A 288,358-nucleotide genomic window follows, 5' to 3' on the forward strand; every position below is an offset into this window, starting at 1 on the left:
TGGCAGCTATCCCCTAGGATAAGGACAGACTCATGTACAGACAGCTGCAGTCTCTAGTTCTCTCATATGCAGCCAGGATGTCTAATGCAGACGGGAAGGCAGATGCACGCAGGTATGGATTGCATGGCATGACAGGTATGGGGAGGCACACACAGGTACAGGTAGTGGGAATAGGTATGGGTAAGGGGCACAGGAAAGATGGAACCTGACAACTAGCTAGCAAGACAGTAACTAACTAACTGTTATAGTGCGCTGGCCATTAAAGAGCAGAGAAGGTACATGTGCACGCGCTAACCATGCTCCCAGGTAACCTGTCCAACATGTGCCAGCCTCGGGAGTAGAAGGCAGCAGGAAAGCACATGACAACCATGGGAAAGTGGAGGAGGATGTACCCTGACCACGACGGTGTGGATGTCCGTATCCCTGTGCTATCCTACCTCTCCCCTGTAACAGGGACGCCAACATGCTCACTGATGTGGCTAGCATTAAGGTACTCCGCTTATGCTCCTGTAGAGCGCTGCCACACCCCAGGCCCTAGGGATACTCGGTTTCGGGTGGTGGATAATGGGGATCACCGTCACAGGTGGCCGTGCCCTGTTCCGTTACCTGGAGGGTGCTCGGTAACAGGGTTATTTTGTATGTCACTTGTGACACCACTGGCGGGTTGCGGTAATAAGATGTCCTGGCCCTGCTGTGGTTTTAGGGACAGATGGTATAGCAGCAAGTGTGTTTGCACCCTCCTCCAGTAGGGGCTTAAGTCCCATGTAGGTGTGCTGCACCTTGTGGTGCGCCAGTAATAAACACGACACAGTTCTTGCAGATTAACTGGTAATTTACTGACTGGATGTTGCAAGTGCGGTTTGGTACGGCTGGTCAACCGACTTTCCTTTGTCCCAGTGCTGACATGAGTCCCAGTTGAGCCCTCCGTGCACATGCAGAGCTGATGGTCCCCTTGCCTGAAGCTGTTGGTGACCTGTGGCGCTCCGCTCCTTTGTCTTTCCGGGCACAGTATGACAGGCCTCGCGGTCCCTTGTGGGGTAGGCTACTTCTCTGTGCCCTCTCCTGGGTCCTATATATGAGGCTGTGTGCCTGAGCCTATGGGTGGTGTGGTACTCTGGTAGTCACCACACACGGCTGGATCAGCAGACCGCTTGGAGCTGTTGTCTACTCTGGGGTCCCTCATGCGTAGTGCCTGGGATCTGTCTACCCTCAGGCTTCTACCTCCTAGTCGCTTTTTGGGGGTCTCCTCACAATCCTCACACCCCTCTCACTCTCTGGCTCCTTTCAATTGCCACTCCTTCAACTGTTGTTTTTCCTCTCTCCAACTCTGCCTACCAACACCTGTTGCTTCCCACAAGCCACACCCCTTTCCCAGGCTAACAGCTAAGGGATTGGTTCTCACATCTGACCACTGTTAACCCTCTGCATGCTGCGCCCAGGTCTCAGGGAATGTGCCCCTACCTGTGTGTGAGGTGTGGGTTGTCAGCAGAGGGTGTTCCAGAAAGCCTTAGGATCCTGCAGATGACTGGGGCAGCATATCCCAGGGTGCTGCACTCCCTCTTCACAAAGCCTGAAAGAAGTCTCTTCTCCAGAAAGATGTTCTCGGAGTTGGTAGATGTAGGAATGGCTGATGTAAGGGCCAGATAACTGCTGCTTGGGAGACTTTTTCCAGACTCCTGAATGGCAGATGGAACTGTTCACCAGAGTAGTCATCTCAGAAGATTCAGGCACACATTGGCATTCCTTTCTTCTCTTCTTGAAGTCATTAACGTCTGGCCAGTGGGCAGGGAGCAGCACCAGATAGCAAGTGATACCTTAGAAGACCCGGATGAATGAGCACTAACCATATACTTCTTATGGCAATTTTGCCCCCAAGTGAGAACTTCTCTGGATTTCCAGTGCAGACCAGACTTGGGAGTACAGAGCCAAGGCAGAGCTAGAAGAAGTGGGAAAGACAAGTTAGTAAGCCCCAGGAAGGAGATCTCCAAATGCAAAGTTCCCACCCGAAGCTCCATTAGTTTGGACAAAAAAAGCATATGGGTTCTGACAAGACCAGTCCATTTACATATGACACTGTCAAGGGATTCTGAAGGTGTCGGATGGAAATCTGGTACAGATGCACCACAGCCTGTTGTATAAAGTCTTCATTAGATCTGGAATCAAGGTGGGCTGTCTCAGAGAACAGAATTCCTCCATACGATATGGAAATGGACAGGATCAATGGTGAAGACAGATTTTTCTCAACTAGGGTAGCGCCTCCTACTGGGCCAAGGCAAGAGAGTCCCGGCTTCAATGAACAAGCATGGATGAAGTTATCAGCTCCTCTGCAGTAGAAACACAGACCCATGGCTCGACGATGTTCTCAGTGTTGCTCAGACATTTTGAAGTAATCAACCTGCATCCATTCATGAGGCAAAGTGGAAACTGGGAACTATGAACTGGCTGACACTGAAGCCAGGAGCATAGGTTTCCTTTCATGAGTCACCTCCATGGATCATTCCAAGAACCTACGATCATCCAGCATAGCGGGAATATCACGTCCTTCAAGATCACATAAACATTCCAAAGAGCAGGAATCAACACCTTATTATTCTATCTCAGTTCTGAGGAAAGGAAGCTGAATTGAACTTCATACTGACTGACAGGCTGATCTTTTTGACACAACTGAAGAAAGCAGGATGTAGCAGAGGCAACACAACCTTGCTCATCAAAAACTTTCTGGAAGGCCTCCAGGAAGTCTAGGACATCAGACGTGACCAGGTCTTTTCTCTGACACAGGGATTTGACCAAAGCGAGAGCCTCACCACCAAGGTGTGACATTAGGAATGCCACTTTGACCCAGTTTAAAGAAAACTGGTAGACCAACAGTTCAAAGTGCAGAGTGCACTGGTTAATGAACCACTAGCGGTGATTTGAGTCACCTATGAAATGTGGTGGAGCAGGAAGACGAGGTGCTGATTTGGTCTGTGCCTGAGTTTCAGGTGGGGCATATGCAGAAGCCACAACTAGACCCAAGTCGTTCAAATGGGTCTTCACAGACTACAGGTGAAACAGAGTCTGATCCTGCTAGGCTGGTACAGTGCAGGAAGTGAAAGTGTGTAGAGGTCAGCAGAGTCTATGGCCTGAGCAAACTGTTACATTAGCCGGGGTTTGTGAACGGGAGCGGACCTATAGGACAATATAGGGACGGTAGCAGCTGACCCCCAGGTCAGGCACAAACTCAGGTATGGACAGGTACAGTCTCTAATGCAGACAGGTGCAGGCTGATGCAGCCCAGACAGCTGATGCAAACAAGATGGAAGATGCAGGCAGGTATAGAGGGCGCAACAGAAACTGACAGGTATGGGAAGGCAGGCACAGGTACAGGTAGTGGGCACAAGTATGGGAAATGGGCACAGGAAAAATGGGACCTAACATCTAACTAGCAATACAGTAACTGACTAACTGACCATGTTGCTCAGGCCCCTCCTCTAAGGGGAGAATGCCCTAAGTACCTAGTGCCTCCCAGCCATAGGCTGAGAGGCATTCCAGGTTATAATGCAGTGGACCCTTAAGAGCAAGGAAGGCGTGCGCCCTAAATGCAGGCCCCAGGAGCAGGAGGCGACAAGAGAGGTTAAATTGAAAAATAAGAAAAAAAAAATATAGAAACTGGACTGGAATCTATGAACATGTGTTGCTATAATGAGCATGGTGACACTATAATGCTGGTGCCACAAGTGAAAAAATGACCAATAAATAAGGAAGAGAAAAGTAAAATTGAAAATAAAAAATTTAAAAGTAAGAAAAAGGATCATTTTAAAAGATGTCTGTGAATTGTACTTAAATATAAAAAGTAATGTGCAAATAAAAATGTGTAAACGCTATATATATATATATATATATATATATATATTATATATATATATATTATATATATATATATGTGCACACACATATATACAGCATATACACAAGTAAGTGCCTATATAAAAACCATATATATATATATATATATATATATATATATGCACACACACACATTATATAAATAAAAATGTGCATATATTAAGTTTATATAAGTCTGTCCATATATAAATGTTATAATTGTGTGGACTATATATGACCAAAGGATGTAGATGCAAATATATATCATAAAGTTCCAGAAAAGATATGCAGAGGAATAGAAAAAAGGGGGTAAATGTAGCCTTATAGAAATTAACAGTGAGCATTTTATATATATATATATATATATATATATATATATATATATATATATATATATACATACATACACGTGGTCAAAATTGTTGGTACCCCTCGTTTAATGAAAGAAAAATCCACAATGGTCACAGAAATTAATCTGACAAATGTAAGAATAAATAAAAATCTATGAAAATGAACAAATGAAAGTCAGACATTGCTTTTCAACCATGCTTCAACAGAGTTTTTTTTTTTTTTTTTTAAATAAAACTCAAAAAACAGGCCTGGACAGAAATGATGGGACCCCTGAAAATAATGTGATGAAAGGAACATGTTACATAAAGGTAAGTCCACTAATTAGCATCACAGTTGTCTACAATCTGTTAAACAGTCAGTGGGCCTGTATATAGGGCTACAGATACTCACTGTGCTGTTTGGTGACATAGTGTGTACCTCACTCAACATGGACCTGAGAATTCAAAGGAAAGAATTGTCTCAGGAGATTAGAAAGAAAATAATAGACAAACATGTTTAAGGTAAAGGTTATAAGACCATCTACAAGCAGCTTAATGTTCCTGTGTTAAGATCCATGGGACTGTAGCCAACCTCCCTGGATGTGGCAGCAGGTGGAAAATTGATGACAAATCAGAGAGACGGATAATACGAATGGTAACATCTTCTAAAGAGATCAAAGGTGAACTTCAAGCTCAAGGAACATCAGTGTCAGATCGCACTATCTGTTGTTGTTTGAGCCAAAGTAGAATTTATGGGAGACTACCAAGGAGGACACCATTGTTGAAAAAAAAAATCATAAAAAATCCAGACTGGAATTTGCTAAACTACATGTTGACAAGGCACAAAGCTTCTGGGAGAATGTCCTGTAGACAGATGAAACAAAAATTGAACTTTTTGGCAAGGCACATCACCTCTATGTTCACAGACAGAAAAATGAAGCATATCAAGAAAAGAACACTGTCCCTACTGTGAAACATGGAGGAGGCTATGTTATGTTCCTGGGGCTGCTTTGCTGCATCTGGCACAGGGTGTCTTGAATCTGCACAGGGTACAATGAAATTTCAACACTATCAAGGGATTCTAGAGAGAAATGTGCTGTCCAGTGTCAGAAAGCTTGGTCTCAGTCACAGGTCATGAGTCTTGCAACAGGATAATGACTCAAAACACACAGTTAAAAACACCCAAGAATGGCTAAGAAGAAAAAATTGGACTATTCTGAAGTGGCCTTCTATGAGCCCAGACTTAAATTCTATTGAGCATGTTTGAAAAGAGCTGAAACATGCCGACTGGAAAAGGCAACCGTCAAACACGAGACAACTGGAGCAGTTTTATTTTGAAGAGTGGCCAAAATACCTGTCGAGAGAAGCAGAAGTCTCATTGACAGTTACAGGAATCATTTGATTGCAGGGATGGCCTCAAAAGGTTGTGCAACAAAATATTAAGTTAAGGGTAACATCACTTCTGCCCAGGCCTATTTCATGAGTTTTATTTTTTAAAAAATTCTGTGGAAGCAGAAAAGCAATGTCAAACTTTTATTTGTTCATTTTCATAGATGTTTTATTTATTATTACTTTTGTCAAATTTAAGTTATGTCTGTGACCATAGTGGGTTTTTCTTTCATTAAATAAAGGGTACCAACAATTTTGACCACGTGTGAAGAAGAGAATGTCCAACAATGTTGCTTCCAGGGTAAAAATATATATATATACAAAATCAAAACATGAAAAAAATGGGAAAATCCACAAGGGACGTACAAAAGATGCTTTTCGACTGAACAAGCAGTCTTAAGACTCTCTTGTTGATTTTATTTATATATACTGTGTATATATATATATATATATATATATATATAATTGCCTTAAGGGTGCTGTACACATTGTGACATCGCTAGCGATTGCTAGTGATGTCACGTGCGATAACACCCGCCCCCGTCTGTAGCACGATATGTGGTGATCACTGCCATAGCGAACATTATCACTACGGCAGCATCACACGCACATACCTGTGCAGCGATGTCGCTGTGATGGCTGAACAATCCTTCCCTCAAGGGGGAGGTGCGTTCGACGTCACAGCGACAATACCTCGGCGTCATTAAGCGGCTGGCCAATAGAAGCGGAGGGGCGGAGATGAGCGGGACATAACATCCCGCCCACCTCCTTCCTTCCGCATTGCCGGTGGACGCAGGTAAGGAGATGTTCGTCGTTCCTGCGATGTCACACATAGCGATGTGTGATGCCGCAGAACGACAAACAACATCGTACCTGCAGCAGCAACGATATTAAGGAAATGAGCGACGTGTCAACGAGCAATGATTTTTCACATTTTTGTGCTGTTGATCTTCGCTCATTTGTGTTACATGCTGTGATGTCGGTAACGGCACCGGATGTGTGTCACTACCGACGTGACCCTGACGATATATCGTTACCAATATTGCAGCGTGTAAAGCCCCCTTTATTCTGTCTTTCTGTCTTGCTCCAAAATGACGTCCTTACAGTGACAACCGTCGCAACACCACACGCGCTAAAGAGCCTCACACAACAGCTCAGGTAACTGAACAGCCTGAACTACGGGCCAACAAGACGACGCTCGACACTTTTCCCCGCACCAAAACAGAGCCCCGACTCCCCGGTGAGTGCTGCACTCCCAGTAGCCCACTCCGGTAACCCAGCCGACACATACCCACCGCTCACCTCCGCCCCCCGCACACATTACCCCACTCGTCTCCACCCCCCCGCACTCCGCTTTCCGCATGTATACACTGAACACACACATGTGCTGCCCCAGTGCCGCTCGGGCCCAGACCTTCAGAGGTGGTGACTCGAGGATCTCCGGACCCGGGGGTCTCGCGGACACGCCGAATAAAATTGGGGACGTAGATGTACGGGCTAGGCCGTAATAGGTTAATGATGCCACCCACGGTGTGTGGTAAGGTGGGACACCACCGCTGCTGTTACGAGGCACCCGGGGGAGATGTTGTGCAGCAAGATGTTAAGGGGGCTTTACACGCTACGATATCGTTAATGTTTGGTCGCCGGGGTCAAGTTGTTAGTGACGCACATCCGGCGTCATTAACGATATCGCAGCGTGTATTACTTACCAGCGACCTTAGGCAACCTCAAAAATGGTGAAAATCGTTCACCATGGAGAGGTCGTCCCAAAGTCAAAAATCAGTAAGGGTTGTTTAGCATTGTGGTTCATCGCTCATGCGGCAGCACACATCGCTATGTGTGACACCGCATGAGCGAGGAACGTCTCCTTACCTGCTGCCGGCCGCAATGCGGAAGGAAGGAGGTGGGCGGGATGTTACGTCCTGCTCATCTCCGCCCCTCCGCTTTGATTGACCGGCCGCTTAGTGACGTGGCGGTGACGTCGCTGTGATGCCGAACGTCCCTCCCCCTTGAAGAAGGGATTGTTCGGCAGTCACAGCAACGCCGCCGACCAGGTAAGTATGTGTGACGCTGCATAGCGATAATGTTCGCTACGGCAGCGATGACAAACAATTGCATGCGCGACAGGGGCGGGTACTTACATGGTCGCTATCGCTAGAAATTGCTAGCGATATCGCTACCGTGTAAAGCCCCCTTTAACCCCTCCATGGGTAGGGATGGTGGACCGTAATAGGTTCGTGACGCCACCGACGGTGTGTGGTGAGGTAGGACACCACCGCTGCTGTTAGGGGGCACCCGGGGGAGATGTTGTGCAGCAAGATGTTAACCCCTCTGTAGGTAAAGATGGTGGCCCCAGGACCCGATGGCTCTGGTGTAGGGGGAATGATGACCGCAGGGGGTGTTGGTGTACTCACTTTCAGTAAAACACACAAGTCTCTGGTAAACCAAGGTGGTGGTGGCCGGTGCCGTGGCCGGTTGCGTTCGGGACCCCCCACCCGGCTGGTGGTCTCGATCCTTTTCCTGCACTGTTTAAGTAGAAAAAGACTTCCCAGTTTGAAACTTAGGAGTCCGCTCCCGGCTGGATGTGGCCTAAGGAGCCGTGTCCGCAAACGCTGGCCCATGGGATCTATGGGCCTTGGCGGTGACCTCTTATCCCTAATCGGTGGGCTGTTGTCTTCTATGAGGGACTTTGGGTGGGAGAGGACCTCTAGTCCTGGCTTCAATCGGGTAATTAACCAGTTCCACTTATTTCTGGCTCCAGGATTCAGGGTCCGAGTACCCCCCTTTGTGCTTCCGGGTCGGTTCCCCATGTTGGTACCGGCGGGCTACAACCCTGGCCCGGTCCATCTCGGTTCCATCGAGCCATCTTCCTGTCTTCTGCTGACGGAGACCACCATCTGCCTCCTAGCCAAGGCACCAGGGCTCCTACCCTGGTAGCTGTCAGTCAACTTCAGGCCTGACACACAGGGCTGACCTCCACTCCACGCTCCTCTGTCCTTGAACTCCAAGACTGATCTGACTTACTTTCCCACCCCCGGGCTGTCTGGACCCCTAGGTGGGTGTGTCCCAACCGCCTGGTCACGCCCACTGGTGTGTCTATCTTTCCCTAAGGGGGGTGACTAGGGTTTAATAGTTGGCTGTGTGTTTCCTAGTAAGGGAAGGTATTATGTGGGGGCCTATTTGTGACTACCTGGTTTTTCCAGGGCGTCACACTCCCCCTTATTTAAACACAGATCGTCCGCGGGCTGTCCGACTACCACCGGTTTATTTTTACTGCAAGAAAATAAAAGAATAAAACATTTTACAAATAAAATAAACATATTTACATTTCACGAATATTTTGATTTCTTCCCTTACGGGAGGCAGGTTGCTTAAACGTTACACAACATAACCGGGATGGGACGGATCGGGTCCTTTCGACTTCACCCACCCAAAACAACCTAGCTCTGGTGCCACCACTAAAACACAGGTTGCCACCCCTTGCCCAAGTCAAGGCTAGGTCCGGGTGTTGCCCAAAGTGGCCGGGTAAAAAGTTCCTCACCCAGCAGTCCTCTTCATGGGCCCCACGTCCAGGGGACCCCTGACCCGGAGGGTAGTCACCGGTTTCGTTGGTGACAGGGCCTCGGCCTACTCTACCGCAGGCCCGTCATCCAATCAGCCTCTCCAGAGACTGCAGTTTAGTGAAAAGGATGGTCTGGGGGCTATTTACAAGGCCCAAAAGTTTATGGGTTGGCCTGCAAGTTCTCAGCCATTTTCTTTGGTTTTAAATTTTAACTGCAAAGGGAAACATCAAAGGCACACTGTCCCAACGGGGAATTGAACTGTGGGTAGCCGTGAATCGCTACCTAATACTCCTCACCTTCATTGGGGTTGGAGAGGGGTGGAGAGGGATGGACGTGGTGCTGGGCTCCGCTTCCTGCCCACCTCTTGACATCGAGGGCAAACCACCCCCTCTCCCCACAGTGTCGGGTGTAGACCACCAACTCCCCGGGCTCCAGATCTCGGTCGGGATGGCCGATGGGCAGGTGCGGGTAGACATCCCTCCGGGATACAAATATCTCCGCATCCAAGCCCAGCTCATAGATAAACCCCCATCCCTTTTGGGGGTTAAAATGCCGCACCTGGTCCTGATGAACCGGGCCCAGCACCCGAACGGAAGGTTGGGTTTCGCAGGTTGTCCTTTTCATGATAGGTCCGGGACAAGACTTCAGCCTTCCGCTTCTCCCTGGCTGCGATTTCCCGGCCCAGCTGGCGCTGCTGCCGCTCCCAGTATGGAGCGTCTGCGGCCTGCTCCGGTTTACTCTGCGCGGGGGTTGAGCCCAGCCAGAGTCCCTCCATGTCGGCTGCGACTGGCACCTTTGGCAACTGGGGACCCCGCTGTGTCGTGGCTTGCTTGGCTGCTTGGCAGCTGCAACCCCGCAATGCCTCAGCCGAGGTCTGAAACCTGTGAGCGGCCAGCTTTGCCCACTGAGCTGACTTCCGGTTAGGAACAACCTCCACTTTGGCCGGGCGGACTGCCGGGGCCGTTGTCATCTGGGGCGCGGCCTCTTCCAGGACCGGTGGCGGGTCCAAGGCAGGATGGGGCACCTTCCAGATGCTGGTCTGCTGTGGAGCTGATACGGGTGCCGGGGCAGTGACTAGAGATGAGCGAACTGGCCGTGGTTCGGCTCGAGTTTGGTTCGTCGAACAGAGGTCTCGTTCGAGTTCAGTTCGGCGAACGTTCGACGAACCGAACTCGAACCAATAGGCTATAATGGGAGGCAATCACAAACACATGAAAACGCATTATAAATGTACACATACAGTTAATAAACATTGCCATAACACTTACCGGTCCCCGCGATCCCTCCTGCACTCTGTCTCCTGCCGCTATTCCATCCGATGAACGCTAAATCCTCCCGGTGACCAGCACTGCCAGCAGTGATGCAGGACCTATCGTGACGACAAAATAGCCATGTGACCAGTCATGTGGCTATTATCTCATTGGCCACAGACTGGTCACATGACTATGACGTGTCATGTAGGACCTGTCATTGCGCTCTCCGGTACACGGTGCACATTTGTGTATCGCCGTGTACCGGCAACATGGTCTAGCACACGGTCGACTCCCCATTCCGTTAGGGACCGGCTGACACAGCCGGTAATTAACGGAGATCACCGTTGCCATAGCAACGCAGTTAGCGGTGACGTCACCGCTAACCGCGGCTCCGGGAATCACATGATCGGAGCCCTGTTGCTATGGTAACGCGTCTGTCACCGCCAGCAGCCAGCAGCACTGATCTCTCACGGAGTGAAGGCTGCATGCTGCTTCCCGTGCAGCCTTCCCCCATGCAGCAGTGATGGAGCAGAGCTGCATTTGTTGAACGAGAAAGACAGAAGACCATGGATCGTGGAGGGCTGACAGGGGGTAATAAAGATGGAGTCTCTAATGTGTCTGTGTATTTATTTCTATTAAAGTATTTTTTCTCTGTGTGGTGTTTTTTTTTAACCCTTTATTGGAGATTCTTAATGGCCGGGTCAAACGTGCCTGACATTAAGAATCTCTGGCTTAATACTGTCTAGTAAAACAAAGCCAGTATTAACTCATGATTACCCAACAAGCCATCCGGCTCCAGGGCTGTTGGAAGAGTTGGATACAGCGCCAGATGATGGCGCTTCTATGAGAGTGCCATTTTCTGGGGCGGCTGCAGACTGCAATTCGCAGCAGAGGCGCCCAGAAACCTCGGGCTAACCTGTGCTGTGGATTCCAATCCCCAGCTGCCTAGTTGTACCCGGCTGGACACAAAAATGGGGCAAAGCCCACGTCATTTGTTTTTTAATTATTTCATGAAATAAGTGAAATAATTAAAAAAAATGGGCTTCCCTATGTTTTTAGTTCCCAGCCGGGTACAAATAGGCCACTGGGGGTTGGAGGCAGCCCGTGGCTGCCTGCTCTACCTGGCTAGCATACAAAAATATGGCGAAGCCCACGTCATTTTTTTGGTGGGCAAAAAACTTCTGCATACAGTCCTGGATGGAGTATGCTGAGCCTTGTAGTTCTGCAGCTGCTGTCTGCTCTTCTCCATACAGACAGACAGCAGCTGCAGAACTACAAGGTTCAGCATACTCCATCCAAGACTGTATGCAGCAGTTTTTTGCCCCCTGAAAAAATTATGTGGGCTTCGCCATATTTTTGTATGCTAGCCTGGTAGAGCAGGCAGCCACGGGCTGCCCCCAACCCCCAGTTGCCTATTTGTACCCGGCTGGGAACCAAAAATAAAGGGAAGCCCTTTTTTATTATTTCATGAATTTCATGAAATAATTAGAAAACAAATGACGTAGGTTTCTCCCCAATTTTGTGTCCAGCCAGGTACAACTAGGCAGCTGGGGATTAGAATCCGCAGCACAGGTTGGCCTGAGCTTTCTGGGCCATACTGCTGCGAATTGCAGTCTGCAGCTGCCTCAGAAAATGGCACTTTCATAGAAGCGCCATCTTCTGGCGCTGTATCCAACTCTTCCAGCACCTGCCTGCTATACCTGGCTAGCATACAAAAATATGGCGAAGCTCACTTCCTTTTTTTGTAGTTTTTTGGCAAAAAAAGTAAAAAATGCTTCCCTGGATTTTCCATTGCCAGTGAAGGTAACACCAAGCAGTGGGGGTTAGCAGCCAGTAGCTGCTTGGATTACCCTTAGCTAGCAATACGAAAAATGCAGCGGGAGCCCATATATATTTTTTTTAATTATTTATTTAAATAACTAAAAACAAAATGGGCTTCCCTGTATTTTGATTGCTGGATATCACAGTGCTGTAAAAATAAATCTTAAAAAAAAATGACGTAGCGCTCCGCGGTATTTTTGATTCTCAGCGCAGATAAAGCAGACAGCTATGGGTTGCCACCCCCATCTGCCTGCCGTTACCTTGGTTGGCAATCAAAATACAGGGAAGCCCATTAATTTTTTCTATTTAAAAAATAGTTAAAAAAAAATGATGTTGGGTCCCCCCATTTTTGATTTTTTATAGCCAGCTAGGGTAAAGCAGATGGCTGTAGCCTGAAAACCACAGCTGGCAGCTTTACCGTGGTTGGGGATCCAATGTGGAGGTCCCCCCAGGCTCTTTTTTTATAATTATTTTATAAATATTAACAATTACACAAAAAAGTAGGGTCCCCCCCAAATTGGATCACCAGCCAAGGTAAAGCGGACAGCTGTGGTCTGGTATTCTCAGGGTGGGAAGGTCCATAGTTATTGGGCCTTCACAGCCTAAAAATAGCAGGCCGCAGGCACCCCAGATGTGGCGCATCCAATAGATGCGCCAATCCTGGCGCTTCACCCCAGCTCATCCCATGCCCTGGTGCAGTGGCAAACGGGGTAATAAATCGGGTTGATACTAGCTGTAAAGTCACCTGAGATCAAGCCCAGCAGTTTGTGATGTCATGGCGTCTATTAGATACCCAACATCATAAACTGTCAGTACTAACAAAAAAAAAAAAAAAAAAAAAAAAAAAAAAAAAAAATCGACAAAAGAAATTTATTTGAAAAAACAGTCCCCAAAACATTTCCTCTTTCACCAATTTATTGTAAGAAAAAAAATAAAGGGGTCCCACGACGACTCTGGACCGTCTAGAATATGGGGGGGAGACACTCAGGGAACGTATCCCCCATTTTCTAGGAGTGCAGACCCTTCATGTGAGGAGTGTGGGTGCAATGAATCTGCACTCACTCTCCCCGGGTCCACAGCAGCAGAGTCCATGTCGTAATGGTTGCTACCAAAGCTGCAATGCCCTGCTCATGAGGGAAGGGCATGCCTAATCAGGAGAACTATTCTACATTTCCAAATATTGGTATTTGCTGATATTATTGCTATTCCACCTACTATATATTGGGGATAGGATCTTGGAGATGGAATACCCCTTTAAGTCCAGTTATCCAGCTGAATGAATACTTAACAACAGAGCTCGCTATTTAGATGTTTTCTTGTGGCGTATAACGGACTCTCATGTTTGGTAGTCGTTCAGCAGGGAAACTATAAAAGCAAATCCCTCCATTTGGAAATGTAGTATATAGCTCTCCTGATCAATTATGTTCCTTACCTCATGAGCAGGGCATTGCAGTAATAATAATAATAATTTATTCATTTATATAGCGTTATTAATTCCATAGCACTGTATCTCTTTGGAGTGTGGGAGGAAACCGGAGTACCCGGAGGAAAGCCACGCAAACACGGGGAGAACATACAAACTCCTTGCAGATGGTGCCCTTGGTGAGAATTAAACCCAGGACCTCAGCGCTGCAAGACTGCAGTGCTAACCACTGAGCCACCGTGCCGCCCATTTAGCTTACAGATGCATAACCACCACTCACTGTGTCTGAACACAGGAAGCTGAGCTGACAGCCGCTCTGTGCATGCGGCAGCGTCTATTGTGAAGGAGAGGGCCGTGGGGGGATCAACGCTGCACAGGTACCGTGGGACACCGGGGAACACCGGTGGGGTTATAGGGGGTGACCTGGCAGGGCCTGGGGAGGAGTTTTCTGTCGCATGTGTCATGGCACATGTGACAGAAATCAGAGAAGTAGGGTGAATGCGGCCGGCGCGCTGCTGTGCGCACGGCCATCTTGGATTTCTGGGAGGGCATCAGGGGGGGCACTTTGGCGACACCGGGGGACCGGAGGGGACCGGGGAGGAGATTTATCATGTTTGTTTGTGCCAAATGGGAGATAAATAATTTTTTACCGGCGCTGTCATTTACTGTAACGTGATCATCGGTATACGGTGTATACCTGTGATCACGTGAGCGGGGACCGGAAAAACCGTCCTGAATCATGATCTCCAGGGTCTCAGATAGCCCTGAAACCCCGCAGATTTTCTGATGCTGGGGGGCGTTATTCACTTATTTCTGCCTGCTGTTTATAAACGGCAGATCAGAATACGGTTACATTCACACGACCGATCCATTTTTGTGGTCTGCAAAAAACAGTTCGTTTTTTTTTCACGGGTGCATCCGTGTGGCATCCGTTTCCGTTCCGTAGACGGTCCGTATGTCATCTGTTTGTCATCCGTGTGCCTTCTGTTTTTTTTGTGTACTGCAAAAAAAACTGATGGAGGGAAAATACATAAATTTACCCAGGATCCTTAGCTTCAACCTAAATGAGGCGGTCACATGTTCACTCCAGTGCCATTTTCTACTGCTTTTCACAGTGTAGAGCGCTCTGGTGATTTTCCTGTGCTTGCACACTTCATATCAGTCTTTTCTGTCATTATAATGGCAGAAAGACACATAATGTCCCACTCTCCTGCATTTTGTAATTTTGCACCCTTTGGTGCCTTTCATGTGGCATTAAGGGGTGCTTAGCTTTGTATTTAGCCAAAAAAATGAAAAAAAAAATGACGTAGGGTTCCCCCTATTTTTGTAGTCAGCTAGGGTAAAGCAGACGGCTGCAGCCTGCAGACCACAGCTGGCAGCCTCACCTTGGCTGGTAATCCAAACTGAGGGCACCCCACGCTGTTATTTTAAATTAAATAAATAATTAAAAAAAAAAAAAACACGTAGGGGTCTGTTACGAGGGGGACTCGGGGAAGCGTGCCAAGATGGGAAATGGACTGCTTCCGCCGGTCAAGGTCCACTGTGCGGTGTAAGGGACCGCCGCTATGGTGGGTGAAGAGTGAGCGGGTTGCTGCTAGCGATCGTCTGGAATGTCACAGATGATCTATGTACACCGATCTGCCCTAACCCGTGAGGGTTGTATGGCACAGATCTCACGGCTCGGTGTACCTGTTGCACAGGGAAGCACAGAGGTGCCCACGCACGTGTGCCAGTGGAAGTCACGAGAATATGGCACAAGGGTAGCACAGAGGTGCCCACGCACGTGTGCTTTCAATAACCAGGTGAGTCCAATGGAGACTTGAGGAGCTCACCTGGGACAGGAACACGGCCTGTTGACGGGGGTACTGCCGGAGCAGCAAGGCAGGAACACGGCCTGCAAACGAGGTACTGCCGGAGCAGCAAGGGCCAAGCCCACAAGAAACAGTAATGCCTGAGCAGTGGCGTGGCAGCACGCTGCCAGACATCCAAACATAGAAGGACGGTCGCGCGCCGCCATGATGGCAGGGGGAGCTTTTAAGGAGGTGCAGCTCCACCCGAGGGCGGGCGCGAGGCGGAGATGACGGACTTGACCCAATCAGGGTCCACGACGTCCCAGCCTGGCCAGTCAGGATTCACCACGTCACCAGCCTTGTCATCAAGCCGTGTGACGTCAGTGAGCGAATCAGGACCCACCATGCATTGCACATGCTCACCCTCCTGCCTCTGGGAAATAGAGGCGGGATCCTCGGTCTCACAATGTGGAGAGATAACGGGAATCTCACTGCTTCCCTGAGCAGTAAACCTCTGCACATTGCGCAGCCTCGCAGACCTTCGGGGCCGCTGAGCAGGAGAGTCTGCGGCAGGCCAGGAATGGGAGACCGCTTCACTCCTTGTAACAGGAGAACCACTAGGTGTCACCCTTCTGCTGCCTCTTTGAGAAGGTATCTCCTGCACACTGCGCAGTCTGGCAGACCTTCGGGAATGCTCGTGGCAGGCAAGGAATGGGAGACTGCCTCAGGAGAGCCACAAGATGTAACATTACCCCCCTGTCTAGGCCCCCCCCTGTCCGTGCTCGAAGGCCGCTATCAAACCCGGGGCGCGGATATGATCCTCCAACTCCCAGGATCTATGCTCCGGACCACGGCCGGCCCACTCCATGAGGTAGTACCTCTTGCCCTGTATGACTTTTGTCTCCACAAGTTTTGCCACCTCAGGGTCGTCGGACGGGGAGTCTGTTTGAGCCGGCAGGGACCCCGAGAATTTATTAAGTCGTACGGGTTTCAGGAGGGACACGTGAAAGGTGTTGGCTATAGCCCAGCGTGGAGGGAGCTGGAGTCGATATGCCACTGGGTTTACCTGCTGTAGTACTTTAAACAGACCCAGATACCTAGGGGCGAATTTGGCTGCCTGTACGCGTAGGTTAACATTCTTAGAGGACAGCCATACTAGGTCACCAGGGGCGAAGGATGGTGCAGGGCGGCGGCGAACATCAGCCGTTGTCACCATCCGGTCTTTAGCCCTTTTAAGAGCCTCTTGGGTGTCATCCCAGATCTCCCGGGCCTTGGTCGCCCAATCCTCCACTCTAGTATCGGGTGACGTAATGGGCATCGGAACCGGGATTCTGGGATGTTGTCCGTTATTGAGTAGGAACGGAGTCTGGCCAGAGGATTCATGGACCGAATTGTTAATGGCAAATTCGGCCCAAGGAAGGAGGTTAGCCCAGTTGTCGTGGTGCGCGGATATAAAATGGCGGAGGTAAGTTACCAAGGTCTGATTAGTCCTCTCCACTAGTCCATTGGTCTCGGGATGGTATGCGGAGGAGATGTTCAGCTCTATCTGCAGGAGCTTACAGAGCTCTCTCCAGAAGCGAGACGCGAACTGGGGACCCCGGTCGCTCACCACCTTGTCAGGCATGCCATGCAACCTAAATACATGCCGAATGAACAAGGTGGCGAGAGCACGTGACGTCGGGAGTCGTGGGAGAGGCACCAAGTGGACCATTTTAGAGAAGTGGTCCGTGATGACCCATACGACCCTGTGCCCTGCTGACTTGGGCAGATCTCCCAGGAAGTCCATCCCCACCACTTCCCAGGGACGATCCGGCACTGGCAGAGGGTGAAGAAGACCTGCCGGTCTCTGCCGGGACGGCTTATTCCGAGCACACGACATACAGGCTCCCACATATTCCTGTATGTCCTGGGGTAGTCTCGGCCACCAATAATGCCTGGTCACCAGGTCTCTGGTCCTTTTGACCCCGAAGTGACCCCCGACCTTGGAGGCATGGGCCCACGATAGCACCTCGTTCCGTAGTTCAGGGGGAACGAGGGTTTTGCCAGGTGGCACCTGGTCCAAAGAAGTGGGAGTGACCATCCTCAAGCTGTCCGGGGGTAGTATAAGACGAGGCTCCTCCTCGTCCTCTTCCAACACAACCATACAACGTGACAAGGCATCGGCCCGTACGTTCTTCTCACCGGCCAGGTGGCGGATAATAAAGCGGAACCGGGAGAAGAATAAAGACCAACGGGCCTGCCTTGGGTTCAGGCGTTGTGCTGTCTGGAGGTATGTGAGGTTTTTGTGGTCAGAAAAAAACTCAAATGGATGCTTCGCACCCTCCAGGAGATGCCGCCATTCCTGGAATGCTAGTTTCATCGCCAGTAACTCCCTATCCCCTATGGAGTAGTTCCTCTCGGCTGGAGAAAAGGTCTTGGAGAAAAAGAAACACGGATGTTTCCTTCCTCGTTCGTTTTTCTGGTACAGGACTGCACCTGCACCGACCGAAGAGGCGTCTACCTCCAGTAGGAAGGGTTTGGAGATGTCTGGACGATGAAGGATGGGAGCTCTGGAGAAGTGAGTTTTGAGAGTGTGAAATGCCTCTACCGTTTCCCGTGTCCATGCTTTGGGATTAGCGCCCTTGCGGGTAAGGGCAATGATGGGTGCTGCCACCGTCGAGAAGTTGGGAATGAACTGGCGATAATAATTGATAAACCCCAAGAATCGCTGGATCGCCTTCAGCGAGCGGGGCTCAGGCCAGTTCATCACTGTCTCCAACTTCCCCGGATCCATTGCTAACCCCTGACTGGACACTATGTACCCCAGGAACGGCAAGGATTCCTGTTCAAAAACGCACTTTTCCAGCTTAGCATATAACGAATGGGTGCGGAGCCTCTTAAGTACTCGGATGACATCCCTCCGATGGGTGGTAAGATCGGGGGAGAAGATAAGAATGTCATCCAGGTATGCAACCACGGAAAGATACAAATCCCGGAAAATGTCATTCACAAAGTCTTGAAATACGGCGGGGGCATTGCAGAGTCCGAAGGGCATTACTAGATACTCGTAGTGACCGTCCCTGGTGTTAAAGGCGGTCTTCCACTCATCGCCCTTTCGGACTCGCACTAGATTATACGCCCCGCGTAGATCCAGCTTTGTGAAGACCTTTGCCCCGCGGAATCGATCAAATAGCTCAGTAATGAGGGGAAAAGGGTATTTGTTCTTGATTGTGATTGCATTTAATCCCCTGTAATCGATACAGGGGCGCAGATCCCCTTCCTTCTTCTGCACAAAAAAGAACCCTGCACCAGCCGGTGAAATAGACTTGCGAATGAACCCCTTCGCCAGGCTGTCCTGAATATATTTGGACATAGCCTCCGTCTCTGGAGCAGAGAGTGGATACACTCTGCCCCTAGGGGGCTCGGAGCCTGGCTTCAGGTCTATTCGGCAATCATATGGCCGGTGGGGAGGAAGAGTATCTGCGGCCCTTTTGGAAAAGACATCCCTGTAGGCCTCATAAGGTGTCGGTAAACCCGGCCCCTCAGTATTCCCTGAGGACCCAACCGACCTAATGGTAGCGGGTGGTTCGGTAGTCACGAGGTGCTCTCTACAGGATCCTGCCCAGGATGAGATCTCCCCTGTTGCCCAGTTGAGTATAGGAGCATGCTGTCTCAACCAGGGAAGGCCCAGTAGGATCTCATCCGTCCCCCCTGGAAGCACCAGGAAGGACACCTGCTCATGGTGTCCCGGTGGTACATCCATCCTGAGAGGGATGGTGATCTGGGTGATAGGATCGAGTAGTATGGACCCGTCGACTACCCGGACCCTGAGTGGCTTGGGCAACAGAACCAGGGGAACTGAGTATCGGGTTGCCAGGGAGGTCGAGATGAAATTGCCTTCAGCGCCTGAGTCCAAGCAAGCCAGGGCAGAGAAGAGAGTAGTGCCGAACTGCAACTGGGCGCTGATAGTCAACCTAGAGGGAGAAGTAGCGTCTAGAGTCCCCCCTCTGATAGAAACTAGACGCTGTCTTTTCCCGACGGTTTGGGACATAGGGTAGTTATGTGTCCCCTCTGCCCACAGGAAAAGCAGATGACACAAGACCGAGAACCTGGGGCAGAGGAAACCACCTTGGACACCTCCATTGACTCCACGGAGTCGTCTACAGGACTGGCTGGGGGACCTGTCTGATGGAAGACGGGAGTCAGACGCTTTTTAGGCCGAGAAGACGTGGGTGCTGAAGAGACCTCGAGCCTTCGCTCCGCCTGGCGGATGTCTATGCGAGAGGCAACCTGAATCAAGGACTCTAAAGTGGCAGGCACCTCACGTGTGGCCAGTGCGTCTTTGACAAACCCTGCCAGGCCCTCCCAAAACACAGGGACAAGGACCTTATCCGGCCAGTCCAGCTCTGCGGCCAGTGTCCTAAAGTGTACAGCAAAGTCCCCGACTGAAGCAGACCCTTGCCAAAGTCGTAGGAGGCGCAGCGCGGAATCGTGGGTGACTTGAGGCCCGAGGAACACCATTCTCATGGCCCCAAGATAAGCTGCTAAGTTATTCACCACACGATCTCCGCGCTCCCACAACGGCGTGGACCACTTCAGCGCTCTCCCTGTGAGCAGGGACTGGACGAAGGCTACCTTCGCCTTCTCGGTAGCGTAAAGAGTCGCGGACAGCTCTAAGTAGGTGGTAACCTGGTTTATAAAACCACGGCACTCAGAGCTGTTGCCGCTAAAGCGCTCTGGAAGCGCAAGGCGAGGAGACCTTCCGCCCAATAGCACAGCCTGGGTAGCCGCCTGGGTGGAGACTGTCGTCAGAGTAGTCTTATCGGAGGAAGACTGCTCCACTGCTGCCAATCGTGACTCCAACTGCTGCACATAACGCAGCAACTGCTGCTGCTCTTCAGCCATAGCCAGACCTTTGGCGTGACCGTAATGTTACGAGGGGGACCCGGGGAAGCGTGCCAAGATGGGAAATGGACTGCTTCCGCCGGTCAAGGTCCACTGTGCGGTGTAAGGGACCGCCGCTATGGTGGGTGAAGAGTGAGCGGGTTGCTGCTAGCGATCGTCTGGAATGTCACAGACGATCTATGTACACCGATCTGCCCTAACCCGTGAGGGTTGTATGGCACAGATCTCACGGCTCGGTGTACCTGTGGCACGGGGAAGCACAGAGGTGCCCACGCACGTGTGCCAGTGGAAGTCACGAGAATATGGCACGAGGGTAGCACAGAGGTGCCCACGCACGTGTGCTTTCAATAACCAGGTGAGTCCAATGGAGACTTGAGGAGCTCACCTGGGACAGGAACACGGCCTGTTGACGGGGGTACTGCCGGAGCAGCAAGGCAGGAACACGGCCTGCAAACGAGGTACTGCCGGAGCAGCAAGGGCCAAGCCCACAAGAAACAGTAATGCCTGAGCAGTGGCGTGGCAGCACGCTGCCAGACATCCAAACATAGAAGGACGGTCGAGCGCCGCCATGATGGCAGGGGGAGCTTTTAAGGAGGTGCAGCTCCACCCGAGGGCGGGCGCGAGGCGGAGATGACGGACTTGACCCAATCAGGGTCCACGACGTCCCAGCCTGGCCAGTCAGGATTCACCACGTCACCAGCCTTGTCATCAAGCCGTGTGACGTCAGTGAGCGAATCAGGACCCACCATGCATTGCACATGCTCACCCTCCTGCCTCTGGGAAATAGAGGCGGGATCCTCGGTCTCATAATGTGGAGAGATAACGGGAATCTCACTGCTTCCCTGAGCAGTAAACCTCTGCACATTGCGCAGCCTCGCAGACCTTCGGGGCCGCTGAGCAGGAGAGTCTGCGGCAGGCCAGGAATGGGAGACCGCTTCACTCCTTGTAACAGGAGAACCACTAGGTGTCACCCTTCTGCTGCCTCTCTGAGAAGGTATCTCCTGCACACTGCGCAGTCTGGCAGACCTTTGGCGCTGCTGAGCAGGAATGCTCGTGGCAGGCAAGGAATGGGAGACTGCCTCAGTCCTTGCCTCAGGAGAGCCACAAGATGTAACAGGGGTCCCCCCAAAATTGGATCACCAGCCAAGGTAAAGCAGACAGCTGGGGTCTGATATTCTCAGACTAGGGAGGTCCATAGTTATTGGACTCTCCCCAGCCTAAAAATAGCAGGCCGCAGCCGCCCCAGAAGTGGTGCATCCATTAGATGTGCCAATCCTGGTGCTTCGCCCCAGCTCATCCCGTGCCCTGGTGCGGTGGCAAACGTGGTAATATATGGGGTTAATACCAGATGTGTAATGTCACCTGGCACCAAGCCCTGGGGTTGGTGAGGTCAGACGTCTATCAGATACCCGATATCACCAACCCAGTCAGTAATAAAAAAAAAATAGACGACAAACACACTTTTATTTGAAAAAACACTCCACAATACATTCCCTTTTTAACCAATTTATTAGAAAGAAAAACAAATCCAGGGTTAGCCTAACCCTAATGCAAGGGGTTGCCATGACGATCAACACTGTCCCAGTCAATGAAGAGCAGGATGTTCCCCATTGGCTGGGAGTCCAGTGCAGTGACCTGAGCTAACATCAATGGATCAGCCCAGGTCACTGCAGGGGATGACAAGTGCTGCTGTCAGCGAGGTATATTACCTGCGCTGATCTCCTGCACTGCTGACAGCACCTGTCACTGAGTTCAATGACCGCCGCCTTCACAGCCAAGTATCACGAGAGGCCCATGACGTCACCGCTAGTCAGTCTCGGGTCGGAAGCGAGAGAAGGTGATGTGACAAGCGGCGGCCATGGAGGACAGTGACAGCGCTGAGGTCGGGACTTCATCACCGCAGGTAAGCCGAGCGGGACCATGTGTGCAAAGTGCCAGGAGGACGTCAGTGTCGTGGACTGCATAGCTGGGGACGTGTGTGTGTGTGAGAGTGTGTGTGTACATGCCGCGTGCAGGAGGGGGCGGAGTGAGCTGAGCGGGGAAGAGTGGGCTTCCTGCACGTAACTAGGATAAACATCGGGTTACTAACCAAAGCGCTTTGGTTGGATACCTGATGTTTATATTGGTTACCAGTTTCTGACAGGCTGCCAGCGATGGCTCCTGCACACTGTAGCTGTAAAAAGCCCTGCTTTTTGCTGCTAGAACCGTTCTCGAACGTATCTAGAACTATCGAGCTTTAGCAAAAAGCTCGAGTTCTAGTTCGATATAGAACAGCCCCCAAAATCACTCGAGCCGCGAACTGGAGAACCTCGAACCGCGAACCGCGCTCAACTCTAGCAGTGACAGGCTGTCTGCGAGCAGCTTTCTCGGGCAGGTCCTCATGGGCCAGTGGAACAGACACCGCTGCCGGTTCTTGTGGCAGCGGACCGAGCGGTGTGTCAGCGGCAGGTGTGGGCAGTGAGGGAGGCAGCATGGCGAGCAGGGGCAAGCCGGGCCCCTCAGCCTGGTCTGCCGGTCCCTGAGGGATATAGGGACGTGATTTGCTTACCCGATCCTCCAAGTTTGCCTCCTCTTCATGAGCCCGCATGGCTGCAGCCAGCTCCGCCATTTCAGCCGTCCATCGCTCCAAGATATAGCGCGCCTGCGCCTGGATCCGGCGGCATATGCGTTCCGTCTGGGCTTCTACCCAGGCCGCTGTTCCAGGCACGGGCTTCGGCACTCCGGGCTTGCCAGACGGGTCGGCAATGTTGCTCCGATGGTGTCCAGGGACAAGAAGGATGGCAGGGTCCTGGAGTCCCTGCTCTTTATCTGCTCGGTCCCATGCTGCAGACTTTTCACCCGCCCCCCCTTGGTCTTTTGCTTGCACTCCTCTTTCAGGCCTGTAAGTTTCGTTTTGTGACTTCCGGCCTCGCTTTCCGGCCATGTTCCCAGGAGACGGGGCTTCGGCTTTTGCGCCCTTTTCGCGGAGAAGAAGACGCTGGGCTGTAATTTTTGTGCCCAGAAATGGCGGCAAGATGGCGACTTCTGAAAATTTTGCAATGGATCATCGCTGACTATCCAATACAAGTCACACTTCCACAAGGTAAGTGGATGGGTAAGTATCCTGTTCGTGACGCCAAGTTTCGGGGTGTGCCGCCCCCGTGCCAGCAGCCGGTCGCTGCTTGGGCCCAGACCTACAGGGGTGGTGGCTCAAGAGACTCCAGACTAGAGTTGAGCGCGGTTCGAGGTTCTCCAGTTCTAGGCTCGAGTGATTTTGGGGCCTGTTCTAGATCAAACTAGAACTCGAGCTTTTTGCAAAAGCTCGATAGTTCTAGAAATGTTCGAGAACGGTTCTAGCAGCAAAAAAACAGCTAATTCCTAGCTGGCTTTCCGCTGTAATAGTGTAAGTCACTCTGTGACTCACACTATTATGAAATTTCAGTGTATAGTGTGCGGGAACAGCGCCTTCAGATCACTGCTGTTTGTATAATGGCGATCGCCTTTTTTTTTTTTTCCTTGTCTTCCTTCCCTAAGCGCGCGCGTCTAGTGGGGATGGCCATTATGGCAGCCAATCCCAGACACACACACAGCTAAGTGGACTTTTAGCCAGAGAAGCAACGACATGTGTGATAGGATGTCCATGTCACATGTCCCTGCATTATGAAAACGAGTATCTGCCCATCCAGACACCATTATCTCTTCTGCGTCCTTGGTGTCAGACATCACTGGCGCAGCTCCGTCCTTTGTCCTATCGCCAATACTGCTGTATGCGCTCCATACACAGCGCTGGAAAGCTTAGGGAGAGCACTTTCTTTCAGTCCTTTTAAGGGCTCGTACCGGCAGGGTCGGAGCCATAGGTGACAGGTCCTGAAAACAGAGACAGCGTCTGTGTAGCTAAGGTCAGGGATTTCCTCGTTGCATTTCCCCATTAGGAGGGAATAGAAAGGCAGGCTTCCATTCCTCTACCCAGAGCCCCACAATCCTGGCACTGTACCCTCCTGTCCTCTGCACACTCCAACTCATTATAACTAAGCCATTATACTAGCAAACACTGAGTGTACCTAGTGGCATCCTAAACGTGGCTATTGGACTTTTGTATAGTCCCACTAGTGCAAAGATATTTGCAGCACGTCTGCCTGCATTGCACACTCAAACTCCTTATAACTAAGCCATTATACTAGCAAACACTGAGTGTACCTAGTAGCATCCTAAACGTGGCTATTGGACTTCTGTATTGTCCCACTAGTGCAAAGATATTTGCAGCATGTCTGCCTACATTGCACACTCAAACTCATTATAACTAAGCCATTATACTAGCAAACACTGAGTGTACCTAGTGGCATCCTAAACGTGGCTATTTTACTTTTGTATAGTCCCACTAGTGCAAAGATATTTGCAGCACGTCTGCCTGCATTGCACACTCAAACTCATTATAACTAAGCCATTATACTAGCAAACACTGAGTGTACCTAGTGGCATCCTAAACGTGGCTATTGGACTTCTGTATAGTCCCACTAGTGCAAAGATATTTGCAGCACGTTTGCCTCCATTGCACACTCAAACTTATTGTTACTAAGCCATTATACTAGCAAACACTGAGTGTACCTAGTGGCATCCTTAACGTGGCTATTGGACTTCTGTATAGTCCCACTAGTGCAAAGATATTTGCAGCACGTCTGCCTGCATTGCACACTCAAACTTATTACTAAGCCATTATACTAGCAAACACTGAGTGTACCTAGTGGCATCCTAACCGTGGCTATTTTACTTTTGTATAGTCCCACAAGTGCAAAGATATTTGCAGCACGTCTGCCTGCATTGCACACTCAAACTCCTTATAACTAAGCTATTATACTAGCAAACACTGAGTGTACCTACTGGCATCCTAAACGTGGCTATTGGACTTCTGTATAGTCCCACTAGTGCAAAGATATTTGCAGCACGTCTGCCTGCATTGCACACTCAAACCTAATGTTACTAAGCCATTATACTAGCAAACACTGAGTGTACCTAGTGGCATCCTAAACGTGGCTATTGGACTTCTGTATAGTCCCACTAGTGCAAAGATATTTGCAGCACATCTGCCTGCATTGCACACTCAAACTTATTGTTACTAAGCCATTATACTAGCAAACACTGAGTGTACCTAGTGGCATCCTAAACGTGGCTATTGGACTTCTGTATAGTCCCACTAGTGCAAAGATATTTGCAGCACGTCTGCCTGCATTGCACACTCAAACTCATTATAACTAAGCCATTATACTAGCAAACACTGAGTGTACCTACTGGCATCCTAAACGTGGCTATTGGACTTCTGTATAGTCCCACTAGTGCAAAGATATTTGCAGCACGTCTGCCTGCATTGCACACTCAAACCTAATGTTACTAAGCCATTATACTAGCAAACACTGAGTGTACCTAGTGGCATCCTAAACGTGGCTATTGGACTTCTGTATAGTCCCACTAGTGCAAAGATATTTGCAGCACATCTGCCTGCATTGCACACTCAAACTTATTGTTACTAAGCCATTATACTAGCAAACACTGAGTGTACCTAGTGGCATCCTAAACGTGGCTATTGGACTTTTGTATAGTCCCACTAGTGCAAAGATATTTGCAGCACGTCTGCCTGCATTGCACACTCCAACTAATTATAACTATGCCATTATACTAGCAAACACTGAGTGTACCTAGTGGCATCCTAAACATGGCTATTGGACTTCTGTATAGTCCCACTAGTGCAAACATATTTGAAGCACGTCTGCCTGCATTGCACATTCAAACTCATTATAACTAAGCCATTATACTAGCAAACACTGAGTGTACCTAGTGGCATCCTAAACGTGGCTATTGGACTTTTGTATAGTCCCACTAGTGCAAAGATATTTGCAGCACGTCTGCCTGCATTGCACACTCAAACTTATTGTTACTAAGCCATTATACTAGCAAACACTGAGTGTACCTAGTGGCATCCAAAACGTGGCTATTTGACTTTTGTATAGTCCCACTAGTGCAAACATATTTGAAGCACGTCTGCCTGCATTGCACACTCAAACTTATTGTCACTAAGCCATTATACTAGCAAACACTGAGTGTACCTAGTGGCATCCTAAACGTGGCTATTGGACTTTTGTATAGTCCCACTAGTGCAAAGATATTTGCAGCACGTCTGCCTGCATTGCACACTCAAACTCATTATATCTAAGCCATTATACTAGCAAACACTGAGTTTACCTAGTGGCATCCTAAACGTGGCTATTGGTTTCTGTATAGTCCCACTAGTGCAAAGATATTTGCAGCACGTCTGCCTGCATTGCACACTCAAACTTATTGTTACTAAGCCATTATACTAGCAAACACTGAGTGTACCTAGTGGCATCCTAACCGTGGCTATTTTACTTTTGTATAGTCCCACAAGTGCAAAGATATTTGCAGCACGTCTGCCTGCATTGCACACTCAAACTCATTATAACTAAGCCATTATACTAGCAAACACTGAGTGTACCTAGTGGCATCCTAAACGTGGCTATTGGACTTCTGTATAGTCCCACTAGTGCAAAGATATTTGCAGCACGTCTGCCTGCATTGCACACTCAAACTCATTATAACTAAGCCATTATACTAGCAAACACTGAGTGTACCTACTGGCATCCTAAACGTGGCTATTGGACTTCTGTATAGTCCCACTAGTGCAAAGATATTTGCAGCACGTCTGCCTGCATTGCACACTCAAACCTAATGTTACTAAGCCATTATACTAGCAAACACTGAGTGTACCTAGTGGCATCCTAAACGTGGCTATTGGACTTCTGTATAGTCCCACTAGTGCAAAGATATTTGCAGCACATCTGCCTGCATTGCACACTCAAACTTATTGTTGCTAAGCCATTATACTAGCAAACACTGAGTGTACCTAGTGGCATCCTAAACGTGGCTATTGGACTTCTGTATAGTCCCACTAGTGCAAAGATATTTGCAGCACGTCTGCCTGCATTGCACACTCAAACTCCTTATAACTAAGCCATTATACTAGCAAACACTGAGTGTACCTAGTGGCATCCTAAACGTGGCTATTGGACTTCTGTATAGTCCCACTAGTGCAAAGATATTTGCAGCACGTCTGCCTGCATTGCACACTCAAACTTATTGTTACTAAGCCATTATACTAGCAAACACTGAGTGTACCTAGTGGCATCCTAAACGTGGCTATTGGGCTTCTGTATAGTCCCACTAGTGCAAACATATTTGAAGCACGTCTGCCTGCATTGCACACTCAAACTCATTATAACTAAGCCATTATACTAGCAAACACTGAGTGTACCTAGTGGCATCCTAAACGTGGCTATTGGACTTTTGTATAGTCCCACTAGTGCAAAGATATTTGCAGCACGTCTGCCTGCATTGCACACTCAAACTCATTATAACTAAGCCATTATACTAGCAAACACTGAGTGTACCTAGTGGCATCCAAAACGTGGCTATTTGACTTTTGTATAGTCCCACTAGTGCAAAGATATTTGCAGCACGTCTGCCTGCATTGCACACTCAAACTTATTGTTACTAAGCCATTATACTAGCAAACACTGAGTGTACCTAGTGGCATCCTAAACGTGGCTATTGGACTTCTGTATAGTCCCACTAGTGCAAAGATATTTGCAGCACATCTGCCTGCATTGCACACTCAAACTCCTTATAACTAAGCCATTATACTAGCAAACACTGAGTGTACCTAGTGGCATCCTAAACGTGGCTATTGGACTTCTGTATAGTCCCACTAGTGCAACGATATTTGCAGCACGTCTGCCTGCATTGCACACTCAAATTTATTGTTACTAAGCCATTATACTAGCATACACTGAGTGTACCTAGTGGCATCCTAAACGTGGCTATTGCACTTCTGTATAGTCCCACTAGTGCAAAGATATTTGCAGCACATCTGCCTGTATTGCACACTCAAACTTATTGTTACTAAGCCGTTATACTAGCAAACACTGAGTGTACCTAGTGGCATCCTAAACGTGGCTATTGGACTTTTGTATAGTCCCACTAGTGCAAAGATATTTGCAGCACATCTGCCTGCATTGCACACTCAAACTCCTTATAACTAAGCCATTACACTAGCAAACACTGAGTTTACCTAGTGGCATCCTAAACGTGGCTATTGGACTTCTGTATTGTCCCACTAGTGCAAAGATATTTGCAGCACGTCTGCCTGCATTGCACACTCAAACTTATTGTTACTAAGCCATTATACTAGCAAACACTGAGTGTACCTAGTGGCATCCTAAACGTGGCTATTGGACTTCTGTATAGTCCCACTAGTGCAAAGATATTTGCAGCACATCTGCCTGCATTGCACACTCAAACTCCTTATAACTAAGCCATTACACTAGCAAACACTGAGTTTACCTAGTGGCATCCTAAACGTGGCTATTGGACTTCTGTATTGTCCCACTAGTGCAAAGATATTTGCAGCACGTCTGCCTGCATTGCACACTCAAACTCATTATAACTAAGCCATTATACTAGCAAACACTGAGTGTACCTAGTGGCATCCTAAACGTGGCTATTGGACTTCTGTATAGTCCCACTAGTGCAAAGATATTTGCAGCACGTCTGCCTGCATTGCACACTCAAACTTATTGTTACTAAGCCATTATACTAGCAAACACTGAGTGTACCTAGTGGCATCCTAAACATGGCTATTGGACTTCTGTATAGTCCCACTAGTGCAAAGATATTTGCAGCACGTCTGCCTGCATTGCACACTCAAACTTATTGTTACTAAGCCATTATACTAGCAAACACTGAGTGTACCTAGTGGCATCCTAAACGTGGCTATTGGACTTTTGTATAGTCCCACTAGTGCAAAGATATTTGCAGCACGTCTGCCTGCATTGCACACTCAAACTCATTATATCTAAGCCATTATACTAGCAAACACTGAGTGTACCTAGTGGCATCCTAAACGTGGCTATTGGTTTCTGTATAGTCCCACTAGTGCAAAGATATTTGCAGCACGTCTGCCTGCATTGCACACTCAAACTTATTGTTACTAAGCCATTATACTAGCAAACACTGAGTGTACCTAGTGGCATCCTAACCGTGGCTATTTTACTTTTGTATAGTCCCACAAGTGCAAAGATATTTGCAGCACGTCTGCCTGCATTGCACACTCAAACTCATTATAACTAAGCCATTATACTAGCAAACACTGAGTGTACCTAGTGGCATCCTAAACGTGGCTATTGGACTTCTGTATAGTCCCACTAGTGCAAAGATATTTGCAGCACGTCTGCCTGCATTGCACACTCAAACTCATTATAACTAAGCCATTATACTAGCAAACACTGAGTGTACCTACTGGCATCCTAAACGTGGCTATTGGACTTCTGTATAGTCCCACTAGTGCAAAGATATTTGCAGCACGTCTGCCTGCATTGCACACTCAAACCTAATGTTATTAAGCCATTATACTAGCAAACACTGAGTGTACCTAGTGGCATCCTAAACGTGGCTATTGGACTTCTGTATAGTCCCACTAGTGCAAAGATATTTGCAGCACATCTGCCTGCATTGCACACTCAAACTTATTGTTACTAAGCCATTATACTAGCAAACACTGAGTGTACCTAGTGGCATCCTAAACGTGGCTATTGGACTTCTGTATAGTCCCACTAGTGCAAAGATATTTGCAGCACGTCTGCCTGCATTGCACACTCAAACTCCTTATAACTAAGCCATTATACTAGCAAACACTGAGTGTACCTAGTGGCATCCTAAACGTGGCTATTGGACTTCTGTATAGTCCCACTAGTGCAAAGATATTTGCAGCACGTCTGCCTGCATTGCACACTCAAACTTATTGTTACTAAGCCATTATACTAGCAAACACTGAGTGTACCTAGTGGCATCCTAAACGTGGCTATTGGGCTTCTGTATAGTCCCACTAGTGCAAACATATTTGAAGCACGTCTGCCTGCATTGCACACTCAAACTCATTATAACTAAGCCATTATACTAGCAAACACTGAGTGTACCTAGTGGCATCCTAAACGTGGCTATTGGACTTTTGTATAGTCCCACTAGTGCAAAGATATTTGCAGCACGTCTGCCTGCATTGCACACTCAAACTCATTATAACTAAGCCATTATACTAGCAAACACTGAGTGTACCTAGTGGCATCCAAAACGTGGCTATTTGACTTTTGTATAGTCCCACTAGTGCAAAGATATTTGCAGCACGTCTGCCTGCATTGCACACTCAAACTTATTGTTACTAAGCCATTATACTAGCAAACACTGAGTGTACCTAGTGGCATACTAAACGTGGCTATTCGACTTCTGTATAGTCCCACTAGTGCAAAGATATTTGCAGCACGTCTGCCTGCATTGCACACTTAAACTCCTTATAACTAAGCCATTATACTAGCAAACACTGAGTGTACCTAGTGGCATCCTAAACGTGGCTATTGGACTTCTGTATAGTCCCACTAGTGCAACGATATTTGCAGCACGTCTGCCTGCATTGCACACTCAAATTTATTGTTACTAAGCCATTATACTAGCATACACTGAGTGTACCTAGTGGCATCCTAAACGTGGCTATTGCACTTCTGTATAGTCCCACTAGTGCAAAGATATTTGCAGCACATCTGCCTGTATTGCACACTCAAACTTATTGTTACTAAGCCGTTATACTAGCAAACACTGAGTGTACCTAGTGGCATCCTAAACGTGGCTATTGGACTTTTGTATAGTCCCACTAGTGCAAAGATATTTGCAGCACATCTGCCTGCATTGCACACTCAAACTCCTTATAACTAAGCCATTATACTAGCAAACACTGAGTGTACCTAGTGGCATCCTAAACGTGGCTATTGGACTTCTGTATTGTCCCACTAGTGCAAAGATATTTGCAGCACGTCTGCCTGCATTGCACACTCAAACTCCTTATAACTAAGCCATTATACTAGCAAACACTGAGTGTACCTAGTGGCATCCTAAACGTGGCTATTGGACTTCTGTATAGTCCCACTAGTGCAAAGATATTTGCAGCACGTCTGCCTGCATTGCACACTCAAACTCCTTATAACTAAGCCATTATACTAGCAAACACTGAGTGTACCTAGTGGCATCCTAAACGTGGCTATTGGACTTCTGTATAGTCCCACTAGTGCAAAGATATTTGCAGCACGTCTGCCTGCATTGCACACTCAAACTTATTGTTACTAAACCATTATACTAGCAAACACTGAGTGTACCTAGTGCCTTCCTAAACGTGGCTATTGGACTTCTGTATAGTCCCACTAGTGCACAGATATTTGCAGCACCTCTGCCTGCATTGCACACTCAAACTCATTGTTACTTACTAAGACGTTATAATACCAAAAATTGAGTAAACTTAGTGGCATCATAGAACTGGCTGTTGTATTCCATTAGTGCCCCACTGGTGGCAAGCTATTTCTAGCACCTGTGCAGGACACCCTCCTGCTCTGTTTTTAATAAGCTATAATGATAGCAAAAAATACTGCCATTTAGTGGCATCATAGAACTGGATGTTGTATTCCATTAGTGCCCCACTGGTGCCAAGCTATTTCTAGCACCTGTGCAGGACACCCTCCTGCTCTGTTTTTAATAAGCTATAATGATTGCAAAAAATACTGCCATTTAGTGGCATACAAAAAGTGGCTGTTGGACTCCTTTATTGTGCCACTTGTGCCAATCAATCTCAAGCACCTCTGCATTCTACCCTCATGCACATTTAGCTATGCTTATTTTATAGCAAACTCAGGGAATTCCTTGCTGCATTTGATCATTAGGAGGGATAGAAAGTGAGGCTTCTTTTACTATCCTGGTACCCACAGAACACGGCCACTGTACCCATCTGTCCACTTTTGCCACGCTATTTAATTTGCACAAAGAGCTGACTCTTTTTCTGCCATCCTAAAATTGTCTGGAATACTAAGTTAGTGTTCTTTTGCTGCCAAGCAAGGTACAACACATGTGCATTCTACACTCCTTTCCATTTCTGGAATGCAATTATTAACTGCAGGTAGTCCAGCCAATCTGTGACGAAGGTGCAGGCGTGGATATAATGTAGCCTGCATCCAATGATGGTTCTCTCGATGTCTGACAGCTCAACAATACCTTCTGTTACCACTTCCAAAACAAGTGATGACCTGCCAATCACACTCCCTATTGCGGGTAAAGAAGTGGAAGTTCAGTGTGAAAAACCATGTGTGACTGCTGTCCCCACAGTCACAGAGGATGAAGAGCACACAGATGCACTTGATGGGGCAGGCGGTGGTTGCACAGGCACGCTAGGCCGCATTGTAGCACAGTGAAATTCACATTGCGACTTATGCTTCATTTTAAGTTGTGTACAGGGTGGGCTCCCCAGTATGCAGCAAAACCAGGCAACAGGAAAAGGACTCTAGGCAGTTGGGTTGATAAATGATTGTTTAACTTTACCAAAACAAACAATAAGAACCATGCATACAATTTAAATAATTGAACAATCTATTCTGTTGCCTACTACCTGCTAATCCCTCTGCGTAGCAGTAATTGTGTGTTTGTGCGTGTGTGTGTGTGATTGTGTGCGCGAACACGACTTACGAGTGGCGCATCACAAGAGCTTCCAAGTTATCTACCTAAACATAGTCAAAACACATTACCCCCCTGAATACCCTTGTTAGCTGAAGCCTCACAGATAATGCAGATGATAACAGTGCAACACAGTCATGGAAATCTTGAAAAGCAACAGTCAATGCAAACATGTGTTGCTGTCCCTCTATGATTTAAACTGTACGTGACAATTTGACAGTGCAGAGGCAGCAAGTCTTATTGTCTATTTAGTTGGCCTACCCAGAACAGATATGTGTTTTGCTAATAAAACAAAGTGTTGCGTGCCCTCATTATTGTCTGGGCACAGCCTACCGTACCCGGGTACTGTGATGTCCAGTTTCCAGAAATACAGACTTTACGCTCCTCTCACGGTAAACAGTATAGACAGCACTGTAAGAATGTTGGTCTGTGGCACAGGATGTTGCTCACTGGCATTACGGGGCTCATCATTAAAGTACAACATGACTCCCCTCACAATTGAACAAAGTGTTCTGCGGTGGCTCCTTGCTGTAACACACACCTTTAGCTTTTGCTTCTGTTCATAGACAGCATCTCCAAGTCCACATCCGAAGAGCAATTTGATATTGCTATAGTGACCAAACCAAGGCAGATCCAAAAAAACAGCAGCCCCTTTTGTGTAGTCTGCAACAATGCATGCGATGGCAAATAAGCATGTTGCATTGACAGTGGCTAAAGCTGAGCAATACACCTTCACGCTATCAATTCATATCCATGTGACACTTCAAGGAGGAACTACTCAAAGGTGTGAGTTTTTGCCTTCTACTTACAGATTGTTGACAAATCTTACAGATTCCATGACTTGGGTGATCCTTTGCGATGTCCATAAATTCACAGGCTAGGCAAGGCTTACAGCCCATGCGACCTGCATAGCCAACACGACTTCTGCTCAGAGTCAAAGTTGTGGTCCAGGATTCAGTTGTTGACTTGCTTCCAGTACTTTGTCTCTGGCCAGGAAGACGCAACGTAACCTCGTCGTCAGTAGCATCCTCCTCCACCCCCTCTGCTGACCTCATCGACTGGCTGACTTTGGTATGACAGTAAGTGTGGTCTTTAACCTCATCAATAACCCTGTGTGTTTTCATTCCCCTCGTCCTGAGTCCTCCGAGAAAACCTCTTCCTGCCCTGACCGAATAGTAAAGTTGTCATTCCAATCAGGTATCTGTGCTCCTCATCATGTTCCCCATTGTCTCCACCAGGAGGATTGACTTTTTGGAAATGAGGGTGTAGATTAGGCTCAGCACCTTCTTCATCGGGGCCTGGATCCCACTCACAAAGCTTCTGGCCATCTGCGCAGATCATTTCCCCTGTCTCATGTAACTCGCTACCTCAACACGTCAGATTATCTGCTACACCCGCAAGCTTCAAACTGAATCTGAAAACTCATCTGTTCAGAAATGACTATAACCTTCAATGACACCACCACCATACGTACTTGACGCTCAACCTACACCACTCCTACTGCCTCCTCCCAAAAATCCTTTAGAATGTAATCCCGCAAGGGCAGGTCCCTCTTCCCTCTGTACCAGTCTGTCTATAGTTACTTGTATATGTATTCTGTATGTAACCCCCTTCTCATGTACAGCACCATGGAATCAATGGTGCTCTATAAATCAATAATAATAAAAATAATAATAACTTCCTTGTCTGTACTCATTGCAGCTTTGGAGCAGACCTCTGATTCGCAGGCTATACAAACTCAACCATCTCTGTTACCCCATACTCAGCAGGGCTGGTGGAAACTTGAGAGCTGTTAGGAAGCAAGTGCGATTGGATTGACACCACAGAGGAATGGAGTATTTAGGATCTTGAAATTGGGGTGGAGGAGACGCCACTTTATGTAGCACTTCAGATCCATTGAAGCAGCTGCTGTTTTGGCCTCATCTACATTTGTTAGCGATGGTTGTGTCCGTGAAAAAAAGGATCATATCAGATTATCCATGGGAAGAAGTACACCTGTTCTTTTGGATGGTATTTGTTGTTACAAAACCTGTAACCTGAAGCCTGCTGCGGTTTCATTTGCGCCCAGGCGTCAGCTGCCATTTAGGGCTGGGCCTTGGGTTGTCCAGCTGGCTGCTTTCTCCTCCACGTCTAAGTGTGGAGAGGCAGCTAGTGCGCATGCGTGTGCCGATTTACCCCAGCCGCAGCCTAACTACAGTGTTTCGCCTAGTGAGTATGCTCAGCCTGACTGTGCCATTGCTGAGGCTAAGTCTTCATTTCGGGATACAGCGCATGTTCCCACACTTAGTGCAAAAAGCCTCTTTGCACAGGTACTTGCACTCCGTGCCGGGTCTAGGTCCTGTGTTGTGCCTAGACACCCTAAAGCTGATAGTCTTTTTTCAGACACTGTATTTCATGCTACTGAGCATGCTCAGGCACTTACTGCATCAGAGACTATGTCCGGTAATGAACTCTTTGGCCCTGCCCCTGATATGGGGGTCCCATATAGACCACAGGGCATCAGGTGTCCTGACAATGTGGCCAGGCCACTCCCAAATGGCTTGCAGAGGCCCGCCCCTATGACTTGTCACCGCATTATTGATGGTCAGACGATGACTGGTGAGGTGTTTGGGTCATGGCAGCCATGAGGTCATCATTGAAGTTGCGGTTCAAAATAGGACGCTAGTTATGCCACTCATGACGTGTCACTCTGCTTTTGTCTCCAGGAGGTGCATTGTGGTTCACCCTGGTTTGGGGCGGACCCAGGTTATAAAAGGGGCTGGAGCCAACAAGGAGGTGCGCAGTCTTCTATTATGCTCCGAAAGAGCACACCTCCATGTGTTGAACCCATTGTGGCTTTAGGCCAGAGGTAGGCAGGGATAGGGCGTCGATGCAGGCCGCCACCACAGTTGGTAACGCAGAACGGTTAAGACCAGCTCCTGTCCTACCAGTCCTGCTTGTGCAGCCCAGTGGCATTAACAGGCCTGCTGCTGCTGATGCACCTGCTGTCCACAGGTGTGGCCCCTACGCACACGGTCAGCGTACTCAATGGCCCCTGTGTTGTTAACAGTGAGTTTCTGGGCTGGGTGGGCATGTGGACCCTGTGACGCTAACAGGGCTCCCAGTCTCCAGATCCGAATGGCGTCTAACTCGGTTCAGGCTACTATTAGTTCCATAGCCACACAGCTCTGTATCCTCCACCAAACCTTCCAGTTGCCAACCTCTCCTTTTCCAACTGGGAGCACGGTGGACACTGACTGCTGATGGGGATATATACCTTTCTCTTTCTTTTCTTAATAATTTTCGGTATATAGCGGTAACATAGTATATACCACCTTATCCAAACCTGCCAGTCCCACTGTAACAGATGGTGTTTCTTCAGCAAATGTTACTGTTGCTTAACCACCAAATCCACGGACAAAAACTTTTTTCCCCTTTCCAACACACATGTTCCCCTTTCCACCAGCATCTGTCCTTTTTCAACTCATTTTGTATATGACCAAAAGTGCAACTCTGCAGGGACACCGTACTCAATGCCATCTCAGCCCAGCAGCCAGCCCTCGGTCCCTCAGATGTGGACAAGTAAAAGACCATTTCCTCCAATCCATGACAAAGCGTTGAGATTCACTCTGTGCAGCACTGGTGTTTAGTGGAAAAGCAGATCTAAGATTGCGTACCACCTTCTGCAGATACTCCTGTATACGTGCGTCCATTTCTATGGCAGGAATTATTTTGCCAAATTTTGTCTTGTACCGGGGATCTAACAGTGTGGCAACCCAGTAGTCAGGATTACTTTGAATTCGTACAATCCGAGGGTCATGTTGTAGGTAGTGCAGCAAGAAGGCGCTCATGTGTCTTGTGCATCCAGGAGGACCAAGTCCTTGGTGTGTTGGTGGCACAGAGGTGAGAATCGTGCCTCCTTCCTCTGCCCTCTCCCCACAACCTCGCACAACCGAAATGTGAGCAATCTCTCACTCATCTGCTGAGTCTTCCATGCCCATCGCCAGTTCGTCCTCCATTTCTTCATGGGCTCCTGCACCTTCCTCAACACTTTTTGCTGATACTATGCGCCCTTGTTAATCCCTCTCCCTCACCATGACTGCCGCCTAGGTGCCGCTGACCAGCTGGACCTCGTAGATCTTGTTATCACTTCCGCATATGACTCCTCCTGTACTTCCTCCCCTTCCTCTTGTCCCAACACCTGACTCCGAATAATAATTACAGTGTGCTCCATCATGTAGATGACCAGAATTGTCACGCTGAGAATGGCATCGCCAGTGCTAAACATCTTCGTCGACATTTGTAAACTGTGTAGAAGGGTGCATAGGTCCTTGATCTGACACCACTCCAGCAGCGTGATCTGCTCCACATCTGGATCAAGTTATCCCAGGCTATATGTCATAACGTATTGCAGCAGGGTTCGGCGGTGCTGCCACAAATGCTGCAACATGTGCAGATTAAAATTCCTGCGTGTCGGCACATCGCATTTCAGGCGTTTAACCACCAGACCTAAAGACTTCTGGAGCGACGAAAGTTGTTGAGCTGCTGTGTGCGCACGATGGAAGTGAGCACATAGCGAACGTGCCCGCTGCACAAGGCCATGTAGGCCGGGATGGTGTTTTAAAAATTGCTGGAGAATTAGGTTCAACACGTGAGCCATACAAGGCACGTGTCTCACATTGCCCTGACGATGGCCCGCAGCCAGGTTTGCATCATTGCCACACACGGCTGTTAAGTCACCAACGGAGTCCGCTCCATCAATTTGTACTCCGGTCGCCAGGTGACAACGTGTTCCTTTCATGCATAGTGCTGATGATGGGAGAGGAGTCGATGCCAGCGGCGCAGGTGGACGCAGGTTATGCTCACCCACTGGGCTGCATTACCTTGACAGATGCAGAATCTCTGGCTGAATGTAGCTGGTGGGTATCTCACAGATGAAGTACCATCATTCAGCTACAACCAATGGGAAGACACCACACCGTTTTTTATGCCCATCCTGTCTGCAGACCACTGCCAGACATAGCTATGAACCTCTGGTTACTTTTACCCCCAGTTCAGTGTTATGATTTTGTGTGCTTGTTACCTGACTACTTTTCCTGCTTGCTGTTTATGTACCTTGTTGGCCGATCCGCATTTCACCTCTGCTTGTTTTCTGATTAAGTCCTGGCTGTCCCATTCTGTTCCTGTTACTCAATTAATGTTTTGACCCTGCCTGACTACTATTCTCTGGAACTGCAGCCTTACACAGGTATTGATCACCTTGGGCCCTGTGTAATTCCTAATCCCTGTATAGGGGCTAAAGGGTTTCAGGGTTCTAGGGGTCCTGCTTGGTGAGTGGCTTCCCTCTAGCCTATCATTTACAGCCCATCTGAGTGTGTGGATCAAGGAAGGCGTTACACCGTGCTCTCTGCAGAAGGCCATGTGGGCCAGGATAGTGCTTTTAAAATTGCTGGACAACCAGGTTCAACACGTGAGCCACACAAGGCACGTGTGTCACATTGTCACAGCGAAGGGCCGCACCCATGTTTGCATCATTGTCGCACCCGGCCTTCCCTGGCTGCTGGTTGAGTGGAGACAACCATTGATGAAACTCGGTCTCCAGAGCTAACCGTCCACAACTTCTCAGCGGTGTGACTCACATTTCCCATACATTTCAAAGTAAACCTTTGACCGCCTGATGGCATTGAGCTCTGCTGCCAGCATAGTAAGGAGGTGTGTGGTATTCCTTGTGCGCAGTTACAAGGAAGGGTGGCCTGACCACACAGGGTTTGGGCCAAGGTGGAGGACCCACACGAGGTTGAAGAGGCAGAAGCAGTGTATTAACTTCTACATACATTAGGATTGACACAACTCGTGGGGACGGCAAGACTTGTACAGCAGACCCTTCTCCATCTCTCCCCACAGTAACCCATTGCCCAGTCAGTGACATGTAACGCCCCTGTCCATGCTTACTGGGCCAATTATCTGTGGTGAAATGCACCCTGTCACACAGAGTTTCTCAAGGAATCAGTGATGTTTAGTGCGACATGCTGGTGTAGCGCGTGCACGCCTTTGTTGGAGAAGGAGTGGCGCCTGGGCATCGGCTCTTGGGGCACTGCGATGAGCATAAGGTCTCGAAAACCCTCGGTTAAAAAGGTTGGAAAGGCAGCATTTTGGTAGCCAACAGTTTCCAGATGCTGAAAGTCAACCTCTAAGCCATGTCATGCCCTTCTAAAAGCATGTAATACACAGCGAGGGGACTCCAACCACAGTCTCCCTCGTTTCCACTAACTGGGCCACACACACCCTACTTGACTGGCATCAGTTGACCCCCTTTTGAAAAAGAAAAAGATGCTTTGCATGAAGCACTCTCAAAAATACGCGTGCCTTTCCCGTCCCCTGGCTGACCCAGGGGAAGAAAAGTCCTCTGAGATCCATGGCTTGTTCATCTTGGTTCTTTTAGAAACACAGCAATGGGACTCCAACCACAGTCTCCCTCGTTGCCACTAATTGGGCCACACACCCCACTTGACTGGCATTGGTTGACCCCCCTTTTGAAAAAGAAAAAGATGCTTTGCATGAAGCACTCTCAAAAATACGCGTGCCTTTCCCGTCCCCTGGCTGACCCAGGGGAAGAAAAGTCCTCTGAGAGCCACGATTTGTTCATTTTGGTTATTTTAGAAACACAGCGAGGGGACTCCAATCACAGTCTCCCTCGTTGCCACTAATTGGGCCACACACACCCCACTTGACTGGCATCAGTTGACCCCCCTTTTGAAAAAGAAAAAGATGCTTTGCATGAAGTACTCTCAAAAATACGCGTGCCTTTCCCGTCCCCTGGCTGACCCAGGGGAAGAAAAGTCCTCTGAGAGCCATGATTTGTGCATTTTGGTTCTTTTAGAAACACAGCGAGGGGACTCCAACCACAGTCTCCCTCGTTGCCACTAATTGGGCCACACACACCCCACTTGACTGGCATCAGTTGACCCAATTTTCAAGATGAAAAAGATGCTTTGCATGAAGCACTCTCAAAAATACGCGTGCCTTTCTCGTCCCATGGCTGACCCAGGGGAAGAAAAGTCCTCTGAGAGCCATGATTTGTGCATTTTGGTTCTTTTAGAAACACAGCGAGGGGACTACAACCACAGTCTCCCTCGTTGCCACTAATTGGGCCACACACACCCCACTTGACTGGCATCGGTTGACCCCCCTTTTGAAAAAGAAAAAGATGCTTTGCATGAAGCACTCTCAAAAATACGCGTGCCTTTCCCATCCCCTGGCTGACCCAGGGGAAGAAAAGTCCTCTGAGAGCCATGACTTGTCATCTTGGTTCTTTTAGAAACACAGCGAGGGGACTCCAACCACAGTCTCCCTCGTTGCCACTAATTGGGCCACACACACCCCACTTGACTGGCATCAGTTGACCCAATTTTCAAGATGAAAAAGATGCTTTGCATGAAGCACTCTCAAAAATACACGTGCCTTTCCCGTCCCCTGGATGACCCAGGGGAAGAAAAGTCCTCTGAGAGCCATGATTTGTTCATTTTGGTTCTTTTAGAAACACAGCAAGGGGACTCCAACCACAGTCTCCCTCGTTGCCACTAATTGGGCCACACACACCCCACTTGACTGGCATCAGTTGACCCCCCTTTTGAAAAAGAAAAAGATGCTTTGCATGAAGCACTCTCAAAAATACGCGTGCCTTTCCCGTCCCCTGGCTGACCCAGGGGAAGAAAAGTCCTCTGAGAGCCATGATTTGTGCATTTTGGTTCTTTTAGAAACACAGCGAGGGGACTCCAACCACAGTCTCCCTCGTTGCCACTAATTGGGCCACACACCCCACTTGACTGGCATCAGTTGACCCAATTTTCAAAATGAAAAAGATGCTTTGCATGAAGCACTCTAAAAAATACGCGTGCCTTTCCCGTCCCCTGGCTGACCCAGGGGAAGAAAAGTCCTCTGAAAGCCATGTCCACATTGTCAGTGGACAGACACGTGTGCTTATCTGCCAGCAGACCCCCAGCAGCACTGAAGACAGGTTCCGAGATAACGCTGGCTGCAGGACATGACAAGATCCCCAAGGCGTACTTGTCGAGCTCAGGCAATTTATCCAGATTGGAAGCCTAAAATGAGCAGGGCTCAAGTTGCACAGTAATGGCATCGATGTTTCCTTGCATATACTCATGTATCTGTGTCTCCTCCTCTTTTTCCTTGTCCAGCTGTTTTGTTTTCGCATGAGTATATGTCCTTGTCACTTTCCCATGTGTTTGTGTTGTGTTGTGAGTTGTTTGTCACCTTTTGGACACCTTTGAGGGTGTTTTCTAGGTGTTTTTATGTGTTTGTGAATGCCTGCCATTGTTTCCTATGCGGTTCGAGTTCAGTTCAACGAAGCAAACTCGAACGGGACCCCCATTCGGCGAACCAACCTCGAGCCGAACCGGCACCGGTTCGCTCATCTCTACTCCAGACCCGGGGGTCTCGCGGACATGCCGAATAAAATGGGGTACGTAGATGTACGGGCTAGGCCGTAATAGGTTCGTGACGCCACCGACGGTGTGTGCTGAGGTAGGACACCACCGCTGCTGTTACGGGGCACCCGGGGGAGATGTTGTGCAGCAAGATGTTAACCCCTCCGTAGGTAAAGATGGTGGACCCAGGACCCAATGGCTCTGGTGCAGGGGGAATGATGACCGCAGGGGGTGTTGGTGTACTCACATTCAGTAAAACACACAAGTCTCTGGTAAACCAAGGTGGTGCTAGCCAGTGCCGTTGCCGGTTGCGTTCGGGATCCCCCACCCGGCTGGTGGTCTCTATCCTTTTCCTGCACTGTTTAAGTAGAAAAGACTTCCCAGTTTGAAACGTAGGAGTGCGCTCCTAATTGACCAGTTCCACTTGTTTCTGGCTCCTGACTTCAGGGTCCGAGTACCCCCGTTTGTGCTACGGTTTCCGGGTCGGTTCCCCATGTCAGTACCGGCGGGCTACAACCCTGGCTCGGTCCACCTCGGTTCCACCGAGCCGTCTTCCTGTCTTCTGCTGACGGAGACCACCGTCTGCCTCCTAGCCAAGGCACCAGGGCTCCTACCCTGGTACCTGTCAGTCAACTTCAGGCCTCACACACAGGCCTGACATCCACTCGACACTCCTCTGTCCTTGAACTCCAAGACTGATCTGACTTATTTTCCCGCCCCTGGGCTGTCTGGACCCCTAGGTGGGCATGTCCCAACCGCCTGGTCATGCCCACTGGTGTGTCTATTTTTCCCTAAGGGGGGTGACTAGGGTTTAATGATTGGCTGTGTGTTTCCTAGTGAGGGGGCCTATTTGTGACTACCTGGTTTTGCCAGGGCGTCACACACACACACACACACACACACACACACACACACACACACAGACAGACAGACAGACAGACAGACAGACAGACAGACACACACACAGACGAATAGTCACCTATCCCCAGCCATGCAGTCCCCAGCACTGATGTCCTCAGCGCCATGGCCCCTCTAGGCTCCACCCGCCCGCACTCTGCCCCCCTTACACATTACCCCGCTTGGCTCCGCCCACCGCACTCCACACTCTGCATGTATACACTAAACACACACACGAATAGTCACCTGTCCCCAGCCATGCAGTCTCCAGCACTGACGTCCTCAGCGCCATGGCCTCGCTTGGCTCCACCCCATCCGCACTCCGCCCCCTCACACATTACCCCGCAGGATGGGGGCACATGTCAGAATGGTGGCTACACCATGATGGGTGCACATACCAGCATTGGGCCACATCACAGCATCAGCCCACATACCAGGATGGGGACATACAAGGATGGAGACTATACCAGGATGGGAACCAGTTTTTGGCCATGGACAACTGTACGTTGCATTTTCAAGCGTGACAATGGGATCCAACGTCAAAGTGCAAGTTGTAGACACAAGGAAAGTTACTTACAGATAGTGAAAAGCTCTTCACACAAAATGTGGTGTACAAAAATATTTTTACTTAACTTTACACTGTTCATGGCCTTCTTTCATTACAAGTCCTGGACATCATTAAACACTAGACTCATCTATTAAAACTGTTCTTTCTGTTGTTTGTCATTTTAAAACCAATAAACAATTATAAGAATACTAAATTAAACCTAACCCATCCAGTCCATTCATTACCTTATTATTCAATCTGCTAACCTACATACACATTCTAGACTACCCGATACGTTAGAATCGGGCCACCTTCTAGTATGTATATATGTATGGAAGAGATTCTTTGAGGTAGGCCTCTAAAAATTATCATACACAACCTTGGAAAAGTTATAGCGAGGTTGGCATCATGACCATGTTAATATGTTGAGTGAGAAAGAAGACGCAAAAAAATATTAAAACAAGAACCGTCTACTTTTGTTTGAATGGGAAGCTGTGCATGGGAATATATTGCAATAAAAAGAAAATTTCATTAACTTTTGGCCTAATTGCTGTCAGCCAGTGGGGTTGAGTACTCTTGGCTAATCCACGCTTTGTTCTTTATGATAAGAGTCAGCCCGTCAGCATTGCCTGCTGTCAAGCAGTTGTGCCTATTGGTTATTATGCCTCCAGTGACACTAAAAACTCACTCAGAAAATACACTAGAGGCAGGGCAGGCCAGCACCTCAAAAGCATACAGGACACCTCATGCCATGTGTTCAGCTTGAATTCCCATTAGTTGTATGGCGCAGAGGAATCACTGAGTATGGTGCTATAGTCGACTGTGTAATCCTTCACCATCTGCTAAATCTTTCTCTGCTTTTCAGAATACCCTGCACCCAAAAGTCATTAGCTCAGAAAATTAGAATATTATATAAGACCAAACCGAAATAATGATTTTACACTCAGAAATGTTGGCGCCTACTGAAAAGTCTGTACAGTAAATGCCTCAATACTTGGTCGGGGCTCCTTTTGCATAAATTAATGCATTAAAGTTGCGTCGCATGGAGGTGATCAGCCAAGTATTGAGGCATTTACTGTACAGACTTTTCAGTAGGCACCAACATTTCTGAGTGTAAAATCCTTTTTTCAGCTGATCTTATATAATATTCTAATTTTCTGAGATAATGACTTTTGGGTTTTCATTAGCTGTAAGCCATAATTATTAACATTAACAGAAATAAACACCTGAAATAGATAGGTGTTTCCCTTTTTGTATTGAATTACTGAAATAATTTAACTTTTGGATGATAGTCTGATTTATTGAGATGCACTTGTATTTTAGGTTTAAGCAATATGGTCTGCAAGGCTAGAATCACTGGCTAAAGGGCTGTAAGTACCAATTCCTACTCCACCAGCTTGCCCTACAGTATATGCAGCTAAGAGAAGTATTATTAGAAAATAAATTAAATATTTTAGGTATTGGCAGCACAGTCTGTAAGGTTATAATCACTGCCTACATGCCTCTCATACACTACCCCTACTCCACCAACTTGCCCTACAGTAATTGCAGCTAATAGCAGTATTATTAGAATATAAATTCTTTTTTTAGGTATCAGCACCACGGTCTGTAAGGCTAAAATCACTGCCTACAGGCCTGTAAGGCACAATTCCCAATCCACCAACTTTCACAACAGTGAATGCAGCTAAGAGTGTTATCATTAGAGAATAAATTAATTTTTTATGTGTAAGCAACACAATCTGTAAGGTTACAATCACTGCTTACATGCCTCTAATACAGTACCCCTACTCCACCAACTTGCCCTACAGTTAATGCAGCTAAAGGCCGCTTTACTCACAATGACATCGCTAACGAGATATCGTTGGGGTCATGGAATTTGTGACGCACATACGGCCTCGTTAGTGACGTTGTTGCGTGTGACACCTACGAGCGACCACTAACGATCAGAAATACTCACCAAATCATTGATCGTTGACACGTCTTTCATTTACCAAATGTTGTTGAACTTCTCTGACGCAGATTGTTCGTTGTACCTGAGGACGAAAAACAACAGCGTACCTGTGTCCTCCGGCAATGAGGTGGTAGTGACGTGAATGCGTCTGCTCTCCGTCCCTCTGCTTCTATTGGTGGCCTGCTGATTGACATCGCTGTGACGCCGTACGAACCGCCCCCCTTAAAAAAGAGGTTGTTTGCTGCCCACAGTGACGTCGTTAGGAAGGTAAGTATGTGTAACGCGTACCTCTGATATTGTTCGCCACTGGCAGCGATTTGCCTGTGACGCACAAACGACTGGGGCATGTGCGGTCACTAGCGACATCGCTAGCGATGTCGCAGCGTGTAAAGCGGCCTTAAGAGTGATATTATTAGAGAATAAATGATTTTTTTTTAGGTATCAGCAGCACAGTCTGTAAGGCTATAATCTCTGACTACATGCCTCTAATACACTACCTCTACTCCATCAACTTGCCCTACACTAAATGCAGAATAAGAATGGTATTCATAGGATAGAGTTCAATTAGCCCTGAAAAGGACTGTTTGTTTACTGTTGTACCAGCAGGCACTGTCATGCTATAACACAATGCCCCTTCCAACTGAGTCTATCCCTAAGCCCCACAGTATTTCCAGCAACAATGCGGGAAACATGGAGTTTCTGGGTCTTATGTAGACCCGATGACGTTATGCGGCCAGCCAATCACAGTAATGCACGTAGCCAAGATGGCTACAGCATGACCATGATTGGCAGGCATTCCTTACATGTTTACTGGCTGATAAAAAGCCAGGAAACATGCAGGCTTGGAACTTGACCAAGGCATCCAAGCAGCAAAATGCTCAATCAAGTATCGAGTGTCTCAAACTCGCTAATGCTTGATCAAGTACCATGCAGTGTCGAGCACATTCACCGATCACTAGTGCCTATCGATAGAAAGCACAGCTTTGCAGTTTTAGAAAGATAGCACAAATTAAGTACTGGAAAGGTCTGGTTAGTCTATATTCCTTTCCCAGGGCAGGTGTTTAGACAGTCAGCTTGTACTTAATGAGGTGAACTACAAGAGCTAGGTCCATTCTGACTGTGTACACCTTGTCAAGTTGTGATGGCATGTAAGCATTTTTAATCAAAGTAGTGTCAGCTAAGTAACCTATGTATTTACGTGTATTATTACTAGTTACTTATTTACTTACTGCAGGGTATTTGCTAGTTTTATTTTTTTTAATCTTGGTTCTGGGAGTTAATCACCACAGCGTGAATGTGCACCTTCGTGTTACACTTATACCCACATATGCTCCAGCTCATTTCGTTGGTTTGTTCTGTTTAAATTAGCAGTATTCTTTTCATTCAGAGTTAAGCACACCCCTGGGCCATCCAGTCCAGCCATTACCTCTTCAATTGCTTCAATCAACAATGAAAAACTATGATTTGCTTTGGCTTTTTGCTGTAAGAATACAACAATTTAGCATTCAAATTCTGAAAAATAATATTAGCAGGTGATGTACAAAATGCACTCAGTATAACAATTTTTAGTATTACTATAATAGAACTCCTAGAAAACACAAAAGGAACGACTGACACTTTGATGATAATGCTTCACTAAATGGGTAAATTCAATTTTGAAACCATATAGTCTGTCATACAAAATCAGAAGAAGCAACAGAAAACTGCCCTTATATTGTAAGTGGTGTCTTACATGATTTGTTCCGCTGCATTTTCCTTTTTTATGTAAATAAATGTGTGTACATACAAATATACTGTACATATATCAAACATGTATATATATATATACTATACATATATATATACAGTATATCTAAAATATGTTGAGCACACAACCAAAAGACTTGTCAGAAAACCTTGTTACCTTTCAGGATCAATATTTTCTATGAGATAAATGTAACAATGTGGACCATTGATTGCAAAGAGGTTTGATGTTTTGCACACCTAAAAAAATAATTTTCCTAACAAATTTATTCAAGACCATGTTCAAAAAATGAGTACACCTCAATGAAAGTCTTAAGCCCACTTTACACGTTGCAATTAGTTGTACAATCGCATTTGCGATGTGACACGCCCAGGTTGCATACGGGATCTATGAGATTTCACGTTGGTCGTTCATTTGCTGTCACACGAGCGTTAGTAGTCTATGTTAAATTGATCAATGTTATGTGCGATCCTTTAGATCATGTGTTCTGTGACGTATGCATTGGGCACCTTTTTTTTTTTTTTATTTATTGACTTGCCAAGCGTGTGTAATGTGTAGGGATGTGTTTTTACTATGTCATCTGCCATTCAGCTCTGCTACATGGCCGCTAACAGCAGACACAGACAGCCATGTAGCAGAGCTGAATGGCAGATGACAGCAGACACAGACAGAGCCGCACTGTCAGAATGAACTCGGGTGAACTTCACCCGACTTCATTGTCATGCTGCGGCTCTGTCTGTGTCGCGTCCTGATTAGCGGTCACCAGTGAAGGACTCACCGGTGACCGCTAATCTCCTAAATTACTGAAGTTAGCAGCCCTCTCTCATACTCACCAATCCCCGATCCCCGGCACTGCACGGCGTTCACACTGCTCCGGCGGCTTTTACTGTTTTGAAAAAGCCGGCCGCCCATTAAACAATTTCGTATTCCCTGCTTTCCCCGCCCACCGGCGCCTATGATTGGTTACAGTGAGACACGCTCCCACTCTGAGTGACAGGTGTCACACTGCACCCAATCACAGCAGCCGGTGGGCGGGTCTATACTGTGTAGTGAAATAAATAATTAAATAATTAAAAAAAACGGCGTGCGGTTCCCCCCAATTTTAAAACCAGCCAGATAAAGCCATACGGCTGAAGGCTGGTATTCTCAGGATGGGGAGCTCCACGTTATGGGGAGCCCCCCAGCCTAACAATATCAGCCAACAGCCGCCCAGAATTGCCGCATACATTATATGCGACAGTTCTGGGACTGTACCCGGCTCTTCCCGATTTGCCCTGGTGCGTTGGCAAATCGGGGTAATAAGGAGTTATTGGCAGCCCATAGCTGCCAATAAGTCCTAGATTAATCATGTCAGGCGTCTATGAGACACCCTCCATGATTAATCTGTAAGTTACAGTAAATAAACACACACCCGAAAAAATCCTTTATTAGAAATAAAAAACACAAACATACGGTATACCCTGGTTCACCACTTTAATAAGCCCGAAAAAGCCCTCCATGTCCGGCGTACTCCAGGATGATGCAGCGTCGCGTCCAGCTCTGCTGCATGGAGGTGACAGGAGCTGCAGCAGACACAGCCGCTCCGGTCACCTCCACGCAGCTAATGAAGACAGCCGTGCGATCAGCTGAGCTGTCACTGAGGTTACCCGCTGTCACTGGATCCAGAGGTGGATGCAGCGGTGGCCGCGGGTAAGCTCAGGGACCGCTCAGCTGATCGCGCTACTCACCGCTGCTCCTCTCACCTCCACGCAGCAACTGAGGTGAGTAGCGCGATCAGCTGAGCTGTCACTGAGCTTACCCGCGGCCACCGCTGCATCCACCGCTGGATCCAGTGACAGCGGGTAACCTCAGTGACAGCTCAGCTGATCGCCGGCTGTCTTCATTTGCTGTGTGGAGGTGACCGGAGCGGCGGTGTATTCTGCAGCTCCGGTCACCTCCATGCAGCAGCACTGGATGCGACGCTGGAGCATCCTGGATTCCGCCGGACATGGAGGGCTTTTTGGGGCTGATTAAAGTGGTTAACCAGGGTATATGTTTGTGTTTTTTATTTCTAATAAAGGATTTTTCGTGTGTGTGTGTTTATTTACTGTAATTTACAGATTAATCATGGAAGGTGTCTCATAGACGCCTGACATGATTAATCTAGGACTTATTGGCAGCTATGGGCTGCCAATAACTCCTTATTACCCCGATTTGCCAACGCACCAGGGCAAATCGGGAAGAGCCGGGTACAGTCCCAGAACTGTCGCATATAATGTATACGGCAATTCTGGGCGGCTGTTGGCTGATATTGTTAGGCTGGGGGGCTCCCCATAACGTGGAGCTCCCCATCCTGAGAATACCAGCCTTCAGCCGTATGGCTTTATCTGGCTGGTTTTAAAATTGGGGGGGACCGCACGCCGTTTTTTTTAATTATTTAATTGTTTATTTCACTACACAGAATAGACACGCCCACCGGCTGCTGTGATTGGGTGCAGTGTGACACCTGTCACTCAGCGTGGGGGCGTGTCTCACTGCAACCAATCATAGGCGCCGGTGGGCGGGTAAAGCAGGGAATACGAGATTGTTTAATGGGCGGCCGGCTTTTTCAAAACAGTAAAAGCCGCCGGAGCAGTGTGAATGCCGTGCAGAGCCGGGGATCGGGGATCGGTGAGTATATGAGAGAGGGGGATAGACTGACATGGACAGAGAGTGAGGGACAGAGATAGTGACCGACTGACAGAGATTAGTGCATGACAGACATTGTGAGGCACTTCAGAACGCAGCTTTTCAGCTGCGCTCTGAAGCGGACCTTTTTTAAGCTGCGGTGCAGAGCGCACACCTGCGCACATAGCCTCAGCCACCAAAATCGTATGAGGGATGTCACACGTTACAATTGACTAGGTTCGTGCAACAAAACGTCCAATGTATGAGGAATAAACGACGTGTATGCGATCACCGTATTTGCGTTCAATCTTGATTGCACGTAGGTGTCACACGCAAATACGTCATGAACGATGCAGGATGTGCGTCACTTACAACTTGACCCCGAAGACTGATTGAAAGATTTATTGAAGCGTGTAAAGCAGGCATTATATTAATCAAGTGTCCAGCTGACAGTTGATTAAAAAAAAGGGCATTACTTAAAAAAATCCCTTCCATGCTGTCAGCCAAGATAATAATGATCGTAGTTGTAGAGGGTGCAACCGTGACCGGGCCTGTGGGGTTAGGTTGCCTGCCGAGTAGAGTTGAGCGCGGTTCGCGGTTTGAGGTTCTCCAGTTCACGGCTCGAGTGATTTTTGGGGCTGTTCTAGATCAAACTAGAATTTGAGCTTTTTGCTAAAGCTTGATAGTTCTAGATACGTTCGAGAACGGTTCTAGCAGCAAACTACAGCTAGCTACAGTGTGCAGGAGCCATCGCTGGCAGCCTGCCAGAAGCTGGTAACCAAGATAAACATCGGGTATCCAAGCAAAGCGCTTTGGTTAGTAACCCGATGTTTATCCTAGTTACGTGCAGGAAGCCCACACTTCCCCGCTCAGCTCACTCCGCCCCCTCCTGCACGCGGCATGTACACACACACTCACATACACACACACACACACACACACAAGTCCCCAGCCATGCAGTCCACGACACTGACGTCCTCCTGGCACTCTGCACACATGGTCCCGCTCGGCTTACCTGCGGTGATGAAGTCCCGACCTCAGCACTGTCACTGTCCTCCATGGCCGGCGCTTGTCACATCACCTTCTCTCGCTTCCGACACGAGACTGACTAGTGGTGACGTCACGGGCCTCTCGCGATACTTGGCTGTGAAGGCGGCGGTCATTGAACTCAGTGACAGGTGCTGTCAGCAGTGCAGGAGATCAGCGCAGGTAATGTACCTCGCTGACAGCAGCACTTGTCATCCCCTGCAGTGACCTGGGCTGACCCATTGATGTTAGCTAAGGTCACTGCACTGCTCTCCCAGCCATTGGGGAACATCCTGCTCTTCATTGACTGGGACAGTGTGGATCGTCATGGCAACCCCTTGGATTACACCAGACCTGGATTTGGTTTTTTTTTTAATAAATTGGTTAAAAAGGTAATGTATTGGGGAGTGCTTTTTCAAATAAAAATGTGTTTGTCGTATATTTTTTTTTTATTACTGACTGGGTTGGTGATGTCGGGTATCTGATAGACGCCTGACCTCACCAACCCCAGGGCTTGGTGCCAGGTGACATTACACATCTGGTATTAACCCCATATATTACCCCGTTTGCCACCGCACCAGGGCACGGGATGAGCTGGGGCGAAGCACCAGGATTGGCGCATCTAATGGATGCGCCACTTCTGGGGCGGCTGCGGCCTGCTATTTTTAGGCTGGGGAGAGTCCAATAACCATGGACCTCCCTAGTCTGAGAATATCAGACCCCAGCTGTCTGCTTTACCTTGGCTGGTGATCCAATTTTGGGGGGACCCCTACGTGTTTTTTTTTTTATTATTTAATTTAAAATAACAGCGTGCGGTGCCCTCAGTTTTGGATTACCAGCCAAGGTGAGGCTGCCAGCTGTGGTCTGCAGGCTGCAGCCATCTGCTTTACCCTAGCTGGCTGCAAAAATAGGGGGAACCCTACGTCATTTTTTTTTTTCATTTTTTTGGCTAAATAGAAAGCTAAGCACCCCTTAGTGCCACATGAAAGGCACCAAAGGGTGCAAAATTACAAAATGCAGGAGAGTGGGACATTATGTGTCTTTCTGCCATTATAATGACAGAAAAGACTGATATGAAGTGTACAAGCACAGGAAAATCACCAGAGCGCTCTACGCTGTGAAAAGCAGTAGAAAATGGCACTGGAGTGAACATGTGACCGCCTCATGTAGGTTGAAGCTAAGGATCCTGGATAAATTTGTGCATTTACCCTCCTTCAGTTTTTTTGCAGTACACAAAAAAAACGGAAGGCACACGGATGACAAACAGATGACATACGGACCGTCTACGGAATGGAAACGGATGCCACATGGATGCACCCGTGAAAAAAAACGGACTGTTTTTTGCAGACCACAAAAATAGATAGGTCGTGTGAATGTAGCCTTATTCTGATCTGCCGTTTAAAAAGAGCAGGCAGAAATAAGTGAATAACGCCCCCCAGCGTCAGAAAATCTCCGGGGTTTTAGGGCTAGCTGAGACCCTGGAGATCATGATTCAGGACGGTTTTTCCGGTCCCCGCTCACGTGATCACAGGTATACACCATACACCGATGATCACGTTACAGTAAATGACAGCGCCGGTAAAAAATTATTTATCTCCCATCTGGCATGAACAAACATGATAAATCTCCTCCCCGGTCCCCTCCGGTCCCCCGGTGTCGCCAAAGTGCCCCCCCTGATGCCGTCCCAGAAATCCAAGATGGCCGCGCGCACAGCAGCGCGCCGGCCGCATTCACCCTACTCCTCTGATTTCTGTCACATGTGCCATGACACATGCGACAGAAAACTCCTCCCCAGGCCCTGCCAGGTCACCCCCTATAACCCCACCGGTGTTCCCCGGTGTCCCACGGTACCTGTGCAGCGTTGATCCCCCCACGGCCCTCTCCTTCACAATAGACGCTGCCGCATGCACAGAGCGGCTGTCAGCTCAGCTTCCTGTGTTCAGACACAGTGAGTGGTGGTTATGCATCTGTAAGCTAAATGGGCAGCACGGTGGCTCAGTGGTTAGCACTGCAGTCTTACAGCGATGAGGTCCTGGGTTCAATTCTCACCAAGGGCACCATCTGCAAGGAGTTTGTATGTTCTCCCCGTGTTTGCGTGGGTTTCCTCCGGGTACTCCGGTTTCCTCCCACACTCCAAAGACATACAGCGCTATGGAATTAATAACGCTATATAAATGAATAAATTATTATTATTACTGCAATGCCCTGCTCATGAGGTAAGGAACATAATTGATCAGGAGAGCTATATACTACATTTCCAAATGGAGGGATTTGCTTTTATAGTTTCCCTGCTGAACGACTACCAAACATGAGAGTCCGTTATACGCCACAAGAAAACACATCTAAATAGCGAGCTCTGTTGTTAAGTATTCATTCAGCTGGATAACTGGACTTAAAGGGGTATTCCATCTCCAAGATCCTATCCCCAATATATAGTAGGTGGAATAGCAATAATATCAGCAAATACCAATATTTGGAAATGTAGAATAGTTCTCCTGATTAGGCATGCCCTTACCTCATGAGCAGGGCATTGCAGCTTTGGTAGCAACCATTACGACATGGACTCTGCTGCTGTGGACCCGGGGAGAGTGAGTGCAGATTCATTGCACCCACACTCCTCACATGAAGGGTCTGCACTCCTAGAAAATGGGGGATACGTTCCCTGAGGGTCTCCCCCCCATATTCTAGATGGTCCAGAGTCGTCGTGGGACCCCTTTATTTTTTTTCTTACAATAAATTGGTGAAAGAGGAAATATTTTGGGGACTGTTTTTTCAACTAAATTTCTTTTGTCGATTTTTTTTTTGTTAGTACTGACAGTTTATGATGTTGGGTATCTAATAGATGCCATGACATCACAAACTGCTGGGCTTGATCTCAGGTGACTTTACAGCTAGTATCAGCCCGATTTTTTACCCCGTTTGCCACTGCACCAGGGCACGGGATGAGCTGGGGTGAAGCGCCAGGATTGGCGCATCTAGTGGGTGCGCCACGTCTGGGGTGCCTGCGGCCTGCTATTTTTAGGCTGTGAAGGCCCAATAACTATGGACCTTCCCACCCTGAGAATACCAGACCACAGCTGTCCGCTTTACCTTGGCTGGTGATCCAATTTGGGGGGGACCTTACTTTTTTTGTGTAATTATTAATATTTATAAAATAATTATAAAAAAAGAGCCTGGGGGGACCTCCATATTGGATCCCCAACCACGGTAAAGCTGCCAGCTGTGGTTTTCAGGCTACAGCCATCTGCTTTACCCTAGCTGGCTATCAAAAATGGGGGGACCCAACGTCATTTTTTTTTTAACTATTTTTTAAATAGAAAAAATTAATGGGCTTCCCTGTATTTTGATTGCCAACCACGGTAACGGCAGGCAGATGGGGGTGACAACCCATAGCTGTCTGCTTTATCTGCGCTGAGAATCAAAAATACCGCGGAGCGCTACGTCATTTTTTTTAAAGATTTATTTTTACAGCACTGTGATGTCCAGCAATCAAAATACAGGGAAGCCCATTTTGTTTTTAGTTATTTAAATAAATAATTAAAAAAAATATATATGGGCTCCCGCTGCATTTTTTGTATTGCTAGCTAAGGGTAATCCAAGCAGCTACTGGATGCTAACCCCCACTGCTTGATGTTACCTTCACTGGCAATGGAAAATCCAGGGAAGCATTTTTTATTTTTTTTGCCAAAAAACTACAAAAAAAGGACGTGAGCTTCGCCATATTTTTGTATGCTAGCCAGGTATAGCAGGCAGGTGCTGGAAGAGTTGGATACAGCGCCAGAAGATGGCGCTTCTATGAAAGTGCCATTTTCTGAGGCGGCTGCAGACTGCAATTCGTAGCAGTGGGGCCCAGAAAGCTCAGGCCAACCTGTGCTGCGGATTCCAATCCCCAGCTGCCTAGTTGTACCTGGCTGGACACAAAAATGGGGCGAAGCCTACGTCATTTGTTTTCTAATTATTTCATGAAATTCATGAAATAATAAAAAAAGGGCTTCCCTTTATTTTTGGCTCCCAGCCGGGTACAAATAGGCAACTGGTGGTTGGGGGCAGCCGTACCTGCCTGCTGTACCTGGCTAGCATACAAAAATATGGCGAAGCCCACATAATTTTTTCAGGAGGCAAAAAACTTCTGCATAGAGTCCTGGATGGAGTATGCTGAACCTTGTAGTTCTGCAGCTGCTGTCTGTCTGAATGGAGAAGAGCAGACAGCAGCTGCAGAACTATAAGGCTCAGCATACTCCATCCAGGACTGTATGCAGAAGTTTTTTGCCCACCAAAAAAATGACGTGGGCTTCGCCATATTTTTGTATGCTAGCCAGGTACAGCAGGCAGCCACGGGCTGCCTCCAACCCCCAGTTGCCTATTTGTACCCAGCTGGGAACCAAAAATATAGGGAAGCCCGTTTTATTTAATTATTTCACTTATTTCATGAAATAACTAAAAAAAAATGACGTGGGCTTCGCCCCATTTTTGTGTCCAGCCAGGTACAACTAGGCAGCTGGGGATTGGAATCCACAGCACAGGTTAGCCCGAGGTTTCTGGGCGCCTCTGCTGCGAATTGCAGTCCGCAGCCGCCCCAGAAAATGGCGCTCTCATAGAAGCGCCATCATTTGGCGCTGTATCCAACTTTTCCAACAGCCCTGGAGCCGGGTGGCTTGTTGGGTAATCATGAGTTAATACTGGCTTTGTTTTACTAGCCAGTATTAAGCCAGAGATTCTTAATGTCAGGCACGTTTGACCCGGCCATTAAGAATCTCCAATAAAGGGTTAAAAAAAAGCACCACACAGAGAAAAAATACTTTAATAGAAATAAATACACAGACACATTAGAGACTCCATCTTTATTACCCCCTGTCAGCCCTCCACGATCCATGGTCTTCTGTCTTTCTCGTTCAACAAATGCAGCTCTGCTCCATCACTGCTGCATGGGGGAAGACGCTGCTTCCCGTGCAGCCTTCACTCTGTGAAGGCTGCACGGGAAGCAGCGTGCAGCCTTCACTGCGTGAGAGATCAGTGCTGCTGGCTGCTGGCGGTGACAGACGCGTTACCATAGCAACAGGGCTCCGATCATGTGATTCCCGGAGCCGCGGTTAGCGGTGACGTCACCGCTAACTGCGTTGCTATGGCAACGGTGATCTCCGTTAATGACCGGCTGTGTCAGCCGGTCCCTAACGGAACGGGGAGTCGACCGTGTGCTAGAGCATGTCGCCGGTACACGGCGATACACAAAGGTGCACCGTGTACCGGAGAGTGCAATGACAGGTCCTACATGACGTGTCATAGTCATGTGACCAGTCTGTGGCCAATGAGATAATAGCCACGTGACTGGTCACATGGCTATTTTGACGTCACGATAGGTCCTGCATCACTGCTGGCAGTGCTGGTCACCGGTAGGATTCAGCGATCATCGGATGGAATAGCGGCAGGAGACAGAGTGCAGGAGGGATTGCGGGGACTGGTAAGTGTTATGGCAATGTTTATTAACTGTATGTGTACATTTATAATGCGTTTTTATGTGTTTGTGATTGCCTCCCATTATATCCTATTGGTTCGAGTTCGGTTCGTCGAACGTTCGCCGAACTGAACTCGAACGAGACCTCCGTTCGACGAACCGAACTCGAGCCGAACCACGGCCAGTTCGCTCATTTCTACTGCCGACACCTTGCAACATTGGCTGAAATGTATTGCAGAGCTGAAATTCACCAGTTCCCTGCTCTGCAATTGATTTAATGGCCATTGGCCTATCAGTCGCCAACAGCTGAAGTGGTGCTCATTGTGTGCAGCACATGACCACTGCTGTGCACCGCCATGGAAGACAAAGAGCCCACTGCTAGTCAAGGTAATGAGTAGACATGGGCGAACCCATGGATGTTTGGGTTTGTTGAGTTCAGCCAGACTTGGAAAAACGTTTGGTTCTGGAACCAGATTTGACCCAAACTTGACTCCGAATGCCAAGTCCCATAAAGGTCAATGGTGACCCTAACTTCTGTGGTTAAAAATGGCTGTAAAGTGGTCATAGTAAGGACTAGGGAGCAGCAAAAAGAAGCAAAATGGAAGTAAGAGCATGTCAATTGGCCTGCAAACAAATGTGGATAGGGAAATGACTAAAGGCCCCGTTACACGCAACGACGTATCTAATGATATATCACCGGGGTCACGGATTCCGTGACGCACATCCGGCATCGTTAGCGACGTTGTTGCGTGTGACACCAACGAGCGACCATTAAAGATGGAAAATACTCACCAAATCATCCATCGTTGATACGTCGTTCGTTTTCAAAAAATCATTGATTGTTGAGGACGCAGGTTGTTCGTCGTTCCCAAGGCAGCACATCGCTATGTGTGACACCTCGGGAACGACGAACTACAGCTAACCGCCGGCAATGAAGAAGGAAGGAGGTGGGCGGGATGTTACGGCCGCTCATCTCCGCCCCTCTGCTTCTATTGGGCAGCCGCTTAGTGATGCCACTGTGACGCCGCACGAGCCGTCCCCTTAGAAAGGAGGCTGTCCGCCGGCCACAGCGACGTCGCTAGGCAGGAAAGTCCGTGTGACGGCTCCTAACGATATTGTGCGCCACGGGCAGCGATTTACCCATGACGCACAAACGACGGTGGTGAGTACGCTCGCTAGCAATATCGCTAGCGATATCGCTGGATGTAAAGACCCCCTTAAAGGGGTACCATATTTATTGATTAAAGTTAAAATTGGTCAAAGCCATGTAACACAATTAGCTACAACGGTCAGTAAACACAGAGCAAAAGCCATACAGGGGTGAGTACATATAAGTAGGGTAAACTATATAGTGCGAGATAGTCCGGTGTACACAGATTGTTTTCTCAAAGATGGTATAGGCGTATAAGCTTATGGGACTGGGCTAAGATTCCTAAGTCTCACTCCTTCCTGACCGCGGAGGTTAATACACTATAATGTTTTGGGCGCCCTCGCTCAATGTTGACTCACCCTATAAACCCTGCACTTAGCAACATGCCATATCCATACCCATCACCCTGGGAGGTGCAGTTAGTGCTGAAGTCAGAATAATACAATCACACATGCACAAGGTCAGTATTGAAGATATAAGTAATAGTAATGCGCTCTTGGTCATATAGGAGTGATTATATATGCCCAACTGGGCATTACTATACTGGAATGCTATATATAGCGGCTCACTGGTGGTGGCTGCAGTTTTTAATCGCCAAATCTGGTGACAGGTTCCACTTAAAGGGATTCAATCTTCTACAAGGTGTAAAATGGTGGTGGGCAATTTTTGATTAGTCGTAAATTGTTTGCATTTGCTGAGTTAAAATTTGACATGAATTTGAATTGCAGTGAATCAACTTTTTCATCTTTAGTAAGTATGTCATTTTCCCATTATCCATTACAAACTGCACAAGATAACCTGGACGGGCTCTGTTTTTCAATGTTCACTCTTTAGATCCTGTAAATAGCTACATTCACTTAGGTTCTGAATCTGTTATAACATTTTATGAAACCGATCAGTATAACGAAGAAAATTTCGAAAGACATAAATATAATTTTTCGTAGCGTTGTATATCTGAATATTGTCCTGCATGAATTGACTGTTCCATCTTCCCTGAAAAAACTCAGAGTAAAACAACACTGTGCAAAATATACAGTCTCCTGAAACATCGCTCACATTCACAGTCCTTCAGGTTTCAGATTAATGGTCCTTATCTCAATGGAGTTTAACCTTTTAATTTCAGTGCATCATGGTGCCATGTCAGTAATGAAAATTTCACCAGGAAGGACCATTTGCATACATTTAGAAACATAAAACATAAGCTCCTCTATGAGCAGGTGATCTCCTCTTCTAATTATTCTTTAGCACGCTAGCATCGGGAGCTATTTATATGTCAATTCAGCAAAAGTTCTGGCATAAAGAATATGAGATGACCTTGATGGGTTATTGTGTGAGCTGTTTACACTGCAAAATTTTTCAGTACCTACTTGAAGTTATAAATACTTTATAAAGTGATGAATTCTTTTATATTGATAAAATGAAGCTTTCTCTAGCTTTTACAAATAAAATACTGGTCATGAGTCATGATTTCAGTACAATAAGTGATATAACCATGGGAAATATAATTTGAATAAATGGTATTACAGTGACAACCAAGCCATTGCCCTTTGATTGAAGAAACAGGGTATCTCATCAGGACCCTTTATATACAGTCATATGAAAAAGTTTGGGCACCCCTATTAATGTTAACCTTTTTTCTTTATAACAATTAGGGTTTTTGCAACAGCTATTTCAGTTTCATATATCTAATAACTGATGGACTGAGTAATATTTCTGGATTGAAATGAGGTTTATTGTACCGTACTAACAGAAAATGTGCAATCTGAATTTAAACAAAATTTGACCAGTGCAAAAGTATGGGCACCTCAACATAAAAGTGACATTAATATTTTGTAAATCCTCCTTTTGCAAAAATAACAGCCTCTAGTCGCTTCCTGTAGCTTTTAATGAGTTCCTGGATCCTGGATGAAGGTATATTTCACCATTCCTGTTTACAAAACAATTCCAGTTAAGTTTGATGGTCGCCGAGCATGGACAGCACGCTTCAAATCATCCGACAGATGTTCAATGATATTCAGGTCTGGGGACTGGGATGGCCATTCCAGATCATTGTAATTGTTCCTCTGCATGAATGCCTGAGTAGATTTGGAGCAGTGTTTTGGATCATTGTCTTGCTGAAATATCCATCCCCTGCGAAACTTCAACTTCGTCACTGATTGTTGCACATTATTGTCAAGAATCTGCTGATACTGAGTTGAATCCATGCGACCCTCAACTTTAACAAGATTCCTGGTGCCAGCATTGGCCACACAGTCCCAAACCATGATGGAACCTCCACCAAATTTTACTGTGGGTAGCAAGTGCTTTTCTTGGAATGCCGTGTTTTTTGCCTTCATGCATAATGCCTTTTTGTATGACCAAACAACTCAATCTTTGTTGCATCAGTCCACAGGACCTTCTTCCAAAATGTGTCTGGCTTGTCCAAATGTGTTTTTGCATACCTCAGGCGACTCTGTTTGTGGCGTGCTAGAAGAAACGGCTTCTTTCGCATCACTCTCCCATACAGCTTCTCCTTGTACAACGTGCGGTGTATTGTTGACTGATGCACAGTGACACCATCTGTAGCAAGATGATGCTGCAAGTCTTTGGAGGTGGTCTGTGGATTGTCCTTGACTGTTCTCACCATTCTTCTTCTCTGCCTTTCTGATATTTTTCTTGGCCTGCTACTTCTGGGCTTAACAAGAACTGTACCTGTCTTCCTCCATTTCCTTACTATGTTCCTCACAGTGGAAACTGACAGTTTAAATCTCTGAGATAACTTTTTGTATTCTTCCCCTGAACAACTATGTTAAATAATCTTTGTTTTCAGATCATTTGAGAGTTGTTTTGAGGAGCTCATGATGCCACTCTTCATAGGAGATTCAAATAGGAGAACAACTTGCAAATGGCCACCTTAAATACCTTTTCTCATGATTGGATACACCTGCCTATGAAGTTCAAAGCTCAATGAGGTTACAAAACCAATTTAGTGCTTTTGTAAGTCAGTAAAAAGTAGTTAGGAGTGTTCAAATCAAGAAATTGATAAGGGTGCCCATACGTTTGCACCGGTCAAATTTTGTTTAAATGTGGATTGCACATTTTCTGTTAGTACAATAAACCTCATTTCAATCCAGAAATATTACTCAGTCCATCAGTTATTAGATATATGAAACTGAAATAACTGTTGCAAAAACCCAAATTGTTATAAAGAAAAAAGGTTAACATTAATAGGGGTGCCCAAACTTTTTCATATGACTGTAAATGGCAAAAAATGACACTTGCCCTGGCACTTCCACCATCTAGGAGCTTTAAAAACCCAGCGCTCGCTAGCTCTCACTTTATACTCAAACACATATCGGAAACATTTAAAAATGTGCCTCCAAACACACTATGTGAGAATTTTAAAATATCGCAAAAGCTGCAAAAAAATGCTTCTAGAAATATTTATTACTAATTGTAGGGGTTTCAATATTTTGCAGAACCCAAAAATAAAGAGAAAGATAAGCAAATGTGCCAAAACTAGAATATAAGCACATTGCCTGATACTTACCATTCCCTGGCCTTCAGCAGTCTCTCTGTATAACTCCCCATATGGTTACAATTATTTCTGGAAGAGACAAAGAAGGCGTAGATGATGTCTTAAGCAGGTGGAAAATAAGATAATATGCACAGGAGCACTCACCTAGGGTAGTTGTGAGGGTCACAACTACCAACAAAGCAGAAATGATCACCACAATGGCTGCTGCCGACCCAGGAGATGAATGAGTATACGTGGAGTGAAAGGAAAGGGTTAAACAACCCTGCCTTATAGATAGAGGAAATCAGTCGGGAGAAGTAATCTTTGTGATTTTATTATTCAACGCGTTTCAATTCTATGCAACTCCTTCTTCAAGATACAAAATCACTGATGTACAATTATTAATAGATAATATTATCAATAGATAATAATTCACAATAATAATCACTTATCTTAGATGTATTCACGGCAGCCTCTCCATATTGATTTTATTGGTATACAATCATACCCAGGCTTTCCATAGACACCATCCACAAAGAGTCCAAAAACTCGACGCGTTTCCCCCAATCATGTATTGACGAAATTAAGGCTCAATCGCACTTTCTTGGAGGGACATATGCTGCCACATGTGTGGTCAAAACACCATAATGGCAATTGAGCCTTAATTTCATTTCCTGATGAACCCCAATACATGAGTGGGGGAAAACACGTTGAGTTTTTGAACTCTTTGTGGATGGTGTCTCTGGAAAGCCTGGGTATGATTGTATACCAATGAAATCAATGTGGAGAGGCTGCCATGAATACATCTAAGATAAGTGATTATTATTGTGAATTATTATCTATTGATCTAATCTACCTGAATCTAATTTAGTGAGGGAGATTAGGGGCAGCCTCTGAGGGATAGCCGTCGTGGAATGGGGATACCACTTGAACTTTAGGGTGCGTGTAACGCAAGTTATATCTCCATTGACAGATAGCGGACAGTTTTGGTCTAGGGTGCATATAGACTATCTACCCCGTTATAGACAGACCATACAAAAAATCCTTCAGTGACTCTTTGAGTTTTTTCATTGTGGCTTCATAGAGTCCAATTTTTGTTTTGTTTTACTTGTGTGTATTTGCTCACGGTGTGGGATAGTTTTGTGATTTTAAGGTAACTAGAATAAAGGAATTGTTTTAGAATTAAATTACGGTAGATTGTGTGTAAACATATTGATATACTGCTATGTAAAAACTACTTCTGTGTTTGCTAATTGTGTTAGAAGGCTAATGAATGTGTAGAAATCCCTTGAAAACCCTTGTACAAGTATGAAAACAGTTTTGCTGATTAGAGAAGCTATAAAACTGATCTTTCTTTTAGCTAGTTGAGAATCTGGAGCTTTACATTTGTTGGTTTCATTAAACTCTCAAAATAGCCAAAAAAGAGAACTCTCATGTCAAACTCAACAGTCTATTCTTGTTCTTAGAAATGAAGGCTATTCCATGCGAGAAATTACCAAGAAACTGAATATTTCCTACAACGGTGTGTTCTACTGCCTTCACAGGAGAGCACAAACAGGCTCTAACCAGAGTAGAAAGAGAAGTGGGAGGCCACGCTGCACAACTGAGCAACAAGACAAGTACATTACAGTCTCTAGATTGAGAAATCAACGCCTCACAGGTCCTCAACTTGCAGCTTCTTTAAATAGTACCCGCAAAACACCGGTGTCAACATCTACAGTAAAGAGGCGACTCCGGGATGCTGGCCTTCAGGGCAGAGTGGCAAAGAAAAAGCCATATCTGAGACTGGCAAATAAAAGGAAAAGATTAATATGGGCAAAAGAACACACACATTGGACAGAGGAAGATTGGAAAAAAGTGTTATGGACAGAAGAATCGATGTTTGAGGTGTTTGGATCACCCAGAAGAACATTTGTGAGATGCTGAACAACTGAAATATTGCTGGAAGAGTGCCTGACGCCATCTGTCAAGCATGGTGGGGGTAATGTGATGGTCTGGTGTTGCTTTGGTGCTGGTAAAGTGGGAGATTTGTACATGGTAAAAGGGATTTTGAATAAGGAAGGCTATGACTCCATTTTGCAACGCCATGCCATACCCTGTGGACAGCGCTTCATTGGAGCCAATTTCATCCTACAACAGGACAATGACCCAAAGCACACCTCCAAATTATGCATGAACTATTTAGGGAAGAAGCAGCAGCTGGTATTATATCTGTAATGGAGTGGGCAGCCCAGTCACCAGATCTCAACCCTATTGAGCTGTTGTGGGAGCAGCGTGACCGTATAGTAGGCAAAAAGTGCCCATCAAGCCAATCCAACTTGTGGGAGGGGGAAGCATGGGGGGAAATATCTCCAGATTACCTCCGCAAATTACCAGCCAGAATGCCAAAGGTCTGCAAAGCTGAGATTGCGGCAAAGGAGCATTATGTGCCGAAAGCGAAGTGTGAAGGAGAAAATGATTATTTCAAGTAAAAATTGTTATTTCTAACCTCATCAATGTCTGGACTATATTTTCTATTCATTATGCAACTCATTTGATAAATAAAAGTATGATTTTTCATGGAAACGACAAAATTGTCTGGGTGACCCCAAACATTTGAACTGTAGCGTATGAGTTGAACAAAATGAATTTAATGGATTATGTGGACAGAGCAGTTGGTGATTTGCATTGTACAACATTATAATTACAAGTAATGAGTTTAGCTTCACTGCAGAAGTATCTCTAAAAACAAAAACAAGTGAGGCATTACAAACCATGCATTTATTACTACACAGATGCTTCATGTGGAAATATTAAGGAAATGATGATTTCTATGGCACCGCAAAAACCTGATTGTTCAATAGCACCCTTATGTCGTGGTCTGTGTTTTTTGGCTACTTTGTTACACACCATTTTATTCTGTAAGTTTTTACAAAGCTATTTTTTAATGAACTTATTTGCCAGAGAGCCAATCTCTAGTGAGCAGCTGGTTGGAACTTTAATTAGAACATTATCACACACAAAACAGATCAATTGGTGAGAGCTGGTAATGCATGCGAGCCTAGATAGACGGCGGAATAAAATATATTTAAAGTAAAACAGTACGCCACTAGAAATAAAACTTCCATAAGAAATGCCTCCATATTTCTCATTACGTCTAATCATGTAAATTTGAAAAAAAATCCTTTTATGAAGCAAAAAATTAGTTGCCAGGGAAAAGTGAGTCAAACAGCTCTATGTTAGAGATAATCAAATCCTTTAAACTTTACTTTGTAAACTTTGGTGACTTTTTCCGAACAAATTTAATTTGGAGTGAATAAATTCACTTTTAATCTAAAGGCCCTGTTACACGCTACGATATATCTAACGATATTTCGTCGGGGTCATGTCGTTAGTGACGCACATCCGGCATCGTTTGACATATCGTAGCGTGTGACAGCTACGAGCGACTGTGAACGAGCAAAAATACCTTATCGTTGGTCGTTGACACGTCGCCCATTTTCAAAAAGTCGATCATCCTTCTGCGCGCCGGTTGATCATCGTTCCCGAGGCAGCACACATCGCTTCATGTGACACCTCGGGAACGATGAACTGCAGCTTAACTGCATCCCACTGGCAATGCGGAACGAAGGAGGTGGGCGGGATGTTACGTCCCGCTCATCTCCGCCACTCTGCTTCTATTGGGTGGCCGCTGTGTGATGTCGCTGTGACGCCGAACATCCCTCCCCCTTCAGGAAGAGGATGTTCGCCGCCTACAGCAAGGTCAGGAGGTAAGTACGTGTGACGGGAGTTGCCGACTTTGTGCAACACGGGCAACAAATTTCCCGTAACGCACAAATGATGGGGGCGGGTGCGATCGCTCATGCGAACACACGATAAATCGCCGCATGTAACGAGCCCTTAAGGTTTTCAAATTGCAGTGAAAAGTCTTATTTAATTATTTGGGGTCTCTTTGGACTGTATCAATGCACCCTTTAAGCCTTTTAAAGCAAACACAGCCTTAGTAATGTCAAAGTGACCTTTAGATATAAAGCTATGGGTTAACAGTAGTTGCCGTTCTGCACTGCTGTTTTGTCATGCACACTATCTGTGCAGTATATTCAGAGGTTTTCTTGGCCTTTTATTACTAATTCCATTTCTAAGCTGTAACACTCCATCTACACCAAGAGTCCCAAACTCAGCTAGATAAATGGGACTGAAGTAGTGGCGTACCACCAATGGCGGCAAACCATGCAGCTGCTATGGGACCTGTGAGTCGAGGTGGCCCAGTGCCTTCTTCAACTGTGTTGGTATCCTGGATGCTGATACAGATGAAAGCAATGATCACATCATCAGTGAAGCAATGATCCTCCATAATTCACCGTCGGCATCTCATGTCTCACTGCAGAAAGCATGATGACATCACTACAGTGCTTCCAGCTGTGCTGAGATGAACAGAGCTGCAGACCTCTCACCACTGAGACCGGAGCAGCTGGCAAATGACGCGAGGTGAATATTTATTTATTTATTTTAATCAATGAGTACACTGGTGGCCATAATACTATACATATGACTATGGGGTATGATTTTTTTTACATAAAGAATTATGGGGTGTGCAATATTCTAGATGGAGGACTAAGATGTGTACATTATTCTATATGGAAGACTATGGGGTGTGTATTATATTATATGTAGGACTCTGGGGTCTATTATTATATACGGAGGACTATGGGGAGTGCATTATTCTACATGGAGGACTATGGGGTGTGCATTATACTATATGGAAGACTATGCTGACAGTGAAAAATAAGGGTAAAATCTGTGATACCATTAAATGAAGACAGATCCTGTCATTTAATTTGTTGTGTGTCGGAGTGGAAACTCCTTCCAGGACAATCACATTGTCATTAAGAGGAACTAGCGGGCTCCACCTGCTCTCTATTTTCCTGAGGATGTCTGGGAGCTCTGATACCCCACAGACAACAAATGTCCAATATAAGGCCTCAGTGGCCACATATTTGAGATCCTGGTTTATACTATGTCTCTTATCACAAAGTGTGTTGTTGTTTACCTGCTATCTTTGTTTAAGCTCCAGTAGATTATCATTGGTGGGACCAGCAGTGGGCATTTGTCTGACACACCCCCTGCTGTGATTCACAGCTTCTCACTGTCTTTAGACAGGAAATGATGTGGGCGGAGGCAGATTTTTCAGCTTTGCTGCATTGCTAAATCTAAAAACTGATTGTGCCAGAACTGCTACACCTTGTAAACTAAGTGATACATCATTGGATTCAGAGTCTCTTTTTCTACATTTTGTTACCATGAGATGAGGTAGCAAAAACCTGCTGAAAGATGTCCTTTAGAGATTTGTTTTTGGATCCTGAATCACAGTCGTGTTCATGAGCTCAAAAGAAACTGCACCAGAAGCACTGCTGGGTCTTTTTGTTGCCATGATTATGCATCAATGCTAATGTGCAGGCAATGAGGTAACACAGGGAACTCCCTTCCCCTTAATAAACTTATAGATGCCCCAGTCTCTATTCAATATGGCATAGAAAGGGTAAAATAGTTGACATTGATGAATGTGTGCAATTGAAAGTGTTGAAGCAAGACATGTAACAGACCTGCAATATAAACAGAGTTTCATCCTTTTGCAGGAAGGATTAAATATTTTTTAGGTTCAAAACAGCTTTAAACAATGGACCTACACAACTTCCTAAAGTGTCCTTTGGTATTTGTCATCAATATGTTGACAGAAGTGATGAGTGAGTGTGCTCGACACTGCTTGGTACTCGATCGAGCATTACAATGCTTGAGACACTTAATACTCTATTGACTATCCTGGTGTTTGGGTGCAATGTTCGATTCCTCGCTCCACATGTTTGGCTGGTTTTTTTAGCTACTATAGGGATTGCCTACCAATCACGGTAATGCCTTTGCCATGTTGGATAATGGCATTACTGTGATTGGTAGGTCGGATTGGGTCATTCGGTCTATATAAGACCTGGTGATGCCATAGTCAGTGCACTCTACATGGAAATAGTGGTAGGGAGAGTTTCTACTGGAGAAGGGACAGTATATTATAACATCACAGTACCTGCTTGTGCCACATTAGACTAAAGGCTGCTTTACATGGAACAATATCGCTAGCGATGTCGCTAGCGATCACACCCGCCCCCGTCGTGCGTGCGTCATGGGCAAATCGCTGCCCGTGTCGGACAATATCGGTAGTAAGCGTCACACGCACATACCTTCATAACAACGTCACTGTGGCCAGCGAACAATCTCTTTTTTAAGGGGGAGGTTCATGCGGTGTCACAGCGACGTCACACAGCGGGAAACCAATAGAAGCGGAGGGGTAGAGAGCAGCCGCATTAACGTCACTCCCACCTCGTTGCCGGAAGATGCAGGAACGCTGTTGTTCATCGTTCCCGGGGTGTCACATGTAGCGTAGTGTGCTGCCTTAGGAACGACGAACAATCTACATCCAGAACGAGCAACGATATTTGGAAAATGAATAACGTGTCAACAATCAATGATTTTGTGGGTATTTTGGATCGCTAGCGGTCGCTCATAGGTGTCACATTCAACGACGTCGCTAACGAGTAGAGATGAGCGAACCGGTCCCGGTTCGGCTCGAGGTCGGTTCGCCGAACGGAGGTCCCGTTCGAGTTCGGCTCGTCGAACGTTCGACGAACCGAACTCGAACTGCATAGGAAACAATGGCAGGCAATCACAAACACATAAAAACACCTAGAAAACACCCTCAAAGGTGTCCAAAAGGTGACAAACAACTCACAACACAACACAAACACATGGGAAAGTGACAAGGACATATACTCATGCGAAAACAAAACAGCTGGACAAGGAAAAAGAGGAGGACACACAGATATAGGCATGGCACGCCCTTCTAAAATCATGTAAAACACCGCAAGGTGACTCCAAGAGTAGTCTCCCTTTTTTCCAAAAATTGGGCCCCACACACACCCACCCATTCAGTGGCAGCACTTGTGCCCTAGTTGTACACTTCACAGCTAGATTTGCATCAAGCACATTCAAAAATACGCCATACTTAACCGTCCCCAGGATGACTCCGGGGTAGGTAGCAAAGTCTTTGCTGAACCATGACTTGTTCATCTTGGCTCCTTTTAAAAAACACAGCAAGCAAGGGTTACTCCAAGCGGAGTCTCCCTTTTTTTCCAAAAATTGTGCCCCACACACACCCACCCATTCAGTGGCAGCACTTGTGCCCTAGTTGTACACTTCACAGCTAGATTTGCATCAAGCACATTCAAAAATACGCCATAATTAACCGTCCCCAGCATGACACCAGGGTAGGTAGCAAAGTCTTTCCTGATCCCAGCTCTGTTCATCTTGGCTTCTTTTAAAAACAATGTAAGCAAGGGTTACTCCAAGCGGAGTCTCCCTTTTTTTTCCAAAAATTGTGCCCCACACACACCCACCCATTCAGTGGCAGCACTTGTGCCCTAGTTGTACACTTCACAGCTAGATTTGCATCAAGCACATTCCAAAATACGCCATTCTTATCCGTCCCCAGGATGACACCGGGGTAGGTAGATAAAGTCTTTGCTGAACCATGACTTGTTCATCTTGGCTTCTTTTAAAAACAATGTAAGCAAGGGTTACTCCAAGCGGAGTCTCCCTTTTTTTCCAAAAATTGTGCCCCACACACACCCACCCATTCAGTGGCAGCACTTGTGCCCTAGTTGTACACTTCACAGCTAGATTTGCATCAAGCACATTCAAAAATACGCCATAATTAACCGTCCCCAGCATGACACCAGGGTAGGTAGCAAAGTCTTTCCTGATCCCAGCTCTGTTCATCTTGGCTTCTTTTAAAAACAATGTAAGCAAGGGTTACTCCAAGCGGAGTCTCCCTTTTTTTCCAAAAATTGTGCCCCACACACACCCACCCATTCAGTGGCAGCACTTGTGCCCTAGTTGTACACTTCACAGCTAGATTTGCATCAAGCACATTCAAAAATACGCCATTCTTATCCGTCCCCAGGATGACACCGGGGTAGGTAGCAAAGTCTTTCCTGACCCCAGCTCTGTTCATCTTGGCTTCTTTTAAAAACACAGCAAGCAAGGGTTAATCCAAGCGGAGTCTCCCTTTTTTTCCAAAAATTGTGCCCCACACACACCCACCCATTCAGTGGCAGCACTTGTGCCCTAGTTGTACACTTCACAGCTAGATTTGCATCAAGCACATTCCAAATCCACAAGCATTTACTCTCCCCAGGATGACACAGGGGTTGTAAATTCCTTCTGGATCCATGACTTGTTCATTTTGATGAACGTCAGTCTGTCCACATTGTCACTGGACAGACGCGTGCGCTTATCTGTCAGCACACACCCAGCAGCACTGAAGACACGTTCAGAGACAACGCTGGCAGCTGGACACGACAAAATCTCCAAGGCGTAAGTTGCGAGCTCTGGCCATTTTTCTAGGTTTGAAGCCCAAAAGGAGCAAGGCTCCAGTTGCACAGTCATGGCATCGATGTTCATTTGGAGATACTCCTGTATCATCCTCTCCAGCCGTTGACTATGTGTCAGACTTGTTGTCTCTGGTTTTCCTTGCAAAGGAGGGTCTAAAAAAATTATGAAAAGATTCCATAAAATTGCTGTTACCAGCACCAGATACGGTCCTACTGGTACGTGTAGACTGTTGAAGATGACGAGACCGTCCCATGTTTGTCAAGTTACAACTGGGAGATTCACTCACTGCACCTGCACGGTTGTTTGGTGGAAAAGCGGATCTAAGATCGAGTAACAGCTTCTGCTGATACTCCTGCATACGTGCGTCCCTTTCTATGGCTGGAATTATGTCACAAAATTTGGACTTGTACCGGGGATCTAATAGTGTGGCAAGCCAGTAGTCATCATCACTTCTAATTTTGACAATACGAGGGTCATGTTGGAGGTAGTGCAACAAGAAGGCACTCATGTGTCTTGCGCAGCCATGCGGACCAAGTCCACGCTGTGTTTGTGGCATAGAGGTGCTAACCGTTCTTTCTTCCTCTGACATCTCCCCCCAACCTCTTTCAACTGAAATTTGACCAAGGTCTCCCTCATCTGCTGAGTCTTCCATGTCCATGGACAGTTCGTCCTCCATTTCTTCATGTCCTCCTGCACCTTCCTCAACATCTCGCCTGCTACCATGCGCCCTTGTTGATCCCTGTCCCCCATGCTCCCAAGCCTGGCGCCTTGGTGATGATGAACGTCTGGACCTTGGTGATGTTGTTGTGTCTTGCGCATATAAATCCTCCTGTAGTTCCTCCCCTTCCTGTTGTCCCACCCCCTGACTCCGAATAGTGTTTAGCGTGTGTTCCAGCATGTAAATGACTGGAATCGTCATGCTGATAATGGCATTGTCAGCGCTAAACATATTCGTCGCCATGTCGAAACTGTGCAGAAGGGTTCATAGGTCCTTGATCTGAGACCACTCCATCAGGGTGATCTGCCCCACCTCTGCATCTCGTTGGCCCAGGCTATACGTCATGACGTATTGCACCAGGGCACGACGGTGCTGCCACAGTCGCTGTAACATGTGGAGAGTTGAATTCCAGCGTGTCGCCACACGCATTTCAGGCGATGAACCGGCAGGCCGAAAGACTTCTGGAGCGATGCAAGTCGCTCAGCTGCGGCGCTTGAACGGCGGAAGTGAGCAGACAGTTTTCGTGCCCTGTTCAGAAGTCCATCTAGGCCGGGATACTGTGTTAAAAATTGCTGCACGACAAGGTTCAACACGTGAGCCATACAAGGTATGTGTGTCACCTTGCCCAGGCGAAGGGCCGCACCCAGGTTTGCAGCATTGTCGCACACGGCCTTACCAGGCTGCAGGTTGAGTGGAGACAACCATTTATTAAACTCGGACCGCAGAGCTGACCACAACTCCTCAGCTGTGTGACTCTTATTCCCAAGACATGTCAAGCTAAAGACCGCCTGATGACGTTGCGCTCTGCTGCCAGCATAGTAATGAGGGGTGCGTGATTCCTTCTGCGCAGTGAGAACGCTGGTGGCCTGACCAGGCAGGCTTGGGGCGGAGGTGGAGGACCCAGATGAGGTGGAGGATGCAGAAGCAGTGGCGGAACTTGGACAGAAAGAGGATTGACACACAAGTCGTGGGGACGGCAAGACTTGTGCAGCAGACCCTTCACCATCTATCACCATAGTTACCCAGTGCCCAGTCAGCGACATGTAACGTCCCTGTCCATGCTTACTGGTCCAAGTATCGGTGGTGAAATGCACCCGTTGACACACAGAGTTTCTCAAGGAAGCGGTGATGTTGTGTGCGACATGCTGGTGTAGCGCGGGCACACCTTTCTTAGAGAAGTAGTGTCGACTAGGCATCTGGTACTGGGGCACAGCGACAGACATAAGGTCTCTAAAATCCTCTGTGTCCACTAGGCGGAAAGGCAGCATTTCTGTAGCCAACAGCTTACAGAGGGATAGAGTCAACCTCTTAGCTTTGTCATGGGTCGCAGGAAATGGCCTTTTATTTGTCCACATCTGAGGGACAGAGATCTGGCTGCTGTGTGTAGACGGTGTTGAGTAGGGTGTCCCTGGAAAAATGCAGGTTTGTGAGGAAAGTGCAGGCGGAGACATGATGTTGCCTTCATCCAAAGTTGGTGCTATCAATGTCTGAGAGAGCTGTACACACTCACTTGTTTCCCCTTCCAAAACAACTGACGACCTACCAAGCAAACTGCCTGTTGCGGTTACAGTGGTGGAAGTTGTGGGTGGAAAAACAGGTGTGACAGCTGTCCCCACAGTCCTAGAAGATGACGAGCGCGCGGATGCACTGGAAGGGGCAGACGGTGGATGGTTCGCTCCGCTAGGCCGCATTGCAGCACGGTGAGCTTCCCACCGGGCCATATGATATTTATTCATGTGACGATTCATGGAAGAAGTTGTCAAACTGCTGAGGTTTTGACCTCTATTAAGAGAACCATGACAAATTTTTCAGATCACATAATTTGGGCGATCTTTTTCTATGTCAAAAAAGGACCAGGCTAGGCAAGGCTTAGAGGCCATGCGACCTGATGATCCACCCCGAATAATGCTCAGAGGCAGAGTGGTGGCTGAGGATGCAGTTGTAGACGTGCTACCAGTACTCCGACTCTGTCGAGGAAGGCGCAAGGTAACTTCGTCATCAGTTGCATCCTCCTCCACCACCTCTGTTGACCTCCTCGAGTGCCTGACTGTGGGTTGACAGTAGGTGGGATCTAGAACTTCATCATCAATTGTTGTGTTTGCACTCCCCTCCCCCTCTGACCGAGCCTCTTCTTGCCCTGACCGAATATTTAAGTTGTCATCCCAATCGGGTATCTGAGTCTCATCTTCATCAGTATGTTCCTCATTGTCTATAACCACAGGTGTTACAGTTTGTGACAAAGGGTCAACATTATGCTCCGAAACTTTGTCCTCACAGCCTGAATCAGAGTCACAAAGGTTGCGGGCATCACTGCAGACCATTTCCTGTTCTGTACTCACTGTAGCTTGGGAGCAGACCTCTGATTCCCAGGCTATAGTGTGACTGAACAGCTCTGCAGACTCAGCCATCTCAGTTCCACCATACTGTGCAGGGCGGATGGAGACTTCAGAGCTGGGAGAAATCAAGTTTGATTGGGATGACAACTCAGAGGACTGGTGTTTTTTGGATGCGGTACTTGAAGTGGCTGAGAGGGCACTTGTTGGACCACTTGAGATCCATTCAAGCATTTTCCTTTTTTGCCCATCATCTACCTTTGTTCCTGTTGTTCGTGTCCGTAAAAATGGGAGCACATCGGATTGTCCACGGTAAGTAGTAGACATCTTACTTTTGATGGTAGATGGTCTATCTTCAGCAGATGATAATGGAGCTTTGCCACCTTCCCCACGGACTAAACCTTTTTTGCCTTTTCCACCACGCCTCTTCCCCTTTCCACCAGCATCTGTCATTTTGCCACTTATGTTGATTGCGACAAGATTGTGGACTGAAAATGTGGTAGTAAAAATTGAGAGGTGGTGTAGATTGCAGTGGTGGTCTAGCTTTATTAACAGCAGAATAATAAAGAATAAATATCCCTGACAATGCAACTACGGCCCTTAAACTGGCAGCAAAAATTGCTAGTATAATGGCTTAGTTATAATGAGTTGGAGTGTGCAATGCAGGCAGACGTGCTCTGCAAATGTCTTTGCACTAGTGTGACTATAGCAAAGTCCAATAGCCACGTTTAGGATGCCACGAGGTACACTGAGTGTTTGCTAGTATAATGGCTTAGTTATAATGAGTTGGAGTGTGCAATGCAGGCAGACGTGCTCTGCAAATGTCTTTGCACTAGTGTGACTATAGCAAAGTCCAATAGCCACGTTTAGGATGCCACTAGGTACACTGAGTGTTTGCTAGTATAATGGCTTAGTTATAATAATGAGTTGGAGTGTGCAATGCAGGCAGACGTGCTCTGCAAATGTCTTTGCACTAGTGTGACTAGACAACAGTCCAATAGCCACGTTTAGGATGCCACTAGGTACACTGAGTGTTTGCTAGTATAATGGCTTAGTTATAATAAATTGGAGTGTGCAATGCAGGCAGACGTGCTCTGCAAATGTCTTTGCACTAGTGTGACTAGACAACAGTCCAATAGCCACGTTTAGGATGCCACTAGGTACACTGACTGTTTGCTAGTATAATGGCTTAGTTATAATGAGTTGGAGTGTGCAATGCAGGCAGACGTGCTCTGCAAATGTCTTTGCACTAGTGTGACTAGACAACAGTCCAATAGCCACGTTTAGGATGCCACTAGGTACACTAAGTGTTTGCTAGTATAATGGCTTAGTTATAATGAGTTGGAGTGTGCAATGCAGGCAGACGTGCTCTGCAAATGTCTTTGCACTAGTGTGACTAGACAACAGTCCAATAGCCACGTTTAGGATGCCACTAGGTACACTGAGTGTTTGCTAGTATAATGGCTTAGTTATAATAATGAGTTGGAGTGTGCAATGCAGGCAGTCGTGCTCTGCAAATGTCTTTGCACTAGTTTGACTATAGCAAAGTCCAATAGCCACGTTTAGGATGCCACTAGGTACACTGAGTGTTTGCTAGTATAATGGCTTAGTTATAATAATGAGTTGGAGTGTGCAATGCAGGCAGACGTGCTCTGCAAATGTCTTTGCACTAGTGTGACTAGACAACAGTCCAATAGCCACGTTTAGGATGCCACTAGGTACACTGAGTGTTTGCTAGTATAATGGCTTAGTTATAATGAGTTGGAGTGTGCAATGCAGGCAGACGTGCTCTGCAAATGTCTTTGCACTAGTGTGACTATAGCAAAGTCCAATAGCCACGTTTAGGATGCCACTAGGTACACTGAGTGTTTGCTAGTATAATGGCTTAGTTATAATGAGTTGGAGTGTGCAATGCAGGCAGACGTGCTCTGCAAATGTCTTTGCACTAGTGTGACTATAGCAAAGTCCAATAGCCACGTTTAGGATGCCACTAGGTACACTGAGTGTTTGCTAGTATAATGGCTTAGTTATAATAAATTGGAGTGTGCAATGCAGGCAGACGTGCTCTGCAAATGTCTTTGCACTAGTGTGACTATAGCAAAGTCCAATAGCCACGTTTAGGATGCCACTAGGTACACTGAGTGTTTGCTAGTATAATGGCTTAGTTATAATAATGAGTTGGAGTGTGCAATGCAGGCAGACGTGCTCTGCAAATGTCTTTGCACTAGTGTGACTAGACAACAGTCCAATAGCCACATTTAGGATGCCACTAGGTACACTGAGTGTTTGCTAGTATAATGGCTTAGTTATAATAATGAGTTGGAGTGTGCAATGCAGGCAGACGTGCTCTGCAAATGTCTTTGCACTAGTGTGACTATAGCAAAGTCCAATAGCCACGTTTAGGATGCCACTAGGTACACTGAGTGTTTGCTAGTATAAAGAAGGGCAGTGAGCCCCATAGGGGTGAATGGACCCCATGACGATCGGGAGGGTGCAAGGTTAGGAAAGGGTTAATAGGTTTGCATGGGATGGGGGATGTGTGGGAGTACAGGATTGGTAGTAGGGAGCTGTAAGGGGATTGGGGGGGAGCAAGGAAGGGGTGGGGTGTTGGGAGAGGTATAAGAGAGGGGGGTGTGCTGTTTACCTCCCCTTTCGTCGATAGATCTTTGTGTCCCAGGACGTAGTGCTGCTGCTGCTTCCTGCCATGGCTGCCCTTGCTGAACTCCTGGAGATGGTGCGGGGGGCATCCGAGGTCGTGGGAGTGGATGCCCTGAGGCAGCAGCTGGCAGCGGTCTGTGGGGCTGGAGCGGCGCCGCCTGCTGTTCCAGCGCCCGGGCCGTGGCTACGTGCTCGGCGGGCGCGACCGCCGGACCGCTACTCCCCCAGCTGGAGGGGGAGAATCAGATCAAGGAGCCCCTGCGGGGACCCTCCGGAGCAGCGGCGGAGCCCTCCAACTAACCTAGGGGAGCAGCCGGCCACCGGGAGGAATCCGCGACGGAGATCCCGTGGGTCGGGGGTGGGCGGAGCCTCTGCGAGGCCCACTTCCGGTCCGCGGCCTGCGCAGCACCAGACCGGAGCATGGATGACGGCAGCCCCCAGTGATGTGCCGGCTGGGGGTGGCGCTCGGCGTGCCGGATTGCCGGAGGAGACTCCCTGCAGGCCGCAGGGGAGAGCAACAGGACGGGGGACGGGAGCGGATGTGAGCGGCGAGGTCAGGAGATCGGAGGAGGGGTACGGTGGCCCGCAGGCACAGAGGAGATCGGTAGTCACGGTCCCCCCCGGCGAGGAGCGAGCTGGGGGTGGGTCCCGGCGAGAAGCAAGCTCGGCACGGCCTTCCGGCAGTCGGCAGGGAGGGAGCCCACTGAGGACGACAGGAGAAGGGGCGGCGCAGCAGGATATCACGATCACAGCGGGAAGAGACGGCGGCAGGGCGCCACGGCGGGAGAAAAGGAAGAGGTCAAGCAGGAGTCGCCCGGACGAGCGGGGTGCGGTGACCGTGGGGGTCGACGGCCGCCAGGTGCGGGCTGTCCCCTCGCTGGTCCCCCCTGAGGATTTCGGCAGCGCATCGGACTCCAGCGAGGAAGAAGGAGCAGCGGCAGGTCGGACGGAGCGGCAGCTGGAAGATCGTGGCACGGCTGTTCCGGCGTCGACTCAACGGCAGCCTGGTGAGCAGACAACAGAAATGTTACATGCTGTGGGTAGCGCGGGCGAGGGCGGGGGTTCCGTCGCGGGACGCGTTGCGCTGGGGGCGAGTGCGGTCGGGCAGTCTGGTTTACCGGGTCCAGAGTTTTGGGGGCAGCTTTTGGGGGTGTTGCAGGGGTTGTCTGCGGAACGGGGTAGTCGGACTGGGCCTGGGGCTCCGGTGGGGGCGTGGGTGGGCCCCACGGAAGTGGTGCGGACAGAAGCGCCGGTGCGCGATGTTGCGGCGGGGGACACGACCTCGGCGGCAGGTACGGGACAGGAGGCTGGTGGGGCGGCTTCCGTGGGTGCGAGTAAGGAGGCGGAAAAGGAAAAAGAAAAGGAGGATGAGGTAGTGCGTTTGGATGATAGGGCACGGAGTGAAATTTATGTGTGCTTTGAAGGGCAGTTAGGGGTTCATTTAAAAAAGGAGGTGAGGGAAAAGATTTGGAAGGGGGAGTATGTGGAAATTTTTTCCCTGCTTCCCTTGGAAAAGTTTAATTTGGATAAGGTGAAACCTAGTGATACAAAAAAGGAGAAGGAGGATGAGGAAAAACGGCGGTATAGGTTGATCCCGAGGACGTTTACTAACTGGCTACAGGCCTTTGCTATCTTAGCCAGTGTGATCGGGGAAAAGGAGCCGGAGCATTGTTCCGCCCTATTTGGATATATGGACGCGATAGGGGAAGCGTATAGAGTATACGGCGGTTGGGGGTGGTTGAGATATGATGAGCAGTTCCGGCAGCGGAAGGCTCTGCGGCCGGGAGTCCAGTGGGGCCACAAGGATATTTCTTTGTGGATGCGGTTAATGACGGCGCCGGCTCAGCCCTTTCGAGGGGGTGCCGGGAGCCCGGGTGCGAGTGGCGGGTCCTCGGCTGGACAGAAAAAGGGAGCTTGTTGGCAGTATAACGAGGGACAGTGTAAGTTCGGGGCCTCTTGTCGGTTCAGACACGAGTGTTCCGGATGTGGAGGGTCCCACCCTCTGGCCAGGTGCTTCAAGAAAGGCAAAGGAAAGGCGGGGGAGGGGTCTGGAAAAAGGGAGGACGCCAGTGAGGGTAGAGGCGATGCTTCCCTATTTAAGTAGATACCCGGAGGTGCGGGCGGCGGAGTTGTTGGAACGTGGTTTTACAGAGGGCTTTCGGATTCCGTTTGAATCTGAGGCGCCGGTGTTTCGCCCGGGAAACTTGCGGTCCGCAAAAGAACATCCGGCGGTGGTGAAGGAAAAGCTGCAGAAGGAGGTGGAGTTGGGGAGGATGGCGGGCCCATTCCAGGACCCGCCATTCTCTAATTTACGGATTTCCCCCCTTGGGGTGGTACCTAAGAAGGAGCCGAACAAATTTCGGCTCATTCATCATTTATCTTATCCGGCGGGATTGTCGGTGAATGATGGGATATCACCGGAATTGTCGGCGGTATGTTATGTATCGTTCGATAGGGCCTTGGAGCTGGTAAGGGTAGCGGGGCGGGGGGCCTTGATGGCAAAGGCGGATGTGGAAGCAGCTTTTCGTTTACTCCCGGTGCATCCAGAGAGCTTTCATCTCTTAGGGTGTATGTGGGATGGTGAATACTATGTGGATCGTTGCCTGCCGATGGGCTGTTCCATTTCGTGTGCTTATTTTGAGGCATTCAGTACGTTTGTGGAATGGGTAGTCAAGGAGGTGGCAGGAGTCCATTCGGTGATTCACTATTTGGATGACTTCTTTTGCGTGGGTCCGGCGGGCTCTTCGGTTTGCTCCTTGTTGTTGTTTACGTTAGAGCGGATCGCGCGGAGCCTGGGTATTCCGTTGGCAAAAGACAAAACAGAAGGGCCGGTGACGGTATTATGTTTCTTAGGTATCGAAATTGATACACTGGCAATGGAATGCCGGTTGCCGGAGGGAAAGCTGTTGGATTTGAAGGCGTCGGTGCGGTTCTTGTCTCAGGCCAAGAAGGTGCGGTTGCGGGAGTTGCAGTCAGTGCTCGGAAAATTGAATTTCGCTTGTCGCATTATGCCGATGGGGCGGATATTTAATAGGAGACTGGCGAGCGCAACCGCAGGGGTAAAAGCTCCAAATCACTTTGTCAGAGTGACAAAAATGATGAAAGGGGATTTGTTGGTGTGGGAGGAGTTCTTGGACCGGTACAACGGTCGGACCCTTTGGATGAGCGAGGCGGTGTCCAATAGCCAGCTGGAATTGTACACGGATGCGGCTGGGGCGACAGGTTTTGGAGCAATTTTTCAAACGCGCTGGTGTGTGGGAAAGTGGCCGCGGCGGTGGGTGGAAGCAGGTTTGGTGAGGAATTTGGCGCTGTTGGAATTGTTTCCCATTATTGTGGCGGTGGAGTTGTGGGGCCCTGTTTTTGCTGGAAGAAGGGTTTGCATGCATTGTGACAACATGGCGGTGGTGCATTCCATCAACGCACTGTCGGCAAAATCCCCGCCGGTTGTGGGGTATTTAAGGCATCTAGTGTTGCGTTGTTTGGAGTTAAACATTTGCGTGGTGGCTCGGCATGTGCCTGGGATTCGCAACGAGGTGACTGATGCGCTATCACGGTTTCAGTTTTGCAGGTTCAGGAAGCTGGTGCCGGAAGCGGACGCGGAGGGGGAACCTTGCCCGAACTGGCTGTGGGACCTGGCATCGGTGTAGCTTTTGAGGGAATTCGGAGATCGGTGTCTGAGGCTACTTGGTGCCGATATCAGGCGGTGTGGCTGGAATGGGCAGAGTTGGAAAGTAGGGAGTTCATGGAGTCGGGTTACCAGGGTCGAGTGTTGGGGGTACTGATGTTAATAAGTGGGGATTTTTCGGAAGGCAGGTCTGTTTCGGTGATTGGTTGCAAGTTGGCGGCGTTGGCCTTTTTGTTCCAGATGCAAGGGGTTCGGGACGCGACTAAGGATTTTCTGGTGCGACAGGCGATGAAGGGTTTTCGAAAAGGGGCTCAGTCGCGTGACTGTAGGCGGCCGGTGTCATTGCCATTGTTGGTGCGTTTGGTGGGGTGTTTAGGGGAGTTGTGTTCGTCTCCTTATGAGCGGGTGTTGTGCTCGGTAGCTTTTGTACTGGCGTTTTTTGGGGCCTTTCGTATTGGCGAATTGGTCAGCCCGACTAAGCAAGCGATGGGTGGTTTGCTGTTGGGTGATGTGATGCTGGGGGAGGATAGAGTGGAATGTCGGCTTCGTTTTTCTAACACGGATCAGAGGGGCCGGGGGCGCTTAGTAGTGTTGTACGCTTTACCGGGGCACCAGTTGTGCCCAGTGTTACATGTGTCAGAGTTTTTAAAGGTGCGCGGCGGTTACCCTGGTGTTTTTCTTAGACATACGGACGGATTGGCTTTGTCGCGGTATCAATTCAATGCGGTGCTGAAGATGGCTCTAGCAAGGGTGGGGGAGGAGCCACGTGAGTACGGGTCTCACTCCTTCCGGATTGGGGCGGCAACGGAGGCCGCCAGGTGGGGTTTGAGTGAGGATTGTATCCGGCGGATTGGGAGGTGGGAGTCTTCCAGGTTCCGTTTGTACATTAGGCCTCACTTGGTCAGGTGATGGTCAGGGGTGGGGGATTCAAGGTTGGTGTTAGATGCCGGTTTGTGGGCAATTTCTTGTGCTGTTGCTGTTTTAATTCGTGGTCTTTGTATTTTATAGGTCCATGCCTAGTGTGGATCCTCGGGCACTCCTATGTGTATTGGGGAGCGTTACGGGCGGATGTGCGGCGTGACGGTCGGCAGCTCGGAGTGTCGGTGTCGGAAGCTCGAGTAAAGTGGCTCGGAATTCGGGGCATGACCTGGGGTAGGGTGCGCCCTGAGGTGGCTTATTATAGCCGTATGGATCGTGTCCCTGAAGTGTTAATTTTGCATGTGGGAGGGAACGATTTGGGAGTAAGGTCGGCGAGGGAATTGAAAAGGGATATAAAGCTGGACCTGTTACATTTGTGGAGGGCGTTCCCGGGCATAGTTATCGTTTGGTCGGACATTATAGCTCGGACGCAGTGGCGTTTTGGGAGGTCGGTGGACCGTATTAATAGGGCTCGGAGCAAGCTGAACCGGGCTATTGGCAGGTTTGTGGCGAGAAATGGTGGGTTGGTGGTGCGGCATAGAGAATTGGAGGAGTCCACGGAGCAGTATCTAAGGAGAGATGGGGTTCACCTGACTGATGTGGGTCTGGATTTATGGATGTTGGGTTTGAGGGATGGCCTAGAGCAAGCACTGGGGTTGTGGGGGGCCCGGGCCAAGTAAGGGTGTCACTTGGCCGGCCTGTGGCGGGGTGATAGGTCCGTCTGAGAGGTTGGGAGTACCGACAGTCGGCTTGTTGGTACGAAGTCGCTCAAGGGGAGTGGCTTCGGAGTGGATGGGAACTTGTGGGCGGAGGTCCCGCAGGTTCTGGGTAGGGGTAATTAACGATGGAACGTTGTTACCCCTCACCTCGGGCCGGGTGGTCACGGCCGAGGTGGTCCTCTGGGCCGGTTTGGAGGTTACGGCCGGGGGGTTAGGAATGATGGTTTGCCTCTCGGATGGATCTATCGGTGTTTCTGGTTATACGGGTATATATGTATAAGGTTAAGTTTAACAATTGAGTGGCATGTTGGGCCACAAGTTTGGTATACATATATACGGTAAAATAAAACTGTGGCCATTCCTGCAATAAAGTCGTGGTTCTCGTCTTCATTTAGGTAGATATGGTACGGGGGGTGTGTTTTACAGGATAACCTGCTTGTCCCTTATAGATGCGTCAAGAAGGGCAGTGAGCCCCATAGGGGTGAATGGACCCCATGACGATCGGGAGGGTGCAAGGTTAGGAAAGGGTTAATAGGTTTGCATGGGATGGGGGATGTGTGGGAGTACAGGATTGGTAGTAGGGAGCTGTAAGGGGATTGGGGGGGAGCAAGGAAGGGGTGGGGTGTTGGGAGAGGTATAAGAGAGGGGGGTGTGCTGTTTACCTCCCCTTTCGTCGATAGATCTTTGTGTCCCACCCGCCCGCCCTGATATATAATTATATGTATATGTTCAAGAAAAAAAAAAAAAAATAAATAAATAAAAAGGTGAAAAGGTGATGGTTTTCAAAAAAAAAAAAAAAAAAAAAAAAGAACTTTAAAAAAAAAAAAAAAAAAAAGAGGAATAAAGGAGAATACAAGGTTGAGTTGCTAATTTATTGTTGTCACAGCGGGGTGATAGGTCCGTCTGAGAGGTTGGGAGTACCGACAGTCGGCTTGTTGGTACGAAGTCGCTCAAGGGGAGTGGCTTCGGAGTGGATGGGAACTTGTGGGCGGAGGTCCCGCAGGTTCTGGGTAGGGGTAATTAACGATGGAACGTTGTTACCCCTCACCTCGGGCCGGGTGGTCACGGCCGAGGTGGTCCTCTGGGCCGGTTTGGAGGTTACGGCCGGGGGGTTAGGAATGATGGTTTGCCTCTCGGATGGATCTATCGGTGTTTCTGGTTATACGGGTATATATGTATAAGGTTAAGTTTAACAATTGAGTGGCATGTTGGGCCACAAGTTTGGTATACATATATACGGTAAAATAAAACTGTGGCCATTCCTGCAATAAAGTCGTGGTTCTCGTCTTCATTTAGGTAGATATGGTACGGGGGGTGTGTTTTACAGGATAACCTGCTTGTCCCTTATAGATGCGTCATGGCTTAGTTATAATAATGAGTTGGAGTGTGCAATGCAGGCAGACGTGCTCTGCAAATGTCTTTGCACTAGTGTGACTAGACAACAGTCCAATAGCCATGTTTAGGATGCCACTAGGTACACTGAGTGTTTGCTAGTATAATAGCTTAGTTATAATGAGTTGGAGTGTGCAATGCAGGCAGACGTGCTCTGCAAATGTCTTTGCACTAGTGTGACTAGACAACAGTCCAATAGCCACGTTTAGGATGCCACTAGGTACACTGAGTGTTTGCTAGTATAATGGCTTAGTTATAATGAGTTGGAGTGTGCAATGCAGGCAGACGTGCTCTGCAAATGTCTTTGCACTAGTGTGACTATAGCAAAGTCCAATAGCCACGTTTAGGATGCCACTAGGTACACTGAGTGTTTGCTAGTATAATGGCTTAGTTATAATAATGAGTTGGAGTGTGCAATGCAGGCAGACGTGCTCTGCAAATGTCTTTGCACTAGTGTGACTATAGCAAAGTCCAATAGCCACGTTTAGGATGCCACTAGGTACACTGAGTGTTTGCTAGTATAATGGCTTAGTTATAATGAGTTGGTGTGTGCAATGCAGGCAGACGTGCTGCAAATGTCTTTGCACTAGTGTGACTATAGCAAAGTCCAATAGCCACGTTTAGGATGCCACTAGGTACACTGAGTGTTTGCTAGTATAATGGCTTAGTTATAATGAGTTGGAGTGTGCAATGCAGGCAGACGTGCTGCAAATGTCTTTGCACTAGTGTGACTATAGCAAAGTCCAATAGCCACGTTTAGGATGCCACTAGGTACACTGAGTGTTTGCTAGTATAATGGCTTAGTTATAATAATGAGTTGGAGTGTGCAATGCAGGCAGTCGTGCTCTGCAAATGTCTTTGCACTAGTTTGACTATAGCAAAGTCCAATAGCCACGTTTAGGATGCCACTAGGTACACTGAGTGTTTGCTAGTATAATGGCTTAGTTATAATAATGAGTTGGAGTGTGCAATGCAGGCAGACGTGCTCTGCAAATGTCTTTGCACTAGTGTGACTATAGCAAAGTCCAATAGCCACGTTTAGGATGCCACTAGGTACACTGAGTGTTTGCTAGTATAATGGCTTAGTTATAATGAGTTGGAGTGTGCAATGCAGGCAGACGTGCTCTGCAAATGTCTTTGCACTAGTGTGACTATAGCAAAGTCCAATAGCCACGTTTAGGATGCCACTAGGTACACTGAGTGTTTGCTAGTATAATGGCTTAGTTATAATAAATTGGAGTGTGCAATGCAGGCAGACGTGCTCTGCAAATGTCTTTGCACTAGTGTGACTATAGCAAAGTCCAATAGCCACGTTTAGGATGCCACTAGGTACACTGAGTGTTTGCTAGTATAATGGCTTAGTTATAATAATGAGTTGGAGTGTGCAATGCAGGCAGACGTGCTCTGCAAATGTCTTTGCACTAGTGTGACTAGACAACAGTCCAATAGCCACATTTAGGATGCCACTAGGTACACTGAGTGTTTGCTAGTATAATGGCTTAGTTATAATAATGAGTTGGAGTGTGCAATGCAGGCAGACGTGCTCTGCAAATGTCTTTGCACTAGTGTGACTAGACAACAGTCCAATAGCCATGTTTAGGATGCCACTAGGTACACTGAGTGTTTGCTAGTATAATGGCTTAGTTATAATGAGTTGGAGTGTGCAATGCAGGCAGACGTGCTCTGCAAATGTCTTTGCACTAGTGTGACTAGACAACAGTCCAATAGCCACGTTTAGGATGCCACTAGGTACACTGAGTGTTTGCTAGTATAATGGCTTAGTTATAATGAGTTGGAGTGTGCAATGCAGGCAGACGTGCTCTGAAAATGTCTTTGCACTAGTTGGACTATAGCAAAGTCCAATAGCCACGTTTAGGATGCCACTAGGTACACTGAGTGTTTGCTAGTATAATGGCTTAGTTATAATGAGTTGGAGTGTGCAGAGGACAGGAGGGTACAGTGGCAGGATTGTGGGGCTCTGGGTAGAGGAATGGAAGCCTGCCTTTCTATTCCCTCCTAATAGGGAAATGCAGGGAGGAAATTCCTGACCTTGGCTACACAGACGCTGTCGCTGTTTTCAGGACCTGTCACCTATGGCTCTGACCCTAACGGTTTGAGCCCTTAAAAGGACTGCTAGAAAGTGCTATCCCTAAGCTGTCCAGCGCTGTGTATGGAGCGCATACAGCTGTATCAGCGATAGGACAAAGGACGGAGCTGCGACAGTGATGTCTGACACCAAAGACGCAGAAGAGATAATGGCGTCCTGGAGGAAAATGTCCGGTTTTATAATGCAGGGACATGTGACATGGACATCCTATCACACATGCCGTTGCTTCTCTGGCTAAAAGTCCACTTAGCTGTGTGTGTGTCTGAGATTGGCTGACATGCTGGCCCGCCCCACTACACGCGCGCGCTTAGGGAAGGAAGACAAGGAAAAAAAAAAAAAAAATGGCGATCGCCATTATAGAAACAGCAGTGATCTGAAGGCGCTGTTCACGCACACTATACACTGAAATGTCATAATAGTGTGATTCACAGAGTGACTTACACTATTACAGCGGAAGCCAAGCTAGGAATTAGCTGTTTTTTTGCTGCTAGAACCGTTCTCGAACGTTTCTAGAACTATCGAGCTTTTGCAAAAAGCTCGAGTTCTAGTTCGATCTAGAACAGGCCCCAAAATCACTCGAGCCTAGAACTGGAGAACCTCGAACCACGAACCGCGCTCAACTCTACTAACGAGGCCGGATGTGCGTCACGAATTCCGTGACCCCAGCGATATCTCGTTAGCGATGTCGTTACGTGTAATGGGTCCTTTATACTCCTTTTCAGGATAGCATATGAGAGGCATGTAGGAAGGGAGTCTAGCCTTACAGACCTTGCTGTTGCTACATAAAAATCTATTCTATTCTATAATAATACTGCTTTTAGCCGCATTTGGTATAGGGCAAGCTGCAGAAAAGGGGATAGTGTATCACAGGCATCTATGCAGAGATTCTGGCCTTACAGACCTTGCTGCTGCTATGTAAAATATTTATTTCCTTTCCTAGTCCTACCACTCTAAGCTACATTTAATGTAGGGCATGCTGCTGGAGAAGAATTAGTATATTAGAGGCATTGGAACAAAGGGAAAACAAAAGTGTAATGCGCCAAAAAGTTTTTTTCATTAGAAAAATATTTTAGAAAATTCTTTAAAACATACATATAACAAATGGCTACTGAAGAAAGCAGGATAACAGCCACATGTGAAATAAATATATAAGTACAGACAAAAATATGATATACTGCTAATATAGATGGTAAGGATATTCCAAATAAATAATATAACCATAAATTTAATCATTTACAAAATTAGAGTGATCAAGAACAATTTATGAAGCTGAAGTAGTGCATGTAAAAATTGCACAGGTAAAATACACCAAGCCTTTTTAGTAATTTACTAAATAGCAGTGTATAGTTAGGGTATATGGGTGCAAGTCCCAAATCAATACCTAACTAATTATAATCAGGATAGAAAGGGGTGGTATATTGTTAAAGAGTCAGCGCAAGAGGGACATTAGTAAAAGAGCTCACTTCGTAAAGACCTGTGTAATGAACGCTCAGGAACAAGTGTATCTACCTAGAATACAGCATAAGTATAGATAAATGAATTAATAGAGCAGTACACAGCTCTGCACTTACAAATATAACAAGTGGAGTCCTGCCGCCTCGACGTACGTTTCCAAACATCTCCTCCTGTCTAGGCCTCCAGAAGCTTCACCCAGTGTGCGGAGGAGGAGCACAAGAAAAATAATAAACCATATACCTTTTTGTGGTGGGATGGGGTGCATGGGAATACACCAGAAAAAAAACAAAAACATTTGAATTAGCTTTATGTTCCACTAATGTCATTCGCTGAGGTTGAGAAGTAGGGGCCAATCCAGGCCTTGTTCATTTTAAGAACAGTCAGTCTGCCAGCATTCTCAGTTGAAAGGTGGATGTGTCTGTTAGTTATTATGCCCCCAGTGGCACTAAAAACCCATGGAATCAACTTAAGCAGGGAGGGAGCAGGGACTGGAGATTGCAAGCCTCAAACTTGCTTCAGCTTTAAGTAAAAAATAAAGATGCATTCATACAATAGAAAAAAAACCAAAATGCACCTCTCAAATGAATAAATGAACAAAGGGCTTGTGTTCTTTCTCAAGTATGGGTTGGAGAAGCTCCCCCTCACATGATTCATGATTTTTTATTGGCAAAGGTCTCCAAGAAGATAAAAAACAGTTTGAAAACCCCTGTTTCAATCTATTTGAAACCTCGGGACTGCCTGATGTCCTGAGCCAGTACAGGAGGAACTGTCGCCCACCTTACCTGGAGCATAATCAGAGTTCAATGACTGAAGGTCCTTGTTGTGCCACTTGCACTTGTGAGTAGTGGCCTTGAATTTGGGAGTGCTTGTTGTTGGCCAAAAACGTCCCCCTGGTTCTAAATGTAAATGTTTACTGAGTCCCTACCCTACACGTGTTACAAGATGTATTAGAATGCCTCATTCTAATTTTTGGAAAGCCTTGTACATAGTGCATAGGCTTCAGCAGTCTAGGAGTCCTACTCCTTAAAAATAGAAATACAATTGAGAAATTGCATGCGCACAATTCCTTTTTTTTCCTGATTCAGATAAAAAATGATGTGCTTTTAAAAGAAGCAGCATGTCAATGCTTTCAGTGTTTTTGAAGCATTTTTTCACCAGTAAAAGGAATGAGAGTACAAAAACGCATCAAAAACACTAGGTGTGAACATAGCCTAAGGGGTGGAGGAGGCAGTTTTAGGCGGGCTTTGCACGTTGCGATATCGCAAGCCGATGCTGCGATGTCGCACGCGATAGTCCCTGCCCCTGTCGCAGGTACGATATCTTGTGATAGCTGGCGTAGCAATAATTATCGCTACACCAGCTTCACATGCACTCACCTGCCCTGCGACCGTTGCTCTGGCCGGCAACCCACCTCCTTCCTAAGGGGGCGGGTTGTGCGGCGTCACAGCGACGTCACACGGCAGGCAGCCAATGGCGGCGGAGGGGCGGAGATGAGCAGAATGTAAACATGCCGCCCACCTCCTTCCTTCCGTATAGCCGCTGGCGGCAGGTAAGGAGATGTTCCTCGTTCCTGCGGCTTCACACACAGCGATGTGTGCTGCTGCAGGAACGAGGAACTACATCGTACCTGTCGCGGCAGCGGCATTATGGAAATGTCAGAGCCTGCACCGATGATACGATAACGACGCTTTTGCGCTCGTTCATCGTATCATCTAGGATTTACACACTACGACATCGCAAGTGACGCCGGATGTGCGTCACTTTCGATTTGACCCTACCGACATCGCACTTGCGATGTCGTAGTGTGCAAAGCCACCCTTACTCTCTAGTTAAATTTGTCTTATATACAAGTCATTTTATAGGAAAGAATGTTTCCCAACATTTTTTCCTGTAAAATATGCTACCTTTGATTTGGTATGTTTCATTGTCAATCTGTAAAAGTAAAAGTAGTACTCTGATGATATTGTTGCCAGCATCGACCTCGTAGTTAGAGATGTGCATTGGCATCTTCCCCATGCTATTCCCATTTCATTTTAGCACTTTTTCCATCCATTCCAGCGATTTCACTGCCTTCCAGAACTGCTTGGAAGTTCTACCAGATAAATGCTTGAGTTTCCCTTTGACTGAACATTCCGATTTGCTCGATTGGAATAATGAGCACTCAAGCACTTTTGTGCTTACCCTTCATTAGTTAAAGGGAACCTGTCAGTAGATTTGGGGCCTATAAGCTGCAGCAACCACCAGTAAACTCTTATATACAGTATTCTAACATTCTGTATATAAGAGCCCAGGCCGCTGTGTAGAATGTAAAAATCACTTTATAATCCTTACCTAAATGGTCGGTGAGGTGGAGTTGGGTCATATGGGCGTCTCCGTTCTCCGGTGCTGGTGCTTCCTCTTTCGGCCATCTATGTCCTCCCTCTGAAGCCTGTGTGCATGATGCGCCCTACCTCATACACACTCGCCTTTCCCACGCAGGCGCAGGACTTCAATGCTGGTGCGTGTGCATGACATAGGACGTGTCATGCACCTCGGCTTCAGAACAAGGATGAGAAAGATGGCCAAAAGAGGAGGCATCGCCACCAGAAAACGGAGATGCCAATATGACCCAACTCCAACGCAGCGACTGTTTAGGTAAGTATTGTAAAGTAATTTTTACGTTTTATACAGCGGCCTGGGCTCTTATATACAGAATGTTAGAATGCCCACTGGTGGTGGCCCAAAATCTGCTGAAAGATTCCCTTTAACAGCAGCAACTTTGTCTCAGCAGATCTAATATTGCATACAAATGACAAGTGACCAAACAACACAAGGGTTTCTGCAGGTGAATATACCAAAATTCATTTTTTTTTATATTATTTTGATGACATGGTATTTTGAAAATATGGTAAATTTTCTACAGATGTTGGGCAGCCCCTTTAAATTTTCTTTAGCATTGTGGCTGGTATATTACTGCACAAATGACTGCATTCTAGATAAACATAAAAACTAACGAAAAATGCATAAATACTTGGATAGATAAATCTCATGAAACAAACAATTTTTCTTCTGCTCAGATACTTTATTCAATTGGCAACTGTCCACTGAAGCAGGACTTCCAAATAGCTGCAGACGTTCTTCTCTCTTCCCACAAGCACTGCATCATTTCAGCGAGAAAAAATTATTACGATCATCTTTAATTCCAAGGATAATTACAAATGTCGCTGGCATAATTTACACCATTGTTTTCTGTTATTATTATGTTCTCATTACTGAGTGGAACAAAACAAACACCCTCCCCTGTATGTAGCGCGAGCCCATAGAGCACCTCAGAAAGTAAATGTCACACGGTTGAAATGCAGCATTTAGTTGAAACTTGCCACTAATCAAACCATTCCTATTTATCATTTGGGAATTCATCTGTAGATTATTACACATTAGTAGTAAATAAAATAAGTATTGGTATTACATGACGCTATCTTAGTCATTTTATATAAAAACAAGGGCTAGAGCCTTAAAGCATTTGTACAGTGTGTGTGTGTGTGTGTGTGTGTGTGTGTGTATGTGGGTGGGGGGGGGTATTTCACCCTGGAGTGACACTTTAAAAAGGGTATTATCATTACCAAGATCCTATTCCAATATGTAGTTGGTGTAGTAATAATAATAATATTAGCAAATATCTGCAATTAGAAATGTAGTATAGTTTTCCTGATATAGGCAATTCTCTTACCTCATGTGCAGGATATTGCAGCTTATGACCATGATGAGCAGTTAAATGTCATATGAGTGGACGTTAGTATGGATATCTAAGCTATAATGCCCTGCACACAAGGTAAGTGACATGGCTATATCTAGAGAACGACAGTCATATGAAAAAGTTTGGGCACCCCTATTAATGTTAACCTTTTTTCTGTATAACAATTTGGGTTTTTGCAACAGCTATTTCAGTTTCATATATCTAATAACTGATGGACTGAGTAATATTTCTGGATTGAAATGAGGTTTATTGTAATAACAGAAAATGTGCAATCCGCATTTAAACAAAATTTGACCGGTGCAAAAGTATGGGCACCCTTATCAATTTCTTGATTCGAACAGTTCTAACTACTTTTTACTGACTTACTAAAGCAATAAAATTGGTTTTGAAACCTCATTGAGCTTTGAACTTCATAGGCATGTGTATCCAATCATGAGCAAAGGTATTTAAAGGTGGCCACTTGCAAGTTGTTCTCCTATTTGAATCTCCTATGAAGAGTGGCATCATGGGCTCCTCAAAGCAACTCTCAAATGATCTGAAAACAAAGATTATTCAACATAGTTGTTCAGGGGAAGGATACAAAAAATTGTCTCAGAGATTTAAACTGTCAGTTTCCACTGTGAGGAACATAGTAAGGAAATGGAAGAACACAGGTACAGTTCTTGTTAAGCCCAGAAGTGGCAGGCCAATAAAAATATCAGAAAGGCAGAGAAGAAGAATGGTGAGAACAGTCAAGGACAATCCACAGACCACCTCCAAAGACCTGCAGCATCATCTTGCTGCAGATGGTGTCAATATGCATCGGTCAACAATACAGCGCACGTTACACAAGGAGAAGCTGTATGGGAGAGTGATGCGAAAGAAGCCGTTTCTGCAAGCACGCCACAAACAGAGTCGCCTGAGGTATGCAAAAGCACATTTGGACAAGCCAGTTACATTTTGGAAGAAGGTCCTGTGGACTGATGAAACAAACATTGAGTTGTTTGGTCATACAAATAGGCGTGATGCATGGAGGCAAAAAAACACGGCATTTCAAGAAAAGCACTTGCTACCCACAGTAAAATTTGGTGGAGGTTCCATCATGCTTTGGGGCTGTGTGGCCAATGCCGACACCGGGAATCTTGTTAAAGTTGAGGGTCGCATGGATTCAACTCAGTATCAGCAGATTCTTGACAATAATGTGCAAGAATCAGTGACGAAGTTGAAGTTACGCAGGGGATGGATATTTCAGCAAGACAATGATCCAAAACACCGCTCCAAATCTACTCAGGCATTCATGCAGAGGAACAATTACAATGTTCTGGAATGGCCATCCCAGTCCCCAGACCTGAATATCATTGAAAATCTGTGGGATGATGTGAAGCGTGCTGTCCATGCTCGGCGACCATCAAACTTAACTGAACTGGAATTGTTTTGTAAACAGGAATGGTCAAATATACCTTCATCCAGGATCCAGGAACTCATTAAAAGTTACAGTAAGCGACTAAAGGCTGTTATTTTTGCAAAAGGAGGATCTACAAAATATTAATGTCACTTTTATGTTGAGGTGCCCATACTTTTGCACCAGTCAACTTTTGTTTAAATGCGGATTGCACATTTTCTGTTAGTACAGTAAACCTCATTTCAATCCAGAAATATTACTCAGTCCATCAGTTATTAGATATATGAAACTGAAATAGCTGTTGCAAAAACCCAAATTGTTATAAAGAAAAAAGGTTAACATTAATAGGGGTGCCCAAACTTTTCCATATGACTGTATACTACATTTCCAATTGCCAATTGGTATATTTGCTAATATTATTATTATTATTATTATTACTAGACTTATCTGACGAAGATCTCCAAAACGGCCGTCGGGCTGCCAGCTGTGTTCCTACCTTACTTGCTTACTCTCTCTACAAATACCCAGGTGACTAATTATCCTTGGTTTGGGGCTCCTTTGAGCTCTTTTTTATTCCTTGCAAGTATTTTTTGTGGCTAATTGGTGTATATGTACATCCTATTGTCAACATCATAACATATTGGTTATATATATATATATGAATTTTAGGATAACGTGGTCACTGTCCGGTGTTAATCTAGTGAGAGACGCATATATTTTTTCCTCCCCCTTTTTTTTTTTTCGTGAGCTACTTATTAAGAGAACTTTGGTCTGGTTACTTGACAATTGTGCTATTTCTTGGATACCTTTTGAGTGTAATGTTTACAATTATATGGCAGCTTACAGCCTGATTTCACCACTGTTTTTATAGTGTCTCTTGTACTGTACTCCTTTTTCTAATTAATTAAAGATATATATTTGTGGACATTTGATCGCAACTGCTTTTTTTCTTCAGTCCAACTGCATATTGGGATAGGATCTTGGAGATGGGAATAGCCCTTTAAATGTAAATCCTCTGCCTCTTGTCTTATACTCATCTGCCAAAGTTTTCAGCTGCTTCCAGTGTTGCTCCTGTTGGTCTCCGACTATCTTTGACCTGCTGCCAACTTCATTGTTGGAGGTCACAACTCAATACATCTCTATGAGAGCCTCATTCTGGACTTGTTCTGGCTCTCATACACTTGCATTGAGTGCTTATGTTGTAACTTCTGACTTCTAGCAGAAGTTAAAGGCACAATATGGTGCAGCAGGACCAGAGCGGTGCAGAAAGAGGATGAAGCTGCCAGAAGGTAAATGTAAGAACAGGGACAGGGGACCTATATTTAAAACACCACTATAATGGTGAGAAAAAACCCCCACACCTGAGTTTTGATTTAAAAAATGTTGATGTTGGCAAAAAGCTTTTTCAAGAATGCGAGTTATCACTTATCCAAAGCTGGGACCTGATGACAACTGAGGACACCACCAACTTGTCCAAGCTGTGTGCTCTGGAAATTATAAAGCTAAAAAAGAAGGGAATTTTGTTTACTTACCGTAAATTCCTTTTCTTCTAGCTCCAATTGGGAGACCCAGACAGTGGGTGTATAGCTACTGCCCTCTGGAGGCCGCACAAAGAACTACACTTAAAAGTGTAAGGCCCCTCCCCTTCTGGCTATACACCCTCCCGTAGGAGTACAGATTCCTCAGTTTTAGTACCAAAGCAAGAATTAGGAAAGCCAATAACAGTTTCAAAAACAAATTCAATCCGATAACACGATCGGAGAACTTAAGAAACAACATGAACAACATGTGCACCCGAAAAAACGAAACCCTAAGAACAAATAGGGCGGGTGCTGGGTCTCCCAATTGGAGCTAGAAGAAAAGGAATTTACGGTAAGTAAACAAAATTCCCTTCTTCTTTTTCGCTCCTAATTGGGAGACCCAGACAGTGGGACGTCCAAAAGCAGTCCCTGGGTGGGTAAAAAGATACCACATGAACGGGCTGTCAGACAGCCTCCTCCTACAGGTGGGCCACCGCCGCCTGAAGGACCTGTCTACCTAGGCTGGCATCTGCCGAAGCGTAGGTATGCACTTGATAGTGTTTGGTAAACGTGTGCAGACTCGACCAGGTAGCCGCCTGGCACACTTGCTGAGCCGTAGCCTGATGCCGTAATGCCCAGGACGCACCCACGGCTCTGGTAGAATGGGCCTTCAGTCCAGATGGAATCGGAAGCCCAGCAGAACGGTATGTGTGAAGAATTGGTTCCTTGATCCACCGCGCCAGGGTGGATTTGGAAGCTTGCGATCCCTTATGCTGACCAGCGACTAGGACAAAGAGCGCATCCGAATGGCGTAGAGCCGCCGTGCGAGAAATGTAAATCCTGAGTGCTCTCACCAGGTCCAACAGATGTAAACCCTTTTCAAATTGGTGAACTGGATGCGGACACAAAGATGGTAAAGTGATATCCTGATTGAGATGAAAGGAAGAAACCACCTTGGGAGAAAACTCTGGAATTGGACGCAGTACTACCTTGTCTTGGTGAAACACCAGGAAGGGAGATTTGCAAGATAACGCCGCTAGCTCGGACACTCTTCGAAGAGACGTGACCGCCACAAGAAAAACTACCTTTTGTGAAAGCCGAGAAAGGGGAACCTCTTTCAAAGGCTCGAAAGGCGGCTTCTGGAGAGCAATGAGAACCTTGTTCAGATCCCAGGGTTCCAATGGCCGTCTGTAAGGAGGAACGATATGACAAACTCCTTGGAGAAACGTGCGTACTTTAGAAAGCTGTGCCAAGCGCTTCTGAAAGAATACGGATAGCGCGGAGACTTGACCCTTAAGAGAGCTAAGCGACAAACCTTTTTCCAACCCAGACTGCAGGAAGGAAAGAAAAATTGGCAATGCAAATGGCCAGGGAGAAAACCCTTGAGCCAAGCACCACGCTAAGAATATCTTCCACGTTCTGTGATAGATCTTAGCTGAGGATGGTTTTCTAGCCTGTCTCATTGTGGCAACAACCTCCTGAGATAAACCTGAGGCCGCTAGGATCCAGGACTCAATGGCCACACAGTCAGGTTCAGGGCCGCAGAATTCAGATGGAAAAACGGCCCTTGAGACAGCAAATCTGGACGGTCTGGTAGTGTCCACGGTTGGCCTACCGTGAGATGCCACAGATCCGGGTACCACGACCTTCTTGGCCAATCTGGAGCGACGAGTATGGCTCGATGGCAGTCGGACCTGATTTTCCGGAGAACTCTGGGTAACAATGCTAGAGGTGGGAACACATAGGGGAGTCGGAATTGCGACCAATCCTGAACCAAGGCGTCTGCCGCCAGTGCTCGGTGATCGTGAGACCGTGCCATGAAAACTGGGACCTTGTTGTTGTGCCGTGACGCCATCAGATCGACGTCCGGCGTCCCCCAGCGGCAACAGATCTGCTGAAACACGTCCGGGTGAAGGGACCATTCTCCTGCGTCCATGCCCTGGCGACTGAGAAAGTCTGCTTCCCAGTTTTCCACGCCTGGGATGTGAACTGCGGATATGGTGGACGCTCTGCTTTCCACCCACGTCAAAATCCGTTGGACTTCTTGAAAAGCTTGGCGACTGCGTGTTCCCCCTTGGTGGTTGATGTACGCCACCGCCGTAGAATTGTCCGACTGAATCCGAATCTGCTTGCCTTCCAGCCATTGTTGGAAGGCTCGCAGGGCAAGATAGATTGCTCTGATTTCCAGAACATTGATCTGCAGGGTGGACTCTTCCAGAGTCCACATCCCCTGAGCCCTGTGGTGGAGATACACCGCTCCCCACCCTGATAGGCTCGCATCCGTCGTGACCACTGCCCAGGACGGGGGAAGGAACGACTTTCCCTGTGACAATGAGGTGGGGAGAAGCCACCAACGGAGAGAGTCCTTGGCAGTCTGAGAGAGGGAGACAGTCCTGTCGAGGGACGTCGATTTCCCGTCCCATTGGCGTAGAATGTCCCATTGTAGAGGGCGCAGATGAAACTGCGCGAACGGGACTGCCTCCATTGCTGCTACCATCTTTCCTAGGAAATGCATGAGGCGCCTCAGTGAGTGCGACTGGCTCTGAAGGAGAGATTGCACTCCAGTCCGAAGCGAGCACTGCTTGTCCAGTGGAAGCTTCACTATCGCTGATAGAGTATGAAACTCCATGCCAAGATAAGTCAGAGATTGGGTCGGGGTTAGATGAGACTTTGGAAAGTTGATAATCCACCCGAAACTCTGGAGAGTGTCTAGTGCCACCTTCAGACTGTGTTGGCATGCCTCTTGAGAGGGTGCCTTTATAAGCAGGTCGTCTAGATACGGGATGACCGAGTGACCCTGCGAGTGCAGAACAGCTACTACTGCTGCCATGACCTTGGTGAAGACCCGGGGGGCTGTTGCCAGACCGAAAGGTAACGCTACGAACTGTAGGTGTTCGTCGTGTATGACGAAGCGTAGGAAACGCTGATGCTCTGGTGCGATCGGCACGTGGAGATACGCATCCTTGATATCTATTGATGCTAGAAAATCTCCTTGAGACATTGAGGCTATGACGGAGCGTAGGGATTCCATCCGGAACCTCCTGACTTTTACGTGTCTGTTGAGCAACTTTAGATCCAGGACGGGCCGATACGATCCGTCCTTTTTTGGGACCACAAACAGATTGGAGTAAAAACCGTGACCTTGTTCCTGAAGCGGGACGGAGGTCACCACTCCTTCCGCCTTTAGAGCGGCCACCGCCTGCAACAGAGCATCGGCTCGGTCTGGTGGTGGAGAAGTTCTGAAGAAACGAGTTGGCGGACGAGAACTGAACTCTATCCTGTACCCGTGAGACAGAATATCCCTCACCCAACGGTCTTTGACGTGTGACAGCCAAAGTGGGAAAGCCTCCCACCGACCGCGGGTGTGGGAATCGGAGACCGCAAGTCAGGAGGACGCCGTCTTGGCAACGGTTCCTCCGGCTGTCCTTTTTGGGCGTGACTGAGACCTCCAAGAATCTGAGCGTCTCTGGTCTTTTTGAGTCTTTTTTGACGAGGCGAATTGGGACCTGCCCGGTCCTCGAAAGGACCGATAACCAGACTGACCCTTCCTCTGTTGGGGTCTGTTTTGTCTGTGTTGCGGTAAGGATGAGTCCTTACCCTTGGAGTGTTTGATGATTTCATCCAAACGCTCTCCAAACAATCGGTCACGAGAAAAAGGCAAATTGGTTAAGCACTTCTTGGAATGAGAATCTGCTTTCCAATGTCTCAACCACAGGGCCCTACGCAAAACAACGGAGTTGGCTGACGCCACTGCCGTGCGGCTTGTAGCGTCAAGAACAGCATTAATCGCGTACGACGCGAATGCCGCCATTTGCGAGGTCAATGGTGCTACCTGCGGGGCACATGCACGTGTGACGGAGTCAACTCGCGCAAGCCCGGCTGAGATAGCTTGGAGTGCCCATACGGCCGCAAAAGAAGGCGCTAATGACGCTCCAATCGCTTCATAGATGGATTTCAGCCAGAGCTCCATCTGCCTGTCAGTGGCATCTTTAAGTGCCGCTCCATCTTCAACTGCAACCAAGGATCTAGCTGCAAGCCTGGAAATTGGAGGATCCACTTTTGGACACTGGGTCCAACCCTTGACCACCTCAGGGGGAAAAGGATAGCGTGTATCTTTAAGCCGTTTAGGAAAACGCCTTTCAGGATAAGCGTGGGGTTTCTGGATTGCGTCTCTAAAGTCAGCGTGGTCCAGAAAAGTGCTTAAAGTACGCTTAGGGTATCTGAAATGGATTCTCTCGTGCTGCGAAGCTGACTCCTCCACAAGAGGAGCTGGTGGGGAAATATTTAACATCTTATTGATGTTAAATATAAGATCATTAACTATGGCGTCACCATCTGGTGTATCTAGATTGAGAGCGGTCCCAGGATCAGAATCCTGATCAGTTACGTCCGCCTCATCACCCATAGATTCATCTCGCTGGGATCCTGACCATTGAGATGAATGTGAAGGCCCGTCATAGCGAGCCCGCTTAGGCTGCCCGGGGCCCTCGTCCGAGTCAGAGTCTTCACCCTGAGGTGTATATGCCCGTCCCGGAGCTTGGAGCTGAGGGGGACCAGGGGGCAATGATTGCACAGTGTCCGTGGCCTGAAGTACAGGCCTAGCTCGCAATGTGTCAAGAATTTGTGACATAGTGAGAGACATTCTGTCAGCAAAAGCTGCAAACTCAGTTCCTGTCACCTGGACAGCATTCACAGGTGGTACACCCTGGGTCACGTCCAGCAGAGGTCCCGACTGTGCAAGCGCCGCAGGGGCCGAGCACTGCACACAATGGGGGTCCGTGGAGCCTGCCGGTAGAAAAGTCCCACAAGCGGTGCAGGAGGCATATAATGTCTGTGCCTTGGCACCCTTGCGTTTTACGGACGACATGTTGCTGGCTCTCCGCAATGTGAGAGAGTCTATAGCCAAAGGGCGACCAGCGCTATGCAATACAAAGTATTTGTAGAAACAAAATACTAAGAATAATACTGGCACAAGAGGGGGTGAGCCCTGAGGGCTGCTTACCGCCCGCTGAATAGCGGGTAAGAGGCTGCAGATTCCTTGTCTGGGTCTCCCCGGCTCCCCTCTGCAGCTCAGCGTGTCAGCAGGAATGGCTGCCGGCGTCTGTGGAGAGGGGCGGTCCGTGGGAGTTCCCAAACAAAAGTGCGGGAAACAGTGTCCCCTCTGTGCCGATTGTGAGGGCTGGAGTATGTAAAAACGACTCCAGCCCTCAGCGCTGATGCACTGGCCAGCGTCCCGCCCCTCTCCTGACTGGCAGGTCTGGGGGCGGGAACGAACGGAAGCAGGCCGCAAAAGCCGGGGACTCGAGTTATCAGCGCGGCCGCCGTAAAAGCGCGGGCCGCGCTGAAGTCCCCGGCGCACCACAAGTGTCAGCCGCGCCGCAGTCCCAGCGGCCGGCATGACCGTTCCTAGACGTGGCCAGCGTCCCGCCCCTCTCCTGACTGGCAGGTCCGGGGGCGGGAACGAACGGAAGCAGGCCGCAAAAGCCGGGGACTCGAGTTATCAGCGCGGCCGCCGTAAAAGCGCGGGCCGCGCTGAAGTCCCCGGCGCACCACAAGTGCCAGCCGCGCCGCAGTCCCAGCGGCCGGCGCGACCTATTCCTAGAAGTGTGCCTGCTTCAGCGAAGCTGAATGAGGCCTGGCACAAGCGCCGTAGCGCTGATGTCCCCCGGCGCACTACAACACCCAGCAAGCTGCGGTGTGAGCGCCAAATGCACGGGGACACAGAGTACCTTGAGGAAGCAGGGCCATGTCCCTGATGTACTCCGCTCCATCCAGCATCTTCTCCAGGGGCTGTAGATGGAGCACGGTCTCAGTGCCTGGAGACCGGTAAATCCCACTTCACCCAGAGCCCTGTAAAAAGGGATGGGGAAGGAATCAGCATGTGGGCTCCTGCCGCCGTACCCGCAATGGGTACCTCAACCTTACAAACACCTCCGACATACAGTGGGGTGAGAAGGGAGCATGCTGGGGACACTATATGTGTCCTCTTTTCTTCCATCCGACATAGTCAGCAGCTGCTGCTGACTAAAAACAATGGAGCTATGCGTGCATGTCTGACCTCCTTGCGCACAAAGCTAAAACTGAGGAATCTGTACTCCTACGGGAGGGTGTATAGCCAGAAGGGGAGGGGCCTTACACTTTTAAGTGTAGTTCTTTGTGCGGCCTCCAGAGGGCAGTAGCTATACACCCACTGTCTGGGTCTCCCAATTAGGAGCGAAAAAGAAATACCCTTTTGTACAGACAGTTATATTTGCTTGGGGCTTGTAAACCTAATTAGTGTCTTCTTTACTGTTTCATTTCCAGAATGCTTGGCTTAGAAAGAACACTGGCTGAGACCTCCAACCATCATGAGAACAACACTCTAGATTACCCCATTTTAACATAGTGATGGCCCCACATGAGAACTTCTTCATTCATTGCCCATGGGACTTCAGGAGATAGCTGAAGATAGTGGTGCACAAGCAAGATCGTTGCTACAAACAGGTTCCTACACAACCCTTTTATGGGGATTCTTGGGGCTTCCAAGGGTGGGGGCTAGGATCCCCAGTGATCATATGAGGAAAATAGCGGTGAGAGGATTTACCTGTCAAGGATTAAGTTTGAGTCCAATCTCCCAGTTTCATGCAACGTTTAGCATTTTGAGATTTGTTTTACATTTTGCAAAAAAAAACAACTTGTCCTGCACCATTCCCCAAATTGTTGAAGCATCAGAGAGTAGGTTAACAATATTTTGCATTCAAAAAAACACAAAGTCGTGTCAGCTCACTTTTGTACCTCCTCCTTTACATTCTTGCTTCCAGTCCTGGCACGGATCTCACTTGGAAACCATGAAGCAAAGAAAAAAACCCCATAAATGATCCAGCGAGGGAAGGAAGTCGACCAGGAATAAGAAATATCTTGCATTTTATTTCTTCAATATTAAAATATCCATAGCATATACATTCATCAGAAAAAAAACTCTAAAACACTCTGGGGTGTGTGGCAAGTTACAGATCATTTTTTGCATTGCTGCGTTCCTCCTTATTATGCCCTTCAGCTATGATATCTAGTTGGTCATTATATCTTGTACAGGTGGTCAGTCCCTAGTTCATCAAAATCAGTGGTTCCCAGTGGAGCACACTTTTCATGGCACAGTCATTTTTCTTCTCCATAGTCACTGGGTAAGTCTCTCTCTACTGTAGACTGTAAGCTCTTATGGTCAGCAGGGTTCTCTCTATCTCTACTGTAAAGTGAAACCTCTTATGGTCAGCAGGGTCCTCTATATCTCTACTGTAAAGTGAAAACTCTTATGGGCAGCAGGGTGCTCTCTATCTCTACTGTTGAGCGAAAACTCTTATGGTCAGTGGGGTCCTCTCCTTCCTGAAGAGTATAAACTTTTATGGTCAATGGGGTCCACTCTCGTGTAGAGTATAAACTTTTATGGTGAGTGGGGTCCTCTCTCTCCTGTAGATTATAAGCTCTTATGGGCAGCAGGGTCCTCTCTATCTCTACTGTAGAGTGAAAACACTTATGGTCAGTGGGGTCCTCTCCTTCCTGAAGAGTATGCATTTTTATGGTCAATGGGGTCCACTCTCCTGTAGAGTATAAACTTATATGGTCAGTGGGGTCCTCTCTCTGGTGTAGAGTAAAAATTCTTATGGTCAGCTGGGTTTTTTCTCTCTCACTTGAGTCAACAGGGTTTGCTCTCTCTCTTTTCCCCACATGTGTTTTCCAATCATTTACAAACTTTCCAGTATTGAGATTTACGCAAATTTATTGCCTGCAAACTGAATTTTTAACAAAGTCATCAAGTTTAAATTTCAAAAGATCTGCCCATGTCCAGTTGCTTTGATGTAAACATATTTACTGTAATACAGAAAGTAACATGAAAGAGTAAAATTATGTTAAAGATAAACATGAGTTTCTACTATTTTATAAGTGAGTAAACACTTTATTTTGTATATTTTTTGGTATTTTGTATTAGTTTATATCCTAATCTCCCACCTCAAAAGGAAATAAAGAGGCTACTAGTGTTATCCATTATTTCCATCACTACACAGGCTGTTATCGTTATTAGTTTATGTCATATGATTGGCCTCAGATGTCCATTTCATGATGAATGTCTTTGCTGACACTTTATTTTTTTGCATTATGGAAAAATAATCTCATCTATTGCTGACTAAATAGTTTTTACAAAAATATCTATTGCTTTGTATTTGCCGTAATTTGATACGGTATTTTCCTGATCCACCTATTTAATAACTATTAAAGGAGAAAATCAAAACCAAATGGAAATGTTGTGAAGGAGATATTTGAAATGGATGAAATACTTATACTTCTATTTTTTTTCTTTTTTGGTTATCATTAGCTAGCATAGAAATCCGTTTGAAATGTTGTAGAAATATGTATTCCTATAGCAGAAGCATCTACATTTGCTTGGAGATCTCAAACAAAAAGAAGCAAACAAAAAGGCAAATAGTGTACAAATAAAATATGCTACACCTTGGCTATGTCACATTGATTAATTCATGATTACCTCTGCACTATTCTACAATTAATCTTTTTTTTTTTTATTAGATTTTACATACTGTACACCAGGAGGTTGTCTTTATTTGCACTAGTAGTCCAAACTAATTGCATTTTGCAGTACAATTTCCATTTGAACAGAAGACCCACCCATTAGCATCACTGCAGATCCGCCCCGATGACATCATAGACCCGCCTACAATGACACCCACCAATCAGCCCATGGACTAACACATTTTTCAACCGACTGACCAATGAAAACATCTGGGCATGCCCACTGTAGAGCTGACTATGCTCTTTTTCTTAGTTTATATAAGGGCATGGTTCAGTTGAAATAAAGGTCTTGAGGCCATTCTCTGATCGAGGAAAGATTGACATCCGACTGTGTGTCTGGTGTCATTCTTTCGTGCATGCACTTGATCCTCATTAATGAGGTCATGCAGCAGGCAACTTGTGAACCTTTGTAAGAGTTCACCTTAACAAATAGACATCTTAATAATATGCAAATGATGAAAAAATGGAACTAAAATCTTCAAAACCTCTTGATTTATTAACACACCCAAAACTACCCACAATTACAGAATGTGGAATGCTTTTAATAAGATTATTAATGGTTATCTGGGGAATGTTCTGACATCTGAATGCAGATGGAAAAAAAATGCATCCCGATTCATTGCTGGCAGCTCCTTTTGCTGTTGCACATATAGCAGTGCTAGTGTGATGTTCCGCCATGGAAGTCTCTTCATGTGATTATTAGTGATGAGTGAGCACTACCATGCTTGGGTGCTCAGTACTCATAATGAGTATTTTGATGCTCGGATAGACTTGACTTGAGTACTCGAGTACAATGGAAGTCAATGGGGAACGCATGCATTTTTCCAGGAAATCTTTTGAAAAAAAGCAGGAGTTCCTCAATGAATTTCATTATACTCAGGTACTCGAGTAGCACCCATCCAAACATCCAACTGCTCGCGAGTAACAAGCACACCAGCATGGTAGTGCTCACTCAACACTAGACATTACCGACTTGGTCTCCAGTCAAATATCTGGCTATCATTATATCCGAGACAAAATTTGGATTCTTTGCTGAAAAGGAGAGACCTCCATTCCAGCCTCCATTTGTCAATTACTGTCTTTGGTCTCAATCAAAAGACCACTTGGGCAACACCATGAAGAGGCCTTTCCCACGGCAAATGTTTCCCCAAAATTTGATTCAAAGTAAATAGTGTTGATGAACACTACTATGTATGCTTGGATGCTCAGTGTTCATAATGAGCAGTTGGATGTTTGGATAGGTGCGACTCGAGTACCCGAGTATAATGGAATTCAATGGGGAACACAAGCATTTTTCTAGGAAATCATCTGTTAAATTCTTGAGTTCCCCATTGATTTCCATTATACTTGGGTACATGAATCTCACCCATCCAAGCTTTCAACTGCTTATTACAAGCACTAAAATTGAGAACTCTCAACACACAATTTATAGCAACAACCAACTGCCAAAGTGTGATACTAAATAATAATGTTAAAGGGGCGCTAGCCCTGATCGTCACTACTCTCCCTCCTACCTTGCTGCAGAGGTTTGCACCCTAATCCTGCACTTATGGGGCCCTAATCATTGACATCTGTCCCTCTAGGACCTAACAAGCCCAATACAGATGGAATAAGGGACATAAAGAAAATATAATAATACCAAAGACACACTCAAAGATAAAAAATAATGCACATTACATATCAGATTAATAACAAAGATATAGTACCAGAAAAAGCTCCACTAGGGCTAAAAACCTAGGGAGTAAATGCATGTAAATGCATGAACCAAAGGCACAAATAATCCACTCTATGTAACAGATGGTAAAGGACAACCCGACGCGTTTCCCCTTTCAGGGAGAGGTTCCTCAGGAGTGGAGTAATAAAAAATTTCAGGATGTAATCCACAGTACTAACTAAAGTGCAAAATGCACATCATTATCTAAAGTGCCAAATGTTAAAAGTGCCAGTGTCTAATATGCATAACCCACAACCATGTCCAGTTATGAACCACTCTAAAGGTTATTTTCAGGATAACCTCTTCTTACTCCCAGGGTGAGCCTTTCAAACAGTGCAAGTTGATCACACTGGACTGACCACAAAATGTACCAGAGCACAGCGATATTCGAGAGAGTGGTTAGCATACGTATAACGCCCAAACTTCGAAACTTGAACACTGTTGTTTTGTAAAGTCTATGTTTAATACAAACTCCAAACTTTACTATTCAGGTTTGCTCATCACTAATTACTACAAGAAGGGGACTAGGATGGGGGACATTACTACAAAAAGGGACCAGGATGGGGACACTGATACAAGATGGGACCAGGATGGGGACATTACTACAAAAATGGGACCAGGATGTAGATATTACTAAAATAAGGATACCAGGATTGGGACATTACTACAAAAAGGCGACCAGAATGGAAGACATTACTAAAAGAAGAGGACAAGGATGACAGACTTTTTATGTGAATGTAAATAAGAGAAGAATGTGGGATGTTGTTACACGATGGAAACATAACTACAAGAATGGGATCAAGATGGGGACATTACGACAAGAAGACAAGAATGGTTGACATCACTATAAGAAGGGGTCCAAGATGGGAACATTACATCTAGAAGGGGACAAGAATAGAGGATATTACTACAAAAAGGGAACAGGATATGGACATTACTATGAAAAAGGGACCAAGATGGGGCATTACTACAAAAAGGGGACCAGGATGGAGAACTTTACAACATGAAGATGACAAAAATTGTGAAATTAGTAGAAGAAGGGAAAATTATTGCAAGAAGGAGACCATGAAGCTGACATTAACACAATAAGGAACAAGGATGGGAGACATTACTACTAAAAGGAGACCAGTATGGGGACATTACTACAAGAAGTAGACAAGGATGTGGGCATTACTAGAAGAAAGGGACCTGGATGGGGACATTACCACAAGAAGAGGACAAGGATGGAAGACATTACTACACGACGAAAACAAGAATGGGAGTCACTGTTTTATGAGGATGTATAGAACAGCAGAGTGGGGGACATTATTACATGATGGGCCATTGCTACAAGAAGGAGACAAGAAAAAGGGAAATTACTACAAGAAGATGATAAGGATGGGACATATTAGTATAATAAGGGGACCAAGATGGGGACATTTTTACAAAAAGGGACCAGAATGGGGACATTACTACAAGAAGATTAAAAGAATGGACAATATTACTATAAAAAGTGGACCAGGATTGGAAAATTACAAGAAGGGGACCAAGATGGGGACTTCATTATAAGAAGAGGACCAGGACCAGGATGAGAGACAATACAACAAGAAGAGGACCAGGATGGGGACATTACTACAAGAAGGGGACAAAAATAGGTACATTATTACAAGATGGTGACCAGGATGGGGACATTACTTCAAGGAGGGACAAGGATACGGGACTTTACAACAAGAAGGGAACCAAGATGGGGATATTACTACAGTAAAGGAACCAGGATGTAGGACATCACTACAAGAAGAGGACCAGGCTGGAGAAATTACAACAAGAAGGGGACAAAGATGTGGACATTATTACTAGAAAGCAACATTACTACAAGAAGGATACCAGGATTGGGATATTACAAGAAAGAAAGAGAACATTATTACAGGATGTAGACCAGGATGGAGTACATTATTACAGTATGTGGACTAAGATGGGAAACATTATTACAAGATAGGAAACAATATTACGGACTGAGGGCCATTATTACAGGAAAGGGGATATTATTATAGGATAGGAAAAATGATTACATGATGGGGATAAATATTACAGAATAGGGGACTTTATTACAGGCTGAGAGACATTATTACATAACAGATGAAATTACAACTGTATGGGGCATTATTACAGGATTGGTAACATTATTACAGGATTGAGGAGATTATTACAGGATGGGGACAATAATTACTGTATGAGGCTAATTGTAAACAATTTTACTGTATGGGGTTGATTGGGAGACAAAAAAGAAAAACCTGACAAGAGATGCATAGTTGATTTTTTGTTTGCTTTTTAACCCCTATAACATGCTGTCCTGAGATTACATAGCAAAAACCTGCTAACAGATTACATTTAGATCTTTTTTTACTAGCAGAAAAGGTTCAGTATATTGTCGTAGAGTTTTATGTAAATGTAATGTTCAGTGCAAAGGGTTTTGTTGAAATAAAAAAAAGATATTAAAAATAGCAAGTGCAAAAATTCCACATTCCTTATAAATATCTAAAGATCTCTACTAATGGATGAAAAGATGCTGCTATTCAGACCACTTAATATATTTTAATTATGACCATAGATGAAGCCTCCACTTTAAAGAGCAGTGAGAAAGGAGAAAAACCAAACACTACTAAGAAATATGTAATTAACCTTGCTGTAAAAAATGCCACTGTGCTGCTCATCTCTACCTTCTCCTACAATGATGGCTAATAATTATAGAGGAGTCATTTACACTGTTATGTAATCAGTGTTTTCTGGTGGCCATCATCACCTAATTAATACTTAGAGTAGTACTCGTCTGGCGGATCAGTAATTATGGTTTGAAAAGAAAGTTATCATTGGTGTTTTCCTGTTTTATGCTTTTCTACAGTTAATCCAGTCAATTAGGGGACATAACAACCACGATTCCTCAGGAGTGGAGTAATAATAAATTTCAGGATGTAATCCACAGTACTAACTAAAGTGCAAAATGCACATCACATCAGTGTCTATTATGCATAACCCACAACCATGTCCAGTTATGAACCACTCTAAAGGTTATTTTCAGGATAACCTCTTCTTACTCCCAGGGTGAGCCTTTCAAACACTGCAAGTTGATCACACTGGACTGACCACAAAATGTACCAGAGCACAGCGATATTCGAGATAGTGGTTAGCATACGTATAATGCCCAAACTTCGAAACTTGAACACTGTTGTTTTGTAAAGTCCATGTTTAATACAAACTCCAAACTTTACTATTCAGGTTTGCTCATCACTAATTACTACAAGAAGGGGACTAGGATGGGGGACATTACTACAAAAAGGGACCAGGATGTAGATATTACTAAAATAAGGATACCAGGATTGGGACATTACTACAAAAAGGCGACCAGGATGGAAGACATTACTAAAAGAAGAGGACAAGGATGGCAGACTTTTTTATGTGAATGTAAATAAAAGAAGAATGTGGGATGTTGTTCCACTATATTGGCTTTACTTAGTTGTAAAAGGATATGTCAGGATGATCTTCCTATGCCTAGTATCTTACTGTGATATCAGCACTGGCCAGATCACTAATCTGACAAATGCCATATGGGCCAATCTGGGGAGCGAAGAAAAAAAAAAAAAATTACTCAGCTCACCCGTATATGTATCCGCTCAGTTCAGGTGGGATGCAGGATGTCCACCGGACAGGCAGGTCCGTAGAGGCAATAGCAAAGAGACAGGATGGGACTCAGCACCAATTCCAGGATAGCAAAAATATAAATTTTCTATATTCCAAACAGTTGGAATATAGATAAGTCCTTAATCATAAGCCATAAAAGTAAAGTAAAGTCCCCTAAAGTATTAAGACAGGGGAAAACACTGTGGAAAAGAAGCGCAATAGGGTCTTACCCCAGAAAAATGGGGGGGGGAGTCAAGGAGGGTGGTCTTACTCACCTATAGGGGTTGTGAAAGTCACAACGCCTATAACAGCATCTTAAGAAATCCAAGTCACGGCAGCGGACCCAAAATTGGCAGATAACAGAGAGTGGTAGATAGGGATGTCAAACCGCGCCACTGACTCAGCCGATCCAGGAGATTATGGATTGATGTTGCTTTTATTCATTACACAGATCAAGTCAACGCGTTTCAGGAGTCACAGCTCCCTTCATCAGGACAGACTGGCAAGCAAAACAAATCTGCCTTTTTTTTTTTTTTTTTTTTTTTTTTTTTTTTTTGGACTGATGTTGCTTTTATTCATTACACAGATCAAGTCAACGCGTTTCAGGAGTCACAGCTCCCTTCATCAGGACAGACTGGCAAGCAAAACAAATCTGCTGTACAAGGAATCCTTCCAGCAGTATATACCTTACTGATGACGTCAAGATCCACCCACTTCTAAAAAAATCGGCGGGAATCCATACATAGAAAAAAATGTGTGTCATCATCTATTACATTCAGCCTTTCTTATAGTAAATCAATTCACCATTATTATATCTGTCCTGACGACTAAGAAGTATAAATTAAAAATGGATTAAAAAGAAAATAAAAACATGTGTTTGTGCAAAATCTATATGTGTCCCTCTCTTTTATATATATATAGTGTCAAAATGATTGTAGGGAACCCATGCAAATGTGCAACTAGACAATCACCACATTGCCTAGAACGTCTTTAGGAAACTGTCAATTGATCAAAGCGGCTGGGTTGTGATCGTAAATTCAGCCAGCGCCATCCTGGAAGTGATCGTCGGGATGTGTTCAAAACATGGATTTATTACAAAGTGTACTAAATAGAAACCTATTGAATGAAAGCGTGTTTAAAAGGATCAATTATCCAGTGAGTAAAAAAATATACATGGTATTAAAAAATACATGGTATTAAAAAGGAAGAAAAGGAAAAAGAAAAAGGATCAAAAATTTAATCCTTAAGAGACGGTGTCATGGTCTTAGAACCAAAAACTAAGTGGACCCTGAGCTTTGTGGAGGGGAATTGTGCAAACACAAGGCGCTATAGTTCCCTATATATCAGTATAGGGAAGAAAATAGATGAATGTCCATATAATTGTTAATTTCCCCGACCGACAGGCTAGTGCGGATCATTCTATGGGAAAAAACATTTAATGTTGTTTTAGTCGGAAATCACCAACATCATACCACCATTTATTTAGGAATGATAATCTGGGAACCAGTAAAAAAGTAGAATTATACCCAGTTAAAGGCATGGGAAAAAAATACAGACCTCTGTTTAGTAAGGATATGGAGCTAGTATAAAAATGTGCCGTGAGGGTGAATAGAGTTCAAAACCGTGGGAACAAATCAAGTGCGCATGTCAAGAAAATCTCTCTCGAGGAATGTGTACAGACATCTGCTTAGTAAGGATATGGAGCTAGTATAAGAATGAACTATGCCGTGAGGGTGAATAGAGTTCAAACCCGTGGGAACAAATCAAGTGCGCATGTCAAGGAGATCTCTCTCGAGGAATGTGTTTGTATGGAGCTATGTGTGGTGTATAGTGTGTACTAGAACACTGCAATTGTTTTGTCTCTAACAGTTATAAAAATATATATATATATATATATATATGATATATACATGTGTATAAATTAGTTCTAAAAACATAAGGCTATGACCTGATATTATTATTATTACAGCAATTAAATTAAATAATTTGGAGTGACCACCTAAAAGGATATAAAAATCCTCTCTAAGATAAAAAACACTAAAATCATCACAACACATCATAAAATCATAATGTTTACAAAGATTACGTTAAAAACATAAGAAAAGTAGTCCCTAATGTTCTCTAGTCAGGGAAAATCCGTTGCTCATTAGACGGCGTCCATATAAACAATCTTATTATTATAATTATTATTATTATTGGGGATATTGTGGTCATTTCTATTACAACACAGGTACAAACACAACAAAGGGACTACTTTAGGGGACAATAGCGATCTAATAAAACAGATCCGTTACTTCATTGAGCCCAAAGGGTTTAAGTGTGTTAAGTTTATAGATCCAATAGGTCTCTTTCCTTTTTAGAGCCTCAATGCGATTATGTGAGAAAGGGGTTATCTGTTCGATCGGAGTGATTCTGATCTTTTAATCCCCATTGTGATCCATAGTAATGTGTCTCGACAGACCATGTAACATGAATCCTATTTTTATGTTGTGTCTATGCGAGTTTAACCTATTATGCAGGGCCTGTGTTGTTCTCCCAATATATTGTCTATCGCATTCACATTCAATCAAATATATGACATAATCTGATTGACAATTTAAACGTGATTTGATGGAAAAAACTTCCCCCCCCGTTTTTGAGCAAAAATTGACCCTTTGATGTTGAATTGACCTGCAGCATAGACAGTTCTTAGAGAAACATTTAAAGGATCCCTTAATATTATCCATGGCTTCCATGGGTTTTTTCTCTCTGAGTCGGCTAGGAGCTAACTGATTTTTTAATGTCGAGGCCCTCCGATAGGTGATCCCAGGAACCTCTGGGATAGCTTTCTTCAGAAAGGGGTCGTTCCGAAGAATACCCCAGTGTTTACGGATAATACTCTTGATTATATCCCCATCATTACTATAAGTCATCACAAAATTTGACGAAAAATTCACACTCGTGTCCTTAATATTGTGATTGTTTGATCTTACTAGATCTGTCTGTGTTAGTTTTTTGTTGACATGATATGCTTTCTTAATTAATGGGACGGGATAGTCTTTCTCCAAAAACCTTTCTCTCAGGATATTGGCTTGTAGCTCAAAGTCCCTATCTAATGAACAATTCTTTCGGATTCTTTGGAACTGATTCTTTGGGATATTTTGTAACCATTTATTATAATGGTTACTAGTAAAATGAATATAGCCATTGCTATCTACTTTTTTGAAAAAAGTTTTCGTATGGATTACTCCTTCATTGTGTGAGATGGTCAGGTCTAGGAAGTCAATATTATCCTTATTTATAATAGGGGAGAAAATAAGACCCCAATTGTTATTGCATATTTGTCCCAAGAATTCATTCACATTATCTTGTGAATTGTCCCAGATCAGGAACAGGTCGTCGATATACCTTTTATAGACAATCACATGCTTGAATAGTACCGACCCAAAAATGTATAATGACTCAAACATACCCATGAACAGATTTGCGTACGTAGGTGCGACTTTGGACCCCATCGCAGTGCCACAGCATTGGTGATATAGTGTATTTTGGAAAGTGAAGTAGTTATTAAACAGTATAAACCTCATTCCTTCGAGGAGGAAGTTTTTTTGCCCTTCCGGCAGACGTTCATCCACTAATAAGAATTGCTTAAAGCACTCTAATCCTAGTTGGTGGGAGATGTTGGTATACAGGGCTGAGATATCTAGGGTTACAAAAACAAACGTGTCTTTCCACTCAATACTCTTAATTATATTGATGAGCTCTGTGGAGTCACGGAGATAGCTTCTCAGATTGGTGACATGTCTTCTCATAATGCGGTCAATGTAAGCTGCTAGATTTGCAGTCAAGGAATCAATACCTGAAATGATAGGTCTCCCAGGTGGATTCTCAAGATCCTTATGGATCTTCGGTAGGTGATAATAAAAGGCTAGTTTAGGGTTTTTAATACTGAGAAACTTAGTCTCATCCTTATTTAATATTCCTTCTCTGACCGCTTTATTAACCAATACATGGTAATCAAGAATAGCCTGGTTATAAATGGCCATATCCACAGTCTCATAATGGAGAGGGTTAGACAGGTTCCTAAGCGCCTCCTGTATGTAAGTCTTTTTATTTTGTAATACAATCCCACCTCCTTTGTCAGTGCATCTGATCACTAGGTCAGGGTTATTTCTTAATGAGAGTAAAGCTCTTCTCTCATCCATATTTAAATTGGTTTTTACTGAATTCCTATTGCCTGAGAGATTTTTGAAATCTTCCAAAACTAAATCACTGAACGTCTCTAGATGGTGACCCTTACTCCGTACAGGGTAAAAGTTGGATTTTGATTTTAAATCCGTATGATGAAAAATATCAGGGCTCTCTATATATATATTGGGATGGGTCTTATGTATCTCAAAATGTCTAGTTAAAGTGAGCTTTCTCACAAATTTCTGAAAGTCCAAATACAACTCGAAGTCATTAGCACTGGTAGCAGGACAGAAAGACAAGCCTTTCCTCAGAATTTTAAGCTCCCCTTTGGATAGGGGGTAATCTGATAGATTGAATATACCTAAATTAATGTCTCGTGTAATAGATCTCTTCTCTCTTTTTTGTTTGACCCTAATTCCAGCCCTGGATCCTCTGTAGTGCTTTTTCTCTTTCCTATTCTTGGTGTCAGAAAATTGGTTATATGGCTCTGTGACTTTCTGGCCAGGGCTAAAAAAGGAACACATGTGTTGCCTTTTTGGGAATTATCAATGGTAATCGTACTGGTTTTGGGGCTAATGTTGGGAGAGGCCCTAGGAGATAGGATAGTCATCGGTTCATTATCATTAGGTATCTCAGGTAGGGGAATAAACTCCTCATGTGTCGATAATTCAAGGAGATCTATGAAATCCTTGTCAGGTTCATCTAAAGGGATCAATTTATTGAACTCTTTTTCCAAGGCTATGTCTCTGTCCTTGCGGATTCTTTCGATCTGAATCCTTAGAGCTTCGAGTTGTCTCTTAGTGCTTTCAAAATCTCTCACATTCCCATCACTCTTAGGAATGTCTATCTGTATCTTATTGGATGGTTCACTCGAAACCACTTCCTTAGGTGCCATATTTAGATTTCCCCCAGGGGGTTCAATAGAAGATCTTTTGGTTTGTAATCCCCCTACATCAGAATTAATGGGAGTTTGTCGGACAGGGGTCGTTCCAGAGTTCAAGAACTAGGGCCCACCATCCCATTCCTAGAAGAGGATAGAGACCTTTTTCTGCTCTTATGGAACTTGCTATTAACAAAGTTTTTACTATTGAAACTATTAATTCTGAGCCTGCGGTTAACAGGTTCTCTGGACGGATCACGAGGGACAGGATCCTGAGATTTTGAGGGAATCATATCTTGCCTGTCCCTCTGTAATTTTTTCGACTTTCTGAAAATAGTATCTTGTTCCATTTGTGTAAGTTTAGTGTTGATATCGGAATTGGCTATTTTATATTCAGGGTGCAATTCAAAATGACTGAGTTCTTTATACAAATCCTTAATTTTGGCCGTAGCCTCATTAGCAATCACAGTCCTTTTCTTATATAAACATTGTAGCATATTCCTCATACAGTCATTTGTTTTGCTTGCCAGTCTGTCCTGATGAAGGGAGCTGTGACTCCTGAAACGCGTTGACTTGATCTGTGTAATGAATAAAAGCAACATCAATCCATAATCTCCTGGATCGGCTGAGTCAGTGGCGCGGTTTGACATCCCTATCTACCACTCTCTGTTATCTGCCAATTTTGGGTCCGCTGCCGTGACTTGGATTTCTTAAGATGCTGTTATAGGCGTTGTGACTTTCACAACCCCTATAGGTGAGTAAGACCACCCTCCTTGACTCCCCCCCCATTTTTCTGGGGTAAGACCCTATTGCGCTTCTTTTCCACAGTGTTTTCCCCTGACTGATTCTGGATCTGGCGTGACCAGTTTTCCCTTGGTGTGGATATAGCTGCAGAGGGTCGTCAAACTACATAATGGATTACTTCAACAACCGTTTGTCCTCTAGGGAAAAACTAATCCTACAAACAGTAGGTACCCGTGAACTAATTAATACTGACTGGGATTTGGATTTGCCTAATGTCTATACAGAGGAGGATACATTGAGCATGAAAAGACTGTTTGTACAATTGGAGGATCTTTTGAAAGAAGAACTCCGCTTTGGGTTGGATGCCCGGTTTCTGACCATTTATATGGAAGAAAAGTTGTGCCCTAGGGGCTTAAGGATTAAACATGACTCTCCTTTCCCCTCTGATCCGGTTTTTTCACTGGAATGGGAGGGGATCCTTAATGACTGTATGAGGAATATGCTACAATGTTTATATAAGAAAAGGACTGTGATTGCTAATGAGGCTACGGCCAAAATTAAGGATTTGTATAAAGAACTCAGTCATTTTGAATTGCACCCTGAATATAAAATAGCCAATTCCGATATCAACACTAAACTTACACAAATGGAACAAGATACTATTTTCAGAAAGTCGAAAAAATTACAGAGGGACAGGCAAGATATGATTCCCTCAAAATCTCAGGATCCTGTCCCTCGTGATCCGTCCAGAGAACCTGTTAACCGCAGGCTCAGAATTAATAGTTTCAATAGTAAAAACTTTGTTAATAGCAAGTTCCATAAGAGCAGAAAAAGGTCTCTATCCTCTTCTAGGAATGGGATGGTGGGCCCTAGTTCTTTGAACTCTGGAACGACCCCTGTCCGACAAACTCCCATTAATTCTGATGTAGGGGGATTACAAACCAAAAGATCTTCTATTGAACCCCCTGGGGGAAATCTAAATATGGCACCTAAGGAAGTGGTTTCGAGTGAACCATCCAATAAGATACAGATAGACATTCCTAAGAGTGATGGGAATGTGAGAGATTTTGAAAGCACTAAGAGACAACTCGAAGCTCTAAGGATTCAGATCGAAAGAATCCGCAAGGACAGAGACATAGCCTTGGAAAAAGAGTTCAATAAATTGATCCCTTTAGATGAACCTGACAAGGATTTCATAGATCTCCTTGAATTATCGACACATGAGGAGTTTATTCCCCTACCTGAGATACCTAATGATAATGAACCGATGACTATCCTATCTCCTAGGGCCTCTCCCAACATTAGCCCCAAAACCAGTACGATTACCATTGATAATTCCCAAAAAGGCAACACATGTGTTCCTTTTTTAGCCCTGGCCAGAAAGTCACAGAGCCATATAACCAATTTTCTGACACCAAGAATAGGAAAGAGAAAAAGCACTACAGAGGATCCAGGGCTGGAATTAGGGTCAAACAAAAAAGAGAGAAGAGATCTATTACACGAGACATTAATTTAGGTATATTCAATCTATCAGATTACCCCCTATCCAAAGGGGAGCTTAAAATTCTGAGGAAAGGCTTGTCTTTCTGTCCTGCTACCAGTGCTAATGATTTCGAGTTGTATTTGGACTTTCAGAAATTTGTGAGAAAGCTCACTTTAACTAGACATTTTGAGATACATAAGACCCATCCCAATATATATATAGAGAGCCCTGATATTTTTCATCATACGGATTTAAAATCAAAATCCAACTTTTACCCTGTACGGAGTAAGGGTCACCATCTAGAGACGTTCAGTGATTTAGTTTTGGAAGATTTCAAAAATCTCTCAGGCTATAGGAATTCAGTAAAAACCAATTTAAATATGGATGAGAGAAGAGCTTTACTCTCATTAAGAAATAACCCTGACCTAGTGATCAGATGCGCTGACAAAGGAGGTGGGATTGTATTACAAAATAAAAAGACTTACATACAGGAGGCGCTTAGGAACCTGTCTAACCCTCTCCATTATGAGACTGTGGATATGGCCATTTATAACCAGGCTATTCTTGATTACCATGTATTGGTTAATAAAGCGGTCAGAGAAGGAATATTAAATAAGGATGAGACTAAGTTTCTCAGTATTAAAAACCCTAAACTAGCCTTTTATTATCACCTACCGAAGATCCATAAGGATCTTGAGAATCCACCTGGGAGACCTATCATTTCAGGTATTGATTCCTTGACTGCAAATCTAGCAGCTTACATTGACCGCATTATGAGAAGACATGTCACCAATCTGAGAAGCTATCTCCGTGACTCCACAGAGCTCATCAATATAATTAAGAGTATTGAGTGGAAAGACACGTTTGTTTTTGTAACCCTAGATATCTCAGCCCTGTATACCAACATCTCCCACCAACTAGGATTAGAGTGCTTTAAGCAATTCTTATTAGTGGATGAACGTCTGCCGGAAGGGCAAAAAAACTTCCTCCTCGAAGGAATGAGGTTTATACTGTTTAATAACTACTTCACTTTCCAAAATACACTATATCACCAATGCTGTGGCACTGCGATGGGGTCCAAAGTCGCACCTACGTACGCAAATCTGTTCATGGGTATGTTTGAGTCATTATACATTTTTGGGTCGGTACTATTCAAGCATGTGATTGTCTATAAAAGGTATATCGACGACCTGTTCCTGATCTGGGACAATTCACAAGATAATGTGAATGAATTCTTGGGACAAATATGCAATAACAATTGGGGTCTTATTTTCTCCCCTATTATAAATAAGGATAATATTGACTTCCTAGACCTGACCATCTCACACAATGAAGGAGTAATCCATACGAAAACTTTTTTCAAAAAAGTAGATAGCAATGGCTATATTCATTTTACTAGTAACCATTATAATAAATGGTTACAAAATATCCCAAAGAATCAGTTCCAAAGAATCCGAAAGAATTGTTCATTAGATAGGGACTTTGAGCTACAAGCCAATATCCTGAGAGAAAGGTTTTTGGAGAAAGACTATCCCGTCCCATTAATTAAGAAAGCATATCATGTCAACAAAAAACTAACACAGACAGATCTAGTAAGATCAAACAATCACAATATTAAGGACACGAGTGTGAATTTTTCGTCAAATTTTGTGATGACTTATAGTAATGATGGGGATATAATCAAGAGTATTATCCGTAAACACTGGGGTATTCTTCGGAACGACCCCTTTCTGAAGAAAGCTATCCCAGAGGTTCCTGGGATCACCTATCGGAGGGCCTCGACATTAAAAAATCAGTTAGCTCCTAGCCGACTCAGAGAGAAAAAACCCATGGAAGCCATGGATAATATTAAGGGATCCTTTAAATGTTTCTCTAAGAACTGTCTATGCTGCAGGTCAATTCAACATCAAAGGGTCAATTTTTGCTCAAAAACGGGGGGGGAAGTTTTTTCCATCAAATCACGTTTAAATTGTCAATCAGATTATGTCATATATTTGATTGAATGTGAATGCGATAGACAATATATTGGGAGAACAACACAGGCCCTGCATAATAGGTTAAACTCGCATAGACACAACATAAAAATAGGATTCATGTTACATGGTCTGTCGAGACACATTACTATGGATCACAATGGGGATTCAAAGATCAGAATCACTCCGATCGAACAGATAACCCCTTTCTCACATAATCGCATTGAGGCTCTAAAAAGGAAAGAGACCTATTGGATCTATAAACTTAACACACTTAAACCCTTTGGGCTCAATGAAGTAACGGATCTGTTTTATTAGATCGCTATTGTCCCCTAAAGTAGTCCCTTTGTTGTGTTTGTACCTGTGTTGTAATAGAAATGACCACAATATACCCAATAATAATAATAATTATAATAATAAGATTGTTTATATGGACGCCGTCTAATGAGCAACGGATTTTCCCTGACTAGAGAACATTAGGGACTACTTTTCTTATGTTTTTAACGTAATCTTTGTAAACATTATGATTTTATGATGTGTTGTGATGATTTTAGTGTTTTTTATCTTAGAGAGGATTTTTATATCCTTTTAGGTGGTCACTCCAAATTATTTAATTTAATTGCTGTAATAATAATAATATCAGGTCATAGCCTTATGTTTTTAGAACTAATTTATACACATGTATATATCATATATATATATATATATATATTTTTATAACTGTTAGAGACAAAACAATTGCAGTGTTCTAGTACACACTATACACCACACATAGCTCCATACAAACACATTCCTCGAGAGAGATCTCCTTGACATGCGCACTTGATTTGTTCCCACGGGTTTGAACTCTGTTCACCCTCACGGCATAGTTCATTCTTATACTAGCTCCATATCCTTACTAAGCAGATGTCTGTACACATTCCTCGAGAGAGATTTTCTTGACATGCGCACTTGATTTGTTCCCACGGTTTTGAACTCTATTCACCCTCACGGCACATTTTTATACTAGCTCCATATCCTTACTAAACAGATGTCTGTATTTTTTTCCCATGCCTTTAACTGGGTATAATTCTACTTTTTTACTGGTTCCCAGATTATCATTCCTAAATAAATGGTGGTATGATGTTGGTGATTTCCGACTAAAACAACATTAAATGTTTTTTCCCATAGAATGATCCGCACTAGCCTGTCGGTCGGGGAAATTAACAATTATATGGACATTCATCTATTTTCTTCCCTATACTGATATATAGGGAACTATAGCGCCTTGTGTTTGCACAATTCCCCTCCACAAAGCTCAGGGTCCACTTAGTTTTTGGTTCTAAGACCATGACACCGTCTCTTAAGGATTAAATTTTTGATCCTTTTTCTTTTTCCTTTTCTTCCTTTTTAATACCATGTATTTTTTAATACCATGTATATTTTTTTACTCACTGGATAATTGATCCTTTTAAACACGCTTTCATTCAATAGGTTTCTATTTAGTACACTTTGTAATAAATCCATGTTTTGAACACATCCCGACGATCACTTCCAGGATGGCGCTGGCTGAATTTACGATCACAACCCAGCCGCTTTGATCAATTGACACTTTCCTAAAGACGTTCTAGGCAATGTGGTGATTGTCTAGTTGCACATTTGCATGGGTTCCCTACAATCATTTTGACACTATATATATATAAAAGAGAGGGACACATATAGATTTTGCACAAACACATGTTTTTATTTTCTTTTTAATCCATTTTTAATTTATACTTCTTAGTCGTCAGGACAGATATAATAATGGTGAATTGATTTACTATAAGAAAGGCTGAATGTAATAGATGATGACACACATTTTTTTCTATGTATGGATTCCCGCCGATTTTTTTAGAAGTGGGTGGATCTTGACGTCATCAGTAAGGTATATACTGCTGGAAGGATTCCTTGTACAGCAGATTTGTTTTGCTTGCCAGTCTGTCCTGATGAAGGGAGCTGTGACTCCTGAAACGCGTTGACTTGATCTGTGTAATGAATAAAAGCAACATCAATCCAAAAAAAAAAAAAAAAAAGGCAGATTTGTTTTGCTTGCCAGTCTGTCCTGATGAAGGGAGCTGTGACTCCTGAAACGCGTTGACTTGATCTGTGTAATGAATAAAAGCAACATCAATCCATAATCTCCTGGATCGGCTGAGTCAGTGGCGCGGTTTGACATCCCTATCTACCACTCTCTGTTATCTAAAGTATTAAGAAGTATTTCAGGCACAAAGAACAATGAGCTTCACATGTTTGGATTAATTATCTCTTTTTCCAGCCTTTTCTGACTAATTAAGACCCTCCCCAAACTTGTGAACAGCACTCATACTTGGTCACCATGGGAAAGACAAAGGAGCATTCCAAGGCCATCAGAGACAAGATCGTGGAGGGTCACAAGGCTGGCAAAGGGTACAAAACCCTTTCCAAGGAGTTGGGCCTACCTGTCTCCACTGTTGGGAGCATCATCCGAAAGTGGAAGGCTTATGGAACTACTGTTAGCCTTCCACGGCCTGGACAGCCTTTGAAAGTTTCCACCCGTGCCGAGGCCAGGCTTGTCCGAAGAGTCAGAGCTAACCCAAGGACAACAAGGAAGGAGCTCCGGGAAGATCTCATGGCAGTGGGGACATTGGTTTCAGTCAATACCATAAGTAACGTACTCCTCCGCAATGGTCTCCGTTCCAGACGAGCCCGTAAGGTACCTTTACTTTCAAAGCGTCATGTCAAGGCTCGTCTACAGTTTGCTCATGATCACTTGGAGGACTCTAAGACAGACTCTAAGACAGACTGGTTCAAGGTTCTCTGGTCTGATGAGACCAAGATCAAGATCAACCACACACGTGACGTTTGGAGACTGGATGGCACTGCATACGACCCCAAGAATACCATCCCTACAGTCAAGCATGGTGGTGGCAGCATCATGCTGTGGGGCTGTTTCTCAGCCAAGGGGCCTGGCCATCTGGTCCGCATCCATGGGAAGATGGATAGCACGGCCTACCTGGAGATTTTGGCCAAGAACCTCCGCTCCTCCATCAAGGATCTTAAGATGGGTCGTCATTTCATCTTCCAACAAGACAACGACCCAAAGCACACAGCCAAGAAAACCAAGGCCTGGTTCAAGAGGGAAAAAATCAAGGTGTTGCAGTGGCCTAGTCAGTCTCCTGACCTTAACCCAATTGAAAACTTGTGGAAGGAGCTCAAGATTAAAGTCCACATGAGACACCCAAAGAACCTAGATAACTTGGAGAAGATCTGCATGGAGGAGTGGGCCAAGATAACTCCAGAGACCTGTGCCGGCCTGATCAGGTCTTATAAAAGACGATTATTAGCTGTAATTGCAAACAAGGGTTATTCCACAAAATATTAAACCTAGGGGTTGAATAATAATTGACCCACACTTTTATGTTGAAAATGTATTAAAATTTAACTGAGCAACATACCTTGTTGGTTTGTAAGATTTATGCATCTGTTAATAAATCCTGCTCTTGTTTGAAGTTTGCAGGCTCTAACTTATTTGCATCTTATCAAACCTGCTAAATCTGCAGGGGGTTGAATACTACTTGTAGGCACTGTATATGTGACTCCCTGGACTATCAGGTCGTCGCAGGGTATTGTGCAACCTGCCTTCTGTGCAATATCCACCTCCTCCTTGGTTACGGGTCCCCAACTACATGGTGTTGCCGACAACAGCTAATAAAATCCTAGGTACACTCTGCACCGTGGCTAATATGCAAAGAATTACAAATATTTATTCAATAGTATACAAAACATTACAAAAATATCGTGGAGAAGAAGAGCAAGACATGACAAAAAACTGGCATCATGGATGGTAAAGCAGTTACTACAAAGGGCTGCACTGAAGGCTGAAATGGTACAATGCCATATAGTCACAGTATAAGTATATAACCAATCACAAAAACATACCCAGTGCAGCCGAAATAAGAGGTAATAAAGTGCACACCTCTCCACGGTTTAAACCCTTTTGCTTTTTCCGTGGTTCTTTCATAATTGAGATTATGTTTAATGCCTAATGGATTATTATGGTATTTTAACTTTGCTTTCTGTGTTTTGCACAGTGTCTCCATTTATGGCTATGGATTTCCATGTGCGAGAAGAAACATGGCGGTCTCAGCTCAATGATTTTTTCAGACATGACAGTGGTGCAGATGCCAGGTCGGGTGAGGTGAGCCTGCGGGATGAGGTGGCCAAGTATAAGGGGCTCATTCATAAACGTACCAAAATATGGTGGAACCGTGCCTTCCTGGAACGGTATCTACAACAGGGACTCATACCACGAGGACTGAGGGTCCAGGTGTTCCCATCATTTGATATAGATGACAATACCTTTAAAGACAAATGGGAAGATTTTGCCAATAACTGTTCGAAGGGTTTCATTCAACTACTATGTGACCTTAACAGCTCACAACTTCGGGCGATTGAAACCGAGACAGCTGATTTACAAAGCAGGATCACTGCGGGACTCAGTACGGAGGCCTTCAAAACCTTTGAGACAGACATTGAGAATGATATGTCCAGATGGGAGAAGGAAGTTAAGGACAGCAAAATCAAAAAATTCCACCGCGATGAATTAGATTTGCAATCCAACAGGGTTTACAAATGGAGGATGTCATCTGATCGATCCAGACCGTTCAGACGATTCAACCAGAATCGATCACGCTCTAGATCCACTTCAACACGGTCGTACACCTCAGGTGAGGAATCTTCCGTAGAGGCGTATGATCCTTCCACATCCGGTAATAGGATGCTTATACCCCAAAGGAAATATAAGAAGAAACAGGCGGATACGCCCAGACCTTTAACTGATCCCCCCATGACTAGACAACAACATAAAAATGCTCTACAGGTAATTAACCTGTCTTCACATTCACTTTCTCAAACTCAGATTGATTTATTATCTAAAGGTCTTAGTTTTTCTCCCACTAATTCATTTAATTTCTTTACAGCCTTGAAGGACCTCCATATTTTCTCTCGCAAGGTCCTGTTGAAAAAGTTACATTCTAAAAACCCTCTGTCTTATAACTCCACCGACCGGGCAGAACAAGAAGCTCTTCAGGCTTTGGAAGACTTACTGTCTGAACAACAGGTAGATCAACAAGGTGTTTTTCCACCTTCCATCTTACCACGTTCCACACGGTTCCCTCCCTTGTCCCTCTGTCCCTCTGTAGAGATTTTTACTAGACTTGTCTCTGATGAATTTAAACTGTTATCTACAAGACGTAGATTTGATAATCTTAACCATGCACAGAGGAGGGCACTTCGTGATTTGCAAAATCTTGATGATGTCCAGATAAAACCGGCGGACAAGGGAGGCAATATTGTGGTCTGGCCCAATAGTCTATATGAAAAAGAGGTATATCGCCAGTTAGCCACTTTGTCCTCCTGTTTTTGATTGCTGCCTGTGGTGTGCACACCTCTCCACGGTTTAAACCCTTTTGCTTTTTCCGTGGTTCTTTCATAATTGAGATTATGTTTAATGCCTAATGGATTATTATGGTATTTTTACACTCTGCACCGTACCCACCAGACACACCAGTGGACGGCCTGAGTGGAATAGGGTCGCCCACTTGGGGGGTTGGTTTAAGGGAGGTCAGGAGTGTCAGGAGTAGGTCAGAAGGAGAGTGAAGTGTAGGAGGTGAAAGAGAGAGGAGGTCAGGAGCCGAGCTCCTTGGAAGAAACTAGGTAGCAGACGGTGGTCTGGGCCTAGTAGGAGATGGACCCCTGGTCGCAGGGGATCGTGACAAGGGGCACGGAACTGTCGAGGAGGACAGCCAGCGGCCTTGTACCATCACCGGACTGGGACCAGGGCATGACGGGGTACGTGGACCCTACGTTAGGGAGTAGCTTCAGGCAACCTGATAATTTACCCTTCAAGATCCACTCTCCACCCACTCCAGAATCGGGGTACTAGCTCAACGAGGGGGATAAAACTTTCCACTAAAACGGTCCAGAAAATCACAAGCGTGAACCCTGAGAGCAAGCTCCCACAGTTAGCCACACTGGGGAGCGGGACCTGACTAGTTCTATACTACTACTGGGACCAACAAGCAAGTGAACTTAGTGCCAGAAGGAAGGTCACGGATCACCAGGCAGCACAATTGGGGACGGGACCCGAAATAGCTTCCCCTCAGCGGCTGCGGTGTCCAGAACTTTGGTTTACCCAGTTGTCGGTGTCAGCTTTATGGACTGATTGAGTACGCAAGTGACCCCTTCACTCCCCAACGGCACTCCCCAAACATCATCACCGAGTCCCGGGGCATCCCCCCTACCCGTGGAGGGTCCCAACACCTGGCTGCCTCACTCCATCGCCCCTGGGTACTCCTAGCAGCAACGGTGGTACTCCACCTTACCACACACCATGGGTGGCGTCACAAACTCTAAACACAATCCCCTGTAAAAACCCCCCTTCATTTCAGTGGCCGCACGACCCCCGGGTCCGGACACCCCTCGAGCCACCGCAGATCCGGATCCGAGCAGCTCGGCTGCTGGCACGGGGGCAGCAAACCTCCAGTTGAAAACAGAAGTTTAGATACACTATCTAAAAAGACACATTCATGTTTTTCTCACTATCTGACATGGAATCAGAGTAAACTTTTCCCGTTTTAGGTTAATTAGGAACTAAAATTATTTATATTTGCCAAATGCCAGAATGATGAGAGAGAAACATTTTAAGGCCTTTGTATTACAATTTTTTATTTTGCCGGAAAATTCAGATTTGGTGCTTGAATTTTTACACCAAATACCTGCACCAAGTCTGCATCTCCTGGCAAAAAAAAAAAAAACGCATCAAAAACACATCACGTTTTGATGCATTTTTTTGACAGACAATGTAGATTTGGAGCAGGAATTTGTTGTATAAATTTCAACAGCAAACCTGCATCTCTTGGCAAAAAAAGGCAATTTAAGTGCGGTTTTCTGTCAGGAAATGTAGATTTTGTGCTGGAACTTATATACTAAATTCATGCACCAAATCTGCATCTCCTAGTAAAAAAACGCATTAAAACCGGATACCTTTTGATGCGTTTGTTTACCAGAAGATGCACATTTGGTGCAGGAATTTGGTCTTTAAATTTCAGCACCAAATCTGCATCTCCTGGCAAAAAAATGCAGTTTGTCTGTCTACACCAGATTTCTGCACCAAATTTGCATCTCCTGTCATTTTGTATCCTCCTGTCCTCCTCCTGTTTATCTCCTGTCATTTATTTAGTCATCTACACCAAAATGGCATGAAAATCACACTTTTTCTGCGGTTTTCTGCCAGGAGATGCAGATTTAGTACTGGAATTCATACACAAAATTCCGGCACCAAATCTGCATCTCCTGGCAAAAACTACATCACAACTGCATCCAGGGCAATCGGGATGAGCCAGGTAGAACACCGGAATTGTCACATCTATTGGATGTAACAATTCTGGGGTGGCTGTGGGCTGCTATTTTTAGCCAGGGGGTGCCAAATAAGTATGAGCTTCCCCAGCTTGAGAATACCAGCTCCCACGCTTTATCTTGGCTGGGTATCAAAATTGGAGTAACCGCAAGTCATTTTTAAAAAGAATTTATTTCAATAATTTTAAAAAAGGCACATGGGGACCTTTGTATTTTGAGCCAAAATATTGCACACAGCTTGGGGCTGCAGCCTGTAGCTGTCTGCTTTATCTGTGCTGGGTATAAATATACGGGGGACCCTATGCAATTTTTATTTACTTAATAATTTTCTTACATCATTTTAGGGACACAGACAGCGTGTTTGATTCCATCCAATCACAGTTTCTGTCACACAGAGTGGGGGCAGGGCCTGACTGCATCACAGAAGGTGGGCCGTGGTCTGACTGCAACCAATCACAGACTCCAGGACTTAGGGGTACTTTACACGTTGCGACATCGCTAGCATCGGCTAGCGATGTCGAGCGCGATAGTACCTGCCCCGTCGCACATGCAATATCTTGTGATTGCTGCCGTAGCGAACATTATCGCTACGGCAGCATCACACGCACATACCTGGTCAGCAACGTCGCGGTGACTGCCGAACAAACCCTCCTTCAAGGGGGAGGTGCGTTCGATGTCACCGCAACGTCACTAAGTGGCCGGCCAATAGAAGCGGAGGAGCGGAGATGAGCGGGACGTAACATCCCACTCACATCCTTCCTTCCGCATAGCCGGTGGATCCAGGTAAGGAGATGTTTGTCGTTCCTGCGGCTTCACACACAGCGATGTGTGACGCCGCTGGAGTGACAAACAACATCGTACCTGCAGCTGGAGCGACATTATGAAAAATGAACGACGTGACACAGATCAGCGATTTTTGACTGTTTTGCGCTCGTTCATCGTCACTCCTAGGATTTACACATTGCGATATCGCTACCGGCGCCGGATGTGCGTCACAACAACCGTGACCCCGACGATATTTCAGTAGCGATGTCGCAACATGTAAAGTACCCCTTAGAGTCAAGGAAGAAGTGAATATGTATGAGAGTTACTTATCAGACCCGGAAGTAGTGTTACTGCAGTGGGGAAGGTCGGTAACTAAAACTGTCCTGCTTTATTCCTTATCCTCTTTATTTTACTGCCTTCTAGCCCTTACTAACACTATTTTACAGCATATAAATTCGACTTATATGGAGTTCGGTGCCTGGGGTCAAGTTCGGGGTCAAGTCAAACCTAACTTTTTTAAGTCCGCTGAACCCAAACATCTGCGGGTTCGTTCATGTCTAGTTTTTAGGATTTTAATATTAACTTGTGATGGGTGAACCCGTGGATATTTGGGTCCCCCGAACCAGCACAGGAACAAACGAAAATGGGATTGGTGAGCAAAAGTAATGCCAAACTTAACACCATACAAGTCAATGAGGACGAGATGTTCAGGGCTGTAAAACAGCTGTAAAATGGCCGTAGTAAGCGCTAGGGAACTGTGGTGGAAGTCAAATGGTACATACTGTGTTTCCCGGTATTTCTCAGATGATCACACTGTAGTCAGACTCCCTTCTGGGCCTGATAATTAAGTTTCATGAATATTCACTGTTTATCTGTCCCACCCTCTGTGCCAGTGTCTGTGATTGGTTGCAGACTGCTATACACAGCCCCCACCCTGTGTCCGTGTCTGTTACAGTCTATTTGTTACAGTCAGTTTGCTTTACAGTAGTGTAAAAATGTAAACAGTGTAAAAAGAAATAAATAAAAATAAAAAATGACTTGGGCTCACACCATATTTTGATAGCTAGCGTGGGTAAAACAGTTGCAGGCTGCAGTCAGCACCTGGAAGTTTTACTATGGCTCAATATCAAAATAGAGGGGAAAAAAGGCTTGCGGTCCCTCTCATTTTTGATATCCAGCCACGGTAAAGCAGACAGGTGAGGGCAGGTATTATAAGGATTGGAGGCGCCATGGATATTGTTCCCAGAGCCTAAAAATCCCCTTATACAGCTGTAGAGAATTGTCGTATCCATTAGATGCAACAATTTCGGACTTTACACAGTTCATCCTGATTGCTCTGGTGCGATGACAATCAGGGTAATATAAGGGTATAATGGCAGCTGTGATTTGTCAGGTGCCATCAAGCACTAGGTTAGTAATGGGAGGCTTCTGAGTCCCCCCATTACTAATCCTGTAAGTTAAAAATATAAAACACATACATCAAAAAATCCTTTTTTTAAATAAAATACACACACCCTCTTTCACTCCTTTATTAACCCCAAAAATTACTCTTGAAGATCTGACAAAATCCATACAAAGTCCCATGACAATCCTCAGCTCTGCTACATCTGGAGCCTATAGATAGAGCAAGCACATCCACTCTCTTCAGGCTCTGAAGATTACTGACAACAACTGAGGGGGAGCCCGGCTATGAGCAGTGACATCACTCAGTTCACCAGACGTCACAGCAGGGTTCTCATGATATGACCTCCGGTGACTTGACTGGGGGAATATTGGACTGCGAGGCATGGCTATGACCTGCAATTGGACAGTCGGCAGTGGCTTCAAAGTGATGGTGAAAGTTCTGCAGGTCTGAAAATCTGGCAGCACTTTTATTTTCAAGCCGCTGCTAAACTGCCGGATTACTGGTCATCTCTTGACAGAAAACCATATTTTTTTTGCCAAGAGATGCAGATTTGGTGTTGAAATGTATACACTACATTCCTGCACCATGCTGCCTCTTCTGGCATCAAAACTGCATCAAAATGCATTTGGATGTATTTTTTTTGTCAGAAGATGCAGATTTGGTGCAGGAATTTGGTGTATGAATTTCAGCCCCAAATCTGCATCTCTTAGCAAATAAACACAGAAAAATGGTTTTGATGCTGTTTCTGTACGGTTTTCTGCCAGGAGATGAAAATTTGGTGCAGAAATTGGGTGCAGACATTTCAACAACAAATTTATATCTCCTGGCAGAAAAATGCACTGAAATGGCATCAAAACTGTTTTTTGTGGGTTTATTTTTGCCAAGAGATGCAGATTTAGTGCAGGAATTTATGCACCAAATTCCTGCACCAAATCTGCATCTCCTGGCAAAAAACCTCATGGTTTTCTGCCAGGATGTCCAGGTCTGATTGAATTCCGTTCACCTGTGGTGAGGTCGCTGAGTTCAATGAGGTCAACTGAGGTGAGTATATCTGCGGTCACAGGTGGGGGACAGTTGGAACCTCCAGCTGTGACTGCACATAAACTCAGTGATGTCACCGCTCACAACTGCGGCTCAGTAAGTCTCCGCCTGCAGCCGCAGCGGGCAGACATATTTTATGCCCGCGCACTGTGACTTTCAGATGTAGCAGAGTCAAACTCGTCGTGGGACCTCTTGTGGATTATGTTGGACCTGGGTGTTTGTGGGGTTAATAAATTGGAGAAAGAGGGTGCAATTTTGGTATTTTATTTAAAATAAATGATTTTTTTGATGTTTGTGTTTATTTCTTTCCTCTTACAGGATTAGTAATGGGGGAGTCTCATAGACACTACTCATTACAAATCTAGGGCTTAGTGGCAGCTGTGAGCTGTCATTAACCCCTGATATTACCCCGACTGCCACTGCGCCAGGGGATGAACTGGGTAATGTGCCAGGATTGTCCCATCTTGTGGACGCAACAAATCTTGGCATCTGCAGGCTGTTATTTTTAGGCTGAGGAGGGCCCAATTACCATGGGCCTCACCAGCTTGAGAATACCACCCCAGCTGTTTGCTTTATCTTGGCTGGGTATCAAAATTGGGGGAACCGAACGCGGGTTTTTTAAAATATTTATTTAACAAATGACAATATTTATTTAACAAATGACACACAGCCAAAATTTTGCTCGCATATAGGGGCTGCAGCCTGTAGTCATATGCTTTATCTCCGCTGGGTATCTATTATGGGGCATCCTACATCATTTGTTTAATTTATTTATTTATTTTTTTATTTATTTATGTTTAAACTTCATTTTGGCAGACAGCCTCTGTGAAGGCAACCAATCAGGGATACTGGCACACTGGCAGCCTGACTGCAGCCAACCACAAATGCTATCACAGATGGCGGGGAAAGCACTAAATATGCATGAGAGATAATGAGCAGACCCAGAAGCAGTGTTACAACCGTACTGAGACTGATAAGTATGTCCTGCTTTAACCATTTTGCTTCCTTTTTTTTAGCAGTGATTTTCCTGGCCAATCACAGCCATGCCAATACTTGACATGACTGTGATGGCTCTGGAAGTGCCCTCAGCCTAAAAGCTTGCTGATTGGCTGCTATGCAACTTTTCAGCAAGCTTTATTCTGGTGACAAACCTGAACAGTAGCAGTACGTACAGTCAAAAGTCTGTGTTCGGTGTTCAGCAACACAAGGTGTTTGGTACAAACACCGAACTTTACAGTTCGGGTTCGCTCAGCTCTAATATTAACCCCTTAATGACCAGTCAGTTTTTTCATTTTGATTCTTCCATTTTTTTCTTCTAGTTTTGTAAGGACCATATCTTTTAGATTTTTTTAGCCAACAGAGCCATATAAAGTCTGGACCCGATGAAGCACCTGCGAGCAAGAAATGGCTTTTTTAATAAATGAAGATTGCCATTTTGAGAGTGAAAGGGTGACAAAGTTTTTAGCCTTTGATTTTCAGACTCCATATCTGGCCATCCACTACAGCTTCAAATGTGAGACTACCTTCATTTTATAGATAATCATTTTGGCTTTCTCATACATAAATTTGATTTAATATTATTTAGCATGTGATTTTTTTTAAAGATTCTTGTCATATCACTGCATTGTTCCAGTTTTGCTCCTAAAAATCTCAATATAAATGTTTATTATTTTGTTAGTATTTTGTAAATCGTCCTTTGGCTTTTAACACTGCTTGAATCCTTATTGGCTTGCTCGTGATCAGATTCAAGCAGGTCTCAACCAAAATCTGATCTCTTCTACATGTTCCCAATGTTGGTGCATACTGGTCGACTCATTTGGTTATATATACAGCTTTTTCTTTAACTTTACTCACAAGTGTTATATTGGGTTTAGGTCTAGGGACTGTTGAGGCAATCCAGCACCTCTACTTCATTGTCATTGAACCATTTCTTTGACAATCTTGATGTGTGCTTTGGATTGCTGTCCTACTAGAACACTATTTCTTCATTTTCATGCCCATAACAATTAAGTGTACATAGTAACCTGTCTTGTAGGGTACTCACACCATCAATCCTGGTCAACAACCCCATATCATCAGGCTTCCTCGACCAAACGTGACAGTTCCATAAAATTTCTCTATCCGTTAGGCCTTTTTTACTTTGTTCTTTCAGACCCACCTGCACCTATCAAAGCCTAGTCTATTGACTTTCCCCTCATCACTCCAAATCACATGTCTCCAATCCACTTTTGTAATTTTTTCAAACACGACCCGACTAATCTAATGACGGTATTGAAGTTAAGGCGTCTTCACTTTTTTTGGGCCACCATTCCAGACTTGTGTAACATTTGTTGCATGTTGCTTGCATGGACGACTGTTATTTCACTATTATGAAGGATATGAGCAGCTTCCACTGGCAGGTTTGTCACGCCAGAACTGACAGAGCTTGTAATGAGCTGACTTGTTGATTAAAAAATTTTGCCAGGGCCTCCACCTCTTGGATTTTGTATAGAGGGACAGACTTTATTTCATATTTTTCCAAATGTCACAGACTCACATGATGCAGTTTGGCAATTTTCTTGGCCAAGAGATCGCTATTGATTATTCGAATGATGCTGTTTTATCTTTTCCTGGGAAATCTTCCTCATGGGTGCTCCTCAATTCAAACAAGTGACCTTACACTTGGGAATCAACCTAATAACACACTTGCGCTATTAGGGAATGTGAGAACAGTTTGTAATTAGATATGGGCGAATAATGAAATATTCGGGTTTGGATTATTTGAGACAAATAATTTCTTTTATTTGTGTATTTGTCAAGACTAATGAATCCAAAGCAAGTCAATGTGAAACTCTTAATAATTTTTAGGAAGACCTTGGAAGTCGGTCTGGGAGTGCTATAAAAATGCTGAAATGGATGGAAAAGTGCTGAAACTGAATGGGAACAGAATGAGGAAGATGCTTGGATGCATTTCTGACTCACATTTGGTTTCTAGAAATTTCTAGGAATTTGGTTTCTAAGAATAATATTGTCAGAATATTACAGGGATTAAAGCAGGAAACTTAAACTTACCAAGTTTCCTTCTGGCTGTCACACTCATGGTCCGCTCATTAGATCTCATACATATGAACTTCTTCCTCCACCCTCTCTACCTTTAAATAGTCAAACAGTATCACTAAGAGTTAGTTTTGGTCGCTGCTGCATCTCCGTGGGTATGGTGCATGCTCAGCTTTTTAGCCCTCTCCATACATTGGCACCAGACATTCCAGTACATCATATGTTAATACTTAATTAACGGCCTATCCTTATAGGTGATTAAAGGGACCTGTCACTGGATGTTCATAATACTTATCTAACGGTCACTGCGGATCAGACTGGTCGGATGGGCGTCTCCTTTTTCCGAGTCCCGCACCTCCTCTTTTAGCCATCTTTGTCCTCCTTCTAAAGCTAGTGTGGATGATGCATTCTATGTCATCTACACTAGCCGACAGCGAGGTCCTGCGCAGACGCACTTTGATCTGCCCTGAGCAAGGCAGATCAAAGTATTGTAGTGCGCCTGGGCAGGACCTCAATGCTTGTTAGTGTGGATGATTTAGAATGCGTCATCCACACTAGCTTCAGAAGGAGGACAAAGATGGCCGAAAGAGGAGGTGCAGGACACAGAGAAAGGAGATGCCCATCCGACCAGTCTGCACCGCACCGATCGTTAGGTGAGTATTAAACATACGGTGACAGGTTCCCTTTAATATTAGATTGGGGGTGTCTTGACTCCCAGTACCAGAAGCAGCTCAGCTCTTTACTTTGCATAGTGGCCATGAATGGAATTGCAAGATCAAAACCTATTGTGCTGCAATTAGACACAACATGGTATTTACTAAATAATTTGAAAAATGCTCAAATTTATTTTTGATGGACAGCCAAAACTAAGTGATGCATTATTAATCTTAACAGTAAATAAAGTGATAGTGTCTTAGTAGATGTGCTCTTATAAAGCTACTTAATTTTTGGCACATACCCACAATTATAATTTGACTTTAACTAATGAAGCCATTTGAAAGCAATTACGGTAGTCCATTTCTATATTGTACCAAAATAAATTATGAGATGTTAAGTCACCTTTAAATGTAGAAGGTTATGTTGTCTCAATTATGTCTTAGTTATTGATAATTCAACTGTAGTTTCAAGTTATATTTTTAGTTAAAAATTACAAGTGGTCCAAATACTGCATGCCCAGACTCAGAAACAAAACTCTTAAGTTGCAGTGATCTTCTCGAAATTCCCCTAGCTTCTTTACATCTATGTTCATAGATATAGAGAATTTAATAGCACACTGTAGTGGTGCAATCATTGAACCATTAGTGCACGCTACTAGTGATGAGCGAGTACTAAAAAGCTCGGGTGCTCGAAGCTCGGGCCGAGCCTCCCAAGATACTCGTGTACTCGGCCCGAGCAACGAGCCCAATGTTATCCTATGGGAGACCCGAGTATTTTTGTGAAATGACCTCCCGGCAGCATGGAGAAACCCTAAAAATGTCACAAAAGTCTCAGAAGAGTGCTCAAATGACATGGCAACAGCATGGGGAAGACCCCTTGAAGCATTTATCACTCAAAAGTCACAGCTGTGAACAATTTTGTCCGCGTTTTACGCCATTTTTACGGACTCACCAGAAAACCTTCCAAAATGACCCCAAAATGATTTTTCATGGCGGAAATGTTAAGGGCACATACCCAATAGTGAGATAGAGCTGGTGTATGTTACTTTTTGAGATCAATACATGAAAGATTTTACGTGAAAACATTGTGTGGCACTCCGATGTCCCTGAGAAGAGACGTACATGAAGGCCTCTTGAGTCTAATGTGCCCATTTTGAGGAAGTGAGTCTTTGTAGTATTTTCCTTTGCCAGGGCAGTCCTAAATTGTGAGGTTCACCAATGCCCCTGCATACAGACGTGCATGAGGGCCTGTAAACCTGAAGTGCCCATTGGAAGGAAGTGGGTGTATTATAGTATAGCCCTTAGGCAGGGAAGCCAAACATTGGGAGGCTCCACGTTGTCCCTGGATAGAGACGTGCATGAAGGCCTGTAAACCTGAAGTGCCCATTGGAAGGAAGTGGGTGTATTATAGTATAGCCCTTAGGCAGGGAAGCCAAACATTGGGAGGCTCCACGTTGTCCCTGGATAGAGACGTGCATGAAGGCCTGTAAACCTGAAGTGCCCATTGGAAGGAAGTGGGTGTATTATAGTATAGCCCTTAGGCAGGGAAGCCAAACATTGGGAGGCTCCACGTTGTCCCTGGATAGAGACGTGCATGAAGGCCTGTAAACCTGAAGTGCCCATTGGAAGGAAGTGGGTGTATTATAGTATAGCCCTTAGGCAGGGAAGCCAAACATTGGGAGGCTCCACGTTGTCCCTGGATAGAGACGTGCATGAAGGCCTGTAAACCTGAAGTGCCCATTGGAAGGAAGTGGGTGTATTATAGTATAGCCCTTAGGCAGGGAAGCCAAACATTGGGAGGCTCCACGTTGTCCCTGGATAGAGACGTGCATGAAGGCCTGTAAACCTGAAGTGCCCATTGGAAGGAAGTGGGTGTATTATAGTATAGCCCTTAGGCAGGGAAGCCAAACATTGGGAGGCTCCACGTTGTCCCTGGATAGAGACGTGCATGAAGGCCTGTAAACCTGAAGTGCCCATTGGAAGGAAGTGGGTGTATTATAGTATAGCCCTTAGGCAGGGAAGCCAAACATTGGGAGGCTCTACGTTGTCCCTGGATAGAGACCTGTTAGGTTCTTAGTGCCTCCGTGCTTGCATTTAAAAACCGCACGTGTGTGCCTGTTGGTGGCAGCTTTCCGCTGCATTTGTGTGAGTTTTGCACAAACTTGGATATAACACACAAGTCTAGTGAATACACATCAGCACAGCATTGCAAAATGCGCAAGGGCGTTGTCAACGAACAAGGAAGTGGACGTGATGGTGGTGCAGGCAGACACCGAGGTTGTGTGCAAGCTCTAATTTCGCCACAACAAAGGGCCACATCTAGTCGCTCGCACGTCCTGTCCCAAATTCTTGGGGACCGCAGCAGTACACCCCTCTTGAACCAAGACCAGTGTCAACAGGTTGTTAGTTGGATAGCGGATAATGCTTCCAGTCAGATTGGCACCACCACAAACACTCTGTCTTCCACACGGTCAAGTGTCAGTAGCCGTGATACTGCACCGCACATTTCAGAACCTGATCCTCCTTCCTACCACCAGGCCGAGTACACGTCCACGGACATTACTGATCCCACACTTGGACACTCGGAATAGCTGTTCGTTCACGTTTCCATTCACAAATTCTGGCCTCTCGCCAGCTCCTGTTGAAGTGGGCCATGACGAGATTGTATGTACAGATGCACAAATATTTGAGCAGCCACGTTCTCACGAAGTTGGCAACGTGTCTCAACAAGGGGTGGCCGATGATGAGACACAATTGTCAGGAAGTCAGGAGGAGGAGCAGGGTGCGGAAGAGGAAGACGACGTGGTGGATGATCCAGTAACTGACCCAACCTGGCAGGAGGATATGCAGAGCGAGGACAGCAGTGCACAGGGGGAGGGAGGCGTAGCATCACAACAGGCAGTAAGAAGCAGAGTGGTGGCCCCAGGCAGACGTCAGTCAACTGTTCCCCGGAACAACACGACACAAGGTGCCTGTACAAATGTTAGGTCTTCCCGAGTCTGGCTGTAATACTATTGTATGTATTGAGGATTTCGATTGCGTTAGGGCAATGACAACCAGAGACGAGTTCTTGGTGCAAGACATTTATAATATGCAACCAGCAAATATGTACATAAACGGAACAAAAACACAGTAGAACATAAATACAGGAAATACCTTCCAGGGACTGAGCGAAAGGGAATTCCCGGTACCGCGCACCGGACTCCCCCAGGGAGACCACCAACAGCAAACCCCTATACAGGGACTGTCTGGCAATCACCCCAGAAGCCCTAAATGCGCAGCAGCCGGGACACAAAAGGGCAATAGGTAAGTCGAAAAATGTCTGTACGTGATGTGAGTCCAGAGTGGTATTAAACGGAAGGAACCGGGCAGAAGTTCCGACCAAAGACGGCAAACGGAGTCCAGGTACAGCTAGATGATACCAGATGAAGTCCAGAGTCGGTGTCGGTTGTTTTCCAAGAGGATCCGAATAACAATCAGGAACCAAAAGCAGCAGGGCAGGAGCACACAGGAAGCAGTATACTCAGGCACTGGACTAAGCTTTAGGGGCGGCTTTTAAACAGATGGACAGGAAGTAGGGCAACATAACAGAAAACTCCATGTTAACAAAGGGCAAGCTCTTTCAAAAGAAAACTGGAAAACCAGGAACTCTGACACTGGCAGTTTTTTAAGTTGGCTCCAGATGATTCTAAAAAGGCCATTTGCAACACCTGCCATGCCAGCATCAGCAGGGGTACCAAAACTAGCAGCCTGACCACCACCAGCATGATCAGGCACATGTCAGCCAAGCACCCGACTTTGTGGGAAGTACAACAGAGTCGAGGAGCAGTGCTTGCTGATGTCACTGCTACGTCTTCGCTGGTTGTGCATGCGAGCCAATCCCCTGTCCATGCTGCCTGCGAACAAGCCTCCTCCACTCCTGCACCTGCAGTTGCCTACGCAGAAAGAACACCATCATCAAGCACGTCCTTGTCCCAGCGCAACGTTCAGTTATCCATTCAGCAAACCTTTGAGCGCAGGCGCAAATACACTGCCAACACCCCACATGCCACAGTTCTAAATGCTAACATTTCGCGACTGCTTGCGCTGGAAATGTTGCCTTTTAGGCTGGTTGAGACAGAAGCATTCCGCGAACTGATGGTGGCAGCTGTCCCACGTTACTCGGTCCACAGCCGACACTATTTCTCCCTGTGTGCCGTCCCCGCATTGCATAACTAACCACGTGTCACAAAACATCACACGTGCCCGGAACAACGCTGTTTCAGCCAAAGTCCACCTAACCACAGACACGTGGACAAGTGCATGTGGGCAAGGCCGCTACATCTCGTTGACGTCACACTGGGTTAATATTGTGCAAGCTGGGACCCAGTCTGAGCGAGGGACGGAATACGTCCTTCACACACCAAGTTTTGCAGGCCCTACCTCAGTCAGGGTTTCACACACACTCTACAGCTCCGGAATGTCATGCTCCTCAGCCTCCTCCTCCTCCTGCGCATCCTGATCCACTTTACCCTCCACACCAGTCCCAAGCTGTAAGTGTCGCTGGCGGAGGAGGGGACGGTGCGCTCTCCCACTGCTCGGGTCCGGCTGACGCAGCTCTACGGCTGCTGCTGCTCGTTGGCTCGAGCGATGGCCGGATCCCGGGGACTCGAGCGGCGCTACTCGCCCGTGAGTGAAAAGGGGTGGTTTGGGTTTTGGGGATATTGTCCGTGACGCCACCCACGGTTGTGGTGATTGTGTGGACACCACCGCTGCTCTGGACGGGGATCCCGGGAGCCTGTGACAGGGAGCAGCTTTGTTGTTATTTCTCCCCTACGTGGGTAGGGGGGTTGGTTGTCCCGGGGCCTGGTGATGGGGTAGAGATGGATGACAGGCGGGTTGCGGGGCCTGATGAAGTGCATGGTCGCAGGGGCAGCGCTGTGCCGCACGGCACGGAGGTACTCACTCAGCCCAATGATGATGACACAGTTCAGGGTAAAACAAGTGGCTGGATGGACAGGTCACTCGGACGGCTGCGGTTGTTCCTCCCTGCAGGTTAGTGATGACTGTCTCTCCCTGCACCGAAGTTAAGTGTTGGTAGTGATGGTTTCCCAACGGTAACCCGCTCCCTGACCTGGATATGGGCCGGAGGAGCCCCTTTTGCCCACAGGCGCTGGCCCTGGGAGACGGTTGCCCTTGCCGGTGGCTGTGTCTCCCCTTCACGGTTGTACGGTTGCCTTCTATCTGGACTTGGCTGTTTGGAAACCCTGAGGTCCCCTTCAATAACGGATTTGGCAAATTCACGGCGACACCAAGCCTTGCCGGGATCCGAAAGTCCTCTGCCAATGGTGCTGGCTTCGCTTTGTATACCGGTCCGGTACGGCCGGGTCACCACCCGTCCACGGTCCTTACGGCAGACTCCAATCGGCCTCCACTGCAGACGGTCACCACATCCTGCCAACCTTGCTGTCCTGTCCAGGCCACACACCCGGACCAACTTCAGGCTCTTTGCTGTCACTTTTCTCCTCTCTACTACTTTCCTCCTTCCACTTCCTTAGCTTAACTCTCACTGCCTGTGTTTTCCCTCCTCCTCGGTGGGTGGAGACCAACCGCCTGGCTCCACACCCTGGTGTGGACAACAGCCCCTGGGGAAGGCAACAAGGATTTTGTGTTTTGACTATGATATGCCTGCAGGGAGTGTGGGGTGTTTAAGTGTTGTGCTCTGTGGCCCCTGGCTTGTCCAGGGCGACACAGAAGCACTGCAGCACTGCCTCGGCGAAGCGGCAACAGGCAGTGCTGAAGCTAATCTGCATAGGTGACAAACCCCACAATGCAGAAGAGGTGTGGACAGCTCTGAAACAGCAGGCAGATCACTGGCTCACAACTCTGAACCTAAAGCCAGGAAAGGTGGTGTGTGACAATGGCCGGAACCTGGTGGCGGCTTTGAGGCGAGGCCAGCTGACACATGTTCCATGCTTGGCCCATGTGCTCAACCTCGAGGTTCAGCGGTTTCTAAAGTCATAGTCAGAGCTGTCTGATCTGCTGGTAAAAGTTCGCCGCCTGTCTGCACATTTTCGAAAGTCACCTACTGCTTCAGCCGGCCTTGCCGCCTTAAGACGCCGTTTGCATCTTCCGGCACACAGACTGGTGTGTGATGTCCCCACGCGTTGGAATTCAACTCTGCACATGTTGGTCAGGATATGTGAGCAGAAGAGGGCAGTTGTTGAGTACCTGCATCACCTAAGCCGTCGGGAAATGGGTCAAACTCCACACATAACACCTGAGGAGTGGAGATGGATGTCCGACCTATGCACCATCCGCCAAAACTTTGAGGACTACAACAAGATGGTGAGCGGCGATGACGACATTATTAGCGTCACCATACCGCTTCTCTGCCTTCTAAAATGGTCTCTGCTCAGAAAACAAACATGATGCATTGCAGGCGGAGCGCGATGAGTTTCAGCAAGAAACAGTAGTGGGTGTGGGTGATGATAACACACAGCCCAGCCTCGTCTCATCACAACGTGCAGTGGAGGACTATGACGAGGAGGAGGATGAAGACATGGAGCAACTCTCTGGCCAAATTGAGGATATGACATGCAGTCATATCCTCGGTTCAGCGTGGCTGGCCAGAGGACAGGGTAGATGATGAGGAGGAGGAGGACAGCATGTTCAGTCATCGTGTCGGTCAGGATACTGAAGTGATGGCTGTTAAGAGTCTGGCACACATGGCTGACTTTATGGTAAGCTGCCTGTCTCGTGACCCTCGCGTTAAGAACATCTTGGCCGACAATCATTACTGGTTGGTAACACTGTTAGACCCACGCTAAAAGGAGAACTTTATGTCTCTTATTCCCGAGGCGGAGAGGTCAGGCAAAATGCAGCAGTTCCAGAAGGCCATAGTCACGGAAGTAGGCAAAGCATTCCCCTCACAAAACGCTAGCGGCATAGGTCATGAATCAGTGGACAACCGAGGCGTACAGCCGAGAGAGGCACAAGTCCAATCCGCCAGAGGTAGGGGAACAGTCTTTAAGATGTGTGACAGTTTTCTCAGCCCCTCACGTACCACAGCCCCTGAGGTGCGGGGTAGTGCCACAAGAAATCCTAAGTTTGCCCAGATGCTGAAGGAGTACCTTGCAGATCGAACAACTGTACTCCGACATTCCTCTGTGCCTTACAATTATTGGGTATCCAAGCTGGACACGTGGCATGAATTGGCTCTCTACGCCTTGGAAGGCCTGGCCTGCCCTGCTGCTAGCGTTTTGTCAGAGCGTGTTTTTAGTGCCGCAGGTGGAATCATTACAGATAAACGCACCCGCCTGTCAACTGAAAATGCTGACAAGCTGACTCTGATCAAGATGAACAAGGGTTGGATTGGGCCAGACTTCACCACACCACCAGCAAATGAGAGCGGAATTTAAAGTTTGCCATGTACCTCCACTCACCCATGGGTACACACTTCTGGAGTTTGGCTAATCGCTGGACTGCTCCTCCTTCTCCTCATGCGCCACCATGATGATGACCGTTACAAATTGCAATACTTAGGCCTTTGTTTCAGGTATACCCCCAGTGGTAAATTTTTTCGCCCATTCTTTGCAGAATGGACATTACAACGACAGGAGACCCACTCCTTTGCAATGGGAACAATGTTTTGAGGCCCTCATGCACGTCTCTATCCAGGGACAACGTGGAGCCTGACGCTGCCACCGACTGCCACACACGTGCTGTTTTTAAATGCAAGCACGGACGCAATAAGAACCTAACTGGTTTTTAGGAGCGACAATTACTGAGAAGTCTGACACTATCAGACACTGCTGACTGACGTGTATTATACACTAGACTTGTGCGTTATATAATAGTTTGTGCAAAACGCGCACCTGTACCCTGCCACCGACTGCCACACACGTGCTGTTTTTAAATGCAAGCACGGACGCAATAAGAACCTAACTGGTTTTTAGGAGCGACAATTACTGAGAAGTCTGAGACTATCAGACACTGCTGACTGACGTGTATTATACACTAGACTTGTGCGTTATATAATAGTTTGTGCAAAACGCGCACCTGTACCCTGCCACCGACTGCCACACACGTGCTGTTTTTAAATGCAAGCACGGACGCAATAAGAACCTAACTGGTTTTTAGGAGCGACAATTACTGAGAAGTCTGACACTATCAGACACTGCTGACTGACGTGTATTATACACTAGACTTGTGCGTTATATAATAGTTTGTGCAAAACGCGCACCTGTACCCTGCCACCGACTGCCACACACGTGCTGTTTTTAAATGCAAGCACGGACGCAATAAGAACCTAACTGGTTTTTAGGAGCGACAATTACTGAGAAGTCTGACACTATCAGACACTGCTGACTGACGTGTATTATACACTAGACTTGTGCGTTATATAATAGTTTGTGCAAAACGCGCACCTGTACCCTGCCACCGACTGCCACACACGTGCTGTTTTTAAATGCAAGCACGGACGCAATAAGAACCTAACTGGTTTTTAGGAGCGACAATTACTGAGAAGTCTGACACTATCAGACACTGCTGACTGACGTGTATTATACACTAGACTTGTGCGTTATATAATAGTTTGTGCAAAACGCGCACCTGTACCCTGCCACCGACTGCCACACACGTGCTGTTTTTAAATGCAAGCACGGACGCAATAAGAACCTAACTGGTTTTTAGGAGCGACAATTACTGAGAAGTCTGACACTATCAGACACTGCTGACTGACGTGTATTATACACTAGACTTGTGCGTTATATAATAGTTTGTGCAAAACGCGCACCTGTACCCTGCCACCGACTGCCACACACGTGCTGTTTTTAAATGCAAGCACGGACGCAATAAGAACCTAACTGGTTTTTAGGAGCGACAATTACTGAGAAGTCTGACACTATCTGGACTGTTTTACACTGTGTACACCAGCCCCAGATATGATGAAGGCTGGTATACGGTCACCACTAGGAATGGCTATATATACCCTGCCTGCCTGCCTGTATACTGCTACAATAGTCCTGACAAGGACTCTTCTGGTCACTAGCCTGTATTCCGACCTGGCTATACCCTGCCTGTATATAGCAACAATAGTCCTGAGAAGGACTCTGCTACTGTACTCCGACCTGGCTATACCCTGCCTGCCTGTATACAACTAGAATAGTCCTGAGAAGGACTTCTGGTCACACTGTTTGCAGCCCTGCTCCGGAACTAACTATAAAGGGCCGCAAAGCTTTCCCTGAATCAGCGACACTCTCCCTACACTCACTGTCAGAATAGCTGTGAGCAGAGCACAGCGCGCCGGCCGATATAAAGGCTCGGTGACGCTGTGCAGGCCGGCCAATCACTGCAATTCCACAACTAACAGGGCTGTGGCATTGCAGTGGTCTGCCAGCCAATCCCTGCATGAGGGCTGGCTCTCAAAAGAGCGCCAACATGCAGAAATGAAGACCACGAGTAAAGCACGAGTATCGCGAGATTACTCGGTCCCCGCCGAGCAGCCCGAGTACAGTGATACTCGTGCGAGTACCGAGTAGTGACAAGCATGCTCGCTCATCACTACACGCTACACATATAATGATGAGCATAGCATGTTACTGTATTTTTATCAGTCAATTCTTATAATAGAATATATCTATGAAGACATTGACATATGTTTAATGCTTTCATACTTTGATCTCTTTCAGACACAGGGCAATATAGCATAAACACTATAAATTGTAAAAATAACGGAAACAATCTTTTGAATGTGAAAGGTTTGACAAATCTTTCAAAATAATGTAATTTGCAGTCAATCAAAATACTGCTAATACCTCCAATTACCCTGAACATCTGTTTAGCTCTGAGGTCCTCTAGGACAATTTCCAAACCCTTTCAAGCTCTTTATCACAAATGCAACCTTATTAATGTAAAACTAACCTAATCATAAAAACAGGTAGTAACCCTGCAGTAACGAACAGCCAACAAGTTAGCCAGTTAATAAAACAATGCACTGATATTAAGAATTAGACATTAGGAAAAACTTTCTGACGGTGAGGGCAGTAAGGGAGTGGGACAGGTGACCATGGGAGGTGGTGAGCTCTCCATCAGTGGAAATCTTCAAACAGAAACTGGATAAAAATATAACTGGGATGATTTAGGAAAACCTGCACTTGCAAGGGGTTGGACCCGATGGCCCTTGAGGTCCTTGCCAACTCTACCATTCTATGATTCTATGATTTTTTTTTAAAATCTTTCAGCAGCTTTTCCTAGGTAAGCTGAAATCAGCATTCTGCAAGGGTTAACACAGAAAGTTCAGGCATGCCTGATTTGTGACAATCTGATCTTTTGTTTATTTATTTTTGTTTGTTTAAGCAGCAGGACACTTATCACTACAAGTCTAGAAACTCACTTGTATCAGAGTCCGACATGCCTCCTGCTGTGATTGACACCTCACTGTCAATGTACAATCTCTACTGAGAGCCTGGTGTTGGTGGCACAGCTCCCTGGGCTCAAGCTACATGACTAAAGCTAAAATTTCAGATTGTGACAGAATGGCTGCAGCCAGTAAACTAAGTGATACATCGTTGGATTCAGGATCTCTTTGCCTACATTATGCTGCTCTCAGAGGAGGTAGCAAAAACCTCCTGACAGATTCCCTTTAATAAGAAAAACCACTAAACATTATATTTCTGTTACGCTGTACTCTAAGATGTACAATAGCAGTACAGCGCAGTAATGTGGGACTGAGAGGATTCCTGAAACTATCTGAGAAGGTAGTTAGCTGGTAAACCACTAGGGGGCGTAAAAGTGGAGGAAACATATGAGCAGGGAATTCCCTAGCAGAGGTAATACTAGTCAAGCCCACCAGATGGCAGTAGAATCGTCAGAAAGCCGTGTCACAACATGAGGTCTTGTAAGTACACAAGGGCAAAGTCTAAACATAGTCAGAGGGAAGCAAATAGTCAGTAGCCGGGAAATCAGAGCCTAGAAGCGAGGGGGAGTGGGAAGACAAGACAGAATAAAGGTAAACAGATAAGCAATGAACAGGGAGACAGCGGGAGAGACACTGATGGAAACAGACAACAGAGGAGGTTAACAGGTCAGGTGAACACGGAGATCAGGAGGGGGCAGGGCAGACAACAGGTCACTCAAGAGCAGAACACAGCAGAGCCAGAAGTATCACTGGCGAAGTCCAAGAAAAACAGTGCCCTAATAAAGCAGCCTGACCTCCAGAACGAGGCAGAAAGGATTAACCCCTAACGTGACTTGCATCAGAAGTGAAACTAAAAAAAAGGCTCAGCTCCAGCTGATCCAGGAGTCAATCATGACAGTACCCCCTGCTCAAGGGGGGCCACCGGACCCCCAGGTTTCTCAGGAAACCTTCTATGAAAGGCACGAGTAAGTCGGTCAGCATGGACAGATCGTGCCGGAACCCAGGATCGCTCCTCCGGTCCGTAACCCCTCCAATGTACCAAGTACTGAAGCGAACTACGGACCCGCCGAGAATCGATGATGCGCTCAATCTCGTGTTCCATCTGACCATCCACCGAAACGGGAGGAGGGGGATGAGGACACTCGGAAACAGAAGGAACAAAAGGCTTGAGCAGAGATTTGTGAAACACATTAGAAATGCGAAAGGACTGCGGTAACCGCAGACGAAAAGCCACTGGGTTGACAATCTCAATGATCCTATATGGACCAATAAATTTTGGACCCAACTTAGTGGAAGGAATTCTCAGACGAATGTTTTTGGTAGACAACCAAACTTTATTCCCCACCTGAAAATTAAATCCTACCAATCGTCTTTTGTCAGCAGAGCGCTTTTGCCGCCCTAAAGCCACCTCAACATTATGCCGGACCTCCCTCCAAACTTCCTCCAACTGCTGAACTGCAGAATCAGCCCCAGGACACCCAGAATCAAGTCTGGAAAATTCACCGAAATGGGGATGGTATCCATAGTTACAAAAAAATGGAGTAGTACCCGTGGACTGATGGACCCGGTTATTGAAAGCAAACTCAGCCATAGGCAGTGAGGAACACCAATCATCCTGCTGAGACGTAGCCAGACACCACAGAATTTGTTCCAATGACTCATTAGTTCTCTCAGTCTGCCCATTGTTCTCGGGATGGTAAGATGAAGAAAAGGACAACTCAATACCCAGCCGTCTACAAAATGCTCTCCAAAATTTGGAAACAAACTGAACCCCCCTGTCGGACACAATGTTAACAGGGATGCCATGCAATCTAACCACCTGTTCAATAAACAATTTGGACAGAGTCTCAGCATTAGGTAATCCCGACAAGGGAACAAAATGCGCCTGTTTGCTGAATCTGTCCACCACCACCCAAACAACAGTCTTGCCAGCGGAAACAGGTAAATTAGTGATAAAATCCATGGACAAATGAGTCCAGGGCCTATCCAGAATTGGCAAGGCCACTAATTCCCCGGCCGGCCGGTTATGGGGAACTTTAGCACGTGCACACGCATCACAAGCAGACACAAACACGGTGACATCGGAGTACATAGAGGGCCACCAAAACAACCTGGCAATAGCCTTACGAGTAGCTGAGACCCCCAGATGACCACCAAGCACAGAGTCATGAAATTCCTGGAGAACCCGTAATCAAAACTGGACAGGAACAAACAATTTGGCATCGGGCAATGAAGGAGGGGCCAATGCCTGTGCAACACGAATCTCAGCCTCCAATCCGGAGGATAAAACAGCAACGACTACCCCATGAGGAAGAATGGAGGAAGGAGGTTCGGGAGGCGAAAACGGATCCAAACTGCGAGATAACGCATCTGCCTTAACATTCTTAGAATCGGGCCGAAAAGTAATGGAAAAGTGAAAACGGGAAAAAAAAAGTGACCACCTAGCCTGTCTAGGAGTCAACCGTTTAGCAGACTCGATGTAAGACAGGTTTTTATTGTCCGTAATAACAGTGATCCGATGAACAGCCCCCTCCAAAAAATGCCTCCATTCTTCGAAGGCCAACTTTATGGCCAACAACTCTCGATTCCCCACATCATAATTCTTCTCAGCAGAAGAAAATTTTTTGGAGAAGAAGGCACACGGTCTTAAATTAGTTAAAGTAGCGGGTCCTTGGGAGAGCACCGCCCCCACACTCACCTCTGAAGCATCAACCTCCACAATAAATGGCTGAGAGAGGTCAGGTTGAACAAGTACAGGAGCAGTCATAAAACATTCCTTTAACCTCAGAAATGCTTCTATCGCCTGCGGTGACCACTCCCTAAGATCAGCCCCCTTGTGGGTGAGATCCGTGAGTGGCTTGACCACTTGAGAAAGCCCTTTAATAAATTTCCTGTAATAATTGGCAAAACCCAGAAAACGCTGCAGACCCTTGAGGTCTCTGGGTTGCACCCAATTATAAATGGCTTGTACTTTTCTGGGATCCATCCGAAAACCATCAGCAGACAGAATAAAACCTAGAAAGGTGATTTCTTGGACACAAAAAGTACATTTTTTCAGGTTTAGCAAATAGGGAATTCTCCCATAACCTATGAAGTATTGTACGTACATGATCAATATGAGACTCTTTGTTGGACGAGAAGACAAGAATATCATCTAGGTACACAACCATAAAACGGCCAATAAATTCAGAGAAAATATCATTCATAAAATTCTGAAACACTGCAGGAGCATTAGTAAGGCCGAAAGGCATGACCAAGTTTTCAAAAAGGCCCTCTGAGGTAAGGAATGCCGTTTTCCACTCATCCCCTTCCTGAATGCGAATGAGGTTATAGGCTCCCCTGAGATCAAGCTTGGAGAACCATTTAGCTCCAGATAACTGATTATAGAGGTCCGGGATGAGCGGAAGTGGATAGGTATTTCTCACCGTGATCTTATTAAGTTCCCGAAAATAGAGGCAAGGGCGTAGGCCACCATCCTTCTTCTTAACAAAAAAGAACCCAGCAGCAACAGGCGAGACAGAAGGACGGATGTGTCCCTTACGTAAACTATCGGATATGTAATTTTTCATGGCAGTGCGTTCCGGGCCAGAAAGATTATACAAACGGGCCTTGGGTAATTTGGCACCTGGAACCAGGTTAATAGCACAATCGTAAGGACGGTGGGGTTCAGAGAACACGTCTCCAAAATCCTTCAGGTACTCCGGAATACCCTCCAGATTAGTTGAAGACACCTGAACAGTGATAAGACAACCATTAGAACATTTAGGACCCCATTTAACAATATCACAATATCACGAGAGTCCCAGTCAATTACAGGATTATGCATGTGCAACCAGGGGAATCCCAGCACCAGTCCCGCAGGGAGATTATCCATGATATAACATGAAATAAGTTCCTGATGAAGGGACCCCACTTTAAGCAAAAATTCCTCACAGACAAATTCAACCACATTTCGTGACATTGGTGTCCTATCAATAGCAATAATGTGAATCGGAGTCTCTAGCCTAACTGTCCCTATCTTAGCTTTGGAAACCAGACTGGAGTCAATGAAGTTCATGGAGGAACCACAGTCCACGAAAGCAGAGGCTGGAATACAACAGTCTCCTATTACAAGTTCCACCTCAAGCATATTTTTTTGGAAAGAGGAAAAGGGTACCTGAGGGTCTGGGTGACCTCCTAGAACATCACCCAGACCTAAGCGTTTCCCGACAGTTTAGTAGCAGGAGGACAGGTAGGACAGTCCTTCCTCCAATGTCCCGGACTTCCACAGTAGAAACACAATTTCCACTCCCGTCGTCATCTCCTCTCCTTCTCCTTGGAATCTGTGGCACTGACCTCCATGGGCTCCGCAAGTGAAACAACCTCAGCTTTGACCAGGCATAATGAGGTTTCCCGCAGGGTCACTCCTCTCTCCCGCAACCTCCGATCCTTCCGTACTGCCTGGGTCATGGCCTCCTTCAAAGAACTGGGTGGAGGATGAAGGGCCAGAGCGTCCTTAAGATGATCAGAGAGTCCTCTCCTAAACTGGCATCTCAGAGCAGAATCATTCCAGGAAACCGTCGTAGACCACTGCCTGAACTCAGAACAATACCACTCTGCAGTACGTCTACCCTGAGAGAGACCCATGATCCTGTCCTCTGCCGCCATGACCCGGTCCGGTTCATCATAAAAAAGTCCTAGGGTGTCAAAAAACCTATCCACAGACATACGCTCAGGGGCTGTCGGAGGTAAAGAAAAGGCCCAAGTCTGAGGTCCCTCCCTAAGCAAGGAAATTATTATCCCCACCCGCTGACTATCATCCCCAGAGGAACGGGGTCTAAGAGAAAAAAGTAATTTATAGCTCTCCCGAAATGTGTGAAACCTCTCCTTCTCTCCGGAAAACTTATCCGGGAGCATGACCGTGGGTTCTGGAGAATGGAATGATACATCTACGGGACCGGGCTGTGATTGAGTCATGGAACCCTGGAAAGCCTTTACTGCAGCAGCAAGCTCCCCCTGGAGTTGAGTATGGGAAGAGGCTAGGGCTCTATGCTCAATGGATAAGTCCTGGATCATTTGAGTCAAATTAGACATCTGATTCTTAAGGATACGTAATGGATCTATAGGGGTAAAAATGTAAGGGCCAGTGATAATGTCACGCTGTACTCTAAGATGTACAATAGCAGTACAGCGCAATAATGTGGGACTGAGAGGATTCCTGAAACTATCTGAGAAGGTAGTTAGCTGGTAAACCACTAGGGGGCGTAAAAGTGGAGGAAACGTATGAGCAGGGAATTCCCTAGCAGAAGTAATACTAGTCAAGCCCACCAGATGGCAGTAGAATCATCAGAAAGCCGTGTCACAACATGAGGTCTTGTAAGTACACAAGGGCAAGGTCTAAACATAGTCAGAGGGAAGCATATAGTCAGTAGCCGGGAAATCAGAGCCTAGAAGCGAGGGGGAGTGGGAAGACAAGACAGAATAAAGGTAAACAGATAAGGAACGAACAGGGAGACAGCGGGAGAGGCACTGATGGAAACAGACAACAGAGGAGGTTAACAGGTCAGGTGAACACGGAGGTCAGGAGGGGGCAGGGTAGACAACAGGTCACTCAAGAGCAGAACACAGCATAGCCAGAAGTATCACTGGCGAAGTCCAAGAGAAACAGTGCCCTAATAAAGCAGCCTGACCTCCAGAACGAGGCAGAAAGGATTAACCCTTAACGTGACTTGCATCAGAAGTGAAACTAAAAAAAAGGCTCAGCTCCAGCTGAGCCAGGAGTCATTCATGACAATTTCTTAGTCATTTGTTATCAAACAAATTGTTTTGTGAAGAATGCCCTGCTGTGTGTGAAATGAGTGACTTGTCATATACTCCTGAATGCTCTCAGCTTCCTCCCCATTAATATGTTTTCCAGAGCAGATGAGTCCAATTATGACCTGTGTTTGCAACTACTACTCACTAGTGCCTGGTGCCTGGGGTGGTGGTGGGGCTTAGGCTGCGACTAGTGGCTTCCATATTCTTATCCATGGTGCGTGTGATTTTTTTTTTCTTCTTTGTACTACCCTGTCCATTGCTATTGCCACTTTTTCTTTTCACAAACATTTTGTACAACACTACAATTAGCATTTTACAGTCTTTTGAACTTCAATTATTCACCCCTTATCAAAAAGGGGGCGAAACAAGAAATACTATGTAGGTCACTACACCCACAGAAAAGAAAGTGTGGCTGCTGTCCGCAGTATAAGTGTGGCATTTACAGCTGTGAAATTGGACTAGTAAAGCAAGTATACAAAACCAGACATGAACAGTTAAATGCCTACACTTTGTTTTTTCTATTTTTTAACAAAATTCTGCTAAAAAATTCTATGATAAGAAAGGATAAGTAGGAATATGTCCAAAAATCCAGCACCTGCAACAAGACACTGTATTGTTATGGCATGTACCGATATAAAATTTGACTAGAAAAATATTGTTTGCGACACCCACTACACAGTCACAGTTACATTTTTGGATTTTGGGAAATTTTCTTTTGTGTTGTTAGAAAAATCATTTGTGACCTACTAAGAATACCATTTCTTAATGACATTGATTTCAGATTTCTTACTGAGGTCTGCTACTAGAGATGAGTGGCGTTATCCATGGAGAATTGAGTTTGCATTAAATTTCCTGAAATATTTGCAGTCCCACGTGAATTGGAACACTTTGGAAAAATAAGCTTGCACAGCACCATTTCCCACATGGTTGAAGTATCAAACTGTTGGGTAACATCTTTTTGAATGGCCATGCTGGTCTTGCCATAATGCCCTGCAGCTATTACATATTTTAGATTATCATACAGCGTACAGTAGGGCTCAGTACCTTTGACATCGCAGATCAGCAGTTCCCATTGGGGACAGTTTGTATGACAGAGTTCTTTACCATCTCCCTAGTCACTAAGTACAGTCTCTCTTTTCTCTAGTGTGTAAGCTCTTATGGTCAGCAGGGTCAGCAGAGTCTTGTCACTTGCCGAGTGTCATGACTGCATCAGATGCTATTAACACTACAGATTCTGACAATCCACGCTATGGTTTCTCTGGTGTTTGCAGGCTCAGGAGTCGACCAGCTGTGTGCTCATTAATGGCCAGGCTAGCAAGAGTTAACCTCTGCTAACTAGCTGGTTACATTTGGAATCACTGGGATGTTGTTAGGAAAACTATCACATTTACTCCATGCCTTTTTAAGATTGCAGAATCTGTTTTCCCACACCAACTATAGTGTATTTCTTTATTGGTCTGTGTGCTGTTATGTCCCAGTACTGCTGGTGATTTTATTGCATGGAGTTGTAGTGGAGTACTCCCGTTGTCTTGTTTCCTCCCTGCACTTATTTTCCTCCTTGCCTCTGATTGTCTTATACCTCTGTGTGAGCATGCTGTGAGATAGAGTTTTGGGTTCCCCTGTTTGTCTATGGCTGTGTGCACACGTTGCGTTTTTTACCGCGGAAACGCTGCGTTTTGAACCGCAGCGTTTCAGAGGCAAATTGCATGCGTTCAGCTTTCCCAGCAAAGTGTATGGGAAAGCTGAAAAATCAGTGCACACGCTGCGTTTCTTTCCGCAGCGTTTTGGATGCCAAAAATCGGTGCGGAAAGAAAAGCAGCATGTCACTTCTTTTGTGCGTTGTGGCTGCGTTCTCTCCCCCATTGAAATCAATGATGCGGGGTCAGAACGCAGCTACAACGCATGGACCTGCTTTTTTGTTGCGGTCCGCGGCCTTTGTCGGCACGCCAGAACGCAGGCATTTACCTGGAAGTGAGGTCAAGAGGCTTCCTGTTGACCTCACTTCCTGGCAAAAGTCCTGGAAAGCCGGTTAGCTGTTGTCCCGACTCCCGAGGAATCGCCATTCCTGAGTAATCTGTGGGCCATGGCGTGGTACAACAGAAAGAAGATGGATGTCCCTAAGCTCATTAGTCTGGTGAGTATATAGTGTTTTTTGTTTTCTTTTAACCCCTTAACTACCGCCGATCTGCCTTTGAACGGCGGTAAGGTACTTTTTCCGATCCGCCGCTTTTTTACGGCGGTCGGGAAAAATGGTAGAGCGCCCCCAAGATTTAGAAAATCACCGGGATTTCAGCTACCGGGGGTAGCTGAGACCCTGGAGATTATGATTCCCGGTCCCCGCTCACCAGATCTCCAGTATACACCGTATACGGATGATCAATGACAGCGCCGGTAAAAAAAATGATTTATCTCCCATCTGGCATGATCAAACATGCCAGATGGGAGATAAATCTCCTCCCCGGTTTCCTCCGGTCCCCCGGTGTCCCGCAACCCCCTCACCTACGACCCCCAACCCCCTCCCGAAAGTCCAACATGGCCGCGCGCACAGTAGCGCACCGGCCGCCATACTCCTATGTTTTCTGTCGCATGTGCCTTGAGAGACATGCGACAGAAAAATGCACCCAGGCCCTGCCCGGTCACCCCAATTCCCCCCGGTGTCATACATACCTGTCCGGTCGCAGCGCTGATCCCCCGCGGCCCCCTCCTCCTTCAGTGCACGCTGGCCGGTCACATGAGCAGAGCAGCTGACAGCCAGCACTGTGTTCAGTGTGAGCTGTGCTGCTGCTCGGCAGTCTGCAGCTGTGACCCGGGGAGAGTGGGTGCAGATTTTTGCACCCACTCTCCTCAAATGGAGGGTCTGCCCTCCTAGAAAATGGGGGATACGTTTCCTGAACGTGCCCCCATATTCTAGAAGGTCCAGAGGCGACGTGGGACATCCATATGGATTTCTGCGGACCCATTTTTTTGATTAAATTGGAGAACAAGGGAATGATTTGGGGAGTGTTTTTTCTAATAAAAAATTTTTTGTTGTCTTTTTTTGCTTTTGTTTACTGTCAATTAGTTATGTCGGGTGTCTGATAGACGCCGTGACATCACTAATTGCTGGGCTTGATGCCAGGTGACATTACACATCTGGTATCAACCCCATTTATTACCCCGTTAGCCAACGCACCAGGGCGCGGGATGAGTTGGGGCGAAGCGCCAGGATTGGCGCATCTAATGGATGCGCCACTTCTGGGGCAGCTGTGGCCTGCTATTTTTAGGCTGGGAAGAGTCCAATAACCATGGCTCTTCCCACCCTGAGAATACCAGACCTCAGCTGTCAGCTTCACCTTGGCTGGTGATCTAATTTGGGGGGACCCCACGTTATTTTTTTTTTTTATTATTTTTATTTATAAATAAAAAAAAAAACCTGGGGAGCCCTCCAAATTGATCACCAGACAAGATGAAGCTGCCAGCTGTGGTTTGCAGGCTACAGCTGTCTGCTTTACCCTGACTGGCTATCAAAAATAGGGGGGACCCCACGCCATTTTTTTTTTGTTTATGTGATAAAAACTAGGTTAGGCACCCTTTAGTGCCACATGAAAGGTACTAAAGGTGCCAGCGTAGAATATGCAGGGGGGGGGGGTGGGACGTTGTATATATATTTGACCTCCATTGACGCTTTTTAGGCTGGATGCCCACAATCGGGGTTTGCAGCGTTTTGGGCGCAGAGTGTTTTCCCTGCGTCCATGACGCTGCGTTGTGCAGTAGAAGCACAGTGGAAGGAGTTTTAGAACTCTCATGCCCACTGTGCTTCTTTTCTCCGCAGCATAAACTGACCGGTGGCGCAGCTTCCTGAGCCCTCAGCATGTCAATTTATGCTGCGTAGATGAGTGTTCTCTGCAGGTAGAATAGAGCTAAAGTCCACAGCAGCCTGAACCCAAATCGTGGGCATGGCCAGCTGCGTTCTCCCGTTGGCAACACTCACATCTCTGCATGAAGGCTGACACTAGGTACTAGACGCCGTGTCGCTGGATCATGGCCACATAGCCCAACAGTGAGAATATTGTTGCTACAGCTACATTTTGGGGGAAGTAGCTGTGGATTCAAAATGCTTAATATACTGAATAAAATCCTTGAGGGGTGCTGATTCCAAAATGGGGTCACTTGTGGGGGTTTTCTGACGTATAGGTACCCAAGAGGCCCTGCTAATGTGACATGGTGCGCAAAGTTTATTTCAACTTTTCCAAAATTAAAATGGTGCTCCTTCCATTCCAAGCCCTCCCATTTATCCAAACAGTTTTTTGGCCACATGTGGGGTATCCCTGCGCTCACAAGAAATTGGAAAACAACCTGTGGGGTCCACATTTTGTTGTTGCCTCTCAGTTCTTATCTATCTTTTATTTCCATCTCTCTATTTATCAATCCTTCTAGGCTGTTCTTTTCTTTCAGTTTATCCATCCATCCTTCTATGCTTTTCTTTCTGTTTATCCATCCATCCTTCTATGCTTTTCTTTCTGTTTATCCATCCATCCTTCTATGCTTTTCTATTTATCCATCCTTTTTATAATAGTATCCCCTTCTTTTTTTTTTATTTTCAAGCACATGGATGTTATGATTTCATGTCAGTCACTATTTTCTGTTTATTAGGTGGAGTCTATGCCATGCTTATGGGATATGGCTTCACCAGACTACAGCAAGAAGCAGCTGAGGGAAAATAGCTGGATTACGGTCTGCCGGGAGCTGTACCCACGTTGGCATGAGGCCGATGCCAATCTTCAGAATAACATTGGTAATGTGCAATGATGCTTCCTACCATGGGAAACTATATTTGTAACAAATGTGTTGTATGTATTTATATATATATTTTTATTTTATTTTTTTTTTAAAGAAAGTGACATCCGCAAAAGATGGAGATCGGTGAAGGACCGCTTCTTCAAGTGTCTCTCCGAATGCAACAAAAGTGGTGCTTCGCCTTCCAAAACACATATTGCATACCAGGAGGAGTTGCAGTTCTTGTGCAGCGGAAGAGTGTTACGCCAGTAAGTTTAAAAAAAAAAAAAAAAAAAAAAGTTGGTAAATTCATGATTACATCCATTTTGTTATGTATTCACAGGACAGAAGGAAATATTGGTGAGCCAGAGGAGCCTGCGCTTGAGAGCACCATCAACAATGAAGACCAGTCAAGCCATGCCTCAGAAGAATTGGTGGTGCCGCCGCCAATAATTGTAGACCCTCTCTGTCCCACCACAAGTGGGTCTTCTACAGTTGCGCCCATTTCTGGCACTGGTGGTCATGAGATCCAGAGAGCCAAAAAAAGAAAAAACCCCACAACACTGGCTAGTACCAAACCAAATGACCCCCTGACCACCCAAACATTGGAATTCCTTAAAAACACATCCACGGAGGATGAGTTTGATACTTTTGCTTCAAGCATGGCCAAGCGTTTGAGGCAACTGAACAACAAAGCCAAACAATCGGCCTGTATGACGGCCTTTTGTGGCTTGCTTGCTGGGTTTGAGGAAGAAGGGCCGTTCCCCACTGCGGGTGAATTAGTGTGTGGTGTCGAAAAAATGTTTACCTTGAAACGACAGCCACCACAAAATGTCACTATCCCGCAACGATCAGCTGTCACACATGCTACCTGTACCACACCCTTCCAACAGTATCCTGCTTCACATGTGAGACCTAGCAACACATATTTGCAACATGTCAGCCAATCAACAGTTGACCCTACTGACCACCCGATTTCAGGGCCATCCCAAGGCTCGGAAGCCATGGGCGGGTATTTCTCTCGAGATTTTTTTAATCTTTAAATTAATTATTTCATTAAATAACAAACTTATTTGTTTAGTAATAAAAAGTTTAATAAATATATTGTTATACACTATTTGCTGTCTGTGTGTTATTTAAATGCAAGGTTTTGAAAACATTCAAGGTTTTAAATATAAAAACAACATTCTTTAAAAACACATTTTTAATTCAAAAAACACAAACATGTCAGACCACAGTGTAGCATGCTAATGACTGGTGAAAAAAACTTGTAACATCTTGTCTTTCAAGCGGGTTCCTGTCTTCTCTGCTGATCAGGCTGCACAACACCGACACTGGAGTATTGCCAGTGCACGGCACCTTCCGGACTCATAAAGTAGTCAGTGAAGGTATCTCGCACAGAGACACCAGAGTTACTTGGCCGACCAGAAACGGTTAATACTGGCATAAAGCTTCGTGCCTGTGCTTCTTCAAATACATCACTGGTGTACTGACGACCAAAATTGTGGAGCACACAGCACGCTTTTATGACAGCATCAACCGTGCTTGGTTGTAACTGGATGGCTGTGTGAAAGATCCTCCACTGACTACTCATGATTCCAAAGGTGCACTCCACATATCTACGTGCACGACTCAGCCGATAGTTAAAAATCCTCCGCCGGTCATCCAGTCCTCTCCGTGGGTATGGGCGCAGCAGGTTTGTTAGTAAAGGGAAGGCCTCATCCGATACCATCACAAAGGGGACTGGATCTGTGGAGCCCGGCAAAGGTTGAGGGGCTGGGAGTGTTCCGCAATCTCGAAGAATTTGCAGTCCAATCTGTGATGTTCTCAACACCCGAGAATCTCCCGTACTGCCATAAGCACCAACATCAATGGCCACAAAGTTGTAATGGGCATCAGCCACCGCCATGAGGACCACAGAAAAATATTTTTTGTAATTAAAAAAATGTGATCCTGATCGCGGTGGCTTCTGAACCCTAACATGTTTGCCATCAACTGCACCTATGCAGTTGGGGAAGTTGGCCACAGTCTGAAAGCCTGCCGCAACCTGTAGCCAAGTTTCCTCGGTTGGGGAAGGCATCACTATGGGCTGCAACTTCTGCCAGATCACGTTGCATGTGCACCTCACAATTTTGGAAATGGTAGATTTACCAACCCGAAATTGAAGATGCAGGGATGCAAAACTCTCTCCAGTGGCCAGAAATCTGGAAAAGAAAAGAAAATGAAATTAAAACCAGTTTTTCACATTTTTCAAAAATTACATACTTTGCAATTGAATTCACCCATTTTGTTTAGACATGTCAAGTAGGTTCACTACACTGTGTTGAACGTGACATTTCTTTTGTTTTCACTCCCACTATTTCGATGTCTCCCTCTCTCTTTCTATCTCTGTGTGTATTTCTTTGTGTCTTTTATTGCTGGCTGTGTTGTGACAAGAAAACATTACATACAAAAGGTGGTGGCTGCGCATTCTCCTCAAGTGCAGGCTGCATTGTGTAACAGCTATATTGACTTTAATGGAGCCAGGTTTTTTGTGAAATTAATTTAAGTGCGACGTTAACATTTTTACAATCAAAGCATAGTCTACGTCATTCCCTGTGTCACATGAGTGTGGCCAAAATGTCGAGAATAAACATGCAAGGGTGCAGATTCCTGTAGCAGACACACAATCAACAAAAAACAGTGTTTTGTATATAGTACATTACAACTTACCGCAAGGTGATGAGCAGCCTTTCCTCAGCAGAGATAGATTGTCGCATCACACTGTCCTTATATGTTAGCTCAGTTTTGACCATTGATAGTAGCCGATCAAAAGCGTGGATGGGTAGCCGACAAAAAGAAATGAATTTGTCTGGATAGCTTTTTTAAAAAAAATAAAATAATAATAATTAGAAAAAAAACCTGGGCAGTAACAACCAGAAGCAGAGATTACAGAGCTCAAACAAACACTTTTTTGTGTGTTATTTAAAATAAAGTATTTTTCGGTGTGTGTGTTTATTCACTTTACTTTCGGGTTGATCATGTCAGCTGTCACATAGACGCTGCCATGTTCAAGCCTGGACTTGGTTGCGGCGATGCGCAGCCATTAACTACTTATATTACCCTGATTGCCACTGCATCACGGCAACAGGAAGAGCCGGGGACACTCCGGTACTGCTGCATAATGGATGCGACAGTCCCGGGGCAGCTGCGGCTGATATTCTTGGCTGCAGGAGGAGGGGGGGCATTAACCTTGCCCCCCGCCCTCCACAGCCTGAGAATACCGGGCCACCGCTGTGTGTTTACCTGGCTGTACGGTAAAAAAAGGCGGAGCACACGTTTTTTTTTTTTTATTAAATTTGTCCGTTTGATTTGTATGTGTATTCTATATGTCTGTTTGTGAATGGTGTGTGTGTGTTCTATGCCTGGGTCTGTGATCTGTGTGTTTACTCCCTGCTCCGCTTCCTCTTCCTGTCATAATAACATCACTTCCCTGCAAATCGTAGGGCAGCAATGTACATTACCGCAGGTAAACCGCGAAATACCGTAGTGAATTACGCATGAAAATGCAATGAACTGAACAGAATTTGCTGCCTGCATTATTCCCTGCGGGATTTCACGATTACATTGCAGTCAATGGAGTGAAATCACACAGCGACATGCGTAAAAGAAGTGACATGCAATTGTTTTAGTAGCGGGAATCCCGTTGCAAAACATGCAGCTATCAAATTCTGCATAGGGCGCACAGCATTTTTTTTTTCACATAGGTTTTGCTGGTGATTCACTGCAGAGATGTTATGAACATAACACGCAGCGAAACATGCAGCAAAACCGCAGGAAATCCGCGGCAAAAACCGTTAAGTGCGCACAGGCCCTTAGATCCAGATAGTATATGTCAACAAAAAAAGGAAAATAACCTATAGAGACCCATATAGAAATATGGTATTACATAAAGATATACATATGTAGCAAAATAAAAAGACTAGGTTTTGCTCACCGCCTTAAATCGCTGTAAAGTAAGGTGAAATGGCCTTTCTCCTCACGTGCCATAACGAGAGGATGCACCCACATCCTTTTGGTCATTGCCTGCAACATATCGTATTGGTTAATAGAGAACAATAAAGAAAACAGAAACGTTATACAATTTTGGGCAAAAAATTACCTGGCGTCTACGACGACAAAGTAATAACAGTAGAATAAGCAGCCGACTTCGTTGGGCCCTGCGTAGACGTATCTGTCCTGTGGTTTGTGGCATTTTTTATAACAGCCAAGATCACTCTGTTTCCACAATGGAGAATGTAGAGAATGTGGAGAAGAAGGAAATGACATCACAGGTTTTTTTTCCCAAAGGTCTGTGTTCAACCAACTTTATTAACACTGACTAGTCTAAAAAACGCACCTAAAAAAACGCATGAAAAACGCATGAAAAACGCATGAAAAACGCATGAAAAACGCATGCGTTTTCGATGCGTTGTTTCTCAAAAAGCATTGTTTACAATTCTCCCCTCTGCCAGAGGGTGCGTTTTTTTCCGCGCGGAAAAAAAAGCAACGTGTGCACATACCCTATCTCTGTTAGTTTTATCACACGCCTGTCCTGGTCCTCCTCTGGGGTAGGAGGAAAGGGGTATAAGATCAGGGCTGGTGAGGAACATGGCCATGAAATGGGCTCAGACATCCACACCTTCAGAAGTAACTTTGAAATAAGGAATAGATAGGGTCCCCTAGCTTGAGGGCTAGTCTAGGAGCCACTGTCCCCTGCTCTCCCGATCATCGTGACAGGTAATTTCTCTCACTCTCTCTCTTTTTCTCTCTCCTGTAGAATTTATGCTCTTATAATGAGTAATGTCATCTCTGTTAGGCCTAGCTTTCACTTGGATATATATTGAATGAATACAGTGCAAGAAATAAAATTGCATTGCACTTGCACCAATATTATTCAATGAGGCAGTGTTCATCTGCAAGTTTTGGCTCAGCTGGAATCAACACAATGCTACTAGATACAGGGACGGTTAGGCAGGGATTAGTAATATGCACCCAGAACTGATCGTGATTCTGGATGCATATTGGACCTAACAGGTTCCCTTTAAATTGAGGAAGTTTGGGACCACCAGAACTCTTCCTAGACCTGGCCATCCAGCCAAACTGAGCAATCGTGGGAGAAGAGCCTTGGTGAGAGAGGTAAAGAAGAACCCCAAGATCCCTGAGGCTGAGCTCCAGAGATGCAGTAGGAACATAGGAGAAAGTTCCACAAAGTCTACTATCACTGCAGACCTCCACCACTCGGGCCTTTATGGCAGAGTGGTCTGATGGAAGTCTCTCCTCAGTGCAAGACATATGAAAGCCCACATAGCGTTTGCAAAAAAACACATGTAGGACTCACCGAAATATTATTCTTTGGTCTGATGAGACAAAGATAGAAATTTTTGGTGATAATTCTAAACAGTATGTGTGGAGAAAACCAGGCACTGCTCATCACCCGCCCAATACAATCCCAACAGTGAAACATGGTGTTGGCAACATGCTCTGGGTGTGTCTTTCAGCTGCAGGTACAGCACGACTGGTTGCAATTGAAGGAAAGATGAATGCAGCCAAGTACAAAGATATTGTGGAAGAATACCTCTTCCAGAGTACTCTGGACCTCAGACTTGGCCAAAGGTTCACCTTCCAACAAGACAATGACCCTAAGCACAAAGCTAAAATAATGAAGGTGGGGCTTCAGAACAACTCTGTGACCATTCCTGACTGGCCCAGCCAGAGCCCTGACCTAAACCCAATTGAGCATCTCTGAAGAGACCTGAAAATGACTGTCCACAAACATTCACCATCCAAGCTGATGGAACTGGAGAGGATCTGCAAGGAAGAATGGCAGAGGATCCCCAAATCCAGGTGTGAAAAACTTGCATCATTCCCAAGAAGACTCATGGCTGTACTACCTCAAAAGGGTGCTTCTACTCAATACTGAGCAAAGGGTCTGAATACTTATGACCATGTGATATTTCAGTTTTTCTTGTTTAATAAATTTGCAAACATTTCTAAATTTCTGGGTTTTTTTCTGTAAGGATGGATGGGGTGCAGAGTGTACATTAATGAGAAAAAAATGAAGTTTTTTGAATTTTACAAATGGCGGCAATGAAACAAAGAGTGAAAAATAGAAAGGAGTCTGACTACTTTCCGTTCCCACTGTATTTGACTTGAATCTTTACTTCACTTCCCATATCTATGCAAATCAGAATACAGCAGCTGTTACTGTCACTTGTCAACTGTCACTGTTAATTTTGATATACTACAACTCTCTACTAATCAGTCTAGCTCTTACTAAACACTCCCGTTTTCAATCTGTCTGGAATGCAGCAGCCAGGCTCACATTTATGTCCAGCCACTACATAAATGCCTCAAATCTGTGCCAGTCATTGTACTGGTTACCCAGCCCTTATAGAACACAACATAAATGCTATCATACTCACCACTCACAAACTCACTGCTATGCTCCCTACTTTCTGTCTACCCCACTAATTGTGCTCTCACTTATGCTAATGATCTAAGACTCACATCCTGCATAATTCTAACCTCCCACTCACATCTTCAAGGCATCTCTCCAGATGTGCCAGTGGCTGCTAAACACATCTTTTTAGACATGTGTCACGCTCCCCGGGTCCCCTGCTCTGCTCCCCAGCTCACCTGCCATGCTCCCCGGCTTCCCTGCGTCGCTCCCCGGTTCCTCTGTCCGGCGTCCGCCGCTCCCCGGTCTCCAGCCTCCATTGCCTGCGGTCCCCAGGCGTCCTGGTCCCCGCTCCCGGCGCCTGTCGGCTACTCAGCCCCAGCCCGGCTCTCCTGCTTCCTGCTCACCGCTCCCTACCCTGGCTTCTGGCACCCGGGCCTCGCGCATGCGCATTAGGGCGCGCACGCGGTCATTGACCCTCTCTGAAAGGGCCAGCGTCCACTGACAGGAAATTGAACACACAGGTACAGGGTATAAAGGGGTTTAGTGTCCAAGTGGGCGGGGCCTGTTCTTCGTGTTTCCTAAGCTAGGAGTCAGGTCTCCTTGTGTCTCTGGGATATACTCACCTATCTCTCTTCTAGAGCCGCTCCTGCCTCGCCATCCGGTCCTGCCGACTCCCGAACCCCCAACGCTGACTATCTGCCATCCCGTCAGTCCGTTCCATCTCTGATCCCTGTGGTGACCTGTCCTCTCGCTCCATCGGTTCCGGACTCTGCCTGACAACACCTCGGCCTCCGAACCTGAGCTCCGTCACCCGGACTACCATCAGTGACTCCGTGGTCCCAGGGACTTCTCCATTCCACTCTTGTGCACGGACTGTCCTGCTACCTGTAGTGCTCCGGCTACCGGACTCCTTGCCTTCAGGAAGGTGTTCGGCCCAGTGGATCCACCTCCTGGGTCTGCCCGTCCATCTGGCCCTAACAGTAAGAACAGGCCATGGATCCCGCCGAAGCACCAGCGGCCTTGCAGGAGGAACTCACACGCCAGCGTGAGACCCAGACCCGCATGCTGAACTTTATGTCTTCTGTGGACGCCCGCCTGAACACGCTACAAGCGTCGGTTACATCTTCGGCATCTCGAGCTTCCACTGGACAATCCACGGCCCCAGCTCCCGTGGCAGCCTCCTCGGATGCTTCCAGGCTTCGTTTGGCCTCACCACCCCGGTACGCCGGAGATCCCAAGACCTGCAGGGGATTCATAAACCAATGCTCCCTCCATTTCACGCAACTGCCGCATTTGTTGTCCTCCGACCAAGCCAAGGTCGCGTTCATGATGTCCCATCTAGAGGGTGAGGCACTGGCGTGGATGAACCCCTTGTGGGAGAAGGAGGACCCTGTGACCACTAACATCCAGGAGTTCCTGCAGGCATTTCGTGGCACCTTTGACGAGCCCGGACGCGCCGCCGCGTCTGCCTCATCTCTCCTCCGGTTACGTCAGGGGACTCTGACGGTGGGTCAATATGCCATCCGTTTTCGCACCTTGGCTTCGGAACTTGGGTGGAACAATGAGGCTCTAACCGCCACCTTCTGGGAAGGTCTCTCGGGTCGTATCAAAGATGAGCTGGCTGGTCGTGACGTGCCGTCCACCCTGGATGCCCTGATTGCCCTAGCAACTCGAGTGGACATTCGCTTTCAGGAACGATCCAAGGAAGTGTCCCGTGAGAGACGTCCGATACGGCATTCCTCTCCTCCGTAGAAGCCCGCCGTTCTTCAGTCAACGGCATCTGGTGTCTCCATCCACGAGCCCATGCAGATCGACCGTTTGAGGCAGTCTGAACAACGCCGAGCAGAACGGCTCGCTAAGGGCCTCTGCTTCTACTGTGGAGAGGGCACACACCTTCTACGCTCCTGTCCAGAGAGGCCGGGAAACTCCAAAGCCTAGGGTTGGTAGGAGAGGCCACCCTAGGTGCTGGGACTCTCTCAGACCCGGTTACGTGGACTGTTCAAGTGACAACGGGAGAGACGCTGTTCACGGCTGAGGCGTACCTCGATTCCGGGGCAGCAGGCAATTTCATCCAGCAGGCCACGGTGGACAAGTACCAGGTGCCTGTTACTCCACTCGACAAACCTCTCGTGATTGCCTCTGTGGATGGGAGACCCCTCTCTGACACCATCTCGTGGATCACCAAGCCGGTGGAACTGCGTATCGGTGCCCTGCACACCGAGAACATCGCTCTCTACGTCCTTCCACACATGTCCCATCAAATCCTGCTGGGACTCCCCTGGCTACGGACACACGAACCGTCCGTCAGCTGGGGCACTGGTGAAATCACCCGATGGGGCTCCTCTTGCCACGAGAACTGTCTGAAGACCATACAACCCATCCGACGACCTCCGGTTCCAGAGTCCCTACCGGGACTGCCCTCGGCCTATTGGTCCTTCGCGGACGTCTTTTACAAAAAGGAATCAGAGGTACTTCCGCCACATCGTCCTTACGATTGTGCCATCGACCTGCTCCCGGGAACTACACCACCTCGAGGACGGATATATCCGCTGTCTCCTGCCGAAACAAGGGCCATGTCTACCTACATCACAGAGAACCTGGCAAGGGGATTCATTCGGAGATCCTCCTCTCCTGCTGGAGCAGGCTTCTTCTTCGTCAAGAAGAAAGAGGGCGACCTACGCCCATGCATAGACTACCGGGGATTGAACCAAATCACCGTGAAAAATAAGTACCCCCTGCCGCTCATTCCCGAATTGTTTGACCGGCTTAGAGGAGCTCGTGTGTTCACCAAGTTGGATCTTCGGGGTGCCTACAACCTGGTCCGCATCCGCTCAGGGGACGAATGGAAGACCGCGTTCAATACTCGCGATGGGCACTATGAATACTGTGTGATGCCCTTCGGCCTGTGTAACGCACCAACAGTCTTTCAAGAATTGGTGAACGACGTGTTCCGAGACCTTCTCTACATCTGTGTGGTGGTGTATCTTGATGACATCCTGGTCTTTCCTCCGGACCTCCAAACCCACAGAGAGAACGTGCAGCTGGTACTACAACGACTGAGGGAAAATCGTCTGTACGCCAAGTACGAGAAGTGTGTCTTCGAGCAGTCTTCTCTGCCCTTCCTGGGTTACGTAATCTCCGATACCGGATTGCAGATTGATCCGCAGAAGGTCTCTTCCATTCTCAACTGGCCCCCTCCTTCTGGACTGAAGGCAATCCAACGCTTTCTGGGATTCGCAAACTATTACCGCCAGTTCATCCTTCACTTCTCGGCCCTGACTGCTCCTCTCTCTGCCTTGACCAAGAAGGGAGCTAATCCAAAGGACTGGTCACCTGCGGCCGACGCCGCGTTTGGCTCTCTGAAGCGGGCATTTGCCTCCTCCCCTGTGCTCCACCGTCCGGCGTTAAACCGACAGTTCACCTTGGAGGTGGATGCCTCCTCCTCGGGAGCCGGAGCAGTGCTCATGCAGAAGTCCTCCTCCGGGAAGATGGTGACTTGCGGTTTCTTCTCCAAGAGCTTCTCAGCGCCTGAACGCAACTACACCATCGGTGACCGAGAGCTATTGGCAGTCAAACTGGCCCTGGAGGAATGGTGCTACCTTCTGGAAGGAGCAGTATACCCTGTTATTATTTACACGGACCACAAGAACCTGGAATACCTGCGGTCTGCTCAGCGACTGAACCCACGGCAAGCCAGGTGGTCCTTGTTCTTTGCCAGATTCGATTTCCAGCTCCATTTCCGACCCGCGGACAAGAATGTACGCGCAGATGCCTTGTCTAGGTCATTCATGCCCATGGAGCAGGAGGAGGAGACATCCCAGCCCATCATATGCCCTAGTAAAATCATTCCGGTGGCTCCTGTCACCCTGGCCCAGATACCGCCCGGGAAGACCTATGTCTCTGAGACTGACAGGCAAAAAGTGTTACACTGGGGCCAAGCCTCGAAAATAGCCGGTCATGCTGGTCAGAAGAGAACATGGAGTACGATTGTACGTCATTACTGGTGGCCATCCCTTTGGACGGATGTCGCTTCTTTTGTCTCAGCCTGCTCCTCTTGTGCCAGGAACAAGACGCCCAAACATCTGCCTTATGGCCGTCTTCTGCCTCTGCCTATACCCTCAGTTCCGTGGCAACACATTGCGATGGACTTTATTACGGACTTGCCACTGTCCTCCGGACACACAGTCATATGGGTCGTGGTGGATCGGTTCTCCAAAATGGCTCATTTCGTCCCTATGGCTGGACTGCCCTCTGCCCAGGAACTCGCTGACGCCTATATACAACACATCTACCGCTTGCATGGCTTTCCATCCCACATTGTGTCCGACAGAGGAACTCAGTTCACCTCCCGCTTCTGGAGGGCTCTCTGCAAACATCTGGGAGTGACTCTGGACTTTTCTTCAGCCTACCATCCTCAGTCGAATGGCCAAGTGGAACGGGTCAATCAGATCTTGACCTCCTTCTTACGTCACTACGTCAACGCCCATCATGACGACTGGTCCACGCTTCTTCCTTGGGCTGAATTCTCCCATAACCACCACGTCAGTGAGTCCTCCTCCAGCTCTCCCTTCCATGTCGTTTACGGACTTCAGCCTTCCGTCCCATTACCTGTATCCTCTTCCTCGGATGTTCCTGCTGCTGATGCTGTAGCCCGTGACTTTGCAACAATTTGGGACTCTGTCAAGGTGTCCCTTGGACGTGCTTCCCTGCGGATGAAGAGACACGCAGACAAGAGGCATCTGGATCCTCCGTGTTTCTCTCCAGGAGATCTGGTCTGGCTTGCTTCCAAGTACGTCCGATTGAAGCTGCCATCCTACAAGCTGGGTCCTCGCTACATCGGGCCGTTTAAAGTCCTCAGCAAGATCAATGAGGTCTCCTACAAGCTGCAGCTCCCGGCCACGATGAGGATACCCAACTCCTTCCACGTCTCCCTGCTCAAGCTGGTTGTCTTTGGTCCCTTCTCCGCTGCTGCCAGTTCGGCTCCTCCTCCTATTGCTGATGATGACATCTATGCGGTAAGGGATGTAGTGGCCATGAAAACCGTACGGGGCCGACAGTTCTTCCTGGTGGACTGGGCAGGGTATGGTCCTGAGGATAGGTCCTGGGAACCCCGGGAGAATGTGGGTACTCCTCTGATCCGTGCCTTCCTGTCCCGGTTGCGGGGAGGGGGGCGTGGGGGGGGGTACTGTCACCCTCCCCGGGTCCCCTGCTCTGCTCCCCGGCTCACCTGCCACGCTCCCCGGCTTCCCTGCGTCGCTCCCCGGTTCCTCTGTCCGGCGTCCGCCGCTCCCCGGTCTCCAGCCTCCATTGCCTGCGGTCCCCAGGCGTCCTGGTCCCCGCTCCCGGCGCCCGTCGGCTACTCAGCCCAAGCCCGGCTCTCCTGCTTCCTGCTCACCGCTCCCTGCCCTGGCTTCTGGCACCCGGACCTCGCGCATGCGCATTAGGGCGCGCGCGCGGTCATTGACCCTCTCTTAAAGGGCCAGTGTCCACTGACAGGAAATTGAACACACAGGTACAGGGTATAAAGGGGTTTAGTGTCCAAGTGGGCGGGGCCTGTTCTTTGTGTTTCCTAAGCTAGGAGTCAGGTCTCCTTGTGTCTCTGGGATATACTCACCTATCTCTCTTCTAGAGCCGCTCCTGCCTCGCCATCTGGTCCTGCCGACTCCCGAACCCCGAACGCTGACTATCTGCCATTCCGTCAGTCCGTTCCATCTCTGATCCCTGTGGTGACCCGTCCTCTCGCTCCATCGGTTCCGGACTCTGCCTGACAACACCTCGGCCTCCGAACCTGAGCTCCGTCACCCGGACTACCATCAGTGACTCCGTGGTCCCAGGGACTTCTCCATTCCACTCTTGTGCACGGACTGTCCTGCTACCTGTAGTGCTCCGGCTACCGGACTCCTTGCCTTCAGGAAGGTGTTCGGCCCAGTGGATCCACCTCCTGGGTCTGCCCGTCCATCTGGCCCTAACAACATGCCTTTAATCTTATGTCACTAATCTAACTCTTCCCTGTTTTACTTTCTTGAGCTTTTCTCAGAATCTGGTCTTTTTAATTATGTTTAAACAATTTTGGGCACTCAAAGTGACATACCCACCGGGACCGTGGGGCACTCGTTACCGGGCCGCGTTTCTGGTTCTGCTGCGGTTGGGCCCGGTTCTGTGACCCCGGGGATGTCATTTAATTAAGGTATAGGGGATGATGGGTGTTATTCATGATGCCACCTGTGGTGTGTAACAAGTGTGGGTGCCGCCACTGCAGGATAGGGACCTCTGGGGCTGATGGTGACGCAGCTTAGATGGTGTAGCTCTCCACAGGTAGAGTCGGGCTCCAGGGCGGATGGTGGTGGTAGTGGTAGTCTATTATGCCAGGCACAGGCGAATAATAGAGCAACTCAGGGTTGCAGTTAATAGGTGTTTACTCACTCTAGCCGATTACACACAAGCCGCGGATCACCTTTGGATTGTCAAGATTCACCATGATGGGCTCCAGCCGATCCCGGGTAGTTCGGAGGTCGAGTCCAGTGCACCTTTTTCGTTATGTACTCTTTCCCTGGTCGACTTCTGCTCTGGATTTGCCCTCCTGCCTTGCACCCTCGCTCACTGAACCCTGTTCCAGTGCCTGTGAACCCTGTGGGTGGCATGAAGCTCTAACTCTTTGGTCAATTTTGGGTCACTTTCCAGTGAATTTGTGTGCGATGGTAGTTTTGGTGCTTGAAGACACCTCAGCCACTGGTTTCATTAGGAAGCCCGTGGGTTTAATCTTCTCTAGCTTGGGGACCAGTCCCCAAATTGTGACTGTGTCCCTGCATGCGTTGATTACCTATGGAATGAGGCCACGGGGTAGTGTAGGAATTCCCATGGGCTCTGGGACGCTTCTATCTATGCCTGGGTCGAGCGGTACCAGCTCCAGACCGCGGGTCTTTGCTCCTCCACTCCTCCTCTCAAACTCTCTCTCTCTAACTCTCTTCACACGATACCTCTGTTCCCGCTCAGCTGACTCCACCACCCGGTCTGGTTCGGATATAATCATACCTTACCACGTTTGGTGATGTGTTGCTGAGTGAGTGTGCTGTGCTTTTGCATGAACCGGCATTGACCTCCTACTTACCCAGGATGGGATACCACACCTTTGGCTGAGGTGCAGTACCTCTGTGGCGACTGAAGCCTCAGGGGCGCCGCAAAAGCAATTTGTATCTCTACTCATCTGGATACTGGTTGATGGCTGGTTCATGCAGCTTTACATGAATACCCTTATTTATTATAAAGATGGTTGGACCATACATGACTAGCATGTTTTACTTTTTGTGTCACCCCTATCCTTATCAATTGTAAACATGGAAGCAGGGCCCTAACTATTCTTATTTTATTGTTGAATCATGTGTTATTCTTTAATGTCTGATAGGATGGAAGTGAGGTCTCGTGGCTCAAGTATTGCTGTCTTTACTTGTTTTCATGTATAGGAACTGGAGCAATATCACCTTTATGTGCTTTTCTCAAAATCTTCATCTTGCATTCTCAGCCTTCCATGAGAACATAAATGCTTTCTCCCTCTCTTATCTCTGATCTGCTGGGTACTATTTGCTGTCTGTCATTATTTGCAGCACAGATAAAATATATGTATAGAGCAGAGAGAATTGTTTCAGCCATGAACAGAGCTCGGATAGAATTGTCAGAATTTGCAGTGAACTTAGTGAGAGCAGCTTATTCCCAATCTGCAACAGCAAAATGGTAGGAGATTTTTAATGAAGACTTTTTAGAAAGTTCTTTTTACACTCTGAAGCACTAACTCGGTACGATATAATTAAAAAAAAAAGTTTAGAAAGTTTCCTAACATTGCCTTTAGGAAGCAAACAAACAATTTAAAAAATACAGTGTGAAGGTGTACATAGCCTTTAACTATTAGGAAGAAATATGTTTGTGTCATTTCCAATTATATTAATATATTTATCTCTGATTCTAGATAGCTCTGTGCAATTGTGTTACCAAACTTCACAAATTAGGATAAAACTGCATGTAGAATAAAAATAGCCATTAGGCAAAGTAACTCCAATAAACAGAAATGCTTGTTTAATAAAGAACGGCGCTGAACCAATGGCAATTATAGTATTAGGGATTTAGTTGTGATGTCTGTCAACTGTCCTAATTTTCAAAAGTTTATCTCTGTTAAAAATGTTTTTGTAAATCCAAGGGAACAAAAGCTATACTAATGAAGCACATGTCATATAACCAAATAACAAATAGCCCCAATAATCCTGAACCTGCCATTGTGCAACCTAAAATCACTGAACCATCTACTTACTCTATACATTATCCTTCCCCTGACTTTAGGAGATATATTCCCAATCTCCATCCCTCCATGAACTAGTAATTTAATTCCTTCTCTGCTGCACACAGACTTTTTGGTTTTGTGTGAGTATCAGTTTTATACCACCCTCCGGTTCCCTCCCACCAGTTCATATATTCCTTTGCCTCCTGACTTCCACAATTTCAATCCTGTGACACTTCTACTCTCCTCTCGGGAGACTTTAACATCCTTCTTGATAATTATCAATGGAGATGTTAAGGTATTCCATGATGAGAGTGAAAGTGCAATTATAATCCACTGTCCCATCTACAACTTCACTTCTGCCTCCAATATCCTCTCTTGGCCTTTGAAAGCTTATTAAGTCTCCTATACATGAGGTTGGTAATATTTTGGACCTGATCTTCTCTTGTCTCTGCTCAGTGCATGAGCTTAGTAACTTCCTTCTCTCTCTTTCTGACCACATCCTTTTTTCCTTCTCTGCCAAGAACAATCGCACCACTCAGGAACCCAAATTTTTCACGTTTACAGAAATCTATGCACCAACTATACTCAGCAATTTAAAAATTGAAGAATTTACATTTATCGTTGGCCCTAATCTCTTCTCTCTCAAGTCCCTACTCAACATTAAACCATTATGATAAAACACTGTAAATTGCCCTTGATGAAGCTGCATCCCATAAATAAAGAACGACTCAGTAAAAATGGCGGCAACCTTGGAACAAACTGCAAACATGTTTTCTCGAGTGGTGCTTCATATGTGCCGAATGTCTATGGAACAATTTTTGACCGATGATTTCATTCATAATAAGTTTATAAAACATATAACTCTGCCGTTCATCTCTCCAAACAAGCCTACTTTAACCCCTACACCTCCAGGCAATTTTCTGTTTTTCCGCTGTTTTTTTTGCTCCACTTCTTCTGAGAGCCATAACTGTTATATTATTCCATCAAAATTGACAAAGAAGGGCTTATTTTTTGTGGGATGAGTTGTACTTTTAAATGAAGCCATGTACTGAAAAGCGGCAAAAAAATCCTAAGTATGGAAAAATTGCAAAAAAAGGGGTTATCGCACAATTGTTTTTGGGATCTTTTATTTACCATGTTCACTATATGGTAAACTAATGTGTGATAACCTCAGGTCAGAACGAGTTCGTAGACACCAAACATGTAGAGGTTTACTTTTATCTAAGGGGTTAAAACAAAATCACAAGTTTGTCCAAAAACTTTTGCGCCATTTTCAGAAACCCATAGTATTCTCATTTATCAGTATCTGCGGCTCAGTGACAGCTTATTTTTTGCGTCTCGAGCTGACATTTTTAACGGTACCATTTTAGCACAGATGCTACATTTTGATAATCTATTATTGCATTTTGTGCAAAATTTTCGGAACCAAAAAGCATAATTTTGGCGTTTGGAATATTTTTGCCACTACGCCATTTAACGATCAAGTTAATTGATTTTATTTAATAGATCAGCCTTTTCTGAACACGGCGATACCAAATGTGTGCATATTTTTATTTTTTTAACCCCTTAATTTTCAATGGGGTGAATGGGGGGGTGATTTGAACTTTTAGGGTTTTTTTGTTTGTTTTTTTTTTACTTTTTTTTATTTCACTAATCCCCCTACGCAGCTATAAGGATCAGCAGTCTGATTGCTTGTTCATTCTGTAGATCAGAACAGAATTGCTCTGATACGCAGAAAAGATGCTCTCCTCACACACACGGCACTCTGCTGGCTGTAAGAAGAAATGACTCATAATACCACAGGAGTCATCACATGACCCTGTGCTACTACGGCAACCATTGGCTCCACGTGATCATGTCATGTGACTTCCGATGGCGCCAGGTAAGTGAATGTTTATCACGGCGTGCTGTTACATGGCACTGTCAGATTTTGACAGCGAGATGTAAGGAAGTGTTAACAGTAGAGATGAGTGATGTTCGAGGTTCGAGGTTCGCCAATTTCATGTTCGAGTGATTTTGGGGGGTACTCGAACTCGAGCTTTTTGCTAAAAGCTCGACAGCTCGAGTTACGTTTGAGAACGGTTCGATCAACAAAAACGTGGCTTTTCACAGTAAGGCTATGTGTACATGTTGCTATCTGCATGCGTCCTGCATCCCCAGCACAATCCCTCTCCCTTTCCTACTCACCGATCACGTGCGTCTCGCTCCACATCTGTCACAAATCTGTGGCATCTTTTCCTCTTTAGAAAATGGCTGCCGCTTCATTAGTCAATTAGTTATTCCGTTCTTTCCCCACCCACCAGCGCTTATGATTGGTTGTAGTCAGACACGTCCCCAAGCTGAGTGTCAGCTGTCTCACTGCAACCAATCACAGCTGCTGGTGGTCGGGTCTATATAGTGCAGTAAAATAAATAAATAAATAATAATAAAAAAAAAAAAATGCGGTTCCCCCCATATTTGATACCAGCCAGGATAAAGCCACACGTCTGGAGGCTGGAATTCTCAGGATGGAGAGCTCCACGTTATCGGGAGTCCACTACCCTAACAATATCACCCAGCAGCCGCCCAGAATAGCCGCATCCATTTGGTGCGACAGTCCCGGGGGACTCCACCCAGCTTATCCCGAATTGCCCTGGTGCGGCGGCAATCGGGGTAATAATGAGTTTAATCATGCCAGGCGTCTCCCCGAGATACCTTTCATGATTAAACTGAAAATTAAAGTAAAGAAACACACACCGTGAAAAATCCTTTATTTGGAATAAAAGACAAAAAACACCCTAGTTCACCTCTTTATTAATCCCAAAAATACCCCTCCAGGTCCGAAGTAATCCACATGACACTGTCAGCTCTGCTCTCTGAAGATGTAGTGGCACCGTTGCAATGAAGTGACTCACGCGGTTAGCAGAGACTTTAGTCAGCACTGCAGACTTCAAGATTACCAAACTGCCTATCTATATCATTAGAGGCAGTAGACTAGTGGATAAAGCGCCCACCTAAGAAGCGTATTGTTGGGAGTTTTGGTTCTGGTCCTGGTAAAGATTTTTTTTTTTTTTTTTATTTTTAATTTTAAATTTTAATTATTATCTATTTATAAAGTGAAAGTAAATAAAAACACACCGCGAATAATCCTTTATTTGGAATAAATGACAAAAAAACACAGTTTCACCATTTTATTAAAATCCTCCAATACCTCTCCAAGTCCGACGTAATCCACACGACACTGTCATCTCTGCTACAGAACACATGTGCTCTGTATGAGCTCCACGTAGCAATCAAGTGATGTCACCACTGACAGGTGCGTTGCTATAGCAACGGTGATCTTCGTTATTGACCGGCTGTGGCTGATTGAATAACGGAATGGGGAAGCAGACCGGGAACCCGACCGTGTGTCAGAGCATGTCGCCGGTACACGAAGATACACAAACGATCCCCGTGTACTGGAGAGATGCACTGACAGGTCCTAGCATGACGTCAAAGCCATGTGACCAGTCTGTAGCCAATGAGATAACAGACACGTGACTGGTCACATGCTATTTTGACGTCACGATAGGTCCTATCATCAGTGCTGGTTACCGGGAGGAAGCAGCGATCATCGGAAGGAAAAGCGGCAGGAGACAGAGTGCAGGACGCATTGCAAGGACAGGTAAGTGTTATGGCAATGTTTAGTAACTGTATGTGTACATTTATAATGTGTTAATGTGTTTTTATGTGTTTGTGATTGCCTCCCATTGTTTTCAATGGGATTCGAGAGGTTCGTCGAACATCTCACCGAACCGAACTTGAACGCGGCGTCCGTTCAACGAACCGAACCAAACTCGAGCCTCTAGAGGCTCGCTCATCTCTAGTTAACAGGTGTGGGTGGATCACTGTGAGGCACACATGTCATCTGCTCAAATTAGGTAATACAGTGATCGCTGGTTGCTGCTCACAGCAGCCAGTGGGAATTACAGTGATACGATCCATGACGTAACCAGTGCGTCATGTGTCATGAAGAGGTTAACACCCTTATCAGCTCACTAGCCAACAATCCTAAATGACTATATGATACTTTTCACTCCTCTTTTCTAAAGAGCAGGTCCCAATCAACAACCTCAGGGCTGACTGTCTAGCCAATTATTTCAAAGAAAAATATGATCATATCTGATGGGAAACTAACAAAACATCATTGAGTAGCCATAATATTATATTGCATGTATTTTAGCATTGAGTATTTACTGAGCAGCTACAGTATCATATTGTAGTTGTGTGTCCTCTCTCTCTGTGTGTGTGTGTGTGTGTGTGTGTGTGTGTGTGTACATATATATACACAGTTAGGGTGAAAATATTAACATCCTTGAAATTGTTTCAGAAAATGAAGTGTTTTTCCAAGAAAATGATTGCAATAACACATAATTTGTTATACACTGGTTTATTTTATTTGCGTATTAGTACAACACACAAAAAAAAAAAAACTGAGAAAAAAAGGCAAAGTTTACATAATTTTACACAAAACCCCAAAAATGAGCTAGACAAAATTTTTGGCACATTTCCAAAATGAAAAGCAACTTTGTTTCAAGCATGTGATATTTGTTCAAATTCACCTGTGACAAGAAAAAGGCATGAAAAATATGAAAATCACATCCTAAACCAGATGAAAATGAAAGAAGTTGACTTGATCTTTGAATTGTTTGTCTAAGGGGTACTTGCACGCTGCGACATCGCTACTGCGATATCGTCGGGGTCAAATCGAAAGTGACGCACATCCGGCACCGGTAACGACTTCGCAACGTGTAAAGCCTAGATGCGATAAACGATCGCAAAAGCATCGTAAAGCGGTGATCTGTGTAGCATCTGACATTTTCATAATGTCGCACCAATAGGAGATACGATGTTGTTCCTCGTTCCTGCGGCAGCACACATCGCTGTGTGTGAAGCCGCAGGAGCGAGGAACATCTCCTTACCTGCCTCCACCGCCAATACAGAAGGTAGGAGGTGGGCGGGATGTTTACATCCTGCTCATCTGCACCCCTCCACTTCTATTGGCCGCCTGCCGTGTGACATCGCTGTGACGCCGCACGACCCGTCACCTTAGGACGGAGGTGGGTCGCCGGCCAGAGCGACATCGCAGGGTAGGTATGTGCACGAAAGCTGCCGTAGCGATAATGTTCGCTACAGCAGCTATCACAAGATATCGCATGTGCGACGGGGGCAGGTACTATCGCGCTCGGCATCGCTATCATCGGCTAGTGATGTTGCAGCGTGCAAAGTACCTCTAAGTGTGCCACATTAAGCATGGAGAACAAAGAGAGCAGAAGAGAACTGTCTGAGCACTATAGAGCCAAACTGGTTGAAAACCATCAACACTCTCAAGGGTACAAGTCTATCTCCAGAGATCTTGATGTTCCTTTGTCCATGTTACACAACATAATCAAGAAGTTTACAGCCCATGACACTGTAGCTATTCTCCGTGGATGTTGATGCTAGAGAAAAATAGTTGAAAGGTTGCAATGCAGGATAATTTGTATTGTGGATAAGCAGCTCCAATCAAGTTCCCAAGAAATTCAAGCTGTTCTGCATGCTTAGGGTTTTCATTGTCAGCACAAATTATCCATTGACATTTGAATGAAATGAAAAGAGATGAGTGAGCATGCTAGGCACTGCTCGCTACTCAATTAAGTATATGAGCGCTCGGCACGCTCTGTACTTGATCGAGTATCCTGTGTGCCAGGGCTCCATGCTCAAGTCCCTACCCCGCATGTTTCGTGGCTGTTTTTTAGCCATTAAACTTGCAGGAATTGTCATGTTGACTAACAGCATTATTGTGATTGGTCGGCTGCATCACATGATAGGGTTTATAAAAGATAATAATAATAAATAATAATAATAATAATCTTTATTTCTATAGCGCCAACATATTCCGTAGCGCTTTACAATTCAGGAGGATCATATACAAACAAGTAACAGTTATAGAAATACAATATTTAGAGGGAAAAAAAAATACAACCCTGCTCGTGAGAGCTTACAATCTACAATGAGATGGGGGGAGAGGCAAGGTTCAAGTGCTTATTTACAATGACAATCCAACCATCTCACGGAAATGGGGCTGGATAATGGTTTCCTGGACCAGTGGGCCCGAGCCTTGAGATGCCTTTGGGTGCCATGGAGTTTGATGTGGAGTTATGTTGTGAGAGGTTGTAGAGGGACTATGTGAATCGAATCTGATTAGGGAGTGTGATAGGCCGCCCTAAAAAGATGCGTCTTTAGGGTGCGTCTGAAGCTGAGTAAGTTGTGATTTGTCCTAACTTCTTGGGGTAGAGCGTTCCAGAGGGTTGGTGCAGCTCGGAAGAAGTCTTGGATCCGAGAGTGGGAGGTTCGAATTAGTGTGGATGTTAGTCGAAAGTCGCTTGCAGAGCGTAGAGAACGGGTGGACTGATAGAGAGGAGGTTGGAGATGTAGGGGGGTGCTGCACTGTGGAGAGCTTTGTGGGTGAGAACTAGCAGTTTGAATTGGATCCTATGATATATGGGCAGCCAGTGCAATGACTGGCACAGAGCAGAGGCATCCGAGTAGCGGTTAGCCAGATAGGTGACCCTGGCTGCTGCATTAAGGATTGACTGTAGAGGAGAGAGTCTAGTTAGGGGGAGACCAATTAATAGAGAGTTACAGTAGTCCAAGCGAGAGTGGATCAGGGCCACGGTGAGGGTTTTTGTCGTTTCCATAGTGAGAAAGGGGCGGATTCTAGAGATGTTCTTGAGGTGCAAGCGGCAGGTGCGGGCAAGAGATTGTATGTGGGAGGTGAAGGAGAGATCAGTGTCAAGTATAACCCCCAGGCAGCGGGCTTGCGGCCTAGGACTTATCGTTGTGCCACACACAGAGAGGGAGATGTCAGGTTGAGGAAAGTTGGAAGATGGAGGGAAAAGAAGAAGTTCAGTTTTGGAAAGGTTAAGTTTCAGATAGAGAGCAGATATGATGTTACCCACTGCAGTCAGGCAGTCACTTGTGTTCTGCAGTACAGCGGGGGTGAGCTCAGGGGAGGAGGTGTATAGCTGTGTGTCATCAGCATAAAGATGGTACTGAAAGCCAAATCTGCTGATGGTCTGACCAATTGGGGCAGTGTAGAGGGAGAAAAGAAGAGGGCCAAGGACTGAACCTTGAGGGACCCCAACAGTGAGAGGAAGTGGAGAAGATGTGGAGCCAGCAAATGATACACTGAATGAGCGGCCAGAAAGATAGGAAGAGAACCAGGAAAGCACAGTGTCCTTTAGGCCGATAGAATGGAGCATAGAGAGAAGGAGATGGTGGTCAACAGTGTCAAAGGCAGCAGAAAGGTCAAGAAGAATAAGCAGAGAGTGGTCACCGTTACGTTTTGCTGTCAATAGGGCATTGGTCACTTTGACAAGGGCAGTTTCTGTTGATTGTAAAGGGCGGAAGCCAGACTGTAAAGGATCTAGAAGACAGTGAGTGGAAAGGTAGCGGGTGAGACGAGAGTAGACCAGGCGCTCCAAGAGTTTGGAGATGAAGGGGAGATTAGAGACTGGTCTGTAGTTGCTTGTGCAGGACGGATCGAGAGAAGGTTTTTTTAATAATGGAGTAATGATAGAGTGTTTGAGGGAGGAGGGGAAGATACCCGAAGAGAGAGAGAGATTGAAGATTTTAGTTAGGTGAGTGGCGACAACCGGAGAGAGGGACTGGAGTAGAGGTGTGGGGAAGGGATCAGTAGGGCAAGTTGTAGGACGAGAGGAGGATAGGAGCCTGGAGACTTCCTCCTCTGTGACTGGGTCAAATGTGGAGAGTGAGCTGGATGGGATATGGAGAGGGATGGGATTCACAGGGCTTGGTGGCTGGGAGCTGATCTCTTGGCGGATGTTTTTAATTTTCTCTGTGAAATGCGAGGCCAGGTCATCAGCATGAAGGGCTGTGACAGGGGTCTGTACTTTGGGACTGAGGAGGGAGTGAAAGGTGTCAAAGAGTTTTTTTGGATTGTTGGCAAGTGAGGAAATAAGGGTGGTGAAGTAGGTCTGTTTGGCGAGGTGAAGGGAATAGTTATAGGTCCTTAACATGAACTTGTAGTGGATGAAGTTTTCTGGTGTGCGGGTTTTCCTCCATAGGCGTTCGGCGCTCCTGGAGCATCGCTGAAGAAGATCTGGTGATGCCATGCTTGGCACACTGTACTCCAGAAATAGGAGAAATAGCATAGGAATAGCTGCTGCAAAAGGAATAGTGTATGAGAGTGATTAAGAAATAATATCAGAAATGTGTCTGTTTTTGATTCCTGCTGGTAATCTGTTTTTATTTGTACTACCGGCTTTGGATATTTTTTAATATTTGGATAATAACATTTTTGCATTTTTAGAAGACAAAGTTCAGTTCATGTCACAGCTGCGGACAGGCCGGGCTCAATTCCGGAGCTCAGGTGAGATCTCCGGAGTTCAGCCCGGCCTGTCCACAGATGTCATAAACTGAACCGAAAATGCCGGGGAATCAGTAGGCGCTCGCGGTTCAGTCCTGAAAACCCAGAGTTCAGTTCAGGCTGCACTCCGGAGCTCTGGTGAGAGCTCTGTTGTTCAATCCAGGTAACCGCAGCCAGGGCTGGTATACTGGAGGTTCCTCCGGTAGCCACTCTGATTCTGCCCAGAGAGCAACAATTTTCAATTTAGACCTTAACAGAGCCTGTTCTCCATAGTTGATCCACAGCCAAGATTGCCAGAGTTTAACCACAGAACATACATTTTAAATATATTCCCCAACAGCCTTTTTCCACAGTTGACCGACATAGCAAACATTTTAAAAATAGGCCCTAATAGATCCTCTTTCCACAGTTGACCGACACAGCCAAGATTGTCAGAGCTTAACCACATAGCAGACATTTTAAATATAGGCCCCTATAGAACCTCTTTCCACAGTTGACCAGCACAGTCAAGATTGCCAGACTTTAACCACAGAGTATAAATTTTAAATATAAGCATCAACAGAGGCTCTTTCCACATTTCACCCCGATGGCCAAGATTGCCAGAGTTCACCCACAGAGCAACAATTTTAATCAAAACCTTCAGAGCCTCCTTTCACAGTTTACTCACACAGCTAAGCTTGGCAGTTTTCCCCCACAGAGCAACATTTATATAGAAAACCCTCTACAGAGTCTTTTTTCTGAGTTGACTCAGAGACAGCCTATATCCTGTCGCGGGCGGAGGGGTTGGGAACGCCGCTCGCCTGGGAATCGCTGGCGCTCGGGTCCGGTGCTTCTGTTCCTTGGTGGCTTGAGCACGGGGCCGGACCCGGGGGCTCGAGCAGCGCCTTCTCGCCCGCGAGTGAAAAGGGGGAGGTTTGTGGTGGGATGTCGGTCGTGACGTCACCCACGGGTTGTGGTGATGGTGGGCACCACCGCTGCTGGTGACAGGGAATCCCGGGAGCGATGGCGGAGAGCAGCTGAGGTGTTGACCCCTCCGTGGGTAGGGGCTGTTGGTCCTGGGGCCCCAGTTGGGTTGCTTCCCCCCTGGATGTACTGAAATTGGTGGTGCAGGTCTTACTCTGACTGAATGAGGAGGCGGTGGAGGAAGCGCAGTAGGAGGAGGAGGCAACACTTACACAAAAGCGTCCAGCGATCCTAGTGTGGTGGTAATGGTACCCAGTGGGCAGTTAGGGAGATATAATGGCTCTACCCATGCTTACTGGTCCACAGATCCGTGGTTATGTGGACCTTTTCACTGATGGTGTTTTGAAGTGCACAAGGGATTTGGTCTGCAACATATGTGTGCAGGGCGGGGATGAAACCCCTAGAAAAGTAGTGGCGGGTGGGAACAACGTACTCCAGGACAGCCACTGACATCAATTTTTTAAAATTGTCGGTCTCCACTGGAGATGAGCGAACCGGCCGTGGTTCGGCTCGAGTTCGGTTCGTCGAACGGAGGTCCCGTTCGAGTTCGGTTCGGCGAACGTTTGACTAACCACTCGAACCGCATAGGAAACAATGGCAGGCAATCAAAAACACATAAAAACACCTAGAAAACACCCTCAAAGGTGTCCAAAAGGTGACAAACAACTCACAACACAACACAACCACATGGGAAAGTGACAAGGACATATACTCATGCGAAAACAAAGGAGCTGGACAAGGAAAAAGAGGAGGAGACACAGATATGAGTATATGCAAGGGAATGTCGATGCCATTACTGTGCAACTTGAGCCCTGCTGATTTTAGGCTTCCAATCTGGATAAATTGCCTGAGCTCACCACGTATGCCTTGGGGATCTTGTCCCCTCGCTTTTGAAAAAAGAACCAAGATGAACAAGTCATGGCTCTCAGAGGACTTTTCTTCCCCTGGGTCATCCAGGGGAGGTGAAAGGCACGCGTATTTTTGAGAGTGCTTCATGCAAAGCATCTTTTTCATCTTGAAAATGGGGGTCAACTGATGCCAGTCAAGTGGGGTGTGTGTGGCCCAATTAGTGGAAACGAGGGAGACTGTGGTTGGAGTCCCCTCGCTTTTGAAAAAAGAACCAAGATGAACAAGTCATGGCTCTCAGAGGACTTTTCTTCCCCTGGCTCAGCCAGGGGAGGTGAAAGGCACGCGTATTTTAGAAATAGCTTGGCACCAGTGGGACACTAATGGAGTACAACAGCCACTTCTTGTATGCCACTAAATGGCAGCATTTTTTGCTATTATTATAGCTTATTAAAAACAGAGCAGGAGAGTGTCATGCAGAGGTGCTAGAATAGCTTGGCACCAGTGGACACTAATGGAGTACAACAGCCACTTCTTGTATGCCACTAAATGGCAGCATTTTTTGCTATTATTAAAGCTTATTAAAAACAGAGCAGGGGGGTGTCATGCAGAGGTGCTAGAAATAGCTTGGCACCAGTGGGGCACTAATGGAAGTCCAACAGCCACTTCTTGTATGCCACTAAATGGCAGCATTTTTTGCTATTATTATAGCTTATTAAAAACAGAGCAGGAGAGTGTCATGCAGAGGTGCTAGAAATAGCTTGGCACCAGTGGGACACTAATGGAGTACAACAGCCACTTCTTGTATGCCACTAAATGGCAGCATTTTTTGCTATTATTATAGCTTATTAAAAACAGAGCAGGAGGGTGTCATGCAGAGGTGCTAGAAATAGCTTGGCACCAGTGGGTCACTAATGGAAGTCCAACAGCCACTTCTTGTATGCCACTAAATGGCAGCATTTTTTGCTATTATTATAGCTTATTAAAAACAGAGCAGGAGGGTGTCATGCAGAGGTGCTAGAAATAGCTTGGCACCAGTGGAACACTAATGGAGTACAACAGCCACTTCTTGTATGCTACTAAATGGCAGCATTTTTTGCTATTATTATAGTTTATTAAAAACAGAGCAGGAGGGTGTCATGCAGAGGTGCTAGAAATAGCTTGGCACCAGTGGGGCACTAATGGAAGTCCAACAGCCATTTCTTGTATGCCACTAAATGGCAGCATTTTTTGCTATTATTATAGCTTATTAAAAACAGAGCAGGAGGGTGTCATGCAGAGGTTCTAGAAATAGCTTTGCACAATAATGAAGTCCAACAGCCACTTTTAGGATGCCACTAAGTTTCCTCAGTGTTTGCTAGTATTATGGCTTAGTAACAATGAGTTTGAGTGTTCAATGCAGTGGTGCTGCAAATAGCTTTGCACCAGTGGGACACTAATGAAAGTCCAACAGATACTTTTAGGATGCCACTAAGTTTACTTAGTGTTTGCTAGTATAATGGCTTAGTAACAATGAGTTTGAGTGTGCAATGAAGAGGTGCTGCACATAGATTTGCACCAGTGGGACACTAATGGAAGTCCAACAGCCACTTTTAGGATGCCACTAAGTTTCCTCAGTGTTTGCTAGTATAATGGCTTAGTAACAATGAGTTTGAGTGTGCAACGGGCAGGAGGGTACAGTGCCAGGGTTGTGGGTCTCTGGGTAGAGGAAAGGAAGCCTCCCTTTCTATCCCTCCTAATGGGGAAATGCAGCGAGGAAATCCCTGACCTTAGCTACACAGACGCTGTCATCTTGTGTAGCTGTTACAATCTGTTTTCACGGACCTGACTGTCACCTATGGCTCTGACCCTGCCGGTACGGGCCCTTACATGGGCTGAAAGAAACTTCTATCCCTATTCTGTATAGCGCTGTGTATACAGCGTACACAGCAGTATCGGAGACAGGAGCTACGCCAGTGGTGACTGACACCAAGACGCAGAAGGCAGATAATGGCGTGCTGGAGGAAAATGTCCATTTTTATAATGCAGGGACATGTGACATGGACATTCTATCACACATGCCGTTGCTTCTCTGGCTAAAAGTCCACTTAGCCGTGTGTGTGTCTGGGATTGGCTGACATGCTGGCCCACCCCACAAGACGCGCACGCTTAGGGAAGGAAGACAAGCAAAAAAAAAAAAATGGCGATCACCATTATACAAACAGCAGTGATCTGAAGGCGCTGTTCACGCACACTATACACTGAAATTTCATAATAGTGTGAGTCACAGAGTGACTTACACTATTACAGCGGAAAGCCAGCTAGGAATTAGCTTGTCTTTTTGCTGCTATAACCGTTCTCGAACGTATCTAGAACTATCGAGCTTTAGCAAAAAGCTCGAGTTCTAGTTCGATCTAGAACAACCCCCAAAATCACTCGAGCCGCGAACTGGAGAACCTCGAACCGCGAACCGCGCTCAACTCTAGTCTCCACAAGCTGGAATAGCAGCATTTTAAAGGCAAGCAATATTCAAATGCTGTCATTCAGGGTCAGGGCTTCTTGGCGAGTAGGAGAGTATTTAATATTTCTATCAAGTTTTGAGGATGGACAGGTGAAACTTTCATGGGATGTTGTGCAGATGGTAGGTTATGCATCACATATTTGCGGAGAGGCAGGTGGCCCTGGTGATCATAAGCAAAAAAAAAAAAAAAAAGAGGCCAACACTGCAGCAGAAAAGGGAGCAGGAGAAGCCTCAATTCTTTCCTGATTTTTTGGGAAACTACTCCACTGAAGCTCGTGCTTGGAATCAGATGATGCATCATGCCGGTGGTGCTCAGGTTCAGAAGATTTCTGCCTCTTTTCAGGCTCTGATGGCACAGCATGCAAAGCACCTGTCTCATCATCATCCTCTGAGATATGCTGTGGTGGTCCACTGGCCATATAGACTAGGAATGTGTTTCATTTTGACATGTAGCAGGCAAGATCTACCATGTCCTCTCCCTAAAGCAGCTCCACTACCAGCAGCACCACCAAAGACATGTCCCCTATTTGATGTTCCCCTCACTCTCTGCCCCCTTAAAAAGTGCTGATTATTAGATGGCCTGTATACAGAGAGAGAATATTACACTGCCTGCATGCTGAGTACCCTATAGACTCTTTTCGAAGATTACCTACTCAGACCTTTGCTTGTGAGTACCCACACAGAGCCTGGTGCAAGGGAGTAACAAAACGTTTTTAGAGATTCTGCCAATAGAAACTGGTGCACAGTGGCCAAATACAGCTTGTTATAGATTAGCCACACAGGGTCTGCTGCAGTACGCTAAAAGCTTTTTCCGAGATTGTGCACAAAACCCGGTGCACAAAGTCCACACAAAGCTTTTCTGGAGATTCATTCCACAAACACTGGTGCACAGTAGCCAAATAAAGCTTGTTATAGATTAGCAACACAGGGCCTGGTGAAGTGCACTAAATGCTTTTTCAGAGATTCAGACAAAAAAAACTGGCGTACAGTGTCTACACAGAGCATTTTGGAGAGTCAGCCTAGAGAAACTGAAGCACAATAGCCAAATAGCGTTTGTTATAGATTAGCCACATAAAGTCTGGTGCAGTGCACTAAAATGTTCACCAGAGACTGAAGGGTGCTTTACACATTGCGACATCGCTAGAGATTGCTCGCGATGTCACAAGAGATAGCACCCACCCCCAGTCGTTTGTGTGACATGTGGTGATCGCTGCCGTAGTGAACAATATCGCTACGGCAGCGTCATACACACATACCTGTTCAGCAACGTCGCTGTGACCACCGAACAATCCCTCCTTCAAGGGGGAGGTGCGTTCGGTGTCACAGCAACGTCACTGCGGCGTCACAAAATGACCGCCCAATAGAAGAGGAGGGGAGGAACATGCCGCCCACCTCCTTCCTTCCTCCTTTCCAATGAACGCAGGTAGGATGATGTTCGTCGTTCCTGCGGTGTTACACATAGCGATGTGTGGTGTGGTGGAATGACAAACAACCTGCGCAATTAAACACCAACAACATTATGATTTGGAGCGACGATCAATGATTTTTGCTGTTTTTGCGATCGTTGATCGTCGCTCCTATCTGTCACACGCTGCGATGTTGCTAACAAAGCCGGATGTGCGTCACAAACGTATGTGTATTAATATATTGGTATAAAAAAAAATAAATTGGTATAGAATCCCCCCGTATTATGATATGGTATTATGATACTCAGCCATGATAAAGCATACGGCTACAGGCTTCAGCCCCCAGCCATGAACATATCTTGGCTATGTATCAAAATACGAGGAACAGCATGAGGGTTTTTTTTAATAAATTATTTAAATAAATAATTTGAAAAAAAATGGCATGTGGTCTCCTCCAATTTTGATACTCATCCATGATAAAGCTGACATCTAGAGGTTGGTATTCACAGGCTGGAAAGACTCATGCTTATTGGGCCCCTCAAACCTAAAGATAGCAACTGAAAATTTGGTGTTGAACTGTGTGCACCAGATTTCAGCACTAAATTTGCAGAAAACCACACCAAATTGGCGTTAAAACCGTTTTTTGAATATTTTGGCCATGAATTGCAAATTTAGTGATGACATTTTAACACCACATTCCTACACCTACTCTACAACTCTGGGCAAAAAAAAATAGCATCACTACAGCATCATACCACATGCGGTAGTGATGCATTTTTTTTTTGCCAGGAGGTGTAGATTAGGTGCAGGAATATACTGTTGAAATTTCAGCACCAAATCTGCATATCTTGGTAAACCAAGTCAGTGACCTCACCTCAGGTCACCTGAGGTCAGGTTACCTGCATTCACAGGGCAACGACCTTGGGAACCTCCAGCTGTGACCGAAAATAACCTGAGTGACGTCATTGCTTATCATTCATTCATTTTCTGCCTGAAGGCCACAGAGGTCAGTCATTGTTCTATGGCTGCCCCCTGTTATTTAAAATGTAGCAAAGCAGGAATCGACGTAGGATCTCGTGTGGATTACGTCAGACCTGGGTGTTTTGGGCGTTAATAAATTGGTGAAAAAGGGTTTTTTTTGGTATTTTATTTCAAATAAAGGATTTTTTAGGTGTTGGTAGTTATATCTTTTCACTTACAGATTAGTAATGGGGGTCTCATAGACACCTCCCATTACTAATTTAGAGTTTAGTGGCAGCTGTGAGCTGTTATTAACCCTTTATTACCCCGACTGCCACCTCACCAGGGCATTCGGGATGAGCCTGGTAAAGTTTTGGGATTGTCACATCTAATGGATGCAACAATTTTGGGCGACTGCAGGCTGCTATTCTTAGGCTAGGGGGGCCAATAAGCATGGGTCTCCGCAGCCTGAGAATAACAGCCCACAGCTGTCAGGCTTTATCATGGCTAGATATCAAAATTAGGGAGGAGCGCATGCTTTTTTTTAGTTATTTATTTAGCCTGTTGCTGTATGCTTTATCTGTGATAGGTAACATAATATGGGGGGACGCTATGCCAATTTGTTCATTTTTTTATACCATGATAAAGACATGCAGACATCATTTGTGATCGCAAGCAGTCAGTCGCTCTCACAGAGGCTGGGGGAGCGCCTGACTGCAATCAATCACAGACAATAGGACTGCCGGTGGGCAGGGGAAGCAGTGAATATGCATGAATGTAATTGAGTGGCCCAGAAAAAGTGAGCGGTTGAAAGCAGTTATAGTCGCACCGGAGACTTGGTAAGTATAGCGCATTTCCTCTAATTCATTCTACCACCAGTTTTAAGCAGCGGATTCTGGTCCCTCATAGACTTATATGAGGACCGGCGATCAGCCATATATCCAGGATCAATTCTGGGTGGGAACCAATTTTTAACTCCAGTCCACTGATCTTGGATTTATGCAAGTCCACCCATCACTATTAAAAGTCCACCTGGTGTTCGGTACGAATCCCTAACTTTACAGTTTCATTTCCTCATCCTTAAACATGAACACCCCTGGTTCTCACCTCTTTTCCTGTATTTTAGATTGCTCTCATTGCACTTACCTACCCATATTCTCCATCACCACAACTACCTCTTTATTTTTTTACTTCTTAATTCTCTTGTTTCCTATCTCCAATGCTTCTATTAAGTTTTTTTTCTAGGTTAAACCTTAAGCCTATAATTCAATGTATTGTCTATTTACGATATTTGATCAATTAGGCTCAATCCATAGCTATCTCATGGGGTTTTAACGTATTATTAAGTTGCTATATCAGTGCATGGAACCTCGTTGTCCTCTTTGAGTTCTTTTGCTAATAAATGGTTTATGCAATTATATTACTGTTTACTGGCCATATTGGTATTAATAGCACCATTAACGCTTCTCAGTTTATACTTTTCTTTGAAAAATGTCAGGAAAATCAATTTTAACAAAAAAAGAAACAAAACAAAAAAACAAATATTTTCTAAAGACATAGCAGTTTCTAATAATGAGACTACGGATTAAGACTTTAATGAACATATTTATAATGAAATAATTTTTCCATCTTTAGATTTCACATTCTAAATTAATTTAAACCTAATAATTAAGATTGCCTTAACCCAGCAATCTAAATATGCCACACACTGAACAGACTATGAACTAAATTAGATCATATTGTGAAATTCTTCTGCTTGGGGCTTTACATGTCTCTTTGATATGTTTGGTGTCTGTTGTGTTTCTCAGCTCTCTGTCTGTACATTCCATAAAGAAGTTAAATTTGACACATCTTAAAGATGAAGTCATAATCAAAACCATACTGGCAAATCACACAGAATATCAAGTTGCATAAAAATATTCAGCTGTTCAGAGGTATAAAATTGACAAACAATTCTGCATGTATTATTTACGTTACTGCCTTTTTGAGAAAACAAAAACTATGATTTAAAAATAAATAAATAAAACAGCTTTCTACATGAATATTTCTGAACATTTTCATAAGCTCTCTGCTTCCCTCTGGAAATGCATTGGTGTACACTACCCAAATAGTTCTAAAGTGGATCACTGGATAAGGACACGCATCTTCAAAAAACTTATTAGCGAATGCATAGCTGTCTAATTCATCAAAGGTTTTATGCCAGAAAGATGGGTGTTAAAACTTTGAATTATCAAAAACAAAAGGAACGTTCAGCAAGCAGGCAAAAAAATAAAAAAAAAATCATTGAAAAATATTAAAAACATGAGAACATAGCAGTGGTGGAATAATAGTTTGACAAGTTTCAAAAACTATTAATTAAACGACTACGCTTTTCGGCTGAGGAGCCTTCCTCTGAGGTCATGACTTCAGAAGAAGGCTCCTCAGCCAAAACGCATTGCCATTTAATTAATAATTTTTGATACTGTCCAATTAATACTCTGCTACTGCTATGTTCTCATGTTTGTAATATTTTTCAATTTTTTTTTTTATTTCTTGCTCATTCGCTGGACCTTCCTTTTCTTATTGATAATTCTGTGTCGGTGAACTCCCTTCCTGGTCCGGAGCGAGATTGTCGGGTGATTGCCTTAAAGCAGCGGATACATTACTAATAGTGAAAAGCTTGGGTTTTTATTGCTTCTTTCTGTGCTTAAAACTTTGAAGTTCCAACATTTTTGTGCAATTCGAAGCTGTACAAAAATGTTGCAACTATTGGTATCTTCATGTCATTGTAAAGGAGCTTCACCAAGAGTTGAAGAGTTGGGGATGAGTAGGACCAAGCACGGTTACATAACATGTTATATTCAACAAAAGTGGTAATGTTTTCTAAGTCAGATATGCTACTCCAGGTTGGAGTAGCATTTCTGACGAGGTGTATGGAGGCACATTCCAGTAATACCATGCTTGCACCTTTTAATGAATTTGGCACATCATGCTATAGTTCACCTTTCATTCAGACTTGTTTTCTTAGTAGAGATACTCTCTGGTACGGCTGATATATTGATGATATTACTATTGCATTAATATATTCAGGTTAGTACAATTACCAAAAATATTACTACCACCACATATAGAAAAAAAACTGTCAAGGAATACGCTACTTTATGTAGCTTCCTGTCATCTAAAACATGTGAGATCAGTGATTACCATAGGAGAAATCCACAGGGATAAGAGGAATTGTTTGGATCATAATACTTGGGGGGGAAGAATGTAAATAAAGTCTGCAAGAATAAGGATACCCACCATGAGCCATTAACAATGTGAGCAGGAGGGTGGAACTAAAAAAATAGGGCAGACATGCTACATTGTAGAAAAAAAAACCAACAGGCTGATTGTGAAGATAAAAAAAAGAACGAAAAATCAAATATTTTTTTCTACCACATATATTGAGTCCAATGATCTTTTTATATATATACAGTATATACCAAAGGTTTGGACACACCTTCCCATTCAAAGAGCTTTCTTTATTTTCATGACTGAAAATTGTAGATTCACAGTGAAGGCATCAAAACTGTGAATTAACACATGCGGAATGAAATACTTAACAAAAAAGTGTGAAACAACTGAAAATATGTCTTATATTCTAGGTTCATCAAATCATCAACATTTTGCTTTGATTACTGATCTACACACTCTTGGCGTTCTCTTGATGACCTTCAAGAGGTAGTCACCGGAAATGGTTTTCACTTCACAGGTGTGCCCTGTCAGGTTTAATTAATGGGATTTCTTGCCTTATAAATGGGGTTGGGATCGTCAGTTGTGTTGTGCAGAAGTCTGGTGGATACATAGCTGATAGTCCTACTGAATAGACTGTTAGAATTTATATTATGGCAAGAAAAAAACAGTAAAGAAAAATGAGTGGCCTTCAATACTTCAAGTGCAGTGGCAAAAACCATTAAACCCTACAAAGAAACTGGATAAACATGAGGACCGCACCAGGAAAGGAAGACCAAGAGTCACTTTTGCTGCGGAGGATAAGTTTATCCGAGTCACTAGCCTCAGAAATCACAGGTTAACCGCAGCTCAAATTAGAGACCAGGTAAAAGCCACACAGAGTTCTAGCAGAAGACACATCTCTAGAACAACTGTTAAGAGGAGACTTTGTGCAGCAGGCCTTCATGGTAAAATAGCTGCTAGGAAACCACTGCTAAGGAAAGGCAACAAGCAGAAGAGACTTGTTTGGGCTAAAGAACACAAAGAATGGACATTAGACCAGTGGAAATCTGTGCTTTGGTCTGATGAGTCCAAATTTGAGATCTTTGGATCCAACCACCGTGTCTTTGTGCGACGCAGAAAAGGTGAATGAATGGACTCTACATGCCTGGTTCCCACCGTGAAGCATGGAGGAGGAGGTGTGATGTTGTGGGGGTGCTTTGCTGGTAACACTGTTGGGGATTTATTCAAAATTGAAGGCATACTGAACCAGCATAGCTACCACAGCATCTTGGCATGCAGCAGCATGCTATTCCATACAGTTTGTGTTTAGTTGGACCATCATTTATTTTTAAACAGGACAATAACCCCAAACACACCTCCAGACTGTGTAAGGGCTATTTGACTAAGAAAGAGAGTGATGACCAGATGACCTGGCCTCCACAGCCACCACACCTGAATCCTATCGAGATGGTTTGGGGTGAGCTGGACCGCAGAGTGAAGGCAAAAGTGCCAACAAGTGCTAAGCATCTCTTGGAACTCCTTCAAAACTGTTGGAAGACCATTTCCGGTGACTACCTCTTGAGGCTCATCAAGAGAATGCCAAGAGTCTGCAAAGCAGTAATCAAAGCAAAAGGTGGCTACTTTGAAGAACCTAGAATATAAGACATATTTTCAGTTGTTTCACACTTTTTGTTAAGTATTTCATTCCACATGTGTTAATTCAAAGTTTTGATGCCTTGAATGTGAATCTACAATTTTCAGAGTCATGAAAATAAAGAAAACTCTTTGAATGAGGTGTGTCCACACTTTTGGTCTGTACTGTATATATATAAATAATCTGGCAATTTTAAAGCAAAATATGGTTCTATATGGAATTATTGTCAAAGGAACACATGTAATTCACAAAAGAGCCCTCTCTATCAAAATTACCATCCAGTCTGTTCCAGAATAAAGAAAAACTGGCTTCAAATAAATGGATGCTGCATATGTGGGCATAATATTTGTAACCTGTGTAAGTTTCTGGCTTTCTCAAAAAAGTTTATGTGAATGAGAAGACAAATTATCCCATATATCGTACATAAACTGCAATAATAAATTTGTTTATTTTGTTAATTACAGACGATGTATGATTTAGTATGTAGGCTTTATAACTGGTCCATTAAAAATCAGGATTCGCAGGAATTTTTGAATATTGACAAAAATCACCTAGGGTATCAGTGCCGTGTCTCAACATTTTACCCCAATTTAGATAGGGGGATACTAATGGTTTAATAGTAAGGGGTACTTTACACGTTGCGACATCGCTAGCATCGGCTAGCGATGCCGAGCGCGATAGTACCCGCCCCCGTCGCACTTGCGATATGTGGTGATTGCTGCCGTAGCAAACATTATCGCTACAGCAGCTTCACACGCACATACCTGCTTGGCGACGTCGCTGTGACTGCCGAAATATCCCTCCTTCAAGGGGGAGGTGCGTTCGGCGTCACAGCGATGTCACCGCGACGTCACTAATCTGCCGGCCAATAGAAGGGGAGGGGCGGAAATGAGCGGGACATAACATCCCGCCCACCTTCTCCCTTCCGCATTGCCATCGGGACGCAGGTAAGGAGATGTTTGTCGCTCCTGTGGGTTTACACACAGCGATGTGTGGAGCTGCAGGAATGACAAACAACATCGTACCTGTGGTCGACCCGACATTATGGAAATGTACGACGCTACACAGATCACCGATTTTCGATGCTTTTGTGATCATTTATCGTCCCACCTAGGATTTAAATGTTGCGATGTCGCTACTGGCGCCGGATGTGCGTCACTAAAGACATGACCCTGACAATATTTCGGCAGCGATGTCGCAACATGTAAAGCCCCCCTAAGAGTTATTTAAATGGTTAAAGTATGTGTAAGGGGTGGAGTTCGGAGGAGACAGTTTTTGAGTAGAGAAGCATATTGAATTTTTGTCATACAAACCATATAGTCTAATGTTATCAACTCCTGTCTAGGAGATAAAATAAGAGATGGAAGGGCACTCCTAATATGACACCTGGGGGTCCAGTGGGGGAGGGTAAAGTTAGAACCACTAACCTGTTCGGGTTGGGCAAACCTCACACAACCCCGGTGAACGCTGCTGGTGTAGATCGCCCACCACACGCCCGAAGGAATCCGAGTTCTGCAATTGGCCGTCATGAGATGTGTGACGTCACAGCAGGTCCTTGGGTTGCAGGTCCTATAGTTAGGGAAAGCTCCTCGCTAAGTCAGCCCTGTCCGCTAACCCTCCAATTAGGGATTGTAAATGGAGAAGAAAGGATGCAGCGGTGTTTTTCAGGCGCCAAATCTTGGAAGCAGGGGAATCAACCACAGTTACATTTACTTCTTTATTCAGAGATCAGGAACATCACTTCATAACATGTTTCAGCAGCATACTCCGCCTTCATCAGGGGAACTGATCATTGCCGGGATGAATAAAAATTACATATTAATAAGATATTAACAGAGAGTATATACAGGCAAAAGGTACTCTGGGGTAAAACCAGTATGATGATAATTGCAGTATCAAAACAATGCTTAGTCATATGCTGACAAATTCACTCCTGTGGAGACTTTTATATATATATATATATATATATATATATATATATATATATATATATATATCTATATCAAAGTTACATGAAATGAATGGATAAAGTGCTACAGTGCTTAGAATGTCAATATACAATGAATTTGTCTAAAAATGGCCCACAGAGACAATGCTTGTATATATGGCTGTGAGAGCATACTTAATCAATTTTTGATGTTGCATGGACATAATAGCACATCAACGCAGTCATATGTTAAGTAGAATAATATGATCTATCTATGAAGGTAAAAATCTGCCATAGATATGCAGATATTATGCATATATCATCACTAGAGATGAGCGGTGTTCGAGGCTGCAGGTTCGCCAATTTCATGTTCGAGTGATTTTGGGGGGTGTTTGAGTCGTTCGACAAATTCGAGCCTTTTGCTAAAGGCTCGACAGTTCGACTAACGTTCAAGAACGGTTCGAGCCACAAAAGCGTGGCTTTTCACAGTAAGTATGTTCACACCTTTCGTATCTGCATGCGTCCTGCGTCCCCAGCACAATCTCTCTCTCTTTCCTACTCACCGATCATGGGCTGTCACAAATCTCCAGCGGCATTTCCTCTTTTAAAAATGGCTGCCGCTTCATTATTCAATTAGTCATTCTGTGCTTTCCCCGCCCACCGGCACCCATAATTGGTTGCAGTCAGACATGCCCCCACGATGAGTGACAGCTGTGTCATTGCAACCAATCACAGCCGCCGGCGGGCGGGTCTATATCGTGCAGTAAAATAAATAAATTAAAAAAGAAAAATGTGGTTCCCCCCATATTTGATACCAGCCAGGATAAAGCCACACGGCTGGAGGCTGGTGTTGTCAGGATGGGGAGCACCACATTTTTTTGGAGCCTATTACCCTAACAATATCCCCCAGCAGCCGCCCGGAATTGCCGCATCCATTAGATGCGACAGTCCCGGGACTCCACCCAGCTCATCCCGAATTGCCCTGGTGCGGTGGCAATCGGGGTAATAAGAGGTTAATCATGCCAGGCGTCTCTCCGAAACACCTTCCATGATCAACCTGAAAGTAAAGAAACACACAGCGAAAAATCCTTTATTTGTAATAAAAGACAAAAAAACACCTCATTTACCTTTTTATTAAAATCCCCAAACAATAATCCAGGTCTGAAGTAATCCACACGACACTGTCAGCTCTGCTACATGAAGATGACAGGGAGCAATCTGTGTTCTCTCCAGCAGCACCTGAAGTGAGCCGCGCTGTCGCCGGGACTTCAGTCTGCAATGCAGAAGTCAAGATAACCAAATCTGCCTATGTGTCTCATTAGAGGCAGTGGCTGAATGGATAGAGCTCCCATCTAAGTAGCAATACTTCACGAGTTTGCGTCACGGCCGTCCCGGTAAAAAAAATTAATTTATTTTAAATTATAATTATTATTTATTTATAATTATAATTTAATTTAATTATGCACTGAAGGGAGGAGCCGGACATCAGCTGTGAGCCGCGGGACACACCTCTAAAATCGGAGCAGTTCACGGAATGAGGCTGCATTGCTCTCTCCTCTCTTCTCTCTCTTTCTTTCTCTCTCACTCTCTTTCTTTCTCTCTCTCTTTCTCTCTCCCTTTCTCTCTCCCTTTCTCTCTCTCTTTCTCTCTCTCTCTTATTCTCTCTCTCTTTCTCTCTCTCTCTTTCTCTCTCTCTCTTTCTCTCTATCTCTCTCTATATCTCTCTAGCCTCTCTCTCTCTTTTTCTCAGTCTCTCTTTTTCTCTTTTTCCTTTCCCTCTCTCTCTCTCTCTCTCCTATCTCTCTCTCTCTCTGAAAGCGCTTCTATGAAAGCACCATTTTTTGGGGCGGCTGCGGACTGCAATTCACAGCAGGGGTGCCCAGAAAGCTTGGGCACCCTGAGCTGACGATTCCAATCCCCAGCTGCCTAGTTGTACCTGGCTAGACCCAAAAATTGGGCGAAGCCCACGTAATTTTTTTTTTAATTATTTCATGAAATTCATGAAATAATTTAAAAAAAAGGGCTTCCCTATATTTTTGGTTCCCAGACGGGTACAAATAGGCAGCTGGGGGTTGGGGGCAGCCCGTACCTGCCTGCTGTACCTGGCTAGCATACAAAAACATGGAAAAGCCCACGTCATTTTTTTGAGGGGCAAAAAACTCCTGCATACAGTCCTGGATGGAGTATGATGAACCTTGTAGTTCTGCAGCTGCTGTCTGCTGTCTGTCTGTATGGAGGAGAGCAGACAGCAGCTGCAGGACTACAAGGCTCAGCATGCTCCATTCACTAGTATATGCCAGAGAGCAGACAGCAGCTGCAGAACGACAAGGCTCAGCATGCTCCATTCACTAGTGTATGCATGAGAGCAGACAGCAGCTGCAGAACTACAAGGCTCAGCATGCTCCATTCATTAGCATATGCCGGAGAGCAGACAGCAGCTGCAGAACGACAAGGCTCAGCATGCTCCATTCACTAGTGTATGCAGGAGAGCAGACAGCAGCTGCAGAACTACAAGGCTCAGCATCCTCCATCCAGGACTGTATGCAGGAGTTTTTTGCCCCCCAAAAAAATGATGTGGGCTTCGCCATATTTTTGTATGCTAGCCAGGTACAGCAGGCAGGTATAGCTGTCCTTAACTCCCAGCTGCCTATTTGTACCCGGCTGGGAATTAAAAAAATGGGGACGCCCCTTTTTTAATTATTTCATGAATTTCATGAAATAGTTAAAAAAAAAAATCGACATAGGCTTCGCCCCATTTTTGTGTCCAGCCAGATACAACTAGGCAGCTGTGGATTGGAATCCGCAGCACAGGTTGGCCCGAGATTTCTGGGCGCCTCCTCTGCGAATTGCAGTCTACAGCCGCCCCAGAAAATGGCGCTTTCATAGAATCCATCATCTGGCGCTGTATCCAACTTTTCCAGCAGTCCTGAAGCTGGGTGGCTTGCTGGGTAATAATGAGTTAATACTAGCTTTGTTTTACTAGCAAGTATTAAGCCAGAGATTCTTAATGTCAGGCTAGTTTGACACGGCCATTAAGAATCTCCAATAAAGGGTTAAAAAAAAGACACCACACAGAGAAAAAATACTTTAATAGAAATAAATACACAGACACATTAGAGACTCCATGTTTATTACTCCCTGTCAGCCCTCCACGATCCTGCTCTTCTGTCTTCTTTCTCCTTCAACCCATGCAGCTCTGCTACATCAGACAGCATTGCATGGGAGGAAGACGCTGCTGCTCCCCGTGCAGTCTAATCACTCAGTGAGAGTGAGGAGCAGCTGCGTGTTGTAAGCGGTGACGTCACCGCTGACAGGCGGGTTACCATAGCAACGGTACTCCGATCACGTGATTCCTGGTGTTGCTATTTACCGGCTGTGACAGCCAGTCCTTGCATGTGGGCTGACTCTGTAAAGAGCGTCCCATGCAGGAGCGGGGAGTCGACCATGTGCCAGAGCATCTCGCCGGTTCACGGACAAGCACAAAGGAGCACCGCGTACCAGAGAGATGCTCTGACAGGACCTAGCAATGACGTCTAGCCATGTGACCAGTCTGTAGCCAATGAGATAATAGACACGTTACTGGTCACATGCTATTTTGATGTCATGATAGGTCCTATCATCAGTGCTGGTTGCCGGGAGGACGCAGCGATTATCGGAAGGAAAAGCGGCGGGAGACAGAGTGCAGGACGCGTCGCGGGGACCTGTAAGTGTTATGTCAATGTTTATTAACTGTATGTGTACATTTATAATGTGTTTTTATGTGTTTTTGTTTGCCTGCCTTTGGTTTCAATGCGGTTCGAGAGGTTCGTCGAACGGTTCGTCGAATGGTTCGTCGAACGGGGCCTCCGTTTGACAAACCGAACCGAACTCGAGCCTTCAGAGGCTCGCTTATCTCTAATCATCACAATTATTTACTGATACTAGTAATAAGTACAATGAAGGCATGTGAAAGAGAGTGGATTCACCCACTGTGATATAACCTTACATTGTATATAAAAGAGATAGTACTAGCTCAAAACCATAATTATATGTCAGCTTGAAAAATAATACATACCTGGAACCCCAGGGGTGCTCCCAATGTGCTTTTTGCCATCTTTATCAAGGGAAACATGATAGACTTGGATGGATAAACTTCCACCCATTTCTAATACCAGGGCTTGATGTCAGCTGGCAATTCCCAGCTGAGATCAACCTCATTTATTACCCCGTTTGCCCCCGCACCAGGATAATTGGTAGAGAAGAGGCAAAGCGCCTACTGCTTTCTATTGCTTTTTGAAAGCGCCAAGATTGGCACACCTAATGGATGTGCCACTTCTGGAACAGCTTTGGCCTGCTATTTTTAGGCTGGAGAGGGTCCAATAACCGTATGCTACTCCAGCCTGAGAAAACCAGACCACAGCTGTCCGCTTTACCTTGGCTGATGATCCAATTTTGGGGGACCCCATTTTTTATGTTTTAAATTTTGTATTTACCGTATTTTTCGCTTTAAAAGACGCACTTTTGTTCCCCCAAATTTTGGGGGAAAGTAGGGGGTGCGTCTTATAAACCGAATATACGGGGGGTGTACATATATATATATATATACTGCAGTGTCCATTCTTGAGCGGTGCTGGGGGCAGGTGACAGCTGTGGGCGGCAGCGTTATATCTCCTGCTCCCGCTCATATAATATGCACAGCCGCTGTCCAGCAGTCTGGTGCTGAAAGTGCATCACGCTGAGGGGCTGGGGCAGCGGGGCATATTATATCTGCCTGCGCCCTCCTTCGATCGCACATGATCCCCCGTGTGTTAGATATGGCCCCCGTGCTGCTGCCCATAGTAAAATAAAAAAAGCTTTACTCACCTCCTCCAGTGCTGATCTCCGGTCTCCTGCTGCTGTTGTCTGTGATAAGGCACGCAGAGATGATATCACTCTGCCGTGCCGATCACATGACCGGCAGCAAGAACCAGGAAGTGTAGGAGGGAGAACTCGGAACTCAACTGCGAGGAGGGAGACACATGAATTACAGCACTGAGAAGGTAAGGAAAGTGTTTTATTTTATTATGGGCAGCAGCATGGGGGCATATCTAACACAGGGGAGATGTGCCATCTATAGTGGCCATAGGCAGCACACATGGTGGCCATATCTAACACAGGGGAGATGTGCCATCTATAGTGACCATAGGCAGCACACATGGTGGCCATATCTAACACAGGGGAGATGTGCCATCTATAGTGGCCATGGGCAGCACACATGGGGGGGCATATCTAACACAGGGGAGATGTGCCATCTATAGTGGCCATGGCAGCACAGGGGGATGTGTTCCAGCACAAGGGGGCTATATTCAATATAAGGGGGCCATATCCAGATTGAGGGGGCTAATTTTAGGATGGGGGGGCTATGAGGGACATATACCCTATATGATTTGTTAGCTGGACACTGGCATTATAAGATGGACCCCATTTAACATTAAAAAAAAATTCTCTTGTCCTTCACCAAATTTGGGGGTGCATCTTCTAATCAGGTGCGTCTTATAAAGTGAAAAATACGGTAATTTTAAATAAATAATTTAAAATGACAGTGTGGGGTGCCCTTTGTTTTGGATTACCAGCCAAGGTAAAGCTGCCAGCTGTGTTCTGCAGGCTTCAGCTGTCTGCTTCACCTTAGCTGGCTAACAAAATTAAAGGAGACCCCACGTCATTTTTTTTTGGGAAAATATTTAATTTGGGGCTAAAAACAAGGCTAAACATGCTTTAGTGCCACATGAAAGGCACTAAATAGTGCAAGCTTACAAAATGCAGAGGGGTAGAACATTATAGGCGTTTCACATCTGACACTCATGGACATCACACAGACGAAACACAGACAACACAAGGAGACTAAGTGAGGGGGAAAAAGCACTCACATAGCACTCGCATGACATACGGAATGACAATGGCATCTCACTTCAAGACACTTCAGGAGCAACAATGGAGCTATATTTTATACGCAGAAGTCACTGTACCCTAAGAATATGTCTCATCTGCTACATGCGGTAAATTAAGTAATACAGTGTTGGAATAAGGATCTCTGTTAATACATTATGCTGTTCTCATGTGAAGTAGCAAATATCTTGTGACAGATTCCCCTAATGGGCTGACATTGTAAAAATATTTAAGGTAAAAGAATCCAACATGGTTGTCAATATTTAGCCTGTATAACCTTTTACCCTTTTCTAAACATAGCAATTATCTTTATTTTTGAAGAATAAAAGGTCCGTGTTTTTCATACATGATTGTAAGCTTTTATTATACTTCAGGATTCTTTCTGACTTTTTATACTTTGTTAATATAACTGCATTAACCTACAGTCTTTTTTTCAACAATGGTCTGAAATGTGCAAATATATCTGGTTCCTAATGAGTTACCTTGCTTTCGTGGTATTTCCCTCTGTATTTATAATCTTTATTGCCACTTTGTATGCTGATGTAAATACGAGGAAATTAGCTGGATTTTTCTTCATGTATAAATGTCATTTTCCATCATCAATAACAACTCCCAATTTTCTTGTCACTTTTGACACACACTTGCATTTTGGCTTTTAGTGAAGATTGAAGGAATAAAATAACATATCATAGGCTGCGACACGCTGTAAGATCTTAAAATAGATGTGTAGGAACAATATGTAGCAGCTTGAAATGCAGCTATTACCAGCAGACTGTGCAGACCTAGATGAAGCACAGAATAAAGCTTGTAAGTTTGTCAAAAAGCAGTTTTTTATTAATAAAGGTTATGAGTATTCATCAGGGTTAAGGGGGCTTTACACACAGCGATATCGCTAGCGATATCGCTGGTGAAAGCACCCGCTCCCGTTGTTTGTGCGTCACGGGCAAATCGCTGCCCGTGGCGCACAAAATCGTTAGGAGCTGTCACATGGACTTACCTGACTAGCGACATCGCTGTTGCCGGCGAACCGCCTCCTTTCTATGGGGGCGGTGTCACAGCGGCATCACTAAGCGGCCGCCCAATATAAGCGGAGTGGCAGAGATGAGAGGCCTTAACATCCCACCCACCTCATTGCCGGCAGCCGCAGGTAAGCTGCAGTTCGTTGTTCCCGAGGTGTCACACGTAGCGATGTATGCTGTCTCGGGAACGACGAACAATCTGCGACCTCAACAATCAACGATATTTTGAAAGTGAACGACGTGTCATCGATCAACAACAAGGTGAGTATTTTTGATTGTTAATGGATGTTCGTTGGTGTCACACGCAACGACTTCACTAACGATGCCGGATGTGCGTCACAGAATCCGTGACTCCGGCGATATATCATTAGATAAGTCGTTGCGTGTAACGGGGCCTTAAGTCATGGTTTGCCTTCTTTTGTTTTCTGCTTTTAGTTTTAGCATCTCACATTTCATCTTATTGCCTTAGAGCATGGACTTTGTAGCTTTTTTGCTCCATCTTTTTAAACTTCTTATAGGAGAAAAGCTATTGTTAGAGTTACCGTACTTTCAAACAACTTTTTACAACAAAGTTCAGTGTGAGTAATTGAGGAATAATCATAATTCTGGCCTTTATATGACTTGCATCCTACATTACACCATGCTCTATCTCTTAATTTGCAAAACAGTCTGAAATGTTGGGAGGAGTCTATCTCTTATGATCTCTCTGAAAAACAACACAGCATACAGGATTGGTTCATACTCCTCATTCCTTTTTGTGCACACAGAGAAAACCAGCTACATGGAAGAAATTACACAGCGTTTGTGATCACTCTTGATATAAATCCAACACTGAGGTGAGGTAAAAGACGTCTTAGAAAGCTCATCATATTTTTTTTTTACCTCCTTGATCTTTTCTCACCTCTCCTCTCATTAGACATTAACCCCTGTAAGCTGGCGACCAGCCTTATTGTAAATGGGCGGTATGGACAACAAAAGTGGTGGAAATCTAAAGGTCCGTTCTTGGTACATGTAGTACATGTAGTACCACACCTTGGTACTTGTGTTCTTTTGGGTCAGGTTTCAAGGTGGCTGAAGAGATTGGTGAGTCTGGCCACCCACATACCCCCTGCCCATGGGTGTGTCACATGTCATGTATAATGGAGACCATTGTTTGCCACATGGTGGAATGTGTCTAGAGCAGACTGTGTGAAGAGGTCCTCTAGACGGCTAGAGCCGGTGTAGAGAGACTGCCATGAGGCAGAGTGTGTGAGCAGTAGCCTGTGAGGAGAGGCTGCTCAAAAGCACAAAGGTATTGAAACCTCTATGGAGGGAGACATCTCCACTGGGATACGAGAGGTCAGTACCCAATCCTCTGCTGGCAAACCGCTGAACTTTACGGTCTTGAAAATCATATTTATATGTCGTTTGAGTTACTGTAAAACCAGGGAAGGCTAATCTATGGTTTTGATCTGGAGTGTGTTTTATGGAGGACTAAATAAACCTGAAGAACGTTTAAATGAGAGAAGTGTTTCCTATCGCTACCTTGGACACTAGCAAAGGAAATGAGTACCCCTGATGCAGTGTGTAAACTGTATGAAACATCACACCCCTTTCAGACATTGGACTTACCAGTACATCCTATATTGCAGTACGCTCCTGTAAATTAGAAGCTTAAGAAAGGGAAGGGGCTCCCTCTCTCACTCTCTCGGCACCCCCACAACATGATTACGGGGGCCCAATGGTTGCCATGAAAGCAGAAGATCAAATAATGACTTCCTGATCTGTCAGCTACAGTGGCCTTTAAAGCCTGCTTTACACGTTACAATTGATTGTGCAATCGCATTTGCGATCACACCCGCCCCCATGTTGTAACCCCCGTCACACGTACTTACCTTCCAAACGACCTCGCTGTGGGCGGCGAACATCCACTTCCTGAAGGGGGAGGGATATTCGGCGTCACAGCGACGTCACACAGCGGCCGGCCAATAGAAGCGGAGGGGCGGAGATGAGCGGTTCATAAATATCCCACCCACCTCCTTCCTTCAGCATTGCCGGTGGCCGCAGGTAAGCTGCAGTTCATCATTCCCGGGGTGTCACACGGAGCGATGTGTGCTGCCCCGGGTACGATGAACAACAGGACGTGCGATTTTTAGAAAATGAGCGACGTGTCAGCGATGAACGAGAAGGTGAGTATTGAGTATTTCTGCTCGTTCATAGCTGTAACACACTACGATATCACTAACAAGGCCGGATGTGCGTCACTTACGACGTGACCCCGCCGACATTTCGTTACATATATCGTAGCATGTAAAGCCCGCTTGAGACCATGCCACGAACATTGAGAGGTGTAATGTATTGCAATGTGTGTACACTGCAATGCATTACACCAGTGATCAGACTAATAAAAGTTAAAGTCCCATAGAGGGATGAAGTAAAAAGTAAAAAAAAAAGTTTAAAAAATTGGAAATATATTAAAAAACACAAACTAAAAAAAAAGAAAAACACATATTACGCAATAAAGACATAGAATTATGTAATAACAATATTATAATCCGGAACAACCCATTCTATAAACCTGTCACACTAGCTAACCCCTTCAGTGAACATCGTCAAAAAAACTGAAATATAAAAAATGTGGCAAAAATTTTGCTTTTTCATCAAACCATTGGAAAAAAAGTGGAATAATGATAGATCAAAAATTAAAAATCTAACTCATCCCTCAAAAACCAAGCCCTCATATGAATGTGTCAGCAGAAAAATGAAAAAATTATAGTGATAGAAAGCGTTTTAAAGCATTGTTTTAGTGTGTGATAGAGGCCAAGCCTAAAAACCCAATATAAACTTAGTATCACTGTAGTGCATCGTGAATACATAAAAAATATATATAGTATACAGCTCTGGCAAAAATTAAGAGACCAGTTCCAAATTTTCAGTTTTTCTGATTTTTCTCTTTATATTTTTGAGTAAAATGTAAATTGTTCTTTTATTCTATAAACTACTGACATGTCTCCGAATTTTCAAGCAAAAAATGTATTTTTTTCTGAAGATGAGAAATGGTCAAAAAATGCATTGCTTTCAGACACCTGAAATAATGCAAAGAAAACAAGTTCATAATCATTTAGAAACAACAACACTAATGAATGTTTTAACTTAGAAAGAGTTCAGAAATCAATATTTTGGGGAATAACCATGATTTTTAATCACAGCTTTCATGCATCTTGGCATGCTTTCCCCCAGTCTTTCACATTGCTTTTGGGTGACCTTATGCCACTCCTGGCGCAAGAATTTAAGCAGTGCTTCTTTGTTTGACAGCTTGTGACTATCCATCTTCCTATTGATTACATTCCAGAGGTTTTCAATGGGGTTCAGGTCTGGAGATTGGGCAGGCCATGACAGGGTTTTGATGTGGTGGTCCTTCAATCACACACTGATTGACCTAGCTGTGTGGCATGGCGTATTGTCCTGCTGGAAAAAACAGTCCTCATTACAAATGTGGACAATTGAGAGGAATTCTGTTCTTTTGGCACTCAGAGGTTCTGTATATGGAGTGATATTGTGGGTTATGTACCATTTTGCGTGAGTTAATGTATTGTACATTGTATTGTCTGCAGGGTTATAACTTCTTGAAGCGCTTCTGTCCCTAGATGTGGGGGAGGGGACCTGGAATCCACCTAACCTCTTTTCTTACCTGGGAGGATGAGTCAGTCTGTTTAATAACTTGAAGAGAGAAGGACGAAGCTTGAACCTCTGGGCTGAAGGTGTGGCTCCTCAGAGAGACCCGAAAATGTATCCATTACTGGTCTATATTTGTGTTTTCTTTACTATTTTTACCCTCCGTATGGTGGATTATGTTATGGACCATTTAGTATGCTTGGAATAAATGCTCTTTGGATTGTACCACCATCTCTCGCTCTGTTGATTGTGTGATATTGGAGAAGGACCCCGTCACATGAACAATTCTGTAAATTGCCTGAAGGTGAAAAATGCTCACTACAGCCCTATATAAATTCCTAGAGAGTAGTAGTTTTCAAAAAGGTGCTACATGTGGGGTTTTCTGCTGTTTTGGCATGTCAAGGGCTCTTCAACATTTAACATGGCGTCTGCAATCTATTCAAGACAAAAAGGCGCTTCAAAGTCTAAATAGCGCTCTTTACCTTCTGAACACTACTGTGACCCAAAAAGTAGTTTTCTACCACAGATGGGGTATCACACAAGAGAAATTGCACAACAAACTGTACAATCAATTTCCTCCTTGTGAAAATGTAAAATTTGGGGCAAACATAGTTTGCGGGAAAAATTTATTTTTTTCATTTTCACGGCGCAACGTAAAAAAAAATAATCTGTGAAGCACCTGGAAATTCAAGGTACTCACTGCGTCTGTTAATACATTCTTTGAGGAATGTAGTTTCCAAAAGGGATCATTTGTAGATTTTTCCAATGTGTAGGCAGATCAGGGGCTCGGCAAACGCAATACAGTGTCCACTTTTCTGTTCCGGACAATTTTGCTCTCCAAAATTCAAATAGGACCCATGCACCAAAAAAGTAGTTTTCACCACATATTGGATATTGTCATACTCAGATGAATTTGCATAACAAATTGTACAGTCCATTTTCTCCTGTTACCTTTATGAAAATGCAAACCTTGAGACTAAAGCAAAATTTTTGTGGGCAAAAGTAAAATTTTAATTTTTTTTCCTTCCACATTGCTTGAATTCCTGTGAAATACCTAAAGGGTTAATCTTCTTGGATGTGGTTTTGATCACTTTGAGGGGGTGCAGTTTTTAACATGGTATCATTCTTGAGTATTTCATTTCATATAGACTCCTTAAAGTCACTTCGAATGTGATGTGGTCCCTAAAAATATTGTTTTTTTGTTAATTTTGTTGGAAAAAAGAGAATTTGCTGATAATCTTTTAACCTTTCCAACTTCCTAACAAAAAAATGATCTTTCAAAAATGATGCTGATGTAAAGTAGACTTGTGGGAAATGTTATTTATTAACAATTTTGTGTGACATAACTCTCTGGTATGGGCATCAAATGAGAACTTTAAAAATGTTCATAACTTTCACCAAAATTCCGATACACTCACAAATTGAAATAAAAGTTTTGAACCTAAATATACCACTGTCTTGAAGTACAATATGAAAAAAAAAATCTAATCTCAGAATCACTGGCATCTTTTGGAGCATTCGAGAGTTTTACCTGACACTGGTCAGAATTGTAAACTTTGGCTTTGCCAGGAAGGTGAAAATGGGCTTCGGCAGTAAGGAGTTAAGGTGAACCTGTCAGGTGCATATGCACTCAGAACCACGAGCAGGTCTTGGGTGCATAATGCTAATCCTTGCCAAACAGTCCCAGCCTATACTAGAATACATAAAGAGATCTTTAGAAAGAGTATTTCTAAACATCCTTTATGATATGCTAATGAGTTCAGGGACTAGTCGCAATGGCGTTAGTTCCTGCGCTCATTCCGCCCTCTTAGCATGTTAGCACGCTCAGAAGGGTGTGCTAACATGCTATTCAATGCCCATGTGTCTTTAATGCCTTCAATGCCTTGTGTCATCAGTGGGGATGCACGTACCTGTGTCCGCTGACATCGCTTCAGAATGTTGGGTTTAGGGTCAGTGCGCATGATCAGAAGTCCCCTGCAGAAATGCCAGGCATTCTGATCAGCAGTGACACAGGTACGCGCATCACCTCTGATGACAAGAGGCAATTGGCATTGAATAGCATGTAGCACGCCCCTGTGAGAGTACTAACATGCTGAAGGCGGAATGAGTGCAATAACTAATGCCCTTGCGACTAGCCCTTGTGATTATTAGCATATCATAAAGGATCTTTAGAAATACGTTTACTAAAGATCTCTTTATCCATGCTACTAGATACAGGGAGAGTTAGGCCGAGATTAGCAATATGCACCCAGAAGTGCTTGTGGTTCTTGGTGCATATTGCAGCTGTTTACATACCGCTAAAATATTGGTTCGTATACCCTTATATGGTGCAAAATATGTTTGTTTTTTTATTTATAAACACTTAATTATAACCAATAACAATGGTACAATAGTACCCTCTCTTTTCTATAGATTGTGATCCATATAACTTTTACAAGTGATTTTCAAGAATCTTGTTGAGACGCCCCTGATGAGCCCTTGGAAGAGAGAAGGGCAAAACGCGTAGGAAGATTCTTGAAACATTTTGTGGATTTATTCTTTAACAATCCTTAATTATCTCACACAGACATATGGACTGACATATATTTGACTTAACATATATATTTGACTTAACAAGTATTCCCTATCCCTTAAAATATATGAGGCAGTTGAAATACATACTTACCTTCTCTAGACTGAGCACTTACTATCTTTGGGCTCTGTTGGTGAAACACAATCTTCCAACTATTGCAAAGGAGCACTGGTGTCTAGAATAAGGGAGGGAGCTAATAGGGAATAGTCGTCACTGAACGTGGGCATTACTATCGTTTGGACGCCGACCTCCGTATGTCAGGAAGGGAAAGGATAGGGATAGTATCTATCACATTCCCCCTCTTTTTCCTTCCTTCAAATGGAAAATTTTGATTGTATACTACTATGTGGTGTACGTAATTTATGTTGTGGCATATATGTTTAATAAAGTAAATATTTTTAATAAGGTAGTTTGAAAATTGGTTTTGGTGCATATTGCACTTGACAGGTTCCCTTTAAGGAAGGTTTATAAAACTGGAAGTAGGCAATTTGTATACTTGCAGTCAGGTCTCATCCTCTTCTTTGCACAAAAGAATGAGTAAATGCACACTTGCAGTCATGAGCTCACTAGCTTCTTATGCGCATCTCTAAAAAGAACATTGAGAGACACAGATGAGAAGCTAGTTGGCACATGACTGCAAGTATGTAAATCGCATACTTGTGGTCATGGGACTGCCTGCTCAAGCTGTAAATATAGTAAGCAGCTTGCACGCTATCACGATTCAGCAATTTGCAATAATAGAGGATAACTGCAGAAAATATGAGCCCAGAAAAGCCATGGATCAGCTATGGAGGAACAATGGCTGGTATTAATGGACAAAATGCAAGTTCTGATTTTCATAGGAATTAATAGTAATCATCAATAGTGGTTACAAAGCCAGTATTTGTACCATTGTATCGTCTTCCATTAAGCTGTATACTGTAGCTGTTCAATAACTCAATATAGCAATTTCACAGGAAAAACATTCAGACTTTTTATTACAGATCTTTTCTGTAATGTTTCGGCATAAACAAGATTTACTTCCATTGCAACAGAGTTAATGACTTGCCACATGGCTGTTGCTTTACTCGTTGTCAATGTTAAGTTTACCCTGACTTTTTCGTTTTCTAGCTATGTTTCTACAGTAAAATCCAGAAAAACAAGCGATTGATGACATTTGATCGCAGCACTAAATGTTCTGTTTTATAAGCCTAAAGCCTTCTTACGATAGTGTAGCTAAAAAGATTATACTCCAGATGAGGCTGTGCGGTTCACCAATGTCTATGCATATGTTCATGGCAGAGAACCTTGAAATTATCCACTTTCTTCCTTGCTAATACTTTCGCTGTCTAACAGATTTCTGAGAATTGCATGAAAGATTGCTTGCATCCATAATCCTATACAGATACAGCAGGAGAGGAGCAGTAGTTTTCTAAATGCCAGGCTTTGAACCGTACACATCATCTGAGGTTTTAAATACTTGATAGAGATATCACGCTTGAAATGGCATCTTTATAACTTTGGAAATGTCAGTGCAGTGGTATATCGCCTCCATAATGTACAGTAAGATTCTCAGTCCTTTTAGGAAATTTCATATTTGATTTTTATATTTCTATAGGATGTAAGTAGAGATGAGCACTACAGTTCAATGGTAATGTAAATAATTAAGAACATACCCATATATATATATAAAGCCTGCTTTACATGTTACAATTTCGCATACGATATTGTATGCGATCGTAACCACCCCCCATTGTATGTGCAGCACGTTCAATTTGTTGAATGTTCTGCACAAACGATTAACCCCCGTCAGACGTACTTACCCGTCCATACAACCTCGATGTGGGCGGCGAACGTCCACTTCCTGGGGTGGGAGGGACGTTCGGCGTCACATCGACGTCACGCGGCAGCCGGCCAATAGAAGCGGAGGGGCGGAGATGAGCGGGACGTAAACATCCCGCACATCTCCTTCCTTCCGTATTGTCGGCGGGAGCCGCGGAAGGAGCCAAGCTGTCGTTCAATGTTCCCGGGGTGTCACACACTGCGATGTGTGCTGCCTCGGGAACATTGCACAACCGCACGTTCAATCTTTTGAGAAATGAACGACGTGCATGCGATGAACGGATTTTCGTTCAATCGCAATTGCATGGAGGTTTACACGCTACAATCATACTTACGATGCCGGATGTGCGTCACTTACGACGTGACCCCGCCGACACATCGTAAGATTTATTGTAGCGTGTAAAACGCCCTTTAGTCTGAATCAAGTTTGTAGGCAAATTGCTGAGCCCTGTGCAGGGGGCAGTATATTATGGGGACAAAGCTGCAAAAAAATTAAACCGTTTGAGTAATAGACACTCAGGGGCACTTTGCACACTGCGACATCGCAGGTGCGATGTCGGTGGGGTCAAATTGAAAATGACGCACTTCCGGCATCGCATGCGACATTGCAGTGTGTAAAGGCTGGATGATACGATTAACGAGCGCAAAAGCGTCGTAATCGTATCATCGGTGCAGCGTCGGCGTAATCCATGATTACGCTGACGCGACGGTCCGATGTTGTTCCTCGCTCCTGCGGCATCACACATCGCTGTGTGTGAAGTCGCAGGAGCGAGGAACGTCTCCTACCGGCCTCACTGCGGCTTCCGTAGGATATGCGGAAGGAAGGAGGTGGGCAGGATGTTTACATCCTGCTCATCTCCGCCCCTCCGCTCTGATTGGCTGCCTGCCGTGTGACGTCGCAGTGACGCCGCACGACCCGCCCCCTTAACAAGGAGGCGGGTCGCCGGCCACAGGGACGTCGCACGGCAGGTGAGTGTGTGTGTGAAGCTGGCGTAGCGATAACTTTCGCTACGCCAGCTATCACCACATATCGCTGCTGCGACGGGGGCGGGCACTATCGCACTCGGCATCGCAGCATCGGGCTGCGATGTCGTAGTGTGCAAAGCCCGCCTCAGTCTATGTGTCCAATGTTCAAGTGTCTTTTGTTGATGTGGTATATTTTAGGATATGACATTTGTAATCCTACAGAAAAGTTATGTAAACTAGACAAGTCCAATACATTGCATTACCAAATAGAAAAAAAATATTGCTAAAACCTATAATATTTTTGCTGTTGGCGTCAATGGGTGACATATACTATTGTTTTCTGACACATTGTCATGCATTAGTGCCTTTTTTATTCAGGGATATACATCATGAAGTGTTCCAGCTTGATACATTGTTAGGTAACAACCACCAATGTTGTAAATGGTCACTATGTGTCACAGGGGAGAAGGTTGACTGTGAAATGAACCTGAAAATGTTACTATTGGACTTGTAGTTCCACAAGTCTTGGTATTGTATTTAAGGGTCAAGTTCCCTTAAAGAATAACCAGTGTGCTGGACAGGTGTGGATAATCACATACCCCGCTCATGGGTGTGTTTGACATGTGGCTGACAGGCCACATGGTTCTTTAATGGAGTCTGTTGTTTGGCACGTGGCAGACTGTGTGGAGTCTGTGATATTGTGTGGAGTAACACTGTAGGAGAAGCAGCCTGAGAGAGGTTGCTAATCTCTTAGGCTAGTTTCACACTTGCGCTGAACGGCATCCGTTGCATTGCGTTGTGTGACGGATGCAATGGATGCGTTGCATATAGTGGCACAACGGATGCAACGGATCGTACAAAACAATGGAAAGCTTTTTTTTTTTTATTTATTTATTTTTTCTTCTTTACAGTTTTACCAGCAGCAGACTATTGTGAACGATCAGCTGATCGCTGTCAATAGCCAGCTGCCGGGCGCTCAGCTGATCGCTATCACATGCCGGCGGCCGGGCGCCCAGCTGAGCGCTCTCACATGCCGGCGGCCGTGCGATCAGCTGGGCGCTCTGACATGCCGGCGGCCGGACGATCAGCTGAGCGCTCTCACATGCCGGCGGCCGGGCGCTCAGCTGAGCGCTCTCACATGCCAGCGGCCGGTCTATCAGCTGATCGTTCGGCTGCTGAGAATGTGTGCGGGGGCAGAGTGCGGAGTGGGTGGAGCCGAGCGGGCCATGGCGCTGAGGACAGGTGAGTGTGTGTGCGTGTGTATGTATATGTATGTGTGTGTGTGTGTGTGTGTACATACATGCGGAGTGGAGTGCGTGAGGGGGCGGAGCCAAGCGAGTAAGTGTCGGGCTCCCTGCACACGTAGCAAGGGTAAATATTGGCAAAGCACTTTGCTTGGTTACCTGATATTTACCTTGGTTACGGGTGCAGGGAGCCAGAGAGAGCATGCGCAGTGAAATCCTACGGATTGCACTGCTCAAAAAAACGTTACATGCTGCGTTCCTCCCGCCCGACGCAGCGTCAAAATAACGACGCTGCATTGTCCAGCGGATGCAACGCTGACACTTGCGCTACAGTGCGTCGTCCATACAAGTCTATGGAGAATAGCGCAGTGCATTAACGGACTGCGCTATTCTCCATAGTGACGGACTGTGCTGAACGCAAGTGTGAAAGTAGCCTTAGAGGCAGAAGCCTCTGTATGGAACACAGCTGAGGGATGTCATCCTGTGTTGAGACTGAGACTGGCAGAAGCTAGACAGAGAGAAACTGTGAAGAGCCAGACTGAGAGTCTGCCAGGTGACAGTGTGTGTGAGGAAGCTGCCAGGCTTCCATGAAGAAACCTCATGGAGAGGTATGTGGACTCACTTTAGTGAATGAGTGCAGAGACTTCTAAATCTCCTGAAAGGAACGGGCTGAGAATCTGTGCATTAATCCTGACTGGGGTCAGTATGATCACTGGGTGAGTCCACAGTTAAACAGATTGAAAAATTGTGTTTGTTAATTTTGCCTGTAAAGCTGCAAGAGGCTCATGTTTTTGTTTGGGGAGCAGGTGATGCAACATGTTCTAATAAACTGCTGGACTTTATTTGAACTGTGTGTTGTCCTATGCTACCTTGAATCGCAGCAAAAGTGAGTAAAAGTGTGGAAACACATCTATGCGAGTAAAATCGGTCCGACTGGGCTGAAAAAAACTCGGCTGATCTTAGTTCACGTTAGGTCCGAGTGCAACGCAAGTGCGATGCTTTTTCTGAATAAATTAATGATTTTACTAGCGTGTGTAATCTGTGTGTAATGCGTATTTTTTACTATGTCATCTGCCATTCAGCGCTGCTACATGGCCGCTGACAGCAGACACAGACAGCCATGCAGCAGAGCTTAATGGCAGATGACAGCAGACACAGACAAAGCCGCACAATCAGAATGAACTCGGGTGAACTTCACCCGACTTCATTGTCATACTGCGGCTCTGTCTGTGCCGCGTCCTGATTAGCGGTCACCCGTGAAGGATTCACCGGTGACCGCTAATCTCCTGAGTGACTGAAGTTAGCAGCCCTCTCTCATACTCACCGATCCCCGATCCCCAGCGCGGCGCTGCACGGCGTTCACACTGCTGCGGCGGCTTTTACTATTTTGAAAAAGCCGGCCGCTCATTAAACAATCTCATATTCCCTGCTTTCCCGCCCACAGGCGCCTATGATTGGTTGCAGTGAGACACACCTCCACACTGAGTGACAGGTGTCTCACTGCAACCAATCACAGCAGCCGGTGGGCGGGTCTATACTGTGCAGTGAAATAAATAAATAAATCATTAAAAAAAATGGCGTGCGGTCCCCCCCAATTTTAATACCAGCCAGATAAAGCCATGCGGCTGAAGGCTGGTATTCTCAGGATGGGGAGCTCCATGTTATGGGGAGCCCCCCAGCCTAACAATATCAGTCACCAGCCGCCCAGAATTGCCGCAAACATTATATGCGACAGTTCTGGGACTGTACCCGGCTCTTCCCGATTTACCCTGGTGCGTTGGCAAATCGGGGTAATAAGGAGTTAATGGCAGCCCATAGCTGCCACTAAATCCTAGATTAATCATGTCAGGCATCTATGAGACACCCTCCATGATTAATCTGTAAGTTACAGTAAATAAACACACACACATGAAAAAATTATTTATTAGAAATAAAAAACACAAACAAATTCCCTCATTACCAATTTAATAAGCCCCAAAAAGCCCTCTATGTCCGGCGTAATCCACGGACCTCCAGCGTCGCTTCCAGCAAGAAGGTGACAGGAGCTGCAGCAGACACCGCCGCTCCTGTCACCTCCACGCAGCAACTGAGGTGAGTAGAGCGATCAGCTGAGCTGTCACTGAGGTTACCCGCTGTCACTTGATCCAGCGGTGGCCGCGATTAACCTCAGTGACACCTCAGCAGATCGCGCTACTCACCTCAGTTGCTGCGTGGAGCTGACAGGAGCGGCGGTGTCTGCTGCAACTCTGTAAAACATCAAAGAACCGCCCTCAAAAAGAAAAAAATCGGCGGGAAAACACTTCCATAGCTGCATAATATGACGTAATACAATGAAAAACCAAAGAATTTAAACTGTGTCCATTGAAACAGTATCTATGCCATTAAAATTGAATGAACATCGCAATCAATACAAATTAAAAATAAAATTCATAAAACAAATAATTGTGTCATTACTGAGTAAAAATAAACATACATATATATGTGTCTCTGTATCAAAGATTGTCTAAGAAGCCATAACCGCGGTAGAAAGGTATAGAACCCACACCACCTATGGACATCAGCCTTCATGAAGGACATAAGATGAAAAGCGATCAGTCCACACAACCAAAGCGACGTGCAGTGAGATTCGTGAAGAAGTATGAAGAGAGTGGGAAAATCCACAGAAAGAAAGAAAAATTGCATAAACAATTAGAGAGTGATGTGGAAAAAATCATTATTTAACAAGTCTTAGTGAATCTGTCCAAATGGAGAAAAAAATGGTATGAAAAATCCTGGACAAAACAGTATAGGCAAAATAATCCCAAAAAACAATGTATACTTCAATAATTATAAGAATATATATACATATAAAGAAAACTAAGTGTATGGGCGCATAAAAACAAGAATGCGTGACCCATAGCAAAGAAAACCATGCATATATACATATGTATAAATATGCAAGAAAATAAAATCATAGTGAAGGAGTGTAAACCTTGTCTACCCATACAAAATACAGGCAACAAGGAAAAAAAGGATCCAAATGACCCAAAAGGATCCAAATGACCCAAAAGAGAGCTATATGACAATTCAGCTACTAGTGTGAAACAACCAAGAATTGTGATATAAGGAAGGGGTAGCGAAAGTGATTCCATTATACAAGACGCAAGTAAGCGCAAAAGGAAACAAGGGGTGACAAGAGTTCAGGAGCGTGGGAAAAAAGCAGAGTGCGCACGCGTAGGATAAAAGGCAATAAGCCGGTGCAATACATAAGCTGAAAGACCTGGGGACGGGGTGAACAAAGTTCAAAGCGTGGGAAAAAAAGGGGGAGAGAGGGATTCATAATAGAAGGGAACCATGTGTAAGAGTTGAAAAGAGAATGTTGAGAGTGGGAATCCACATATATATCTATATATGAAGGGAATGAATATCAACCCGTCTAACTCAAAGATACTGTATATCTATACAATGGAAACCAGTAATTCACAGACAATCATTATTCATCTAGCAACGTATATATCAAATAGACACATATCAGCCTATAAATAATTACAATAGGCACATATACAAATTAGCAATTAATAGAAAAAATAAATAGAATAAAACCTAAGGCGCAATAAAAAAGGGGGGGGGGGAAAGAACTAATAAGGAGTAACCTCATAAGCAATGAGCTAAAAATTATATACTCAAGTACATAGCATAAGCAATGATAAAATGATTATATCAATAAATATAAAATAAAAAATATGTAAAACAATATGAAAATGTATGAAACATAAATAAAATCCACTTTCCCATAAAAACTATGATAAAAATTACAGGGGGATAATGGAACCTAAAAAATCTACTAATGAAATATATCCGTAATCTCGTTAAGACCTCGTGGCTTTAGGGTATCAAGTTTGTATATCCAAAAGGTTTCTTTTCTGTTGAGAACCTCCATGCGATTAGGAACATATGGAGGAATTTGTTCTATTGGAGTCACTCTAAGCATGGTTTTCTTCTTATGGTGTAGAGTAACATGTCTGGATAAACCATGCAACATAAAACCCATCTTAATATTGCGTCTATGTGAGTTAATACGATTGTGAAGCGCCTGTATCGTCCTGCCAACATATCTTTTGTCACATTCACACTCAATAAGATAGATGACATAATCTGACTGGCAGGTAAGGTGACTTTTGATGGTGAACTCCACCCCTCCTGGGTTAAAGCCAAAATTTAATCTATTGTGTTGTATGGCAATGCAAAATAAGCACTTCTTGACACCACATCTATATACCCCTATGGGTTTGTTAGAGACAGGAGTAGATGATGCCTCCTTTAGTCTGCTGGGGGCTAGTATGTTTTTTAATGTAGAGGCTCTACGATAAATAATCCCCGGAGTAATTGGCAATACTCCTCTCAGGAAAGGATCGTTCCGGAGAACATTCCAATGCCTTCGGATGATGTTTTTAATATGATCACCATCCCTGCTATAAGTGGTTAGGAAATGGGAGGAGAAATTATTCAAAGGAGTGGAATCATCTCTGGTCATTGGAGCACCGTTATGTGTAATGAGATCTGTCTGACTAAGGTTCCTGTTCATCTGGTAAGCCTTTTTGATTAGCGCCGGGGGGTATTTCTTATATAAAAACCTCTCTTTAAGGACCATAGCCTGTTCCTTGTAATCTTTATCAAGGGTACAATTCCTCCTGATTCTCTGGAACTGATTCCTGGGAACATTCGTAAGCCATTTATTGTAGTGGTTACTGGTGAAATCGATGTAACCATTACTGTCGACCTTCTTAAAGAAGGTTTTAGTGTAAATGGTCCCTTCATTATGTGCAATAGTGAGGTCCAGGAAATCGATGGATCCTTTCTCTATGGTGGGCGCAAATTTTAAACCCCACTCATTGTCTACTATGCGTCTTAGGAAGTCATGCAGATTATTTTCCGAATCATCCCATATAAAGAACAGGTCATCGATGTATCTTTTATACACGATAACATGTCTAAAGAGATTGGAAGAATAGATGTATAATAATTCAAATAGACCCATGAACAAGTTAGCGAAAGTAGGTGCTGCCCTCGAGCCCATCGCTGTGCCACAGCGTTGGTGGTACAGTAAATCCTGGAATGTAAAGAATAGAGTTGAGCGCGGTTCGCGGTTCGAGGTTCTCCAGTTCTAGGCTCGAGTGATTTTGGGGCCTGTTCTAGATCGAACTAGAACTCGAGCTTTTTGCAAAAGCTCGATAGTTCTAGAAACATTCGAGAACGGTTCTAGCAGCAAAAAAACAGCAAATTCCTAGCTGGCTTTCCGCTGTAATAGTGTAAGTCACTCTGTGACTCACACTATTATGACATTTCAGTGTATAGTGTGCGGGAACAGCGCCTTTAGATCACTGCTGTTTCTATAATGGCGATCGCCATTTTTTTTTTTTTCCTTGTCTTCCTTCCCTAAGCGCGCGCGTCTTGTGGGGCGGGCCAGCATGTCAGCCAATCCCAGACACACACACAGCTAAGTGGACTTTTAGCCAGAGAAGCAACGGCATTTGTGATAGGATGTCCATGTCACATGTCCCTGCATTATAAAACCGGACATTTTCCTCCAGGACGCCATTATCTCTTCTGCGTCCTTGGTGTCAGACATCACTGTCGCAGCTCCGTCCTTTGTCCTATCGCCGATACAGCTGTATGCGTTCCATACACAGCGCTAGACAGCTTAGGGAGAGCACTTTCTATCAGTCCTTTTAAGGGCTCAAACCGGCAGGGTCAGAGCCATAGGATACAGGTCCTGAAAACAGAGACAGCGTCTGTGTAGCCAAGGTCAGGGATTTCGTCGCTGCATTTCCCCATTAGGAGGGAATAGAAAGGCAGGCTTCCATTCCTCTACCCAGAGCCCCACAATCCTGGCACTGTACCCTCCTGTCCTCTGCACACTCCAACTCTTTTTAACTAAGCCATTATACTAGCACACAGTCAGTGTACCTAGTGGCATCCTAAACGTGGCTATTGGACTTTTGTGTAGTCAAACTTGTGGAAAGATATTTGCAGCATGTCTGCCTGCATTGCACACTCCAACTCTTATTAACTAAGCCATTATACTAGCAAACAGTCAGTGTACCTAGTGGCATCCTAAACGTGGCTATTGTACTTTTGTGTAGTCACACTAGTGGAAAGATATTTGCAGCACATCTGCCTGCATTGCACACTCAAACTCTTTTTAACTAAGCCATTATACTAGCAAACAGTCAGTGTACCTAGTGGCATCCTAAACGTGGCTATTGTACTTTTGTGTAGTCAAACTAGTGGAAAGATATTTTCAGCATGTCTGCCTGCATTGCACACTCAAACTCTTTTTAACTAAGCCATTATACTAGCAAACAGTCAGTGTACCTAGTGGCATCCTAAACGTGGCTATTGTACTTTTGTGTAGTCACACTAGTGGAAAGATATTTGCAGCACGTCTGCCTGCATTGCACACTCAAACTTTTTATTAACTAAGCCATTAAACTAGCAAACAGTCAGTGTACCCTTGTGGCATCCTAAACGTGGCTATTGGACTTTTGTGTAGTCACACTAGTGGAAAGATATTTGCAGCACGTCTGCCTGCATTGCACACTCAAACTCTTTTTAACTAAGCCATTATACTAGCAAACAGTCAGTGTTCCTAGTGGCATCCTAAACGTGGCTATTGTACTTTTGTGTAGTCACACTAGTGGAAAGATATTTGCAGCACGTCTGCCTGCATTGCACACTCAAACTCTTTTTAACTAAGCCATTATACTAGCAAACAGTCAGTGTACCTAGTGGCATCCTAAACGTGGCTATTGTACTTTTGTGTAGTCAAACTAGTGGAAAGATATTTGCAGCATGTCTGCCTGCATTGCACACTCAAACTCTTTTTAACTAAGCCATTATACTAGCAAACAGTCAGTGTACCTAGTGGCATCCTAAACGTGGCTATTGTACTTTTGTGTAGTCACACTAGTGGAAAGATATTTGCAGCACGTCTGCCTGCATTGCACACTCAAACTCTTTTTAACTAAGCCATTATACTAGCAAACAGTCAGTGTACCTAGTGGCATCCTAAACGTGGCTATTGTACTTTTGTGTAGTCCCACTAGTGCAAAGATATTTGCAGCATGTCTGCCTGCATTGCACACTCAAACTCTTTTTAACTAAGCCATTATACTAGCAAACAGTTAGTGTACCTAGTGGCATCCTAAACGTGGCTATTGTACTTTTGTGTAGTCACACTAGTGGAAAGATATTTGCAGCACGTCTGCCTGCATTGCACACTCAAACTCTTTTTAACTAAGCCATTATACTAGCAAACAGTCAGTGTACCTAGTGGCATCCTAAACGTGGCTATTGTACTTTTGTGTAGTCCCACTAGTGCAAAGATATTTGCAGCATGTCTGCCTGCATTGCACACTCAAACTCTTTTTAACTAAGCCATTATACTAGCAAACAGTTAGTGTACCTAGTGGCATCCTAAACGTGGCTATTGTACTTTTGTGTAGTCACACTAGTGGAAAGATATTTGCAGCACGTCTGCCTGCATTGCACACTCAAACTCTTTTTAACTAAGCCATTATACTAGCAAACAGTCAGTGTACCTAGTGGCATCCTAAACGTGGCTATTGTACTTTTGTGTAGTCAAACTAGTGGAAAGATATTTGCAGCATGTCTGCCTGCATTGCACACTCAAACTCTTTTTAACAAAGCCATTATACTAGCAAACAGTCAGTGTTCCTAGTGGCATCCTAAACGTGGCTATTGTACTTTTGTGTAGTCACACTAGTGGAAAGATATTTGCAGCACGTCTGCCTGCATTGCACACTCCAACTTTTTTTAACTAAGCCATTATACTAGCAAACAGTCAGTGTACCTAGTGGCATCCTAAACGTGGCTATTGTACTTTTGTGTAGTCACACTAGTGGAAAGATATTTGCAGCACGTCTGCCTGCATTGCACACTCAAACTCTTTTTAACTGAGCCATTATACTAGCAAACAGTCAGTGTACCTAGTGGCATCCTAAACGTGGCTATTGTACTTTTGTGTAGTCAAACTAGTGGAAAGATATTTGCAGCATGTCTGCCTGCATTGCACACTCCAACTCTTTTTAACTAAGCCATTATACTAGCAAACAGTCAGTGTACCTAGTGGCATCCTAAACGTGGCTATTGGACTTTTGTGTAGTCCCACTAGTGCAAAGATATTTGCAGCACCTCTGCCTGCATTGCACACTCAAACTCTTTTTAACTAAGCCATTATACTAGCAAACAGTCAGTGTACCTAGTGGCATCCTAAACGTGGCTATTGTACTTTTGTGTAGTCAAACTAGTGGAAAGATATTTGCAGCATGTCTGCCTGCATTGCACACTCAAACTCTTTTTAACTAAGCCATTATACTAGCAAACCGTCAGTGTTCCTAGTGGCATCCTAAACGTGGCTATTGTACTTTTGTGTAGTCACACTAGTGGAAAGATATTTGCAGCACGTCTGCCTGCATTGCACACTCAAACTCTTTTTAACTAAGCCATTATACTAGCAAACAGTCAGTGTACCTAGTGGCATCCTAAACGTGGCTATTGTACTTTTGTGTAGTCAAACTAGTGGAAAGATATTTGCAGCATGTCTGCCTGCATTGCACACTCAAACTCTTTTTAACTAAGCCATTATACTAGCAAACCGTCAGTGTTCCTAGTGGCATCCTAAACGTGGCTATTGTACTTTTGTGTAGTCACACTAGTGGAAAGATATTTGCAGCACGTCTGCCTGCATTGCACACTCAAACTCTTTTTAACTAAGCCATTATACTAGCAAACAGTCAGTGTACCTAGTGGCATCCTAAACGTGGCTATTGTACTTTTGTGTAGTCAAACTAGTGGAAAGATATTTGCAGCATGTCTGCCTGCATTGCACACTCAAACTCTTTTTAACAAAGCCATTATACTAGCAAACAGTCAGTGTACCTAGTGGCATCCTAAACATGGCTATTGGACTTTTGTGTAGTCCCACTAGTGCAAAGATATTTGCAGCACCTCTGCCTGCATTGCACACTCTAACTCTTTTTAACTAAGCCATTATACTAGCAAACAGTCAGTGTACCTAGTGACATCCTAAACGTGGCTATTGTACTTTTGTGTAGTCACACTAGTGGAAAGATATTTGCAGCACGTCTGCCTGCATTGCACACTCAAACTCTTTTTAACTAAGCCATTATACTAGCAAACAGTCAGTGTACCTAGTGGCATCCTAAACGTGGCTATTGGACTTTTGTGTAGTCAAACTAGTGGAAAGATATTTGCAGCATGACTGCCTGCATTGCACACTCCAACTCTTTTTAACTAAGCCATTATACTAGCAAACAGTCAGTGTACCTAGTGGCATCCTAAACGTGGCTATTGGACTTTTGTGTAGTCCCACTAGTGCAAAGATATTTGCAGCACCTCTGCCTGCATTGCACACTCAAACTCATTGTTACTAAGCCATTATACTAGAAAACACTGAGTGAACTTAGTGGCATCCTAAACGTGGCTATTGGACTTCTGTATAGTCCCACTAGTGCAAAGATATTTGCAGCACCTCTGCCTGCATTGCACACTCAAACTCATTGTTACTAAGCCATTATACTAGCAAACACTGAGTGAACTTAGTGTCATCCTAAACGTGGCTATTGGACTTCTGTATAGTCCCACTAGTGCAAAGATATTTGCAGCACCTCTGCCTGCATTGCACACTCAAACTCATTGTTACTAAGCCATTATACTAGCAAACAGTCAGTGAACCTAGTGGCATCCTAAACGTGGCTATTGGACTTTTGTCTAGTCACACTAGTGCAAATCTATGTGCAGCACCTGTGCATGACACCCTCCTGCTCTGTTTTTAATAAGCTATAATGATAGCAAAAAATACTGCCATTTAGTGGCATCATAGAACTGGCTGTTGTATTCCATTAGTGCCCCACTGGTGCCAAGCTATTTCTAGCACCTGTGCATGACACCCTCCTGCTCTGTTTTTAATAAGCTATAATGATAGCAAAAAATACTGCCATTTAGTGGCATCATAGAACTGGCTGTTGTATTCCATTAGTGCCCCACTGGTGCCAAGCTATTTCTAGCACCTGTGCATGACACCCTCCTGCTCTGTTTTTAATAAGCTATAATGATAGCAAAAAATACTGCCATTTAGTGGCATCATAGAACTGGCTGTTGTATTCCATTAGTGTCCCACTGGTGCCAAGCTATTTTTAGCACCTCTACATGACACCCTCATGCACATTTTGCTACGCTAATGTTATAGCAAACTCAGGGAATTCATTGCTGCATTTGATAATTCGGAGGGATAGAAAGTGTGGCTTCCTTTAGCTTTTCCTTCTGTTCATAGACAGCATCTCCAAGTTCACACCCGAAGAGCAATTTCTCCTCCACGTCTAAGCGTGGAGAGGCAGCTAGTGCGCATGCGTGTGCCGATTTACCCCAGCTGCAGCCTAACTACAGTGTTTCGCCTAGTGAGTATGCTCAGCCTGACTGTGCCATTCCTGACGCTAAGTCTTCATTTCGGGATACAGCGCATGCTCCCACACTAAGTGTCAAAAGCCTCTTTGCACAGGTACTTGCATTCCGTGCCGGGTCTAAGTCCTGTTTTGTGCCTAGACACCATGCTAAAGCTGATAGTCTTTTTTCAGAGACTGTATTTCATGCTACTGAGCATGCTCAGGCACTTACTGCATCAGAGACTAGGTCCGGTAATGAACTCTTTGGCCCTGCCCCTGATGTGGGGGTCCCATATAGACCACAGGGCATCAGGTGTCCTCCCAAATGGCTTGCAGAGGCCCACCCCTATGACTTGTCACCGCATTATTGATGGTCAGACGATGACTGGTGAGGTGTTTGGGTCATGGCAGCCATGAGGTCATCATTGAAGTTGCGGTTCCAAATAGGACGCTAGTTATGCCACTCATGATGTGTCACTCTACTTTTGTCTCCAGGAGGTTGATTGTGGTTCACCCTGGTTTGGGGCGGACCCAGGTTATAAAAGGGGCTGGAGCCAACAAGGAGGTGCGCATTCTTCTATTATGCTCCGAAAGAGCACACCTCCATGTGTTGAACCCATTGCGGCTTTAGGCCAGAGGTAGGCAGGGATAGGGTGTCGATACAGGCCACCACCACAGTTGGTAACGCAGAACGGTTAAGACCAGCTCCTGTCCTACCAGTCCTGCTTGTGCAGCCAAGTGGCATTAACAGGCCTGCTGCTGCTGATGCGCCTGCTGTCCACAGGTGTGGCCCCTACGCACACGGTCAGCGTACTCAATGGCTCCTGTGTTGTTAACAGGGAGTTCCTGGGCTGGGTGGGCATGTGGACCCTGTGACGCTAACAGGGCTCCCAGTCTCCAGATCCGAATGGCGTCTAACTCGGTTCAGGCTACTATTAGTTTCATAGCCACACAGCTCTGTATCCTCCACCAAACCTTCCAGTTGCCAACCTCTCCTTTTCCAACTGGGAGCACGGTGGACACTGACTGCTGATGGGGATATATACCTTTCTCTTTCTTTTCTTATTAATTTTCGTTATATAGCGGTAACATAGTATATACCACCTTATCCAAATCTGCCAGTCCCACTGTAACAGATGGTGTTTCTTCATCAAATGTTACTTTTGCTTAACCACCAAATCCACGGACCAAAACTTTTTTCCCCTTTCCAACACACCTGTTCCCCTTTCCACCAGCATCTGTCCTTTTTCAACTCATTTTGGTATATGACCAAAAGTGCAACTCTGCAGGGACACCGTACTCAACGCCATCTCAGCACAGCAGCCATCCCTCGGTCCCTCCGATGTGGACAAGGAAAAGACCATTTCCTCCTATCCATGACAAAGCGTTGAGATTCACTCTGTGCAGCACTGGTGTTTAGTGGAAATGCAGATCTAAGATTGCGTACCACATTCTGCAGATACTCCTGTATACGTGCGTCCATTTCTATGGCAGGAATTATTTCGCCAAATTTTGTCTTGTACCGGGGATCTAACAGTGTGGCAACCCAGTATTCAGGATTACTTCGAATTCGTACAATCCGAGGGTCATGTAGGTAGTGCAGCAAGAAGGCGCTCATGTGTCTTGTGCATCCAGGAGGACCAAGTCCTTGGTGTGTTGGTGGCAGAGAGGTGAGAATCGTGCCTCCTTCCTCTGCCCTCTCCCCACAACCTCGCACAACCGAAATGTGAGCAAGCTCTCACTCATCTGCTGAGTCTTCCATGCCCATCGCCAGTTCGTCCTTCATTTCTTCATGGGCTCCTGCACTTTCCTCAACACTTTTTGCTGATACTATGCGCCCTTGTTAATCCCTCTCCCTCACCATGACTGCTGCATAGGTGCCGCTGACCATCTGGACCTCGTAGATCTTGTTATCCCTTCCGCATATGACTCCTCCTGTACTTCCTCCCCTTCCTCTTGTCCCAACACCTGACTCCGAATAATAATTACAGTGTGCTCCATCATGTAGATGACCAGAATTGTCACGCTGAGAATGACATTGCCAGTGCTAAACATCTTCGTCGACATTTGTAAACTGTGTAGAAGGGTGCATAGGTCCTTGATCTGACACCACTCCAGCAGCGTGATCTGCACCACCTCTGAATCAAGTTATCCCAGGCTATATGTCATACCGTATTTCAGCAGGGCTCTGCGGTGCTGCCACACACGCTGCAACATGTGCAGATTCCAATTCCTGCGTGTCGGAACATCGCATTTCCGGCGTTTAACTGCCAGACCCTAAGACTTCCGGAGTGATGAAAGTTGTTGAGCTGCTGTGTGCGCACGATGGAATTGAGCACATAGCGAGCGTGCCCGCTGCACAAGGCCATGTAGGCCGGGATGGTGTTTTAAAAATTGCTGGAGAATTAGGTTCAACACGTGAGCCATACAAGGCACGTGTGTCACATTGCCCTGACGATGGCCCGCAGCCAGGTTTGCATCATTGCCGCACACGGCTGTTAAGTCACCAACGGAGTACGCTCCGTCAATTTGTACTCCGGTCGCCAGGTGACAACGTGTTCCTTTCATGCATAGTGCTGATGATGGGAGAGGAGTCGATGCCAGCGGCGCAGGTGGACGCAGGTTATGCTCACCCACTGGGCTGCATTACCTTGACAGATGCAGAATCTCTGGCTGAATGTAGCTGGTGGGTATCTCACAGATGAAGTACCATCATTCAGCTACAACCAATGGGAAGACACCACACCCTTTTTTATGCCCATCCTGTCTGCAGACCACTGCCAGACATAGCTATGAACCTCTGGTTAATTTTACCCCCAGTTCAGTTTTATGATTTTGTGTGCTTGTTACCTGACTACTTTTCCTGCTTGCTGTTTATGTACCTTGTTGGCCGATCCGCATTTCACCTCTGCTTGTTTTCTGATTAAGTCCTGGCCGTCCCATTCTGTTCCTGTTCCTCAATTAATGTTTTGACCCTGCCTGACTACTATTCTCTGGAACTGCAGCCTTCCACAGGTATTAATCACCTTGGGCCCTGTGTAATTCCTAATCCCTGTATAGGGGTTAAAGGGTTTCAGGGTTCTAGGGGTCCTGCTTGGTGAGTGGCTTCCCTCTAGCCTATCATTTACAGCCCATCTGAGTGTGTGGATCAAGGAAGGCGTTACACCGTGCTCTCTGCAGAAGGCCATGTGGGCCAGGATAGTGCTTTAAAAATTGCTGGACAACCAGGTACAACACGTGAACCACACAAGGCACGTGTGTCACATTGTCACAGCGAAGGGCCGCACCCATGTTTGCATCATTGTCGCACCCGGCCTTCCCTGGCTGCTGGTTGAGTGGAGACAACCATTGATGAAACTCGGTCTCCAGAGCTAACCGTCCACAACTTCTCAGCGGTGTGACTCACATTTCCCATACATTTCAAAGTAAACCTTTGACCGCCTGATGGCATTGAGCTCTGCTGCCAGCATAGTAAGGAGGTGTGTGGTAGTCCTTGTGCGCAGTTACAAGGAAGGGTGGCCTGACCACACAGGGTTTGCGCCAAGGTGGAGGACCCACACAAGGTTGAAGAGGCAGAAGCAGTGTATTAACTTCTACATACAGAAGAAGGATTGACACAACTCGTGGGGACGGCAATACTTGTACAGCAGACCCTTCTCCATCTCTCCCCACAGTAACCCATTGCCCAGTCAGCGACATCTAACGCCCCTGTCCATGCTTACTGGGCCAATTATCTGTGGTGAAATGCACCCTGTCACACAGAGTTTCTCACGGAATCAGTGATGTTTAGTGCGACATGCTGGTGTAGCGCGTGCACGCCTTTGTTGGAGAAGGAGTGGCGCCTGGGCATCGGCTCTTGGGGCACTGCGATGGGCATAAGGTCTCGAAAATCCTCGGTTAAAAAGGTTGGAAAGGCAGCATTTTGGTAGCCAACAGTTTCCAGATGCTGAAAGTCAACCTCTAAGCCATGTCATGCCCTTCTAAAAGCATGTAAAACACAGTAAGGGGACTTCAACCACAGTCTCCCTCGTTTCCACTAACTGGGCCACACACACCCCACTTGACTGGCATCAGTTGACCTTCCCTTTTGAAAAAGAAAAAAATGCTTGGCATGAAGCACTCTCAAAAATACGCGTGCCTTTCCCGTCCCCTGGATGACCCAGGGGAAGAAAAGTCCTCTGAGAGCCATGACTTGTTCATCTTGGTTCTTTTAGAAACACAGCGAGGGGACTCCAACCACAGTCTCCCTCGTTGCCACTAACTGGGCCACACACACCCCACTTGACTGGCATCAGTTGACCCCCCCTTTTGAAAAAGAAAAAGATGCTTGGCATGAAGCACTCTCAAAAATACGTGTGCCTTTCCCGTCCCCTGGATGACCCAGGGGAAGAAAAGTCCTCTGAGAGCCATGACTTGTTCATCTTGGTTCTTTTAGAAACACAGCGAGGGGACTCCAACCACAGTCTCCCTCGTTGCCACTAATTGGGCCACACACACCCCACTTGACTGGCATCAGTTGACCCCCCCTTTTGAAAAAGAAAAAGATGCTTGGCATGAAGCACTCTCAAAAATACGCGTGCCTTTCCCGTCCCCTGGATAACCCAGGGGAAGAAAAGTCCTCTGAGAGCCATGACTTGTTCATCTTGGTTCTTTTAGAAACACAGCGAGGGGACTCCAACCACAGTCTCCCTCGTTTCCACTAACTGGGCCACACACACCCCACTTGACTGGCATCAGTTGACCTTCCCTTTTGAAAAAGAAAAAGATGCTTGGCATGAAGCACTCTCAAAAATACGCATGCCTTTCCCGTCCCCTGGCTGACCCAGGGGAAGAAAAGTCCTCTGAGAGCCATGACTTGTTCATCTTGGTTCTTTTAGAAACACAGCGAGGGGACTCCAACCACAGTCTCCCTCATTGCCACTAACTGGGCCACACACACCCCACTTGACTGGCATCAGTTGACCCCCCCTTTTGAAAAAGAAAAAGATGCTTGGCATGAAGCACTCTCAAAAATACGCGTGCCTTTCCCGTCCCCTGGATGACCCAGGGGAAGAAAAGTCCTCTGAGAGCCATGACTTGTTCATCTTGGTTCTTTTAGAAACACAGCGAGGGGACTCCAACCACAGTCTCCCTCGTTTCCACTAACTGGGCCACACACACCCCACTTGACTAGCATCAGTTGACCTTCTCTTTTGAAAAAGAAAAAGATGCTTGGCATGAAGCACTCTCAAAAATATGCGTGCCTTTCCCGTCCCCTGGCTGACCCAGGGGAAGAAAAGTCCTCTGAGAGCCATGACTTGTTCATCTTGGTTCTTTTAGAAACACAGCGAGGGGACTCCAACCACAGTCTCCCTCGTTGCCACTAACTGGGCCACACACACCCCACTTGACTGGCATCAGTTGACCTTCCCTTTTGAAAAAGAAAAAGATGCTTGGCATGAAGCACTCTCAAAAATATGCATGCCTTTCCCGTCCCCTGGCTGACCCAGGGGAAGAAAAGTCCTCTGAGAGCCATGACTTGTTCATCTTGGTTCTCTTAGAAACACAGCGAGGGGACTCCAACCACAGTCTCCCTCGTTGCCACTAACTGGGCCACACACACCCCACTTGACTGGCATCAGTTGACCTTCCCTTTTGAAAAGAAAAAGATGCTTGGCATGAAGCACTCTCAATAATACGCGTGCCTTTCCCGTCCCCTGGCTGACCCAGGGGAAGAAAAGTCCTCTGAGAGCCATGTCCACATTGTCAGTGGACAGACACATGTGCTTATCTGCCAGCAGACCCCCAGCAGCACTGAAGACAGGTTCCGAGAGAACGCTGGCTGCAGGACACGACAAGATCCCCAAGGCGTACGTGGCGAGCTCAGGCAATTTATCAAGATTGGAAGCCTAAAATGAGCAGGGCTCAAGTTGCACAATAATGGAATCGATGTTTCCTTGCATATACTCATATATCTGTGTTTCCTCCTCTTTTTCCTTGTCCAGCTGTTTTGTTTTCGCATGAGTATATGTCCTTGTCACTTTCCCATGTGTTTGTGTTGTGTTGTGAGTTGTTTGTCACCTTTTGGACACCTTTGAGGGTGTTTTCTAGGTGTTTTTCTGTGTTTGTGATTGCCTGCCATTGTTTCCTATACAGTTCGAGTTCGGTTCGTCGAACGTTCGACGAGCCAAACTCGAACGGGAGCTCCGTTCGGCGAACCGACCTCGAGCCGAACCGGGACCGGTTCGTTCATCTCTAGAAAAGAAGTTATTCATCAGAATAAACCTCATACCCTCCAGAAGAAAATTTTTTTGGGGAATAGGTAACCGTTCATCGACCTCCAGGAACTGCTTGAAGCATTCCAAACCCAATTCATGTGAGATGTTGGTGTAAAGAGCGGCAATGTCCAGTGTGACAAAACAGTAAGTGTCCATCCATGCGCTTACTTGCTTCTTGTATAATGGAATCACTTTCGCTACCCCTTCCTTATATCATAATTCTTGGTTGTTTCACACTAGTAGCTGAATTGTCATATAGCTCTCTTTTGGGTCATTTGGATCCTTTTGGGTCATTTGGATCCTTTTTTTCCTTGTCGCTTGTATTTTGTATGGGTAGACAAGGTTTACACTCCTTCACTATGATTTTATTTTCTTGCATATTTATACATATGTATATATGCATGGTTTTCTTTGCTATGGGTCGCGCATTCTTGTTTTTATGCGCCCATACACTTAGTTTTTTTATATGTATATATATATTCTTTAGTGATGAGCGAGTACTAAAAAGCTCGGGTGCTCGAAGCTCGGGCCGAGCCTCCCAAGATACTCGTGTACTCGGCCCGAGCACCGAGCCCAATGTTATCCTATGGGAGACCCGAGTATTTTTGTGAAATGACCCCCCGGCAGCATGTAGAAACCCTAAAAATGTCACAAAAGTCTCAGAAGAGTGCTCAAATGACATGGCATCAGCATGGGGAAGACCCCTTGAAGCATTTATCACTCAAAAGTCACAGCTGTGAACAATTTTGTCCAAGTTTTACGCCATTTTTACGGACTCACCAGAAAACCTTCCAAAATGACACCAAAATGAATTTTCATGGCGGAAATGTTAAGGGCACATACCCAATAGTGAGATAGAGCTGGTGTATGTTACTTTTTGAGATTATTACATGAAAGATTTTACATGAAAACCTTGTGTGGCACTCCGATGTCCAAAACGCACGTTTTGTGCTTTTTACTAGCGATGTCGGTCATTTTTTTTTTATTATTCTATCTCCCTCAGTCCGTCGGTCTGTCTCTCTCTGTCTTGTCTGTCCCCCTCTCACAGTCTGTCGGTCAGTTCCCCCCCCTCTCTCTTACTTACCGTTCCCCGATCACTGCCGCGGCGCTGCACAGCTGTTCAAACTCCGGTGGCTTTTCCTCTTTTGAAAAAGCCGGCCGCTCATTAATCAATCTCCTATTCCCTGCTGTCCTGCTTTTCGGCGCCTATGATTGGTTGCAGTGAGACACGCTCCCACACTGAGTGACAGCTGTCTCACTGCACCCAATCACAGCAGCCGGTGTGTGTATACTGTGCAGTGAAATAAATAATTAAATAATTAAAAAAAACGGCGTGCGGTCCCCCCAATTTTAATACCAGCCAGATAAAGCCATACGGCTGAAGGCTGGTATTCTCAGGATGGGGAGCTCCACGTTATGGGGAGCCCCCCACCCTAACAATATCAGTCAGCAGCCGCCCAGAATTGCCGCATACATTAGATGCAACAGTTCTGGGGCTGTACCCGGCTCTTCCCGATTTACCCTGGTGCTTTGGCAAATCGGGGTAATAAGGAGTTAATGGCAGCCCGTAGCTGCCACTAAATCCTAGATTAATCATGTCAGGCGTCTATGAGATACCTTCCATGATTAATCTGTAAATTACAGTTAAAAAACACACACACCCGAAAAATCCTTTATTAGAAATAAAAAACACTAACAAAGTCCCTCATTACCAATTTATTAACCCCGACAAACCCTCCATGTCCGGCGTACTCCACAGTCCTCCAGCGTCGCGTCCAGCTCTGCTGCATGGAAGTGACAGGAGCTGCAGAATACACCGCCGCTCCGGTCACCTCCACGCAGCTAATGAGATGAGTATAGCGATCAGCTGAGCTGTCACTGAGGTTACCTGGATCCAGCGGTGGATGCAGCGGTGGCCGCGGGTAACCTAAGTGACAGCTCAGCTGATCGCGCTACTCACCGCCGCTCCAGTCAGCTCCATGCACCAACTGAGGTGAGTATAGCGATCAGCTGCTGTCACTGAGGTTAATCGCGGCCACCGCTGGATCCAGCGGTGGCCGGGAGTTACCTGACTGACAGCAGATGATCGCGCTATTCCCTTCATTAGCTGCGTGGAGGTGACCGGAGCGGCGGTGTCTTCTGCAGCTCCTGTCACTTCCATGAGAGCTGGACGCGACGCTGGAGTCCGTGGAGTACGCCGGACATGGAGGGTTTGTCGGGGTTAATAAATTGGTAATGAGGGACTTTGTTAGTGTTTTTTATTTCTAATAAAGGATTTTTCGGGTGTGTGTGTTTTTTAACTGTAATTTACAGATTAATCATGGAAGGAATCTCGGGGAGACGCCTGACATGATTAATCTAGGATTTAGTGGCAGCTATGGGCTGCCATTAACTCCTTATTACCCCGATTTGCCAACGCACTAGGGTAAATCGGGAAGAGCCGGGTACAGCCCCAGAACTGTCGCATATAATGTATGCGGCAATTCTGGGCAGCTGCTGACTGATATTGTTAGGGTGGGGGGCTCCCCATAACGTGGAGCTCCCCATCCTGAGAATACCAGCCTTCAGCTGTATGGCTTTATCTGGCTGGTATTAAAATTGGGGGGGACCGCACGCCGTTTTTTTTAATTATTTATTTATTTATTTTACTGCACAGTATAGACCCGCCCACCGGCTGCTGTGATTGGGTGCAGTGTGACACCTGTCACTCAGCGTGGGGGCGTGTCTCACTGCAACCAATCATAGGCGCCTGTGGGCGTGGAAAGCAGGGAATATGAGATGGCTGTGTACAGAGCACAGCGCGCCGGCCGGTATAAAGGCTCGGTCACGCTGTGCAGGCCGGCCAATCACTGCAATTCCACAACTAACAGGGCTGTGGCATTGCAGTGGTCTGCCAGCCAATCCCTGCATGAGGGCTGGCTCTCAAAAGAGCGCCAACATGCAGAAATGAAGACCACGAGTAAAGCACGAGTATTGCAAAATTACTCGGTACCCGCCGAGTAGCCCGAGTACAGTGATACTCGTGCGAGTACCGAGTAGTAACAAGCATACTCGCTCATCACTAATATTCTTATAATTATTGAAGTATACATTGTTTTTTGGGATTATTTTGCCTATACTTTTTTGTCCAGGATTTTTCATACCATTTTTTTCTCCATTTGGACAGATTCACTAAGACTTGTTAAATAATGATTTTTTCCACATCACTCTCTAATTGTTTATGCAATTTTTCTTTCTTTCTGTGGATTTTCCCACTCTCTTCATACTTCTTCACGAATCTCACCGCATGTCGCTTTGGTTGTGTGGACTGATCGCTTTTCATCTTATGTCCTTCATGAAGGCTGATGTCCATAGGTGGTGTGGGTTCTATACCTTTCTACCGCGGTTATGGCTTCTTAGACAATCTTTGATACAGAGACACATATATATGTATGTTTATTTTTACTCAATAATGACACAATTATTTGTTTTATGAATTTTATTTTTAATTTGTATTGATTGCGATGTTCATTCAATTTTAATGGCATAGATACTGTTTCAATGGACACAGTTTAAATTCTTTGGTTTTTCATTGTATTACGTCATATTATGCAGCTATGGAAGTGTTTTCCCGCCGATTTTTTTCTTTTTGAGGGCGGTTCTTTGATGTTTTACTGGGTATATATGGTTTGTACACATGTGCGTCTGCAGATTTGATGTATCTTGTGCTTGCTGGTCCTGAGGAAGGGAGCTGAGCCTCCTGAAATGCGTAGACCTATGCCATAATAAAAATACATAAATTCCAGAGAATAGTGATTGACAGACATTGTGAGACATCGCTCGTTTCCAGTGTTTTAGGAAACATGCGAGAAATGTATTTAGAAAATCGCATGTCACTAGGATGGTGTGAGGGCCGTCCCGTGACATCCGATTATTTACACACTCCCATAGACTTGTATTGGAGAGACTCGCAGTAGAAACTCGCAAAAAAGCAGCATGCTGCGATTTTTTTCTCAGTCCGATTTGGACTGAGAAAAAAATCGCAGATGAGAGCTGAATCATTCACTAACATGTGTCCGATTCCAATGCGAGATTTTCTCACATTGCTCTACTGCGAGAAACTCGCAAGTGAGAAGCAGCCCAAAACCCCGATGTTGCGGTGTGTGAACTGGGTGCAGCCTCACAACCTCCTACTAATGATTTGAAATAGTAACTTACTTAAATGTGTTTCATCTCCAAACAAAGTTATTACCTGTACAGAAGATAGCAAAGCTGCGGAAAAGGGGAACCGCAAAGAAAGGGCAACAGTACTTACCTATCCAAGTCATAGAAACTAATGCAGTAGAAAGATGCAGCCGACTCCCCGATAAAGATGGAGGCAAGACAGGTTCAAATTAATGATGAGACAACCACTCACAACCTACCAGTTTATAAAGGGGTTAATCGCTTAATATTGAGATTTAACACAAACAAGGTTCTATAAGGTGCACACACATGTAGTGCAAAGTGTCAGGCTTAAAGCCCATACAATTAGATTAGCTGGGCTGCTCAGCATGCTATAAGTGAGCCCCACTAGCCAGACACCATAGTTTAGATGACCAATATCTATTCTTATTCTTAAGCAATTACCCCCTCCATGAAATAGTAGATTGTGAGTGGTTGTCTCATGAGTACTTTGCACCTGTGTTGGCTTCATCTTTATTAATAAGACAAGAAATAGAACACTTGGTACACCAAATCAAGATGAAAAAGGAATATTTATTGTTACCACAAGAACAAAATGACGTTTCGGCCTAATGGCCTTTATCATATACTGAAATAACAGAGAAAATATAATAACTAAAGGCTACTTTACACGCTGCGATATCGGTACCGATATCGCTAGGGTGGGTACCCGCCCCCATCTGTTGTGCGACACGGGCAAATCGCTGCCCATGCCGCACAACATCGCCCAGTCATGTCACACATACTTACCTGCCCGGCGACGTCACTGTGACCGGCGAACCGCCTCCTTTCTAAGGGGGCAGTTCGTTCAGCGTCACAGCAACGTCACAGCTGCGTCACTGAACCACCGCCCAATAGAAGCGGAGGGGCGGAGATGAGCGGGACGAACATCCCGCCCACCTCCTTCCTTCCGCATAGCAGCCGGGAGGCAGGTAAGGAGAGCTTCCTCGTTCCTGCGGCGTCACACGGAGCGATGTGTGCTGCCGCAGGAACGAGGAACAACCTCAGTACTGCTGCAGTAACGATTTTTGAGAATGGACCCCCATGTCACCGATGAGCCATTTTGCACATTTTTGCAACAATGCAAAATCGCTCATAGGTGTCACACGCAACGGCATCGCTAATGCGGCCGGATGTGCGTCACCAATTCCGTGACCCCAACGAGTTCGCATTAGCGATGTCGTAGCGTGTAAAGCCCCCTTAAGTTAGTTCAAGAAGAAAATACAACGCAATATTATTTCATGTTTAACTGTACATATTGGTAGCTGGGGTAAAATCAAAGATACATATACAGTTAGGTCCAGAAATATTTGGACAGTGACACAATTTGGGCGAGTTGGGCTCTGCATGCCACCACATTGGATTTGAAATGAAACCTCTACAACAGAATTCAAGTGCAGATTGTAACGTTTAATTTGAAGGTTTGAACAAAAATATCTGATAGAATTTGTAGGAATTGTACACATTTCTTTACAAACACTCCATATTTTAGTAGGTCAAAAGTAATTGGACAAATAAACCAAACCCAAGCAAAAAATTTTTATTTTCAATATTTTGTTGCGAATCCTTTGGAGGCAATCACTGCCTTAAGTCTGGAACCCATGGACATCACCAAACGCTGGGTTTCCTCCTTCTTAATGCTTTGCCAGGCCTTTACAGCCGCAGCCTTCAGGTCTTGCTTGTTTGTGGGTCTTTCCGTCTTAAGTCTGGATTTGAGCAAGTGAAATGCATGCTCAATTGGGTTAAGATCTGGTGATTGACTTGGCCATTGCAGAATGTTCCACTTTTTTGCACTCATGAACTCCTGGGTTGCTTTGGCTGTATGCTTGGGGTCATTGTCCATCTGTACTATGAAGCGCCGTCCGATTAACTTTGCGGCATTTGGCTGAATCTGGGCTGAAAGTATATCCCGGTACACTTCAGAATTCATCCGGCTACTCTTGTCTGCTGTTATGTCATCAATAAACACAAGTGACCCCGTGCCATTGAAAGCCATGCATGCCCATGCCATCACGTTGCCTCCACCATGTTTTACAGAGGATGTGGTGTGCCTTGGATCATGTGCCGTTCCCTTTCTTCTCCAAACTTTTTTCTTCCCATCATTCTGGTACAGGTTGATCTTTGTCTCATCTGTCCATAGAATACTTTTCCAGAACTGAGCTGGCTTCATGAGGTGTTTTTCAGCAATATTAACTCTGACCTGTCTATTTTTGGAATTGATGAATGGTTTGCATCTAGATGTGAACCCTTTGTATTTACTTTCATGGAGTCTTCTCTTTACTGTTGACTTAGAGACAGATACACCTACTTCACTGAGAGTGTTCTGGACTTCAGTTGATGTTGTGAACGGGTTCTTCTTCACCAAAGAAAGTATGCGGCGATCATCCACCACTGTTGTCATCCATGGACGCCCAGGGCTTCTTGAGTTCCCAAGCTCACCAGTCAATTCCTTTTTCCTCAGAATGTACCCGACTGTTGATTTTGCTACTCCAAGCATGTCTGCTATCTCTCTGATGGATTTTTTCTTTTTTTTCAGCCTCAGGATGTTCTGCTTCACCTCAATTGAGAGTTCCTTAGACCGCATGTTGTCTGGTCACAGCAACAGCTTCCAAATGAAAAACCACACATCTGTAATCAACCCCAGACCTTTTAACTACTTCATTGATTACAGGTTAACGAGGGAGACGCCTTCAGAGTTAATTGCAGCCCTTAGAGTCCCTTGTCCAATTACTTTTTGTCCCTTGAAAAAGAGAAGGCTATGCATTACATAGCTATGATTCCTAAACCCTTTCTCCGATTTGGATGTGAAAACTCTCATATTGCAGCTGGGAGTGTGCACTTTCAGCCCATATTATATATATAATTGTATTTCTGAACATGTTTTTGTAAACAGCTAAAATAACAAAACTTGTGTCACTGTCCAAATATTTCTGGACCTAACTGTATAATGTAATCATGTACATGACATAATAAAACTAAGGCACTCATAGAAATATTTGTTCTTTGAAATTCTTCCTTCCCAAGCCTGGGAGTCCTTGAGCGGACGAGAGTGATATATCCCCTGGACACAAAGTGGTGACAATGGAAAAGGAAGGAAAGGATCCGGCACAACCTCTTCTTAGAATAAAAACATCATAATCTTTTATTTCAAAGTATTAAAAATACCATCCGTGAAAACCGAAAGAGATGTTAATCCATGGGAGCTTTACGCATTTCGGACTTCATTATAAAAACAAAAAGAGTCCTTAATCATAAGTATTCCATGTATACCACAGAGCTACTAAAATAGACTGGCTTGTCAAATGGACACAAGTTACATATAGCTGCCATCTTAATGTGGCCCCTCTCCCCATATAACCACATATAGCTGCCATCTTAATGTGGCCCCTCTCCCCATATAGCCACATATAGCTCCCATCTTATGTGGCCTCTCCCCATATAGCCACATATAGCTGCCATCTTATGTGGACTCTCCCCATAGTCACATATAGCTGCCATCTTAATGTGGCCCCTCTCCCCATATAGCCACATATAGCTGCCATCTTATGTGGCCCCCCTCCCTGCATCTTCGGCTCACTGAGCGCTTACCTGCTCCAAGCACCGGTGGCCTCTCCTCTGTCTTCCATCCTCCGCGGCTCTCTGCACACTAAGGGTATGTGCGCACTAGGTGTTTTTTGTGCGTTTTTGGCCGCACAAAAAAACGCACAAAAATGCACCCGGGGTAAAAACGCGATGCGTTTTTACCATGTTTTTGGCTGCGTTTTTGCTCACTGCTTTTTTATGCGTTTTTTATCAGTGAACAATGCCATTAAAGATTGTTGAAAAAAAAGATCTGATGTCATTTCCTTCTTCAATATGTTCTTCATTCTTCACTAGTGTATGCAGGAGAACAGACAGCTGCAGAACTACAAGGCTCAGCATGCTCCATCCAGGACTGTATGCAGGAGTTTTTTGCCCTCCAAAAAAATGACGTGGGCTTTGCCATATTTTTGTATGCTAGCCAGGTACAGCAGGCAGCTATGGGCTGCCCCCAACCCCCAGCTGCCTATTTGTACCCGACTGTGAACCAAAAATATAGGGAAGCCCTTATTTTTTTATTTCATGAATTTCATTAAATAATTAAAAAAAAAATGACGTGGACTTCGCCATATTTTTGAGTCCAGCAAGGTACAACTAGGCAGCTGGGGATTGGAATCCGCAGTGCAGGGTGCCCAAGCTTTCTGGGAACCCCCTCTGCGAATTGCAGTCCACAGCCACCCCAGAAAATGGCGCTTTCATAGAAGCGCCATCTTCTGGTGCTGTATCCAACTCTTCCAGCTGCCCTGATGTCGGGTGGCTCGCTAGGTAATAATGGGGTTAGAGCTAGCTGTATATTATCAGCTGCCCCTAAGCCCGAAATTCATGGTGTCACGCCAATATTAGACATGGCCACCATGAATTTCTAGTAAAGATAAAAAAAAAAAACACAACACACAGAAAAATATTTTTATTAGAAATAAAACACAACACAATTAGTGACTCTATCTTTATTGAAATAAAGAACCCCCCTCCGCAGTAATCCTGGGTCAGGGTCCCACGCTGTCCAATCCAGATCCAATATCATCTGATCGTTTGCTGGAAGGCAAAGCGTTCAGATGATGTGTCAGGATCAAGGATGTGAATTCCATGACACAGCAGCTGATTGTATAAATGGCTTTTATACAATCAGCTCATGCATCAGTGCAAAAAAAAAGAAAAAAACCCACACACTTCTGTGCAGACTCCTGTCAGACCGATCAATGCAGGACCCGGCGGTAATCAGCTGATAAAGTCTCCTGACGGCATCAGCTGATAGTTTAGCCGGCCGGGTAGTAAAAAGCCGGCGTCACCACTGTCACTATCACTGTCAGCTGATTCCATCAGGTGACCGCATCAGGTGATCAGTGCCAGGTCCTGCAGCTATCGGAGGTGTCCCGGCCGTCTGCACACAGCCGGAGCCGCGGTACCGGGAGCGGACATGGCACCGGGAGGCTGCAGACAGGTGAGTATGAGGGGCCCCTGCTCACTCCCCGGGACCCCGCACCCCCCCTCCGGGGCCCCCGTACACCCTTCCTGGGCCCCTGCACTCCCCCCGGGGCTCCTGCTCGCTCTCAGGGCCCCCGCACCCCCCCGGGACCCCTGCTCGCTCTCCGGGCCCCCGCACTCCCCCCCGGGCCCCCTGCTCGCTATCCGGGCCCCCGCTTCCCCCCCCCCGGGGCCCCTGCTCGCTCTCCGGGCCCCTGCACCCCCTCCCCAGGGCCCCTTCTCGCTCTCTGGGCCCCCGCACCCTCCCCGGGGCCCCTGCCTGCTCCCCGGGCCCCCGCAACCCCCCCGGGGCCCCTGCTCGCTGCCTGGGCTCCCGCACCCACCCCTCCTGCAGCCAGTGGGGTGACGCCGGTCCGTCCTCCGCAGCGCGCAGCGCGATGCTGCCAGCACCTGCACAGGAAGGAAACAGTCATCACTCTGAGACTGCCTCCTTCTGCAGTGTCGCTGCGCAGATGAGTCAGAGCCGCGCAGCACTGACAGTGACAGCACGCAGAGCAGGGAGATCGCTCTCCCTGCTTGCTGCTCCAGAGGGAATGGGATTGTCACTAATCATATCGGCAATGTGCCGATATGATTAGGGAAATTACCGGCCGGGGGGAGCCTCTCACACACATCCATAGGGGCCCGTAGGGGGGCGGGGCCTAGGGGGCATGGCCATCAATAGCAGGGGCCCACCGGGGGTGCTCCCGACCTCCTGGTGGGCCAGTCCGCCCCTGTACACTTCTATTCACATTTGACTTTTGATAGTAAATTAAAAATTATAGTAATGCAATGTTAATATATAGAATGTAAAAATAGAACCAAAGCCTGTAGGCAAGGAAGTCAGCTAAGAAACTTCTTACCGAAATAATTTTCTCACATGCATTTCTGGAACTTAGTAGAGTGCTTTGATTAAGAAAGGTTATAAGTCCCTTGGTAGACTTCCATACTTATTCAATGTGCTCAAGCAGAAAGGCCAAGAAATATATGTAAAAAAGAAGCCAGAAAGGTACCGCACTAATGTAATTGCACAAACCACCTAATGAAGCGTTTCAGCATATTTCCTATATTAAGTCTATTAAGTACACATAACATGCAGTCCCATTGCTTACTGACTGTGAGAATATTGTACAAGTAATCGACTGAACAGATGACGACGGCGTAAACACTAGGAAAATTTCAAATTATTTTTAAAGGCCCAAACTAAAATAAGAAAACCAACTGGGACAAAGATAATCATCGGGATATTTTCTACTGAGTTAGTTATGGATTTCTACCTTACTAATTGTCTTACAGCATAAAGCAGCATATTCTGTATTTAAGCAAAATTCATACTATTCGCACTATATTTTAGGTTTTTTGCTTTCTCTTTCAGGGGCTTAAGCACAGAAAAATGGGATTCAGATGGAATCCTGACAGAGTCGTTGACTACCATGAGGCAAACAAAAGCCAAAGTCTGAACCTTTGGGCTTTTTTACCAATAGTTTTTTATGCCTCACACAAAAGCAAAAGCCTTAGTCTAAAGTGTTTTATGATGCTCTAGAATACTGGCTGCATTGGAGTTCATGAAGTCCTGTGTAAGATTTTTACTTTTTAACAGAAGCTGCTAATGAAAACTAATAGAAAAAAATACATTTAATAAAAATTAAAGTAAAAAATAAAATGCACAATATAAAATAATAATAATAATAATAATAATAATAATAATAATAATATGTTGGAAAATCAATACTGATTGGGTACAAAATTCTTCCAGGGGGAAGAGGTACATAAAAGAAAGCAGTAACTAACTAAATGCCAAATAAAAGATCAATCAATTTCCACTCACCAACAGTATTTTTGTTCAATGAGGTTAAACTTCACCTACAGTTGAAACCAGAAGTTTACATACACTATCTAAAAAGACACATCTGCATGTTTTTCTCCCTAACTGACATGAAATCAGGATAAATCTTTACCATTTTAGGTAATTTAGGAACCAAAATTGTTTATATTTGTTAAATTCCAGAATAATGAGAGAGAGAATGTTTAAGGCATTTTTATTACTTTCTGCAAAGAGTACTATGCCTTTAAACAATATGGGACAGCCTATATGATGATGTCATGTCTTTGGAAGCTTCTGATAGGTTTCTTGGCAACATCTGAGTTAATTAGAGGCACACCGGTGGATATATTTTAACGCACACCTGAATCACACTGATTCTTTGTGTATTATCATGGGAAAGTCAAAAGAAATTAGCCAAGATCTCAGGAAGAGAATTGTGGACTTGCAGAAGTCTGGTTCATCCTTGGGTGCAATTTCAAAATATCTGAAGGTGCCTCGTTCATCCGTACAAACAATTATACCCAAGTACAAGCAAGATGGGAATGTCCAGCCATCATACTGCTGAGAAAGGACCCGTCTTCTGTTTACCAGATATGAACGTGCTTTGGTCAGACATGTGCATATCAACCCAAGAACAAAAGCAAAAAACATTGTGAAGATGCTGGCGCAATCTGGTAAGATTGTGTCATTATCCATAGGGAAAAGAGTACTGTATCAACATGGGCTAAAAAGGCCACTCTGCCAGGAAGAAATAATTGCTACAAAAGAAACATAAAAAAGCCAGATTAATGTTTGCAAATGCATGAAAGAACAAAAAACTTAATTTCTGGAGACATGTCCTGTGGTCTGATGAAACTAAAATTAAACTGTTTGACCATAATGACCATCATTATGTTTGGAGTTAAAAGGGAGATGCTTTGAAGCCTAAGAACACCATCCCAACTGTGAAACATGGGGGTGGCAGCAACATGTTTTGGGGTTGTTTTTCTGCAGAACTGGTGCACTTCACAAAATAGACAGCATCAAGAGGAAAGAATATTATGTGGCAATACTGAAGCAACATCTCAAGACATCAGCCAGGAACTTAAAGCTAGGCCGGAAATAGGTTTTCCAAATGGACAATGACTTGAAGCATACTGCCAAACTGGTTACAAAGTGGCTTAAAGGGAATCTGTCACCAGATTTTTGCTTCCCCGTCTGAGAGCAGCCTAATGTAGACACAAAGACCCTGATTCCAGCGATGTGTTACTTACTAAGCTGTTTGCTGTCATATTGATAAAATCAAGTTTTCTATGCTGCAAATCTAGCAGTTATAGAGAGCTAAAACATGGCTCAGTTACATCACTTCTGTCAGGATAAATGGGCCCAAATTCCTACCAACTATTGTTAGAGGTTTGTGGCAGGATATCCAATATGTTTGACCCAAGTCATATAGTTTAAGTGCAATGGTACCAAATACTAATGAAATGTATGTAAACTTTTGACTTTGCACAAAGGAATAAAAATGCCTTAAAACATTCATTATTCTGGCATTTGGCAAATATAAATAATTTTGGTTCCTGATTGACCTAAAACGGGAAAGGTTTATTCTGATTTCATGTGACATAGTGAGAAAAACATGCAGATGTGTCTTTATAGATAGTGTATGGAAACTTCTGGTGTTAACTGTGCACAAAAGAGCTGAAGAACAGCCGTCTTCTGCACTTCTGTGTACACCCGGCTTCAGAGGTTCAATGATGAGAGTTAATAAAGCCACGCGCATGCATGTGATTTTCAAATCGCTGGTGATGGTGCCGCCTCTTGTAAATGATTTTATCATGCCCACAGGGGTGTGATAACATGCTAAGCGGGCTGACTAGTCTGGGGAAACTAACGGCCCATCGACTAGTCAAAGGATTCCTTTGCATATGTTAAACGGACTTTAGAAATACTTTTGTCTAATGATATGTGTATGAGTCCAATGTAATAAGGGGACTTTTAGGAAGGGAATTTAGATAGGTATACAGATGTTTTTGGTTCTTGAGGCATGAGGGACCCGTCAGGTTCCCTTTAGTAGCATTTTTTAACGTGACAAGTTCCCTTTTAATTAAAACTTATAATCTCACGAAAAAACTCTTTAATATTTGAAGGACAGTGAACATCCCCATCTCCAGGTCTGACAACGCTATAAAATAGCAATTTTTCATGTTATAACAAGCAAAGATAACAATCGCGTGTTACATTCATTTGTATCTATAGGAGGACGAACGGCTGAGTCCCTTTCATCTTTCTCTGCACTGTGCAATAGGTTGGTGCCCAACATACAAATGAATCCACATGATTTGCATTTCTACAAACAGAAATGAAACCCAGCTCAAGATATTGTGCATTTAATAAAAAATGGCAGCGATTAGAAAAAAGTGAGCAGGAAATTTTGAGACATACTGGTGCTGCCTTTAGGTGTTCATCAGATATTTAATTATTTCTCCTCTCATCAGTTTTGAGCCAGGAATATTTTTCAATGATTTTGGACTTTTGCAAGATGTTTTATGTAATTGAAGGCTTCTCCTATTATCCATAGTGCTGTTTTCCCTGCAGGTTGAAAGCGCGGTGCAATATATCACACAGCAGAACAAGATATTTTCAAGTTCAAAGTAAAAGATTAGATGGCAACAACTTTTTTTCAGAGTTCTGGATGAAGGAAAAGTCTGTAGAATACATTATCTGGTGACTTTCATCTGGTAGTTTTAATATCAGATTTTAAATATCCCTCCAATAGTTCTGAAGAGTGATGTTTCTCCATTTATACTTTTCTGCGAAGGTAATTTCTTTCAGGATAACAGAGAAGGTTTTATACAACCAAGAAAGTAAAAGGAAAGTTTTCATTTTCACATGAGTCTAAAGGGGGCTAAACATGCAACAACATCGCTAACGAGATGCCGTTGGGGTCACGGAATTCGTGACGCACATCCAACCTTGTTAGCGACATCATTGCGTGTGAAACGCACGAACAACCGCTAACAATCAAAATTACTTACCATATTGTTGATCGTTGACGCGTCGTTCTAATATCAAATATCGTTGCTGTTGCAGGACGCAGGTTGTTCATCGTTCCTGCAGCAGCACACATTGCTATGTGCGACACCGCAGGAATGAGGAACAACGTCGTACATGCGGCCGCTGGCAATGAGGAAGGAAGGAGATGGGCGGGATGTTCCGGCCGCTCATCCCTGCCCCTCCGCTTCTATTGGGCGGCCGCTTAGTGACGCTGCTGTGACGTCGAACGAAACTCCCCCTTAGAAAGGAGGCAGTTCGCTGGCCACAGCGACGTCGCTAGGCAGATAAGTATGTGTGACGGGGACTAACGATGTTGTACGCCACGGACAGCGATTTGCCCGTGATGCACAACCGACGGGGGCGGGTGCTTTCACCAGCAAAATTGCTAGCAATGTCGCTGCGTGTAAAGTGGCCTTAAGGCTATGTCACATAGGGTCCTTTAGACCCACATCATTTTTGAGGTACAAGAGACTTCAGGAAAACACCAACAGAGTTTACTTTAAAGCGTCTTTTCTGGTGTCTTTTTGGCTGTTTATTGACCCTGATGACTTTCTTATACTAACAGTAGTACCCAGCTTTGCCCGGGATAGCAACTAAGTGTCTTTCTGTCTCTCTCCCTGTCTGCCTTCCTCTGTCTGTCTCTGTCTCTCTGTCTGTGTCTGTCTGTGTCTGTCTGTCTCTCTGTCTCAGTCTGTATGTCTCTGTCTCTGTCTTTCTCTCTTTGTCTGTCTGTCTCTGTCCGTCTCTGTCTGTCTGTCTGTCTCTGTCTCTGTCTCTCTGTCTGTCTTTGTCTGCCTCTGTCTCTGTCTGTCTGTTTCTGTCTATCTTTGTCTGTCTGTCTCTGTCTCTCTCTGTCTGTCCCTGTCTCTCTCTGTCTGTCCCTCTATGTATTTGTCTGTCTCTGTCTGTTTGACTGTGTCTGCTTGTCTCTCTCTGTTTCTGCCTGTCTGTCCCTCTCTGTCTTTCTGTCTCACTCAGTCTGTTAGTCTCTCTGTCTGTCTATTTCTCTCTGTCTGTTAGTCTCACTGTCTGTCTGTCTCTGTCTGCCTGTCTCTCTCTATTTCTCTGTCTGTTTCTCTCTCTCTATCTGTCTCTTCAAAATCATATTAACTGACACATAAGCTTCTTATACTGAAAATGTCCTTCGTTGCCTATAGCAGCCAATCAGCTCCACTTTATGACCTGTAGCTCCCAGCTCATTTGACTTTAATAGAAGCACATTTTTTGGCAAAAAACTGTAAAGTGCAGGACGAAATTTCTCCTCAAAACATAGTCTATTACGTTTCCTGAGGCAAATGACGTGTCTGCAAAATTTCATGATTGTAAATGCAACGGCGCAGATTCCTTTAGCAGACATACATACACACACATACATACAGTATATACATACACACACACACATACACTCAGCTTTATAAATTAGATATAATATAGGGATGGCTTCCAAGTGGAAACTGCCAGAGAAATAGTGGTTACTTCATTTAACTGCTTCACGGCTTTTGAAGGCAGAAGTGGTTAAAAGAAGCAATAAAAAGGCAATACATAAGCATGGCAAGTTGTTTTGACATTGTTGTACATATGTTAATTTTTTGGCAGATTCCAGGTGGATTACTTCTGGAAAAAACTTCAAATTCACATACCATAATGTCTCTGGTTTAGGTTAATGGAAGAACAGTTGACATTTTGGGATAGATTTATCAATGTAATGAAAACTATTGGGTTGAAGGTTAAATATCCGATTTATAAAGCCCGAATTCCTACACATACAAATGTATTGGAAAAAATAAGGTTAGGCCTTTTAATTTTACCAAGCACAACAGTATTTTAGTTAGAAAAGTGTCAGAAACCAACAAGGGATGATTCATGAAGTTGTTTTAAACCAGAATTTTAGCAGAAAGCACCTTCAAAAGTAGCAAGTTTTTCTAGTTTCATTTGGCTCCACCAAAGTGGGCATAACTGGGGCACGATAGGGCATGGCAAATCCCACCGGAGGTGCAGGCTAGATGTAAAATGCTGCTTATTGATTAAGTGGTGCTCATATAGTGAGTTAGGTGCATATTACTTCAATTACTTCAAAACACCCATCATTAAAACTGTCGTACACATCACTAGGCTTAATAAATCGGGTACAGAGTGTCACCTGACATTGTTTTAAAAGGTACCTGGATTTTTTTCTTTAGTCCATATCTGTTACCTGACTCCTTGTCAGTCTTCCCACATGCCCTTATTATAGAATCCAATGTAAGTAAACTTTCAAAAATCACTTTTTAATAGTGTTATGCACCTTAAGAAAATAACTTTCACTAGTCACAGAGGTGGCGCCTGATGAAGCAACAATATACAAGCAATTTGTGAAACGTACGTTGGAGTTTTTTTGGGATTTAACCCTTCCTCACCTGACTAACCTGCTAGATCTACTCCTCTGCAGATCATGTACTGTGGTATGTATAGGGGTCCTGCTGTACCGTGCTCTCACTGCCTTAACATCATGTCTAACATTGATATGACGTTGATCTGATGTGTGATGTACTGATAGATGTTTGGCAGTGTCGGACACTGTGTGTGACAGGACCCTGTTTACAACCACTATAATGTGTTAATACACATGTGTTACTTGCTTTATGAAGATATACACTGTGGTTGACATATAGTGACTAACGCAGACCTTCCATACATTTGCTTAGACTTTTGTATAGTCACACACTTGTGTTTGATTTAATTGCACAAAACAGTGCTATTGCATTGTGCTGGTTGTATCTGTGTTTGATCTGGCTTATGCCACCTATATATGGTATCACTTCAATGAGATAAATGTTGCACTGGACAAATCTGTACACAATTGCGGTAATCTTCTAATGCCGCATGGATGTACTGTGCTGCTGGTATTCCAGTTAATACTGCTGATGTAAATTCTTTATGTGACACTAATGTGTTTTTGAAAAAACTTTATTACTGTCTGCAGCAAACATTTTTGGACTCTTGCAGGTGTTTTTTGTGCCTCTTTTAATATCCCCCCTCTTGGCCTCATTCTCTCATCCTAGATTCTATATACCTATATATGTATTTTCTTTATCTTTGTGATGTCTTTTAGACAAAGAATATATTAATAAACAAATACATATTTTTGAAGCATTTCTACTCGTTTTTCTCCTGTTTTTTTATGCTGAATTTACTGTAACTTCACCCTGTAGGCCTAAGCTGACATGAGTGTGTAAAAAAAATCCACCAATTTTCATCCAGAATAAACTGATATGTTTTTTGTCTGAATTGTTATCCATATGCACACAAAAAATATTCTCTACATCAGTGTTATTAAACTTTACACGACCAAATGCAGTTTCTTATTTCAAACAATTGCAATATAGCCATTAAAATTGCATGCCACGCAGTTGGTCTGTTTGGGTTTTGATTTTTTTCATGACCCAAGACTTGAAGAGGTGAGTCTCATCCGAAACACACTTTCTTACACTCGTAGTGAGTGCCTCCTGGTCTTTGTTATTGTCTTTGTAAGTAATAAGTCATGTGCCAGTTCTTTATATTGACCACACATGTATTTATACAAATAAATGAGATCTCCTCTGAGACGTCTTTTTTCTAAGCCAAACGTATCTAACTTTTTCAACCTGTCATCATATGGGAGGCCTCCATTCCTTGTAGTAGTCTAATTAGCCGCCTTTGAACTGACTCTAACTTCTGAACGTCATTTTTAAAATGTGGAGCCCAAAACTGGATCCCATATTCCAGATGTGGTCTTACAAGTGATTTATAGAGGGGTAACAATACATTGGGATCATGGGATCTAATCTTTCTTTTCATACAACTTAAAATCCTTTTAAATTTGTAGCTGCTACTCAGATTACTTGTAACCAGAATACCGAAGTCCTTCTCCTGTTCTGTAGTCCCGAGTTTACTTCCATTTAATGTATACGCAGTTATAGGATTACTCCGTCCTAGGTGCATTACTTTACATTTATCAACATTAAATCTCATTTGCCAAGAGTCTGCCCAAACAGACATCTTATCCAGATTGTTTTCTAATATTGTACCATCAAGGTCCATTTTTAATATCCTACATAGTTTGGTGTCATCAGGAAAAATTGACACTTTACTATCTATTCCATCCACAAGGTCATTAATAAAGAGATTAAAAAGAATCAGTCCTAGCACAGATCCCTGCGGCACCCCACTGCTGACTATAGCCCATTTAGAGAATGTACCATTTATAACTACTCTTTGTTTCCTATCTTTTAGTCAATTCCTTACCCAGTTGCATATAGTTTCCCCTAGTCCTTGCTTCTGGAGCTTCATTATAAGACTGTTATTTGGTACAGTATCAAATGCTTTTGCAAAGTCCAAATAAATCACATCAGTTGCATTTTCAATTTCCAGATTTCCACTTACCTCCTCATAGAAACTAAACATGTTGGTTAGACATGATTTCTCTTTCATGAATTAATGCTGGTTGTCAGTTATGTTATTCTATCTAATATATTGTTCATATCATCTCTTAAAATGTCCTCAAAAACACTGATGTCAGACTTACCAGGTGGTAGTTGACTGGATGTGGCCTCTTACCTTTCTTTAATACCGGTACCATAGCAGCCATTCTCCAATCTAAGTGCTCCCAGACCTGTATGTCTGAAAAATTATCTGGTCTATTTGACAAGACCAAATCCAGCAAATTATCTCCCCTGAAATAAGTAAGTGTCTTGAATTTTAGATAAGAATTTGCAGCTTTTAGCACAACCCCAAAAATGTATATGCCACTGAATGTCTGGATAGTTGATATCCCCCATAATAAGGACTCGATTATTATTATTATTATTATTATTATTATTATTATTATTATTATTATTATTATTATTATTATTTGTTGCCTTTTTAATTTGTTACAGCATTTCATCCTCTACCTGTTCAAGTATGTTAGCAGGCTTATAGCAAACTCCAATTAGCAGCTTTCCATTATTGCCCTCCCCGTGTACATTTATACATACTGACCCTACATTGTTGCAGCTCCCCCCAATTTCATTATTGAGCAAAAGTCTTAAGTTAGATTTGATTAATAGGCACATGTCTCCACATTTTTTCCTCTTTCCTCTCCTTTCTGAATGTGGTGTAACCCTCTACGTTTGTCACCCAGTCATGGCTTTCTTCCAGCCAGGTTTCCGTAATGCCCTACACATCATAATCCGTGGTTGATATAAGAGTCTCAATGCATTAATTTTGTTTACAAGACTTCTCGCATTTGCAAGCAGACATTTAATACTATTAATGCATTTATTACTTCTAAACTTCCTAATTTCCTTGCATGTCCCTGCCCCCCTAAATTCGCCTTGACCCCAACTTTCTCAAATTTCTCGGTCTACTCTATCTATTTCCTTTTTGTACAACTAAACTCCCTCCCACTGATGCTAGGTGCAGCCCATCCCTACCATATAGACTATAGCCAACAGAAAAGTCAGCTTAGATCTACATGAACCCAAACTTCTCCTTCCCCCACCAATTTCTAAGCCACAGATTTGTATCCTTAAGCTCCCACTGTCTTTCTAGTGAGGGGATTCCCTGCAGGGTACAGTATATAATAAAAAACAAACACGCGGCGACAATCTCAGTGCATATCAAAGCGACTCTCTGGTGCCCTTTAAATGAAGTTTTATGCACTCACCTTTAGCCACAAAACTTCAAGCACATATGATTTTTCCAAAGCCTCTTCACACTTCTAATGTTTATCCGGGTCTACTGCTTGCTAGAGTTGAGCGCGGTTCGTGGTTCGTGGTTCTCCAGTTCGCGGCTCGAGTGATTTTGGGGGCTGTTCTAGATCGAACTAGAACTCGAGCTTTTTTGCAAAAGCTCGATAGTTCTAGATACGTTCAAGAACGGTTCTAGCAGCAAAAAAAACAGCTAATTCCTAGCTGGATTTCCGCTGTAATAGTGTAAGTCACTCTGTGACTCACACTATTATGACATTTCAGTGTATAGTGTGCGGGAACAGCGCATTCAGATCACTGCTGTATGTATAATGGCGATTGCCATTTTTTTTTTTTTTCCTTGTCTTCCTTCCCTAAGCGCGCGCGTGTAGTGGGGAGGGCCATCATGTCAGCCAATCCCAGACACACACACAGCTAAGTGGACTTTTAGCCAGAGAAGCAACGGCATGTGTGATAGGATGTCCATGTCACATGTCCCTGCATTATAAAACCGGACATTTTCCTCCAGCATGCCATTATCTGCCTTCTGCGTCCTTGGTGTCAGACATCACTGGCGCAGCTTCTATCACCGATACTGCTGTATACGCTCCATACACAGTGCTGGACAGCTTAGGGAGAGCACTTTCTATCAGTCCTTTTAAGGGCTCATACCGGCAGGGTCAGAGCCATAGGTGACAGGTCCTGAAAACAGAGTTTAACAGCTACACAAGATGACAGCGTCTGTGTAGCTAAGGTCAGGGATTTCCTCGCTGCATTTCCCCATTAGGAGGGATAGAAAGGCAGGCTTCCTTTCCTCTACCCAGAGACCCACAACCCTGCCACTGTACCCTCCTGCCCTTTGCACACTCCAACTCATTGTTACTAAGCCATTATACTAGCAAACACTGAGTGAACTTAGTGGCATCCTAAACGTGGCTATTGGACTTCTGTATAGTCCCACTAATGCACAGATATTTGCAGCACGTCTGGCTGCATTGCACACTCAAACTCATTATAACTAAGCCATTATACTAGCAAACACTGAGTGAACTTAGTCGCATCCTAAACGTGGCTGTTGGACTTCTGTATTGTCCCACTAGTGCACAGATATTTGCAGCACGTCTGCCTGCATTGCACACTCAAACTCATTGTTACTAAGCCATTATACTAGCAAACACTGAGTGCACTTAGTGGCATCCTAAACGTGGCTATTGGACTTCTGTATAGTCCCACTAGTGCAAAGATATTTGCAGCACGTCTGCCTGCATTGCACACGCAAACTCATTATAACTAAGCCATTATACTAGCAAACACTGAGTGAACTTAGTGGCATCCTAAACGTGGCTATTGGACTTCTGTATAGTCCCACTAGTGCAAAGATATTTGCAGCACGTCTGCCTGCATTGCACACTCAAACTCATTATAACTAAGCCATTATACTAGCAAACACTGAGTGAACTTAGTGGCATCCTAAACGTGGCTATTGGACTTCTGTATTGTCCCACTAGGGCAAAGATATTTGCAGCACGTCTGCCTGCATTGCACACTTCAACTCATTGTTACTAAGCCATTATAATAGCAAACACTGAGTGTACCTAGTGGCATCCTAAACGTGGCTATTGGACGTCTGTATAGTCCCACTAGTGCAAAGATATTTGCAGCACGTCTGCCTGCATTGCACACTCAAACTCATTGTTACTAAGCCATTATACTAGCAAACACTGAGGAAACTTAGTGGCATCCTAAACGTGGCTATTGGACTTCTGTATAGTCCCACTAGTGCAAAGATATTTGCAGCACGTCTGCCTGCATTGCACACTCAAACTCATTGTTACTAAGCCATTATACTAGCAAACACTGAGTGAACTTAGTGGCATCCTAAACGTGGCTATTGGACTTCTGTATAGTCCCACTAGTGCAAAGATATTTGCAGCACGTCTGCCTGCATTGCACACTCAAACTCATTATAACTAAGCCATTATACTAGCAAACACTGAGGAAACTTAGTGGCATCCTAAACGTGGCTATTGGACTTCTGTATTGTCCCACTAGTGCAAAGATATTTGCAGCACGTCTGCCTGCATTGCACACTCAAACTCATTATAACTAAGCCATTATACTAGCAAACACTGAGTGAACTTAGTGGCATCCTAAACGTGGCTATTGGACTTCTGTATAGTCACACTAGTGCAAAGATATTTGCAGCACCTGTGCAGGACACCCTCCTGCTCTGTTTTTAATAAGCTATAATGATAGCAAAAAATACTGCCATTTAGTGGCATCATAGAACTGAATGTTGTATTTCATTATTGTCCCACTGGTGCCAAGCTATTTCTAGCACCTGTGCAGGACACCCTCATGCACATTTTGCTACGCTAATGTTATAGCAAACTCAGGGAATTCATTGCTGCATTTGATAATTCGGAGGGATAGAAAGTGAGGCTTTCTTTAGCTTTTCCTTCTGTTCATAGACAGCATCTCCAAGTCCACACCCGAAGAGCAATTTTTCCTCCACGTGAAGTGTGGAGAGGCAGCTAGTGCGCATGCGTTTGCAGATTTACCCCAGCTGCAGCCTAACTACAGTGTTTCGCCTAGTGAGTATGCTCAGCCTGACTGTGCCATTCCTGACGCTAAGTCTTCATTTCGGGATACAGCGCATGCTCCCACACTTAGTGTGAAAAGCCTCTTTGCACAGGTACTTGCATTCCGTGCCGGGTCTAAGTCCTGTTTTGTGCCGAGACACCATGCTAAAGCTGATAGTCTTTTTTCAGAGACTCTATTTCATGCAACTGACCATGCTCAGGCACTTACTGCATCAGAAACTAGGTCCGGTAATGAACTCTTTGGCCCTGCCCCTGATGTGGGGGGGCCCATATAGACCACAGGGCATCAGGTGTCCTGATGATGTGGCCAGGCCACTCCCAAATGGCTTGCAGAGGCCCGCCCCTATGACTTGTCACCTCATTATTGATGGTCAGACAATGACTGGTGAGGTGTTTGTGTTGTGGCAGCCATGAGCTCATTATTGAAGTTGCGGTTCCAAATAGGACGCTAGTTATGCCACTCATGATGTGTCACTCTGCTTTTGTCTCCAGGAGGTGCATTGTGGTCCACCCTGGTTTGGGGCGGACCCAGGTTATAAAACGGGCTGGAGTCAACAAGGAGGTGCGCAGTCTTCTATTATGCTCCAAAAGAGCACACCTCCATGTGTTGAACCCATTGCGGCTTTAGGTCAGAGGTAGGCAGGGATAGGGCGTCGATGCAGGCCGCCACCACAGATGGTAACGCAGAACGGTTAAGAGTCAAGACCAGCTCCTGTCCTACAAGTCCTGCTTGTGCAGCCCAGTGACATTAACAGGCCTGCTGCTGCTGATGCGCCTGCTGTCCACAGGTGTGGCCCCAATGCACACGGTCAGCGTACTCAATGGCCCCTGTGATGTTAACAGGAAGTTCCTGGGCTGGGTGGGCGTGTGGACCCTGTGACGCTAACAGGACTCCCAGTCTCAAGATGCGAGTGGCGTCTAACTCGGTTCAGGCAACTATTAGTTTCATAGCCACACAGCTCTGTATCCTCCACCTAACCTTCCAGTTGCCAACCTCTCCTTTTCCATCTGGGAGCACGGTGGACATTGACTGCTGATGGGGATATATACCTTTCTCTTTCTTTTCTTATTAATTTTCGTTATATACCGGTAACATAGTATATACCACCTTATCCAAATCTGCCAGTCCCACCGTAACGGATGGTGTTTCTTCATCAAATGTTACTTTTGCTTAACCACCAAACCCACGGACAAAAACGTTTTTCCCCTTTCCAACACACCTGTTCCCCTTTCCACCAGCATTTGTCCTTTTTCAACTCATTTTGTATATGACCAAAAGTGCAACTCTGCAGGGACACCGTACTCAATGCCATCTCAGCCCAGCAGCCAGCCCTCGGTCCCTCAGATGTGGACAAGTAAGAGCCCATTTCCTCCTATCCATGACAAAGCGTTGAGATTCACTCTGTGCAGAACTGGTGTTTACTGGAAAAGCAGATCTAAGAATCCGTACCACCTTCCGCAGATACTCCTGTATACGTGCGTCCCTTTCTATGGCTGGAATTATTTCGCCAAATTTCGTCTTGTACCGGGGATCTAACAGTGTGGCAACCCAGTAGTTAGCATTACTTCGAATTCATACAATCCGAGGGTCATGTTGTAGGTAGTGCAGCAAGAAGGCGCTCATGTGTCTTGTGCATCCAGGAGGACAAAGTCCTTGGTTTGTTGGTGGCAGAGAGGTGAGAATCGTGCCTCCTTCCTCTGCCCTCTCCCCCCAACCTCGCACAACCGAAATGTGAGCAAGCTCTCACTCATCTGCTGAATCTTCCATGCCCATCGCAAGTTCGTCCTCCATTTCTTCATGGGCTCCTGCACCTTCCTCAACAATTTTTGCTGATACTATGCGCCCTTGTTAATCCCTATCCCCCACCATGACTGCCGCCTAGGTGCCGCTCAACGTATGGACCTTGTACATCTTATTATCCCTTCTGCATATGACTCCTCCTGTACTTCCTCCCCTTCCTCTTGGACCAACACCTGACTCCAAATAATGCTTACAGTGTGCTCCATCTTGTAGATGACCAGAATTGTCACGCTGAGAATGGCATCGCTAGTGCTAAACATCTTCGTCGACATTTGTAAACTGTGTAGAAGGGTGCATAGGTCCTTGATCTGACACCACTCCAGCAGCGTGATCTGCACCACCTCTGGATCAAGTTAGCCCAGGATATACATCATACCGTATTTCAGCAGGGCTCTGCGGTGCTGCCACAGACGCTGCAACATGTGCAGATTCCAATTCCTGCGTGTCGGAACATCGCATTTCCGGCGTTTAACCGCCAGACCCTAAGACTTCAGGAGCGATGAAAGTTGTTGAGCTGCTGGGTGCGAAGGATGAAAGTGAGCACATAGCAGCGTGCCCGCTGCACAAGGCCATGTAGGCCGGGATGGTATTTTAAAAATTGCTGGAGAATCAGATTCAACACGTGAGCCATACAAGGCATGTGTGTCACATTGCCCTGACGAAGGGCCGCAGACAGGTTTGCATCATTGCCGCACACGGCTGTTAAGTCACCAACGTAGTCCACTCAATCAATTTGTACTCCGGTCGCCAGGTGACAACGTGTTCCTTTCGTGCATAGTGCTGATGATGGGAAAGGAGTCGATGCCTGCGGCGCAGGTGGACGCAGGTTATGGTCACCCACTGGGTTGCGTTACCTTGACAGATACAGAACCACAGTCTGAATGCAGGTGGTGGGTATCTCACAGATGAAGTACCATCATTCAGCTACAACCAATGGGAAGACACCACACCCTTTTTTAGGCCCCTCCTGTCTGCAGACCACTGCCAGACAAAGCTATGAACTTCTTGTTACTGTTACCCCCAGTTCAGTTTTATGAGTTTGTGTGCTTGTTACCTGACTACTTTTCCTGCTTGCTGTTTATGTACCTCGTTGGCCGATCCGCATTTCACCTCTGCTTGTTTTCTGATTAAGTCCTGGCCATCCCATTCTGTTCCTCTTCCTCAATTAATGTTTTAGACCCTGCATGACTACTATTCTCTGGAACTGCAGCCTTCCACAGGTATTGATCAACTTGGGCCCTGTGTAATTCCAAATCACTGTATAGGGGTTAAAGGGTTTCAGAGTTCTGGGTGTCCAGCTTGGTGAGTGGTTGCCTCTAGCCTATCCTTTACAGCCCATCTGAGTGTGTCGATCCAAGCAGGCGTTACACCGTGCCTTGTGCAGAAGGCCATGTAGGCCGGGATAGTGTTTTAAAAATTGCTGGACAACCATGTTCAACACGTGAGCCATACAAGGCACGTGTGCCACATTGCCCTGAAGAAGGGTCGCAGACTGGTTTGCATCATTGTCGCACCCGTCCTTCCCTGGCTGCTGGTTGAGTGGAGACAACCATTGATGAAACTCGGTCTCACTCTCCAGAGCTAACCGTCCACAATTACTCAGCGGTGTCTCACATTTCCCCTACATTTCAAAGTAAACATTTGACCGCCTGATGGCCTTGAGCTCTGCTGCCAGCATAGTAAGAAGGTGTGTGGGATTCCTTGGGCGCAGTTACAAGGAAGGGTGGACTGACCACACAGGGTTTGGGCCGAGGTGGAGGACCCACACGAGGTTGAGGAAGCAGAAGCAGTGGAGGAACTTGTACATACAGAGGAAGGATTGACACACAAGTCGTGGGGATGGCAAGACTTGTACAGCAAACTCTTCTCCATCTCTCACGATAGTTACCCAGTGCCCAGTCAGCAACATGTAACTCCCCTGTCCATGCTTACTGGTCCAAGTATCTGTGGTGAAATGCACCCTGTCACACACAGAGTTTCTCAAGGAATCGGTGAGGTTGTGTGCGACCTACTGTGGTAGCGCGGGCATGCCTTTCTTGGAGAAGGAGTGACGACTGGCCATCGGCTCTTGGGGCACTGCAATGGGCATAAGGTCTCGAAAATCCTCGGTCTCAAAAGGGTGTAAAGGCAGCCTTTCTGTTGCCAACAAGTTGCAGATGATGTCTCCCTCGTTGACACTAATTGGGCCACACACACCCCACTTGACTGGCATCAGTTGACCCCCCTTTTGAAAAAGAAAAAGATGCTTTGCATGAAGCACTCTCAAAAATACGCGTGCCTTTCCCGTCCCCTGGCTGACCCAGGGGAAGAAAAGTCCTCTGAGAGCCATGACTTGTTCATCTTGGTTCTTTTAGAAACACAGCGAGGGGACTCCAACCACAGTCTCCCTCGTTGCCACTAATTGGGCCACACACATCCCACTTGACTGGCATCAGTTGACCCCCCTTTTGAAAAAGAAAAAGATTCTTTGCATGAAGCACTCTCAAAAATACGCGTGCCTTTCCCGTCCCCTGGCTGACCAAGGGGAAGAAAAGTCCTCTGAGAGCCATGACTTGTTCATCTTGGTTCTTTTTTCAAAAGCGAGGGGACTCCAACCACAGTCTCCCTCGTTTCCACTAATTGGGCCACACACATCCCACTTGACTAGCATCAGTTGACCCCCCTTTTGAAAAAGAAAAAGATGCTTTGCATGAAGCACTCTCAAAAATACGCGTGCCTTTCCCGTCCCCTGGCTGACCCAGGGGAAGAAAAGTCCTCTGAGAGCCATGACTTGTTCATCTTGGTTCTTTTAGAAACACAGCGAGGGGACTCCAACCACAGTCTCCCTCATTGCCACTAATTGGGCCACACACACCCCACTTGACTGGCAGCAGTTGACCCCCCTTTTGAAAAAGAAAAAGATGCTTTGCATGAAGCACTCTCAAAAATACGCGTGCCTTTCCCGTCCCCTCGCTGACCCAGGGGAAGAAAAGTCCTCTGAGAGCCATGACTTGTTCATCTTGGTTCTTTTAGAAACACAGCGAGGGGACTCCAACCACAGTCTCCCTCGTTGCCACTAATTGGGCCACACACACCCCACTTGACTGGCATCAGTTGACCCCCCTTTTGAAAAAGAAAAAGATGCTTTGCATGAAGCACTCTCAAAAATACGCGTGCCTTTCCCGTCCCCTGGCTGACCCAGGGGAAGAAAAGTCCTCTGAGAGCCATGACTTGTTCATCTTGGTTCTTTTTTCAAAAGCGAGGGGACTCCAACCACAGTCTCTCTCGTTTCCACTAATTGGGCCACACACACCCCACTTGACTGGCATCAGTTGACCCCCCTTTTGAAAAAGAAAAAGATGCTTTGCATGAAGCACTCTCAAAAATACGCGTGCCTTTCCCGTCCCCTGGCTGACCCAGGGGAAGAAAAGTCCTCTGAGAGCCATGACTTGTTCATCTTGGTTCTTTTAGAAACACAGCGAGGGGACTCCAACCACAGTCTCCCTCATTGCCACTAATTGGGCCACACACACCCCACTTGACTGGCATCAGTTGACCCCCCTTTTAAAAAAGAAAAAGATGCTTTGCATGAAGCACTCTCAAAAATACGCGTGCCTTTCCCGTCCCCTGGCTGACCCAGGGGAAGAAAAGTCCTCTGAGAGCCATGTCCACATTGTCAGTGGACAGACATGTGTGCTTATCTGCCAGCAGACCCCCAGCGGCACTGAAGACAGGTTCCGAGAGAACGCTGGCTGCAGGACACGACAAGATCCCCAAGGCGTACGTGGCAAGCTCAAGCAATTTATCCAGATTGGAAGCCTAAAATGAGCAGGGCTCAAGTTGCACAGTAATGGCATCGATGTTTCCTTGCATATACTCATATATCTGTGTCTCCTCCTCTTTTTCCTTGTTCAGCTCTTTTGTTTTCGCATGAGTATATGTCCTTATCACTTTCCCATGTGTTTGTGTTGTGTTGTGAGTTGTTTGTCACCTTTTGGACACCTTTGAGGGTGTTTTCTAGGTGTTTTTATGTGTTTGTGAATGCCTGCCATTGTTTCCTATGCAGTTCGAGTTCGGTTCGTCGAACGTTCGACGAACCGAACTCGAACAGGAGCTCCGTTCGGCGAACCGACCTCGAGCCGAACCGTGACCGGTTCGCTCATCTCTACTGCTTGCCTTGAATTGATCCTGTGTTTCAGCCAGCCATGGATTCCCACAGGTGAAAAGGTTAAAAATGGAGTAAATTAATTCTATAGTGGCCGCGCTCCCCGTAGTGATGATTTTGAAACCTCTTGTCCCCAATTCGAATTTATTGTTCAATAAAACATTAAACATACGGAAATAAAATGTTTAATGTTTTTTTGAACAATAAATTCCAATTGTGGACCAGAGGTTTCAAAATCATCACTACGGGGAGCGCGGCCACTATAGAATTGATTCACTCCATATTTAACACTAGAACTACTGAGGTAGTCATTTTGACTACTTTGCACTATGTATTTCTATATAGGTGTCACGAGTCCAGTAGTTCTAGTGTTAACTGTCTTTCTAGTGGCACTCAAGTCGTGGCACTGGTAGTATTTCTGAAAACACCACCTTGAAGGTGCTGGACTTCAGTTTCTCTCCTAATTCATTGTAATAATTTTTATGGACCTTCTCTCTCCCAGTAACTTGCAAATTAGTACCAATGTGCCCAATGACAGCTAGGTTTCCCCGGCCCCACCCAGTAATCTATTTAATCCAATCCAAAATATGCCAAACCCTAGCACCCAGCAGACAACTCTCTGTTTGGCATTCACGGTATCAGCAACAGATGACCCTGTCTGTCTACCTTATTATATTAATCTCCTATTTCCCTCCTTCCTAGAGCAGACATTGGTTGCTAGTTGTTAGGAGTAACGTCCTGCTCTAGTGATCCTAGTCCTAGCCCTTCATTCCTAATATCAGCCAAACAGGCACATTTCCTAGGTTGTACCAGATCAGAACTAGGGTCCCTGACATTTTTCCCCCTACCTCGTCTCCTGTTACCCAGCTACCTACTTCTGGGTCCTGATTTTCCCCACCTCCACCCTCCTCTGTACCACTGGCCTCAGCCAAAGCCACTCAGTAAGCTCTAAACTCTTCTCCAGGTTTGCAATGCTTCTGAGTGTTGCAAGCTACATATTTAGATCCATTCAACTATGCAATTACTTGCAGCCTGCACTTAAATTGCAGCCCTCACTTGATGTGGCTGGGATTTGATCTCTAAACAGCTAGCAATGCAAACAATTAAGTCACCTGACACAAATCTCATGACCTCCCCTCTTTGTTTTGCTTTTACAGTAACAGAGATCGCATAAATAGATAATACCCCAAAAAATTGAAACAAACACACAGTTATCACAACCAGGTTATAACTAAGAGGTTTGACTCGAAATGTATTAACCAGACCAACTAGACCTTATGTTTTTTTGGCACCCTTGCAGTCTGGATGCCACAGTAGTGTTGCCCTCCCTAAAAGGGTTAATCCTGCACCTGAAAGCAGATGGGGGAGTCCATTGGCCAGTGAGTACCATCATACAACACAATTCCTCCTCCGAGCCAGCAGGGAGAGCTCTAATCCTGGAGTTCCAATGAGCATTCTTTAAGCTCTAACCTGGGGGAGGAGTCAGGCAGTCCTGAGGAGAGCTGAGTGAGAGAGGTCAAGTAGTGTGGACGTATGAGCTGGGATTGGAGCCAGTCCGCTTAGCCCAGTAAAGAACAGTCTGCAATGAGGCAAAGAGGAGAAGGACACCGGGGAGTGGGGGAGCGCCCGTCCTCGCAACAGTGAAAGGGGAGATAGTTTTTGTCTGTAACGCCACCCGTGGGTTGTGGTGATGAGATGGTGGCACCGCCGCTGCCTCTGGGGACAGTGCCTGGGACCGATGGTATGGGGCAGCAAGGTGGTATCCCCTCCACGGGTAGGGGAGGTGTAGTCCTGGGGCCCAGGTCTAGGTGGGGAGCAATGCTGGGGTGCCGTCGGAAGGTTGGACCGGATGACACTGGTGTACTCACGATTAGGAATAATCCACACAGAGTTTGTACTGTAAACCAAGGCCGGATGCTGCTTGCCATTGGAGAGGTGTGCTGGTCCCGCACACGGATTAGCAAGGTAGGGACCCTTCCTCCTGCACTTGTGTCTAGCTGTGTGTTTATTTAACCCGCTTGGAAAGGTAGAAATCCGCTTCCCTGTGGTTTTGTGTACAGAGGGATCCGTGCCCGGAAAATCTGACCCTTGGGATTTTAGTAGGTTCTGGCGGACACCCTATTCCCCGCGTTGGGCTGCCGTTTTGCTCTCCGGGCTTCTCTCTGGAAATAAGGCCTGGAACCTTGTCCCACTGGTCAGTTAACAAGGGGCTTGAAACTTGCCTCGTCCTAGGGTCCAGGTACCCCGCCTGTGCACAGCCTCCGGACCGGGTTCACACTGTCGGTACCGGCAGGCTACAACCCTGCCCCAGTCCACTTCGGGTCTCCCGCGACCGGATCTCTGTCGCCTGTGGCCCGACCCTGCCATCTACCACCTAGTCGGTTCTCCCGTGGTCCAAGGGCTCTGAACCCTGACCACTCAGCTCCACTGACTTGCTCCTTCACTCCTCAACTCCAACTCCGCTTAACTCTGACTCAAACTCTAACTCTCAACTGACTCTAACTCTAATTGACACTTTCCCGCCCCTGTCACCTCAAGACCCCAAGGTGGGCATTCCCATCTGCCTGGTCCCGCCCACTGGTGTGTCCTGGTTGTCATGGGGGGGCGACTAGGCTTTGTGGCTAGTGTTCCTATGTGAGGGATGTGATGTTAAATCCCAAGGAGGAGGCGATTCCTGTACCCTTGGTGGGGGGTACAGTCATCTGTAACTACCTGGTTTTGCCAGGGCGTCACAGAAATAGCACGCTCGGGTGACACAGCTATACAGACAGGCAGATAGCATTGGATACAGAGAAACTGTCATGTATGAGACGTGAGGACAGCAAGTGCAGACAGCCTATCCTCTTGACCAAGTTGAAACAATAGATTTGGCTTCCTCTGTCCTACTGAGCTGGCATTCTCCAGCAGATGACATGTTTCAGTTCCCATTAACCTTCATGTGTAGTAGGTTCTCCTGTGTGCCCATCTTCTTTTTGGGAGACAAACCTCCAGGTCCATATTCCTCCTGTGCCCACAGCTTTATGTTTCTTGTAGGCTAGGGCATTGTGCCAACCAGGACATTCCATCTGTCTTAGGGGGTGAAAGTCCTCAGAGATCCTACATGTGGTTCCTGGTCAGTATGTCCCCATGCAGCCCACTGGAGTGGGGTTAGAATTCCCCTACATGTTCTGAAGATGTGTACTGGCTGAGCTTCAACTGTATTCTGACTAAACTCTGAGCTAAAAGAAGTTATATGTGGTTAAGCCCCAACCACCCAAACCCAAGTTATTCTCCTAGAAGCTAGGTGAGGAGTGTTAACTATTTGGTGTCTGTGTGCTTCATGCCACTTATAAATTGTAAAATGTCAAGTTCCAAAATCACACATTTATATATATATATATATATATATATATATATATATATAAATGTGTGATTTTGGATATGTATATATATATATATATATATAAAAGACACTTTAATGTAATCCTCAATTTTGGGGCATTACACATGGTCTAAGGCCTACTGATGGCTGCAAGCCCCGACGAACACTGGGTGCCAGAAATGCAACACAATGGAGGCAGGGATGAGCAAAATTGGCTGGAGAGGTAAGCTGTAAAATGAATATAATATATGGACATATAAACATTTTCTTTATTTTTTACATCTTATGTTTATTTTGGTCTGGGGTCTGGAGAGTTCTCAGTGCATAAACAGCAATATTACATTTGTGAAGAATAACTTCTCTGCAAATTGAATTTTCTAGTAAAATCAGTGTAAACAGGCAAATTCTAATTATGCCTGATCCACTCATCTCTACTTTTAAGCTTTAAATTAAGCATTCTGTGGTACAGATTAGACAACTATTTAGAATAAATCATGTGTTGTTCAATGACAAACTGTTTTTTATATATTTCATTAGATGGAATACATAACTAACAAGTGTGAATATGCCATTGAATGGACTCATTTATAGGGATGATCAAATATCACAAATATTCGGCAATATTCGGCTTCGCGAATATCCGATGAATAGGTCGCCGCTATGCGAATATTCGATGCGCAATATACGGTCATATGAGAAAGTTTGGGAACCCCTATTAATGTTAACCTTTTTTCTTTATAACAATTTGGGTTTTTGCAACAGCTATTTCAGTTTCATATATCTAATAACTGATGGACTCTAATATTTCTGGATTGAAATGAGGTTTATCGTACTAACAGAAAATGTGCAATCCGCATTTAAACAAAATTTGGCCGGTGCAAAAGTATGGGCACCCTTATCAATTTCTTGATTTGAACACTCCTAACTACTTTTTACTGACTTACTAAAGCAGTAAATTTGTTTTGTAACCTCATTGAGCTTTGAGCTTCATAGACGGGTGTATCCAATCATGAGAAAAGGTATTTAAGCTGGCCGCTTGCAAGTTGTTCTCCTATTTGAATCTCCTATGAAGAGTGGCATCATGGGCTCCTCAAAACAACTCTCAAATGATCTGAAAACAAAGATTATTCAACATAGTTGTTCAGGGGAAGGATACAAAAAGTTGTCTCAGAGATTTAAACTGTCAGTTTCCACTGTGAGGAACATAGTAAGGAAATGGAAGAACACAGGTACAGTTCTTGTTAAGCCCAGAAGTGGCAGGCCAAGAATAATATCAGAGAGGCAGAAAAGAAGAATGGTGAGAACAGTCAAGGACAATCCACAGACCACCTCCAAAGACCTTTAGCATCATATTGCTGCAGATGGTGTCAATGTGCATCGGTCAACAATACAGCGCACATTGCACAAGGAGAAGCTGTATGGGAGAGTGATGCGAAAGAAGCCATTTCTGCAAGCACACCACAAACAGAGTTGCCTGAGGTATGCAAAAGCACATTTGGACAAGCCCGTTGCATTTTTGGAAGACGGTCCTGTGGACTGATGAAACAAAGATTGAGTTGTTTGGTCATACAAAAAGGCGTTATGCATGGAGGCAAAAAACCACAGCATTCCAAGAAAAGCACTTGCTACCAACAGTAGAGATGAGCGAACCGGTCCCGGTTCGGCTCGAGGCGGTTCGCCGAACGGGGGGTCTGGCTCGAGTTCGGCTCGTCGAACGTTCGACGAACCGAACTCGAGCCCATAGGAAACAATGGCAGGCAATCACAAACACAGTAAAACACCTAGAAAACACCCTCAAAGGTGTCCAAAAGGTGACAAACAACTCACAACACAACACAAACACATGGGAAAGTGACAAGGACATGTACTCATGCGAAAACAAAACAGCTGGACAAGGAAAAAGAGGAGGACACACAGATATAGGCATGGCACGCCCTTCTAAAGTCATGTAAAACACCGCAAGGTGACTCCAAGCGGAGTCTCCCCTTTTTTCCAAAAATTGGGCCCCACACACACCCACCCATTCAGTGGCAGCAGTTGTGCCCCAGTTGTACACTTCACAGCTAGATTTGCATCAAGCACATTCAAAAATACGCCATTCTTATCCGTCCCCAGGATGACACCGGGGTAGGTAGCAAAGTCTTTCCTGATCCCAGCTCTGTTCATCTTGGCTTCTTTTAAAAACACAGCAAGCAAGGGTTACTCCAAGCGGAGTCTCCCTTTTTTCCAAAAATTGGGCCACACAGACACCCACCACATCAGTGGCAGCACTTGGGCCCTAGTTGCAAACAGGATGTTTTGATTTGCATCAAGCACATTCAAAAATACGCTATTCTTAGCCGTCCCCAGGATGACACCGGGGTAGGTAGCAAAGTCTTTCCTGATCCCAGCTCTGTTCATCTTGGCTTCTTTTAAAAACACAGCAAGCAAGGGTTACTCCAAGCGGAGTCTCCCTTTTTTCCAAAAATTGGGCCCCACACACACCCACCCCTTCAGTGGCAGCAGTTGTGCCCCAGTTGTACACTTCACAGCTAGATTTGCATCAAGCACATTCAAAAATACGCTATTCTTAACCGTCCCCAGGATGACACCGGGGTAGGTAGCAAAGTCTTTCCTGATCCCAGCTCTGTTCATCTTGGCTTCTTTTAAAAACACAGCAAGCAAGGGTTACTCCAAGCGGAGTCTCCCTTTTTTCCAAAAATTGGGCCACACAGACACCCACCACATCAGTGGCAGCACTTGGGCCCTAGTTGCAAACAGGATGTTTTGATTTGCATCAAGCACATTCAAAAATACGCTATTCTTAGCCGTCCCCAGGATGACACCGGGGTAGGTAGCAAAGTCTTTGCTGACCCATGACTTGTTCATCTTGGCTTCTTTTAAAAACAATGTAAGCAAGGGTTACTCCAAGCGGAGTCTCCCTTTTTTCCAAAAATTGGGCCACACAGACACCCACCCCATCAGTGGCAGCACTTGGGCCCTAGTTGCAAACAGGATGTTTTGATTTGCATCAAGCACATTCAAAAATACGCTATTCTTATCCGTCCCCAGGATGACACCGGGGTAGGTAGCAAAGTCTTTCCTGATCCCAGCTCTGTTCATCTTGGCTTCTTTTAAAAACACAGCAAGCAAGGGTTACTCCAAGCGGAGTCTCCCTTTTTTCCAAAAATTGGGCCACACAGACACCCACCCCATCAGTGGCAGCACTTGGGCCCTAGTTGCAAACAGGATGTTTTGATTTGCATCAAGCACATTCAAAAATACGCTATTCTTAGCCGTCCCCAGGATGACACTGGGGTAGGTAGCAAAGTCTTTGCTGACCCATGACTTGTTCATCTTGGCTTCTTTTAAAAACAATGTAAGCAAGGGTTACTCCAAGCGGAGTCTCCCCTTTTTTCCAAAAATTGGGCCCCACACACACCCACCCATTCAGTGGCAGCAGTTGTGCCCCAGTTGTACACTTCACAGCTAGATTTGCATCAAGCACATTCAAAAATACGCCATTCTTATCCGTCCCCAGGATGACACCGGGGTAGGTAGCAAAGTCTTTCCTGATCCCAGCTCTGTTCATCTTGGCTTCTTTTAAAAACACAGCAAGCAAGGGTTACTCCAAGCGGAGTCTCCCTTTTTTCCAAAAATTGGGCCACACAGACACCCACCACATCAGTGGCAGCACTTGGGCCCTAGTTGCAAACAGGATGTTTTGATTTGCATCAAGCACATTCAAAAATACGCTATTCTTAGCCGTCCCCAGGATGACACCGGGGTAGGTAGCAAAGTCTTTCCTGATCCCAGCTCTGTTCATCTTGGCTTCTTTTAAAAACACAGCAAGCAAGGGTTACTCCAAGCGGAGTCTCCCTTTTTTCCAAAAATTGGGCCCCACACACACCCACCCCTTCAGTGGCAGCAGTTGTGCCCCAGTTGTACACTTCACAGCTAGATTTGCATCAAGCACATTCAAAAATACGCTATTCTTAACCGTCCCCAGGATGACACCGGGGTAGGTAGCAAAGTCTTTCCTGATCCCAGCTCTGTTCATCTTGGCTTCTTTTAAAAACACAGCAAGCAAGGGTTACTCCAAGCGGAGTCTCCCTTTTTTCCAAAAATTGGGCCACACAGACACCCACCACATCAGTGGCAGCACTTGGGCCCTAGTTGCAAACAGGATGTTTTGATTTGCATCAAGCACATTCAAAAATACGCTATTCTTAGCCGTCCCCAGGATGACACCGGGGTAGGTAGCAAAGTCTTTGCTGACCCATGACTTGTTCATCTTGGCTTCTTTTAAAAACAATGTAAGCAAGGGTTACTCCAAGCGGAGTCTCCCTTTTTTCCAAAAATTGGGCCACACAGACACCCACCCCATCAGTGGCAGCACTTGGGCCCTAGTTGCAAACAGGATGTTTTGATTTGCATCAAGCACATTCAAAAATACGCTATTCTTAGCCGTCCCCAGGATGACACCGGGGTAGGTAGCAAAGTCTTTCCTGATCCCAGCTCTGTTCATCTTGGCTTCTTTTAAAAACACAGCAAGCAAGGGTTACTCCAAGCGGAGTCTCCCTTTTTTCCAAAAATTGGGCCACACAGACACCCACCCCATCAGTGGCAGCACTTGGGCCCTAGTTGCAAACAGAATGTTTTGATTTGCATCAAGCACATTCAAAAATACGCTATTCTTAGCCGTCCACAGGATGACACCGGGGTAGGTAGCAAAGTCTTTCCTGATCCCAGCTCTGTTCATCTTGGCTTCTTTTAAAAACACAGCAAGCAAGGGTTACTCCAAGCGGAGTCTCCCTTTTTTCCAAAAATTGGGCCACACAGACACCCACCCCATCAGTGGCAGCACTTGGGCCCTAGTTGCAAACAGGATGTTTTGATTTGCATCAAGCACATTCAAAAATACGCTATTCTTAGCCGTCCACAGGATGACACCGGGGTAGGTAGCAAAGTCTTTCCTGATCCCAGCTCTGTTCATCTTGGCTTCTTTTAAAAACACAGCAAGCAAGGGTTACTCCAAGCGGAGTCTCCCTTTTTTCCAAAAATTGGGCCACACAGACACCCACCCCATCAGTGGCAGCACTTGGGCCCTAGTTGCAAACAGGATGTTTTGATTTGCATCAAGCACATTCAAAAATACGCTATTCTTAGCCGTCCCCAGGATGACACTGGGGTAGGTAGCAAAGTCTTTGCTGACCCATGACTTGTTCATCTTGGCTTCTTTTAAAAACAATGTAAGCAAGGGTTACTCCAAGCGGAGTCTCCCCTTTTTTCCAAAAATTGGGCCCCACACACACCCACCCATTCAGTGGCAGCAGTTGTGCCCCAGTTGTACACTTCACAGCTAGATTTGCATCAAGCACATTCAAAAATACGCCATTCTTATCCGTCCCCAGGATGACACCGGGGTAGGTAGCAAAGTCTTTCCTGATCCCAGCTCTGTTCATCTTGGCTTCTTTTAAAAACACAGCAAGCAAGGGTTACTCCAAGCGGAGTCTCCCTTTTTTCCAAAAATTGGGCCACACAGACACCCACCACATCAGTGGCAGCACTTGGGCCCTAGTTGCAAACAGGATGTTTTGATTTGCATCAAGCACATTCAAAAATACGCTATTCTTAGCCGTCCCCAGGATGACACCGGGGTAGGTAGCAAAGTCTTTCCTGATCCCAGCTCTGTTCATCTTGGCTTCTTTTAAAAACACAGCAAGCAAGGGTTACTCCAAGCGGAGTCTCCCTTTTTTCCAAAAATTGGGCCACACAGACACCCACCCCATCAGTGGCAGCACTTGGGCCCTAGTTGCAAACAGGATGTTTTGATTTGCATCAAGCACATTCCAAATCCACAAGCATTTACTCTCCCCAGGATGACACAGGGGTAGTAAATTCCTTCTGGATCCATGACTTGTTCATTTTGATGAACGTCAGTCTGTCCACATTGTCACTGGACAGACGCGTGCGCTTATCTGTCAGCACACACCCAGCAGCACTGAATACACGTTCAGAGACAACGCTGGCAGCTGGACACGACAAAATCTCCAAGGCGTAAGTTGCGAGCTCTGGCCATTTTTGTAGGTTTGAAGCCCAAAAGGAGCAAGGCTCCAGTTGCACAGTCATGGCATCGATGTTCATTTGGAGATACTCCTGTATCATCCTCTCCAGCCGTTGACTATGTGTCAGACTTGTTGTCTCTGGTGGCCTTGCAAAAGAGGGTCTAAAAAAATTATGAAAAGATTCCATAAAATTGCTGTTACCGGCACCAGAAAAGGTCCTACTGGTACGGGTAGACTGTTGAAGATGACGAGACCGTCCCATGTTTGTCAAGTTACAACTGGGAGATTCACTCCCTGCACCTGCACGGTTGTTTGGTGGAAAAGCCGAGCTAAGATCTAGTAACAGCTTCTGCTGATACTCCTGCATACGTGCGTCCCTTTCTATGGCTGGAATTATGTCACAAAATTTGGACTTGTACCGGGGATCTAATAGTGTGGCAATCCAGTAGTCATCATCACTTCTAATTTTGACAATACGACTGTCATGTTGGAGGTAGTGCAACAAAAAGGCACTCATGTGTCTTGCGCAGCCATGCGGACCAAGTCCATGCTGTGTTTGTGGCATAGAGGTGCTACCCGTTCTTTCTTCCTCTGACATCTGACCCCAACCTCTTTCAACTGAAATTTGACCAAGGTCTCCCTCATCCGCTGAGTCTTCCATGTCCATGGACAGTTCGTCCTCCATTTCTTCATGTTCTCCTGCACCTTGCTCAACATTTCGCCTGCTACTATGCGCCCTTGTCGATCCCTGTCCCCCATGGTCCCATGCCTGCTGCGTTGGTGATGATGAACGTCTGGACCTTCGTGATGTTGTTGTCCCTTGCGCATATGAATCCTCCTGTAGTTCCTCCCCTTCATGTTGTCCCACCCCCTGACTCCGAATAGTGTTTAGCGTGTGCTCCAGCATGTAAATGACTGGAATCGTCATGCTGATAATGGCATTGTCAGAGCTAAACATATTCGTCGCCATGTCGAAACTGTGCAGAAGGGTGCATAGGTCCTTGATCTGAGACCACTCCATCAGGGTGATCTGCCCCACCTCTGCATCTCGTTGGCCCAGGCTATACGTCATGACGTATTGCACCAGGGCTCTGCGGTGCTGCCACAGTCGCTGTAACATGTGGAGAGTTGAATTCCAGCGTGTCGCCACATCGCATTTCAGGCGATGAACCGGCAGGCCGAAAGACTTCTGGAGCGATGCAAGTCGCTCTGCTGCGGCGCTTGAACGGCGGAAGTGAGCTGACAGTTTTCGTGCCCTGTTCAGAAGGCCATCTAGGCCGGGATAGTGTGTTAAAAATTGCTGCACGACAAGGTTCAACACGTGAGCCATACAAGGTACGTGTGTCACCTTGCCCAGGCGAAGTGCCGCACCCAGGTTTGCAGCATTGTCGCACACGGCCTTACCAGGCTGCAGTTTGAGTGGAGACAACCATTTATTAAACTCGGACCGCAAAGCTGACCACAACTCCTCAGCTGTGTGACTCTTATTACCAAGACATGTCAAGCTAAAGACCGCCTGATGCCGTTGCGCTCTGCTGCCAGCATAGTAATGAGGGGTGCGTGATTCCTTCTGCGCAGTGAGAACGCTGGTGGCCTGACCAGGCAGGCTTGGGGCGGAGGTGGAGGACCCAGATGAGGTGGAGGATGCAGAAGCAGTGGCGGAACTTGGACAGACAGAGGATTGACACACAAGTCGTGGGGACGGCAAGACTTGTGCAGCAGACCCTTCACCATCTATCACCATAGTTACCCAGTGCCCAGTCAGCGACATGTAACGTCCCTGTCCATGCTTACTGGTCCAAGTATCGGTGGTGAAATGCACCCGTTCACACACAGAGTTTCTCAAGGAAGCGGTGATGTTGTGTGCGACATGCTGGTGTAGCGCGGGCACACCTTTCTTAGAGAAGTAGTGGCGACTAGGCATCTGGTACTGGGGCACAGCGACAGACATAAGGTCTCTAAAATCCTGTGTGTCCACTAGGCGGAAAGGCAGCATTTCGGTAGCCAACAGCTTACAGAGGGATAGAGTCAACCTCTTAGCTTTGTCATGGGTCGGAGGAAGTGGCCTTTTATTTGACCACATCTGAGGGACAGAGATCTGGCTGCTGTGTGTAGACGGTGTTGAGTAGGGTGTCCCTGGAAAAATGCTGGTTTGTGAGGAAAGTGCAGGCGGAGACATGATGTTGCCTTCATCCAACGTTGGTGCTATCGATGTCTGAGAGAGCTGTACACACTCACTTGTTTCCCCTTCCAAACCAACTGACGACCTTACAAGCAAACTGCCTGTTGCGGTTACAGTGGTGGAAGTTTTGCGTGGAAAAACAGGTGTGACAGCTGTCCCCACAGTCCTAGAAGATGAAGAGCGCGCGGATGCACTGGAAGGGGCGGGCGGTGGATGGTTCGCTCCGCTAGGCCGCATTGCAGCACGGTGAGCTTCCCACCGGGACTTATGATATTTAGTCATGTGACGATTCATGGAAGAAGTTGTCAAACTGCTGAGGTTTTGACCTCTACTAACAGAATCATGACAAATGTTACATATCACATGAGTTGGGCGATCTTTTTCGATGTGAAAAAAGGACCAGGCTAGGCAAGGCTTAGAGGCCATGCGACCTGTTGATCCACCCCGAATAATGCTCATAGGCAGAGTGGTGGCTGAGGATGCAGTTGTAGACGTGCTACCAGTGCTCCGACTCTGTCCAGGAAGGCGCAAGGTAACTTCGTCGTCGGTTGCATCCTCCTCCACCGCCTCTGTTGACCTCCTCGAGTGCCTGACTGGGGGTTGACAGTAGGTGGGATCTAGAACGTCATCATCAATTGTTGTGTTTGCACTCCCCTCCCCCTCAGACCGAGCCTCTTCTTGCCCTGACGGAATATTTAAGTTGTCATCCCAATCGGGTATCTGCGTCTCATCTTCATCAGTATGTTCCTCATTGTCTATAACCACAGGTGTTACAGTTTGTGACAAAGGGTCAACATTATGCTCAGAAACTTGGTCCTCACGGCCTGAATCTGAGTCACAAAGGTTCTGGGCATCACTGCAGACCATTTCCTGTTCTGTACTCACTGTAGCTTGGGAGCAGACCTCTGATTCCCAGGCTATAGTGTGACTGAACAGCTCTGCAGACTCAGCCATCTCAGTTCCACCATACTGTGCAGGGCTGATGGAGACTTCAGAGCTGGGAGAAAGCAAGTTTGATTGGGATGACAACTCAGAGGACTGGTGTTTTTTGGATGCGGTACTTGAAGTGGCAGAGAGGGCACTTGTTGGACCACTTGAGATCCATTCAAGCATTTTCCTTTTTTGCCCATCATCTACCTTTGTTCCTGTTGTTCGTGTCCGTAACAAAGGGAGCACATCGGATTGTCCACGGTAAGTAGTAGACATCTTACTTTTGCTGGTAGATGGTCTATCTTCAGCAGATGATAATGGAGCTTTGCCACCTTCCCCACGGACAAAACCTTTTTTGCCTTTTCCACCACGCCTCTTCCCCTTTCCACCAGCATCTGTCATTTTGCCACTCATGTTGATTGCGACAAGATTGTGGACTGAAAATGTGGTAGTAAAAATTGAGAGGTGGTGAAGATTGCAGTGGTGGTCTAGCTTTATTAACAGCAGAATAATAAAGAATAAATATCCCTGACAATGCAACTTAGTTATAATTAGTTGGAGTGTGCAACGCAGGCAGACGTGCTGCAAATGTCTTTGCACTAGTGGGACTATAGCAAAGTCCAATAGCCACGTATAGGATGCCACTAGGTACACTGAGTGTTTGCTAGTATAATGGCTTGGTTAGAATGAGTTGTAGTGTGCAACGCAGGCAGACGCGCTCTGCAAATGTCTTTGCACTAGTGGGACTATAGCAAAGTCCAATAGCCACGTATAGGATGCCACTAGGTACACTGAGTGTTTGCTAGTATAATGGCTTGGTTAGAATGAGTTGTAGTGTGCAACGCAGGCAGACGCGCTCTGCAAATGTCTTTGCACTAGTGGGACTATAGCAAAGTCCAATAGCCACGTATAGGATGCCACTAGGTACACTGAGTGTTTGCTAGTATAATGGCTTGGTTAGAATGAGTTGTAGTGTGCAACGCAGGCAGACGCGCTCTGCAAATGTCTTTGCACTAGTGGGACTATAGCAAAGTCCAATAGCCACGTATAGGATGCCACTAGGTACACTGAGTGTTTGCTAGTATAATGGCTTGGTTAGAATGAGTTGTAGTGTGCAACGCAGGCAGACGCGCTCTGCAAATGTCTTTGCACTAGTGGGACTATAGCAAAGTCCAATAGCCACGTATAGGATGCCACTAGGTACACTGAGTGTTTGCTAGTATAATGGCTTGGTTAGAATGAGTTGTAGTGTGCAACGCAGGCAGACGCGCTCTGCAAATGTCTTTGCACTAGTGGGACTATAGCAAAGTCCAATAGCCACGTATAGGATGCCACTAGGTACACTGAGTGTTTGCTAGTATAATGGCTTGGTTAGAATGAGTTGTAGTGTGCAACGCAGGCAGACGCGCTCTGCAAATGTCTTTGCACTAGTGGGACTATAGCAAAGTCCAATAGCCACGTATAGGATGCCACTAGGTACACTGAGTGTTTGCTAGTATAATGGCTTGGTTAGAATGAGTTGTAGTGTGCAACGCAGGCAGACGCGCTCTGCAAATGTCTTTGCACTAGTGGGACTATAGCAAAGTCCAATAGCCACGTATAGGATGCCACTAGGTACACTGAGTGTTTGCTAGTATAATGGCTTGGTTAGAATGAGTTGTAGTGTGCAACGCAGGCAGACGCGCTCTGCAAATGTCTTTGCACTAGTGGGACTATAGCAAAGTCCAATAGCCACGTATAGGATGCCACTAGGTACACTGAGTGTTTGCTAGTATAATGGCTTGGTTAGAATGAGTTGTAGTGTGCAACGCAGGCAGACGCGCTCTGCAAATGTCTTTGCACTAGTGGGACTATAGCAAAGTCCAATAGCCACGTATAGGATGCCACTAGGTACACTGAGTGTTTGCTAGTATAATGGCTTGGTTAGAATGAGTTGTAGTGTGCAACGCAGGCAGACGCGCTCTGCAAATGTCTTTGCACTAGTGGGACTATAGCAAAGTCCAATAGCCACGTATAGGATGCCACTAGGTACACTGAGTGTTTGCTAGTATAATGGCTTGGTTAGAATGAGTTGTAGTGTGCAACGCAGGCAGACGCGCTCTGCAAATGTCTTTGCACTAGTGGGACTATAGCAAAGTCCAATAGCCACGTATAGGATGCCACTAGGTACACTGAGTGTTTGCTAGTATAATGGCTTGGTTAGAATGAGTTGTAGTGTGCAACGCAGGCAGACGCGCTCTGCAAATGTCTTTGCACTAGTGGGACTATAGCAAAGTCCAATAGCCACGTATAGGATGCCACTAGGTACACTGAGTGTTTGCTAGTATAATGGCTTGGTTAGAATGAGTTGTAGTGTGCAACGCAGGCAGACGCGCTCTGCAAATGTCTTTGCACTAGTGGGACTATAGCAAAGTCCAATAGCCACGTATAGGATGCCACTAGGTACACTGAGTGTTTGCTAGTATAATGGCTTGGTTAGAATGAGTTGTAGTGTGCAACGCAGGCAGACGCGCTCTGCAAATGTCTTTGCACTAGTGGGACTATAGCAAAGTCCAATAGCCACGTATAGGATGCCACTAGGTACACTGAGTGTTTGCTAGTATAATGGCTTGGTTAGAATGAGTTGTAGTGTGCAACGCAGGCAGACGCGCTCTGCAAATGTCTTTGCACTAGTGGGACTATAGCAAAGTCCAATAGCCACGTATAGGATGCCACTAGGTACACTGAGTGTTTGCTAGTATAATGGCTTGGTTAGAATGAGTTGTAGTGTGCAACGCAGGCAGACGCGCTCTGCAAATGTCTTTGCACTAGTGGGACTATAGCAAAGTCCAATAGCCACGTATAGGATGCCACTAGGTACACTGAGTGTTTGCTAGTATAATGGCTTGGTTAGAATGAGTTGTAGTGTGCAACGCAGGCAGACGCGCTCTGCAAATGTCTTTGCACTAGTGGGACTATAGCAAAGTCCAATAGCCACGTATAGGATGCCACTAGGTACACTGAGTGTTTGCTAGTATAATGGCTTGGTTAGAATGAGTTGTAGTGTGCAACGCAGGCAGACGCGCTCTGCAAATGTCTTTGCACTAGTGGGACTATAGCAAAGTCCAATAGCCACGTATAGGATGCCACTAGGTACACTGAGTGTTTGCTAGTATAATGGCTTGGTTAGAATGAGTTGTAGTGTGCAACGCAGGCAGACGCGCTCTGCAAATGTCTTTGCACTAGTGGGACTATAGCAAAGTCCAATAGCCACGTATAGGATGCCACTAGGTACACTGAGTGTTTGCTAGTATAATGGCTTGGTTAGAATGAGTTGTAGTGTGCAACGCAGGCAGACGCGCTCTGCAAATGTCTTTGCACTAGTGGGACTATAGCAAAGTCCAATAGCCACGTATAGGATGCCACTAGGTACACTGAGTGTTTGCTAGTATAATGGCTTGGTTAGAATGAGTTGTAGTGTGCAACGCAGGCAGACGCGCTCTGCAAATGTCTTTGCACTAGTGGGACTATAGCAAAGTCCAATAGCCACGTATAGGATGCCACTAGGTACACTGAGTGTTTGCTAGTATAATGGCTTGGTTAGAATGAGTTGTAGTGTGCAACGCAGGCAGACGCGCTCTGCAAATGTCTTTGCACTAGTGGGACTATAGCAAAGTCCAATAGCCACGTATAGGATGCCACTAGGTACACTGAGTGTTTGCTAGTATAATGGCTTGGTTAGAATGAGTTGTAGTGTGCAACGCAGGCAGACGCGCTCTGCAAATGTCTTTGCACTAGTGGGACTATAGCAAAGTCCAATAGCCACGTATAGGATGCCACTAGGTACACTGAGTGTTTGCTAGTATAATGGCTTGGTTAGAATGAGTTGTAGTGTGCAACGCAGGCAGACGCGCTCTGCAAATGTCTTTGCACTAGTGGGACTATAGCAAAGTCCAATAGCCACGTATAGGATGCCACTAGGTACACTGAGTGTTTGCTAGTATAATGGCTTGGTTAGAATGAGTTGTAGTGTGCAACGCAGGCAGACGCGCTCTGCAAATGTCTTTGCACTAGTGGGACTATAGCAAAGTCCAATAGCCACGTATAGGATGCCACTAGGTACACTGAGTGTTTGCTAGTATAATGGCTTGGTTAGAATGAGTTGTAGTGTGCAACGCAGGCAGACGCGCTCTGCAAATGTCTTTGCACTAGTGGGACTATAGCAAAGTCCAATAGCCACGTATAGGATGCCACTAGGTACACTGAGTGTTTGCTAGTATAATGGCTTGGTTAGAATGAGTTGTAGTGTGCAACGCAGGCAGACGCGCTCTGCAAATGTCTTTGCACTAGTGGGACTATAGCAAAGTCCAATAGCCACGTATAGGATGCCACTAGGTACACTGAGTGTTTGCTAGTATAATGGCTTGGTTAGAATGAGTTGTAGTGTGCAACGCAGGCAGACGCGCTCTGCAAATGTCTTTGCACTAGTGGGACTATAGCAAAGTCCAATAGCCACGTATAGGATGCCACTAGGTACACTGAGTGTTTGCTAGTATAATGGCTTGGTTAGAATGAGTTGTAGTGTGCAATGCAGGCAGACGCGCTCTGCAAATGTCTTTGCACTAGTGGGACTATAGCAAAGTCCAATAGCCACGTATAGGATGCCACTAGGTACACTGAGTGTTTGCTAGTATAATGGCTTAGTTATCAGTTGGAGTGTGCAGAGGACAAGAGGGTACAGTGGCAGGATTGTGGTGCTCTGGGTAGAGGAATGGAAGACTGCCTTTCTATTCCCTCCTAATGGTGAAATGCAGGTAGGAAATCCCTGACCTGGGCTACACAGACGCTGTTGCTGTTTGCAGGACCTGTCACCTATGGCTCTCTGACCCTGCCGGTTGGAGCCCTTAAAAGGACTGCTATAAAGTGCTCTCCCTAAGCTGTCTAACGCTGTGTATGCAGCGCATACAGCTGTATCGGCGATAGGACTCAGGAAGACGGAGCTGCGACAGTGATGTCTGACACCAAAGACGCAGAAGGCAGATAATGGCGTCCGTGAAGAAAATGTCCGGTTTTATAATGCAGGGACATGTGACATGCAGATCCTATCACACATGCCGTTGCTTCTCTGGCTCAAAGTCCACTTAGCTGTGTGTGTGTCTGGGATTGGCTGACATGCTGGCCCGCCCCACAAGACGCGCGCGCTTAGGGAAGGAAGACAAGAAAAAAAAAAAAAAAAAATGGCGATCGCCATTATAGAAACAGCAGTGATCTGAAGGCGCTGTTCACGCACACTATACACTGAAATGTGATAATAGTTTGATTCACAGAGTGACTTACACTATTACAGCAGAAACCAAGCTATGATTTAGCTGTTTTTTGGCTGCTAGAACCGTTCTCGAACGTTTCTAGAACTACCGAGCTTTTGCAAAAAGCTCGAGTTCTAGTTCGATCTAGAACATGCCCCAAAATCACTCGAGCCGCGAACTGGAGAACCACGAACCACGAACCGCGCTCAACTCTAACCAACAGTAAAATTTGGTGGAGGTTCCATCATGCTTTGGGGCTTTGTGGCCAATGCCGGCACCGGGAATCTTGTTAACGTTGAGGGTCGCATGGATTCAACTCAGTATCAGCAGATTCTTGACAATAATGTGCAAGAATCAGTGACGAAGTTGAAGTTACGTAGGGGATGGATATTTCAGCAACACAATGATCCAAAACACCGCTCCAAATTTACTCAGGCATTCATGCAGAGGAACAATTACAATGTTCTGGAATGGCCATCCCAGTCCCCAGACCTGAATATCATTGAACATCTGTGGGATGATTTGAAGCGGCTGTCCATGCTCAGCGACCATCAAACTTAACTGATCTGGAATTGTTTTGTAAACAGGAATGGTCAGATATACCTTCATCCAGGATCCAGGAACTCATTAAAAGCTACAGGAAGCGACTAGAGGCTGTTATTTTTGCAAAAGGAGGATCTACAAAATATTAATGTCACTTTTATGTTGAGGTGCCCATACTTTTGCACCGGTCAAATTTTGTTTAAATGTGGATTGCACATTTTCTGTTAGTACAATAAAGCTCATTTCAATCCAGAAATACTACTGAGTCCATCAGTTATTAGATATATGAAACTGAAATAGCTGTTGCAAAAACCCAAATTGTTATAAAGAAAAAAGGTTAACATTAATAGGGGTGCCCACATTTTTTCATATGACTGTAAGTCCATGGATGCCCGAATAGTTGCTATTCGGCAACTATTCTGGTTTTCCATAAACTGGATTAGGGGATAATGAAAAAACCACGGTATTGGCTGCGCTGCTATTAAAGTTCATAAAGATGATGGTATTGTTCCAAAAAACTTTTTTTATTGCAAGATTATAAGCCACAACGCGTTTCGGGGTTAAATGTTCCCCCTTCCTCAGGTAGCAACAATCATATGAAGTGGTATGCCTTATATATACATGAATATGTAGGTCCCCACACCCCTTGATTAATTCAACATATGGATCATAATGATCAATCAGCAGGGTTTTCAGGGACCTCGCCTCACAAAAATCAATTGTACATAATCACATTTAACAGCGATGTTCAAGAAACCACAAATATATTTTGTCTCAAGTATATTGTGATACCCTCATCACTAAAAAAAAATCTTTTGAATTATATTTATTGTGTATTTTTCATATGTCAAACACTATAAATTATGGATTATGACCTGTTTTAGTTAGCGATCCATTCTAGGGATTTTTAGAGCTATCACTCTCACCTCTAACAATTAATTTTTTAGCCCTGTATTAGAACCCTATAGACACTTTTTTTTTTTTTTTCTCTAAAAAATTTTTTTTTTTTTTTTTTTTTTAATTTTTTTTTTTTTTCTCTAAATTTTTTTTTTTTTTTATTTTATTTATATTTAATTTAATCCATTTTCACCCTCTATTTGTAAATTTTAAATCTCAAAATCTAAATTTCATATTTCCTTGTTTTTAAAGTAATTTCCTTGATGAGTCTTTTATTCATGTTTATTAATTTTTAAATATAATTCAAAAGATTTTTTTTTAGTGATGAGGGTATCACAATATACTTGAGACAAAATATATTTGTGGTTTCTTGAACATCGCTGTTAAATGTGATTATGTACAATTGATTTTTGTGAGGCGAGGTCCCTGAAAACCCTGCTGATTGATCATTATGATCCATATGTTGAATTAATCAAGGGGTGTGGGGACCTACATATTCATGTATATATAAGGCATACCACTTCATATGATTGTTGCTACCTGAGGAAGGGGGAACATTTAACCCCGAAACGCGTTGTGGCTTATAATCTTGCAATAAAAAAAGTTTTTTGGAACAATACCATCATCTTTATGAACTTTAATAGCAGCGCAGCCAATACCGTGGTTTTTTCATTATCCCCTAATCCATTCTCCTTCTCCTTCCTGGAGTGCACGGGGCTGCTGCAGCTATTCCAAGACTCTGCCTGAATCACATCAAGCCTCTGAAGGGCGGGTGAGTCACCGGCATCTGTTCTACGGGTCCGTCCACCACAGAGGAGGAGCTGCAGCTCAGCGCTGGTCTGACGGCTGTGCTCTCCATGTGGGATATCGATCGCGTGAGCGGCGGCCTGAGCTGGAAATACTGCGGGCTGGAAAGGACGAGATCCCCACTGATGCCATAGCGGTACACCGTGGACTTCCCTTCGGCTGTCTCCCCAGTGTTGTACCTGACGTACAACAGGATCAGGTGAGTGTGACCATCACACTGCACACTTAATAAGTTATCATTAGATTTTACACAGGAGCGCACCCTCTTTTTCTTTTGGTTTTCCATAAACTTACATTGTGCATCGAATAATCGTAAATAGTCAAATAGCGGCGACCTATTCGGCGAATATGGGCGTTGCCGAATATTTGAGGTATTCGATCATCCTTACTCATTTTGCATTGTGGTATAGCTCCAATGTACCAGTTAGTTCATTTTATATACTATTATTTTGACAGTCTGGTAGAGTCAATAGAAGCGTTTAGTATCACTCTTGCTAAATACATTTGACTATATAAATTTTAGAAGTTTATTAGTAAATTGTGTGACGGTTTAGGCTAGTTTCACACTACGTCTTTTTAACATCCGTTGAAAACGTTATTTTAGCGGAAGTACGGATCCTGTTTTTATCTATGAAAACGCACCCAAACGCAAGTCAACGTTCCGTTATTTTACTGGATCCGTCAACGGATCCAGCAAAATAACGGACCGTTTTACTTGCGTTTGGGTGCGTTTACATCCGTTTTTTTGTCAAATTTGAACGGATCCGTTTTTTTTCACCAACACCCACAAAGTGTATATACATTGTTCTACTGGTCTCTAGATCAGATATTTCTTGCTAGCACGCTGAGAGAATGTCTGACATTGTGGATTTCAATATGAATCTGGATATGGATATTGCCCTGTGTCTATTGCGCGCTCGAGCGGTGGAAAAGGAGCGACTCAGAAAATGGGCACAGAGACGTCGGCGCTATTGGCTGCATCCACTGAATGCACGTCGTCCGACACGAGGTGCATTCTCTTCTTTGTACCCAGATCTCTGCAAGCACCCAGACAAGTTTATGGACTACTGCCGCATGTCTAAACCTACTTTTGATGAACTGTTGCAACGCGTGCAAAGTTTAATTACAAAACAGGACACCCATTTACGAAGGTCAATTTCTGCAGAGCATCGTCTTATGTTGACTTTAAGGTATGGCATTTCCATATTATTGCATGTCGTGTATTGTTTACCAGCACATAAGTTTTGTTTCCATATTTGTTCTAATAGATTGAGAGCTGTGTTGTTGTTTTTTAAACTCTTAACAACCCATGACGTACCCATGACGTACTGGGTACGTCATGGATCGTGTGCCGTTAATCCCCGCCCCCTGCTGTTGGCAGGCGGTGGCTATCCATGCACATATCAGCAGTTTTCAACTGACATGTGTGCATGCTAGCCGCGGGTGGAAGCGCTTCCACCCGCGGCCATTAACCCCTTACATTTTACTTCCAAAATCTGACAGCAATATGTATATGCATGCCGACATGACTGTTACGTACCCCGCCCAATTTATTTATTTATGTATTTATTTTTCCTTCTTTAACACAGATTCTTAGCAACCGGAGAAAGTTTATCTTCACTACACTTCCAGTTTAGAGTGGGGATATCAACGGCATCGGGAATTGTGAAGGAGACCTGTCATGCTTTGTGGGAAGTGCTACAGCCCGAATTCATCCCCCATCCAACCACGGAGCAATGGCTGTCAATCTCAGAGAAGTTTATGGAAGTCTGTCAATTTCCGAACTGTCTTGGAGCGGTTGATGGAAAACATATCAGGATTTTAAAACCATCTGGCAGTGGGTCACAATTTTATAACTATAAAAAATATTTTTCCATAGTATTAATGGCAATAGTGGATGCCCAATATCAATTTGTTGCTGTGGACATTGGAGCATACGGCCGCTCCAATGACTCACAGGTCTTCAAGCAGTCTGCAATGGGCCGCCGTTTATACAGTAATGATTTCAATTTTCCACCACCAAGACCCCTTCCTGACACATCTGAACCACCACTGCCGTTCGTATTGGTTGGCGATGAAGCATTTCAAATGTGTGAAAATCTTCTGAAACCATACTCCAGCCGTGGCCTCAATCAAGCGAAAAGGATTTTCAATTACCGGCTAACGAGGGCACGAAGGATGGTGGAATGCGCATTTGGTATGATGACTGGAAAGTGGCGCATTCTGACAACAGCCATTCAACTAAAAACAGATACGGTGGATGATGTTGTTAAAGCGTGCGTAGTTCTCCACAACTACGTATTAAGTAAAGAAAGGCTGGTTATGGACCCTGCTGATGTTGAACTCACTCTTGACGATTATGCCAATGTTGGCCTTCGTACAACGTCCGCTGTATGCGCAATGAGGGATCAGTTTGCAACTTACTTTATGTCTGATGCCGGTCGAGTGGCATGGCAGGATGAATATGTGTGAAGGTCTGGTCTTTTATTGAAAGTTTAACTCCCTCCATCCTTGCTGTAACATGTTTGCTATATTATTTTATGTTGTTGACAATTTTGAAAATTTGGTTCGTTTGACCTTAAGTTACATGGCCCCTCACAATTTTTTACTGTTTGTTTTATTTTACCTAAATAAATACACCTTTTCATTTTATCTGCATCGCTTGGATTGCTTTGTTTACTAGGGTGGACAAGTTGGGAACTTTGAATTTCTTATCTTGATTTAACATTTGTAGAATCACTGTATGCTAAAACCTCAGTGTGTGTTGAGAAAATTGACAATGTCTTATCATCTATTGTGGTTCTTGAGAGATATTTGGTAAGTATATACACAGAATTACTCTTCTTTCCCAAAAAAGGTAGCCATGGCAGGTTTTTGAGTGGGGATGGTGCAAAGCCATAAGGCTATGTGCACACGCTGCGTTTTTTTGACGCTGCGTTTTTGTGCGTTTTTGGCCGCTAAAAACGCACAAAAACGCACCTGCGTCGAAAAAACGCGGCAAAAAACGCACGCGTTTTGCCGCGATTTGGTGCGTTTTTTGCTGCGTTTTGCTGCGTTTTTGCTCACTGCGTCCTTATGCGTTTTTTATCAGTGAACAAAAAAAAAAAAAGGTCTGATGTCATTTCCTTCTTCAATGTGTTCTTCATTCTCCACTAGTGTATGCAGAAGAGCAGACAGCTGCAGAACTACAAGGCTCAGCATCCTCGATCCAATAGTGTATGCAGGACAGCAGACAGCAGCTGTCGAACTACAAGGCTCAGCATCCTCCATCCAATAGTGTATGCAGGAGAGCAGACAGCAGCTGTCGAACTACAAGGCTCAGCATCCTCCTTCCAGGACTGTATGCAGGATTTCTTTGCCCCCCCCAAAAAAAAAAAATGACGTGGGCTTCGCCATATTTTTGTATGCTAGCCGGGTACAGCAGGCAGGTACGGGCTGCCCCCAACCCCCAGCTGCCTATTTGTACCCGGCTGGGAACCAAAAATATAGGGAAGCCCTTTTTTTTTTAATTATTTCATGAATTTCATGAAATAATTTTAAAAAAAAATGACGTGAGCTTCGCCCCATTTTTGAGTCCAGCCGGGTACAACTAGGCAGCTGGGGATTGGAATCCACAGTGCAGGGTGCCCATGCTTTCTGGGCACCCCCGCTGTGAATTGCAGTCCCGCAGCCACCCCAGAAAATGGCGCTTTCATAGAAGCGCCATCTTCTGGCGCTGTATCCAACTCTTCCGGCTGCCCTGATGCCGGGTGGCTAGCCAGGTAATAATGGAGTTAGGGCTAGCTGTATATTATCAGCTAGCCCTAAGCCCGAAATTCATGGTGTCACGCCAATATTAGACATGGCCACCATGAATTTCTAGTAAAGATAAAAAAAAAACACAACACAGAAAAATATTTTTATTAGAAATAAAACACAACACAATTAGTGACTCCATCTTTATTGAAATAAAGAACCCCCCTCCGCAGTAATCCTGGGTCAGGGTCCCGCGCCGTCCAATCAGGATCCAATATCATCTGATCGGTTTGCTGGAAGGCAAAGCGATCAGATGATGTGTCAGGTTAAAGGATGTGAATCCCATCACACATCAGCTGATTGTATAAAAGCCGATTATACAATCAGCAGATGCATCAGTAGAAAAAAAAAAAAAATAATACTCACTTATGTGCTGAATTACCGGCAGCTCCCGGAGCGATGGGGCGGGAGTCTGATCCTGTCCGATCGCTGCAGCAGCTGCCGGTAATCAGGGATGAAGTCTCCTGACGCATCCGCTGATACCGGCCGGGCGCCCGCGTCAGCCCGAGACTCGATCAGCTGATGCGTCAGGTGACTGCATCAGGTGATCCATCGCCAGGTCCTGCAAGCAAGGTCCTGCCCCGGGGAGACTGCGCACAGCCGGAGCGGGAGCGGCGATACCGTGACAGGAGCTGGGAGCGGGCATGGCACTGCGAGGCTGCAGACAGGTGAGTATAACTTTTTTTTTTTTTATTCTACTGTTAACTTTTGTTTTCGCAGCCGCTTCCACCTCCTGCCTGTACATGGCGTCGCACGGCAGCATACATGCACAGGACGGGAGATGGACGCGGCGGTGACGGTACCGGGAGGATTCATGCTTCTGTCTATACTGACAGAAGGAATCCTCTTCCTGTACACGTCACTTTACTACCCACCTCCTGCGCTTATAGCTGCGTTTTTGGTCTTAGAAACGCACCAAAACGCAGCTATTTGCGTTTCTCATTGCGTCTTTCAACATCCCATTGAACTCAATGGATGAAAAGCGCAGTGAAAAACGCGGGAATAATTGACATGCTGCGTTTTTGTGGTCACCACAAAAACGCAGCTGAAAAAAAACGCTGTGTGGGGACAGCAAAAATGAAAACTCATAGACTTTGCTGGGGAAGCAAAGTCATGCAGTTTTGAGGCCAAAAACGCACCCGAAAAACGCGCAAAAACGCCGAGAAAAACGCACCGTGTGCACATAGCCTAACAAAGAAAATAACACATGGGGAAAGGCGTGTTGATGGCTGCCTACAGCTCTTTATGGCTCAAAACCACGGCGGTACTCCAGCTGCTTAACACTAGAACTACTGAGGTACTCATTTTGACTAATTCGCACTATGTATTCAAGTAGTCAAAAATAAGTCAGTAGTTTTAGTGTTAAGCCTATGTCACATGTAGCGACGTAGCAGCTATCACAATGACGATATGACCTTATCAGAATCGCTGCTGCGTCATTACATGGTCGCTGGTGAACTGTCAAACAGGCAGATATCACCAGTGACCAACCCACAGCCAGCATCAACGCGTTGAAGCGATGCTGCGCTTTGTAACTAAGGTAAATATCAGTTAACCAAGCACATGGTTACCCGTAGCGTACACCGCTCTCATGCTGGCAGTGCCGGCTCCCTGCACACGTAGCCGGAGTACAGATCGGGTAAATAAGCACAGCTGTTTGCTTATTAACCCGATGTGTAGTCTGGCTACGAGTGCAGGTAGCCAGCGTAAAGCGTTGTGCTCTGGTACCAAGTTAAAAGTCAGCTAAACATGTGCTTGGTTACCCGATCAGAAATAGAATCGCACAAAAAAACTGTAAAGTATCATCCAACAGAAACACATACAATGTAGCTTGACACACACACACACACACACACACTTTGTAGATGCATACACACAGACACGTAACCTATTGGAAAGGTAAATATAATACTTGAATTTCTACCATCATAAAAAAACAATTTTGTATGGTACAACAAACAATATTTTATTAAACAGATTTTCAAATTTTATAGGCTGGTGAAATGGTGGTGCCGGGCAGAGGTAGAACTACTTTCACTTGTTGGTGTACTCGTCGGACTCATTCCCATTGTTTCATTTGCCGGACTGACCTCTCTGGGTATGGGGGTGTGTAGGGTCTGGTCATGTGCGGTGTGAGTGGATGACAAAGGGGAAGGGGTAGGAATTATATTTATGATTTCGGTGAGGAAACTTTGTGCTAAATCCGGATGTTGCGTGGAAGGTGCTTGTGGGGTTCTTGAGTGCAAATGTGGGGAGGTAAAGATGGAAGCAGAGGCACAAGTAGTGGCAGGGGAAGGAACACATGTAGGATGAAGGGTTACAGATGGTGATGGCAGTTGGGATAATCCTGGGTACTGTTGGGATGTGGCAGGGTATGATTGAGATTGGTGATGGATTGGTTGGCTTGAAAGTTGAAAATTTTGGGCGGGGGGCTGGTAACGTTGGGAGGGTGGTGGATAAGGTGGGTCAGGAGGCTGGTAAGGTTGGGGTGGTGGCTGATAACGTTGGGAGGGTGGTGGATAAGGTTGGGCAAGGGTCTGGTAAGGTGCGGCAGGCGCATGGAAATGTTGGGAGGGAGGATGCCGATTAATTTCCTGCGCTAGAGATTGCTGACAGGCATGCATAATATTCAATTGGCTATCGCTAGGTAAGCTTTCCATATGCCGTAGTACAGTCAAAAAGAACAAATTGTTGACTGATTTGTTAGCATCTGACTCAAGTTTTCCCAAACGATCATTGATCTCTCTGAAGCTTCTTTGTGTTTCAGCAAAGCCAGCTGTAATTTTTTCAGTTTGGAACTTCAGATAATCTAGGAAAACTGAGCTCATGTGCGAAAACTCAGGCATAAGGCTCCTATCTACAGTCCTATGGCGTTGACGAAATGACCCGAAACTTGGTCTACCACTTTGATCAGCGCCAGAGGCCTGTGATAGGGGAAAGTTCACGCTAGGACCTGCCAATTGAATATCTTCAGCCTGACAGTAATCTCCAGCGGGGACGTGTGGTTGGGAGGATTGGGAGGATGAGGGGTTACCAGAGAGGTCAGAGTTGGCAACGTCTTCCGATGGGCGGGTGGCGGTTGCTTCGGGGACCGATACAGGAGGGATTTCACGAGATGGATGAGATGTACTTCCAGTGGTGCTGTGGGTTGTTAAAAACAAAAAAAATTATTACATGATTTTGAAAGCATTGACCTGTTTGAGAAAAAAAACAAGTTACATAAGGCAACACTTTTTGTAATCCTAATTTTTAAGCTTACCTGCGTGACGCCAGCGATGGTCTTAAAAAACTTAGCGCATTGTAATGTTTGTACCGATTACGGCACCCGGCAGAACCACTGGGAGCACTCATTTCGGCATTGAAATCCCTCTTGTATCGATCCCTAATAGACCGCCACAGTCTGATCACTTTCTCGCCTGTAAAACAAAACAAAAGAGAAAAATTTTTAAATTTCAAAAACCAATGCGCACAACAGCCCTATTCCAAAAAAATTTTTGACAAGATATTGACATTTACACATTTTCAAAGTGGAATACTTACGAAACAAATACTGCGTCTTAGCATCCATGGACTCCCATGTATCCATCAGAGATCTGCTAACCTCATCCCACAATCGGCGCGTGAGTACTGCATCCCAGTGGTGGTGGTGGGCTGTGTTCCACAAGGCAGGACGTGCCTCGACTTCGCAAATCAGCAGGTCCCCATCTATAAAAGCCTCAAAATCTTGGTCATCTCCTTGGGGCCTGCTGCTGCGTCGTGAAACCTGAAATCGCCCATAAAAAAAAAAAATTGGTACAAATGAACACAAGCACTCATACAATTCAGATGTAATGCAAATGGAGCATTTCCTTTACAAAACAATAAAAAATTACTTACACCGCCCATGCCGCCACGGCGCCTACACACACGACTGTGGGATGAGGTTCCTGGACCAGTGGGACGTGCTGCAGCATCTGGTTCCTGAAAAAACATTTATATTAGTTTTGAGATAATGAGTCCTGTAGGATACTGTTTGATGAACGCTGATCAACTTACAGCGGAAGAGTGCTCGACCACCATCGGTCCACTATCAAAATCCTCAACCGGTTCCACTGCCATCGGAACCTGTAAGAGAAGACATATCATAATTAATGATCCTGGAAAATATTACTCTCAGATGCTGTACCAATTTGTCATTCAAAGTTTACGTACATTAATTGACGGGGATGAGGGCTCACTTGGCAGGGATGTGGGGGCTCCTGCACCATCTCTCTGTGACATATTGCAGCTGTAAATGCAAAAACACATGACATTACAACTCCTGGGTGCTTGATAAACAGGTAGATATTGGGGCCACAATGTTAATACTCACAGATTTGAAGGAGGTCACAGATGGCGGTCACAGCGTCACCAACGTCTCCGGTGTGCGGAACTGCCTGTTCTGTTGGTGGCCTTGGGAGGTCACAGCAGCTGTAAATGCAAAAACACATGACATTACAACTCCTGGGTGCTTGATAAACAGGAAGATATTGGGGCCACAATGTTAATACTCACAGATTTGAAGGAGGTCACAGATGGCGGTCACAGCGTCACCAACGTGTCCGGTGTGCGAAACTGCCTGTTCTGTTGGTCGCCTTGGGAGGTCACAGCAGCTGTAAATGCAAAAACACATGACATTACAACTCCTGGGTGCTTGATAAACAGGTAGATATTGGGGCCACAATGTTAATACTCACAGATTTGAAGGAGGTCACAGATGGCGGTCACAGCGTCACCAACGTGTCCGGTGTGCGAAACTGCCTGTTCTGTTGGTCGCCTTGGGAGGTCACAGCAGCTGTAAATGCAAAAACACATGACATTACAACTCCTGGGTGCTTGATAAACAGGTAGATATTGGGACCACAATGTTAATACTCACAGATTTGAAGGAGGTCACAGATGGCGGTCACAGCGTCACCAACGTCTCCGGTGTGCGGAACTGCCTGTTCTGTTGGTGGCCTTGGGAGGTCACAGCAGCTGTAAATGCATAAACACATGACATTACAACTCCTGTGAGAACAAACAAGAAAAAGAATATTTAACTACATATTGAAAATCTACGCAAGTCAGAAAATAGTGTCTGTTGGCCCCCGTCAGATGAAAACCATGATTAACAAATAGTATTGCCATATCTAAGATTTATCACACCAAAAAATATATACAGTTTGAAGTCACAGTGGAGTCCACAAAAGATAGGACCCAAAAATGCAGACTCATAATTATCAAGACTATGTGTAAAATTGCAAGATTTGCTGCAAGTCTGTATTGTGACTGCAAAAAATGGAGTTTTTTAGGAAAGATCAGAGCCAAAGAACTGCTCACGTGGAACATAAAATGCTGCAGCAACAGTACACACACCTAAACCCAGTCACAGGTTGCACTCACATATTTTAAAGGGGGTCAAGACTGCAAGACTGGCTGGTCTGTTGGGGTCTTGGCTGGTCACAGCAGCTATAAATGTATGAAGAAATATTGTTCAGCATTGAACAAAAACATGCAAGCAGGGCATAAAATGCAAAATATGGCTATACTTACATCAAGGTGCAAGCTCTGTGGTCTTCTGGCTATATGGTGAGACAATGGCTTGTCCAGGATGGTCAAGGGAAATATATGCATTGAGATAACATTGTTTGCTACTTTCTGGGCATGCTCAGTACAAAAGCAGGATCCTGTTACAACGCAACTGAACGCATTCTGCTAGGCAGGATCCAGCACTCATTGAAATGCATTGCAGCTCGCGGCGCAATGTGAAGGATCCTGTGAGATGCGTTATTTTGACAAAGCCAAAAAACGCTACATGTTGCGTTTTTGAAACATGTTAAAATAACGCAAAAGGACGGATCCTGCGTCTAACGGACGCAAACGCATGCGAACGCAGGTGGACGCGAGTCCATTGAAAATGCATTGAAGTGAAAACGGATTTGCACAGGATCCGTACTTCCGTTAAAATAACGTTTTCAACGGATGTTAAAAAGACGTAGTGTGAAACCAGCCTTATAAAGGCGTTTCTCACCAGAATAATCCCTTTTATATGCCTTTATTGACCTGAACAATAAGCTTTTATGCTAGATGCATGAGATGAGCAGTGCACAAAATGATTGCTGAAGAGTGCAGTCTTTAAGCGTTGCACACAGTGATATAAAGCTAATGTTTCCTCTCTCTTTTAGTATCTGACAGCTTATTGTATAAATCATCCGACTTCAGTCTGTGATAAGTACTTTATTTTTCCCCCATATGAAATGTTCATTGAATCATATTGATTTTGATACTAAGGCTCATGGAAAAAAAATGTCCAAGGTCATTGCTAAATGTAGATCAAACACATAACTGCATTACATAGCTACTGTATCAAATACAGATTCCCACTGGATAATATTGATGCTGTCAATTATTCCTTCAATAGAAATGTTTAAGTTCATCGCTTTCTTTGTAAGGCAGACACTGCTCAGTACAAAAGATTTCTAGTCACAAAATGTTATGATTAGACATATTCTATTGTATTTAGAAGAAATTATTTACTTGTTTTATCAAACATATCTGGCAACCTTCAATATGGGGTTGGGTATACATTAACCAGAAATATCTAAAACCAAGGCAAACTAATATTTTGACAGAATGAACCATAGTTTGTTGTCCTGTACAATGTAAAGAACAGTCCATTTGTTCAGGTACTGAATAATTTTTTGCTTCCTCATATGAAAGGTTCATATTGTTGAGAGTTAAAGGGAATCTGTCAGCAGGTGTTTGCTAAAATCTGAGGACAGCATGCTATAAGGGTTAAAAAACAAAAATCAACTATGATTCTTTAATCAGGTTGTGTGATGTTGTTTACTTTAAAGGCTTTATAACCAAGTAATTATCATTGCTGGACTACAATGTCACGTGCATGGCTGTCCGGCACTCCCCCCACTCTGATTGGCAGCATACTGTCAATGTACAATCTGTATTGAGAGCCTGGTGTGAGTGGGGCAGCTCTCTTGGCTCTGCTGCTTTGCTAAATCTAAAAGCTCTGATTGCAGCCAGTAAGCTAAGTGATAAATCATTGGATTCAGAGTCTCTTTGTCTACATAATGCTGCTCTCAGGTAGCAAAACCAGACTGACATATTCCATTAAAGAGTTGGGCCATGTACTGTGGACATATTACAGAAATTGAAACTAATAAACTCATAAATTAGTTTGACAATTAGTGTGTTAACTGCATATAAATAAGAAGCATTTTATAGACATGCCCCTTACCTTGATAATTGGATGCTTTTTGTTCTTGATAATTCAGCTTTAGGAAGACTAGTATAAATGATTATATTGCCTCCTTTTTTTATGATTTAGGTAAAGTTCTGTACAAGGTACATTTTAGCTTCAAATGCAGGAAACAATTGGAACAGGAAACATTGAAAAGCTGTGCTTAAGGCCCCCTTCACACGTCCGTGAAACACGTGCGTGTTTGTTCCGTGTCCGTATATACCGGAGACACGGACAAACATGCATCAATGTTAATCTATGATTGTGGTCACACGTGCGTTATTTCATTATGTCCGTGTGTGCGTGTCCGTGATCCGTATGTGTTTGCGTTTTGCACGGATGCATGTCCGTTATCTGCACGGAGCACGCACATGTGGACACAATGAAAGTCTATGGGTATACTCACCGTTCCCCGATCACCGGCGCGGCGCTGCACGGCATTCACACTGCTGCGGCGGCTTTTACTATTTTGAAAATGCCGGCCGCTCATTAATCAATCTCGTATTCCCTGCTTTCCCCGTCCACCGGCGCCTATGATTGGTTGCCCCCACGCTGAGTGACAGGTGTCTCACTGCACTCAATCACAGCAGCCGGTGGGCGTGTCTATACTGTGCAGTAAAATAAATAAATAATTAAAAAAAACGGCGTGCAGTCCCCCCAATTTTAATGCCAGCCAGATAAAGCCATACGGCTGAAGGCTGGTATTCTCAGGATAGGGAGCTCCATGTTATGGGGAGCCCCCCACCTTAACAATATCAGTCAGCAGCCGCCCAGAATTGCCGCATACATTAGATGCGACAGTTCTGGGACTGTACCCGGCTCTTCCCGATTTGCCCTGGTGCTTTGGCAAATCGGGGTAATAAGGAGTTAATGGCAGCCCATAGCTGCCACTAAATCCTAGATTAATCATGTCAGGCGTCTCCCCGAGATTCCTTTCATGATTAATCTGTAAGTTACAGTAAATAAACACACACACCAGAAAAAATCCTTTATTAGAAATAAAAAACACAAACATATACCCTGGTTCAACAATTTAATCAGCCCGACAAACCCTCCATGTCCGGCGTCATTCAGGATGGTCCAGCGTCGCATCTAGCTCTGCTGCATGGAGGTGACAGGAGCTGCAGAAGACACCGCCGCTCCTGACAGCTCCACGCGGCAAATGAAGAGTGCCGCGCGATCAGTTGAGCTGTCACTGAGGTTACCCGCTGTAAACGCTGGATCCAGTGACAGCGGGTAACCTCAGTGACAGCTCAGCTGATCGCGCGTCTGTCTTCATTTGCCGCATGGAGCTGTCAGGAGCGGCGGTGTCTTCTGCAGCTCCTGTCACCGCCATGCAGCAGAGCTGGAAGCGACGCTGGACCATCCTGGATGACGCCGGACATGGAGGGCTTTTTTCGGGCTGATTAAATTGTTGAACCAGGGTATATGTATGTGTTTTTTTTTTCTAATGAAGGATTTTTTCTGGTGTGTGTGTTTATTTACTGTAACTTACAGATTAATCATGAAAGGAATTTCGGGGAGACGCCTGACATGATTAATCTAGGATTTAGTGGCAGCTATGGGCTGCCATTAACTCCTTATTACCTCGATTTGCCAAAGCACCAGGGCAAATCGGGAAGAGCCGGGTACAGTCCCAGAACTGTCGCATCTAATGTATGCGGCAATTCTGGGCGGCTGCTGACTGATATTGTTAGGGTGGGGGGCTCCCCATAACGTGGAGCTCCCCATCCTGAGAATACCAGCCTTCAGCCGTATGGCTTTATCTGGCTGGCATTAAAATTGGGGGGACTGCACGCCGTTTTTTTTAATTATTTATTTATTTATTTTACTGCACAGTATAGACACGCCCACCGGCTGCTGTGATTGGGTGCAGTGAGACACATGTCACTCAGCGTGGGGGCGTGTCTCACTGCAACCAATCATAGGCGCCGGTGGGCGGGGAAAGCAGGGAATACGAGATTGTTTAATGAGCGGCCGGCTTTTTCAAAATAGTAAAAGCCGCCGCAGCAGTGTGAATGCCGTGCAGCGCCGCGCCGGTGATCGGGGATCGGTGAGTATGAGAGAGGGGGGGAAACTTCAGTCACTCGGGGGATTAGCGGTCACCGGTGAATCCTTCACAGGTGACCGCTAATCAGTACTCGACACAGACAGAGCCGCGGTATGAGGATGAAGTCGGGTGAAGTTCACCCAAGTTCATTCTCATCGCGCAACTCTGTCGGCTGTCAGCCGACATTTATAAACAACATTGTGCATCACACACACGGACATTCCAAGTACACATACACGTTAATTCCACATGCACACATGGACGTTCTACACACAAACACGGCTAGCATACGCAATTCACACAGATGCCACACTTACGTGACTTCCAGGCCTCTGACCACTAGCTCGTGGCCTGACCTCAGCTCCGCTTTATCCCAGTTTATCTTACGTGACTTCCTTGCCTCTGACATCCAGTTCGTACGTGACCATGGCTCCACTTTCTCCCTGTGTACCATACGTGATTTCCTGGCTCTGACCTCCAGCTTGTTTGACTACCCCTCCACTAGGTGCATCTAGTGACACCTATACTTACTGCTCCAAATATGACTTGTCTTCATGGGAGAAGCTTTTATTTATAGCTTGGCTCTCAAAATTTGTGAAATTGCTCTCTTGCTCTATGGGAATATTATTTTTTTCTTTCTACAAGTAGAAAAATAATAGGCAAATTTCTGAATGGAAAAACAGACAAACCAAATATCACCCCTAGAGAATTGTTATGACTGCAGAAGTGACTAAAACAAAACTTTTAATACTAAAAGTTTAAAAAAACTCTTTGAGTGAAAAGGGAATTTTACCCTCTAAGTAGATGCATAAATCTGCCTAATTACAGTTTTGATTAATATCTGAACCACTCCTTGGTGTGAGGATCATATAGTCACAGATAGAACTGTCACCTCTCACTTCAGATCACAGTGTGGGAGTGTTAGACATTAAATAGGTGCCAAAAAAACAAAACACAAAACAAAAAATATTAAAAAACTGGGTACAATCCCTGCAACAGCAACAGTAGGCAGCAGCCTTCTTTGCTTTATCAAAAAGAAACAAACAGAAAAACCCAAGAAAATTCTAATCATAATCTTAAAGTTACAGATGATACAAAGTCAAATAAGAATTAATGTAATACATTAATCAAATATTTTGTAATTTCATTGACCTAAAAAAACTTAGAATTTTCTTAGATTACTTGTTCAGTTTCCCACTGAGCCTATTGAGGAATCTGAAAACTTATCAGAGGTTGTTAATTGGGATTTCTCTGTGATATGATCACTGTGAGACGATGTTTGGCATGGTAGCACACTGTCATATGATGAGTCCTGTAGCTCAAATGACTCACTTCCTGTTACATTCAGCCGAGTGCTGCCAGTAACAAGAAGAAGTGATGATTTCTGGATTTCTGGTGATCACAGCTTTGTAGCTGTGATCACCAGAAATGAATAAGTGATCAGACTGCTGATCGTTATAGTCCCCTAGGGGGACTAATAAAATAAAAAAAAGTAAAAAAAAAGTTTAAAATAAAAAAAAAAAAACCTAAAAGTTCAGCTCACCCCCCATTCGCCTCATAAAGGCTACTTTTACACATCAGTTTTTTGGCATCAGGCACAATCCGGCGTGTGCCTGATGCAACGGATCCGGCGCAGAATACGCAAAAACGGTTGCCCAGGATCCTTTTTTTTGACGGATCCAGTATACCTGATTTGTCAAAAAAAAGGATCCGGCGCATCCGTTTTTGTATCTGTTTTGTCTGTTTTTTTGCTGGACCCGTTTTTTAACAATAAATTGGAGCATGCTCAGTTTAAAAATACAAATCCGGCGGCCGCATCGATTTTTTACCACATTACGCCGGATCCGGCGTCCATAGGCTTCCATTGTAAATCATGCCTTATCGCGCTGGATCCAGCGCAATGCAGTTTTTTGTCAGAGACAAAAAAGTTACAAGAGACATTCCATCTGTGGCACCCCTGAGGCTTCCGTCGCCACAGGAACATTGCACCCCAGCCAGAGGTGTGATGTCCCATCCTGGGTAAGGAAAGGAGTAAACGCCGGTCCACAGGCAAATTCACACTACACCCATTGTTAGGTACACATAGCGACCAGGGACAGTGGCAGCAACCCTCCCATGCTGCATGCTGGGAGGGGCCGTAAGACCCATCCCTGCGTCCATAGGGTGGTAGCTTAGCAACTGGGGGGTGGGAGGAGCCACCCGAGAGCAGAGTAGTAAGGAAGGTCAAGAGAGAGAGTTTCAGTTTACCTCAGGGAGGAGGGAAGTGAGGAGGTCTGCGTGAGGCAGAGGAAGAAAGCACAGAGAAGTGCTCTAGTGAGGCAAGGGCAAAAAAGAGAAAGTGACGCTTCCTGTTGAAGACCCTGGGTACCGGCTAGGCCCAGGTGACACCAAGCAGAACAGAAGGGATTCCAGGGCCACAAATAGCTTCCAGGCTGATGGCCCGTTCCACAATAAGAAGATTCGGTGAAGGGATCAAGCTGCACACAGGGGACGGTCCCTAGAAACTGGAGGAGGAGAAGTCAACTCCAAAAGTAAAAACCGAGGTCCAGGGAAGCTGCAGGCTCCCCGGACCACAGCCCACAGCAGAACCTCTAGAAAAGGGGTAAATAACCGACAGGCGAGCCCCTGGCCTGGAGGCTGTTGTGGAGGCCGAGTCAGGTTCAGACAAAAAGGACATGGCTTAAGAAGTCAGCTGAAGAAAGGAACACATAGAGGGGTGCACTGGCATTTATTCCCAGATCTACCCGGGAACGGCGGAGGTCCCTGACGGTGGTCCCAGCAGTCCGAAGGCTCCTGCATGCCATAACCAAGAACTGTGAGTAAAGACCTTGAAACTGCACCCCCCCCCTGGTGTCGCCTCCCTTACTATGCACCAAAGACACTTACAAGCACCAACAGTTGCCCCGGGGCACCGCTCCACCTGTAGGGAGCAGGACCATCCAAGCTGCCATTACATCAGCCCCGGAGGCCCCATACAGCAGCGGCGGCTTAATAGCCGCAAACAACAGGTGGCGTCACGAATACAAACTTTAATCACCCCCAACACTGAAGCCATATTTATTGACTCCCGCTAGGGTCACGGAGTCGGGCCCTGCCACCACTGACTACCCCCGGACTAGTCCGGCCCGGCACCGGGTGTCCCATAGCCCTGGGGTGGGCGAGTCAACTTTTTTCTACTCTGCTCTTGGGTGGCTCCTCCCACCCACCCAGTTGCTCAGCTACCACCCTATGGGAGCAGGAATGGGTCTTACGGCCCCTCCCAGCATGCAGCATGGGAGGGTTGCTGCCACTGTCCCTGGTCCCTGTGTGTACCTAACAATGGGTGTAGTGTGAATTTGCCACCGGAGCGACGCCCATCCACACCGCAGCAGCGACGCCCAGCTAGGCCCGTTCAGCCCATGCCCCAGCAGCGATACCCGGCTCGGCCAAGCGAGATCCCGCCGCAGCAACGACGTTAATCCATGCCGCAGGTGCGGCCCGCCAAGACCAGGCCGCAGCCACGCCAGGTGCGGCCTGTCAGGAATCGGTCACAGCAGCGACTCCAATTCAGGCCGCCGCCATGCAGGGCGCAGCCCATCAAGACAAGGACGCAGCTCCGATACCATCACCCCGCAGCAGCCCCATAACAGCTGGAGAACAGGACCAAGGGACTCAGGCCAGTCTGAGCACGGCCTACCTGCTGTCCAGGGCCCTGCTGCAGCGTGACCCCCACAACTAAAAGAAAGAAGAAAATGCTGAACTGTAAATAGCCCCTGTATGTCTGTCCATTGTTCTTTTCGAAGATGACACCCTATTCCTGAATCCATGGCCCCTGTTCTTTTTGAAGATGACCCCCCCACTGTTTATGTGTTACTGGGCCACTGGACTTGAAAGTGGTCTTCAGTTACATGTGTTTATATGTGAAGTATGTTGATGTGTAACCAGGCCACTGGACGTAATGTGGCTGGTCTGCTCTAGTTTAAAAAATACTTTAAAGTTTTATTAGTTTTAATTTCTGCAACGTTCAAGAAAATGTGCCTCCCATAAAGGGATGAAAAGTTTTAAAAATGAAAGTTGACTCGCCCACCCCAGGGCTATGGGACACCCGGTGCCGGGCCGGACTAGTCCGGGGGTAGTCAGTGGTGGCAGGGCCCGACTCCGTGACCCTGGCGGGAGTCAATAAATATGGCTTCAGTGTTGGGGGTGATTAAAGTTTGTATTCGTGACACCACCTGTGGTTTGCGGCTATTAAGCCGCCGCTGCTGTATGGGGCCTCCGGGGCTGATGTAATGGCAGCTTGGATGGTCCTGCTCCCTACAGGTGGAGCGGTGCCCCAGGGCAACTGTTGGTGCTTGTAAGTGTCTATGGTGCGTAGTAAGGGAGGCGACACCAGGGGGGGTGCAGTTTCAAGGTCTTTACTCACAGTTCTTGGTTATGGCATGCAGGAGCCTTTGGACTGCTGGGACCACCGTCAGGGACCTCCGCCATTCCCGGGTAGATCTGGGAATAAATGCCAGTGCACCCCTCTATGTGTTCCTTTCTTCAGCTGACTTCTTAAGCCTTGTCCTTTTTGGCTGAACCTGACTCGGCCTCCACAACAGCCTCCAGGCCAGGGGCTCGCCTGTCAGTTATTTACCCCTTTTCTAGAGGTTCTGCTGTGGGCTGTGGTCCGGGGAGCCTGCAGCTTCCCTGGACCTCGGTTTTTACTTTTGGAGTTGACTTCTCCTCCTCCAGTTTCTAGGGACCGTCCCCTGTGTGCAGCTTAATCCCTCCACCGAATCTTCTTATTGTGGAACGGGCCATCAGCCTGGAAGCTATTTGTGGCCCTGGAATCCCTTCTGTTCTGCTTGGTGTCACCTGGGCCTAGCCGGGACCCAGGGTCTTCACCAGGAAGCGTCACTTTCTCTTTCTTGCTCCTGCCTGACTAGAGCACTTCTCTGTGCTTTCTTCCTCTGCCTCACGCAGACCTCCTCACTCCCCTCCTCCCTGAGGTAAACTGAAACTCTCTCTCTTGACCTTCCTTACTACTCTGCTCTCGGGTGGCTCCTCCCACCCCCCAGTTGCTAAGCTACCACCCTATGGGAGCAGGGAAGGGTTTTACGGCCCCTCCCAGCATGCAGCATGGGAGGGTTGCTGCCACTGTCCCTGGTCCCTATGTGTACCTAACAATGGGTGTAGTGTGAATTTGCCTGTGGACCGGCGTTTACTCCTTTCCTTACCCAGGATGGGACATCACACCTCTGACTGGGGTGCAATGTTCCTGTGGCGACGGAAGCCTCAGGGGCGCCACACATCCAGCCGCTGCATTAGCCAATTACGACGGATCCGGCAAAAGCTGGATGCAACGCAAGGCCATCAGGCACAATCCGGCGCTAATACAAATCAATGGGGATAAAACGGATCCGTTTTATCATTTTTTTCCCGTATTGTGCCTGATGGAAAAAAACTGATGTGTGAACGTAGCCTAAAAATTCAAGGGTTAAAGAAATAAAAAATATACACACATTTGGTATTGCAGCATTCAGAAATGCCCGATATATCAAAATATAAAATCAATTAATCTGATCGTTAAATGGTGTAGCGTCAAAAAAATTCCAAACAACAAACTTACGATTTTTGGTTGCCGCAAATTTTGTGCAAAATGCAATAACAGGTGATCAAAACATAGCATCTGCACAAATTTGGTACCATTAAAAACACCAGTTTGAGATGCAAAATTAAGCCATTAATGAGCCATAGATCCCAAAAAATGAGAACGCTACGGGTTGCGGACAATGGAGCAAAAAGTGCGCCACTTTTTTGGGACAAATTCTACACTTTTTAATCCCTTAGATAAAAGTAAACCTATACATGTTTGTTGTCCACAAACTCGTACCAACCTAAGGAATCATACCGATATATCAGTTTTACCAATATAGTGAACACGGTGAATAAATTATCCCAAAAATAATCATGCAATCACACAATTATTCTGCACTTGAACTTTTTTGCAGTTTTCCAGTACACTATGTGGTAAAACGTATGGTTTCATTTAAAAGTACAACTCATTCCGCAAAAAACAAGCCCTCATATGGCAAGATTGACAGAGAAATAAAAATGTTATGGGTCTTGGAAGAAGGGGAGCAAAAAAAACAACAAAAAAAACGGAAAATTGGACAAGGGTGAAAGGGGTTAAAAATTTAAAAAGAAACCATTGAATTTAACTAATTCGTTCTCTAATAAATCATAAGCAGATACTGCAAAAAATGACATGCTCCACCAACATCAAACCTGCAATTTGATAAGCACTGCCCTATGGAGAGAGCACAAAAAGGAGAAATTCAAATATTTTATCATAAAATCTACAAAAACAATATTTCTTGTTTTACATACATCATATAAATATAATCTCACAATATAGAATTGACCCCTCTAATAGAAATACTCTGGTTAAATAAACAAATAAATAAATTAATAAATATATTACTTACGCCTATGAATGATATAATTAATATGAATAACAAAAGCTTAAAAAGGAACCAAAGAGACATCCTAATATCATAGTAAAAAGTATCTTTTTAATCCATTTTTAAAAGTTATTCTTGCATCCATATTAATGTATCAAAATCTTTTCTGTAAAAAGTGTTAATGCTTTTCCTGAATATTTTTCCATACACAGTTATGCTTTTTTATTAGATGCCTAGATGAAGCTTTTCCATTTCCTCGGCTTCTGATAAAGAGGAAATTATTCTTAATAATGCAGCAAACGAGATTTCAAGGATAACTCGTTGGAATGGAAATATAGAGAGATTCTATT

This window comes from Anomaloglossus baeobatrachus, chromosome 9 (assembly GCF_048569485.1).
Source record: "Anomaloglossus baeobatrachus isolate aAnoBae1 chromosome 9, aAnoBae1.hap1, whole genome shotgun sequence".
Lineage (NCBI taxonomy): Eukaryota > Metazoa > Chordata > Amphibia > Anura > Aromobatidae > Anomaloglossus > Anomaloglossus baeobatrachus.